The 272021-nt window shown below is 61.9% G+C and overlaps 4 protein-coding genes across 6 annotated transcripts; all 4 read right to left on the reverse strand.

Annotated features, from left to right (window-relative positions):
* Positions 1-3704: 3704 nt before the first annotated feature.
* Positions 3705-176628, reverse strand: DNAH9 (dynein axonemal heavy chain 9). The gene is made up of 50 exons (XM_068151652.1): positions 175762-176628; positions 171252-171382; positions 170951-171077; positions 167601-167753; positions 166279-166404; positions 158694-158933; positions 152184-152344; positions 150527-150683; positions 148969-149073; positions 147982-148139; positions 146906-147044; positions 144321-144608; positions 142865-143075; positions 140351-140478; positions 139064-139172; positions 138252-138399; positions 134466-134640; positions 131977-132150; positions 129858-130065; positions 125571-125736; positions 124998-125100; positions 118311-118550; positions 112005-112166; positions 110473-110669; positions 108142-108304; positions 106873-106996; positions 103444-103586; positions 100332-100493; positions 98444-98677; positions 97168-97428; positions 92868-93293; positions 88339-88458; positions 80131-80319; positions 78418-78653; positions 76716-76838; positions 74373-74577; positions 73938-74102; positions 71235-71375; positions 66100-66270; positions 63417-63539; positions 44816-45009; positions 43552-43700; positions 40728-40855; positions 27251-27478; positions 25109-25300; positions 23852-24043; positions 20600-20770; positions 16844-17026; positions 6222-6611; positions 3705-4883 (listed from the first exon to the last, which is right to left on the reverse strand). The coding sequence occupies exons 1-50, from the start codon at positions 176572-176574 to the stop codon at positions 4656-4658; spliced, it is 9660 nt and encodes a 3219-aa protein (XP_068007753.1). The 5' UTR covers positions 176575-176628; the 3' UTR covers positions 3705-4655.
* A 632-nt stretch (positions 176629-177260) lies between these two features.
* Positions 177261-197376, reverse strand: LOC137447829 (dynein axonemal heavy chain 9-like). Its single transcript, XM_068151745.1, has 9 exons — positions 197269-197376; positions 194433-194688; positions 192386-192627; positions 190734-190869; positions 189102-189298; positions 187612-188036; positions 183912-184134; positions 177904-178070; positions 177261-177276 (listed from the first exon to the last, which is right to left on the reverse strand). Exons 1-9 carry the CDS (start codon positions 197374-197376, stop codon positions 177261-177263), a joined length of 1770 nt encoding a protein of 589 aa, XP_068007846.1.
* Positions 197377-208799: 11423 nt separating this feature from the next.
* On the reverse strand, positions 208800-231242 carry LOC137447831 (dynein axonemal heavy chain 9-like). The gene is made up of 11 exons (XM_068151746.1): positions 230877-231242; positions 226971-227167; positions 225907-226065; positions 225090-225220; positions 224315-224526; positions 223678-223911; positions 221237-221404; positions 213955-214071; positions 213451-213601; positions 212086-212200; positions 208800-208872 (listed from the first exon to the last, which is right to left on the reverse strand). Exons 1-11 carry the CDS (start codon positions 231240-231242, stop codon positions 208800-208802), a joined length of 1923 nt encoding a protein of 640 aa, XP_068007847.1.
* Positions 231243-232353: 1111 nt separating this feature from the next.
* On the reverse strand, positions 232354-255759 carry ELAC2 (elaC ribonuclease Z 2). Of its 3 annotated transcripts, XM_068151653.1 has the most exons (24): positions 255487-255759; positions 255361-255411; positions 255120-255190; positions 253882-253946; positions 252923-252980; positions 252428-252496; positions 250948-251133; positions 250006-250049; positions 247938-247996; positions 247782-247854; positions 246706-246818; positions 245419-245517; positions 244338-244476; positions 244175-244260; positions 241140-241249; positions 239742-239838; positions 238708-238846; positions 238002-238040; positions 237763-237872; positions 237230-237329; positions 237031-237151; positions 236753-236831; positions 235454-235598; positions 232354-233371 (listed from the first exon to the last, which is right to left on the reverse strand). In XM_068151653.1, exons 1-24 carry the CDS (start codon positions 255753-255755, stop codon positions 233126-233128), a joined length of 2568 nt encoding a protein of 855 aa, XP_068007754.1. In that variant the 5' UTR covers positions 255756-255759; the 3' UTR covers positions 232354-233125. The 3 variants fall into 3 exon arrangements, with proteins under 3 accessions (XP_068007754.1, XP_068007755.1, XP_068007756.1); XM_068151654.1 differs by lacking the exon at positions 250948-251133; XM_068151655.1 differs by lacking the exons at positions 255120-255190; positions 255487-255759 and having other exon boundaries at positions 255361-255397.
* Between the last annotated feature and the right edge of the window lie 16262 nt (positions 255760-272021).

The raw sequence follows: 272021 nt of genomic DNA on the forward strand, positions 1-272021 counted from the left end.
AAAGCTGTCCAGGGGAAGGGGACCTAGGGGTGTAGCTTGCCAGGGAGCTGCCCACCAGCCATGGTGAGCAGGGAGGTGATCAGCCCCCTGGGCTCCTCACTGCTGAGGCCACACCTCAGGGGTTGTGCTCAGCTTTGGGCCCCTCACTCCAAGCAGGACACTGAGGGCTGGAGCAGAGAAGGGCAACAGAGCTGGGGAAGGGTCTGCAGAACAGGGCTGGGGAGGAGCAGCTGAGGGAGCTGGGGGTGTTGAGCCTGGAGCAGAGGAGGCTGAGGGAGACCTCATTGCTCTCTGCAGCTCCCTGAGAGGAGGCTGGAGCCGGGGGGGGCAGGGCTCTGCTCCCTAGGCTCAGGTGAGAGAAGGAGAGGAAATGTCCTGAAATTGTGCCAGGGGAGGCTGAGGTTGGAGAGGAAGAAAGATTTCTCTGCTGCCAGAGTGGTCAGGGAGTGGCAGAGGCTGCCTAGGGAGGTGGTGGAGTCCCCATGCCTGGAGGTGTTCAGCAAGCTGTGGCCATGGCTGCTGGGGCCATGGTTTGGTGGCCATGGGTGGACTCAGTGATTTCCAGCCCAAACAATTGAGTGACTCTCAGGTGGTGCTGGCAGTGCCCATGCCTGGAGGTGCTGCTGGGGAGCATGGCTCAGTGGTGCACTCAGCAGAGCAGGGGCAATGGTCTCAAAGGAGGTCGATGGTCTTGAAGCTCTTTGCCAAGCCTAAATGACTCTGTGCTGGAGGAAACCACAAAGCAGAGAGAGGCCCTGGTAGGATGGAGCAAGGGAGAGGGGGTTGGAGGAGCAGCAGAGGGGATGCTAGCAGAGCCACAGCCTCCAGTGGGACAGGAAACCCCTCCCAGGGAGGAGATGCTGGGCAAAGCAGCACTCTCTGGGGCACAGAGCCCTTGCTGCAGCTCCCACTCCTGTTTGGTGTGTCACTCAGCAGAGCTGCTGCAGCTGAGCCTGCTGCAGGGTGGCACAGGTGGAGAGCTCTGCTCCTGGCTCTGCCAGGCTGTGGGCAGGGAGCAGTTTGCACTTCCTCTCTAATTGGCAGCTTTGCAATTCAACTGGGGAGGATTTCACTTCACAGCAGAGCTCTCCCCAGCTAACAGACCTCTTCCAGCCAGGCACTCAGCAGCTGTGGGGTGGCCTTGCACATTCTGATCCCTCAGTTGTGGCTGAAGAGGCATTGTAGACCAGGAGGCTTAAGGCAGCTCTCTCCCTCCCGTGAGACATTTGCAGATGCCTTCTGCTAAGCCACAGCCAGCAGCAGCTCTCTGGAGCTGGGCCTTGGAGACACTGCCTGCAATGATCAAACTTCTTCCCACAAAGTTTTCCCACCTCACCTCCACCCAGGAGGCCAAGAGAAGGGCTCTGCTCCTCCCCATCCCTGCAGGCCAGCTGCTGTGCTGCTTGGGGCAAGGCAGTCACTGAGGAGCTGCAGCACAGCCTGAGGGCTCCACTCTGCTATGTGACCTGGGGAGAATTGGTTCAGAATTGGTCACAGACTGCACTGTGCAGGCTGCCAGAGCAGGCTGCCCAGGGACACACCAGGACTGCCCTGGAATGTCTCCAGGGCCAGGGCCTCAACCACCTCCCTGGGCAGCCTGTGCCAGGCTCTCCCCAGCCTCACTGCCAACAATCTCTTCCTCCTCTCCACTCTCAGTCTCTCCTCTCCCAGCTCAAAGCCATTGTTCCTCATCCTGGCACTCCCAGCCCTTGTCCAGAGTCCCTCCCCAGCTCTCCTGGAGCCCTTCAGGTCCTGGCAGGCTGCTCTGAGGTCTCCCTGGAGCCTTCTCTCCTGCAGGCTGCACAGCCCCAGCTCTCCCAGCCTGGCCCCACAGGGGAGGTTCTGCAGCCTCTGCTCATCTTGGTGGCCTCCTCTGGACCAGCTCCAACCATTCCATGTCCTTCTTGTTTTGGAGGCCCCAGAGCTGGACACAGTGCTGCAGGTGAGGTCTCCCCAGAGCAGAGCAGAGTGGCTCTGCTGGCCTGGCAGAGAGCTGAGGGTGTCCCCAGCAGCATGTGCTGAGGCCACTCATGAAGCTGCTCAGTTTGAGGAGAGGCTCTGAGGAAGCAAACACTGCCCACAGGAGCACTGCCATGGTTGAAGCCCAGCAGGCAGCCAAGCCCCACAACCCCCCCAGCTCCTGGCGGCATGGGGGCAGAAGTGTGAGAACTCATGGGCTGAGACCAGGGCAGCTGAAAGGTACAGCCACGAGTGAAGGGCACAGGGCTGTGCAGAGCTGCCCTGAGCAACTCACAGTGAGGGTGCTGAGACACTGGCACAGGCTGCCCAGGGAGGCTGTGGGTGAGGTCTGCTCCCCTCTGCACAGCCTCCTGCTGAGACAGGAGCTGGGACCTGCAGTGAACTCAGGGGTGGCAGCAGAGCCCACAGGTGAGGAGCCCAGGAGCCCTTGCCCGGTGAGGACACTGTGCCCAGAGGAGGAGCAGCAGCAAGCAGCAGCCAGAAGCAGGGTGCTGAGCTGTGCAGGGGAGCTGCAGGCTGCACACAGAGCACTGCCAGGCTCCATTGCCACAGGCAACCAGCTTCACTGCCCAGCAGCCAGGCACACAGCTGCTGCAGCCCAGGGCAGTGTCCTCTGTGCTGCCCCCTGCCAACCTCTCTGTGCTCTCCGCTCCACAAACAGCAGCTCTGACCTGCTCCCTTCCTGCAGTGCTGCAAGGGATGCATCAGTCCAACCTGACCCTGCAGGCATCTCCACACAGTGGCTACTGACCTGCTGGGAAGAGCTCTGGGGAGAAGGAGCTGGGAGTGCTGGGGGACAACAAGCTCCCCATGAGCCAGCAAGGTGGCCATGAAAGCCAAAGGAGTCCTGGGGTGCATGAAGAAGAGTGTGGCCAGCAGGGCAAGGGAGGTTCTCATCCCCCTCTACTCTGCCCCAGTGAGACCACATCAGGAGCCCTGGGTCCAGTGCTGGGCTCCCCAGCTCCAGAGGGACAGGGAACTGCTGGAGAGAGTCCAGGGCAGGCTGCAAAGCTGCTGAGGGGCCTGGAGCAGCTCTGGCAGCAGCAAAGGCTGAGAGCCCTGGGGCTGAGAGCCTGCAGAAGAGCAGCCCCAGAGGGCAGCTGAGCAATGCTCAGCAAGAGCTAAAGGAGCTGTGGGGGGCAAGAGGCTGGGGCCAGACTCTGCACAGTGGTGCCCAGGGCCAGCACAAGGGGCAGTGGGCACAGAGTGGCAGCCAGGAGGTTGGATGTGAGCAGGAGGAGAAAGTTGTTTGTTGTGAGGGTGCTGGAGGCCTGGAGCAGGCTGCCCAGAGAGGTTGTGGAGTCTCCTGGGGTGGAGAGCTTCCAACCCCCCCTGGGCATTGTGCTGCTGGGCAAGCTGCTGTGGGTGCCCTGCTGGAGCAGGAGGGTTGGGGTGGAGATCTCCAGAGGTCCCTTCCAGCCCTTCTGGGACTCTGTGTTGCTCTGTGCTTGTCCCCAGGGCCCTCAGTCAGGTCCTGCTTCACTGCTGGTGCTTCACACTCACTGCTTCTAGTTTCCAGGTGCTTGGTGCCCTGGGCTGTGTGGGCACTACCAGGGCACTGCCGAGTGCCAGAGCAAGGCCTTGGTGCTGCTCTGGATGGATGCTGGGATGGATTCCACTCCTGCTCAGTCTGGGAGAGCTCCACGGGTCCCTTCCCACCCCACCCTGCTGGGGTTCTGAGAGTAAATGTGAGAGAAGCCTGCAGGCAGCTTTCAGAGGCCAAGGCCAGCAGGATTGGGTTTTATTAGTACCTCTCTGCCACAGTGAGATGCTCTCCCCAGGCCCTGGTGCTGGAGCTCTCACTGAGGACATTGGATGCTAAAGAGGATTTGCACTGCTTCTAAACTGTAACTATCAGCAAGAAAGGCTCTGTCTCCACATCTGACCTCCCAACTTCCACCTCAACACAGATGCCAAAGAATCACTGCTGGACAGGAAAGAAGAAGACCTGGGGAGCTCACTGGACTGCTGGAGGATTTTGGAGCAGGTCACTGCCTTGGAGAACTGCTTTGGATCACAGGAATCAGCATGGAAGTCAGCTCTGGGCTTAGCACTGCCTGGGGGTGGAAGCTCTGGCAGGGAGCTGGGGTCCCACAGGCTCAGTGCTCAGAGGGCTGGAGCCTGGCTTCCAGCTCTGGCTGTCAGTCTTCAATGATTATCTCAGGCTGGAGCTTGCTGTGGGCTGGGAGGTTGCACTGCTGCAGTGTGGGAGTTACAGGACACTGACCTGCAGCAGCCAAGGATCTGCTCCCTGTGGCCCTCTGCACCTCTGCACCACCTTGCAGGCTCTGCCCAGGCTATGGAGCTTGGGTTGATTCTGAGGATCAGCAGGACAATGAGAAATCCTTTGTGAAACTAAACCACTTTGGACCTCCCCCAGGCAGCCAGTGGCAGCAGGAGAGGACACAGCCTCGAGCTGTGCCAGGGGAGGGTTGGGCTGGAGGTGAGGAAGAAATTCTTCCCAGAGAGAGAGATTGGCCCTGGGGATGTGCTGCCCAGGGAGGTGGTGGAGTCCCCATCCCTGGGGGTGTTTAGGAAGAGCCTGGCTGAGGCCCTTGGTGCCATGGTTGAGTTGGTCAGACGGTGCTGGGTGAGAGCTTGGACTTGATGATCTCTTTTCCAACCTGCTTGGCTCTGTGACTGTGTTTGGGATCTGGCACTGAGCTGCTCTGAGCCTAGCCCTGCAGCAGCAGTGCCACCCCAGCCAGCACCCACTTGGAAGGAGGTTCCTTAGTCTTCAGGTGAAAGGTCCAGACGTAGGTGGGGCCCCGCTGGCGTGTCCTGTAGACAGGGCAGGGGTAGAGGCTGCAGGGCTCTGCCTTGCCAGCAGGGGTGGCCCTGAGGAAGATGACAGGCATGGCTGGGCACAGCTCCTTCAGCCTGGCAGCCGCGAGGAGCCCGGCCTGGAAAGGAAGGGAGGCAAAGCTGAGGTACAGACATCCAGCAGCCTCTGCAGTGCCTGCCCCAGCTGCTCTTCTTGGGGAGCTGTGGAGAGCCTGGAGCTGCTGGGGGTGCAGAGCTGGAGATGAGCCACAGCCAGCACCAGCCCCAGCCTGTCGGGGATGCCTGCAGGGCTGGGGACTCCACCACCCCCTGGGCAGCCTGGGACAGTGCCTGAGAGCCCTTCCTGGGGAGGAATTGTTCCTAACATCCAACCTGAGCCTCCCCTGGCACAGCCTGAGGCCAAGCTCTTGTTGCCCAGTGCCTAAGGAAAAGATCATGCCCCTGTACTGTGAGAAGAGCCCAACCCCCCCCGGCTGCAGCCTCCTCTCAGGGAGCTGCAGAGAGCAATGAGGTCTCCCTCAGCCTCCTCTGCTCCAGGATGATCAGCTCAGGTTTCCTCAGCTGCTCCTCACAAGGTTTGTGTTCAAGGCCCTTCAGCAGCTTGGTTCTCTTCTCTGGACCTGCTCCAGCATCTTGCTGTCCTCCCTGGAGTGAGGAGCCCAGAGGAGAGGCCAGCAGGCTGTCAGGGCAGGAACTCAGCTGCTTGCCTCTCTGACTTGAGCCTCTGGCTGGTCCTGCTCCTCTTTCTGACACTGAGCTGTCCCACACATCCCTTGATGAGGCCAAATGCAAACAAACTTTGATGTGGAAAGCACTGCTCAGTGCTCCAGAGGGCACCTCTTGCTGCAGCTCAGCTTCTCCTGCCATTGCTGTTTCAGATGCTCTGAGAGCAGAGCTGTGGGACGAGGCTCAGCCTCTCCAGCAGCCCCTTCAGAGCTGCTGATGAGTGCAAGGGAGCAACCCCTCTCCCAGCACACCTCCCTTTAATTGTGCTAATGCCATCTGTTAGACTAAGCTATGGGAATGCCAGCCCTGGTTTAGGATTCCATGGATCCAACCTGCTGAGCTAACACAAAATCATTCCTAGAATACCTTGAGCAGAAGCAAATTATCAGCAGCTCAAGGAGCTCCTTCCCACCCCACAGCTGGCTTCCCTCAGCCTGGGCTTTGATCAGATCTCCTTCTGCTGCTGACAACTCCTCAGGTCAAATTCCCAAGCCATGTTCAGCACAGTGCTGGGGTAACAAGGGTGGAAATCTCCCTGAGGTGTCTGCTGTGGGCTCCTCACTCCAAGCAGCACAGCGAGGGGCTGGGGCAGGTCCAGAGAACGGCCACAAAGGTGGGGAAGGGTCTGGAGAACAGGGCTGGGGAGGGGCAGCTGAGGGAGCTGGGGGGAAGAGGAGGCTTGAGGGGAGGAGAGCAGAGCCTGGGCTGGGCACAGAGCCTGTGGAGCTCACCTGTGTGTCCCAGCGAGCTCCCTCCATGCAGAGCCCATGGACGTAGGCCCCCTCCCGCGGAGGGCCGGCAAGGTCCTCCCTGCTCTTCTTGGTCACCTCACACTGCAAGGTCATCCTGTCCAGAGGCCACTGGTTCCTGCGGGCTGTGCACTGCATGATGGCTGTCAGGAAGGACTGGGGGTTGAAGAAGCCAGCCAGCCACACTGCAGAGGGCAAGGAGAAGTCTCCCGTCCAGGCTTCCAGCTCCTTGATGCGGGCGAGGAGGTCGGCAAACCAGGTGCCCAGGCTGGCAGTAGAGGGGTAAGCCTTCCTCAGCCAGCACTCGGGCACCGTGTCCAGGAAGAGGGCATTCTGCAGGCTCTCCATCTCACTTGTCATGGTCAGCTCCCCCTGAGGGAGGAGAGCACAATGAGCACTGGGAGCCCTGCGGGGAACGCAGCCTGGCAGCAGCTGGGGCAGGGCAGCACACTGCACACAGCCACCAGTGCCACACACTGGGGATGCTCCTGAGGAGCTTTGGGCTCTCATGGACATCTTCTGTGCCATACTCCTTCATCCTCATCTTCCCTGCTGGCAGTGTGTAGTTGGCAGTGTGTGCAGAGTGGCAGCCAGCAGGGCAGAACCTCAGCTGCCCAGGGCTCCTTCTGTTTCTTTCACTGAATCTCAAACAGGTTTAGGCTGGAAGGGACCTCCAAAGCTCCCCCAGCCCACCCCCTGCAGCCAGCAGGGACAGCCCCAGCCAGAGCAGGCTGCTCACAGCCCCACACAACCTGCCCTGCACTGCTGCCAGCCATGGGGCAGCTCCCAGCTCTCTGGGCAGCCTGGGCCCACTTGGCAGCACTTGGTCCTGGCTCATCTCCAGCTTTGCACCCCCAGCACCCCAACTTGATGTGGCCCTCAGCAATCTGCTGTGGCTGGAGCTGTCCCTGCTGACTGCAGGGGCTTGGACAAGATGCCCTTTGAGGGTTCCTTCCAGCTGGATGCAGTCTCTGACCCTATGAGTCTGTGGTCCCGGGCAAGCTGCTGGGCCTGTCCCTGCTCTGGGCAGGGGGTTGGAGCAGCAGATCTCCAGGGCAGCTGATCTGTGAGTCTGAGCCACTCCAGCCAAACAGTTTGCAAAGCCAAGGGCTTGCAGTGCAGCCTCAGCTGGTGCAGGATGCCCTTCACAGCCTCCATCCCTGCACGCCCAGTGCTGAGCTGCAGGGGCACAGCAGGGCAGGGCAGTGTGGGCAGAGCCAGAGCTGGTGCCTGGTTGGCATTGTGGATGCTGCCTTTTGTCCCTTATCAGCTGCCCAGAACTGATCTGACTTTCTCTTTGCCTGGGGCTGAGTGCTTTTGGAGAGATTAAGTGAAACAGTTGGCTGGGGAGGAGGGTGAGGGAACTGGGTCAGCCTGTTCACATTCCAACACTGCACCTGCTCTCTCCAGGGGTTCAGTGCCTCCAGCCATCAGGTCAGCAGAGGTGCCCTTGGCTGGGGCCACAGCACTCTGGGAAGCTTTAGCACAAAGTTTAAACCCTCTTGAAGCAAGCCCAGGAGATGCTCAGCAGTGCTTGTCAGCAGCCAGCATGGGCACATCTCTGCAGCCTGCTGCTCTGCTGACCATGCCCTGCAGGGCTCTGATCTGCACAGCACACTGGCAGCCTACAGCAGGACAAGGTCACAGCCAGACCCCCAGGCAGGCCATGGAGAGCAGGAGGTGGTGGTGGCAGCTGGCACCACAAGTGGAAGGCTCACTGCTGAGTGACCAGGACTGAGGGCAAAGCAGCCTGGCAGTGCTCTCAGGCTGGCAAGGGCTTGCTGCAGGGCAGCACCCTGCAGAGAGCAGAGGGTCCCAGGCTTGGCAGTCATGAGAAGTCCTCTGGGCTAACCTCACTGCTGTACATGAAGCACTGGGACCTGCTGGGTGACAGCCTACAGAAAGAGCAGCAGGACAGCAGCTCCAGGGAGAAGGAGCTGGGAGCCCTGCTGGACAGTAAGTTCTCCATGGGCCAGCAATGTGCCCTCATGGCCAAGAGCCTCCTGGGGTGCATTGCACAGCCTGTGGCCAGCAGGGCAAGGGAGCTTCCCCTCCCCCTCTGCTCTGCCCTGGTAAGACCACAGCAGGAGAGCTGGGTCCAGTGCTGGGCTGCCCAGCTCCAGAGGGACAGGGAACTGCTGGAGAGAGTCCAGGGCAGGCTGCAAAGCTGCTGAGGGGCCTGGAGCAGCTCTTGGAGCAGCAAAGGCTGAGAGCCCTGGGGCTGAGAGCCTGCAGCAGAGCAGCCCCAGAGGGCAGCTGAGCAATGCTCAGCAAGAGCTAAAGGAGCTGTGGGGGGCAAGAGGCTGGGGCCAGGCTCTGCACAGTGGTGCCCAGGGCCAGCAGAAGGGGCAGTGGGCACAGAGTGGCAGCCAGGAGGTTGGATCTGAGCAGGAGGAGAAAGTTGTTTGTTGTGAGGGTGCTGGAGGCCTGGAGCAGGCTGCCCAGAGAGGTTGTGGAGTCTCCTGGTGTGGAGAGCTTCCAACCCCCCCTGGGCATTGTGGTGCTGGGCAAGCTGCTGTGGGTGCCCTGCTGGAGCAGGGCTTGGGCTGGGTGAGCTCCAGAGGTCCCTTCCCACCCTACCACTCCATGACTCTGTGACCCTGTAGATGCACACCTGCCTCACACTGTGTCTGCTCAACAGGAGGAAGAGGATCAGCTGAATTCAGGCACTGGAAATGTCCACCCAAGCATTTCTGCCTTTTTAGCTCTTAGCCTTTTCCTTTCTTTCTCTCTTGGTTTGGTCTGGTTTGCTCCTGTGAAAGCTTTTGAGCATCCACAGTAACATTGCTGTTCTCAGGCCAGCAGGGATCCAAGGGGCTGTGCTTCTCCAGCACCTTTCAATTCAGATTGGAGCTGGGAGCACTTCTGTACTGCCCTGTGGCTGGAGGCCCCTGAAGCACTGAGGCCCCAGTTCAGAGCTGCCCCCATCAGAGATCTATGGCTTGACATCCAGAAGTCCCTGTCCTAGGAAACCTTCAGCCCTCAGCAGGATGGACTGGTACAAGAGAGACATCAGTGTCCTGCAACAGGGCCAGAGCAGGACATTGAGGGCTGGGGAAGGGTCTGGAGAGCAGGGCTGGGGAGGAGCAGCTGAGGGAGCTGGGGAGGGTGAGCCTGGAGCAGAGGAGGCTGAGGGAGACCTCATTGCTCTCTGCAGCTCCCTGAGAGGAGGCTGCAGCCAGCGGGGGTTGGGCTCTGCTCCTAAAACAAACAATAGGACAAGAGGAAGTTGTCTGAAGTTGCACCATGGGAAGTTTAGGTCAGACACTAGAAGAAACTTCTTTCCTGAAAGGGTTCTCAAAGCCTGGCCCAGGCTGCCCAGGGAGGTGGTGGAGTCCCCACCCTGGAGGGGTTTCAAAGCTGTGTGGATGTGGTGCTGGGGGCCAGGGTTTAGCCCCAGCCTTGAATGAGCTACTGAATGGTTGGACTTCAAGGGATTCTGTGACTCTCTGATTGCAAGGCAGCATTAAACCTCTGCTCCAAAGATGAGCAGTGGTGAGCAGTAAGCTTTTAAAGCAGCTGAAGGTGGAAGCTTTCCCCCAGAGAAACAGGGGAAATTCTGTGCACAAAGGCTTTAAGGAGGATTTTGTTTTAACAGCCTTGAAGCTAAAAGCAAGAAGTGGACAGCACATCTCTGGAGGTGCTCCAGGCCAGGCTGGATGAGGCCTTGAGCAAGCTGTGCTGTGGGAGGTGTCCCTGCCCAGGGCAGGGGGCTGGAGCTGGATAGTCTCTAAGGTCCCTTCCAAGCCAGCCCCTGCTGTGATTCCATGGTTCCTTTTCACTCCTAGCCCACAAGTTCTCAGAGAGTCAAACAATCACAGAACTGTTTTGGCTGGATGAGACCTTCCAGAGCAACCATGAAGCCAGCAGTGCCAGGGCACCACTGGCCCTCAGCACCACATCTGCACAGCTCTGAAACCCCTGCAGGGGTGGGGACTTCACCTGGGGCAGCCTTGATCACTCACTTGGGGAAGAAATTGTTGCTCAAGTCCAACTGAAGAATCCCCTGGGGCAACTCCTCTGCTCCTGTCCTACCTGGGAGCAGAGCACAACTCCCCCCGGCTGCAGCCTCCTCTCAGGGAGCTGCAGAGAGCAATGAGGTCTCCCTCAGCCTCCTCTGCTCCAGGCTCAACACCCCCAGCTGCCTCAGCTGCTCCTCCCCAGCCCTGCTCTCCAGACCCTCTGGCCCTGCTCCAGCCCTTCAATGCTTTCTTCTAATGAGGGCCTTAAAACTGAACCCAGGACTTGAGCTGTGGCCTGCCCAGTGCCCAGCACAGGAGCACCATCACTGCCCACACCACTGCTGCTCCAGGCCAGGCTGCTGCTGGCCTTCTTGGCCTCCTGGCCACACACTTTCTTCCACTTATCTGGCTACCAGCCCACACTCTGTCTGCCACCAGCCCAGTGCAGCAGAACTCAGGCACTGGAGGCCCTGCTCTGCAGGCTGGGCTCTGGCTACAGCCATGGCAAGACCCTGCAGGAGGAAGGAAAAACTGCAGAGCAAGGTTCTGCCCTGAGCACAGCAGGGCCCTGAGAACCACGAGGCAGGAGCCAGAGAGACCTCAGCAGCCAGAAGCATTCTGCTCTCCTGGGAAGGTTTTCAAGTGTGGGGGAAAAAAACCCCTGCAAGATGTGTGCAGGAGGCTCAGCTGGTGTGAAGAGACAGCCCTGGTGACCACAGAGCAGCCCCAGCTCTGCTTCCAGCAGAGAGATGAATCAGCTGAGGCAATTCTCAGGGAGGCTGAAGCAAGGCAGGGGTTTGAAGCCTGGGCACTCAAGCAGACTGCTTGGGGTCTCCTGTGAGGGTTCAGAGCATCTGCAGCAGCTCCCTCCTGGAGCTGGCAACACAGAATTAATGCAGACATTTGCATTTCAGATGCTGAACACCAACATGTGTCAGGAGTGGTTTAGTTCCTTGCTTTTTAGTTAGTTATTTATTATTATCATTATTGCTTCCCAGTGCTGGAAGCAATTTCCATCACAGCCAGCCTGGCAGGAAGCCCTCCCTCAGGATGAGCAGGCTCACAACACAGAGGGGTGAGGGTGGGAAGGGTCCTCTGGAGATCATAGAATCAACCAGGCTGGGAAAGACCTCAGGAATCATCAAGTCCAAGCTGTCACCCAACACCTCCTGACAACTAACCCATGGCTCCAAGGGCCACATCCAATCCCCTCTTGAACACCTCCAGGGATGGGGACTCCACCACCTCCCTGGGCAGCACATCCCCAGGGCCAGTCTCTCTTGCTGGGAAGAACTTTCTCCTCACCTCCAGCCTAAACCTCCCCTGGCACAGCTTGAGACTGTGTCCTCTTGTTCTGCTGCTGGCTGCCTGGGAGAAGAGACCAACCCCCACCTGGCTACAACCTCCCTGCAGGGAGTTGCAGAGAGCAAGAAGGTCTCCCCTGAGCCTCCTCTTCTGCAGGCTAAGCAACCCCAGCTCCCTCAGCCTCTCCTCACAGGGCTGTGCTCCAGACCCCTCCCCAGCTTTCTTGCCCTTCTCTGGACACCTTCCAGCATCTCAACCTCCTTCCTAACCTGAGGAGCCCAGAACTGGCCACAGGACTCAAGGTGTGGCCTCAGCAGTGCTGAGCACAGATGTTCCAGTCATCCCCATGCCAGAGCAGGTTGCCCAGGGCAGGCTGCCCAGGACAGCACCCAGGTGGGCCTGGACTCCAGAGATGGAGATTCCACCACCTGTCTGGGCAGCCTGCTCCAGTGCTCTGCTACTCTCAACAGTAAGTCTCTCCCCATGTTCAGATGAGCTTCTGATGTTCCAGTTTGTGCTCATAAACCTTTGCCCATCACCAGGCACCACTGCCCAAAGCCTGGTCCCATCCCCCTGACACCCTCCCGTGAAGTATTGATCAGCATTGATGAGCTCCCCTGGAGGCATTGATGCAGAGCAGTACCCAGCCAGGCTGTGACCTACACTTGGTACTGTTAAGGTATTTATTATCCTCCCTTTGGAGGGTTCTCCAACACTGAAGTTGGGTGGCAGTGTTGATCTGCTGTAGGGGAGGAAGGCTCTGCAGAGGGACCTGGCCAGGCTGGAGCCATGGGATGAGGCCCATGGGATGAAATTCAACAAGGCCAAGTTCAGGGTCCTGCCCTTGGGGCACATCAACCCCATGGATGCTCCAGGCTTGGGGCAGAGGGGCTGGAAAGTGCCCAGCAGGGAAGGCCCTGGGGGTGCTGGGGGACAGCAGCTGAAGAGGAGCCAGCAGTGCCCAGGGGGGCAAGAAGGGCAGCAGCAGCCTGGCCTGGGGCAGCAATGCTGTGGGCAGCAGGGGCAGGGCAGGGATGGTGCCCCTGGGCTGGGCACTGGGGAGGCCACTCCTTGGGCACTGGGGCCAGTTTTGGGCCTCACTGCAAGAAGGCCACTGAGGAGCTGGAGCAGGCCCAGAGAAGGGCAACAGAGCTGGGGAAGGGTCTGGAGAGCAGGGCTGGGGAGGAGCAGCTGAGGGAGCTGGGGGTGTTGAGCCTGGAGCAGAGGAGGCTGAGGGAGACCTCATTGCTCTCTGCAGCTCCCTGAGAGGAGGCTGCAGAGAGGTAGGGTTTGAGCTCTTCTCCCTAGGATCAGTTGATAGAAGGAGAGGAAATGTCCTGAAATTGTGCCAGGGGAGGCTGAGGTTGGAAAGAAGGAAAAATTTCTTTGGTGCAGGAGTAGTCAGGGAGTGGCAGAGGCTGCCCAGGGAGGTGGTGGAGTCCCCATGGCTGGAGGTGTTGCAGCAAGCTGTGGCCATGGCTCCTGGGGCCATGGGTTGGTGGCCATGGTGGGGCTGGGTTGGTGCTGGACTGGCTGAGCTTGGAGAGCTCTTCCAACCCAAAGCATTCAGAGATTCCATCAGAGCTGCCCATGGGTCAGCCAGTGCCATGCAGCCCAGCCTCTGCTCTCACCAGGGACACAACCTGGCAGCTATTGCTGCTGGCCACCAGGCTGCTGCGATTCCTCTTCCTCTCCATGAGATTTCTCCTATTTTTGGAGCAAACAATCACTTTCTGCTGCACACACAATGAATTATTCAAGCATTCAAATCAGCCCTGACATTTCCAAGCTGCCTTCTCCTCGCACACAGGCAGCTCCCAACCACCAGCCCTGCTGCCTCTGCCTCTTGTTTATTCTCTTCTGACATCTGTGGGTCCTGGTAGGTAAACTCCTCCTCCACAGGCTGCCACTGAAGATCCCCCACCCCAGGGCCTGCTGCTCTGAAGGGACAGTTAAAACCTGGTGGCTGTCCCCAGCTGAGGCAGCACTGCCCACAGACAGCCAACAGCAGGACCAAGGCTGCCCTGGCTCTAGCTCATAGAGCCAGAGAGCCACAGAATGGGTTGGGTTGGAAGGGACCTCAGAGCTCAGCCAGCTCCAGCCCCTGCCCTGGGCAGGGACACCTCCCACCAGCACAGGCTGCTCAAGGCCTCATCCAGCCTGGCCTGGAACACCTCCAGGCAGGGCACAGCCACAGCCTCCCTGGGCAGCCTCTGCCAGGCTCTCCCCACCCTCACTGCCAACAATTTCTTCCTCCTCTCCACTCTCAGTCTCCTCTCTCCCAGCTCAAAGCCATTGTTCCTCATCCTGGCACTCCCAGCCCTTGTCCAGAGTCCCTCCCCAGCTCTCCTGGAGCCCATCAGGTCCTGGGAGGCTGCTCTGAGGTCTGCCTGCAGCCTTCTTTTCCCAGAGCTTTGGCATTCAAGACCTGGGAAGGACACAGTGGGGCTGCTGGGCAGTGCTGTGGGCCCTGCCCAACATCTAACTCACCTGTGCAGGGCCTGGGGTAGTTGGAGGCTATGCTTTAGAAATTGTTCACAGATCTTGATCAGAAAGCAAATCTGGAACCAAATCACTACTGGGTGTGAAAGGGAAACTAAAGACAGTTCTAAACCATCCAACTGGAAGAGATAAGGCACTAAAGCCCAGTTGTCCCACACCAACCTCTCTCTTCTCTTGCTCTTTGCTGGTGAGAGCCTGGCATAGGCTGCCCAGGGAGGTGGTGGAAGCCTCCTGCCTGGAGGTGTTTGCAGCCAGGCTGGAGGTGGCTGTGAGCAACCTGCTGTGGTGTGAGGTGTCCCTGCCCATGGCAGGGGGTTGGGAATGGCTGGGCCTTGAGGTCCCTTCCAACCCTGACAGCTCTGTGGTTCTGTGATCTGCTTGACCTTGGCTGCATTGTTTTGGCTAAGTCTAATTTCTCTGCTCCCTTCTCTTGTCCCTTTTGTACAGGGTGGTAAGAAGGAGGCAGGGAGGGAGAAGCTGGCAGCTCCCCCTGGTCTTTGAGCAGGGCTCCTTTATCCACTGTAAAGATCTGCAGCTGTTGCAAGTCCTGGGTATTGTACAGATTGCTTGCACTCCATTGCAGGCTGTAAGCACAGCTTCCTTTGCTTCCAGCTGAGCTGCTCTGCAAAGTGTAATGCTGGGGGGAAATTCCCAACCCACCACAGGGACCCACAGGGATCTTTGCTTGCAGGCACAGAAGAATTGCCCACTGGTGGTTTCTCAGACCCTTCAGGTTAGTCTCCTCAGCATACCTAAGGTGAAGATGCAATAGGTACTGCTGCTCATCTGCACTTCAGCACTCAGAGCACCACAGAGCCACAGGAGGGACCTCTGGAGGTCATCAAGTCCAAGCCTCTGCTAAAGCAGGGAGAGCCAGGGCAGGTCACACAGGACTGCATCCAGATGGGTTTGGAATCTCTCCACAGAAGAAGACTCCACAACCCCTCTGAGCAGCCTCATGCTTTCAGCAGAAACCAGCAGGTCAGGCTGCAGCACCTTCCTGGGGTCCAGTTTGTGCCCACTGCCCCTTGTCCTACCCCAGGACACCACTGGCAAGAGCCTCACCCCTTTCTGACAGGCATGGCTCAGCTGCCCTCTGGGGCTGCTCTGCTGCAGGCTCTCAGCCCCAGGGCTCTCAGCCTTTGCTGCTCCCAGAGCTGCTCCAGGCCCCTCAGCAGCTCTGCAGCCTGCCCTGGACTCTCTCCAGCAGTTCCCTGTCGCTCTGGAGCTGGGGAGCCAGCACTGGACTGAATACTGCAGCTGTAGTCTCACCAGGGCAGAGCAGAGAGGGGGGAGAGCCTGCCTCATCCTATTGACCACACTCTTCTCCATGCACCCCAGGGGACCCCTGGCCACGAGGGCACGTTGCTGCCCCATGGATAACTTCTCCTCCTGCATCATTCCCAGGACATTCTCCACACAGGAGCAGCTCAACCCCTAAGCTGTACTGGTGCAGGAGGTTATTCTCCTTCCTGATGAGGCTCCTCTGCCCAGCTCTGCAGCCTGCCCAGGCCTTAGGGGGTGGCAGCACAGCCTGAGGGGTGTCAGGCACAGCTCCCAGCCAGCAGACTGGCTGAGGCCCCACTCTGTCCCCTCATCCAGCTCACTGACAAAGATGCTGAGCTGGACTGGGCCCAGCCCTGGCCCCTGCAGAACACCACTGGCTGCAGGCCTCCACCTGGGGCTGACCACAACCCTCTGAGCTCTGCTGCTCACCCAGCTCTCCACCCACCTCACCTCCCACTCTTCCAAGCCACCCTTCCTGATCTTGCCCATGAGGATGTTATGGGAGAGGCTGTCCACAGCCTTGCTGAAACCAAGGTAAGTCCTGGCCCTGAGGTGTCTGAATCACAGCACAGGTACTGAGGCTGTTGGGGTCAAGCCTTTGCTGCAGGCCCCATCCCTGCCTTGATTCATGGCAGAGGCTGGGGCAGAAATGTGCAGCCTGTGCTGGGGCTGAGCCTTGGGCTGCCTGTGCTGTACTGAAGCTCATGAGGCCGCTCACCCTCCCCTCCAGTGCTGAGCAGCTCAAGTCCAGCTCACCCAATAGCTGCACACTGTCCCTGCTGCAATTACAGCTCCAGGATTGAAACATTAAATCACTTCTGTTTCCCTGTCTCAGGAAACAGAGGTTCCAATTCCACTGCCCTCATGCTGGGAAACAAAGGAAATCTATTTCTAACCCCTGAGTGCAGAAGCATCAGCACATTCCACATGGACTGGGCATGCTGGGCCACCACACAGCCTCTGTGGTTTGTCTCCCTCTTAAGACAAGAAGCATCAGCAGTGAGTGCAAGGCAGAAGTGTCAGAGCCACCACGGACCCAAGCTGCAGAGTGTGCAGCACACTGCAGCTGGGATTTAGAAGCAGTCTTATCCCTGCAGAGCTTCAGCCCCCTCAAATCATGGAGTCAGAGAACAGCTTAGGTTGGAAGGGACCTCAGAGATCAGCCAGCTCCAGCCCCCTGCCCTGGGCAGGGACACCTCCCACCAGCACAGCTTGCTCAAGGCCTCAGCCAGCCTGGCCTGGAACACCTCCAGGCAGGGCACAGCCACAGCCTCCCTGGGCAGCCTGTGCCAGGCTCTCCCCACCCTCACTGCCAACAATTTCTTCCTCCTCTCCACTCTCAGTCTCTCCTCTCCCAGCTCAAAGCCATTGTTCCTCCTCCTGGCACTCCCAGCCCTTGTCCAGAGTCTCTCCCCAGCTCTCCTGGAGCCCTTCAGGTCCTGGAAGGCTGCTCTGAGGTCTCCCTGGAGCCTTCTCTTCCCCAACTCTCCCAGCCTGGCCCCACAGGGGAGGTTCTGCAGCCCCTTTTCAAGCCCCCTGAGCTCCTACCTTCAGCCCCAGGTCCAGCTCCTGCAGCGAGCTCCTGACCTGGCTGGTGAGGAGGTTCATGCGCTCACACTCCTGCAGGGCAACCACAACGTAGGGAGTCCTCTCCTCCACCTTTGCCATCAGCTCTGCCATGTTGAACTCATCCATCAGTTTCTCTAACATCTCTTCCAGGAGAGCTTTCACCTGGCAGCAGAAGGGAAAAGGGAGAGGGATGTTAGTGACTGACCCATGGAGCTTCTCCAGCTGCCTGAGCTCCACCTGCCAGGGAGTGCTCCCCTAGCAACCCCTCAGCTGTGCTGGGCAGCACAGCAGGCAGATCATCCACTCCAAGCCCCCTGACAGAGCAGGGTTACCCAGGGCAGGGCACACAGAACACATCCAGGTGGGTTTTGAAAGCCTCCATTGCACCTTTCCAAGGGCTTGCTCCATGCTATGAAAATCCAACTGCTCACAGAAGTTAATGTCAGGTGAGAAGCCTTCCAGATGCTGGTTGGACAATGTCACTGTGACATGTGGCAGCCTCTGGGGCCTCAAGCCTGTGCAAGGCAAGAAGCTGTGTGGGGCTGCAGACTCAGATGAGCCCCAGGACACAAGAGCTTAGGAGCTGCATTGCTGGGGTGTATGGACAGAGAGCTGAGGACAGGAAAGGTCTTGTGAGCTGAACTGGGCACTGAGCTAACAGAGCCATGGAAGGGAAGCACAAGGAAACAGCCAGGGGCCACATCAAGTTGGGGTGCCGGGGGTGCAGAGCTGGAGCTGAGCCAGCACTGAGCCCCAGCCTGGCCTGGGCTGAGCCCCAGCAGGGTGGGCAGCAGGGGCAGGGAAGGATTCTGCCCCTCTGCTGTGCTCTGCTCACAGCCCTGCAGGGCTGGGGCAGTTCTGGAGCCCTCAGCACAGACAGGGACCTGCTGCAGCAGGGCCAGAGGAGGCCACAGCAGTGCTGGCAGGGCTGGAAGCCCTCTGCTGGGAGCCAGCCTGAGAGAGTTGGCCTTGGGCAGCCTGCAGAGGAGAAGGCTCCAGGGAGACCTTCTGGTGGCCTTGCAGTGCTTCAAGGGCTGAGCAGAGAGCTGGGGACAGACTTTGGAGCAGGGCCTGTGGTGCCAGCACCAGGGGGAATGGTTTGGAACTCAGAGAGGGAGCTTGAGAGTGGAGAGAAGGAGAAATGTTTGGTGCTGAGGGTGGGGAGAGCCTGGCCCAGGCTGCCCAGAGAGCTGGGAGCTGCCCCATGGCTGGCAGCAGTGGAGGGCAGGTTGTGTGGGGCTGTGAGCAGCCTGCTCTGGCTGGGGCTGTCCCTGCTGGCTGCAGGGGGTGGGCTGGAGGAGCTTTGGAGGTCCCTTCCCATCCAAACAGTTTATGATTCTACAACCTGATGTGCACAGCCTCTGCCAGTGCCAGGTGCCAGACAGTGGCCAAGGCAGAGGCAGCTCAGGGTGGTTTTATTGCCATGTTCATTGCATTCCTGTTTTAGAGTCTGTGCTCTGTTTCCTCCCAAGTGCTCTTCCAGGCCCCAGTGGTGTCAGGCAGAGAGGTGATGATGTGTGGGCTGCTCCTGCAGCCAGCAAGGAGATGGCTGCTACAGCTGGAGATGCCTTCAGCTGCACCCTGAGTGCAGGAGAGACAGCTCTGATGTGACACTGCCCTGCCATCCCTCTGCCTTGCTTCCCACACCAGCTGCAGTGCACTTTCTGCACAGTGGTCTCAGAAACCCGTGGGAGTAACCAGAGCTGTCAGAGCCTCAGGAAGGTGCCAGGCTCACAGCTTCCCTGCAACCACCCTGGGCAAAGCAGGGGCTGGAAATCCTCAGCTGGAGGAGCTCAGAGACATCTCTGAGCCAGCTCTCGTGCAAGGACCAAGCACCAGTTACAGCCCAGATAATGAGGGAGATAGCTCCAGAATCACAGCATGGCAGGGGCTGGAAGGGACCTCTAAAGATTGTCCAGGCCAAGCCTACTGCCAGAGCAGGACCACCCAGGGCAGGTCACACAGGAACACATCCAGTGGGATTTGAGTGCCTGCAGGGGTGGAGACTCCACAGCCTCTCTGGGCAGGCTGCTGGGGTGCTGAAAGTGAAGAGGCTTTTGTGCCCTGCCTCACCCCTGGCTCCAGGGAGCACAACACCCAGGCCATGCATCTATTGTCTCTTAACCAGAACAAGACAAGGAGCTGTGCAGCCCCCTCCCAGGCAGCAGGCAGGGCAGTGCCCACACTCAGATTGCTCCCAGGCAGCTGCTCAGAGAGGTCACAAAAGCCCTGAGGCCTTCTGTGCTGCTGTGCCCTTCCTCTTGGCTTTCACCAAGGCTCTGCAGGGCAGCCATGCCCTGGGACACCACTGCTGGCTCCATCACTGATCACTTTGCTTCTCTGGCCCAGCTGTTTAATTGTGTTTCCAGAGCCTAAAGGCTGGAAGGGGAGAAGATGTACTTACACTGGGAGGGAGTTTGTCCTGCTGTGACAGCACCAGGGGGATGGTTTGGAACTCAGAGAGGGAGACTGAGAGTGGAGAGAAGGAGAAATGTTTGGTGCTGAGGGTGGGGAGAGCCTGGCCCAGGCTGCCCAGAGAGCTGGGAGCTGCCCCATGGCTGGCAGCAGTGCAGGTCAGGTTGTGTGGGGCTGTGAGCAGCCTGCTCTGGCTGGGGCTGTCCCTGCTGGCTGCAGGGGGTGGACTGGGGGAGCTTTGGAGGTGTCCCCCCCATCCAAACCTGTCTGTGGCTATGATTCTCTGATTTGCTGTGCTTGAGCATATCCTCTGGCTTTGCTAGGTCTGGATTATTTCCCTCACATCACATTCCAGCATGTACTGAAATCTGAACACACTGAGCTCTTCTGAAAGCCCTTTAGGTGCCAGCAGCAGGCTCTCCAGCTCCACAGCAAGCCAAAGGAAGCCTGGAGCTGAGCTTTCTGCTGGCCCTTCATTGAGCTACAGAGCTTGAGACAGAGAGCTGGGCCCTTAGGGCTGCAGGTACACAAAGCTGGGCAGGTCTTGGCTGGTTTCAGATCCTGTTCTCAGTGTTTGGGGCAGCTTGTAATGAGCGGTGAGCTTTGAGAGGAAGGGCTGGGATCAGCCAGTTACATGGGCACAGCAATGGAGAGCAGCTGGAAAGGAGGAATTACAAGGCCCCTGGGAGCAGGGGAGCTGGGTGGGAGCTGGTGGGATCAGTCAGTGGTGGGCTGAGCCCTGGGTGGCACATGGCAGCTGGCGTGCTGAGGGAGCCCATTGCTATGCCAGGCACGGCCTGGCACACAGGGACTGGTGGCTCAGAGACTGCAGAGGCCACAGAAGGTTTATTTGCAATGTCTTCACAAGATGATAATGAAGGCACTGAGGTTCAGGGGGTAATTAAAAGCCACTGTCCTATTACTGACAATACTCCAATTACATCCAACCCTGCTGATGTGCTGCATAATATGAGGCTGCTGCCAGCAGAGAGGTGCTTTGCATCCAGCCAAGGCAGCACAGGCTGCACGGAGCAGCTGGGAGACAAACCCCAGCCAGGCAGGACCCCCTGTGGATGGGACAGGAGGCAAAGTTCATCCATGGAGTGCTGTGGGTTGGAAGGGACCTCAGAGATCATCCAGCTCCAGCCCCCTGCCCTGGGCAGGGACACCTCCCACCAGCACAGGCTGCTCAAGGCCTCATCCAGCCTGGCCTGGGACACCTCCAGGCAGGGCACAGCCACAGCCTCCCTGGGCAGCCTGTGCCAGGCTCTCCCCACCTGACTGGAAGGGATGGAGCAGCCCTGCCCAGCCCCCTCTCACCGTTTCCTCCCTGGTCCCCACTCCTCCTTCGCCCTGGCCGCCGCCGCGCGGCTGCAGCTCCAGCACCACGCGGAAGAGCTTCTCCGAGGCCTGGGTCAGGAAACCAATCTCAGCGTTGGGATGGAGGCCATAGAGGTGCGGAGACTCTGGGGGCAGGGCTGCATCGATGTACTGTGCAGAGAAAGCCAGGGGCAGGTTAGACAGACACGGTTCCTTGGCCTGGGAAAGCCCTTTCAGACCCCAGCACAACCCTCCCCTGACTCTGCCAAGGCTGGGGGGAAACCACAGCCCTCAGCACCAGAGCCCTTAGCACTGCAGCCCTCAGCAGCCCACAGCAGCACAGCCCTCAGCAGCACAGCCCTCAGCAGCACAGCCCTCAGCAGCCCTCAGCAGCACAGCCCTCAGCAGCACAGCCCTCAGCAGCCCTCAGCAGCACAGCCCTCAGCAGCACAGCCCTCAGCAGCCCTCAGCAGCACAGCCCTCAGCAGCACAGCCCTCAGCAGCCCTCAGCAGCACAGCCCTCAGCAGCCCTCAGCAGCACAGCCCTCAGCAGCCCTCAGCAGCACAGCCCTCAGCAGCACAGCCCACAGCAGCACAGCCCTCAGCAGCACAGCCCACAGTAGCACAGCCCTCAGCAGCCCACAGCAGCACAGCCCTCAGCACCACAGCCCTCAGCACCACAGCCCTCAGCACCACAGCCCTCAGCAGCCCTCAGCAGCGCAGCCCTCAGCAGCACAGCCCTCAGCAGCCCTCAGCAGCACAGCCCTCAGCAGCCCTCAGCAGCACAGCCCTCAGCAGCCCTCAGCACCACAGCCCTCAGCAGCCCTCAGCACCACAGCCCTCAGCAGCACAGCCCTCAGCAGCCCTCAGCAGCACAGCCCTCAGCAGCGCAGCCCTCAGCACCGCAGCTCTGCTTGTGCTGAACACCTCCAGGGATGGGGACTCCACCACCTCCCTGGGCCTGGGCTATGCTTGGAGAACCCTACAGGGAAGATGTTTTTTCTAATGTCCAACCTCAACCTCCCCTGGCACAACCTGAGGCCATTTCGTGTCACGCGTGACTGGGGAGAGCCCAACCCCCCCTGGCTCCAGCCTCCTCTCAGGGAGCTGCAGAGAGCAATGAGGTCTCCCTCAGCCTCTTCTGCTCCAGGCTCAACACCCCCAGCTCCCTCAGCTGCTCCTCCCCAGCCCTCTTCTCCAGACCCTTCCCCGGCTCTGTTGCCCTTCTCTGGCCCTGCTCCAGCCTTCAATGTCCTTCTGGGAGTGAGAGGCACAAAACTGAATTCAGTGTTCAAGGAGTGGCCTCCCCAGTGCCCAGCCCAGGGGCACCATCCCTGCCCTGCTCCTGCTGCCCACAGCATTTCTGCTCCAGGCCAGGCTGCTGCTGCCCTTCTTGCCCCCCTGGGCACTGCTGGCTCCTCTTCAGCTGCTGTCCCCCAGCACCCCCAGGGCTTTCTCTGCTGGGCACTTTCCAGCCCCTCTGCCCCAGGCCTGGAGCACCCAGGGGGTTGTTGTGCCCCAAGGGCAGGACCCAGTGTCAGATACAGAGCCCAGGGCACTCTGGCTGCATAGGTCATGGTGCTCAAGTCATCACCCAGCTGAGGCAGCCCAGGCTCCCTGTGGTGGACTCCCAGGGTAATGGTGGGGAAGGAGCAGTGCAGTGCTTCCAGAGCAGCTTCTGCTGCTGCTGTCTCACTGCAGTAATTGCTGATGTTTGCCTTGGCTCCATCCCTCCTGCCTGGACCTTCTCAAGCAATTATCCACTCTGCATTTCAGCTTCAATATCCTGCAATCTCTCCTGGGAGCTGAGATTCCAGTAGTTAAATTTCATGAACAACACCCAGAGCCCATCCCTGCTGCTGCCTGTGTGCACAGATGAGGTCAGTGAGTGGATCAAGAAGAGCCTTCAGTGCTTCCCATCAAAGCTGATGATCAAAGGAGCTCCAAAGGGCCATTGTGGCAAACACTGCCTGGATGGCGCTTGCCAGGAGCCCTGCTCCAAGCTCCAGAACTGATGCAGTTGTTCCCTTCATGAGTGAACAGAAGGAGCCTGTCATGGAGCAGCAAGTTACCATTGGTTCATCCCAGGGAATGCAGCAACATCTCCAGGGACAGAACATAATGGGAACTGATATTGTCCACCCTCAGCAGAGGAGATGGCCTGAAAGTGTGCCAGGTTGGACAGGAGGAAAATGTCTCTGCTTGCAGAGTGGTCAGGGAGTGGCAGAGGCTGCCCAGGGAGGTGGTGGAGTCCCCATGCCTGGAGGTGTTCAGCAAGCTCTGGCCATGACTGCTGGGGCCAGGGTTTGGTGGCCATGGGGGGCTGGGTTGGTGTTGGACTGGGTGATTCAGAGGGTCACAGATTGCACTGGGTTGGGAGGAACCCTCCAAGATCATCCTGTCCACCCCCCTGCAGGCAGCAGGGACAGCTCCAGCCACAGCAGGCTGCCCAGGGACACAGCCAGGCTGAGCTTGGATGGCTCCAGGGCTGAAGCCTCCAGCACCTCCCTGGGCAGCCTGTGCCAGTGTCTCCCCAGCCTCCCTGGGCAGAACTTCCTCCTGAGCTCCAACCTAACTCTGCCCTGCTCCAGTTCCCAACCACTGCCCCTGGGCCTATCCCCACAGCCCTTCTGAGCAGTCCCTCCCCAGCTGCCTGCAGCTCCCCTGCAGGTGTTGAACTGCAGCTCTGAGGTCTCCCTGGAGCCTTCTCTTCTCCAGGCTGCACAGCCCCAGCTGCCTCAACTTCTTCCTCATAGCAGAGGTTCTCTCCAGCCCTCTCATCATCTTGGTGGCCTCCTCTGGATCGCCTTCAGGTCCCAGCTCCAGGTCTCTCTTGTGTTGAGAGCCCCACAGCTGGCCCCAGCCCTGCAGGGGAGGTCTCCCCAGAGCAGAGCAGAGGGGCAGGATCCTCTCTCTCCAGCTCTGGCCACACTGCTTTGGCTGCAGCCCAGGCTGCCCTTGGCCTCCTGTGCTGCCAGTGCCCATTGCTGCCTCCTGCCCAGCTCCTCACCCCCAGCACCACCAAGGCCTTCTCTGCAGGGCTGCTCTCAGTCTCATCAGCCCCAGCCTGGGCTGGTGCCAAGGGCTGCCCTGACCAAGATGATCTTAAAGGTGTCTCCAAGTGAAACGACTCCTTGGCTCTGTGACCTGCCAGCAGCTGTGTCACTCTGCAGTGCTGCTGCAGCCTCCCCGGGCAGCTCCCCGGGCAGCTCCCAGGGCAGCTTTGGAGACATCCCAGAGCAAAGCACCTACCTGATGGTAGCCATTGTAGTCCATGTTGCCCGGGAGGGGGAATCCTGGAGCCAGGAGGAGCTCTCCCTCCATCATTTCTGGCTTAATGAACTCTTCCAGGTACGTCCTGCACAGCCTCCTGTCCCACTCATCAGTGATGTGGCCTCCATACATGATCTCCCCAAAGAGGTAGCGCAGGTCAGCGTAGGGCACCTGCAGAGGGGCAGAGCCCACAGGATGCCCTGCTTGGAATCATCCTGAGACCCAGGGACTCCTGACTGCTTTGGCTTGGAAGGGGCTTAAAGATTAACACCTCCCACCAGCACAGCTTGCTCCAGGCCTCATCCAGCCTGGCCCTGAACACCTCCAGGCAGGGCACAGCCACAGCCTCCCTGGGCAGCCTGTGCCAGGCTCTCCCCACCATCACTGCCAACAATTTCTTCCTCCTCTCCACTCTCAGTCTCCCCTTTCCCAGCTCAAAGCCATTGTTCCTCATCCTGGCACTCCCAGCCCTTGTCCAAAGTCCCTCCCCAGCTCTCCTGGAGCCCTTCAGGTCCTGGGAGGCTGCTCTGAGGTCTCCCTGGAGCCTTCTCTTCTTCAGGCTGCACAGCCCCAACTCTCCCAGCCTGGCCCCACAGGGGAGGCTCTGCAGCCTCTGAGCATCTTCATGGCCTCCTCTGGAGCCTCTCCAGCAGTTCAAGCCCAACTCTAACCAACCATAACCCAATTTGTCCCTCTTAGATCATGTCCCTAAGTTCCTCATCCAAGCACCTTGAAACCCCTCCAGGGATGGTGACTCCACCACTGCCCTGGGCAGCCTGTGGCAGTGCCTTTAGGGCATGATTTCAGACCCCAGAGCTGCACCAGCCCTGTTGCTGAGCTGCAGGTGCCAGCACTGAGCTCTGATCTGCACAGTCAAGGCTTCCACTTGGCTGCTTTGGTTTTCTGAGTACACAGACGTTAGGAGCAGTCAAATCCTGCCCAGGGCAGGATCAAAGCAGAGGTCTCCTGCAGCTCCCTCTGAAATGCAACTCTCTGCTAGCCCAAAGCCCACTCTGCATTTCCAGCAGAAGAAGACCAGAGGCAAGGTTTGCTCTGCTTTGGAAGCTGCAATGGGTTGCACTGCAGGCTCCCATCTCACACTGAGCCCTCCTGAGCTGCCAAGTGCTAAACCCAGTGGGACCAAGGGAAGGGCATCCAGGGACACTTCCCAGGAGCTCCAGCAACAGGCAGCTGGTGGTGGCCAGCCCCTGGGCAGCCCTCCTGTGCTTCACACACCTTGGGGCTGGCCTCCAGGTAGTTGTAGAGCACGCTGACAGAGATGGTGAGGTCCCCAGTGCTGAAGGGGTAGGGGCGGTTCCAGCCCTGGGGGCCGAACCTGCGCCGCTCAGCCACCGCGGCGTGGAAATAGCAGAGGGCAAAGAGGATGCTCCTGAACTCCTTCTCCCTGCTGCACAGCTCCAGGGTGTCCTGCAACACAGCAGAGGGACAGGCTGGGTAAGCCCACACTGTGCTCAGGCCCAGCAGCCCTCAGACATCTCAGAAGGACATGGACCTGATAGAGCCACCAAGATGATCAGAGGGCTGGGCAGATGGGGGCAGGCTGGGAGAGCTGGGGCTGCTCAGCCTGGAGAAGAGAAGCTCCAGGGAGACCTCAGGCCTGCAGTTCAATACCTGCAGGGGAGCTGCAGGCAGCTGGGGAGGGACTGTGCAGAAGGGCTGTGGGGATAGGCCCAGGGGCAGTGGTTTGGAACTGGAGCAGGGCAGAGTTAGGTTGGAGCTCAGGAGGAAGTTCTGCCCAGGGAGGCTGGGGAGACACTGGCACAGGCTGCCCAGGGAGGTGCTGGAGGCTCCAGCCCTGGAGCCATCCAAGCTCAGCCTGGCTGTGTCCCTGGGCAGCCTGCTGTGGCTGGAGCTGTCCCTGCTGCCTGTGGGGGTTGGACAAGATGCCCTTGGAGGCTCCCTTCCAACCACTGTGATTCCCAAGCCCTGTTTCCCCTTTCACAAGCCAGCACTTTAAGCTCCTTTCCTTATCAGGAACCCAATGAAGAACTGTTTCAAACATGTGCTGAGCACCTTCCTCGATTTAGAACAGGCCCCTGGACTTGCCATGGAGCTTGGCTGGAGGAGCACTGAGTGAGAGCTCAGCCCAGGCTCCTCCAGCCTCTGCAGTCAGTTGTGCTGCAGCTCCCCAGCAGAGCAATGCTCCCTGTGCAGAACAAGGGCTCCCTCTTTGTGGCTGCTCAGCTGAGAGCTAACTTGGAAGATCCACTGGGTGCAAGGAGCTGGGCAGTGAGGTGTGAAGGGTCCCACCCAGCACTTCCCATGCAGGGCTCCAGCCATCTAGAAAATGCTAATTACTCTCTGATTGAAAGCAGCAGAGGCAGGATGAAAATGTTGCTCAGGCTGAAGGTTCTCCCCTCCCATCCTCTCCAGGACTTCAGTGGAGTTCAGGATGATGAATGCCAGTAGACAAAAATGGAATCATCATCCCTGGCTGCCAGCATCAATCCTTGCTGCTGCCTCTGCACCTCACTGCTCAGCACTGAGCACTCCTGCTCAGCATTCCCTCCAGGCCAGCACCTGAGAGCAAAGCCAGCTGGGAGCTGCCTCCACTCCTCTGGCCCATGGAGGGCCACAATAGGCTGGGGTTGCTCTTTCCTGGTCCCAGGTAGCAAGAGGTTGTATGGAGAGAAAAGCAAACTATTCTGCAAGGTCTGCCTGGCACAGTCAGCACAGAGTGGAGAGGGCTGAGAGAGTTGGCCTTGGGCAGCCTGCAGAGGAGAAGGCTCCAGGGAGAGCTTCTGGTGGCCTTGCAGTGCTTCAAGGGCTGAGCAGAGAGCTGGGGACAGACTTTGGAGCAGGGCCTGTGGTGCCAGCACAAGGGGGAACGGTTTGGAACTCAGAGAGGGAGACTGAGAGTGGAGAGAAGGAGAAATGTTTGGTGCTGAGGGTGGGGAGAGCCTGGCCCAGGCTGCCCAGAGAGCTGGGAGCTGCCCCATGGCTGGCAGCAGTGCAGGGCAGGTTGTGTGGGGCTGTGAGCAGCCTGCTCTGGCTGGGGCTGTCCCTGCTGGCTGCAGGGGGTGGGCTGGGGGAGCTTTGGAGGTCCCTTCCCACCCAAAGCAGTGACACATCTCTGTATTCATCATTCCAGACCTTGCATCCTCTATGGGTCATGCCCATGCTGAGGGGAAGGGGAAGGGGAAGGGGAAGGGGAAGGGGAAGGGGAAGGGGAAGGGGAAGGGGAAGGGGAAGGGGAAGGGGAAGGGGAAGGGGAAGGGGAAGGGGAAGGGGAAGGGAAGGTTTGTTGGCTCCAGACTGCAGGGTTCCAAGCCACTCCTGCAGGGTGGCCCCAGCCCCCTTCCCTGTCGGGGCTCCCCCTGTGGGCAGCAGCTGTGGGGGGCCCTGCCCAGCTCCCACCTGGCTGAAGTTGTCCAGGGCCTGGTGCAGGTTGGCCTGCATGCCGGTGGGGGCCTCGCTGGTGATCTTGATGGAGTTCTCCAGGATGCCCTGGGGGATGCAGTGGCTGTGGGGGCAGGGGGAGGGCTGAGCACTCAGGAAGACTCGCAGCCCCGGGTGGCTGCCCTCACTGTGCTGCTCCAGCTGCTTCTCCAGGGAGCTCAGCCACTTGGCCACCAGGTGGATGTTCTGCAGGGACAGAGGGGGCAAGGCTTTGTTAGTGCTCCCTGTTTCCACCTGCACTGAGCAGGAGTGGAATCCATCCCAGCATCCATCCAGAGCAGCACCAAGGCCTTGCTCTGGCACTTGGCAGTGCCCTGGTAGTGCCCACACCGTCCAGGGCACCAAGCACCTGGAAACTAGAAGCAGTCAGTGTGAAGCACCAGCAGTGAGGCAGGACCTGACTGGGGGCCCTGGGGACAAGCACAGAGCAACACAGAGTCCCAGAAGGGCTGGAAGGGACCTCTGGAGATCTCCACCCCAACCCTCCTGCTCCAGCAGGGCACCCACAGCAGCTTGCCCAGCAGCACAATGCCCAGGGGGGGTTGGAAGCTCTCCACCCCAGGAGACTCCACAACCTCTCTGGGCAGCCTGCTCCAGGCCTCCAGCACCCTCACAACAAACAACTTTCTCCTCCTGCTCACATCCAACCTCCTGGCTGCCACTCTGTGCCCACTGCCCCTTGTGCTGGCCCTGGGCACCACTGTGCAGAGCCTGGCCCCAGCCTCTTGCCCCCCACAGCTCCTTTAGCTCTTGCTGAGCATTGCTCAGCTGCCCTCTGGGGCTGCTCTTCTGCAGGCTCTCAGCCCCAGGGCTCTCAGCCTTTGCTGCTCCCAGAGCTGCTCCAGGCCCCTCAGCAGCTCTGCAGCCTGCCCTGGACTCTCTCCAGCAGTTCCCTGTCCCTCTGGAGCTGGGGAGCCAGAACTGGACCCAGGACTCCTGATGTGGCCTTGCTAGAGCAGAACAGGGAGGGAGGAGAAACTCTCTGAAGCTGTTGGTCACTCTCTTCTTCATGCACCCCAGGGACTCATTGGCCTTCCTGGCCACCAGGGCACATTGCTGGCTTACAGGGAAGCTGTTGTCCCCCAGCTCCTTCTTCCCAGAGCTCTTCCCAGCAGCTCCCCCCTCAGCTGTCCTGGGGCAGGAGGCTGTTCCTCCCCAGGGGCAGGACCCTACCCTTGCCCTGGAGTCCCCCACGAGGTTCCTGTGCTCAGCTCCCAGCCTGGCCAGCTCAGACATTCTCCTTGTTGCTGTTCTAGATGGCTGCTGGAGCAGAGCTTTCTCCCAGATCCACCAAGCTCAAACCCTCAAAAGCAGTTACTGGGGGGGGAAGCCCTGGAGGTTGTTCTACCTTTGCCATCAAATCTTTGTCTGTTCCTGAAGCTGATTGCACAGACATCAGGAAATTCAGCAGGACTCTGAGTCAAACAGAGGAACATCCACAGGCTGCAGAGGTGTGCTCAGGAGAAGCTCAGGAGGTTCAATAAGGCCAAGGGCAAGGTCCTGCATCTGGGGCAGGGAAACCCTTGGTATCAATCCAGGCTGGGGCTGATGAGACTGAGAGCAGCCCTGCAGAGAAGGCCTTGGGGGTGCTGGGGGGGAGCAGCTGGGCAGGAGCCAGCAATAGGCACTGGCAGCAGAGGAGGCCAAGGGCAGCCTGGGCTGCATCCAAAGCAGTGTGGCCAGAGCTGGAGAGAGAGGATCCTGCCCCTCTGCTCTGCTCTGGGGAGACCTCACCTGCAGGGCTGGGGCCAGACATGGAGCCCCCAACACAGGAAGGACCTGGAGCTGCTGGAGAGGCTCCAGAGGAGGTCACCAAGATGATCAGAGGCTGCAGAACCTCCCCTGTGGCTGAGAGAGTTCAGCCTGGAGAAAGCTCCAGGAAGACCTCAGAGCAGCCTGCCAGGAGCTGAAGGGCTCCAGGAGAGCTGGGGAGGGACTCTGGACAAGGGCTGGGAGTGCCAGGATGAGGAGCAATGGCTCTGAGCTGGGAGAGGAGAGAGTTAGGTTGGACATGAGGAGGAAGTTGTGCACCAGAGCAGGGAGGCACTGGCACAGGCTGCCCAGGGAGGTGTCCCTGAAGACATCCAAGGGCAAACCTGTGGCCCTGAGCAGCCTGCTGTAGTTGGAGGTATCCCAGGGGGGTTGGACAAGATGCCCTTGGAGAGTCCCTGTGTCTGTGTGAGGGGAGGGCTAGCAGCAGGCTGTGGGGAGCTGTGGCAGCAGCACTCTGCAGGGTGATTTATGCCCTCCAAAGGCAGGACAAGGAACTTGCTGGACGGAGATTAACAGCGGCTGCCAGGAAGACAAAGTGCTCACAGGTGGGGAGGAAATTGCAGCAGGGAACCACATTAGAGGCTTAGAATAAACATACATCACCTGTAAAAGGGAGCAGAGAGGAGCTCTGCTGGTTAAACAGCAGCATAATGGAGACTATTAGGAGTAAAATGACCCTCTTCAGGAAGTGGAAATTGTGTCCAAATGAGAAAGCAGAGAGCAGCACAGAGCCCAGGCACACCAGGGCCAGCCTCTTCTGCCAGAAGCAGCATTCTGAACCCATAAACATCAGCACAAAGCCTCTCCCAGACCCCTACCAGAGAGACCATAAAGCAGAGAGATGCTCAGGGCATGGCCACTGCAGAGCTGCACAGCAGAGTTCACAGCAGTTCTCACAGCAGAGCTCACAGCAGTGCTGCACAGCAGTGCTCACAGCAGAGCTCACAGCAGAGCTCACAGCAGAGTTCACAGAAGTTCTCACAGCAGAGCTCACAGCAGTGCTGCACAGCAGTGCTCACAGCAGAGCTCACAGCAGAGCTCACAGCAGTGCTGCACAGCAGTGCTCACAGCAGAGCTCACAGCAGTGCTCACAGCAGAGCTCACAGCAGTGCTCACAGCAGTGCTCACAGCAGAGCTCACAGCAGAGCTCACAGCAGAGCTCACAGCAGTGCTCACAGCAGAGCTCACAGCAGTGCTCACAGCAGAGCTCACAGCAGAGCTCACAGCAGAGCTCACAGCAGTGCTGACAGCAGAGCTCACAGCAGAGCTCACAGCAGAGCTCACAGCAGAGCTCACAGCAGAGCTCACAGCAGTGCTCACAGCAGTTCTCACAGCAGAGCTCACAGCAGAGCTCACAGCAGTGCTCACAGCAGAGCTCACAGCAGTGCTCACAGCAGAGCTCACAGCAGAGCTCACAGCAGTGCTCACATCAGTGCTCACTGCAGAGCTCACAGCAGAGCTCACATCAGAGCTCACAGCAGTGCTGACAGCAGAGCTCACAGCAGTGCTCACAGCAGTTCTCACTGCAGAGCTCACAGCAGAGCTCACAGCAGAGCTCACAGCAGAGCTCACAGCAGTTCTCACAGCAGAGCTCACAGCAGTGCTCACAGCAGAGCTCACAGCAGAGCTCACAGCAGAGCTCACAGCAGTGCTCACAGCAGAGCTCACAGCAGAGCTCACAGCAGAGCTCACAGCAGTTCTCACAGCAGTGCTCACAGCAGTGCTCACAGCAGAGCTCACAGCAGAGTTCACAGCAGTTCTCACAGCAGTGCTCACAGCAGAGCTCACAGCAGAGCTCACAGCAGTTCTCACAGCAGTGCTCACAGCAGAGCTCACAGCAGTGCTCACAGCAGTGCTCACAGCAGAGCTCACAGCAGAGTTCACAGCAGTTCTCACAGCAGTTCTCACAGCAGAGCTCACAGCAGTGCTCACAGCAGAGCTCACAGCAGAGCTCACAGCAGAGCTCACAGCAGTGCTCACAGCAGAGCTCACAGCAGTGCTCACAGCAGAGTTCACAGCAGTTCTCACAGCAGTGCTCACAGCAGTGCTCACAGCAGAGCTCACAGCAGAGTTCACAGCAGTTCTCACAGCAGAGCTCACAGCAGAGCTCACAGCAGTGCTCACAGCAGAGTTCACAGCAGTTCTCACAGCAGTGCTCACAGCAGTGCTCACAGCAGAGCTCACAGCAGAGTTCACAGCAGTTCTCACAGCAGAGCTCACAGCAGTGCTGCACAGCAGTGCTCACAGCAGAGCTCACAGCAGTGCTCACAGCAGAGCTCACAGCAGAGCTCACAGCAGAGCTCACAGCAGTGCTCACAGCAGAGCTCACAGCAGTGCCCACTGCAGAGCTCACAGCAGAGCTCACAGCAGTGCTCACAGCAGTGCTCACAGCAGAGCTCACAGCAGAGCTCACAGCAGTGCTCACAGCAGTGCTGCACAACAGTTCTCACAGCAGAGCTCACAGCAGTGCTGACAGCAGTTCTCACTGCAGAGCTCACAGCAGAGCTCACAGCAGAGCTCACAGCAGAGCTCACAGCAGTTCTCACAGCAGAGCTCACAGCAGTGCTGCACAGCAGTGCTCACAGCAGAGCTCACAGCAGTGCTCACAGCAGAGCTCACAGCAGAGCTCACAGCAGAGCTCACAGCAGTGCTCACAGCAGAGCTCACAGCAGTGCCCACTGCAGAGCTCACAGCAGAGCTCACAGCAGTGCTCACAGCAGAGCTCACAGCAGAGCTCACAGCAGAGCTCACAGCAGTGCTCACAGCAGTGCTGCACAACAGTTCTCACAGCAGAGCTCACAGCAGAGCTCACAGCAGAGCTCACAGCAGTGCTCACAGCAGTGCTGCACAACAGTTCTCACAGCAGAGCTCACAGCAGTGCTCACAGCAGAGCTCACAGCAGTGCTCACAGCAGTGCTCACTGCAGAGCTCACATCAGTGCTCACAGCAGAGCTCACAGCAGAGCTCACAGCAGTGCTCACAGCAGAGCTCACAGCAGTGCTCACAGCAGAGCTGACAGCAGTTCTCAGTGCAGAGCTCACAGCAGTGCTCACAGCAGTGCTCACAACAGAGCTCACAGCAGTGCTCACAGCAGAGCTCACAGCAGAGCTCACAGCAGTGCTGACAGCAGTTCTCACTGCAGAGCTCACAGCAGTGCTGACAGCAGTGCTCACAGCAGTGCTCACAGCAGAGCTCACAGCAGTGCTGACAGCAGTTCTCACTGCAGAGCTCACAGCAGAGCTCACAGCAGTGCTGACAGCAGTTCTCACTGCAGAGCTCACAGCAGTGCTCACAGCAGAGCTCACAGCAGAGCTCACGGCAGAGCTCACAGCAGTGCTCACAGCAGAGCTCACAGCAGAGCTCACGGCAGAGCTCACAGCAGAGCTGCACAGCAGTGCTCACAGCAGAGCTCACAGCAGAGCTCACAGCAGTGCTCACAGCAGTGCTCACAGCAGTGCTCACTGCAGAGCTCAGGGAGGCTCTCACTGCTCCAGCACTTCCCCTCCAGCCAGCTCCGCAGCCTGGCCAGGTCCCTCTGCATGGCCCCACAGCCTGATGGGCTCTCACCACTCCTCCCAGTGTGGCATCCCCAGCACACTGCCTCATGGGCCACTGCATCCCTTCATCCAAAACACTGTGGAGGTGTTGAGCAAGACTGGGCCCAGTCCTGGGGACATCAGGAGCTACAATGGTTTGAGATGAGAGCAGAGCAGATTTGGACTGGATGTGAGGAACAAGCTCTGCCACAGGAGGCTGCTGGAGCACTGCAACAGGCTGCCCAGGGAGGGGGCTGAGGTCCCTTCTCTGGAGAGCTTCCAGGTGAGGCTTGACAGGGCTCTGGGCAACCTGTTCCAGTGGAGGATGTCCCTGCTGAGTGCAGGGGTTGGACTGGAGGAGCTGTGGAGGCCCCTTCCAACCCAGAGCATTCTATCATTGTATGATTTGAACTGGCCAGCAGCTGCTGGAGTGCAAGAGCAGGCTGGCAGGGAGGTGGTGGAGGCCCCATGCCTGGAGACATCAAGGTCAGGCTTGGCTCTGAGCAACCTGCTCTAGCTGTCTGCAGGGGGGCTGGGCTCAATGACCTCTAAAGGTCCCTTCCAACCTGCTGCACTCTCTGCTTCTGTGATCCCCTGAACTGAGCTCTGCACCACTGACCATAGCCCTCTGAGCTCTGCCCTTCAGGCAGTCCCCAGCCCAGCTCCCTCTCCACTGATTAACACACAAAAAAGAGGAGCTAGAAATAACTCAGGAGTCTAAAACTCCCAACCCTCCCCAGGCAGCTGACAGGGGAGCTCTACACCTGAGCTTGTCACCACAACCTCTCTTTGCAGGGCTGGAAGGCTGAGCTCCAGCAGGCAGCTCCCCACACTGCCTTCAGATGTGGGGTGCTGGAGGAGCTGACTCCATGAGGCCACTCCAAAGCTCAGCCTCCATCAGCATCAGCTCTTGGTGCTGCAGCTACCAACAGTGCTGCTGGCAAGAGGGAAGCTCTCATAGTTAGTCTGGAGAGGAGCAGGCTGAGGGAGACCTCATTGCTCTCTGCAGCTCCCTGAGAGGAGGCTGGAGCCAGGTGGGGGTTGGGCTCTGCTCCCCAGGCTCAGGTGAGAGGAGAGGAACTGGCCTGAAACTGTGCCAGGGGAGGCTGAGGTTGGAGAAGAGGAAAGATTTCTTTGCTGCAAATTTGTGGTCAGGGCCTGGCAGAGGCTGCCCAGGGAGGTGGTGGAGTCCCCATGGCTGGAGGTGTGCAAGAAGCTGCAGGTGTGGCTGCTGCACCTCCTGCCTGCTGCTGCTGCACCTCCCCCTGCCTGCTGCTGCACCTCCTGCCTGCTGCTGCTGCACCTTCTGCCTGCTGCTGCTGCACCTCCCCCTGCCTGCTGCTGCACCTCCCCCTGCCTGCTGCTGCTGCACCTTCTGCCTGCTGCTGCTGCACCTCCTGCCTGCTGCTGCTGCACCTCCTGAAAGCTGCTGCTGCACCTCCTGCCTGCTGCTGCTGCACCTCCTGCCTGCTGCTGCACCTCCTGCCTGCTGCTGCTGCACCTCCTGCCTGCTGCTGCACCTCCTGAATGCTGCTGCTGCACCTCCTGCCTGCTGCTGCTGCACCTCCTGCCTGCTGCTGCACCTCCTGAATGCTGCTGCTGCACCTCCTGCCTGCTGCTGCACCTCCTGCCTGCTGCTGCTGCACCTCCTGAATGCTGCTGCTGCACCTCCTGCCTGCTGCTGCACCTCCTGCCTGCTGCTGCACCTCCCCCTGCCTGATGCTCCTGGACCTCCTGCCTGCTGCTGCACCTCCTGCCTGCTGATTCTGCACCTCCTGCCTGCTGCTGCTGCACCTCCTGCCTGCTGCTGCACCTCCTGCCTGCTGCTGCACCTCCTGCCTGCTGCTGCTGCACCCCCTGAATGCTGCTGCTGCACCTCCTGCCTGCTGCTGCTGCACCCCCTGAAAGCTGCTGCTGCACCTCCTGCCTGCTGCTGCACCCCCTGAATGCTGCTGCTGCACCCCCTGAAAGCTGCTGCTGCTCCCCATGCCTGCTGCTGCACCTCCCCCTGCCTGCTGCTGCTGCACCCCCTGCCTGCAGCTGCTCCTCCTGCCTGCTGCTCCTGCACCTCCCCCTGCCTACTGCTGCTGCACCTCCCCCTGCCTGCTGCTGCTGCACCCCCTGAAAGCTGCTGCTGCTCCTCCTGCCTGCTGCTCCTGCACCTCCCCTGCCTACTGCTGCTGCACCTCCTGCCTGCTCTTGCACCTCCCCCTGCCTGCTGCTGCACCTCCTGCCTGCTGCTGCACCTCCTGCCTGCTGCTGCACCTCCTGCCTGCTGCTGCTGCACCCCCTGAATGCTGCTGCTGCACCTCCTGAATGCTGCTGCTGCTCCTCCTGCCTGCTGCTGCACCTCCTGAATGCTGCTGCTGCACACCCTGAAAGCTGCTGCTGCTCCTCCTGCCTGCTGCTCCTGCACCTCCCCCTACCTACTGCTGCTGCACCTCCCCCTGCCTGCTGCTGCACCTCCTGCCTGCTGCTGCTGCACCTCCTGCCTGCTGCTGCACCTCCTGCCTGGTGCTGCTGCACACCCTGAATGCTGCTGCTGCTCCTCCTGCCTGCTGCTCCTGCACCTCCCCCTGCCTACTGCTGCTGCACCTCCCCCTGCCTGCTGCTGCACCTCCTGCCTGCTGCTGCTGCACCTCCTGACTCCTGCTGCACCTCCTGCCTGCTGTTGCTCCTCCCCCTGCCTACTGCTGCTGCACCTCCCCCTGCCTGCTGCTGCACCTCCTGCCTGCTGCTGCTGCACCTCCTGCCTGCTGCTCCTGCACCTTCTGCCTGCTGCTGCTGCACCTCCCCCTGCCTACTGCTGCTGCACATCCTGCCTGCTGCTGCACCTCCTGCCTGCTGCTGCTCCTCCTGCCTGCTGCTGCACCTCCTGCCTGCTGCTGCTGCACCCCCTGAAAGCTGCTGCTGCACCTCCTGCCTGCTGCTGCACCTCCTGCCTGCTGCTGCTGCACCCCCTGAAAGCTGCTGCTGCACCTCCTGCCTGCTGCTGCACCCCCTGAATGCTGCTGCTGCACCCCCTGAAAGCTGCTGCTGCTCCCCATGCCTGCTGCTGCACCTCCCCCTGCCTGCTGCTGCTGCACCCCCTGCCTGCAGCTGCTCCTCCTGCCTGCTGCTCCTGCACCTCCCCCTGCCTACTGCTGCTGCACCTCCCCCTGCCTGCTGCTGCTGCACCCCCTGAAAGCTGCTGCTGCTCCTCCTGCCTGCTGCTCCTGCACCTCCCCCTGCCTACTGCTGCTGCACCCCCTGCCTGCTGCTGCACCTCCTGCCTGCTGCTGCTGCACCCCCTGCCTGCTGCTGCACCCCCTGCCTGCTGCTGCACCCCCTGCCTGCTGCTGCTGCACCCCCTGCCTGCTGCTGCTGCACCTCCTGCCTGCTGCTGCACTCCCTGCCTGCTGCTGCTGCACCTCCTGCCTGCTGCTGCACTTCCTGCCTGCTGCTGCTGCGCCCCCTGAATGCTGCTGCTGCTCCTCCTGCCTGCTGCTCCTGCACCTCCCCCTGCCTGCTGCTGCTGCACCTCCTGCCTGCTGCTGCACCTCCCCCTGCCTGCTGCTGCTGCACCTCCTGCCTGCTGCTGCACCTCCTGCCTGCTGCTGCACCTCCTGCCTGCTGCTGCTGCACCTCTTGCCTGCTGCTGCACCTCCTGCCTGCTGCTGCTGCACCTCCTGCCTGCTGCTGCACCTCCTGCCTGCTGCTGCACCTCCTGCCTGCTGCTGCTGCACCCCCTGAAAGCTGCTGCTGCTCCCCATGCCTGCTGCTGCTGCACCTCCTGCCTGCTGCTGCACCTCCTGCCTGCTGCTGCTGCACCCCCTGAATGCTGCTGCTGCTCCCCATGCCTGCTGCTGCTGCACCTCCTGCCTGCTGCTGCTGCACCTCCTGAAAGCTGCTGCTGCTCCTCCTGCCTGCTGCTCCTGCACCTCCCCCTGCCTGCTGCTGCTCCTCCTGCCTGCTCCTGCACCTCCCCCTGCCTGCTGCTGCACCTCTCCCTGCCTGCTGCTTTGAGCATTCCCAGAGAGGATGGCAACCCCTGGGTCCAAGGAGCCAGCTCCCTCTACCACCACCAACCCTGTGCTGAAGCAGGGGTGGAGCAGACTCTGTCAGCAGAGCATTTCAAACAGGCACAGAGGTTTAGTAAGGGAGAGGAGGAGGCCAGGAGAGGAGCAGGAAGCAGCAGTGCAATGCCAGCCTGCCCAGCCTGAGCTGCAGCACTCCCACCCTTCCCTGCAGCCTCTTCCTCCACCTCCATGGGGGAGTCAGGAGGCTGACCACTCACTGCTGCAGCTTGTGTTGAGGTGAGAGCAGTGACCAGCAGCTTCCAGCTCCCAACAGCCACTGCTGGGAGTGATTCTCATCCCATCACCACTGAGGGCAGTTCTGTGCTGTGCCTTGGTGACAGGAGGGGTGGAAGGAGGAGTGGATGCAGCCAAAGAGGGGAGATGGTAGCAAGGATGCAGGAGCTGAGCACTGAAAGTCTGCACAAAGCAGCTGGAGCTGCTGTGGAGCATCCAGAGCCCTGGGGGGAACTCTGCACATGGATTCCCTGCAGCCAGAGATCACACCCTGGCAGGAGGGGGCTGGGCACAGCTCAGCAGCTCTGCACTCATGCAGTGGTTTGGGTTGGCAAAGGCCTCTGAGCTCAGCCAGTCCAACACCAACCCAGCCCCACCATGACCACCAACCCATGGCCCCATATCCAACTGAGCCTCTCCTGGTGCAGCTTGAGGCCATTTCCTCTTTTCCTCTCTCTTTTTCCTCCCACTCAGGCTCCCAGGGAGCTGCAGAGACACAGAAGGTCTCCCCCCAGCCTCCTTTTCTTATGGTACTTATCCCAGGCTCACAGAATGCACTGGGGTGGAAGGGAGCTGTGCAGGGCACCCTGCCCAGCAGCCCTGCACTCAGCAGGGGCATCCCAACCAGAGCAGGCTGCTCAGAGCCCCACCAGGCCTGACCTTGAGTGCCTGCAGGGATGGAGCCTCCCTCACCCCAGCACTCCCCAGGGCACCGCTGAGCCATGGCCCTCAGCACCACAGCCCCAGGGCTTTGAAACCCCTCTAGGGATGGGGACTGCACCACTGCCTGGGCAGCCTCTTCCAAAGCTGGGCAACCCTGCTTGGGGAGAAATTGTCCCTCTGACCCAACCTGAACCTCCCCTGGTGCAACTTGAGGCTGTTTGCTCTTGTTCCTCGGCAGAAGAGACCAAGAGGGGCTGGTAGGGAGCTGTAGGTGAGGTCTGCCCTCCTTGGGCAGCCTGCTGCAGTGTTGCTCCACCCTCACAGCCCAGAGCTTCCCTCCACACCACTCTTTATTCTCTTGTCCTTCCAGGTTTGTCCTTCTGAGGCTGTGCACCTTGTTGAGCCTGGACTCACTCCTTGGCTCCAGTAACTTCCCACCCTTTTAAGCAGAGCTGCTGAGGGATCTGCTAATTGCTAGTCAGCTGGCAGCCTCTGAGCTGACAGATTCATTACACAGCCTGGCTGCTGGACCTGCAGGTTCTTCTCCCAGGCTGTTAATATTCTGGGCTAGAGAGGCTGTGGCCCTCTGAGTGGAGCACATCATGTTCTCTGAGCTGACTTCCCCTTCTATTTTTATTAGAGCTTGTTTTCAGGAGAGGCTGTTTGTGTGGGTGGCTCAGGCTGCCAGCCCTCAAGGACACCTCCTCTGCCAGCCCTGCAAGAGAGCTGGCACTCAGGCTCCCCCACACAAAAGAGCCCACAGCCAACTGCAGCAGGCCAACAAGTCCCAGGGCAAGGTCCTGCAGCTGGGGCAGGCCAACCCCAGGCACAAATCCAGGCTGGGTGCAGCATGGGTTGAGAGCAGCCCTGAAGAAGGAGGCTTGGGGGTGCTGGGTGCTGAGCAGCTCCCCAGGAGCCAGCAGTGCCTCCTGCAGCCCTCAGGCAGCTGTGTGCTGGCTGCAGCCAGAGCAGGGTGGGCAGAGGGCAGCAGAGGGGATTCTGCCCCTGGGCTCTGCTCTGCTCAGACCTCACCTCCAATCCTGCCTCCAGCTCTGCTGTCCCCAGCAGCAGAAGGACTCAGAGCTGCTGGAGAGAGTGCAGAGGAGGCCACAAAGATGCTGCCAGGGCTGGAGCAGCTCTGCTGGGAGCACAGGCTGAGGGAGCTGGGGCTGTGCAGCCTGCAGAGGAGAAGGCTCCAGGGGCACCTCAGAGCTGCCTGGCAGTGCCTGAAGGGATCCTGCAGGAAGGCTGCAGAGAGACTTTCCCTGAGGGTGTCTGAGACAGGCCAGGGGGAATGGTTTGGAGCTGAGGCAGAGCAGGGTTAGAGTGGAGCTGAGGAAGAAGTTCTGCAGTGTGAGGGTGGTGAGGCTCTGGCACAGGCTGCCCAGGGAGGCTGTGGCTGCCTCCTCCCTGGGGGTGCTCCAGGCCAGGCTGGATGAGGCCTTGGGCAACCTGGGCTAGCTGAGAGGTCTCCCTGCAGGGGATGGACTCCATCTATGATTCCATCATTCTAGGGAGAGAGCAGGGAACCATCTTCCAGCACAGCTGCACCATGGGAGGGGAGAAACTCCTCAGGCAGGTGTGGGAGGTACATCAGGTGCTCCTCACCCAGCTGCAGCTGCAAAGGGAGAGCCCTGCTGCACCCTCAGCCCACCTGCTAGCTGGGGTACCTGCTGTGTCCTGCCCACAGGGCTGTGGGATCAGGGAATCATCATGGGATCAGGGAATCTCTTTCTCTGGAAGGGATGTTTGAGATAACTGAGGCCAAGCCTCAACCCAGCACTGCCAGAGCACCACTGAACCCTGGCCCTCAGCACCACAGCTCCAGGGCTCTCAAACCCCTCCAGGGATGGGGACTCCCCCACTGCCCTGGGCAGCCTGGGCCAGGCCTGGACAACCCTTTTGGGGAAGAAATTGTTCCTCACATCCAACCTGAACCTCCCCTGGCATAGCCTGGGGCCCTTTCCTCTTGCCAGATCCCTTGCTCCTTGGGAGGAGAGCCCTGCCCCCACCTGGCTCCTCTCCCAGGTCCCTCAGCTGCTCCTCCCAAGGCTTCTCCCTCCCACAACCTGCATTTCCCCTGCCATTATCAGTGACACTTTGGCTTCCCTCGTGAGAGGACCCTGCAGGGGGGATGCTGAGCTACTGCCCTGCACATCTGCTTCCATGTCCAGGTCTCCTGCTCCTCTCTGTGGCTCTGCAGAGCCCCAAGCACTGGGACTGCCCCTTGGACACAACCTGCTAGGGAAGAAGCTTCTCCCCCTTCTCTTGGTGCCCCTTCCTTTCTGAAGGCCATGAAGACCTTTTCATCTGCCCTTCAGAGCCTTTCATGTGTGACCTCTCCAGAGACCAACCCTTTGCAGGCCCCTGCCTGCTGGGGACCCACAGAGAGCCTTGGGCCCTGTGGAGCAGAGTGAAGCTGGCCAGGAGGTTCCTGGTACAGCCTCCCACAGGCAGTTTGCCACAGCTGACCTCTGGGACTGCCTCCTTCTGTTGCCTTTCCCTTTCTCTCTCAGGCAGCCTGGCACAGTCACACATTCCCACTGACACCTGCAGCACAATAACCTCTTGCTGCTCTCTCCCCAAACCCCACTGTGTGCTGAGGAGTTCAGGTACACAGAGGGCAATAAAGAATCCTAGAATCACACAGTGCTTTGGCTTGGACCTTAAAGCTCATCCAGTTCTGACCTCCCACCAGCACAGGCTGCTCAGGGCCTCATCCAGCCTGGCCCTGAACACCTCCAGGCAGGGCACAGCCACAGCCTCCCTGGGCAGCCTGTGCCAGGCTCTCCCCACCCTCACTGCCAACAATTTCTTCCTCCTCTCCACTCTCAGTCTCTCCTCTCCCAGCTCAAAGCCATTGTTCCTCATCCTGGCACTCCCAGCCCTGGTCCAGAGTCCCTCCCCAGCTCTCCTGGAGCCCTTCAGGTCCTGGCAGGCTGCTCTGAGGTCTCCCTGGAGCCTTCTCTTCTGCAGTCTGCACAGCCCCAGCTCTCCCAGCCTGGTCCCACAGGGGAGGTTCTGCAGCCTCTGCTCATCTTGGTGGCCTCCTGTGGACATGCTGCACCAGTTCCATGTGCGTGATGAACCCCTGCTGCTCCCCAGGGCACTCCTGTCCCATCTCCCAGCAGCCCAGGGGATGTGCCCAGCACCCCACTGAGTGCTGCTTACCTGCAGGATGACCCAGTGCCCCTCCTTGGCAGCCAGCTCCAGAGCCTGTTCAGCAACCACCTCCTGACCTTGCCCAAGGGAAACATTGTGGAGGTTCCTGTTGTTGAATGTGTAACCAAGTTTCCTCCCTGAAATGGAAAGGAAAGAGCCATGCTCAGCATTTCCCCTGCTTGGGCACACAGCACAGCAGAGCTCAGGCAGCAGCAGCCAGGCACAGCTCAGCCTCGCTTCCTGGAGGCCAAACTCCTGCCAGTGCTGCTCAGTGATGGACAAGAGGCAAAGGGCAGAAACTGGAACCCAGGAGGGCTCATCTGAACAGAAGGCCACAGCTGGAGCCCTGGGGCCAGTTCTGGGCTCCCCAGCTCCAGAGGGACAGGGAACTGCTGGAGAGAGTCCAGGGCAGGCTGCAGAGCTGCTGAGGGGCCTGGAGCAGCTCTGGGAGCAGCAAAGGCTGAGAGCCCTGGGGCTGAGAGCCTGCAGAAGAGCAGCCCCAGAGGGCAGCTGAGCAATGCTCAGCAAGAGCTAAAGGAGCTGTGGGGGGCAAGAGGCTGGGGCCAGGCTCTGCACAGTGGTGCCCAGGGCCAGCACAAGGGGCAGTGGGCACAGAGTGGCAGCCAGGAGGTTGGATGTGAGCAGGAGGAGAAAGTTGTTTGTTGTGAGGGTGCTGGAGGCCTGGAGCAGGCTGCCCAGAGAGGTTGTGGAGTCTCCTGGTGTGGAGAGCTTCCAACCCCCCCTGGGCATTGTGCTGCTGGGCAAGCTGCTGTGGGTGCCCTGCTGGAGCAGGGCTGGGGCTGGGTGAGCTCCAGAGCTCCCTTCCTGCCTCTCCCTGCTGGGATTATCAAGGATGCTCCCAGAAGAGCTCTCTCAGCTCTTAGCTCTCACACACTCCCTGCCAAAGCCCTGAAACCAGCAGAGGCTTCTCCCAACCTACTTTTAATGACAAAGCTCCAGCCCACAAGGTGCCACGATGAGCACAAGGCTCCTCCTGCTTGAAGAGCATTCCTCCCCTGCAGCCTGGGGTGGAGACACATTTTACAGTGATCATATCCTGCAGATCCAGCAGGCTTTGAACAAGAAGTGGGCAGGGAAATGCAGCCTGAGACCCCCCCAGGGCACCAGCTGCAAGGGCAAGAACCTCTCCAGCTTTGAGCAGGCAGCTGCCAGGAGGTCTGTGAGAGCTGCCTGTGGCCCTGTGCCTGACAGGTCTCACAGAGTCACAGGTTACACCAGGTTGGAAAGGACTCTCCAGGAGCATCTTGTCCAGCCCCCTGCAGGCAGCAGGGACACCTCCAGCTAGAGCAGGCTGCCCAGGGCCACAGCCAGGCTGAGCTGGAATGTCCCCAGGCAGGGCACAGCCACAGCCTCCCTGGGCAGCCTGTGCCAGGCTCTCCCCACCCTCACTGCCAACAATTTCTTCCTCCTCTCCACTCTCAGTCTCTCCTCTCCCAGCTCAAAGCCATTGTTCCTCATCCTGGCACTCCCAGCCCTTGTCCAGAGTCCCTCCCCAGCTCTCCTGGAGCCCTTCAGGTCCTGGCAGGCTGCTCTGAGGTCTCCCTGGAGCCTTCTCTTCTGCAGGCTGCACAGCCCCAACTCTCCCAGCCTGTGCCAACAGCAGAGGTTCTGCAGCCCTCTGATCATTTGGGGGTCTGCTCTGGAGCCTCTCCAGCAGCTCCAGGTTCTTCCTGTGCTGGGTCCCCACAGCTGGCCCCAGCCCTGCAGGTGAGGTCTCCCCAGAGCAGAGCAGAGGGGCAGGATCCTCTCTCTCCAGCTCTGGCCACACTGCTTTGGCTGCAGCCCAGGCTGCCCTTGGCCTCCTGTGCTGCCAGTGCCCATTGCTGGCTCCTGCCCAGCTGCTCCCCCCCAGCACCCCCAAGGCCTTCCCTGCAGGGCTGCTCTCAGTCTCCTCAGCCCCAGCCTGGGCTGATCAGAAGCTCCTGACCCAGGTGCAGGCCCTTGCAGCTCTCCTTACTGATCCCCCATGAGATTTCAGGGATCATAGAATCCTGAGCTGGAGAGGATCTTGAGGCTGGTCTGGTCCTGCCTTCCCCAGCATCACCCTGACAGCCTGCTGGGTACCTCGGACAGCAATTATGGGCTGTGTGCGAGAGCAGCTCAGAACCATGGCAGTGTGAGGCACAGGGGGGATGCAGGCAGAGCAGGAAGGAAACAAACTGAGTTTAAACTTCAGATGAAGATAAGAAAGGAAGAAAGGGAGGAAGGAAGGAAGGAAGGAAGGAAGGAAGGAAGGAAGGAAGGAAGGAAGGAAGGAAGGAAGGAAGGAAGGAAGGAAGGAAGGAAGGAAGGAAGGAAGGAAGGAAGGAAGGAAGGAAGGAAGGAAGGAAGGAAGGAAGGAAGGAAAGAAAGGGAGGAAGGGAGGAAGGAAGGAAGGAAGGAAGGAAGGAAGGAAGGAAGGCAGGAAGGAAGGAAGGAAGGAAGGAAGGAAGGAAGGAAGGAAGGAAAGAAAGGAAAGAAAGGAAAGAAAAGAAAGAAAGGAAAGAAAGGAAAGAAAGGAAGAAAGAAAGAAGGAAAGAAAGAAGGAAAGAGAGAAGGAAAGAAAGAAGGAAAGAAAGGAAAGAAGGAAAGAAAGAAGGAAAGAAAGAAGGGAGGGAGGGAGGGAGGGAGGGAGGAAGGAAGGAAGAAGGGGGGGGAAAGCAGCAAGAAATCCCCCCCTCCCCTCCCCTCCCCCTCCCTGCCACAGTAATCTACTTGTAACTGCTCCATTATCCCCAGAGGGAAAGCCCAAGCCCAGAGTGGTCCTGGCAGGGTAATTATGCAGCAGATCCACAGCAGGGCTGTGCTCTGCCTCCAGCCAGGGTACATTCACCTTGTTTCTCCACATCCTTCAGTGGGTCAGCTCCTGGGGACAGGATGAAGAACAGGGGGGTTGCAGGTCCTGCCTCCTCCAAGGTTGCTGCAAAGTCCAGGGACCTCCCCACCACGTACTTGCTGCCCAGCTTCTGCTCCACAAAATCCCTGCCAGGAAGAGAGAAGCTTTGCCAGTGCCCTGCAGCTGAGAACGGAGCCCAGCACTGAGCTTTGGCTCTGCTGGCACACAGCCCCTGGAACCCAGCTGGGAACAGGAGGATAAGGGATCTGAGAGAGGGTCTGCAGCCTGGGCTTCTGCAGCTGCCACCCAGCAGCAGAGCTGGATCTGGACAGGGGTGAAAGGAAACAGGGCACAGCCACAGGCACAGCCTGGAGCCCAGGGGGTTCCATCTCCTTCTCTGGGGACTTTCAAAGCCAACCTGGATGTGTTCTTTCTTGTGAGGGTGCTGGAGGCCTGGAGCAAGCTGCCCAGAGAGGTTGTGGAGCCTCCTGGTGTGCAGAGCTTCCAACCCCCCCTGGGCATTGTGCCCCTGGGCAAGCTGCTGTGGGTGCCCTGCTGGAGCAGGGACTGGGCTGGGTGAGCTCCAGAGGTCCCTTCCAGCCATGCTGGGGTCTGGGATATCTGACAAATGAAAGGAAGGGAGAAGTGGAACCAGTGGAACCCATCAGCTGTGCAAGAGCTCAGTACAAGTGCTGGCTGCCTCCTGACAGAGCTATTGCTAGAGAAATCAGCTCACAGCAGCACAGCATGGGCTGGGTTGGAAGGGACCTCAGAGCTCATCCAGCTCCAGCCCCTGCCCTGGGCAGGGACACCTCCCACCAGCACAGGCTGCTCAAGGCCTCAGCCAGCCTGGGCAGGGGACAGCCACAGCCTCCCTGGGCAGCCTGTGCCAGGCTCTCCCCAGCCTCACTGCCAACAATTTCTTCCTCCTCTCCAGTCTCAGCCTCCCCTCTCCCAGCTCAGAGCCATTGTCCCTCATGGCCTCCTCTGGAGCCTCTCCAGCTCTCCAGGTCCTTCTTGTGCTGTGCCCAGGGCTGGAGGCAGTGCAGCAGGTGGGGGCAGAGCAGTGCAGAGCGGGGCAGAGCAGAGCAGAGCAGAGCAGTGCAGAGCAGGGCAGAGCAGAGCAGAGCAGGGCAGGGCAGAGCAGAGCAGGGCAGAGCAGAGCAGAGCAGGGCAGAGCAGAGCAGAGGGGGTGACTCCTGACTCCCCTCCCCGTGCTGTGCTCCCCTGCCGCCGAGCCCCGGCTGCTCGCTGCCCCTACCTGAGGGCGTAGGTCATGCGGTCGGGCCGCAGGGCTCTCAGGATGCAGAGCTGCTGCAGAGCTGTTTTGTTCTTCCACTCCTGGGGGAATTTCTCCTTTTCAGGACACTCAGATTCAACAAACTTCCTCCAGCGCTTGGCAGAGCCCTCGATGTCCCGATCCAGGCTGCGGAACTGCTCCATGGCCGACAGAGCCTGCAAGAGTCCCACAGAGCTCTGCGGGGCAGCCCTTCCCCCTGCCCCCAGCCCTCTCCTCACCAGCCCAGGCTGCTCAGCCTCTGCTCCACCAGGGTCATAGCTGCTCACCCACCAGGATCAGGCCTTGTCCAGCCTCCTTTTCCCAGCCCTGTTGCCAGGACGCTGTCACAGAACCAGGAGCCAGCACAGGCCGCTGGCAATGCCCTGGGGAAGCACAGCTGAGGATGGGTCCCTGGCACTGCTGGCACTGCTGGCAGGTCCTCTGAACTGAAAGGTGTCCAAAGCCTCCCACAGGATGTCAGCTCTAAAACCATGCTGCATGTGAGAGCCATCCTGGATGTTCTCTCTCACAGCACTGCTGTGAGCCAGAGCAGAGCCCCTCCTGCCCAGAGCTGTCCCTGCCCAGCTCAGGCTCTGCTCACTGAGGCTCTTTCTGCACTTCAGGGCAGCTTGGCACAGCCAGGGGCTGCTGCTAGCAGGGAGCAGCTGATGGGGACAGCTCCTGCCAAGGGCTGGGCTGCAGAGAGCCTCTGCCTTGGACTTGCTCCTGGCCACACCAAGGGCACTGCCACAGCTTGTGCCACACCTTGGGGGCAGGAAGGCAGAGGTGGCTCCTGTGGGGAGGAGCAGACAGCACAGGGCACCCTCAGCTGCCCCCCAAGGGAGTGCAGCCCATGGATGGCATCCTCAGGAGCAAGCTGAGGGATCCCCAGGGCCAAGCCTCTTCTTCCCTGCCTGCTGTCCCAGCAGGACTCTGTCCCTTCTGCCTTCCAGCCCCAGCCCTGGCATCCTCAATCCACTGCCAGAACCCAGCTCCTGCATCTGCTTCCCATCTGCTGCTGAGTCCAGGCTGGGACTTGCCCAGTGCCTGCCCCCAGCAGCAGTGGTGCCAGTGGTGCCAGCAGGGCTTGGGGTCCACACTGCTTTGTGTCTCTGTGTCTCTGTCCCCTGGCATTGTTCTTCTCTCCAGCCCAGCTGGGGCAGTTCCTCTCCCACCCCAGCAGTCTCTCTCCCTGCTTCCCTTTCTCTTCCCTTTGGGCAGCAGAGGCTTCATGGAGAGCCTCTGGCACTCCTCTGGTGGCCAGCCCAGCCCTGGCAGTCCCTTCCCCACATGCCACAGGCAGCATTCAGACCTTCCCTGCTGCAGCACAGCTGTGCAGACAGAGTTTGGAGCTGATGGTACAGAATGATGGAAAGGCTTTGGCCTCCCTCACAATGCAGCCCTCCACAGGCTAGGCTGAGGAGAAACCTGCCCTGCTGGCCTGAAACCAGAAGTGAAAGCTGCCAGGTGCCGAGCCCGTGGTGCTCCCAGCTGCCCAGGAAATGCCAGGTTGGGATGGCAGCTGGGAATGCTGAGCCCATGCATGAGAGCAGAGCACATCACCGACACTCCTGTGAGCAAAGTTCCCTTCCTGACCCAAGAGGCAGCAAGGGCAGGGTGCTGCAAACACCTCCCCTGGTGGGGAACGTCCCTTTGGAGCCAGAGTGCCCCTGCTGAGAGCTCAGCACAGCCATGGCCAGGCACTGCTCACCCCAGCTGCCTTCAGGGGATTCCACAGCTGCAGTGCTCACTCCCTTCACCTTTGCACACAGCAGGGAGTGCTCTCTCCCCACGTCCCCAGGCAGTGTCTGCTGCACACTGGCTGAAAGCAGAGCATTCAGACTTCCCTCTGCGCTCCTGGTGATCACGGAGCCACAAAGCTCAAACTGTGCCAGGCTGGCTGCTTCCTTCCACAAACCTCCACAAACCATCCCATAATCCAGCAGGGAGAGGCTGGAAGGGAGCTCTGGAGCTCACCCAGACCAGTCCCTGCTCCAGCAGGGCACCCACAGCAGCTTGCCCAGCACCACAATGCCCAGGGGGGGTTGGAAGCTCTCCACACCAGGAGACTCCACAACCTCTCTGGGCAGCCTGCTCCAGGCCTCCAGCAGCCTCACAACAAACAACTTTCTCCTCCTGCTCAGCTCCAACCTCCTGCCTGCCACTCTGTGCCCACTGCCCCTTGTGCTGGCCCTGGGCACCACTGTGCAGAGCCTGGCCCCAGCCTCTTGCCCCCCACAGCTCCTTTAGCTCTTGCTGAGCATTGCTCAGCTGCCCTCTGGGGCTGCTCTTCTGCAGGCTCTCAGCCCCAGGGCTCTCAGCCTTTGCTGCTCCCAGAGCTGCTCCAGGCCCCTCAGCAGCTCTGCAGCCTGCCCTGGACTCTCTCCAGCAGTTCCCTGTCCCTCTGGAGCTGGGGAGCCCAGAACAGGACCCAGGGCTCCAGAGGTGGTCTCACTGGGGCACTTCATGATGGACATTGCTGGCTCATGGGGTACTTGCACTGCCAGCACTCCCAGGGCCTTCTCCATGGCCTTCCTTCCCTGCAGGTCCTCCCTCAGCTCTCCAGTCACAGGATGTGTTTCTCCCCAGGGGCAGGTCCCTACACCTTCCTTTGTTGACCTTCATGAGGTTGCTCTGCCCAGCTCTCAGCCTGGCAGGGTCTGACTGGATGGCAGCACAGCCTGAGGGGTGCCAGCCCCTGCTCCCAGTTTGTACCACCCTGCCTCACCCCTCTGTGCCATTGTGAAAAGCAAACCATTCAGATTTCCACCTGCTAAAGGTAGGCAGGGATTGAGTCCATGTCTGCAGCAGATGCAGGGAGCTGCAGCCCAGCCTGGAGTGGAGCTGGGGGAAGGCAGCCAGGCCCTGAGGAGGCCAGTGGCAATGCAGCTGCAGCTGTGGCTGGGAAGCAGCAGCTCTGAATGTTAGGCAGAGGAGGGAAGAACCCCAATTCTCTTCCACACAAGTGTGGCAGAGTGTGCTGCACAGCTTGCTAGGGTCTTCTGCTTCCAAGCAAACTTCTGCCAGAAGCAAACAGCTTCGAGGAGCTTTGCACAAGCTGAAGCTGCAGGCAGTGGAAGATGAAGGGGCAGAGGTGATGCAGCTATGGAAGAGAGGCAATGAGCTGCTTCCTGTGCAAACAGAAGCACTGGGAGCGAAGCAGAAGCTCCCTGATGGGCAGAGGTGAACCACAGCATTCACAGGTCACAGCCTGGCAGGCTGGAAGGGACCCCAGGGACCATCTGCTCCAAGCTCTCCAGCTCACAGCCCAGTTGCTGCTGGCCCAGCACCCTGTCAGGCTGAGCCTTCAAACTGCCCAGGGCAGGGACTCCACCACTTCCCCTGGGAGATGATTCCAGTGCCCAGCTGTGCTGATGGAGCCCAATGCAATGGCCCCAGCAGTGCCTTGGCCCCAGCAGCCTTGGCTCTGCCATGGGACTCCTTGTCCCAAGGGAGTCTCCATGCTGCTGCTGGCCTCCCTTGATGTGCTGGTCCCTGGCAATAAGGTCTGCCCTGAGCCTTCTCTCCTCCAGGCTGAACAACCTCAGCTCTCTCAGCCTTCCCTCACAGGGCAGAGGGCTCCCAGGCCTCTGATCCTTCTCCTGGCCCTGCCCTGGACACTTCCCAGCCTGTCCACATCTTTTTTCTTTCTTTGTACAGTGGAGACCAGGACTGCAGGCACAGTGTCACAGTGTCACTAAGGTTGGAAGAGACCTCAGAGATCATTGAGTCCAACCTGTCACCACAGACCTCATGGCCAGACCATGGCACCAAGTGCCACATCCAATCCCCTCTTGAACACCTCCAGGGATGGGGACTCCACCACCTCCCTGGGCAGCACATTCCAATGGCTAACAACTCTCTCCATGAAGAACTTTCTCCTCCCCTCCAGCCTAAACCTCCCCTGGCACAGCTTGAGACTGTGTCCTCTTGTTCTGCTGCTGCTTGCCTGGGAGAAGAGACCAAACCCCACCTGGCTACAACCTCCCTTCAGGGAGTTGGAGAGAGCAAGAAGGTCTCCCCTGAGCCTCCTCTTCTCCAGGCTAAGCAACCCCAGCTCCCTCAGCCTCTCCTCACAGGGCTGTGCTCCAGACCCCTCCCCAGCCTTGTTGCCCTTCTCTGGACACCTTCAAGTCTCTCAATGTCCTTCTTAAACTGAGGAGCCCAGAACTGGCCACAGGACTCAAGGTGAGGCCTAACCAGTGCAGAGCAGAGGGCACAATGACCTCCCTGCTCCTGCTGGCCACACTGCTCCTGATGCAGGCCAGGATGCCATTGGCCCTCTTGGCCCCCTGGGCACACTGCTGGCTCATGTTCAGGCAGCTGTCAATCAGCACCCCCAGGTCCCTCTCTGTTTGGCAGCTCTCAGCCACTCTGACCCCAGCCTGTAGCTCTGCCTGGGGTTGCTGTGGCCAAAGTGCAGCCCCTGGCACTTGGACTTGTTGAATGCCATCCTGTTGGCCTCTGCCTATCTGTGCAGCCTGGCAAGGTCCCTCTGCAGAGCCTTTCTACTCTCTCACTGACCAACATCTGCTTCCAGCTTGGTGTCATCTGCAAATTTGCTGATGACTGACTCAATGCCCTCATCCAGATCATCAGCACTCCAGATGTGGGCTGATCAGCTCCAGCTCACATCCCATACAGCTCCACTATGGAAAGCTGGGAGAGCTGGGGCTGTGCAGCCTGGAAAGGGCTCCAGGGAGACCTCAGAGCAGCCTGCCAGCACCTGAAGGGCTCCAGGAGAGCTGGAGAGGGACTTTGGACAAGGGCTGGGAGTGCCAGGATGAGGAACAATGGCTTTGAGCTGGGAGAGGGGAGACTGAGAGTGGAGAGGAGGAAGAAATTGTTGGCAGTGAGGCTGGGGAGAGCCTGGCACAGGCTGCCCAGGGAGGCTGTGGCTGTGCCCTGCCTGGAGGTGTTCCAGGCCAGGCTGGATGAGGCCTTCCTTTGGTTCCATGAATCTGTGAGCTGAGTCCCACAGGAGCTGTGTCCCACAGGAACAGTGCCTTGGGGTCTCCTCTGCCCAAACCTTGTCCTTGGAGCCATCAGCACTCCTGGGGCAGCTCTCCCAGCTGAGCAGCACAGGATGGCAAGTGTGGGATTCAAGGGGCTCCTCCCTGCAGTGCTTACATCAGAGAGCTCAGCACGGCGGGCTGGTGAGGTGCCTGCCTGAAAGCCTCCTGCTCAGAGCTGTGCTGCCCCTTGGGGAAGCCTCCCGGTGGAGGGCTCTGGGAAGCTGCTTTCTTCTCCCTGAGTGACAGACCTGCAATCAGAGCTGATGGTCTCTCTCTCCCTGAACAACATGTTGCAGAAGCAAGAAAGCTTTAATGGCCAGGAGAAAGTCTGTGCTCCACAGAGGAGCAGCCCAGTCTCGGTTAGTCACCCAGGGCAATTACATCCATTAGCAGTGAGGGTGTTAGTAACACTGATAGTCAGGAGGCAGAGCAGTGCAAGCCAGCTCCCTCCCTCCCCTCACCCTCAGTATGCACTGCTTTCCCATACCTCTGCTCTAAACACCCCAAGGAGCTGTGGCCAGCAAGCAGCAGGAGTGGCAGAGGGGATGGAGGCCAGGGGCAGCAGCTGGGTCCTGCCCAGCAGCCTCTGCGGCCTGGCTGGGTCTGGCAGCACGGGGGAGGAAGCCTTGGGCCATCAGAGTTGTCATGGGAATGCAGAGAGCCAAGAAACAGTGCTCAAAGGAACAGAAAAAGGGCTGGAGGACTCAGTTCCTGCCTCCCAGCCCCCACTGTAATCACCTCTGAGAGCTGAGAACAGTGCAGATCTCACAGTGAGACTCTGCCAGCAGGAGAGAGCACCAGGGTGAGGCAAGGCTCAGGGTGCTCTCAGAGAGAAGAGGCCACAGAGGGGAGCAGAGGGCTGGCAGAGCTGGGGCTGCTCACAGAATCACAGCATAGACCTGGTTGGAAGAGAGCTCCAAGCTCACCCAGTCCAGCCCTTGACCCAGCACTGCAGGGCCAGCACCAAGCCCTGTCCCTGAGCACCAGCTCCACACTGCTGGAACACCCCCAGGGATGGGCACTGCAGCACTGCCCTGGGCAGCCTCTGCCAATGGCTGAGATACCTTCCAGGGCAGAAATATTTCCTGAGCTCCAGCCTGAGCCTCCCCTGGGGCAGCCTGGAACCATTGCCTCTGCTGCTGTCCCTTGCCACCACGGAGCAGAGGCTGTCCCCTCCTCACCCCAACCTCCCTGCAGGGAGCTGCAGAGAGCCTGGAGAAGAGAAGGCTCCAGGGAGACCTTAGAGCAGCCTTGTAGTGCCTGAAGGGGACCTAGAGGAAGGCTGGGGAGGGACTGCTCAGAAGGGCTGTGGGGAGAGGCCCAGGGGCAATGGTTTGGAACTGGAGCAGGGCAGAGTTAGGTTGGAGCTCAGGAGGAAGTTCTGCACAGGGAGGCTGGGGAGACACTGGCACAGGCTGCCCAGGGAGGTGCTGGAGGCTCCAGCCCTGCAGACATTCAAGGTCAGACCTGGTGTGGCCAGCCTGCTCTAGTTGGAAGGACAAGACCTCCAAGAACACCTCCACCTTTTCTCCCCCTCAGCTCTAAAGAAGATGATGTCAACAAGGAGTGTTTAGGATTTCCATGGCCTAATGCACCCTGGCCCAGAGCCATCTGACTCTAGGAGAGCTCTGGGGCAAGAGAAGTCCAATCAGCCTCTCAGAACCATGCCCTGCACTGGCAGAAAGACTGCAGCTGGAACCCAGCCTGAGCTCCCACCACCTGCAGACCAACTTCTGCAGCAGCCATCAGGCTGGCATCTAAAAAGCTGGGAGGACATCCTCACCAAAACCAACCCCAGGGAGGGCTCTCAGGAAGCTCTCCTGACTTTCTGAGGCCTCAGCTTCAGACTTTCAGTCTTAGGCTCCTGCCCTGATTTGCTTTCACAAAAATTAGCCTCTGCTCCCAGAGCTGAGCTCTCTGAGGGACACCCTGGGCATCAAGTGTCCCTCTGTGCAAGCCACACAGCCTGGCAACACCGCAAAGGAAACACAGCCACAGAGTGCACTGGGCTGGAGGGGAGCCTCCAAGGGCATCCTGGCCAACCCCTGCAGGCAGCAGGGACAGCTCCAGCCACAGCAGGCTGCCCAGGGACACAGCCAGGCTGCCCTTGAGTTCCCCAGGGATGGAGCCCCCACCACATCTCGTTTTAGTTTCAAGCAACCATTCCCCAGCACTGCCAGGGCACACCAAACCCTGCCCCTCAGCACTGCCATGGCACCACCAAACCCTGCCCCTCAGCTCTGCCATGGTACCACCAAACCCTGCCCCTCAGCTCTGCCATGGCACCACCAAACCCTGCCCCTCAGCACTGCCAGAGCACCACCAAACCCTGCCCCTCAGCACTGCCAGGGCACCACCAAACCCTGCCCCTCAGCACTGCCAGGGCACACCAAACCCTGCCCCTCAGCACTGCCAGAGCACCACCAAACCCTGCCCCTCAGCACTGCCAGGGCACCACCAAACCCTGCCCCTCAGCTCTGCCAGGGCACCACCAAACCCTGCCCCTCAGCACTGCCAGGGCACCACCAAACCCTGCCCCTCAGCTCTGCCAGGGCACCACCAAACCCTGCCCCTCAGCACTGCCAGGGCACACCAAACCCTGCCCCTCAGCACTGCCAGGGCACCACCAAACCCTGCCCCTCAGCTCTGCCAGGGCACCACCAAACCCTGCCCCTCAGCTCTGCCAGGGCACACCAAACCCTGCCCCTCAGCTCTGCCAGGGCACCACCAAACCCTGCCCCTCAGCACTGCTATGGCACCACCAAACCCTGCCCCTCAGCACTGCCAGGGCACCACCAAACCCTGCCCCTCAGCACTGCCAGGGCACCACCAAACCCTGCCCCTCAGCTCTGCCAGGGCACCACCAAACCCTGCCCCTCAGCACTGCCAGGGCACACCAAACCCTGCCCCTCAGCACTGCCAGGGCACCACCAAACCCTGCCCCTCAGCACTGCCATGGCACCACCAAACCCTGCCCCTCAGCACTGCCAGGGCACCACCAAACCCTGCCCCTCAGCACTGCCAGGGCACCACCAAACCCTGCCCCTCAGCACTGCCAGGGCACACCAAACCCTGCCCCTCAGCACTGCCAGAGCACCACCAAACCCTGCCTCTCAGCACTGCTATGGCACCACCAAACCCTGCCCCTCAGCACTGCCAGGGCACCACCAAACCCTGGCTCTCAGCACCCCAGCTCTGGGGCTGGGGACTGCAGCACTGCCTGGGCAAGGCCTTGACAAGACTTTTGGGCAAGGAGTTGTTCCTCATGGCCAACCTGACCCTCCCCTGGGGCAGCCTGAGGTCATTTCCTCTCCTTCTATCACCTGCTCCTAGGAAAAGGAGTCCAACCCCAGCCCACTGCAGGCTGCTCTCAGGGGGCTGTGAGCAGTGAGGTCTCCCTCAGGCTCCTCTCCAGGCTGAGCCCAGCTGCTCCTCACAGAATCTGTGGAGCTGCTCTAGGGCAGCTGTGTTGCCCCTTTCTGACCTGCCCCAGCCTTCAATGTCCTTGGAGTGAGAGCCCCAAAGCTGAGCCCGGGGTTTGAAGGGTGGCCTCCCAGCACAGGGCACGATCCCTGCCCTGCTCCTGCTGCCCACAGCACTGCTGAGCCAGGCCAGGGCCTCCCTCCTGCCACCCTGGTCCCCTGTCTGGACCCAGCCTTGCAGGGCCTGAGGCACCTCCTGTGTGCACATTTGCAGCAGGGGGAAGCAGGGGAGCTGGAAGGCTGCTTGAGGCTGGGGAGGAACCCCAGGGCTCTCCCAAACACCTTCTGCAGGTCTCCCAGTGCCCCCTGTGAGGTCCTGCAGAGAGTGCTCATGTGCTTTGCTCTGGTCTGTGCAGGTGACCCAAGAGGGGTGGAGAAAACCCAGCTGGAGAAAGACAGCTCCTGGCAGAGGGGTGCAGGCAGAGCTGCAGCTGGCTGGCCTTGGGGGGTTGGATCCTGCAGGAAGCAGATGCTCAGGCAGATGGATGGCTCCACCTCAGCACTGCTAGTAACTGCAAGGATTAATGGAGGGGAGGATTCATTCTGTGCCACCTCTCCCACCCTGGGCTGGGGTTTGTATCATTCATGCTCTGAAGCTGCTCTTTTCTGATCAGCTGCCTCACCTGAACTGTTCAACTCAAGAGCAAATTCCCTACCAAGGGTACAACCAAAGGCAGGAGCCAGAGAGGCACAGGCTCACCATGGCTGGAAATGCCTTCAGGGGGCTTAGAACCACACAGTGGGTAGGAAAGGACCTTCAAGATCATCCAGCTCCAGCCCCCTGCCCTGGGCAGGGACACCTCCCACCAGCACAGGCTGCTCAAGGCCTCAGCCAGCCTGGCCTGGAACACCTCCAGGCAGGGCACAGCCACAGCCTCCCTGGGCAGCCTGTGCCAGGCTCTCCCCACCCTCACTGCCAACAATTTCTTCCTCCTCTCCACTCTCAGTCTCTCCTCTCCCAGCTCAAAGCCATTGTTCCTCATCCTGGCACTCCCAGCCCTTGTCCAGAGTCCCTCCCCAGCTCTCCTGGAGCCCTTCAGGTCCTGCAAGGCTGCTCTGAGGTCTCCCTGGAGCCTTCTCTTCTGCAGGCTGCACAGCCCCAGCTCTCCCAGCCTGGCCCCACAGGGGAGGTTCTGCAGCCTCTGCTCATCTCTGTGGCCTCCTCTGGACCCTCTCCAGCAGCTCCAGGTCCTTCTTGTGCTGGGGGCCTCAGAGCTGGAGGCAGTGCTGCAGGTGGGGGCTGAGCAGAGCAGAGCAGAGGGCAGAATCCCCTCCCTGTGCTGCTGCTCTCCCTGCTCTGGCTGCAGCTCAGCACTCAGCTGGCTCTGGGCTGCCAGGGACCAGTGCTGGCTCCTGGGGAGTTTGTTACCACCTGACCCCCCCAAGGCCTTCTCCTGCAGGCTGCTCTCAGCCACTCCTCACCCAGCCTGGCTCTGTGTCAGCCATCATCTCTGCCAGAACCACCAAACTCTCATCCTTCTCCTTGGCTTGTTTCACAGCCAGGCTCCTGCTGACACTGTCCAGGCCTTTCCTGCAAGGTTGCTCAGTTGGTTTGGGCAGGGCCCTTGCCAGCCAGGCTGTTCTGCCAGCCACACTCCTCCTGTTGCCTCCTCACTCTGTGCTGCTCCCCAGCAGATGTGGGACGTGCAGCCAGAGGCAGAAGCTGCTGTGGGGCCCTGCTGGCAGCTGCAGGGTGACACTGCTGCAGTTCTGAGAAGGTCCCCAGGGGGTGGCTGCTGTGAGAAACCTGATCCAGGGGAACAGAGAGGGACTTGGATGCCCCCTCCCAGCAGGAGGGGTCCCCTGGGTCACAGGGGGTCTGCTCCACTGCCCCTTCCTGCCCAGCAAGCCTAGAGACAGGAGACCACTGCTGCCCTCTGCTCTCTGTCCTCTGCCTGCTCCAGAGGCCCAACAGCTGCTGCTGGCTCTGCTGTGGCCAGCCCTGGCCTCCCCCTGCTGCATCCAGGCTTCTCTAAAGGGCTGAATCCACACAGCCAGGGGGATCCAAGGCCATGCAGGCTTGGCTTTGTGTATTCTCCCATTTATCCTTACCCCTCACCCCTGTGACCCTCCCTGCTGCTGTGTGGATTTACTGCTAACAAACTTACTTCTTTAATAGATTCACCTCCTTCCCATTTCCCTACTCCACTTATTTTTCCCTCCCCTCCCCTCCCCTCCCCTCCCCTCCCCTCCCCTCCCCTCCCCTCTCCTCTCCTCTCCTCTCCTCTCCTCTCCTCTCCTCTCCTCTCCTTCTCCATTTGTTATCACATGAGCTCTTAAAATCCAGCTAAGGTTCAAACCAGCACAGACATCAAAGCTGGGGAAGGGTCTGGAGAAGAGGGCTGGGGAGGAGCAGCTGAGGGAGCTGGGGGTGCTGAGCCTGGAGCAGAGGAGGCTGAGGGAGACCTCATTGCTCTCTGCAGCTCCCTGAGAGGAGGCTGGAGCCAGGGGGGGTTGGGCTCTGCTCCCTAGGCTCAGGGGATAGAAGGAGAGGAACTGGCCTGGAATTGTGCCAGGGGAGGCTGAGGTTGGAGAGGAGGAGAAATTTCTTTGGTGCCAGAGTGGTCAGGGAGTGGCAGAGGCTGCCCAGGGAGGTGGTGGAGTCCCCATGCCTGGAGGTGTTCAGCAAGCTGTGGCCATGGCTGCTGGGGCCATGGGTTGGTGGCCATGGTGGGGTTGGGTTGGTGCTGGACTGGCTGAGCTCAGAGGGCTTTGCCAAGCCAAACAGCTCTATGATTGTGTGAGAGAGCTGAGAGCTGGAGCAGAGAGGCTGACACTGCTGCAGAGGCCATTCAGGGAAGCCTCCACTTCCACCCTGCCAGCAAAACCACAAAGTCCACCTTCAAACAGTTGGTGTATTGCTGCTCAACACCAAACACCAGCAAGGAGGTGAAAAAGGAAGGGCAGAAAGCAAATGGGAAGAAAGGGAAAGACAAGAGATGCTGAAGTGATGGAGCACTGGAACATCCCCCTGTGACTGGAGTGCTGCTGAGGGGCTGGGAATGTCCTCAGAAGACTCCCAGCTGAGAGCAGATGAAGGCAGCTCGAGGTGTCATAACCCATGCTGTCCATCAGAGATGCACACCTGAGGAGCTGAACCCCTGGCAGGTATTTAATTAAGGCTCTGACTGTAGCTGTGCTGAGTGGCAGGGGCAAGCGGGAGCTGCAAGGTCTGAGCAGCCCATCAAAGAGCCTGGCTGATGCAGAGAGCACGGAGCAGGCAGCAGGCTGTGTCACAGGCAGGCTCTGACAAGAAGGAAGGGTACAGAGAGTCCTCCAGAGCACAACCCAAAAGTTGAGGGTGGAAGAGAGCTTTGTGTTCTTCTGTCAGAAGAAAAGCCCCCCACCCCCTCCCCGGAGCCAAAGCACTGAGCTGGGGCCCGGGCGCCTCAGCCCCACCCCCAGCTGATCACCTGGCTCTGCCAGTGATCAATGTGGAGCTCATCGAGCACCCTGCTGCCCTGCTCCTCCTCCACGGCTGAAGGGAGGATTCACAGCTCGGCAGCAGCTATTAACCAGCAGCTGCAGAATGAAATTCCTTCCAAGGGAAGGGAGGAAGAAGGGCTCCGAGGCAGGGTGGTTGTGGCTGGACTGCTTCACTGCTCCTGCAGGACACAGCTGCATGCAGCAGAGAAGAGACTCTGCAGGAAGGATCACAAAGAAAACCAGAGCTGGGAACCATCAGTGTGCTGCCTGCACCCAGCCTGGGGCAACTCTGCCCTGTGAGCATGGCTCACAGCATCCCAGCAGGGAGAGGCTGGAAGGGAGCTCTGGAGCTCACCCAGCCCAAGCCCTGCTCCAGCAGGGCACCCACAGCAGCTTGCCCAGCACCACAATGCCCAGGGGGGGTTGGAAGCTCTCCACACCAGGAGACTCCACAACCTCTCTGGGCAGCCTGCTCCAGGCCTCCAGCAGCCTCACAACAAACAACTTTCTCCTCCTGCTCAGATCCAACCTCCTGCCTGACACTCTGTGCCCACTGCCCCTTGTGCTGGCCCTGGGCACCACTCAGCAGAGCCTGGCCCCAGCCTCTTGCCCCCCACAGCTCCTTTAGCTCTTGCTGAGCATTGCTCAGCTGCCCTCTGGGGCTGCTCTTCTGCAGGCTCTCAGCCCCAGGGCTCTCAGCCTTTGCTGCTCCCAGAGCTGCTCCAGGCCCCTCAGCAGCTCTGCAGCCTGCCCTGGACTCTCTCCAGCAGTTCCCTGTCCCTCTGGAGCTGGGGAGCCCAGAACAGGACCCAGGGCTCCTGATGTGGCCTCACTAAGGCAGAACAGAGTGGAAGAAGAACTCCCCTTGCTCTGGTGTCTGCTGTTCAGGAGCTGTGTGTGTGCATGGCTTGGCTGGTGGTTACCTTGCCAATGGCTGTGCAGCACACTTGAGACCCCAAAGGCAGAGTGATGCTTGCAGCACTATCACTGCTCTGGGATGCTGGAGTGCAAACTTCCCAGCCAGGCACAGCCAGCACAGAGGGGGAGTAAAGCACAGAGCAAATGGAACAAAAGTCAGAACACCTCACTGAGAGCACAAGAACACTTCTGGCTTCTCAGGGATGACTTAGACCCTGGAGCTGGACCAACCAGCTCTGCTCAGAGAAGCACAGAGTTGATGAGGCTGGGAGAGCCCTCTGAGCTCATCCTGCCCAGCCCTCACCCACAGCTCACAAAGCCACCCCTGCTGCTCAGCCACTGCCACTGAGCCACAGCCCTCAGCACCACAGCCCTCAGCACCACAGCCACACAGCTCTGAAACCCCTCCAGGGCTGGGGACTCCACCACCTCCCTGGGCAGCCTGGGGCAGTGCCTGAGAGCCCTTGCTGGGAAGGAATTGTTCCTAACATCCAACCTGAGCCTCCCCTGGCACAGCTTGAGGCCTTTTCCTCTTGTCCTTGTTGCAGGTGAGAAGAGCCCAACCCCACCTCACCCCAACCTCCCTTCAGGGAGCTGCAGAGAGCAATGAGGTCTCCCTCAGCCTCCTCTTGCCCAGCCTGAGCACCCCCAGCTCCCTCAGCCAAACACCAGGGGCAGTGACTCAGCAAAGGCATTGCCACTGGGCAATAACATTTCATCCCCTTCCTGCTCCTGACCCACCCTGCAGTGCCCCTGAGGCAGGATTTGCACCAAGGTTGAAGGCTCTGTCCTCAGCTGATGACTCCCCTTGCTCCAGAGCTAACCAACCTCCCTCCACACCTTCCACCTTCTCCCCACACAGGCTGAGTGATGGAACAGGCTCCCCAACAGGCCAGAGCAACTTCTCTCGAGCTCTCAGGTCCTGCTTCAGGCTTAAAGCAGCACCAGGAAGCCTGCACCTTCCCTTTTGATTCCCCAAGTCCCTCAGCTGATCTAAGCCAAGCAGGGCAGGGCAGGGGGAAATACTGAGCCCCCCTGGCACAAGCTGCAGGGCAAAGCTCTGTGAAGCTTTCTGCTGAACTTGGAAGAAGCTGGAGGAGGAAATGATCAGCCTGTGAGTCGGGTGAGGGAGGGGATGCTGCCCCTCTGCTCTGCTCAGCTTTTACAGGACCCAGGAATTCAGGCTGCAGCCCCTGCAGGACAGATCTGCACACAGAGCTCAGTGTGGATGATCCCAAGGGCTCAGCCCCTGGGGGTGTGGGGACTGACTCCCTGGCTGAGGCAGAGGCACACCTCTGTGATGTGTGGAGCCAGCCTGCAGCTTTCTGGGGCTGCTTCCCTCCAGCAGCATCCATTGCTGCTCAGCTTTGGAGCAGCACACAGCAGAGAGAGCTTGCTGCAGGCAGATTCTTCTCCTGTGAGGCAAGGAGCAGCTGCAAGGCTCTCTCTGGATGACATGCAGGGGGAGACCCAAACTAGAGATCCTTAGCCATGGCCACTGAAAAGATCTTTTCTTCTAACAGCCCAGAACCAATCATCTCCTTTCTGCACCCCCAGCAGTGTGGGCAGCAGGGGCAGGGAAGGATTCTGCCCCTCTGCTGTGCTCTGCTCACAGCCCTGCAGGGCTGGGGCAGCTCTGGAGCCCTCAGCACAGACAGGGACCTGCTGCAGCAGGGCCAGAGGAGGCCACAGCAGTGCTGGCAGGGCTGGAAGCCCTCTGCTGGGAGTCAGCCTGAGAGAGTTGGCCTTGGGCAGCCTGCAGAGGAGAAGGCTCCAGGGAGACCTTCTGGTGGCCTTGCAGTGCTTCAAGGGCTGAGCAGAGAGCTGGGGACAGACTTTGGAGCAGGGCCTGTGGTGCCAGCACCAGGGGGAATGGTTTGGAACTCAGAGAGGGAGCTGGAGAGTGGAGAGAAGGAGAAATGTTTGGTGCTGAGGGTGGGGAGAGCCTGGCCCAGGCTGCCCAGAGAGCTGGGAGCTGCCCCATGGCTGGCAGCAGTGCAGGGCAGGTTGTGTGGGGCTGTGAGCAGCCTGCTCTGGCTGGGGCTGTCCCTGCTGGCTGCAGGGGGTGGGCTGGGGGAGCTTTGGAGGTCCCTTCCCACCCAACCCATTCCATTCTAGGATTCCATGATTGCATGCTCCAGTGCCAGGAGCTGCCAGCAGCCTCCCAGCTCTCAAGGTCTCTTAGCCCAATTAGTTTATTAACCCAAGAGCAGCAATCAATAATTAGCCCTCTCACCCCAGGCTGTTTGCATCCCCAGAGTCCTCAACATCTAATGAGCTCTCCTTTGAAGGTGATGCCCCCAGACTGGGAGGCACAGGACGGGCCCCAGTGCCAGTGCTGATGTCTCTGGGGGTGGCAGCCCTGGCCTGAGCAGGGCCCTGGGCAGGAGGAGCCCTGCAGTGTGTCTGTGAGACACCAGCACGCTGCTGAGGCCGAGGCTGAAACGCTCTTTGCACAAAGCTTTGCTGAGGAAACAATTTATCACAGCACTTAAGCTCCCTGATGAAAGAAAAGAAGATTTTTGCCTGCTAATGAGCTGTGTGGAAGCCATGACTAATTAACCTAATTAGAGGAGGCTGAGACAGACCAGGCTTGAGCTCCAAGCGTGCCTCCAGCCCCGGCGCTGGCCGAGCCCTTGCACACCAAGCACATGCCCAGAGCTGCAACCCCCAGAGAGCTGGCAGCAGCCAGGGGAGCAGAGCCAGAGCAGCACACAGCCAGCACCAGAGGCAACCTGAAGAGCATCCAGGCCCTGAAAAGCCACAATCACCCTCTGAAGGAGGTGGGGAGGGGTCTGGAGCACAGCCCTGGGAGGAGAGGCTGAGGGAGCTGGGGTTGCTTAGCCTGGAGAAGAGGAGGCTCAGGGGAGACCTTCTTGCTCTCTCCAACTCCCTGCAGGGAGGGTGGAGCCAGGTGGGGGTTGGTCTCTTCTCCCAGGCAGGCAGCACCAGAACAAGAGGACACAGTCTCAAGCTGTGCCAGGGGAGGTTTAGCCTGGAGGTGAGGAGAAAGTTCTTCCCAGAAAGAGAGATTGGCCCTGGGGATGTGCTGCCCAGGGAGGTGGTGGAGTCCCCATCCCTGGAGGTGTTCAAAAGGGGATTGGATGTGGCACTTGGAGCCATGGTTTAGTTGTCAGGAGGTGTTTGGTGTTAGGTACTAGGTTGGACTTGATGATCTCTGAGGGCTTTCCCAAGCTGGTTCATTCTGTGAAAATGCTAAAGCCACCAGCCCAGCCCAGTGAGAGGAGTGCAGCTCCTGGGCTGTGCAGCTCAGAGGGACAGCAGTGAAGCTGCAGGCACCTGAGGCCTGCAGCAGGCTGGTGAGGCACTGCAACAGGCTGCCAGGGAAGTGCAGGAGTCACCATCTCTGAAGGTGGTTAAGAAAGGTGTGGCCCTGGCAGCTGGGGCCATGGCTTGGTGGAGTTGGGCTGATGGTCAGACTGTGTGAGCCTGGAGTTACAGAATGGTAGGAGCTGGAAGGAGCCTGCAGAGATCACCCAGTCCCAGCCCTGTGCCAAAGCAGCTTCACCCAGGGCAGCTCACAGGAGCACATCCAGGATGGTTTTGAAGTCTCCACCCCAGGAGACTCCACAACCTCTCTGGGCAGCCTGCTCCAGGCCTCCAGCAGCCTCACAACAAACAACTTTCTCCTCCTGCTCACATCCAACCTCCTGGCTGCCACTCTGTGCCCACTGCCCCTTGTGCTGGCCATGGGCACCACTCAGCAGAGCCTGGCCCCAGCCTCTTGCCCCCCACAGCTCCTTTAGCTCTTGCTGAGCATTGCTCAGCTGCCCTCTGGGGCTGCTCTTCTGCAGGCTCTCAGCCCCAGGGCTCTCAGCCTTTGCTGCTCCCAGAGCTGCTCCAGGCCCCTCAGCAGCTTTGCAGCCTGCCCTGGACTCTCTCCAGCAGTTCCCTGTCTCCCTTGAACTGGACTCAATACTCCAGGTGTGGCCTCAGCAGGGGTAGAGGGGGAGGAGAGCCTCCCTTGCCCTGCTGCCCATACCCAAGCAGTGGAGAATGCCAGGCTAGCAGGGCTCCAGAGGAGCTGCCATAGGCCACTTCCTTCCCACATGCCCAGGAGAGCAGGGGCAGGGCAGGGCTGAGCAGCCTGACTGGGGCTGCAGCAGCACTGTGCACACACAGCCCATGCAGGCAGCACAGCCTCAGCCCCAGCACTGCTGCCAGCCTCAGCTCCCTCATGCTCTTTGCTGACCTCCAGTGTCCAACTCATTTGTCTCCCCAGGGTGAACAACAACCCAGCTGCTGCTGTCTGAAGGGCAGAAGGTTCCAGGAAGGGTGCAGAAGGTTTTCAATTCCTCTGCTCATAGGAAGTTGCCTTTCAGAGCCAAGAGCAGAGCTGCTTGAGCCACAGGTTCCAAGCTTATTTTAGGCTGAAGAAGTGCCTGTGACCTTTGTGTGCAGGATGAGGCCCTGTGCCCCATGAGGAGACTGAGGTGCCAGTCCTGCTGAGGCAGCCACAGCTGGCATGAGTGATGCCCTGCTGCCACTGGAGCTGGCTAGGGGTAGAGCCAGCAGCTGCCAGCAACCTGCAGGGCCCTTCCTCACCCAGCACACATCAGCTGCTGGGCCTGCCCCTGAGGCAGAGCTCTGTCAGCTCTCACTGCTCCATCCCTAGCACATCCCTGCAGAAGGGCACACAGAATGCAGGGGCTGGAAGGCACCTGTGGAGATCATCCAGGCCAGCCCCATGCCAGAGCAGGGGCACCCAGTGCAGGGCACCCAGGAGCACATCCAGGGGGGGTTGAATGTCTCCAGAGAGGAGACTCCACCACCCCTCTGGGCAGCTGCCCCAGGGCTCCAGCAGCCTTCAACCAAAGAAGTCCCTCCCCATGCTCAGCTGAACTTCTGATGTCCCAGTTTGTGCCCATGCCCCTTGCCCTGCCCCTGGGCACCACTGAACCAAGCCTGCTCCCATCCTGCTGACACCCACCCTTGAAGTATTGATCAGCACTGATCAGATCCCCCCCAGTCTAACCCCCTCCAGTTCTCTCATCAGAGAGATCCAAGAGTCACAGAATGGGCTGGGCTGGAAGGGGCCTCCACAGCTCCTCCAGCCCACCCCCTGCACTCAGCAGGGACATCCTCCCCTGGAGCAGGTTGCCCAGAGCCCTGCCCAGCCTCACCTGGAACAGCTCCAGGGCTGGAGCCTCAGCCCCCTCCCTGGGCAGCCTGCTGCAGTGCTCCAGCAGCCTCCTGCTGCAGAGCTTGTTCCTCACATCCAATCTCAATCTGCTCTGCTCTCATCTCAAACCACTGTCCCTGCTCCTGTCCCTGCAGGCCTTTGGGGACAGTCCCTCTGCAGCCTTCCTGTAGCCCTTCAGGTGCTGGAAGGCTGCTCTGAGGTCTGCCCAGAGCCTGCTCTTCCAGTCCCCTCAGCACCCTCACAGCCCTTGTCTGTATCCTTCCCAGCAATCACCTCCCAAACACAGTGAAGAAGCCCATGTCCTGTGCACCCACAGCCCCAGAGGCTGTCCTCATCCCTGCCTTAGGGAGAGGCCTACATCTCAGGGGGAAAATATCCCCTTGCTGAGGACAGTGATCAGCTGGTCTCCAGCATGAAGAGCTCCCAGAGCTGATCTGCCTACACAGCTCTCCAGCCCTGTGCTGCTTCTTATCAGGACTTTGCTCCCCAGTGCTCTAAGGACCAAGCTGAAGGCTGCTTGAAAGGCTTTCAGAGGAGATAAGGGATGCTGCTGTCACACCATCAAGTGAAGCAGCTACCTTGATTCCTCCCCAGGAGTGGTCAGACAGGAACTCCACAGGGCTTGTGGCTCCAGGCTCTGCTGGGTACCTCAGGAGGAAGTCCAGTTCCACTGGGGTGATCTCTTCACTCATCAGAAGTATCTGCAGTGCCAAACAAAGAGATGACCCTTGAGCAGCCAGGCCACAGGGCAGCAGCACACTGCAGCCCAGCAGCCCAGGGTCAAACATGGGGCTGGAAGGTACCCAGAGGGCTCAGGTGGAACATGCCAGGGAGGTGCTTTGGGTCCCCCAGTAAAGGCCCTGAGCAAGAATGGAGTTTGGCCACAGGAGAGGAGCAAGCCTGGAGAACTCTGCAGAAAGGGCTGTGAGGCAGATCAGAGGCAGCAGCCTGGGGACAAGTCCCTGCCAGCACAGACAGCCTTGGAGCCTCCCCTGGGCTCTCTCCAGCAGTTCCCTGTCCCTCTGGAGCTGAAGAGCCCAGAAGTGGACCCAGCACTCCAGTTCACCAGGGCAGAGTAGAATAGAATAGAATAAACCAAACCAGGTTGGAAGAGACCTTCAAGATCATTGTGTCCAACCCATCAACCAATCCAACACCACCTAATCAACTAACCCATGGCACCAAGCACCCCATCAAGTCTCCTCCTGAACACCCCCAGTGATGGGGACTCCACCACCTCCCTGGGCAGCACATCCCAATGGGCAATCACTCCCTCTGTGTGGAACTTTCTCTTCACCTCCAGCCTAAACCTCCCCTGGCACAGCTTGAGACTGTGTCCTCTTGTTCTGGTGCTGCCTGCCTGGGAGAAGAGACCAACCCCCACCTGGCTCCAACCTCCCTGCAGGGAGTTGCAGAGAGCAAGAAGGTCTCCCCTGAGCCTCCTCTTCTCCAGGCTAAGCAACCCCAGCTCCCTCAGCCTCTCCTCACAGGGCTGTGCTCCAGACCCCTCCCCAGCTTTCTTGCCCTTCTCTGGACACCTTCCAGCAGCTCAACCTCCTTCCTAACCTGAGGGCAGAGAGGGTGGAGCACCTCCCTTGCCCTGCTGGCCACACTCTGTTTAGTGCACCCCAGGACCCCTTTGGCCTTCTTGGCCCCAAGGACACATTTCTGGCTCTTGGTGAACTTGTCCCCCAGCCCTCCCAGCTCCTTCTCCACAGAGCTCTTCCCAGCAGCTCCCCCCTCAGCTGTGCTGCTGCAGGAGGTTGTTCCTCCCCAGGGGCAGGACCCTGCCCTTGCCCTTGGTGACCTTCATGAGGTTCCTGTGCCCAGCTCTCAGCCTGGCCAGGTCTGGCTGGGTGGCAGCACAGCCTGAGGGGTGCCAGCCCCTGCTCCCCTGCAAACTGGGTGAGGGGACTCTGTCCCTTCAACCAGGCCATTGATGAAGCTGTTGACCTGGAGGTGTACTCCTAGAGTCCACTTTCTGACTGTGCCTCTGTGTCTAGGTCCTGGCCTTGCCTCTTGCACAGGGCACTGGTTGTGTGGAGCCAGCAGGGGGCTGGCAGCCACTGGCTGAAGGTTAACCAGGCCTGCAGTGCTGCAGCAGCTCAGACAGGCCTCAGGTCTGCACTCCTCATGGCAGGGCACTTGGAGGCATCCACTAAACACAGCTCAGGAGAGCTGCACTGCATCATGCCAGGCACTGCTCACTGACTGACTGGCAGCACAGGGACACACAAAGGGCTCCAGCCCTGCTGACAGACTGAGAGCTGCACTCAGCTGCTGGAGCAGAGAGCACACAGCAGAGTGGAGCAGAGAGCAGCTCTGCAGCTGACACCTCTGGGTGACCTCTCCTGCAGCCCTGCAGCCACTTCTGGAGCCCCCAGCACAAGAAGGACCTGGAGCTGCTGGAGAGGCTCCAGAGGAGGCCACCAAGATGAGCAGAGGCTGCAGAACCTCCCCTGTGGGGCCAGGTTGGGAGAGCTGGGGCTGTGCTGCCTGCAGAAGAGAAGGCTCCAGGGAGACCTCAGAGCAGCCTTGCAGTGCCTGAAGGGCTCCAGGAGAGCTGGGGAGGGACTCTGGACAAGGGCTGGGAGTGCCAGGATGAGGAACAATGGCTTGGAGCTGGGAGAGGGGAGACTGAGAGTGGAGAGGAGGAAGAAATTGTTGGCAGTGAGGGTGGGGAGAGCCTGGCACAGGCTGCCCAGGGAGGCTGTGGCTGTGCCCTGCCTGGAGGTGTTCCAGGCCAGGCTGGATGAGGCCTTGAGCAGCCTGTGCTGGTGGGAGGTGTCCCTGCCCAGGGCAGGGGCTGGAGCTGGCTGAGCTTTGAGGTCCCTTCCAACCCAACCATGCTGTGACTCCATGAAATTACAGCAACAAACCTTCAGGAGCAGCTTGCCCTGCCCCTGGCTCAGCTCCTCTCCAGCTGCCAGGCTCTCAAAGCAGCACAGTGCAAAGCAAACAGCACCTCTGGCACTCCACACCAGCAGGGGCTGTGGAGCCTCCTGCTCTGGAGACTTTCAAGCCCTGCCTGGATGTGTTGCTGTGTGAGCTGCCCCAGGTGGTCCTGCTCTGGCAGGGGGGTTGGGCTGGCTGACCTGCAGAGGTCCCTTCCAGCCCCTGCCACGCTGTGGTCCTGTGTCTGCTAGAGAGGCAGAGATGCAGATCCCCTCCCCAGCCCTCCTGGCTGCTGCTGGGCTGCTGAGGCTGGCAGCTGTGCACTGTGAGCACGGGAAGGGCAGCAGTGCAGGGGGGGAGGCTTACCTGGAAGGTGAGCTGAGCAGTGTAGGTCAGCTTGTCACACTCAAAGAGCCCTCGGGTGGTGTACTGGAAGGCACTGAAGGTGATGCTGTCCAGCAGCTGCTCCAGGCGCCCCGAGAGGCTCTCAGCAGCAGCTGCCCTCCCTATGGCCTTCTGGAACACGGTGCTGAAGGCCTGGGGGGGAAGGAGGACACTGGTGGGGAAGGGAAGGGCACTGGTGGGCAGGGGAAGGGCACTGTGGGCAGGGGAAGGGCACTGTGGGGAGGGGAAAGACACTGTGGGGAGGGGAAGGACACTGGTGGGCAGGGGAAGGGCACTGTGGGGAGGGGAAGGGCACTGTGGGGAGGGGAAAGACACTGGTGGGGAGGGGAAGGACACTGTGGGAGGGGAAGGGCACTGGTGGGCAGGGGAAGGGCACTGTGGGGAGGGGAAGGACACTGGTGGGGAGGGGAAGGACACTGTGGGCAGGGGAAGGGCACTGTGGGGAGGGGAAGGACACTGTGGGCAGGGGAAGGGCACTGTGGGCAGGGGAAGGGCACTGTGGGGAGGGGAAGGACACTGTGGGCAGGGGAAGGGCACTGTGGGCAGGGGAAGGACACTGTGGGCAGGGGAAGGGCACTGTGGGCAGGGGAAGGGCACTGTGGGCAGGGGAAGGGCACTGTGGGCAGGGGAAGGACTCTGGTGGGCAGGGGAAGGGCACTGGTGGTTTCCAGAGACTCTGTGCTCCTGGGGATCATCTGAAGTGTCCTGGGCTGAGCCCCAGCAGTGTGGGCAGCAGGGGCAGGGAAGGATTCTGCCCCTCTGCTGTGCTCTGCTCACAGCCCTGCAGGGCTGGGGCAGCTCTGGAGCCCTCAGCACAGACAGGGACCTGCTGCAGCAGGGCCAGAGGAGGCCACAGCAGTGCTGGCAAGGCTGGAAGCCCTCTGCTGGGAGCCAGCCTGAGAGAGTTGGCCTTGGGCAGCCTGCAGAGGAGAAGGCTCCAGGGAGACCTCAGAGCAGCCTTCCAGTAGCTAAAAGGGACCTGAAGGAAGGCTGGGGAGGGATTGTGGGGATAGGCCCAGGGGCAGTGGTTTGGAACTGGAGCAGGGCAGAGTTAGGTTGGAGCTCAGGAGGAAGTTCTGCACAGGGAGGCTGGGGAGACACTGGCACAGGCTGCCCAGGGAGAATGGAATGGAATGGAATGGAATGGAATGGAATGGAATGGAATGGAATGGAATGGAATGGAATGGAATAGAATAGAATAGAATAGAATAGAATAGAATAGAATTAACCAGGTTGGAAGAGACCTTCAAGATCATCGACTCCAACCTATCATCCAACACCACCCAACCAACTAACCCATGGCACCAAGCACCCAGTCAAGTCTCCTCCTCAACACCTCCAGGGATGGTGACTCCACCACCTCCCCAGGCAGCCCATTCCAATGGGCAATCTCTCTCTCTGTGTAAAACTTCCTCCTGACCTCCAGCCTGAGCCTCCCCTGGCACAGCTTGAGACTGTGTCCTCTTGTTCTGGTGCTGGTTGCCTGGGAGAAGAGACCAACCCCCACCTGGCTACAACCTCCCTGCAGGGAGTTGCAGAGAGCAAGAAGGTCTCCCCTGAGCCTCCTCTTCTCCAGGCTAAGCAACCCCAGCTCCCTCAGCCTCTCCTCACAGGGCTGTGCTCCAGACCCCTCCCCAGCTTTGTTGCCCTTCTCTGGACACCTTCCAGCAGCTCAACCTCCTTCCTAACCTGAGGAGCCCAGAACTGGACACAGGACTCGAGGTGTGGCCTAACCAGTGCAGTGTACAGGGGCAGAATGACCTCCCTGCTCCTGCTGGCCACACTCTTCCTGATGCAGGCCAGGATGCCCTTGGCCTTCTTGCCCACCTGGGCACACTGCTGGCTCATGTTCATCCTACCATCGACCAGCACCCCCAGGTCCCTCTCTGCCTGGCTGCTCTCAGCCACTCTGACCCCAGCCTGTAGCTCTGCCTGGGGTTGCTGTGGCCCATGTGCAGAGGTGCTGGAGGCTCCAGCCCTGGAGCCATCCAAGCTCAGCCTGGCTGTGTCCCTGGGCAGCCTGCTCTGCCTGCAGGGCTTGGACAGGATGCCCTGGAGGGTCCCCTCCAGCCTGGCTCTAAGCTTTGTGTTTGGTGTCTGGAGTCAGCAGAGGCCTGGTGAGAGGGGCAGGCAGGAGTTCATCATTGGCAGGGGATTCAGAAGGCAGTGAGCTCCCCTCAGGGCTGGCAGCCTGCACTGGAGCTGAGGCAGTTGCTCTTCCTCAAGATACTAAGGGCTCTGGGAACTACATCTGTGACCTAAGTGAGAGAAGACAAAGAGCCTGCAGAGCCAGCTGAGGAAGAGCCAATGGCCAACTGCCATCTGCAAGTGGAAAGAGGGAGAAAGCTCAGAGCCTGAGCAGCAGCTCCAAGGTTCCACACACAGGGACCCAGCCCTGGGCACAGCCTGGGCCAGCAGCGAGGGGAGGAGGCAGGAGGGGAGGAGGCAGGAGGGGAGGAGGCAGGAGGGGAGGAGGCAGGAGGGGAGGAGGCAGGAGGGAAGGAGGCAGGAGGGGAGGAGGCAGGAGGGAAGGAGGCAGGAGGGGAGGAAGCAGGAGGGGAGGAAGCAGGAGGGGAGGAGGCAGGAGGGAAGGAGGCAGGAGGGGAGGAAGCAGGAGGGGAGGAAGCAGGAGGGGAGGAGGCAGGAGGGAAGGAGGCAGGAGGGGAGAAGGCAGGAGGGGATGACACAGGAGAGGAGGAGGCAGGAGGGGAGGAGGCAGGAGGGGAGACAGCAGCACTTCTGGGGTTGTAAAGAGGAACAATGAGGCCTGCACAAATGAAAGCAGCATTTGATACCCTGTGCATTCTTAAAGAGGCACAGAGTGCCTGAATCCCCTTGCTCAACCTGGCTTTACATTGCCTTCAAACATGCTGCAGAGATGAATCTGCAGTGCTCCAGCATCTACTGGGCTGCTGGCTGTGAGGGGAGGAAGTGAACATCCTCTGCCTGGCTCTGCCAGGGTGCTTCACCACCTCTCAGCAGGGGTGATTAGGTAAAAGCTGTGCACCCCATAATGCCCTGGGTGTCCACACACAGTGCTGGGGGCTGCAAAACATAAAGCAACCAAAATGCAGGAGCTGGCAGGGGAAGCCTTGGGAAGTGCTGCCTCTGGTACCCACAGCTTGCACTGGGCTGGGAGGGAGCCTCCAGGGCATCCTGTCCACCCCCTGCAGGCAGCAGGGACAGCTCCAGCCACAGCAGGCTGCCCAGGGACACAGCCAGGCTGAGCTTCAATGGCTCCAGGGACCTCCAGCACCTCCCTGGGCAGCCTGTGCCAGTGTCTCCCCAGCCTCCCTGTGCAGAACTTCCTCCTGAGCTCCAACCTAACTCTGCCCTGCTCCAGTTCCCAACCATAGCCCCTGGGCCTATCCCCACAGCCCTTCTGAGCAGTCCCTCCCCAGCTGCCTGCAGCTCCTGCAGGTACTGAACTGCAGCTCTGAGGTCTCCCTGGAGCCTTCTCCAGGCTGCACAGCCCCAACTCTCCCAGCCTGGCCTCATAGCAGAGGTTCTGCAGCCCTCTGCTCATCCTTGTGGCCTCTTCTGGACCCTCTCCAGCAGCTCCAGGTCCTTCCTGTGTTTGGGGCTCCATGTCTGGCCCCAGCCCTGCAGGTGAGGTCTCCCCAGAGCAGAGCAGAGGGACAGGATCCTCTCTCTCCAGCTCTGGCCACACTGCTTTGGATGCAGCCCAGGCTGCCCTTGGCCTCCTGTGCTGCCAGTGCCCATTGCTGGCTCCTGCCCAGCTGCTCCCCCCCAGCACCCCCAAGACCTTCCCTGCAGGGCTGCTCTCAGTCTCCTCAGCCCCAGCCTGGGCTGGTGCCAAGGGCTGCCCTGAGCCAGGTGCAGGCCCTTGCAGCTCTTGTGCAGCAGTGAGGGATGGATCCTGCCCAGGGCACACTGCACAGAAGATGTTCTGTCTCTTTTCCTGAGGTTGAGGCCCTGTCCCTAGAGATATTCATGGTCAGGCTTGACCTGGCTCTGGGCATCTTGTCCTGCTTGGAGGTGTCCCTGCTGAGTGCAGGGGCTGGACAGGATGACCTTTGAGGCTCCCTCCCAGCCCAATGCATTCTGTGACTGTGAACCACAGACACCAAAAGGGGAATTTTCTCTGTGCTGGAGGCTCTGAGGATTCCATCCTCTCCTCTGGCTCCTTCCAGGGCACTGGCCAAGGGCAGACCTCTTCAGAAGGAGTTCTAGCCTAAGAGGCCTTCTCATGTACCCTCCATCCCCCACCCCCCAGCCTGGAGCAGAGGAGGCTGAGGGAGACCTCCTTGCTCTGTGCAGCTCCCTGAGAGGAGGCTGGAGCCAGGGGGAGGTTGGGCTCTGCTCCCTAGGCTCAGGTGAGAGAAGGAGAGGAACTGGCCTGGAATTGTGCCAGGGGAGGCTGAGGTTGGAGAGGAGGAAAAGTTTCTTTGCTGCCAGAGTGGTCAGGGAGTGGCAGAGGCTGCCCAGGGAGGTGGTGGAGTCCCCATGCCTGGAGGTGTTCAGCAAGCTGTGGCCATGGCTGCTGGGGCCATGGGTTGGTGGCCATGGTGGGGTTGGATGCTGGTCTCAGATGACCTCAGAGGCCTTTTCCAACCCAAACCATTCTGTGATGGTGTGAAGGGACTTGAAGCCCTGGCCCTGCTCTCCTTCCCACACAAGCTGTGGGCTTCCCACTGGGCTCTGCTGCCCCAGGGTGTGTGGACAGGTCAGACCTGACCACATGTGGCCACATTCAGACCTGGCAGATGTGGAGCTGAGCAGGGGCCCAGGCCCATGGCCAGCACCCAACAGAGAGAGACCTTTCCTTTGGGCATTCAGACCACTCCTCTCTGGCTCTTGGGAGGTGCTGCTGAACTGAGGGCAGCAGTGAATGTGCTCTGCTCAGAGTCTGAACCAAGCTGTGGTCAAAGCTCTGCCAGGGAGCACCAAGCACAGCACAAGGGCAGAGGATGCAGAGAAGAGAAAGGACCAGGGCACAGGAAGCATCTCCACAAAGCAAAGCAGCTGAAAGGTTCAGGTCAGGTCACTGCTGTGCCTGGGAACTCAACAGGCCCCAGAGCCTTTGAAGCTGAGGAAGAGGAGAAGCAGCAGCAGAGCCTCCCAGCCCCCAGCACCTTCAGAGAGAACTGGTACATGGGGTGGATGGTGTGGAGGTCGTTCATGATGAAGTAGAGCAGGGAGGCCCTGGCAGCTGCAGGCCTGTAGTGCTCCCTGGCCTCATTAATCTTGGCCTCTGTCACCTTGGACTCCTGCACCTGGGGGGCAAAGACAGGACAAGATCACTGTGAGCACAGCCTTGGGCATGCAGCCTGGCTACACATCAGACCAAGCATGGCAACCCACATCTGAGCACCCAGGGACCAGCACCTGGGAGCCACAGAGCCATGGAACCACAGTGCTGAGGCTGGGAGAGCCCTCTGAGCTCATCCTGCCCAGCACCTGGGAGCCACAGAGCCATGGAACCACAGTGCTGAGGCTGGGAGAGCCCTCTGAGCTCATCCTGCCCAGCACCTGGGAGCCACAGAGCCATGGAACCACAGTGCTGAGGCTGGGAGAGCCCTCTGAGCTCATCCTGCCCAGCCCTCACCCACAGCTCACAAAGCCACCCCTGCTGCTGAGCCACTGAGCCACAGCCCTCAGCACCACAGCCCTCAGCACCACAGCCCTCAGCACCACAGCCACACAGCTCTGAGACCCCTCCAGGGCTGGGGACTCCACCACCCCCCTGGGCAGCCTGGGACAGTGCCTGAGAGCCCTTGCTGGGAAGGAATTGTTCCTAACATCCAACCTGAGCCTCCCCTGGCACAGCTTGAGGCTGATGATGTAGCCTGGCTTGAGATGCCTCCTCTCACCCTCCTCCTCTCACCTGAGCCTAGGGAGCAGAGCCCAACCCCCTCCTGGCTGCAGCCTCCTCTCAGGGAGCTGCAGAGAGCAATGAGGTCTCCCTCAGCCTCCTCTGCTCCAGGCTCAGCACCCCCAGCTCCCTCAGCTGCTCCTCCCCAGCCCTGCTCTCCAGACCCTTCCCCAGCTCTGTTGCCCTTCTCTGGCCCTGCTCCAGCCCTCAATGTCCTTCTGGGAGTGAGAGGCCCAGAACTGAACCCAGGATTTGAGGTGCAGCCTCCCCATTGCCCAGCTCAGGGGCACACACCCTACCCTCCAGCCCCAGTGCTGCTCTGCAGGCAGCTCCTCCAGGGGCTGGGAGCTGCTCACCCCTGAGTGTTTGCTGCCTTTCCTCATCAGCATTCCCCCCCCAGACCTTGCTGGCCAGGTGTCTGCCTTTTGGCAGCTCCAGCACAGTGTCACCTCAGCCATGTTCCTCCTTTCAGTCATTGCAGCAGCACACACTGACACTCCTGAGCCTCTCAGGGATCATTTGAGGCTCTGTCCTGTGACACAGGCAGTGCTGAGCCACCAGCTCAGCAGGGGGCAGGGAAGGGCTCAGCACAGAGAGGTGCCTGAGGAGAACCTCATGAGGTTCAGTAAGGCCAAGGGCAAGGTCCTGCACCTGGGGCAGGGCAACCCTCAGCACCCATCCAGCCTGCAGGTGATGAGACTGAGAGCAGCCCTGCAGGGAAGGCCTTGGGGGTGCTGGGGGGGAGCAGCTGGGCAGGAGCCAGCAATGGGCACTGGCAGCACAGGAGGCCAAGGGCAGCCTGGGCTGCAGCCAAAGCAGTGTGGCCAGAGCTGGAGAGAGAGGATCCTGCCCCTCTGCTCTGCTCTGGGGAGACCTCACCTGCAGGGCTGGGGCCAGTTCTGGGGCTCTCAAAACAAGAAGGACCTGGAGCTGCTGGAGAGGCTCCAGAGGAGGCCACGGAGATGATCAGAGGCTGCAGAACCTCCCCTGTGAGGCCAGGTTGGGAGAGCTGGGGCTGTGCAGCCTGCAGAAGAGAAGGCTCCAGGGAGACCTCAGAGCAGCCTTGCAGTACCTGAAGGGCTCCAGGAGAGCTGGGGAGGGACTCTGGACAAGGGCTGGGAGTGCCAGGATGAGGAACAATGGCTTTGAGCTGGGGGAGGAGAGACTGAGAGTGGAGAGGAGGAAGAAATTGTTGGCAGTGAGGGTGGGGAGAGCCTGGCACAGGCTGCCCAGGGAGGCTGTGGCTGTGCCCTGCCTGGAGGTGTTCCAGGCCAGGCTGGATGAGGCCCTGAGCAGCCTGTGCTGGTGGGAGGTGTCCCTGCCCAGGGCAGGGGCTGGAGCTGGCTGAGCTTTCAGGTCCCTTCCAGCCCAACCCATTCTCCCATTCTGTGTCTGACACCAGAGGGACCTTAGCCCAGCCCTGCTCTACCAACCACCCTCCTCAAGTGCCCTCAGCAGCAGAGGAGGCTCCCTGTGCAGCTCCCTCACCTCTCCCCAGGGCAGGGCAGGTGGCCATGCTGACACTGCAGATCAAAGGCAGGCTGGTTGCTAGCTGGGGGGGAGGCTGTGCAACCCCCTGGCTCCTGCTGATGCTCTCCAGATTGCACACCCAGCAGATTCCAGTCCCTGCTCAGCACTCCAATCCATCTTCCTGGAGCAGTGTGGTGTGCTCAGGATTGCAGTGCAGCAGCTTAAAGCTGCCTCGGTGCACTGTGTAAATGTCATTGTCTCTACACCAGGCCCTGACATTTTCTCCCAGCCTTAAGTAGGTCTCTGGAGAGCCAGGAGCTGCTGAGTGCTGGTGGCCTGGGGCTGCACAGGGCCCTCCCATTCACACCACCTCCTGCTCCCTGCTCAGCAGGAGGGGCAGAGTTGAGCTGAGTCAATCAGATGTGTTCCACCCTCAAGCCCCCCCAGACCCCATCCCACACACCTTCTCTCCAGGCCAGCACTGCCTCCCTACCTTCTCTTCAATCCCTGCAGCTGTCTGCTTGGTGGTCTCCAAGTTCTCCACCAAGGCAGTGTCCCCCAGGAAGTTGCCTGATGCTGATGACAGCCTGGACAGCAGGTTGTCCTCCAAGCTCTTCAGGCTGATTTTGAAGCTGTTCTGCTGCTTTGTGAGGTCTGACTGCAAGCAACAGATTCAACAAGTGTGAGCCACAAGAGCCCTGGGAAAGAAAGCATCAAGCTCCTGCTCCTGGCTGCAGCTGCTGCAGGCCCTGCTGCTTGCTCTGCTCTCTGAGACTCTTGCACATGGGCACAGCCTGGGGATGGCTCCACAGCCAGCAGGCATCAGCCCAGAGAGAGCCTGAGCAGCACAGGAGGCACCAGGAGAGCTGAGCCCTCTTGCTGCTGCTGCCATCCACCCTGCCCCCAGCAGGGGCTGCCAGCTGCCGACCTTCAGCTGCTCCAGGTCAGGTCTCTCCATGCTGACGACGGTGGCCAGCAGCTGCTCCTCCAGCCCCTCCCTGCTGACGCTGAAGTCGATCAGGGTGCACTGGGCCTGCAGCTCGGGGGGGAAGTGGGGGTTGGGCAGCTTGGTGTGCAGGATGAGGCGGAAGGAAGGGTTGAAGTCACACTCCTTGTCTCCAAGCCTGAGGTACCTGCAGGCAGGGCACAGCAGCGTGAGGAGGTAGCTCCCTCTCAACCTCCTGTCAAAGCCAAGGGGAAGTGGGGCTGAGGTCAGCAGCACCAAACACTTCCTAGGGTCCTGCCCTTGGGGCACAACCACCCCAGGAATGCTCCAGGCTTGGGGCAGAGGGGCTGCAAACTGCCCAGCAGAGAAGGACCTGAGGGTACTGAACAGTGGCTGAAGAGGAGCCAGCAGTGCCCAGGGGGGCAAGAAGGGCAGCAGCAGCCTGGCCTGGAGCAGCAATGCTGTGGGCAGCAGGAGCAGGGCAGGGATGGTGCCCCTGGGCTGGGCACTGGGGAGGCCACAGCTTGAGCCCTGGGCTCAGTTTGGGCCTCTCACTCCAAGAAGGACATGGAGGGCTGGAGCAGGGCCAGAGAAGGGCAACAGAGCTGGGGAAGGGTCTGGAGAGCAGGGCTGGGGAGGAGCAGCTGAGGGAGCTGGGGGTGTTGAGCCTGGAGCAGAGGAGGCTGAGGGAGACCTCATTGCTCTCTGCAGCTCCCTGAGAGGAGGCTGCAGCCAGGGGGGGGTTGGGCTCTGCTCCCTAAGCTCAGGTGATAGGAGGAGAAGAAATGGCTTCAAGTTGCCCCAGGGTTGGTTTAGGCTGGACATGAGGAACAATTTCTTCCCCAAAAGGGTTGTGAAGCCCTGGAAGAGGCTGCCCAGGGCAGTGGTGGAGTCTCTGCTGCAGGTCCCCTTCAGGTACTGAAGGCTGCCTTGAGGTCTTCCTGGAGCCTTCCACAGGATACAATCCCTCAGGAGCAGCCTGCTCCAGCCTGGGGCACCAGGAAGGTCTCAAGTCCTGCCAGGAGCAGCCTGCTCCAGCCTGGGGCACCAGGAAGGTCTCAAGTCCTGCCAGGAGCAGCCTGCTCCAGCCTGGGGCACCAGGAAGGTCTCAAGTCCTGCCAGGAGCCTGCTCCAGCCTGGGGCACCAGGAAGGTCTCAAGTCCTGCCAGGAGCCTGCTCCAGCCTGGGGCACGAGGAAGGTCTCAAGTCCTGCCAGGAGCAGCCTGCTCTAGCCTGGGGCACCAGGAAGGTCTCAAGTCCTGCCAGGAGCCTGCTCCAGCCTGGGGCACCAGGAAGGTCTCAAGTCCTGCCAGCAGCCTGCTCCAGCCTGGGGCACCAGGAAGGTCTCAAGTCCTGCCAGCAGCCTGCTCCAGCCTGGGCTTCCTGTGGGCTCTCAGCCACCTCCTGCAGTGGGGACCTGCCTGGGCTGCAGGTGGGTGTCTGCTCCACACTGACCCTCTTGGGCTTGCAGGATCTCCCTCTCCATGCTCCTCAGCCCAGGCTGCAGGGGCTGTCTGCTCTAGCACCTGGAGCTCCTCTTCCCCTTCCCTCTTCAGTGGCCTTGGTGCCTGCAGAGCTGTTTCTCTCACATGTCCTCCTCCTCTCTTCCATTTCCCTCCTTCTTAACTCTCCTATCCCAGAGGTGCCACCAGCACCCCTGATGGCCTTGGCCAGCAGCAGGAGCCCCCTGGAGCCAGCTGGCACTGGCTGCATGGGACAGAGGAGAAGCTTCTAGCAGCCTCTCACAGAAGCCTGCAGCTTGCCACAGGAACACCACCCAGGAGGTTTGGTTTGCTGCTGCTCTCTGGGCAGGCACTGACAATGTGCTCATTTGGCACACAAAGGAGGAGAAGCTGAGCTCCCCTCTGCCCCTCCTGCTGGCCTCCCCTTGGCTGCAGGGTGACCAGCAGCTGTCATGAAGTTCTTGACCTCATTAAGGAGCACAGATCCCCTCACACTCCCACCTGCAGCTGCACTCCTGAGCAGTGTGCAGCACTGCTGCCAGCCAGGGCTCCTTCTCCTTCCCCACAGCAAGAGCTATTTTGGTCACAATTCAGTGCCAGGGCAGCCAATGAGCACCACCAAGGGCACTGCAGAGACAGAGAATCCCAGGGCTCTCTCTCCCATGAGCTCTGAGTGGCACTGCCCAACCAAAGGACCCAGCTGGCTTCACTTCAGAGCCATCCTGACTGCATTTCCTCTGCTGGTTTGCAGTGCTCAGTGGGGAGGGCAGGATGGCAGCGGTGCTGAGGCTGGGAAGTGGGCAGCAGAGAGCCCAGGGGCACACAGAGCAGTCCCACAGGCACTGAGCCTCCCCAGCCTCACCTTCCTTTCTTGATGGTTTCTCTCCCCAGCAAGGGTCCCAGCACAGGGTCCACAGACTCCTCCAGGTTCTCAAGCAGAACCACATCCCCTGCAGCCAGGGCTGCTTCCAGCCTCTCCAGATACCTGTGGGAGACAGCACTGCTGTAAGCTGGAGCTGAGGCTTGGCAGCAAGGAGGCTTCACAGAGTCACAGAATGCTTTGGGTTGGAAAAGTCCTCCAAGAGCATTGAATCAACACCAGCAGCAGCCCAGCCCCACCATGGCCCCCAAACCATGGCCCCAGGAGCCATGGCCCCCAAACCATGGCCCCCAAACCACGGCCTCCAAACCATGGCCCCAGGAGCCATGGCCACAGCTTGCTGCAACACCTCCAAAGGCCTTCCAGTGTGACCTCCCCCCAGGCAGCAGGGACATCCCCAACTAGACCAGACCCAGAGCCTGTCCAGCCTCACCCTGAACACCTCCAGGGCTGGGGCCCCAACCACCTCCCTGGGCAGTCTGTTCCAGTGCTCCAGCAGCCTCCTGGTGCTGAACTTGTTCCTCACATCCATTCTCAATCTGCTCTGCTCTCATCTCAAACCATTGCCCCTGCTGCTGTCCCTGCAGGCCTTTGGGAACAGTCTCTCTGCAGCCTTCTTGGAGCCCCTTCAGGCTGCTGTTAGGTCTCCCTGGAGCCTCCTCCTCTCCAGGCTGAACATCCCCAGCTCCCTCAGCCTGTCCTCACAGCAGAGCTGCTCCAACCCCCTGAGCATTCTCCTGGCCCTGCTCTGGAGCCTCTCCACCAGCTCCAGGTCCTTCCTGTGCTGAGGGCTCCAGCCCTGCACACAGCCCTGCAGGTGAGGTCTCCCCAGAGCAGAGCAAAGTGCCAGAATCTCCTCTCTGGCTCTCTGGCAATGCTGCTTTGGATGCAGCCCAGGCTGCCCTTGGCCTGCTGCAGTCTCACCCTGCTGCTCCTGCCCAGCTTCTCCCCCACCAGCACCCCCAAGGCCTTCTCCTCAGGGCTGCTTTCTGTCCCCTCCTCCCCCAGCCTGTCCTGACAGTGAGGATTGTTCAGCCCAGGAGCAGGACCTGCCCTTGCTCCTGTTGAGCCTCAGGAGGCTCCCCTGGGCACCACCTCTGCAGCCTGCCCAGGTCCCTCTGGATAACTTCTCATCCCTCTGCTGTACTGACACCACCTCACAGCTGTGGTTTTTTCCCTCCTCTCCAACCTCAGCCTCCTCTGTCACAATTTCAGGCCAGTTCCTCTCCTTCTATCACCTGAGACTATGAAACAGAGCCCAACCACACCTGGCTGCAGCCTCCTCTTGGAGCTGCAGAGAGCAATGAGGTCTCCCTCAGCCTCCTCTGCTCCAGGCTCAACACCCCCAGCTCCCTCAGCTGCTCCTCCCCAGCCCTCTTCTCCAGACCCTTCCCCAACTCATTGCCCTTCTCTGGCCCTGCTCCAGCCCTCAATGCCCTTCTTGGAGTGAGAGGCCCAAAACTGAGCACAGATTCAGGCTGTGGCCTCCCCAGTGGCCAGCCCAGGGGCACCAGCCCTGCCCAGTGGCCAGCCCAGGGGCATCAGCCCTGCCCAGGGGCCAGCCCAGGGGCACCAGCCCTGCCCAGGGTCCAGCCCAGGGGCACCAGCCCTGCCCAGGGGCACCAGCCCTGCCCAAGGGCCAGCCCTGCCTGCTGCAGCCCCGGTGTGAGCCGATGGTGCTTACCCCTTCTGCCCCATGCGGATCACTCGCAGCTCTTCCCCGTGCCTGGCTTTGAGCCAGCTGCTGCCCTGCAGCTGGGGGTCGACCAGCAGGGGCCAGCGCTGGCAGCTGAGCAGGATGGAGGCGTTCTGGGCCGAGGTGGGGTCCGCGGGCAGCCCCTGGTTCTGCCAGGCTGCCACCTCCGCCGCGTCGGCCAGCAGCGCCACGGGCTCCAGGCAGGCGCTCGTGGGGATGGGCACCTGGGGGGCAAGCAGAGGCTCTGCCAAGGGAGCTGCCGGGAAGCACTGAGGGTGACCCCAACCAGAGCTCAGCAAGGAGAGCACTGCAGGGGGGCAGCTAAGGAAGAGCTGCTGGGGATGGGCTGGCTGGGAAGGGACCTCCAGAGCTCCCCCTGCAGCCAGCAGGGACAGCCCCAGCCAGAGCAGGCTGCTCACAGCCCCACACAACCTGCCCTGCACTGCTGCCAGCCATGGGGCAGCTCCCAGCTCTCTGGGCAGCCTGGGCCAGGCTCTCCCCACCCTCAGCACCAAACATTTCTCCTTCTCTCCACTCTCAGTCTCCCTTTCTGAGTTCCAAACCATTCCCCCTGGTGCTGTCTCCTGGCTGCATCAGCTCTGCTGTGAGCACAGGCTGAGGGAGCTGGGGGTGTTCAGCCTGAAGAAGTCTCCAGGAGAACCTAGAGCAGCTTTCCAGTACCTGCAGGAAAGCTGCAGAGAGCCTTTTCCTGAGGGTGGTGTGTGGAGGCAGGCCAAGGGGGGATGGTTTGAAGCTGAAGCGGAGCAGCCTGGCAGGAGAGCAGCACTTGTGTTTGCTGCTGGAGGGGAAGACCTGTTACCACTTATAGAAACAGTGAAGGAGTTTGTAGCATGACAGTCTCCATCTGCTCCAAACATCTAGACACAGCTAAGGCCAGCTGAGAGGCACAGCCAGCACGGACAGAGCCTGCATCAGGCATCAGGAACCATCTGGAGTTCTTCCAAGCCTGCTGCAGAGCCAGCAGGGAGCTCTGCCTGCTCCCAGCATGTCACTCTTCACACTGTTCAGCCTGCAGAAGGCTCCAGGGAGACCTCAGAGCAGCCTTCCAGGACCTGAGGGGCTCCAGCAGAGCTGGGGAGGGACTCCGGATATGGGAGTGCCAGGGTGAGAGGGAATGGATGGAAGCTTGAGGAGGGGAGACTGAGAGTGGAGAGAAGGAAGAAATTGTTGGCAGTGAGGGTGGGGAGAGCCTGGCACAGGCTGCCCAGGGAGGCTGTGGCTGTCCCCTGCCTGGGGGTGTTCAGGGCCAGGCTGGCTGAGGCCTTGAGCAGCCTGTGCTGGTGGGAGGTGTCCCTGCCCAGGGCAGGGGGCTGGAGCTGGGTGGTGTTGAAGGTCCCTTCCAAGCTAAACCATTCCCTGGAGCTCTCTCCCCCCTGTGCAGCCCCAAGGCCTGGTGCAAACAGCACAGCAAGGGCTCCATGTTTGGGGCTCTGCACCAGGGTCCTCCCTCTGTGCATGGAGGAATCAGGGCACAATGCATGGAGCAAGGACACCACAACCCCTTCCCCTGAGAGGAGTCAGGCAGCTGGAGCTGTGCCCTGCCCCTCAGGCCAGCTGGGAGGGGACACCGGTGTCAGTCCCCTGGGGGCTCCCCTCCCCTCTCTTGGGGCATCCCCTCTGGGCAGCAGGAGGTCTGGCTGCAGGCAGTGCAGGACAGGAGCTGAGTCAAGCAGGGCTTACCTGGAGCTGCTGCAAGAAGGGCTTCCAGCTGCCCTCCAGCAGGTCCTGCCGGTACTGCCTGGGGAAGTAGCCCAGGTAGGAGACAAAGGCTGACACCAGCAGGAGATCTCCACACAAGCTGCTCTGCTGCTGCTGGAAGTCCTTCACAGCCTCAGCCCACCTCACCTTCTCAGAGGCAAGACCCCCGACCTAGAGCAGCCCAAGTCACACAGGTCAGGCCAGGGGCTCCTGCAGCAGCTCCTCCCTGCTGCAGTGCCCAGGCAGGGCCCAGGCAGTGCCCAGGCAATGCCCAGGCAGGGCACAGGCAGAGCCCAGGCAGGGCCCAGGCAGTGCCCAGGCAGGGCACAGGCAGAGCACAGGCAGTGCCCAGGCAGGGCCCAGGGAGAGCCCAGGCAGTGCCCAGGCAGGGCCCAGGCAGAGCCCAGGCAGGGCCCAAGCAGTGCCCAGGCAGGGCACAGGCAGAGCCCGGGCAGGGCACAGGCAGGGCACAGGCAGTGCCCAGGCAGAGCCCAGGGAGAGCACAGGCAGGGCCCAGGCAGTGTCCAGGGAGAGCCCAGGCAGGGCACAGGCAGAGCCCAGGCAGGGCTCAGGCAGGGCACAGGCAGGGCCCAGGCAGTGCCCAGGCAGGGCCCAGGCAGGGCACAGGCAGGGCACAGGCAGGGCACAGGCAGAGCCCAGGCAGGGCCCAGGCAGGGCACAGGCAGGGCCCAGGCAGGGCCCAGGCAGAGCACAGGCAGGGCATAGGCAGGGCCCAGGCAGGGCCCAGGCAGGGCACAGGCAGGGCACAGGCAGGGCTCAGGCAGGGCACAGGCTGGCAGTGCCCAGGCAGAGCCCAGGCAGGGCTCAGGCAGGGCCCAGGCAGAGCCCAGGCAGAGCCCAGGCAGTGCCCAGGCTGGGGCTGGGCTGGCAGTGCTTGGTGCTGGCTCAGCTCCAGCTCTGCACCCCCAGCACCCCAAGTCCTTCTCCTCAGGGCTGCTCTCCTGCCCTCCATCCCTGCCTGGATTGGTACCAGGGGTTGCCCTGCCCCAGGTGCAGGACCTTGCATGTGCCCTTGTTGAGCCTCCTGATGTTGACACAGTGCCACCTCTCATGCCCACCCAGGTGTCTCTCCATCCCTTCCCTCCAGCATGCTGCCCTCAGCACACAGCTGAGTGTTGCTGGCAAACCCCCTGAGGGTTCCTCATTGCCACTGTCTCTGTCCAGCAGAGCTGTTCCACAGCAGCAGTGCCAGCCCTGAGGGGCACCACTCAGTCCTGGTCTCCACCTGCAGGTTGTGCTCCTGAGCCCCCCAGCCTGTGTGAGCAGCAGCTCATTCCTGCCCCACCAGCTGCTCCCTCCATCCAACCCATGCCTTCAGACACAGGCTCCTGTGCAGGACTGTGTCCCATGCTCCACCTCCTCCGGCCCCAGCAGCCCCCAGCAGCTGCCCTGGGAAGACTCCAGCCATGGGCTCCTGGCACAGCTGCTGGCATCACCTCCCAGCTTCCCACAGCAGGAGCTTTAAGCATCCTGTGACACACAGCTTCATGTTTCATATCCACTGATGAGTTGTTCCTACATGACTGAGTCTAAGCTGCCCTGGACACCAACCACCCTGCTGGCACCCACAGCCCCTGTGGAGCTTCCACCCCCTGATGTGCTGCAGGAGCACTGCCCTGGCTGAAAGCTGCTCACACAGCAGCCCAGGGACCAGTCCTGCCCCTGGCACTTGCTCCATCCCCCTGGTGACTGCAAGCCCTGGATACCCTCCCTGCTGGCTCCTTCTGAGGATGAAGAGCTTTGGGCTGCTCCACAATCCTCATGCAGAGGAAGCCTTTGATTGTCCTTGCCACTGTTACCTCCCCCCAAGGAGCAAAGCTTTATGATCTGCTTGCTGCTCCTTGCTCCCCTCTGCACCATCTCCCCCCTCTGGGGGGCAGCAGGGGGTGGAGGGACAGCTGCACAGGCAGGACTCATTCAGGATGGATTTGGGCAGGGGCAGAGGAGATTTGGATCCTTCTTTCCCAGACAAATCCTAACATTCCACTTGGCCTTGGGTCTGGGTGTGCTGGGGGGGGGGAGTCTGCCCCTGGGAGCATGGAGCTCACAGAGTCCCAGAGCCTTTGAGTCACAGGATCATAGGTTGGGTTGGGCTGGGTTGGAAAAGGCCTCTGAGCTCAGCCAGTCCAGCACCAACCCAGCCCCACCATGGCCACCAACCCATGGCCCCAGGAGCTATGGCCACAGCTTGCTGCAACACCTCCAGCCATGGGGACTCCACCACCTCCCTGGGCAGCCTCTGCCACTCCCTGACCACTCTGGCAGCAGAGACATTTCTCCTCCTCTCAACCTCAGCCTCCCCTGGCACAATTCCAGGACATCTCCTCTCCTTCTCTCACCTGAGCCTAGGGAACAGAGCCCAAGCCCCAGGTGGCTGCAGCCTCATGGAATATCCTTCTGGGTCACAGGGGGGGCAGTACTGGGTCTGCAGTGGGGACTGGGCAAAACCTGTGACCTGCCTCCTGACGCCAGGATGGTCCAGGACAATCTGACAAGCAGTTAGTGATGCAAGGTATGAAGGGAAAGAGCACAGCAAATGAGATTCACACCTTGAATCCTGGGCTCAGGTTTGGGCCTCTCACTGCAAGAAGGACATTGAGGGCTGGAGCAGGGCCAGAAAAGGGCAACAGAGCTGGGGAAGGGTCTGGAGAAGAGGGCTGGGGAGGAGCAGCTGAGGGAGCTGGGGGGGATTGAGCCTGGAGCAGAGGAGGCTGAGGGAGACCTCATTGCTCTCTGCAGCTCCCTGAGAGGAGGCTGGAGCCAGGGGGGGGTTGGGCTCTGCTCCCTCAGCTCCCATCGGCAGCCATGGAGGCCCCCTGCAGGCAGCGCTGTCCAGGGGTCACCCAGTGCCTTGGGGGCTGCTCTCTTTGGCAGGGTCTTCCTGGCAGAGCTGGGCAGGGTGAGCAGGGCTGGCAGTGAGGGAGCAGCAGGCAGAGGGTCTCACAGCCTCTTGCAGCTGCAGGAGGGCTCCCACCACGGCTCAGATCTCCTTCCAGAGCTCTGCAGTTGGAGACCTGCAGCAGCCACTGAATGGGGCACAGCTCTGCTGTTCCTCCTTGTTTGCTTCCCTGGTTGCAGCATCTGAAGCTGTGGGTTGTTTGTAGCACCAGGAGCCCCTCAGTGGTGTCCTGTGTGGGTTCATCTCTCAAAGCCAGCCAGGATGCAGCTCCACTGCCCCTCCTCTGCTGTACAAAGGCCCAGTGCTGACACTGCCTCCCCAAGCCCTCAGCCTCTTATCTCTCAGCAGCTCTCATCAGCCAGCACAGTGTGGCAGAGGATGTTTACCAGCTAGAGATCAATAGAAACCTCACAGCTTTGTTCCAGCAGAATCCAGGGCATTGCTCAGCACTCCTCCTGCTCAGCACTGCCACAACTCTGCCACTCATCTGATGTCTCAGTTTGGTGAGAGCCTAGATGCAGGATAAAGATTTCCTTCCCCCTGCCTCTGCTGTTTCTCTCCTGATGAAAGGAGAGGGAGCTTCAGCCTCGGGGAAAACCTCTGCTGGGGGTTGGCACTGCATGGAGTTGTGGTGCCCCAGCACAGGAAGGACCTGGAGCTGCTGGAGAGGCTCCAGAGGAGGCCACAGAGATGAGCAGAGGCTGCAGACCCTCCCCTGTGGGGCCAGGCTGGGAGAGTTGGGGCTGTGCAGCCTGGAGAAGAGAAGGCTCCAGGGAGACCTCATAGCAACCTTGCAGTGCAGGGCAGGTTGTGTGGGGCTGTGAGCAGCCTGCTCTGGCTGGGGCTGTCCCTGCTGGCTGCAGGGGGTGGACTGGGGGAGCTTTGGAGGTCCCTTCCCACCCAAACCCTTCCATGATTCTCTGATGTTAGGACCCTGTGCTAAGGTATTGAACTGCTCAGGCTGTGGCCCAGCACCAGCAGAGGGCCTGGTCAAGTGCTGCTGCCCTGCAGGTGCTGCCCTGGAGCCTGGGCTCAGTCCCACTCCCTGGCTGAGCTGAGGAGCACACTTCCAGGTGCAAACCTTCCTGTTCCTTCACCCAGGCTACCCTGCCTGTGGCACAAACCTGGTGCTCTCAGCCCATGGACTTCTGCAGGCAGCAACACAAGAGCCACAGCTGCAGCCCAAGGCAGCCTGTCCAAAGCTTGAGGCCTCTGCCATGTCTTGGGCTCAGAATCAGAACACCTGAAGGGACACTGTGGAGCTTGACAAAGCCTGTAGAAACTACAATCCTTCGGTGTTTCAAGGAGCACTTTGCTAATGCAGCTAAAACACAAACAGAGCAGCCCCAGCCCAGAACCCCCCAGTGTGGCCTTGGTCCCGAGCACAGCTGGGCCTGAACTTGGGGAGCCAGGATTTAAGTCAAGAATTCCATGCTGAGCACCCAGCTCTAGAAACCACAGACCCACAGAAGGGCTCAGGCTGCAAGGGACCTCAGAGCTCATCTCCTCCAGCCCCCTGCCCTGGGCAGGGACACCTCCACCAGCACAGCTTGCTCAGGGCCTCATCCAGCCTGGCCTGGAACACCCCCAGGGAGGAGGCAGCCACAGCCTCCCTGGGCAGCCTGTGCCAGAGCCTCACCACCCTCACACTGCAGAACTTCTTCCTCAGCTCCACTCTAACCCTGCTCTGCCTCAGCTCCAAACCATTCCCCCTGGCCTGTCTCAGACCCCCTCAGGAGAAGTCTCTCTGCAGCCTTCCTGCAGGATCCCTGCAGGCACTGCCAGGCAGCTCTGAGGTGTCCCTGGAGCCTTCTCCTCTGCAGGCTGCACAGCCCCAGCTCCCTCAGCCTGTGCTCCCAGCAGAGCTGCTCCAGCCCTGGCAGCATCTTTGTGGCCTCCTCTGCACTCTCTCCAGCAGCTCTGTGTCCTTCTGCTGCTGGGGACAGCAGAGCTGGAGGCAGGATTGGAGGTGAGGTCTGAGCAGAGCAGAGCCCAGGGGCAGAATCCCCTCTGCTGCCCTGCTGCCCACCCTGCTCTGGCTGCAGCCAGCACACAGCTGCCTGAGGGCTGCAGGAGGCACTGCTGGCTCCTGGGGAGCTGCTCAGCACCCAGCACCCCCAAGCCTCCTTCTTCAGGGCTGCTCTCAACCCACTCTGCACCCAGTCTGGATTTGTGCCTGGGGTTGGCCTGCCCCAGCTGCAGGACCTTGCCCTGGGACTTGTTGGCCTCCTGTGAAATTTCTGCTCTGCTTTTTGAGGTGCTGCTGGTGGGGGGAGCTGAAGTTGTGCTCAGTGTGAAGCACACAGACACAAGGCAGGGTTCCAGCAGCAGAGCTCCAAGCACCCCTTCTCTGTTTCCTTCCATGAGACACTTCCTTTCTGCAGTCTGTGTCTTGTTGTTTCCTGACTCCTCCAAGAGCCACTGCTGACCTCCACGTCCCACACTGAGCAGGGCTCTGTAAGCAGAGGCAGGGAAACAGCCAGCAGAATCTCCCCAGAAACACAAATGGCTCTTTGAGAGGCAAAAGGCAGCTTTTGCTGGCTTAATCAAAGGTTCTGGGAGCCTTCAGTCAGAATTAACCTGAGGAAGATGAAAGCAGAAAGCTCCCCCGGGGGGTAGAGAAAAGAGATCCAAATCTGCTGCTTCTCTGAGACCCCTTCCAGAGGCAGAGAAGCACAGAACTGTTCTGCTTGCAAGAGGCTGTTAAGATCATCAAGCCCAGCTGATAACCCAGCTCTGCCAGGGCACCAGCAGCCCTGCTGCCCACACTGCTGGGCTCAGCCCAGCACAGGCTGGGGCTGGGCTGGCAGCACTCAGTGCTGGCTCATGGCCAGCTCTGCAGCCCCAGGGCCTTCTCCTCAGGGCTGCTCTCCAGCCCTCCATCCCAGCCTGGATTGAGATCAGGGGCTGCCCAAGCCCCTTGGCCTTGCTGTACCTCATGATCACACAGAAGCACTTCCCCAGCTTGTCCAGGTCCCCCTGGAAGGATCTTGTGCCTCAGGTGTCTCAGCTGCACTGCTCAGCCTGGTGCCACCTGCAGCTTGCTGAGGGTGCCCCAGTGCCCCTGCCTGTGTCACTGGGGAGGAAACCAACCCCTGCAGCTGCCTGCCCTTCCCTGCTCTCACACTGAGGCACCTGGGTTAAAAGCACAACCAGCTGGGGCTCTCCACCAGCTGCCATCAGCGCTGCCTTCATGAGCTGCAGAGGGAGCTTGAGTCAGCTGCCAGAACCAGCTCCAACCCAGTGCCCTGCCAGGGCAGAGCACTCACCCAACAGCCTCCTGCAGCCCAGCTTGGAACCAGCTTGCTCCAAGCCAAGAGCTGGTACAGAAGCCAAAAGACAAAGTGTTAAGGGCAGCACTGAATGTGAGCTGGGCTCCAGGCAGCAGCACACAGTGAGCAGGAGAGGCAGGGACAAGGCCCTTGCCCCAGCAGAGCACCAGGAGGCTGGGATGGAGACCAGGGGCCTGACAGTGGGGACAGGCTCTGCTTTTCATAGAGCCATAGCATTGTCTGGGCTGGAAAAGGCCTCTGAGCTCAGCCAGTCCAGCACCAACCCAACCCCACCATGGCCACCAACCCATGGCCCCAGCAGCCATGGCCACAGCTTGCTGAACACCTCCAGGCATGGGGACTCCACCACCTCCCTGGGCAGCCTCTGCCAACCCCTGACCACTCTGGCAGCAGAGACATTTCTCCTCCTCTCCAACCTGAGCCTCCCCTGGCACAATTTCAGGACATTTCCTCTCCTATCACCTGAGCCTAGGGAGCAGAGCCCAACCCCCACCTGGCTGCAGCCTCCTCTCAGGGAGCTGCAGAGAGCAATGAGGTCTCCCTCAGCCTCCTCTGCTCCAGGCTCAGCACCCCCAGCTCCCTCAGCTGCTCCTCCCCAGCCCTCTTCTCCAGACCCTTCCCCAGCTCTGTTGCCCTTCTCTGGCCTTGCTCCAGCACTCAATGTAGTGAGAGGCTCAAAACTGAATCAGTGTTCAAGGAGTGGCCTCCCCAGTGCCCAGCCCAGGGGCACCATCCCTGCCCTGCTCCTGCTGCCCACAGCATTGCTGCTCCAGGCCAGGCTGCTGCTGCCCTTCTTGCCCCCCTGGGCACTGCTGGCTCCTCTCCAGCTGCTGTCCCCCAGCACCCCCAGGGCCTTCCCTGCTGGGCACTTTCCAGCCCCTCTGCCCCAAGCCTGGAGCACCCAGGGGGTCTTGCACAGCTTCCCACTGGAAATTGTTCTCTTTTCAAAACCTACAGAGCTGCAGATCCCCACCTTGGGCTTTGAGTCACAGAGTTTGTAGCCAGCAGTGCCTGATCACACACTGGAGTACAAAACAGAGCTGAGGGCTGTGAGGAGAGTGTCATCAGGCACCTGGTGTTATCCAGTTAGAGGATGGGAGCCAGCCAGAGGGGTCTGGACAGGCTGCAGAGGTGGCTGAGGAGAACCTCATGAGGTTCAATAAGGCCAAGGGCAAGGTCCTGCACCTGGGGCAGGGAAACCCTCAGCACCCATCCAGGCTGATGGGGCTGATGAGACTGAGAGCAGCCCTGCAGGGAAGGCCTTGGGGGTGCTGGGGGGGAGCAGCTGGGCAGGAGCCAGCAATGGGCACTGGCAGCACAGGAGGCCAAGGGCAGCCTGGGCTGCAGCCAAAGCAGTGTGGCCAGAGCTGGAGAGAGAGGATCCTGTCCCTCTGCTCTGCTCTGGGGAGACCTCACCTGCAGGGCTGGGGCCAGCTGTGGGGCTCTTAACACAAGAAGAACCTGGTGCTGCTGGAGAGGGTCAAGAAGAGGCCACAAGGATGATCAGAGGGCTGAAGAACCTCTAGTATGAGGACAAAGCTGAGAGAGTTGGGACTGTGCAGCCTGGAGAAGGCTGCAGGGAGACCTCAGAGCTGCAGTTCAATACCTGCAGGAGCTGCAGGCAGTTGGGGAGGGACTGCTCAGAAGGGCTGTGGGGATAGGCCCAGGGGCAGTGGTTTGGAACTGGAGCAGGGCAGAGTTAGGTTGGAGCTCAGGAGGAAGTTCTGCCCAGGGAGGCTGGGGAGACACTGGCACAGGCTGCCCAGGGAGGTGCTGGAGGCTCCATCCCTGGAGCCATTCAAGCTCAGCCTGGCTGTGTCCCTGGGAAGCCTGCTGTGGCTGGAGCTGTCCCTGCAGCCTGCAGGGGTTGGACAAGATGCCCTTGGAGGCTCCCTTCTGCTCCAGTGCATCCTGTGGCTGTGTGAAAGAGCTCTGCCCAGGGCTGGCCGCTCAGCAGCCCCGGGGGCTGGCACTCACCAGGCGGTTGGCGAGGGCGATGGTGCAGGCTGTTGCCTCAGCCTCCTGCTCACACCTGAGCTTGTCTGCTGTGGCCTTCTCAAACCTGGCTGTGAGCTTCCTCAGGTTCTCATTGAGGCGCTGCAGGAGAGGAACAAAGAGAAAATAGCAGCAGGGTTTGAAAGCAAACCTCCAGAGGGCACTCACCTGGGAGCCAGGGCCAGGCTCCACCGCAGCCCCACTGCCCAGCCTGGCACCCAGAGACTGCTTTGGGTGGGAAGGGACCTCCAAAGCTCCCCCAGCCCACCCCCTGCAGCCAGCAGGGACAACCCCAGCCAGAGCAGGCTGCTCACAGCCCCACACAACCTGACCTGCACTGCTGCCAGCCATGGGGCAGCTCCCAGCTCTCTGGGCAGCCTGGGCCAGGCTCTCCCCAGCCTCAGCACCAAACATTTCTCCTTCTCTCCACTCTCCAGCTCCCTCTCTGAGTTCCAAACCATTGCCCCTTGTGCTGGCACCACAGGCCCTGCTCCAAAGTCTGTCCCCAGCTCTCTGCTCAGCCCTTGAAGCACTGCAAGGCCACCAGAAGGTCTCCCTGGAGCCTTCTGCTCTGCAGGCTGCCCAAGGCCAACTCTCTCAGGCTGGCTCCCAGCAGAGGGCTTCCAGCCCTGCCAGCACTGCTGTGGCCTCCTCTGGCCCTGCTGCAGCAGGTCCCTGTCTGTGCTGAGGGCTCCACAGCTGCCCCAGCACTGCAGGGCTGCAGCACCAGGAGCCAAGGTGGAGCAGAGATTTTACCTGCTTGTAACTCCCAGGGCAGAGAACACCCAGAGCTGGGGCTCTGTCCTGGGGTGAATTTAAACTGGGGAATGGAGTCCTGGTGTCCAGTGCCTCTGAGAGGTGCTGTGGCTGAGCACTGAGCAGGGAACTGAGCACAGAGCATCCTGTGTGTTCTGCTGCTGCAGCTCCCTTGGTCTCAGCTCAGCCCTCCAAGCTCTGCTGATTCACCACTGGGTGCTCAAACCCCTCTGGGGGCTCCCTGAGCAGCTGCAATTGTGCTTGAACCATCCTCAAGCCAACCTCCCACACCCTCTTGCTACAAACATAACAAAGAAGTCAACCAATTGTCCTGCTGAGGGTCACTGCTGTGGAGCAGCTGCCCCAGCACTGTGGGACCAGGTGAGCTGCAGGTCAGCTGCCAGGGGCCCAAACCACCTGGAGAGTCAAAAGCAAAGGAGCCTTCTGCTTGGCCAGAGCTGCCCACAGGCTGCTCTGAAACGAGCCAAGGGCTCCCACAAGCACCTGTAGCATTTCACAGCTGGTTACTAATCGATTTATCTACACCCAGTACACACCACAGGAGGCTGAGCTGCTGCTAAATCATTTCAGCACTGAGCTGCATGATGGAAGCAACCCTGAGAGTGAAAAAGGAGCACATCAGAGAGAGCTGCAGCTCCCTGGGCACTGCAGAGCACAAAGCAGGCTCTGCTCAACACCAAAATGTCAGTCTGTGTGCACAGGAAGGTGCAGAGATCCCTGGGGATGCAGAACAGGAGCCAGGGTGAGCCAGCAGGGCCCAAGAAGGGCAGCAGCAGCCTGGCCTGGAGCAGCAATGGTGTGGGCAGCAGGGGCAGGGCAGGGATGGTGCCCCTGGGCTGGGCACTGGGGAGGCCACAGCTTGAGTGCTGGGTTCAGCTTTGGGTCCCTCACTGCAAGAAGGACATTGGGAGCTGGAGCAGATCCAAGGAAGGGTAACACATCTGCCCTAGAGCAGCTCCTAGGGTCTAGAGCACAAGTATAGGGAGGAGCAGCTGAGGGAGCTGGGGGTGTTGAGCCTGGAGCAGAGGAGGCTGAGGGAGACCTCATTGCTCTCTGCAGCTCCCTGGGAGGAGGCTGGAGCCAGGGGGGACTGGGCTCTGCTCCCAGGTAGGAAGGGACAGAAGGAAAGGAAATGGCCTCAAGTCGTCCCAGGGGAGGTTTGGGTTGGACATGAGGAATAATTTTTTCTCCAAAAGGGTTGTCCAGGCCTGGCCCAGGCTGCCCAGGGCAGTGGGGGAGTCCCCATCCCTGGGGGGGTCTCAGAGCCCTGGAGATGTGGTGCTGAGGGCCAGGGGTTAGCAGTGGCCTTGGCAGTGGTGAGTTAATGTTTGGAGTCAGGGGTCTTGGAGGACCTTTCCAGGCTGAAGCACTCTGTGCTGGGCTGCTCTGGGCAGAGCCCACTCACACAGGCCTGAGCTGCTCAGTGAGCATCTGGGAGAGCAGAGCTGCAGCTGCCCCCCAGCCATGCTCCACTGGAACACAGCAAGCCGCCAGTGCCCAGCTTGCTCCTGCCTCCAGCCTGCCCAGGCTGGCAGCCCAAGGGGAGGGAGAGGTGCTCAGTGGTTAGACAAGCAGAACTGTCTCATTCATTGCTGAAGGTGGGGCTGGGGCAGCTTGGGGCCCCCCTGGGCAGCTGTGAGTCAGCAGCAGCTCAGTGAGGCTGTCCCAGGGATGCCAGCTTGATAAGCAAGGCTGTACCTGCACCCTGCCCCAGGCTGGGTCACCCCCAGCCCCAGAGGGGAAACCCCCCTCAGCCAGCCAGGTCTGCCAGGGGGAGCAGCCTCCCCACAGCCTGGCACTGTCCCTGGCACAACCCCACCTCTGCAGAAGGAAGAAGGAGGAAGCAGGAAAGCTCAGGCATCAAAGGCTTTGAGAAGGGATGAAAAGAGCTCTCCAGCAGCACATTTCTCAGCTGAGGTGGCAGAATTTCATGTAAAGACCTCTAAATGCAGCCCTGCCTCAGCTGCAGTGCCCAGCCTCCTTCAGCTGCAGTGCCCAGCCTCCTTCAGCTGCTGTGCCCAGCCTCCTTCAGCTGCTGTGCCCAGCCTCCTTCAGCTGCAGCAGGAAGACCTGGAGGGTTCAGGTTGGATTTTTAAGCTAGAAGTGTAGCACAGACAGAGCAAATGGAGAGGCTGGGAGGGACCTCTGGGGGTCACCCAGTGCCACCCCTGCTCCAGCAGGACACCCACAGCAGCTTGCCCAGCACCACAATGCCCAGGGGGGGTTGGAAGCTCTCCACACCAGGAGACTCCACAACCTCTCTGGGCAGCCTGCTCCAGGCCTCCAGCACCCTCACAACAAACAACTTTCTCCTCCTGCTCAGATCCAACCTCCTGCCTGCCACTCTGTGCCCACTGCCCCTTGTGCTGGCCCTGGGCAGCACTCAGCAGAGCCTGGCCCCTTCTGATTCCCCCCCCCCTCCTTTCAGATATTTAGAGATATTAATTAATGATTGTACAGTGATGATCAATATCAACAACCCCCCCGGGGCTGCTCCTCTCCCTGCTCAGCAGCCCCAGGGCTCTCAGCCCTTGCTCCTCAACCAAAGGCTGCAGCTCCCCCGGCTCCCCCCTGCCCCCTTCCAAGCGCAGAGCAGCAGCTGCCCCCCGGGGCAGGGGGTGCCCGGCAGGCTGGATGCCCCAGGGGCAAGGGGTGCCCTGCAGTCTGGATGCGCCAGGGGCAAGGGGTGCCCGGCAGGCTGGATGCCCCAGGGGCAGGGGTGCCCGGCAGGCTGGATGCCCGGCAGGCTGGATGCCCCAGGGACAGGGGTGCCCGGCAGGCTGGATGCCCAGCAGGCTGGATGCCCCAGGGGCAGGGGTGCCCAGCAGGCTGGATGCCCGGCAGGCTGGATGCCCCAGGGGCAGGGGGTGCCCGGCAGGCTGGATGCCCCAGGGCAGGGGGTGCCCGGCAGGCTGGGTGCTCAGGGGCAGGGGGTGCCCCAGGGGCAGGGGGTGCCTGGCAGGCTGGATGCCCCAGGGACAGGGGTGCCCGGCAGGCTGGATGCCCGGCAGGCTGGATGCCCCAGGGACAGGGGTGCCCAGCAGGCTGGATGCCCGGCAGGCTGGATGCCCCAGGGGCAGGGGTGCCCAGCAGGCTGGATGCCCCAGGGCAGGCTGGATGCCCCAGGGGCAGGGGGTGCCAGGCAGGCTGGATGCCCCAGGGCAGGGGGTGCCCCAGGGCAGGGGGTGCCCGGCAGGCTGGGTGCTCAGGGGCAGGGGGTGCCCCAGGGGCAGGGGGTGCCTGGCAGGCTGGATGCCCCAGGGGCAGGGGTGCCTGGCAGGCTGGATGCCCCAGGGCAGGGGTGCCCGGCAGGCTGGATGCCCCAGGGCAGGGGGTGCCCCAGGGCAGGGGGTGCCTGGCAGAATGGATGCCCAGCAGGCTGGATGCCCCAGGGCAGGGGGTGCCTGGCAGGCTGGATGCCCCAGGGGCAGGGGTGCCCGGCAGGCTGGATGCCCAGCAGGCTGGATGCCCCAGGGCAGGGGGTGCCCCAGGGCAGGGGGTGCCTGGCAGGATGGATGCCCGGCAGGATGGATGCCCAGCAGGCTGGATGCCCCAGGGCAGGGGGTGCCTGGCAGGATGGATGCCCAGCAGGCTGGATGACCCAGGGCAGGGGGTGCCTGGCAGGCTGGATGCCCCAGGGGCAGGGGGTGCCTGGCAGGATGGATGCCCCAGGGGCAGGGGTGCCCGGCAGGCTGGATGCCTGTCAGGCTGGATGCCCCAGGGGCAGCACTTACCGCGATCTTGGCCTTGATGCCAGCCAGCTTGTCCTGGGCCGCGGCCAGCTCGGCGTTGGCGGCGCCCAGGGCCTGGCGCTTGGGCTGCACCTGGCGGTGGAGCTGGTGGAAGCGGAGGATGTTCAGCACCCAGGAGCAGAGCCCTGCCGCCGCCAGGGACTTGGTGCTGACCAGCTCGGGGCTGAAGTGGGGGTCCTGCAGGTAGGGCTGCAGGGCCCTGAGGCAGCTCTCGGGGATGTTCTCCTTGTCGAAGCGCAGCAGGGAGTCCAGGAAGGCGTCCAGCCTGGCCATGGCGCCCTTGGCCGCCTTCCAGCTGCGGTCCCTGGGCACCTTGCCCGCGGGCGCCAGCAGCACCAGCACCGCCGCCAGCACCTTGCCGACCGCCGGCGGCGGCGAGCCGAAGGACCTCAGCTCCGTCAGGTTCTTCTGCAGAGGGGACAGGGAGGGGTCAGAGGAGGAGCAGGGGGCTTGCTCTCTGCCCTGCTGCTCCCAGGCCCCCAGGCCAGCGACAGGAGTTGGCTCCGGCACCCGCCTGCTCCTCGGCCAGCTCCTGGCAGCCCGTGGCACCAGCACGGCCCAGTGGCCTCCCTAGGCTCCCACCCTGCCACTGCCAGCTCTGCTGCCTGGGGGAGCAGAAGGTTTCCTGCCCTCTCAGAAGGTGAGGAGAAGGGAAAAGGAAACATTTCTGTGGCCAAGGAGTCCAACCTGGCCTGGAGCAGCAGTGCAGTGGCCAGCAGCGACCATGCCCTGGGCTGGGCACTGGGGAGGCCACAACTCCAATCCTGGGGCCAGTTTGGGGGCCCTCACTCCAAGGACACTGAGGGCTGGAGCAGGGCCAGAGAAGGGCAACAGAGCTGGGGAAGGGTCTGGAGAGCAGGGCTGGGGAGCAGCAGCTGAGGGAGTTGAGGGTGGTGAGCCTGGAGCAGAGGAGGCTGGAGTGAGGCTCCTCCCAGGTAACAAGTGACAGGACAAGAGGAAACAGCCTCAGGTTATACCAGAGGAGGTTCAGGTTGGCCATGAGGAACAACTTCCTTCCCCAAAGGGTAGCCAGGGCCTGGCCCTGGCTGTGAAGAGGAAGGGGTTTCAAAGCCCTGGAAATGTGGTACTGAAGGCCATGAGGACATTCCTGATACCCAGGGGATACTCCTTGCAGCCATGAGAAGTTCACTGCTTTTGAGTCTGTCACTGCCTTCTGCTCACTGTAAGCTGAGCAGACACTGGGCAGCACTGACCAAGGACTTCACTCCTTGCCAGGAGGGCACAGACTGAGCACTGGCTGCAGGACAGCTCCTGAGAGTGCTTTGTGCCAGTCTCCAACAGGGGAGGCTGAGGCTGGAGAGGAGGAAGAAATTGTTGAGAGTGAGGGTGGGGAGAGCCTGGCACAGGCTGCCCAGGGAGGCTGTGGCTGTGCCCTGCCTGGAGGTGTTCAGGGCCAGGCTGGATGCCAGCAGGAGCAGGGAAGTCATTGTGCCCTGTACTCTGCATTGGTTAGGCCACACCTTGAGTCCTGTGTCCAGTTCTGGGCTCCTCAGGTTAGGAAGGACATTGAGAGACTTGAAGGTGTCCAGAGAAGGGCAACAAAGCTGGGGAGGGGTCTGGAGCACAGCCCTGTGAGGAGAGGCTGAGGGAGCTGGGGTTGCTTAGCCTGGAGAAGAGGAGGCTCAGGGGAGACCTCATTGCTCTCTCCAACTCCCTGAAGGGAGGTTGTAGCCAGGAAGGGTTGGTCTCTTCTCCCAGGCACCCAGCGCCAGAACAAGAGGACACAGTCTCAAGCTGTGCCAGGGGAGGTTTAGGCTGGAGGTGAGGAGAAAGTTCTTCACTGAGAGAGTTGTTAGCCATTGGGATGTGCTGCCCAGGGAGGTGGTGGAGTCCCCATCCCTGGAGGTGTTCAAGAGGGGATTGGATGTGGCACTTGGTGCCATGGTCTGGCCATGAGGTCTGTGGTGACAGCTTGGACTTGATGATCTTTGAGGTCTCTTCCAACCTTGGTGATTCTGTGAGACTGTGTGGATGAGGCCTTGAGCAAGCTGGGAGGGTCCCTGCCCAGGGCAGGGGGCTGGAGCTGGATGAGCTTTCAGGTCCCTTCCAACCCAACCCATGCAGTGAGTCTATGAAGCAGAGACCCCCAGGCAGGGGAGGGCAATCCCAGGAGCATCCTCTCCATCCTGCCCAGCAGGGGATGTCCCTGTATCCACACCCTGCCTGGGACCCTGGCAGCTGACTCTGTTTAGTGCTGCATGCCACAGAGATCTTCTGCCACTGCTGCCCCCATTAGTGCTGCCTCTGACAGTGCTCTCCAAACACCACTGGGGTGGTGGAGGCAAACCAGAGCTGCAGACAGAACTGCTGCTGCTTATTCATGTCAGCAAGCTCCCTGATGCATCTCTGATCAGCAGCTAAGGGAGGTCAGCCCTTCCTGTGCTCTGCTATCAGCACTTTACAGCTCCCTGGAGACAATCCCTGCAGCTCCCTCACCTTCACCTAATGAGAAACTCTGCAGCTCCAGCACAAGCCCAGACTAATGAAGAGACAAAAATCTTCCCTTTGAAGAGTTCCTTCCCTTGCAGGAGCAAAAGGCAAAGCAACCTGCAGCAAAGCCACAGGTGCTGACAGCTTGGCAGAGAGAAACCCAGCCCTGACCATGGGCTCACAGCATGGGGAAGGGGGGGGAAGGGACCTTCAGAGACCATTGAGTCCAGGCCCCTGCCAGAGCAGGGTCACCCAGGGCAGGGCACCCAGGGACACAGCCAGGTAGCTCTTGAACAGAGAAGGAGACTCCACAACCTCTCTGGGCAGCCTGCTCCAGGCCTCCAGCACCCTCACACCAAAGCAGTTTCTCCTCCTGCTCAGGTGGAACCTCCTTTGGGCACCACAAGAGCCTGGCCCATGATGGCTCAGAGCTGCCTCCTGTCCTTCAGCAGGGCTGTGACCTACACTTCAGTGAAGCTTTTGACACTTTCCTCAGCATTGTCCTGGCTGCTCATAGCTTGGGACACAACAACCTCCTGCAACACTGCAGGCTGGGGGCAGAGGGGCTGGACACTGCCCACTGAGAAAGGCCCTGGGGGTGCTGGGGGACAGCAGCTGGAGATGAGCCAGCAGTGCCCAGGGGGGCAAGAAGGGCAGCAGCAGCCTGGCCTGCAGCAGCAATGCTGTGGGCAGCAGGAGCAGGGCAGGGATGGTGCCCCTGGGCTGGGCACTGGGGAGGGCACAGCTTGAATGTCGTGCTCACTTTTGGGCCCCTCAAACCAAGGACACTGAGGGCTGGAGCAGGTCCAGAGAGGGACAACAAAGCTGCCCCAGAGCAGCTTCCAGGGTTGGGAGGAGCAGCTGGGGGTGTTGAGCCTGGAGCAGAGGAGGCTGAGGGAGACCTCATTGTTCTCTGCAGCTCCCTGAGAGGAGGCTGGAGCCAGCTGGGGGCTGGGCTCTGCTCCCAGGTAACAAATGATAGGACAAAGGAAATGGCCTCAAGTTGCACCCTCAGAGACTTAGCTTGGACATGAGGAACAATGAGGCAGCAGGCTGCCAAGATCTGGCCCAGGCTGCCCAGGGCACTGGAGGGATGGAAGAGCCAAGCAGATGTGGTGCTGAGGGCCATGGTTTAGCAGCAGACCTGGCAGGGTTACAGCATGGTTGGACTCAGTCTGGAAGAGCTTTTCCAGCCCAGGCTTCTGCCAGGCCATGGCTCCCTGGCAGTGTCTCTCACTGAAGCAAAGGGATGCTCAGGCTTCACCTACCCCAACTGCCTGCTGCCACCAGCTCCTTGGCACAGCCCCTCAGGACAGCTGAGTGCCACTCACCCTGGGGGCACCTGCAGCCTCTCCTGCAGATTTGTTCCTGCAGCTCAGGGCTGACAGCCTCAGACAAGCCTGGAGCAGGCCCTGGCCTGTGCCCATGCCCTGAGGCCCTCCACCCTGCCTGTCCTCCTCCAGGCTGGCACAGGGCTGAGCATGGGCAGCAGGACAGAGGCACAGCACTGCTGATCCCTCTCAGACTCTCCTCCCTGGGTCCTGAGCACGGGTGACAGCAAGGTGACCTCCCTTTCCCAGTGGGACAGGATGAGGAGCAGTGGAGGTGTAAAGGACACAGCCACTGCCAGCTCCTCCTGCTCCCCATGGGCATGAGTAAAGGGGAACTTGATGCAGCCTGGTGGCTGCTCCCAGTCCCACCAGGACCAGGGTGTGCCAGCTGGGAAGAAGCTGGAGAAAGGCCACTACAATGCCCCCAGACTTGGCCATGGCACAGCACCCTCACAATGCAGGAGGCAGCTGGTGGATTGCCAAAGGAACCTCCTCCCTACCTTGTTGAGTGTGTTCAGTGCTTCCTGGGCAGCTGCCAGGGCAGGCTCAGCTTTGGCCAGGTCCTCCTCACAGTCCTTCTGTTTCTGCTCCACCTCCTGGGTGATGAGTGCCACCTTCTGCTCCTCCTCATCAGCCACTGCCTTTTCCTTGCTCACTTTCTCTGTCTCCACCCCCACCACCTGGATCAGTTTGTCAGCATCTTCGTTCTTCTGCTTCAGCTCCACCTCTTGCACTGCCAGCTTGGCCTTCAGCTCCTCCACCTAGAGGGAGGAAAGAGATGGAGAGCCAGCAGCCTGCCTCCTGCCCTGCCCAGCAGCAGGGCCTTGCTCTGCAGTGGTGCTGGGTGCTGCCCAGTGCTGTGGAGGGCCTGTGTCCTGGCAGCACAGAACAGTGCTGCTCTGCAGCTCCTGCTTGCTTGGGGCACAGCTGGGGCACCAGGCCTGTGCCATGGTCCAAGCACCAGGGCAGTCTGCTAGCAGGGAGGCACACAGCACCAGCAGGAACTGCTGCCAGGAGCTTGCTCCACCTCTGTTGACTGGGCAGAGGTGCCAGGGCAGGTGGAAGCAGGTGGAAGCTTTCATTTCAGCTGTTCACAGGATGTGTTTTACACAGCCAGGAGCACCAGCACAGACCTGGAGCCCGAGCACAGACCTGGAGCCCCAGCACAGACCTGGAGCCCTCCTCATCAACAGGCCCTCCTCAGCCCACCTTGCTCCAGCCAGGTGTCAATGTTGTGTTCCTTTATCCTCCTGCAGTAGCAAAACCTCCAAGACTCACAGGTTCTGGGGCTTCTGAACAGTCCCTGCCCAGCCTGCCTGTGCCCCTTCATGCACTGCAAGGCTGCTCTGAGGTCTCCCTGGAGCCTTCTCTTCTGCAGGCTGCACAGCCCCAGCTCTCCCAGCCTGGCCCCACAGGGGAGGTTCTGCAGCCTCTGATCACCTTGGTGGCCTCCTCTGGAGCCTCTCCAGCAGCTCCAGGTCCTTCTTGTGCTGGGGGCCCAGAGCTGGAGGCAGTGCTGCAGGTGGGGGCTGAGCAGAGCAGAGCAGAGGGGCAGAATCCCCTCCCTGTGCTGCTGCTCTCCCTGCTCTGGCTGCAGCTCAGCACTCAGCTGGCTCTGGGCTGCCAGGGACCATTTGTCACCCCCTGACACCCCCAAGGCCTTCTCCTGCAGGCTGCTCTCAGCCATTAAAGTTCTCCTTTAGAAGCAGCCCCCAGAGATGTCCTTAACAGCCACAGAAGGCAACTCAGGGGCGCTGGGCCCTAGGGCTTGCTCACCTGAGCAGAGGTGCTGTTCAGCTTCTCCAGGCCATTCTCCAGCCTCTCCATCTTTGCTTTCAAGTCCTTGCCCTTCTTGCTCAGCAAGCTGTGGTAGAGTTTGAGCTGCTCCAGGAAGGACTTGGGGGTGGTGTAGTTGTAGCGGCGCTGGCGGCGGCGGTAGAGCCGGGAGGCCTGGCCGACACTGCTGTGCACATGGGCCAGGAACTGGCTGATGGAGCCCTGCAGGCAGGCCTGGGGGAGGAGGAGGAGAAGCCAAGGAGAGACTGCTTTAAAGAGGATAACTCCATCTAACAGAGAGGTGGGCTGGAGAGAAAGGCATTTATCAACTCTTTGTTCTGCTGCAGCTAAATCCAGGCTGCAACATCTCAGCTGAGCCCTCTCCATCTGTTATCTCTGCAATAACTCTGCCTGCCTCTGGGCTGCAGCCCTCTCTGCAGATCTTTTTATCTCCCCCTTCATCTTATTCCAGGCAATACTTCCAACGTTCAGCTCTGCACAATCTCCCCTCTGAGGCAGGGCTGTGGCCTCCTCTTCTCTCCACACCAGGGAATGCTCACACTGAGACAGAGACACACTGAAGGCTTTATCCCTTCACAATCCTGCCCACAAAAGCTAAAGAAATAGAGCTGGATCCTTCTTAGCCCAGCTGCAGGCTGATACCAGCAAGAGGATTACCACAAAGCTGGGGAGGGACTTTGGACAAGGGCTGGCAGTGCCAGGACAGGGACTGGGGACAGAGTGGCTGAGAGCAGCCAGGCAGAGAGGGGTCTGGGGGTAGCAGTTGATAGTATGCTGAACATGAGCCTGCAGTGTGCCCAGGGGGCCAAGAAGGCCAAGGGCATCCTGGCCTGCATCAGGAACAGTGTGGCCAGTAGGAGCAGGGAGGTCATTGTGCCCTGTGCTCAGCATTGGTTAGGCCACACCTTGAGTCCTGTGTCCAGTTCTGGGCTCCTCAGGTTAGCAAAGATGTTGAGCTGCTGGAAGGTGTCCAGAGAAGGGCAACAAAGCTGGGGAGGGGTCTGGAGCACAGCCCTGGGAGGAGAGGCTGAGGGAGCTGGGGTTGCTTAGCCTGCAGAAGAGGAGGCTCAGGGGAGACCTTCTTGCTCTCTACAACTCCCTGCAGGGAGGTTGTAGCCAGGTGGGGGTTGGTCTCTTCTCCCAGGCACCCAGCACCAGAACAAGAGGACACAGTCTCAAGCTGTGCCAGGGGAGGTTTAGGCTGGAGGTGAGGAGAAAGTTCTTCCCAGAAAGAGAAATTTGCCACTGGGATGTGCTGCCCAGGGAGGTGGTGGAGTCCCCATCCCTGGAGGTGTTTAGGAAGAGCCTGGCTGAGGCACCCAGTGAGGCTGGGGAGAGCCTGGCACAGGTTGCCCAGGGAGGCTGTGGCTGTCCCCTGCCTGCAGGTGTTTCAGGCCAGGCTGGATGAGGCCTTGAGGAAGCTGTGCAGGGGGGAGGTGTCCCTGCCTATGGGACTGGATGACCTTTAAGGTCCCTTCCAAGCAAACCATGCTATGAGATCAGGCAGAATTTGACCTAATTCTGCCCAGGACAATCACAGAAGCTCTGCCCCCAGTGTGGAGAGCCAAGGGCAGGTGCCCTCCAACAACCACAGGTCAGCTTCTTTTCTGCACCATTTGGCTACTGCCTCTCTGGCCTGCCCCCAGCAGCAGTGGTGCCAGTGGTGCCAGCAGGGCTTGGGGTCCACACTGCTTTGTGTCTCTGTGTCTCTGTCCCCTGGCATTGTTCTTCTCTCCAGCCCAGCTGGGGCAGTTCCTCTCCCACCCCAGCAGTCTCTCTCCCTGCTTCCCTTTCTCTTCCCTTTGGGCAGCAGAGCAGAGGCTGTGGTGGCCAGCCCAGCCCTGAGCCCTGGCAGCCCGGAGCTCACCTCCACAGCCTCAGTGTCCCGCAGGAAGCGGAGGCTGACGGATTCCAGCGCCTCCCGCGGCCACTCCTGGAACCAGTCCATGGCCACGCAGCTGAGGAGGGCAGGGAACCTCCTGCTGCGGGCGCGCAGCTGGCTGCCCACGGGGGAGAAGCACAGGGCCACCTGAGGGGGAGGCAGGCAGGGGAGAGGTTAAGCCCGGAGCAGGAGTGGGGTCTAACCACACAGCCCAGCCTGGACTCTCCCAGCCACTCCCAACAGGAGATCTCCCACCCCCCACCACCCCCCACCACCAACACCACCCACCTCCCCTCTCCCCCTCACCACCAGCCACCTCCCACCCCCCCCTCACCCCCCACCAGCCACCTCCCACCCCCCCTACCACCACCCCCCCCACCACCAGCCACCTCCCCCCACCCACCACCCACCTCCCCCCCTACTACCACCCACCCACCACCAGCCACCTCCCACCAGCCACCTCCCACCCTGCACCACCAGGCAAGGACACAGCAGCCTCTATCCTTCAGCCCTTGCACTGCAAGCCAGCAAGGAGGGGATGGGGAAGGCCTGATCCAGGAGCAAACACAGCTTTTCTCTGCACTGAATCCAAGCCCTGCTGCCAGCACTGCCATGCTCAGAGGCAGAACCTGGCACTCACTGACTGCTGCTCAGGCTTTAATAGAACCTCTTGACACAAAGCATCACCCAGCAGGGTTCTGGCATCCAGACTCCACTGCTGCAAGCAGGAATTAAAGTGAATGGATCTAAATTCTCCTGGCAGGACCTCAAGCCCACCTGGAAAGCTCTCAATGGAACGGGCTGAGGTGGCTCAAGCTCAAAAGCTGTTTGTAGCAGATTGAGAAATTATTTAGAGAAACCTCAAGGCAGGAAGGAAAGCCAGGAAGGGACCTTGGACAAGGGCTGGGAGTGCCAGGATGAGGGACAATGAATGGCTTTGAGCTGGGAGAGGGGAGACTGAGAGTGGAGAGGAGGAAGAAATTGTTGGCAGTGAGGCTGGGGAGAGCCTGGCACAGGCTGCCCAGGGAGGCTGTGGCTGTGCCCTGCCTGGAGGTGTTCCAGGCCAGGCTGGATGAGGCCTTGAGCAGCTTGTGCTGGTGGAAGGTGTCCCTGCCCAGGGCACGGGCTGGAGCTGGCTGAGCTTTGAGCTCCCACCCAACCCAACCCAATCCATTCCATGACTTTGCTCCATGAATCTATGAAGCTGCCACCACCCAGTGAAGCTGCAGCACCTGGCCCAGAGGCAGGGCAGGAAGCATCACATCCTGCTCCAGCAGGAGCTCAGATCCAGTTCTCAGAGGCTGCTGAATCCAGACTGTCACAAACCCATTTGCACTGCCCCTCTACCATGGCCTCCCTGTGCTCACACACAGGGCATCCTGCAGACCCTTCCTGCCCCTTCAAGCACAGCCCTGGGCACCTCTGGGGTGCAGCCTCAGGAAGCTCTCCATCTCCAGAGCTCCTCTGCACCTGTGCTGCCTCTCTCAAGACCCTGAGGCAGAAGCTGTGTTGGTGCTGTGCTGGGCCAAGCTGCACTCCTGTGCTGTTCCCAGAGCTCCAGCAGCCCTGGAGCAGCCACAGCTTGCTCAGCTCCCTGCACAGGGTCTGATGCCATCACAAACCCCTGGGGCCAATAAGCACTTCCCAGCTGACCCCAGCCATCTGCTGCAGCATTCCTTAGGGAGGACAGACAAGGAGAAGGGAGCAGCCTCGAGTAAATCACATCCCCACTGCCCTTCCACTGCACCTCACAGCTCAGCAGGGATAGATCTAGGGACTGACAGCTGGCAGAAGACAGCCAAGGTGCTAGAAGAGCTACAAACCTGAGCAGCACTCGTTAGAAATTGCCCTCTGCAGGCAGAGAGGGCAGAAAGAAGAGGGCTGGATGCCCTGCCCTTGGGCATCTACCTTGTGGCATGGTCCCCCCTCAAACCAACTCTTGAGCAGACCCTCTCCCTAAACAAGTCCCTCCCTGAGTGAGCAGGTCCCAGCAAAGCACAGCCAGCAGTGGGTGAGGAGCAGAGGCTGTCACTGAGCAGACAGCAAACCTCACCTGCTGCCAGCTCCCAGCACCAGGGAAGAGTCTCAGGCCTCCTGCCCTGTGTTTTCTCCATGCACCTGGGAAGCCCTGAAACTGTTTTGGGACCTTAAGACAGATGCACAACACCTTTGTGTGCTGGAATATGGGCTGCAGGGGGGGAAGTCCTGGTGCAGAATCAGAGTCATAGAACTGTTGAGGTTGGAAGAGGCCTTCAAGGTCATCCAACCACCGTGTCCCCTTCAGCTCCCAGCACCTCCAGATGATGAGGTTTTAGTTCTCCTGGTTGTGGATTTTCACCACCATGAAGCTCCCTTGAGAAACTCTTCCAAGCAGTAAAACCTAACCCTGCACAGCCCAGTGGGAGCCCTCAAGGTCTGCAGAGTGGAAAGGCAAAGGTTGGTCCTGCTCAGCTTTTCCAAGGGAAAAGCTTCACAGTTACACAGAGTGGGTTGGGATGGAAGGGACCTCAAAGCTCATCCAGCTCCAGCCCCCTGCCCTGGGCAGGGACACCTCCCACCAGCACAGGCTGCTCAGGGCGTCACCCAGCCTGGCCTGGAACACCTCCAGGCAGGGCACAGCCACAGCCTCCCTGGGCAGCCTGTGCCAGGCTCTCCCCAGCCTCACTGCCAATAATTTCTTCCTCCTCTCCACTCTCAGCCTCCCCTCCTCAAGCTTTCATCCATTCCCTCTCACCCTGGCACCCCCAGCCCTTGTCCCAAGTCCCTCCCCAGCTCTCCTGGAGCCCTTCAGGTACTGCAAGGCTGCTCTGAGGTCTCCCTGGAGCCTTCTCTCCTGCAGGCTGCACAGCCCCAGCTCTCCCAGCCTGGCCCCACAGGGGAGGTTCTGCAGCCTCTGCTCATCTGGGTGGCTCTCCCAGGGCTGTCTCAGGGGTGACACAGAGCACTTCCTATGCTGCAGTCCTGCTCATGGACACAACCCCAGCCCATGTGGTCAACAGGCAGAGAAGCCTTGCAGGCTGCAGTCTGACCTCCCTGCAAGGTGGCCCAAAGCCCCAGCTGGGTGGTGAGGCCCCAGGCTCCCACTGCTGTCTCTCACCTTCAGCTGCCGCTGAACTCTCTCAATGAAGAACCTCCAGCAGGTGTCCCTGGAGTCCAGCAGCCCCCGGGCCCTCACCTCGCTCCTCAGGCTGCCGATGATGTTCTCAACCTCCTCCTCAGGGAAGAGGTCAGGGATTTCACCTGAGAGAAGAGGGCAGAGCTTGGGTCTGGTCTGCATTGTGTAGGGCAAAGGGATTTAGCTGCCTCCCTTCCCAGGCACTCAGGGAAGCCTCTTCCTGGGGAAACATCCCTGTGGCAGGAGCCCAAGGGCCCCAGCAGCAGCACAGAGGCGCAGCAGCACAGAGGCACAGCAGGTCAGCTGCCAGAAAATACACACCTGAGGGAGCAAACTTGTAAAAGCAGAAGGAAAACAACCAGAGGACAGAGCTGTTTGGGTTGGAAAAGGCCTCTGAGCTCACCCAGTCCAACCATCAGCCCAACCCCCCCATGGCCACCAACCCATGGCCCCAGCAGCCATGGCCACAGCTTGCTGAACACCTCCAGGCATGGGGACTCCACCACCTCCCTGGGCAGCCTCTGCCACTCCCTGACCACTCCTGCAGCAAAGACATTTTTCCTCCTCTCCAACCTCAGCCTCCCCTGGCACAATTTCAAGCCATTTCCACTCCTTCTCTCACCTGAGACTGGGGAGCAGAGCCCAGCCCCCACCTGGCTGCAGCCTCCTCTCAGGGAGCTGCAGAGAGCAATGAGGTCTCCCTCAGCCTCCCCTGCTCCAGACTGGATACCCCCAGCTCCCTCAGCTGCTCCTCCCCAGACCCCTCCCCACCTCTCTTGCCCCTCTCTGGCCCTGCTCCAGCCCTCAATGTCCTTCTTGCAGTGAGAGGACCCAAACTGACCCCAGGATTTGAGGTGAGGCCTCCCCAGTGCTGAGCCCAGGGGCACCATCCCTGCCCTGCTCCTGCTGCCACAGCATTGCTGCTCCAATGTGCACAGATCCCTTTTCAGCAGAGCTACCCTGCTCATGAGACTACAAAGGGAAATGCAGTCCCTGGTGTGCAATGAAACCACTTTGGGTTTGCAAATGAATTGGTTCCATGTACAATATGGTTGCCCAGGGATGTCCCCTGCCTGGAGGTGTTCCAGGCCAGGCTGGATGAGGCCTTGAGCAGCCTGTGCTGGTGGGAGGTGTCCCTGCCCAGGGCAGGGGCTTGGAGCTGGATGATTTCAGAGGTCCTTTCTAATCCAAACCATTCTGTGAACAGCTGCAGCTGGTCCCTGCCATCTGAACAGGCAAATAACTCCCAGGTCACCAAGAGGGTTGAAAGCAGAAATCTTATCAGAGCCTTCAGAAATGGAAGAGTTCTGCAAGTGCCTGCCAAAAGTCTGCCCCAGGGAAGGTGTTTTAATCATTCCTTCATCTGTCAGCTGCTCAGCTGTGCACTCTGCTCTGAGGGAGATCATCATGGCTGAGGGAGCTGCTGCCAATATCAGCACTGATCAGGGATGAGAAGACACAGATCAGAAACCTGCTGATTGATCGGACAGACCTAAAGCTGTGCCCTGGCCTGGTTCTTAAGCAGTGATAAGAAGTGAACTGAGTGAGAAAGACAAAGATGGAGAGAGCAGAGAGCAGCCAGAGCCAGCAGCCAGCACCTCTGGAGTGCTATCAGATCACACAGTCACAGAATCTCTTTGGCTGGAGGAGAGCTTCAAGATCATCCAGAGCAAGCTTCACCCCAGCACCCAGACTCAGCAGAGAAGTCCCTGCAGGGCCCTGACCGCAGTCTGGCTGCAATCTGGGCTGCCTCATAGAATCCCAGCCTGGGTTGGGTGGGAAGGGCCCTCCAAAGCGCCTCCAGCCCACCCCCTGCAGCCAGCAGGGACAGCCCCAGCCAGAGCAGGCTGCTCACAGCCCCACACAACCTGCCCTGCACTGCTGCCAGCCATGGGGCAGCTCCCAGCTCTCTGGGCAGCCTGGGTCAGGCTCTCCCCACCCTCAGCACCAAACATTTCTCCTTCTCTCCACTCTCAAGCTCCCTCTCTGAGTTCCAAACCATTCCCCTGGTGCTGGCACCACAGGCCCTGCTCCAAAGTCTGTCCCCAGCTCTCTGCTCAGCCCTTGAAGCACTGCAAGGCCACCAGAAGGTCTCCCTGGAGCCTTCTCCTCTGCAGGCTGCCCAAGGCCAACTCTCTCAGGCTGGCTCCCAGCAGAGGGCTTCCAGCCCTGCCAGCACTGCTGTGGCCCTTCCTTGACCTGGAGGCCTCCCTGGACTCCATGTGAGACCTTTTCTCTGCCCCCACTCCCTCCCACAGCCACCAGAGTACATAATGATGGCTTTCAAGGGCACCATAAGGTGACCTGGACATGGCCAAGCCAGGCCACTCAGACTGTGCCTTGCTGCAGGACACTGCAGAACCCTTAGTGGTGAGGTGCTTTTGTCATCTACTCATTAGAGCTGGGAGCTACTCACTGCCCTCTCCATCAGTCCCTGCCTTTCCTCCTGCTTACAAATTCATCTCAGGCAGGGCCTGTGTGCTTCTGAAGCCATCTGGTCAATCTACAGCCACAGAGCTCTGGAGTTCCTCACAAGCTATCACCCCACCATGCTGTGTGCTCTCCACTTCTCACCACCCATGAGGTCACCTGAACCAGCTGGGATCTTCCCACCCCTGACTGAAGTCAGCAAGAGACTGGCAAAGAGCAGCAGTGATTGCCAGGGCACTCTGGGGAAGGCACCCACCCTGGCTCACCCAGAGAGGCCCTGGTGCCCCAGCTCCACACTCCCTTGGGCACTGCCACCCCACTGCCCCTGGCACAGGCAGTGTTCAGCCACACAGCCCTGGGCTGAGGAGCTCCTGAGAGGAGGCAAAGGCTTGGCACCTGGACTCACTCTTCTGCAACCACTGTGACAAACGACTCAAAACCTTAGATCAACCTGCAGCACTGCCCCCAGCTCTGGGGCCCCAGCACAGGAAGGACCTGGAGCTGCTGGAGAGGCTCCAGAGGAGGCCACCAAGATGAGCAGAGGCTGCAGAACCTCCCCTGTGGGGCCAGGCTGGGAGAGCTGGAGCTGTGCAGTCTGCAGAAGAGAAGGCTCCAGGGAGACCTCAGAGCAGCCTCCCAGTACCTGAAGGGCTCCAGGAGAGCTGGGGAGGGACTCTGGACAAGGGCTGGGAGTGCCAGGATGAGGAACAATGGCTCTGAGCTGGGAGAGGGGAGACTGAGACCCATGGCAGGGGGTTGGAACTGGATGGTGTTGAAGGTCCCTCCCAACCCAACCCATTCTGTGACCCTGTGACTGAGCTCCCCCTCACCAAGGAGCCCTTAGCACTGCTGCTGCCCTAGAGCACAGCCCAAGCACCTTGTCACTTGGTTCAGAGATTGCTTATTTGTGTGCCCAGGGGCTCCATGAGCACAGCCCCACTGGCAAGGAGCAGAGGAGAAGGCCAAGCAGGAGAGCCCCACCTGATGCCAAGAAGTCGTTCAGCAGCCCCAGGAACTGCTCCTCAGCCACCTGTGCCTCGCTCAGCAGCAGCACAGTGCCCACGTTCTTCACTCCGGCCTGCAGGTACAGGCTTGCCAGGTCTGCCTGGGGGTGCAAAGCAGAGGGAGTCAGGGCTGCAGCTCTCTCCTGCAAGGCATGGACTGGAAGCACAGCTACAAGTGGTTGGTGTAGTGCCAGGCCAAGGGACAAGGGCTTTGAGCTGGGAGAGAGGAGACTGAGAGTGGAGAGGAGGAAGAAATTGTTGGCAGTGAGGGTGGGGAGAGCCTGGCACAGGCTGCCCAGGGAGGCTGTGGCTGTGCCCTGCCTGGAGGTGTTCCAGGCCAGGCTGGATGAGGCCTTGAGCAGCCTGTGCTGGTGGGAGGTGTCCCAGCCCAGGGCAGGGGGCTGGAGCTGGATGAGCTTTGAGGTCCCTTCCAACCCTTCCCCTCTGGTTTCAGAGCACCACAGGGGCTGGGAGAGACAGCAGGGACTGGAACTGTTGGTCCTTGGCATCTCCATGCTGTGGGACTCTGCTTTCACAAGTAGAAACCTCTGGGGTTTGGGGTTTTGGTTTGGGGTTTGGTTTTTCTCATATTTGGTTGGTTGTGAGGAAGGAAGGAGGACACTTGGCTCAAACACAGATTTCTTCAGCTGTCTTTTTCCTCCTCTTCCAGTCTGAGCAGGACTCACCCTCCAGTCCCCACTCAGTGCAGTGATGCCACCAGGACCTGCTCACATGGAAAAGCTGTTTCACAGCATCCCATTGTGACTGGGGTTGGAAGGACCTCTGGAGCTCACCCAGCCCCAGCCCTGCTCCACTAGGGCACCCACAGCAGCTTGCCCAGGAGCACAGTGCCCAGGGGGGGTTGGAAGCTCTCCACACCAGGAGACTCCACAACCTCTCTGGGCAGCCTGCTCCAGGCCTCCAGCACCCTCACAACAAACAACTTTCTCCTCCTGCTCAGATCCAACCTCCTGGCTGCCACTCTGTGCCCACTGCCCCTTGTGCTGGCCCTGGGCACCACTCAGCAGAGCCTGGCCCCAGCCTCTTGGCCCCCACAGCTCCTTTAGCTCTTGCTGAGCATTGCTCAGCTGCCCTCTGGGGCTGCTCTGCTGCAGGCTCTCAGCCCCAGGGCTCTCAGCTGCTCCCAGAGAGGGGTTTGGAGCTTTTCGGTCGCTCAGCACACAGCAAGGTGAAGCTTTCAGGGCAGGTTGTGCTCTTTGTTTCTTTCCCCTCCAGCTCAACCTACCTTCAAGTCCGGGATGCCATAGCCCTTCCTCAGGGCGATCTGGAACACCTGCAGGGCGCTGATGAAGGCTGCCAGCCGGGTCAGGCTCTGCTTGCCACTGCCGCCCACGCCGAGCAGCAGCGCGTTCCCGCGGGGCGCCTGCAGGATGCGGCTGATGCGGCAGCTCCAGCCCGGCACACACAGCCCCGCGTTAGTGACGGCCTGGCCTGTGCCTGCCCTGCCCTGCCCTGCCCCAGCCCCTGCCCTGTGCCTGCCCTGCCCTGCCCCTGCCCCTGCCCTGTGCCTGCCCTGCACCTGCCCTGTGCCTGCCCTGCCCTGCCCCTGCCCCTGCCCTGTGCCTGCCCTGCCCTGCACTGCCCCAGCCCTGTGCCTGCCCCTGCCCTGTGCCTGCCCTGCCCCAGCCCCTGCCCTGTGCTTGCCCTGCCCTGCACTGCCCCAGCCCTGTGCCTGCCCCTGCCCTGTGCCTGCCCTGTGCTTGCCCTGCCCTGCACTGCCCCTGCCCTGTGCCTGCCCTGCCCCAGCCCCTGCCCTGTGCTTGCCCTGCCCTGCACTGCCCCTGCCCTGTGCCTGCCCTGCCCCAGCCCCTGCCCTGTGCTTGCCCTGCCCTGCACTGCCCCAGCCCTGTGCCTGCCCCAGCCCCTGCCCTGCCCCTGCCCTGCCCTGTGCCTGCCCTGCCCCTGCCCCAGCACCTGCCCCTGCCCTGCCCCACCCCTGACCCGCGCCTGCCCCCGCCCCTGCCCCCGCCCCTGCCCTCTGCCTGCCCTGCCCTGCCCCTGCCCTGTGCCTGCCCTGCCCTGCCCCTGCCCCTGCTCTGCCCTGCCCATGCTCCTGCCCCAGCACCTGCCCCTGCCCTGCCCTGCCCCTGCCCTGCCCCTGCCCCTGCCCTGTGCCTGCCCTTGCCCTGCCCCTGCCCCTGCCCCGCCCCTGCCCTGCCCCAGCCCTGCCCTGCCCATGCTCCTGCCCCTGCTCCTGCCCCTGCCCTGCCCCTGCCCCTGCCCCACCCCAGCCCTGTGCCTGCCCTGCCCCAGCCCTGCCCCTGCCCTGCCCTGCCCCAGCCCTGCCGTGCCCCAGCCCTACCCCAGCCCTGCGCCCCCATCCCACATCCCACCCACTGACACACCGGCTTTGGAACAGGAGGAGAAATGCCCAGCCAAGGGCAGGGGTGGGAGGCAGCTCAGCAAAGCACACAGCTGGGGGGCAGGGGTGGGAGGCAGCTCAGCATGGGAAACCCTTTTGCAGATTCCCAGGTGGCAGTGGGCTGGGAGGGAGCCTCCAAGGGCATCCTGTCCAACCCCTGCAGGCAGCAGGGACAGCTCCAGCCACAGCAGGCTGCACAGGGACACAGCCAGGCTGAGCTTGAATGGCTCCAGGGCTGGAGCCTCCAGCACCTCCCTGGGCAGCCTGTGCCAGTGTCTCCCCAGCCTCCCTGGGCAGAACTTCCTCCTGAGCTCCAACCTAACTCTGCCCTGCTCCAGTTCCAAACCATTGCCCCTGGGCCTGTCCCCTGCCTGGCAGAGCTCCCTGGAGGTGGAGGCTGGGACATCTCCCCAGGGAGGCCAGAGGAAGCTCACCACATTGAGGTGCAGACACAGAGGATCCAAGGCCTTGATGCATGCCCCAGGAAAGGTTTCTTTTCTGAAGGCATCTGGGATTAGATGACCTCCAGAGGTCCCTTCCCACCCACAACCCAACAGGCAGCCTGCAGCAGGCTGAGTGGCTGAAGGCTCAGCACACACTGGGGGGAAAGGCCTGTGGGGGTAGGCCCAGGGGCAAGGGTTTGGAACTGGAGCAGGGCAGAGTTAGGCTGGAGCAGGGGACACTTAGGCTGGAGCAGGGACATTTAGCCTGGAGCAGGGACACTTAGGTGCCTTCCAAGCCAAACCCCTGTGTGGTGCTCAGAACCCCACTGAGGGGCTGTGCACAGCCAGCTGTGAAGCAGCTGTGAGAGCATCTGGGGCACTGCAGCCTGAGTGGCTCTGCAGTGGCTGTCAGGTGAACACCACAAAGCTCTGAGCACTGTCTGCTCCAAGCAGTGTCTGTGTAGGATGCAGAGCATCCTGGGCCAAGGATACCACAAGAGCAAGCAGAGTGAAGCCCCAGCCTGCAGAGCTCCCTCTGCCAGCCCCAGGCAGCCTCCTGCTGCCTGCAGTGCCCTCCCCAGAGTGGCTGGGCAAGCAGAGCAGTGGTGCTGACCAGGCCAGGAGGGCAGGAGAGGCTCCTGCACACCTCCAGCTCTGACTCTGCATCTCCACATCCCCCAGGGAGCCTCACAGCAGCACTCTGCACAGACAAATGCAATGAGGAGCCCCTAAAGGCAGCAAGTCCTCTTACACATGGCACATAGCATCCTCAAACAGCACCAGGTTCATGGCAGCATTGACTTCATTGTAGTTGGCCAAGGCCTCCACCAGGACCTGGCTCAGCTCCTCCCAGGAGGGCACTGGCCTGTAGCTGGGCTCCCCCACACCATTAGCAAAGTGGCAATAGATGTTCAGTCTCTTGGTCTGCTCTAGAGTGTCCTCCATGTCCTGCCAAAGCAAAAAGGAAGAGCTGCTGTAAGGAGAGTGGGATCAAGGCACCTTCAGTGGGGCTGCAGCTGCCCCCTGCAGAGCAGCTGCCATGGCAGGGGGAGAGGAAGGCAGCCAGAGGGACCTGCACCAGCTGGAGAGCTGGCACTGTGTGAACCTCCTGAGCCTCAACAAGGCCAAGTGCTAAATCCTGCACCTGGGGCAGGGCAACCCCTGGTACCAATCCAGGCAGGGGATGGAGGGCAGGAGAGCAGCCCTGAGGAGAAGGACTTGGGGTGCTGGGGGTGCAGAGCTGGAGCTGAGCCAGCACCGAGCACTGCCAGCCCAGCCCCAGCCTGGCCTGGGCTGAGCCCCAGCAGTGAGGGCAGCAGGGGCAGGGAAGGATTCTGCCCCTCTGCTGTGCTCTGCTCACAGCCCTGCAGGGCTGGGGCAGCTCTGGAGCCCTCAGCACAGACAGGGACCTGCTGCAGCAGGGCCAGAGGAGGCCACAGCAGTGCTGGCAGGGCTGGAAGCCCTCTGCTGGGAGCCAGCCTGAGAGAGTTGGCCTTGGGCAGCCTGCAGAGGAGAAGCCTCCAGGGAGACCTTCTGGTGGCCTTGCAGTGCTTCAAGGGCTGAGCAGAGAGCTGGGGACAGACTTTGGAGCAGGGCCTGTGGTGCCAGCACCAGGGGGAATGGTTTGGAACTCAGAGAGGGAGCTTGAGAGTGGAGAGAAGGAGAAATGTTTGGTGCTGAGGGTGGGGAGAGCCTGGCCCAGGCTGCCCAGAGAGCTGGGAGCTGCCCCATGGCTGGCAGCAGTGCAGGGCAGGTTGTGTGGGGCTGTGAGCAGCCTGCTCTGGCTGGGGCTGTCCCTGCTGGCTGCAGGGGGTGGACTGGGGGAGCTTTGGAGGGCCCTTCCCACCAGAGGCTGGGATTCCATGCTAACAAGCAGAGCTCCATGCCAAGAGGAGGTGCCAGGTTCTCTCATACAGTTGCACCTGCATGTTGGAATAGAGAGAAGAGGAACCAGAGGGGAAGAGGAGGAAGGGAAGAAGCCTGACTACTGACATTGCTCCAACCCATTGCTCCTCACCCTAGAAGAACACAGCTCAGGCTGCTCCATGGACAGCAGGAGCTGGAGGAGCACATTCTCTGCTGTGTTTGTCCCTTCCCAGTGTGCTCATGGACTGCAGCAGTGACCATCTCACAGGACACAGGTGACAGATTTTGCTCCTGAGGTCCCATCAGAGCATTGTCCTTGAGGAGAGTTGGAGATGGGCAGACCTGGGGGTCTGCCAAGGAACCTCTTTCCTTGTGAGCATGGCTGTTGTTATCAGAGCTATGGACCTCACCACTTACATCATAGAACCTCTTCACCATCTCCAGCTGGATCCTGTCAAAGGCTGCAGTGTCCTTCTCCTCCACCATCCTGTCCCTGTACACCCGGCTGGACTCGTGCAGGTACAGCTTCACCAGGTCCTGGGGCTGCTGCACACACTCAGGGCTGGAGAACAGAAGGCCCTGTGGAGAACACAGAGTCAGTAAAACCATCTTGAGGTGGAGGGGCTAGAGCCAAAGTCTTGTGAAGAGCAGCTGAGGGAGCTGGGGGTGTTGAGCCTGGAGCAGAGGAGGCTGAGGGAGACCTCATTGCTCTCTGCAGCTTCCTGAGAGGAGGCTGGGGCCAGGTGGGGGTTGGGCTCTGCTCCCTAGGAACAAGAGGTAGGGCAAGAAATAAGGCTTCAAGTTGTGCCAGGGGAGTTTTATAGGTTGGCCATGAGGAAGAGTTTCTTCCCCAAAAGGGTTGTCCAGCCATGGCCCAGGCTGTCCAGGGCAGTGGTGGAGCTGTGTAGATCCTGAGCTGAGGGCCATGGTCTGGTGGTGCCCTGGCAGTGCTGGGTCAGTGGTGGACTGGATGATCTGAAAGGTCTCTTCCAGCTAAAATGCTGTTGTGATACTATGATTCCATTGCCCAAAGGGACTAACCTCAGGCAGCACTCAGCTACCACACTGCAGAGGAGCTGCAGCACTGCAGGCACAGCTGTCAGCAGCCTGCAGCTGAGCCTCTGCTCCAAGCCCCTGCAGAACACAGCCCTTGGTGCCTGCAGTCTCCCAGAGCAGGTCATGTTCCTGGGGCTCATCTGCACACCCCAGCCAGCATCCCACACACAGCCTGCCTGGGCTGCTGCTCCTCACAGAACCACAGCATGGTTGGGTTGGAAGGGACCTGAAAGCTCAGCCAGCTCCAGCCCCTGCCCTGGGCAGGGACCCCTCCCACCAGCACAGGCTGCTCAAGGCCTCATCCAGCCTGGCCCTGAACACCTCCAGGCAGGGCACAGCCACAGCCTCCCTGGGCAGCCTGTGCCAGGCTCTCCCCACCCTCACTGCCAACAATTTCTTCCTCCTCTCCACTCTCAGTCTCTCCTCTCCCAGCTCAGAGCCATTGTTCCTCATCCTGGCACTCCCAGCCCTTGTCCAGAGTCCCTCCCCAGCTCTCCTGGAGCCCTTCAGGTCCTGGAAGCTGCTCTGAGTCTCCCTGCTATAAGATCTGAGGAGCAGAGCCAGCAACCCTGGCACACAGCTGTCTGCATCCCAACACCACTCTGGGACTGTTCTTGCAAAGATGAAAAACCAAACCCAAAGAGCTGGGAAATTCCAGAGGTAAGGATTTGAATATCAATCAGTCACTTAATCAGGTGGCTGCAGCCTGCAGGAAGCCTCAGCTGCTGGCTGCTTCTCACAGAGTGCACCAGGAGCTCCATCAGCACCCAGGGAAGGAGGAAATGTCCAAGAGGTGTCACCAAAGGCTGAGCCCATTAACAGCAGACAGAGTCTTGAGCAGCATCAATCAAGCAGCCACCTAATTATTGATAGCTAAAGCAGGCAGTGGGGGGAAGCAGCCTGCCCCTGCTCGCTGGCAGCAGTTGGCTTTCACCTTCCTCATCCCAGCTGCCAGCCTGGGGCTTATTGATTCCAGAAACCAGCTCTGAGTCACCTCCAGGCAGGTGAAAGCCATCAGGTCCTGCACTGATTTGAAAAGGTAACAACCAAAAGCTCCCTCAGTGAATCCCAAGACAGCCAAGCCACAGGAGTTCTGCTCTTGATGCCCTTGGGAGTGTGCCTGGGTGGGAAGAAACTCCACCCCACAGCAGGTCAGGCTGTCCTGGGCTGTCAGCACCCTGCTCCAGATGCTCTACTTCAAGCTTTTCTAGCTTCCCACCCCATCAGGCTCTCTCCTTCCCTTTCTCTTCCCTTAGGGAAGCAGAGGGGTTCATGGAGAGCCACTGCCACTCCTCTGGTGGCCAGCCCAGCCCTGAGCCTGGACACAGCATGTGCAAGCCTGAGGTTTCAGAGCTCTCCAGTAAGGTCAGCTGCAGGTGACTGAAAAACCCTTTCCATGCAAAAGACCAAAAAGTGAGTCCAGAGAAGGCAAGAGAGCTGGGGAAGGGTCTGGAGAGCAGGGCTGGGGAGGAGCAGCTGAGGGAACAGTTGAGGTGTTCAGTGTGGAGCAGAGGAGGCTGAGGGAGACCTCATTGCTCTCTGCAGCTCCCTGAGAGGAGGCTGGAGCCAGGTTGAGGTTGGGCTCTTGTCCCTCATCTCAGGTGGATGAGGAGAGGAACTGGCTTCAAGTTGCCCCAGGGTTGGTTTAGGCTGGACATGAGGAACAATTTCTTCCCCAAAAGGGTTGTGAAGCCCTGGAAGAGGCTGCCCAGGGCAGTGGTGGAGTCTCCATCCCTGGAAGGGTTCAAAGCCCTGGAGCTGTGGTGCTGAGGGCCGGGCTTCAGCATGGGCCTGTGCAGGGCTGGAAGGTTTCATAGTTTCATTCAGGGTTGGAAGGGACCACAAGGATCATCTAGTTCCAACCCCCCTGCCATGGGCAGGGACACCCCACACTAGATCAGGCTGGCCACAGCCTCATCCAGCCTGCTCTTAAACACCCCCAGGGATGGGGCCGCAACCACCTCCCTGGACAACACATTCCAGGGTCTCACCACTCTCATGGGGAAGAACCTCCTCCTCACATCTAGCCTGAATCTCCCCACCTCCAGCTTCATTCCATTCCCCCTAGTCCTATCACTGCCTGAGATCCTGAGCAGTCCCTCCCCAGCCTTCCTGTAGCCCCCTTCTGATACTGGAAGGCCACAATGAGGTCACCTGGGAGCCTTCTCTTCTCCAGACTGAACAGCCCCAACTCCTTCAGTCTGTCCTCACAGGAGAGGTGCTCCAGCCCTCTGCTCATCCTTGTGGCCCTTCTCTGGACACCTTCCAGCACCTCCACATCCCTCTTGTAATAGGGGCTCCAGAACTGGAGGCAGTACTCCAGGTGGGGTCTCACCAGAGCTTAGTAGAGGGGGAGCCAGAACGATTCTGTGACTCTGAGAAGTCTGCTGGCCGCAGGTGTAGGCAGAGCTCCCCTGGAGCTGGCACAGCAGAGCCACAGCTATCATCTCACTGTCAGGAGGAGATGGAAGCTGTTCCTCCTCAATTGCCACAGACCTTACCGTGACATCCTGCTGGAACATCTTGACAGCAAGGGGAGGGAAAAGGCAAGCACAGCCTGCTGAGTCTGTGATTATCATCTTAAAGAGCTGACAGAAATCACTTAGAGCAAAATGCTGAGGCAACCCTGGCAGCTGGGGAGGAGGACAGCAGCAGAGCCTGCTCTGGGCTGAGCCTGCTCCGGGCTGAGCCAGCTCCGGGCTGAGCCAGCCCCGGGCCGACCCTGCTCCGGGCTGAGCCTTCTTCAAGCTGAGCCTGCTCCAAGCTGAGCCTGCTCCGGGCCGAGCCTGCTCCAAGCTATGCCTGCTCCGGGCCGAGCCTGCTCCAAGCTGAGCCTGCCCCGGGCCGAGCCTGCTCCAAGCTGAGCCTGCTCCGGGCCGAGCCTGCTCCAAGCTGAGCCTGCTCCGGGCTGAGCCTGCTCCGGGCTGAGCCTGCTCCAAGCTGAGCCTGCTCCAAGCTGAGCCTGCTCCGGGCTGAGCCTTCTTCAAGCTGAGCCTGCTCCGGGCCGAGCCTGCTCCAAGCTGAGCCTGCTCCAAGCTGAGCCTGCTCCGGGCCGAGCCTGCTCCAAGCTGAGCCTGCTCCAAGCTAAGACTGCTCCAAGCTAAGCCTGCTTCAAGCTAAGCCTGCTCCGGGCCGAGCCTGCTCCAAGCTGAGCCTGCTCCGGGCCGAGCCTGCTCCAAGCTGAGCCTGCTCCAAGCTAAGACTGCTCCAAGCTAAGCCTGCTTCAAGCTAAGCCTGCTCCGGGCCGAGCCTGCTCCAAGCTAAGCCTGCTCCGGGCCGAGCCTGCTCCAAGCTGAGCCTGCTCCGGGCCGAGCCTGCTCCAAGCTGAGCCTGCTCCGGGCCGAGCCTGCTCCAAGCTGAGCCTGCTCCAAGCTGAGCCTGCTCCAAGCTAAGCCTGCTCCAAGCTAAGCCTGCTTCAAGCTAAGCCTGCTTCAAGCTGAGCCTGCTCCGGGCTGAGCCTTCTTCAAGCTGAGCCTGCTCCAAGCTGAGCCTGCTCCGGGCCGAGCCTGCTCCAAGCTGAGCCTGCTCCAAGCTGAGCCTGCTCCAAGCTGAGCCTGCTCCGGGCTGAGCCTGCTCCAAGCTGAGCCTGCTCCAAGCTGAGCCTGCTCCGGGCCAAGCCTGCTCCAAGCTGAGCCTGCTCCGGGCTGATCCTGCTCCAGGCTGAGCCTGCTCCAAGCTGAGCCTGCTCCAGGCTGAGCCTTCTTCAAGCTAAGCCTGCTTCAAGCTAAGCCTTCTTCAAGCTGAGCCTGCTCCGGGCTGAGCCTTCTTCAAGCTGAGCCTGCTCTGGGCCGAGCCTGCTCCAAGCTAAGCCTGCTCCAAGCTAAGCCTGCTTCGGGCTGAGCCTGCTTCGGGCTGAGCCTGCTCCAAGCTGAGCCTGCTCTGGGCCGAGCCTGCTCCAAGCTAAGCCTGCTCCAAGCTAAGCCTGCTTCGGGCTGAGCCTGCTTCGGGCCGAGCCTTCTTCAAGCTGAGCCTGCTCTGGGCCGAGCCTGCTCCAAGCCAAGCCTGCTCCAAGCTAAGCCTGCTTCGGGCTGAGCCTGCTTCGGGCTGAGCCTGCTCCAAGCTGAGCCTGCTCCAAGCTAAGCCTGCTCCGGGCCGAGCCTGCTCCAAGCTAAGCCTGCTCCGGGCCGAGCCTGCTCCAAGCTGAGCCTGCTCCGGGCCGAGCCTGCTCCAAGCTGAGCCTGCTCCAAGCTGAGCCTGCTTCGGGCTGAGCCTGCTTCGGGCTGAGCCTGCTTCGGGCTGAGCCTGCTCCAAGCTGAGCCTGCTCCGGGCTGAGCCTGCTCCGGGCTGAGCCTGCTCCAAGCTGAGCCTGCTCCGGGCCGAGCCTGCTCCAAGCTGAGCCTGCTCCGGGCCGAGCCTGCTCCAAGCTGAGCCTGCTCCAAGCTGAGCCTGCTTCGGGCTGAGCCTGCTCCAGGCTGAGCCTGCTCCAAGCTGAGCCTGCTCCAAGCTGAGCCTGCTCCGGGCTGAGCCTGCTCCAGGCTGAGCCTGCTCCAAGCTGAGCCTGCTCCAAGCTGAGCCTGCTCCGGGCTGAGCCTGCTCCGGGCTGAGCCTGCTCCGAGCTGAGCCTGCTCCAAGCTGAGCCTGCTCCGGGCTGAGCCTTCTTCAAGCTGAGCCTGCTCCGGGCTGAGCCTGCTCCAAGCTGAGCCTGCTCCGGGCTGAGCCTTCTTCAAGCTGAGCCTGCTCCGGGCTGAGCCTTCTTCAAGCTGAGCCTGCTCCGGGCCGAGCCTTCTTCAAGCTGAGCCTGCTCTGGGCTGAGCCTCCTCCTAGCTTAGCCTGCTCCAACCTAAACCTGCTCCAAGCTGAGCCTGCTCCAGGCCGAGCCTGCTCTGGGCTGAGCCAGCAGGAAGGAGATTTTGGACAAGAGGAAGCTGTAGGCTCACTGCAGAGACCTCTCTGCTCCATCAAGGGGAACTGCCCAGAGCACAGCAGCCTCCTGGGCGTGTGGGGAAGCAGGGACAGGACAAGGTGCCAGGCGCAGCGGTGTGGGACTGTGCCAGGGACAGGACATGCTGCAGAAGGAAGGAACAGCTCAGACTTTCTGAGGAGCCCCTGGGATTCTGAGGAGCCCCTGGGACTGAGGGAGAATTCAACACTGCAGCAATGCCATCAGCAAGGGCCACAGGCCAAGGATCCAGGGCTCCCCTTCCTGCAGGTCTTCAGAGAGTCACAGCATGGGTTAGGCTGGAAGGGACCTGAAAGCTCATCCAGCTCCAGCCCCCTGCCCTGGGCAGGGACACCTCCCACCAGCACAGCCTGCTCAAGGCCTCATCCAGCCTGGCCTGGAACACCTCCAGGCAGGGCACAGCCACAGCCTTCCTGGGCAGCCTGTGCCAGGCTCTCCCCACCCTCACTCTCAACAATTCCTTCCCCCTCTCCAGTCATCATCATCCTCTCATCTCAGTCCAGTGGCTGGGCTGGATGATCTCAGAGAGCTTCTCCAGCTGAGACAACTCTGTGATTCTAATGCTCCTCAGCATCATGAATCCATCCTGGAATCCATCCAAACCCAACCATGGTCACCCCCTTGGCTCAGGGACACACATTCCGTGCCACTGCTTGCTGGGAGGCAGTGTTGTACCCAGCAAGGCCAGCTGGACCGGAGGGGCACAGCTCCACAAGCTCTCATGGCACTGGCACAGCTGCATGTGCCAGGGGACAGCCTGCACTCACCTGGAAGATGTTGGAGAGGTCTCTCAGGTTGAACACATAGTGGAACTTGATGGCTGTGGGCAGGAAGGCAGCAGCCACCTTCTGGTGCAGGGCCAGGGCCAGGGCAATCAGCTGCTGAGCTGACTTCTGCACAGCCCCTGAGAAGCTCCCACTGGACAGGTGCTGCGTGAGGATGGTGCTGTAGATCCTGGCCAAGGCCTCCTGGCCAGGCATGGAGACAGCAAAGGTGCAGAAGTGACGCTGAGGAAGAGAAAGGAAGACACAGAAGAGACAGAGAGATGGGCAACCACCTCTGGCAAAATGTCCTTGGGGACTCCATGTAGACACAGAGTCACAGGATGCCCATCCACAAGCAGGGCAGGTTGGAGGAGCCAGGGAATTCCAGGCCTGGCAGCCTGACCTCAGTGCCAGGCAAGACTATGGAACAGATCATCCTGAGTACAATCACACAGCACTTACAGCATGGCCAAGGGATCAGGCCCAGCCAGCAGGGATTCAGGCAGGGCAGGTCCTGCCTGACCAGCCTGATCTCCTTCCAGGCCCAGGTGACTGCTTGGTGGCTGTGGGGCAGGCTGGGGATGGAGTCTGCCTGGACTGCAGCAAGGCCTTTGCCACCATCCCCCACAGCAAACTCCTGGCCAAGCTGTCAGCCCCTGCCTTGGACAGCAGCTCTGAGCTGGGTTAGGAACTGGCTGGAGGCTGAGCCCAGAGAGTGGTGGTGAATGGTGCCACAGCCAGCTGGCAGCCAGGCACCAGTGGTGTGCCCCAGGGAGCAGTGCTGGGCCCCAGCCTGTTCAATATTCAATATCTTTATTGGTCATCTCATAGTTTCATAGTTTCATTCAGGGTTGGAAGGGACCACAAGGATCATCTAGTTCCAACCCCCCTGCCATGGGCAGGGACACCCCACACTAGATCAGGCTGGACAGAGCCTCATCCAGCCTGCTCTTAAACACCCCCAGGGACGGGGCCTCGACCACCTCCCTGGACAACCCATTCCAGGGTTTCACCACTCTCATGGTGAAGAACCTCCTCCTCACATCCAGCCTGAATCTCCCCACCTCCAGCTTCATTCCATTCCCCCTAGTCCTATCACTACCTGATATCCTGAGAAGTCCTTCCCCAGCCTTCCTGTAGGCCCCCTTCAGATACTGGAAGGCGACAATTAGGTCACCTCGGAGCCTTCTCTTCTGCAGACTGTACAGCCCCAACTCCTTCAGTCTGTCCTCATAGGAGAGGTGCTCCAGCCCTCTGATCATCCTCGTGGCCCTTCTCTGGACACGTTCCAGCACCTCCACATCCCTCTTGTAATAGGGGCTCCAGAACTGGACACAGTACTCCAGGTGGGGTCTCACCAGGGCTGAGTAGAGGGGGAGGATCACCTCCCTCGACCTGCTAGCCACACTTCTCCTGATGCAGCCCAGGATCTGATTGGCTTTGCGGGCTGCAAGTGCACACTGAGAGCTCATGTTGAGCTTTTTGTCCACCAGCACCCCCAAGTCTCTCTCCTCAGGGCTATCCTCCAGCCAGTCACTGCCCAGCCTGTATTTGTGCCTGGGATTGCCTCGACCCAGATGCAGGACCCTGCACTTGCTCTTATTGAACTTCATGAGGTTGGCCTGTGCCCACCTCTCCAGCCTGTCAAGGTCCCTCTGGATGGCCTCCCTTCCCTCCAGCGTGTCTGCTGCACCACACAGCTTGGTGTCATCGGCAAACTTGCTGAGGGTGCACTCAATGCCACTGTCCATGTCCCCCACAAAGATGTTGAATAAGATAGGTCCCAGGACTGATCCCTGAGGGACTCCGCTTGTCACTGGCCTCCACTGGGACATGGAGCCATTGACAGCCACTCTTTGGGTGCGGCCATCAAGCCAGTTCCTTATCCATCTAGTGGTCCACCAATCAAACCCATGTGTCACCAGTTTGGAGACCAGGATGTGGTGCGGGACAGTGTCGAAGGCTTTGCTCAGCTCCAGGTAAATGACATCAGTTGCTCGCCCCTCAGCTATTGATTTCGTCACCTGCTCATAGAAGGCCACCAGGTTGGTCAGGCAGGATTTGCCCTTGGCAAAGCCATGCTGACTGTTCCCAATCACCTCTTCACTATTCTTTTGAGCGAGTAGTGACTCCAGGAGGATCTGCTCCATGATCTTTCCAGGCACAGAGGTGAGACTGACTGGCCTGTAGTTCCCTGGTTCCTCCTTCTTGCCCTTTTTGAAGATGGGGGCAATGTTTCCCCTTTTCCAGTCTGTGGGGACTTCACCAGACTGCCAGGACTTTTGAAATATAATAGAGAGGGGTTTAGCAACCTCATCTGCCAGTTCTCTCAGTACCCGTGGGTGTAACCCGTCGGGTCCCATGGACTTATTCAACATCTTTGTGGGTGCCATGGACAGTGGCATTGAGTGCACCCTCAGCAAGTTTGCTGATGACACCAAGCTGTGTGGTGCAGCAGACACGCTGGAGGGAAGGGAGGCCATCCAGAGGGACCTTGACAGGCTGGAGAGGTGGGCACAGGCCAACCTCATGAAGTTCAATAAGAGCAAGTGCAGGGTCCTGCATCTGGGTCGAGGCAATCCCAGGCACAAATACAGGCTGGGCAGTGACTGGCTGGAGGGTAGCCCTGAGGAGAGAGACTTGGGGGTGCTGGTGGACAAAAAGCTCAACATGAGCTCTCAGTGTGCACTTGCAGCCCGCAAAGCCAATCAGATCCTGGGCTGCATCAGGAGAAGTGTGGCTAGCAGGTCGAGGGAGGTGATCCTCCCCCTCTACTCAGCCCTGGTGAGACCCCACCTGGAGTACTGTGTCCAGTTCTGGAGCCCCTATTACAAGAGGGATGTGGAGGTGCTGGAACGTGTCCAGAGAAGGGCCACGAGGATGATCAGAGGGCTGGAGCACCTCTCCTATGAGGACAGACTGAGGGAGTTGGGGCTGTACAGTCTGCAGAAGAGAAGGCTCCGAGGAGACCTAATTGTCGCCTTCCAGTATCTGAAGGGGGCCTACAGGAAGGCTGGGGAAGGACTTCTCAGGATATCAGGTAGTGATAGGACTAGGGGGAATGGAATGAAGCTGGAGGTGGGGAGATTCAGGCTAGATGTGAGGAGGAGGTTCTTCACCATGAGAGTGGTGAAACCCTGGAATGGGTTGTCCAGGGAGGTGGTCGAGGCCCCGTCCCTGGGGGTGTTTAAGAGCAGGCTGGATGAGGCTCTGTCCAGCCTGATCTAGTGTGGGGTGTCCCTGCCCATGGCAGGGGGGTTGGAACTAGATGATCCTTGTGGTCCCTTCCAACCCTGAATGAAACTATGAAACTATGACTTGAACACTTTCAGGTTCTTCAGATGATCACGAACCTGATCTGCACTTACAATGGGCAGTTCTTCCTCCCTGTCCCTGGCTTTGACTTCCATAACATCTGGAGTGTGGCTAGAGGCCCTTGCAGTGAAGACTGAGGTAAAGAAGTTATTAAGTACCTCAGCCTTTTCCTCATCACAGGTGACCATGTCACCATTTTCTTTTCTGAGGGGGCCCACACCTTCCCTAGTCTTCTTCTTCCCATTAATATACCTGTAAAAGTTCTTAGTATTCCCTTTAATCTCCCTGGCTAGATTCAACTCAAACTCTGCTTTGGCTTTCCTGACCAGGACTCTTGCTGCTCGGGCAGCTTCCTTGTATTCCCCCTGTTCTACCTGTCCTTCCCTCCACTTCCTGTAGAGTTTCCTTTTAAGTAATAGTGTGTCCAGTAGCTCCTTGCCCATCCAGGCAGGCCTCCTAGCATTCTTACCTGCTTTTCTCTTTGTTGGTACACAGAGCTCCTGGACACAGAGGAGGTGGTCCTTGAATGAGGGCATTGAGTCTATCAGCAGTAAGTTTGCAGATGACACCAAGTTGGGGGCAGGAGTTGATCTGTTAGAGGGTTGGAGAGTTCTGCAGAGGGACCTTGCCAGGCTGGGCAGATGGGCAGAGGCCAAGGGCAGGAGACTGAACACATCCAAGTGCCAGGGGCTGCACATTGGCCACAACAACCCCAGGCAGTGCTACAGGCTGGGGTCAGTGTGGCTGAGAGCAGCCAGGCAGAGAGGGACCTGGGAGTACTGGTTGGACATGAGCCAGCAGTGTGCCCAGGCAGCCAAGAAGTCCAAGGGCATCCTGGCCTGCATCAGGGACAGTGTGGCCAGCAGGAGCAGGGAGGTCATTCTGCCCTGTGCTCAGCACTGCTTAGGCCACACCTTGAGTCCTGTGTCCAGATCTGGGCTCCTCAGTTTAGGAAAGATGTTGAGCTGCTGGAAGGTGTCCAGAGAAGGGCAACAAAGCTGGGGAGGGGTCTGGAGCACAGCCCTGTGAGGAGAGGCTGAGGGAGGTGGGGTTGCTTAGCCTGGAGAAGAGGAGGCTCAGGGGAGACCTTCTTGCTCTCTCCAACTCCCTGCAGGGAGGTTGTAGCCAGGTGGGGGTTGGTCTCTTCTCCCAGGCAGCCAGCACCAGAACAAGAGGACACAGTCTCAAGCTGTGCCAGGGGAGGTTTAGGCTGGATGTTAGGAAGAAATTCTTCCCAGCAAGAGAGATTGGCCCTGGGGATGTGCTGCCCAGGGAGGTGGTGGAGTCCCCATCCCTGGAGGTGTTTAGGAAGAGCCTGGATGAGGCCCTTGGTGCCATGGTTGAGTTGATCAGATGGTGCTGGGTGAGAGGTTGCACTTGGTGATCTCAAAGGTCTTTTCCAACCTGGTTAATTCTGTTCTGTTCTATTCCAGGAGGTTGGATCTGAGCAGGAGGAGAAAGTTGTTTGTTGTGAGGGTGCTGGAGGCCTGGAGCAGGCTGCCCAGAGAGGTTGTGGAGTCTCCTGGTGTGGAGAGCTTCCAACCCCCCCTGGGCACTGTGCTCCTGGGCAAGCTGCTGTGGGTGCCCTGCTGGAGCAGGGCTTGGGCTGGGTGATCCCCAGAGGTCCTTCCAACCCCTCCATGCTGGGGTTTGACTCCCCACTACCCAAGATCCAGCAGTTTCCTCTCTGCAATGCTCTGAGCAGGATCTGTCCCTGCAGCCACTAGCCCACCAAGCTCCAGCTGCTTCTCATGGGCACTCCTTGCTCTGGGTCTCTCTCATCTGCCAAGCTCCATCCCACAGCAGGCAAACATCTGCCACACAGCTGGGAAGGCACTGCCACTCTGGCTGCCATTTGTCCCCTCAGATGCCAGAGGACCTGCCCATGGTGTGGAGCTGTGGGCAGAGGGAAGAGCCAGGCTGTGGGCAGGCTTTTACTGGGGGGTGAGTCCAGTGAGAGCTGATGACAGCCAGTTCTGATGACAGCCTGCTCTGTGACACAGGCTGAGCATCACAGCTCCCAACAACCAAGGCCTGAGGTGGAAGATCTCTTCCCAAACCTATCCATCTGCTCCCAGCAGCACCTGCACTGCTCTGGGGGCTGGTTTTGGTTCTCTCTGTTTGAGTTTCCCAGCACTGCCTGCTGTTGAGTGTGAGCTTGATGCCAGCTCCAGCAGGACACCTCACAAAGCAGAAGGTTTCCATGAACTATGCTCCAGAGGTAAGTATTAGCTAAAGGAAGGCAGGATCTGTCTGCATGGAGCAGGAGGTGTGAAGCTGGCTGGCAGGGACTGCCTGCCCCAACTCTGCAGGAGAATGTCAGGATAAAGCAAACCAGGGGAGAGGGAACTGCAGACACTGAACAGATCCATGCCACTGCTGCTGAGGAGATCACAGCACCCTCACAGCATCACAGAAGGGGTTGGAAGGGACCTCAGAGCTCATCCAGCTCCAGCCCCTGCCCTAGGCAGGGACACCTCCCACCAGCACAGGCTGCTCAAGGCCTCATCCAGCCTGGCCTGGAACACCTCCAGGCAGGGCACAGCCACAGCCTCCCTGGGCAGCCTGTGCCAGGCTCTCCCCAGCCTCACTGCCAACAATTTCTTCCTCCTCTCCACTCTCAGTCTCCCCTCTCCCAGCTCAAAGCCATTGTTCCTCATCCTGGCACTCCCAGCCCTTGTCCAGAGTCCCTCCCCAGCTCTCCTGGAGCCCTTCAGGTCCTGGAAGGCTGCTCTGAGGTCTCCCTGGAGCCTTCTCTTCTGCAGGCTGCACAGCCCCAGCTCTCCCAGCCTGGCCCCACAGGGGAGGTTCTGCAGCCTCTGGTCATCTCTGTGGCCTCCTCTGGAGCCTCTCCAGCAGCTCCAGGTCCTCCTTGTGCTGGGGGCCCCAGAGCTGGAGGCAGTGCTGCAGGTGGGGGCTGAGCAGAGCAGAGCAGAGGGCAGAATCCCCTCCCTGTGCTGCTGCTCTCCCTGCTCTGGCTGCAGCTCAGCACTCAGCTGGCTCTGGGCTGCCAGGGACCAGTGCTGGCTCCTGGGGACTTTGTCACCACCTGACCCCCCCAAGGCCTTCTCCTGCAGGCTGCTCTCAGCCACTCCTCACTCAGCCTGGATCAGTGCTTGGGATTGCCCTGCCCCAGCTGCAGGACTTTGCCCTTGGCCTTGTTGAACCTCCTGAGGTTGGTTTGGGCTCTCCTGTCCAGTCTTTCCAGGTCCCTCTGGATGGATCCCATCCCTCCTGTGTGTCAAGCTCACCACACAGCTTGGTGTCACCTGCAGACTTGCTGAGAGGATCTGCCAGTGGTCCTCCTCCTGCCTTTGCACCCACAATGCCCCCAGAGCAAGCCCAGCTCCCTGCCTGCCACAGCTGGGGCTGTACCTGCAGCCGAGGGTTGATGGTGAAGCTCCCTGCAGTGGGGTTCATGCAGGCCACATACTGCACATTTCTGATCTCCTTCAGGGTCAGCTTGTTCCTGTCATACCTTTGAGCAAAACAAAAGCAGCAGCAGGGTGACCACACAGTCAGGAAGCAGCTCCTGCCTCACACCCCTGCCTGGGATTGCAATCACAGAGCCACAGCATGGGTTGGGACAGACTTTGGAGCAGGGCCTGTGGTGCCAGCACAAGGGGGAATGGTTTGGAACTCAGAGAGGGAGCTTGAGAGTGGAGAGAAGGAGAAATGTTTGGTGCTGAGGGTGGGGAGAGCCTGGCCCAGGCTGCCCAGAGAGCTGGGAGCTGCCCCATGGCTGGCAGCAGTGCAGGGCAGGTTGTGTGGGGCTGTGAGCAGCCTGCTCTGGCTGGGGCTGTCCCTGCTGGCTGCAGGGGTTGGACTGGAGGAGCTTTGGAGGTCCCTCCCAACTCCACCCATTTTATGGCTCTGTGATTCCAGCATGGCTGAGAAGGAGCCATGGTCAGAAAGGTGCAATCTGACCCAGCCCAGGTAGCCTCCTACCAGTGGCCATAGTCCAGGTGCTGCCTGAGGAGGGTGTGGGGCTGCACTGTGCCATAGGCATCCACCTGGGGCATGTTGAGGTCATCAATGAAGTACACCAGCTGCTTGCTGCCTGCTGGGCCATAGGTCCTGCCAGCCTTCTTCTCCAGGGGCTTCTCAAGGACACCTGTGTGGAGGCAGAGAAGCAAAGTTCAGCTGCTGAGGGACTCAGGAGCTCCCAGCCACCAGTGGTGTCCCCAGGGCTGGGGCCTTGCTCTTTAGTGTCTTTGTCACTGATCTGGGTGAGGGCATTGAGGCAGCCTCAGGGAGTCTGCAGATGGCACCAAGCTAGGTGGCTGTGTCCATCTGCTAGAGGGGAGGGAGGCTTGAGAGGGGGGATCTGGGCAGGTGAGAGCCATGGGCTAAGGCTCACTGGATGAAGCTCAGCAAGGCCAAGGGCCAGGTCCTGCCCCTGGGTCACAGCAAGCCCATGGGGAGAGCAATCCAGGCTTGGGAAGGTGTGGCTGGAAAGCTGCAGCTGGGAGAGGGCCCTGGGGGTGTTGGTTGGCAGTCACTGACCAGGAGCCAGCAGTGCCCAGGGACCAAGAAAGCCACAGGCAGCCTGACTTGGGTGAGAAGCAGGGTGGGCAGCAGGGGCAGGAGGTGACCATCCCCCTGTGCTCAGCACTGGGGAGGCCACAGCTGGAGTGCTGTGCTCAGCCCTGGGCCCTCTCTCCAGGAAGGACATTGAGGGGCTGGAGGTGTCCAGAGCAGGGCAGCCAGGCTGCAGAAGGGCCTGGAGCCCCTGGGCTAGAGGAGGCCTGAGGGAGCTGGGGGTGTTCAGGCTGAAGAAGAGGAGGCTGAGGGAGACCTCCTTGCTCTCTGCAGCTCCCTGCAGGGAGGTTGGAGCAGGGAGGGGACAGCCTCTGCTCCTTGGTGGCAAGGGACAGGCCCAGGGGAAATGGTTCCAAGCTGCCCCAGGAGAGACTCAGGCTGGAGCTCAGGAAATATTTCTGCCCTGGAAGGGATCTCAGACACTGGAACAGGCTGCACCCAGAGGTGTTTGAGGCCCCAACCCTGGAGACATCCAAGCTCAGCCTGGCTGTGTCCCTGGGCAGCTTGCTCTGGCTGGAGCTGTCCCTGCTGCCTGCAGGAGGGGTTGGCCAGGAGGCCCTTGGAGTGTCCCTTCCAACCCAGTGCACTCTGTGACTCTCTGCAGATTCACATCCTGCTGCTTTTCAGGCCACTTTCACACCCCTGGGGTTTGCTGCCTGGGTGCTCTGCAGACTGTGGCTTTCCCAGCACTCCAGGCTGAGCTGATCCATGGCACTGGCAGCTGGGGCCCAAGGCCTGAGCTGTGCTGAGCAAAGGGCTGAACACTTCCCTGGCTGGAGCTCCTCTCTCCCCCTTCCAGAGAAGCACAAAGTCTGACACTTCTGGTAGCAAGCTAAATTAAGTGTTTCAAATAAGCATTTAATGTAAATTTAATTAGTCCTTAATTAACATCTCCAATCAGCCCCTTCTGAGCTTAAACAAGGCTGTAGGAAACTCCTCACAGTGCAGTGCAGCCAGCGGGGAGCCAGTGGCACGTTGGGGAAGCTGCAGTACAACTCCAAGCCTCTCACCATGGTAGCAAAGAATAGAATAGAATAGAATAGAATAGAATAGAATAGAATAGAATAGAATAGAATAGAATAGAATAGAATAGAATAGAATAGAATAGAATAGAATAGAATAGAATAGAATAGAATAGAATAGAATAGAATAGAATAGATCAGACCAGACCGGGCTGGAACAGACCTTCAAGATCATCAAGTCCATCCTATCATCCAACACCACCTAATCAACTAATTGCTGCTGCCCACCCTGCCAGGCTCTCATGCCCATCAGCCCTGCCCACAGTGTGGATGCAGAGTGTTGAGATTAGTGGCCTGCAAGGTCAGCCTGCTAAGGTCAGCTCACCTGGGGCAGGCTTCCAGCCCTCAACTGTCTGATGCCTCTAACCCCCTTCAGACCTGCCCCACAAAGCTGCTGTGGCCCCAGGCTGGGGGGCATGGGCTGAGCCTGTTCTGCCACCGCTCTGGAAGAGGGGCTCAGGGACGAGGTCGAAGAGCTGTGCACAGGGAGGTGCTCCCAGAGTCCCAGATCCACAGAAGGGTAGGGGCTGGAAGGCATCTCAAAAGCTCACCCAGCCCTACCCCTGCCACAGCAGGGTCACCTAGAGAAGGTCACACAGGAGCTGGGGTTGGGGTTGGACTCCTTTTCCAACCAGGCCATCCTGTGATTCTCTGGAAGCAGATCAGCCCCAGAGGGAAACTTGAACCTCCAACAACTTTCCTGTGTGGTGTTGGGAGCCTGGCAGAGCTCAGCTGGGCATTCACTGCCCTCAGCACCAGTCTGGGCTGTGACTGTGTCCTGCCAAAACACCACTTGGGCAACAAGTACCCGGGTGGTGAAGGTTAAATGCCTGCTCTGAAGTTGGGCAGGAGCTGGAGGGATGCCCAGGGGCATTTGTGCCAAAGCAGGGCACGGCAAGGAGATGCTTTGGTTTCTGGGGAGAGCTGACACAGCTCAGAGCAAAGCAAGCTGAGCCATTGCTGGTTAATGAACAGATGGGACAATGATTTTCTCTCTCCAGGTCAGCTCAATGTGGAGCTACCAAAGGGAGGCACTTCTCAGTAACTCCCTCCTTGCCCTCAGTTCTGCAGAGCTCACACAGAGAGCTGACCTTACCTTGGCCCCAAACTTCATTCTACACTGCCTGACTTCCCCAGGGCCAGCAACTCCCTGAGGCCCTGAGCTCCACCTAGGGTCAGCCAGCCCCATGCCCCCTGGGGAGGAGGGGATGTGGGGTCTGATGTCCCAGGCAAGCAGCACCAGAACAAGAGGGCACAGCTTCAAGCCGTGCCAGGGGACGTTTGGGCTGGATGTTAGGAAGAGATTCTTCCCAGCAAGAGAGATTGGCCCTGGGGATGTGCTGCCCAGGGAGGTGGTGGAGTCCCCATCCCTGGAGGTGTTTAGGAAGAGCCTGGATGAGGCCCTTGGTGCCATGGTTGAGTTGATCAGATGGTGCTGAGTGAGAGGTTGGACTGGATGATCTCAAAGGTCTCTTCCAACCTGGTTAATCCTATTCTGTTCTATCTGCTCCATGGGAGCACATTGGGCTCCAGCAGGATGCAAAGCACAGCAGCAGGAGCCAGCAGCCCTGGCTTACAGCCTGCACAGTTCCACTGGCCCCATCCTTGCTGCTGCCTGGGATGCAGTTCCCAGCACTGCACCCTGAGGACAGTTTGGGTCCTAGCCTGGAAACCCAACCTGTCCAGCACAGGTTCACAGTCAAGAGCACTGAAGACACACCTCAAGGCAAGTCTGAGTTGTGTGCTGGGCAGAACAGCAGCAGCAGGCTGAGGCTTGGGTCTGAACCAGAGCCCTCAAATCCTCAAGCTGGACACTGTCAACTTCCACAGAAGCAGAGGTCTGCTGACCTGAGAGTTCCACAGTGGGACTGAGAGTCTGGAGGGCTCACTGCAGTGCCCACACATGGCACAGAATCCAGCATGGAGAGGCTGGAAGGGAGCTCTGGAGCTCACCCAGCCCAAGCCCTGCTCCAGCAGGGCACCCACAGCAGCTTGCCCAGGAGGACAATGCCCAGGGCAGCTCACCCATGGGGTCAGGGCCAGCTCCTCACCCATGGGGACAGGGCCAGCTCCTCACCCATGGGGACAGGGCCAGCTCCTCACCCGTGGGGTCAGGGCCAGCTCAGCCATGGGGTCAGGGGCAGCTCCTCACCCATGGGGACAGGGGCAGCTCACCCATGGGGTCATTGCCAGCTCCTCACCCATGGGGACAGGGGCAGCTCCTCACCCGTGGGGTCAGGGCCAGCTCAGCCATGGGGTCAGGGGCAGCTCAGCCATGGGGTCAGGGGCAGCTCCTCACCCATGGGGACAGGGCCAGCTCACCCATGGGGACAGGGCCAGCTCACCCATAGGGACAGGCGCAGCTCCTCACCCATGGGGACAGGGGCAGCTCCTCACCCATGGGGTCATTGCCAGCTCCTCACCCATGGGGACAGGGCCAGCTCAGCCATGGGGTCATTGCCAGCTCCTCACCCATGGGGTCATTGCCAGCTCCTCACCCATGGGGACAGGGCCAGCTCACCCATGGGGTCATTGCCAGCTCCTCACCCATGGGGACAGGGCCAGCTCAGCCCTGAGCTCCTCCTCCCAGCCCCACAGGGCAGACTCCGCTCCGCACCCAGCAGGACCCGCGGGCCGTTGGTGCCCTGGCAGGCAGGGGCCCTTGCCTTACCTTGCAGCATGGCAGAGGTGGTGTAGTAGTTGAGAGAGACCTTCTGCAGCAGGTGTGCCTGGGGGTGCAGCGAGCCGAGGCTGTGCTGCAGCAGCAGGGTCTTGCCGGTGCCGGCGCTGCCCACCAGCAGCAGCGGGCGGCGCCGCGCCAGCAGCCGCTCCAGCAGGTACTGCACCCGCACCGTCTCGGGGGTGGGCACCAGGCAGGCCTGTGAGGGGCAGGGCCGGCAGGTCAGTGCCCCCAGCCCTGCCACAGCCCCTCCTGGGGAGAAGGAGCCAGGGCTGAGTGAGGTGACCTCAGCTCCCAGATCAGGCTGGGGAGGGAAGGATGCCAGCGGTGTCCCGGGGGGCATTAAGCGTGGCCAGAAGGCCTGGGGAGGCTGTCCTGCCCTCTGCCCTTCCCACACCACACTGTGGGCCAGGTCTGGGCTCCCCAGGGATCTGCTGGAGAGAGTCCAGGGCAGGCTGCAAAGCTGCTGAGGGGCCTGGAGCAGCTCTGGGAGCAGCAAAGGCTGAGAGCCCTGGGGCTGAGAGCCTGCAGAAGAGCAGCCCCAGAGGTCAGCTGAGCAATGCTGGCAAATACCTAAGGGGTGGGGGGCAAGAAGCAGGGGCCAGGCTCTTGTCAGTGGTGTCCTGTGACAGGACAATGGGCAACAGACAAGAACTGGAACCCAGGAAGTTCTACTTCAATAGGAGGAGAAACTTCTTTGTTGTGAGGGTGCTGGAGGCCTGGAGCAGGCTGCCCAGAGAGGCTGTGGAGTCTCCTGGTGTGGAGAGCTTCCAACCCATCCTGGCTGTGTTCCTGAGACTGAATGATCCCCAGAGGTCCCTTCCAACCCCACCCTGCTGTGATTCTATGCTACACTGCTGCCAATCATGAGAATCAATCTGTCTGCAGAGAGCAGAGCTTGACAGCTGGATGCTGGCACCAGCATCTGGATCTTCCCAGCAGCAGAGGTTCTGCCAAGGGCTGATGATTTCTACAAGTCATCTGTCCCTGTGGCACTTCTGCCAGGGAGGAGCAGTCTGCTGCTGGCAAGCACAGCTCCCAGCCTGCAGACATGCTCCTTGTCTGTCCACACCATGAGAACATCTCAGCCTGCAGCCACCCAAATGGCAATGTGGAGTCTCAGGGCCTGTGTCTCTGTGCTGTCTCACACCCTGCTGCTCTCTGCAGGCCAAAGACATGCCCTGTCCTGCAGCCTGGGCACAGCAGCTCCAGGGGCACTGGGGTGGCTCTGAGCCTCTCCATGAAGCACATCACTCATCTTCTGAGGATGGTAGGGATGTGTCTCCACAACCAGAGCACAAGGTGGGTAAACTGAGAAATCCTTTCCAGTGAGGGTGGGGAGAGCCTGGCACAGGCTGCCCAGGGAGGCTGTGGCTGTCCCCTGCCTGGAGGCTGGATGAGGCCTTGAGCAAGCTGTGCTGGTGGGAGGTGTCCCTGCCCAGGGCAGGGGTTGCAGCTGGATGAGCTTGAAGTTCCCTTCCAACCCATTTGATGATTCTGTGAATTTGGTTTTACCTCCTAGGGAAGGTCACCTGCTGGAGAGTCCAGCAGAGAGCTGGGGACTGCAGCATCTCTCCTGTGAGGAAGGGCTGAGAGCCCTGGGGCTGCTGAGCCTAGAGAAGGGCAGCCTGAGAGGGGATCTTATTAATGTTTATGGATATCTGAGGGGTGGGTGACAAGAAGCAGGGAGCAGGCTCTTGTAAGCAGGGAGCAGGCTCTTGTCAGTGCTGTCCTGCCACAGCACAAAGGGCAATGGGCACAGACTGGAACCCAGGAGCTTTCACCTGAGCAGGAGGAGAAAGTTGTTTGTTGTGAGGGTGCTGGAGGCCTGGAGCAGGCTGCCCAGAGAGGTTGTGGAGTCTCTTTGTCAGGAGACTCCCAAGCCCCATCTGGCTGTGCCCCCGTGTGACCTGCCCTGGGTGTCCTTGCTTTAGCAGGGGGCTGGGACTGGATGCCCTCAAGAGGTCCCTTCCTTCCCCTCCCATGCTGTGATTCTCTGCTTCCTCACCACAAGCTGCTTGACCTTCAATGAGACTTCATCAGAGCACCCACGGGAACGACTCAAACCCAGGCCCTGCTCCCAGACTAAAGGCCTGCAGGGGTCTCTCACCTGTAATGGCATTTCTGGGTCAAATTCAAAGTGGGGAACAAGTTTAGACCAAGGCTCAAACTTCTTTGTCTCTGGATCGATGTAGTAGTCAAAGACTGTGCCCTGGGAGGGAAACTTGATGGTCTTGAACTCTGCCACCCACCACTTGCTGAACTCCACCCTGTAGTCCACAAGCTGCAAGACACAAAGTGCAGCAAACCTGTCAGCGTGGAGCCCTCCCCCGGTGCTGGGCACTGCTGCCTACCCTGGTGCAGGCAGTGCCGCTTACCCCGGGGCCGGGCACCACCGCTTACCTCGCTGCCAGGCACCGCCACTTACCCCAGTGCCGGGCAGTGCCACCTACCCCGGTGCAGGCAGTGCCGCTTACCCCAGTGCCAGGCACAGCCGCTTACCCCAGTGCAGGCAGCACCGCTTACCCCGGTGCCAGGCAGCGCCGCTTACCCAGGCCAGCAGGCAGGGACCTCCCCCAGCCCAGTGGTCTGGGGTGCTTTGGGGCTTGGGTACCTCTAAGAACCACAAAGGTACAGACTTGCAGGGGGTCCAGAGCGGACAGGAGGTGAAGTCCTTCACCCCTGTAACACTGCCTGCAGTTTCAGTTTGCTTCCCACCCTCCCCTCCCTCTCTGCTCCCAGGAGGATGCACAGGCTCTGGTCTCTGCAGGGGAGGCCTAGGGTCAGCCTTGGCAATGGTGCCAACTAGGCCTGCAGCTGCCAGCTTGGGGCCTGGAGCTGCCTGCATGGGGCCTGGAGCTGCCCAACTGGGGCCCTGGAGCTGCCAGCTTGGGGCCTGGAGCTGCCCAACTGGGGCTCTGGAGCTGGCCAATTGGGGCCCTGGAGCTACCAGCTTGGGGCCTGGAGCTGCCAGCTTGTGGCTCTGGAGCTGCCTGCTTGGGGCCTGGAGCTGCCCAAATGGGGCCCTGGAGCTGCCCAATTGGGGCTCTGGAGCTGCCCAACTGGGGCTCTGGAGCTACCAACTTGGGGCCTGGAACTGCCTGCTTGGGGCCTGGAGCTGCCTGCTTGGGGCTCTGGAGCTGCCTGCTTGGGGCCTGGAGCTGCCCAGTTGGGGGCCTGGAGCTGCCTGCTTGGGGCCCTGGAGCTGCCTGCTTGGGGCCCTGGAGCTGCCCAACTGGGGCTCTGGAGCTGCCAGCTTGGGGCCTGGAGCTACCTGCTTGTGGCTCTGGAGCTGCCCAATTGGGGCCCTGGAGCTGCCTGCTTGGGGCCCTGGAGCTGCCCAACTGGGGCTCTGGAGCTGCCAGCTTGGGGCCTGGAGCTACCTGCTTGTGGCTCTGGAGCTGCCCAATTGGGGGACTGGAGCTGCCTGCTTGGGGCCCTGAAGCTGCCTGCTTGGGGCCTGAAGCTGGCAACTAGGGCTCTGGAGCTGCCCAACTGGGGCCCTGGAGCTGCCTGCTTGGGGCCCTGGAGCTGCCCAACTGGGGCTCTGGAGCTGCCCAACTGGAGCTCTGGAGCTGCCTGCTCAGAGAAAGATGTGCCCAGGCCTAAAGAGACCTTTGACTGGTTCCTGGAGCCTGCTTCTCTGAGCAGCCAAGGACACAGCCTCCAGCTGCAGGCTGGTGGCACAGAGCCTCTCCTCACCAGCCACACTAAGGCTTAGCTGCTGCCTTCTGGCCTCTTTTGAGCTACAGCGTTTTGGAGCAGCAGGACTGCAGGCAGGGAGCAGCAGAGGAGGGCTGTGGCCCCCTGGCTCTGCTGGGTTTCTGCAGTGCCCTGTGGCCCCAGGGCAGCCATGCTCCTGGCACCTCCCCTTTGTGTCCCTCTGTACAGGCAGGCTCTGAAGCCTCTGGGTCTCCTCAGGAGCTGGGCTTACAGTTTGCCTTTAGAGGTTGGAGCTTGCACAATGAGCTTAGTGCCCTGCCCTCGTCTGCTGCAGGACCCTGGGCAACAGCTGCCCTGCACACCTTGCCAAGCACACCGTGGGCACCACAGCCTCCTGCCCTGGGGAGCACTGGGGGAGAAATGCCCTGCTAGAGCAGGAGCAGAGCCCCTCCTGCCCAGAGCTGTCCCTGCCCAGCTCAGGCTCTGCTCACTGAGGCACTATCTGCACTTCAGGGCAGCTTGGCACGGCCAGGGGCTGCTGCTAGCAGGGAGCAGCTGATGGGGAGTGGGGGTTGGGCTCTTCTCCGGAGGACCAAGAGACAGGACAAGAGGAAAGGGCCTCAAGTTGCACCAGGGGAGGTTTAGGTTGGAGATGAGGAACAATTTCTTCCCCAGAAAGCTTGTCAAGTCCTGGAGCAGGCTGCACAAGGCAGGGGGGGAGTCTCCAACCCTGGAGGGGCTTCAAACCGTGGCTGAGGACCATGGTTTAGCAGCGACCTGGCAGTGGAGGGCTAATGGTTGGCCTGGAAGGTCTCTATTGAGAGCCTCAGGAAATGCTATCAGCAATACAAGCACTGAGTTGTGGAGGGCACAAGAACACCACAAAGAAGACCAAAGTCCTGTGTCAGGGGGCTGAGGTAACAACTCCCTTCTGACCTGGTCTTGAAAGAGAGATCCACCGAAGGCCCAGACGGCAGCGAAGACGAAGTAGAGCTCATAGAGCTCCTTGGGGCAGTCAGGAGGTGTGTTCTGCTCTGTCAGCAGGCACTCCAGCAGGTAGCACAGCATCTGAACCACACTCTGCTCAGGAATGGGAATGATCTTCTTAAATCTAAGGAAAGGAAGTGGAGAGGCTGGGAAACACAAACAGCTACAGCAGCAGAGGCACAGAGAGCCCAGGGAGGCAAGGGACAGAGTCACAGAATGGCTTGGAAATAACCTGCAAAAGCATCCAGCTCCAGCCCCTGCAGGGACACCTCCCACCAGCACAGCCTCATCCAGCCTGGCCTGCAACACCTCCAGGCAGGGCACAGCCACAGCCCCCTGGGCAGCCTGTGCCAGGCTCTCCCCAGCTCTCCTGGAGCCCCTTCAGGTGCTGGAAGGCTGCAGAGGTTTTCCTGCCCTCTGATCACCTTGGTGGCCTCCTCTGGAGCCTCTCCAGCAGCTCCAGGTCCTTCTTGTGCTGGGGGCCCAGAGCTGGAGGCAGTGCTGCAGGTGGGGGCTGAGCAGAGCAGAGGGGCAGAATCCCCTCCCTGTGCTGCTGCTCTCTCTGCTCTGGCTGCAGCTCAGCACTCAGCTGGCTCTGGGCTGCCAGGGACCAGTGCTGGCTCCTGGGGAGTTTGTCACCTCCTGACCCCCCCAAGGCCTTCTCTTGCAGGCTGCTCTCAGCCACTCCTCACCCAGCCTGGATCTGTGCTTGGGATTGCCCTGCCCCAACTGCAGGACCTTGCCCTTGGCCTTGTTGAACCTCCTGAGGTTGGCTTGGGCCCAGCCCTGCAGCCTGCCCAGGTCCCTCTGGATGGATCCTTCCCTGCAGCACCACACAGCTTGGTGCCATCTGCAGCCTTGCTGGGGGTGCCTCTGTCCCAGTGTCCCTGTCACCCACAAAGATGTCAAACAGCAGTGGGCCCAGGATCAACCCCTGCTGGAAACCACCTGCCAGTGGTGTGCACAGCTCAGGCCTGCGTGCCACACCACCAGCAGCCCCCTCAGCAGCAGTGCCAGGAGAGGCAGCACAGGGAGCCCCCAGGGGCCAGGCACAGACAGGAGCCAGGCACAGACAGGAGCCATGGCAGTGAAGAGCAGGCTCCAGCTTTTTGTCATCTTTGATCCTCTTGATAGGGGCACAGGGGAGGGCTGGAGGGAGGGGCAGGCTGCCCATAAGGGCACAGGAGAGGGGCAGGCTGCCCATAAGGGCACAGGAGAGGGGCAGGCTGCCCATAAGGGCACAGGGGAGGGGCAGGCTGCCCATAAGGGCACAGGGGAGGGGCAGGCTGCCCATAAGGGCACAGGGGAGTGGCAGGCTGCCCATAAGGGCACAGGAGAGGTGCAGGCTGCCCATAAGGGCACAGGGGAGTGGCAGGCTGCCCATAAGGGCACAGGAGAGGTGCAGGCTGCCCATAAGGGCACAGGGGAGTGGCAGGCTGCCCATAAGGGCTGGAGGGAGGGGCAGGCTGCCCATAAGGGCTGGGGGGAGGGGCAGGCTGCCCATAAAGGCAACCAGTTCAGAAGTAGTCAGACAGAGCAGAATGAACCAACCCTTCCATTGCATGGCTTTACACCCAGCTCAGCTGCACTCATGGAACTCCAAACCAAGGCTCCAGCTGCTCTGGACTGCTGCAGGAAGTCACTACAGCTACTGGAGAAGCTGCTTCTGCAATTGCTGAATGAAGCAAGCTCTCAATGCCAGGACAAAGAGGAGAAGAGAAAGTGCCAGCCTGTTAGGCTGCCCAGGGAGGTAGTGCAGTCCCCATGCCTGGAGGTGTTCCAGCAAGCTGTGGCCATGGCTCCTGGGGCCATGGTGGGGTTGGGTAGATGCTCTTGGAGAGCTTTTGCACCCCAAACAACTCTCTGATCCCATGACACTGGTTGAGAGCTCTCATCCCCAGCTCTATACTCACTATTTTACATGAAGATGCAACTAAGGGAAGCAAGGAGAGGATGGGAGAGAAGCTCCTTAGTCAAGGCTGTGGGGACTCTGCTCAGCCCTCACTGCAGTAGGAGTAAGGCCACACCTGGAGTCCTGAGCACAGTTCTGGCTCCCCAGCTTCAGAGGGACAGGGAACTGCTGGAGAGAGTCCAGGGCAGGCTGCAGAGCTGCTGAGGGGCCTGGAGCAGCTCTGGCAGCAGCAAAGGCTGAGAGCCCTGGGGCTGAGAGCCTGCAGCAGAGCAGCCCCAGAGGGCAGCTGAGCAATGCTCAGCAAGAGCTGAAGGAGCTGTGGGGGGCAAGAGGCTGGGGCCAGGCTCTGCACAGTGGTGCCCAGGGCCAGCACAAGGGGCAGTGGGCACGGAGTGGCAGCCAGGAGGTTGGATGTGAGCAGGAGGGGAAGGTTGCTGGCTGTGAGGGTGCTGGAGGCCTGGAGCAGGCTGCCCAGAGAGGTTGTGGAGTCTCCTGGTGTGGAGAGCTTCCAACCCCCCCTGGGCATTGTGCTGCTGGGCAAGCTGCTGTGGGTGCCCTGCTGGAGCAGGGACTGGACTGGGTGATCCCCACAGGTCCCTTTCAGACTCCCTCTTCTGGGGTTCTGTGATAAACAGGATCCAGGACTCCTCTGTGGGCAGAGCTTTGAAACTAACTGAAGCCAAGCAGCTCCAGGGCCCTTCCAAATACCCAGGCCCTTCACTGCCATGGGATTGGTGGCCAGCCATGAAACAGCATCAGCCTGGATGCCCACAGAGAGAGAGGACTTGGTTTAAGTGAATCAAGAACAGGAAGTCAGCAGAGGAATTCAAGACCATATAGCAATCCTGCCTTCACCCACAAACACCAACTCCCTTCTCACCACTGGGGGGCTGGAAAAGGACTGAGGGAAGAACAAAGGAGGATCTGCTCTCTCCACCTCCCACACTGCACACTGAAACCCTCCCTTCAGCTGGCCTCTCAAATCTGCTCTGCTGAAAAACAAGGTGTGGAGGGAACTCAGGTCCAGGCTGACAGCTCAGGAGGCTGAAAGCTTTCTCTGGAGGATCTCCTGGAGGTACTTTCCAAGAGGCAAAGAGCTAGTTCCAGAATTACAAGAGCAATCCAATCAAAAGCCATGAAAACCAGAAGGGAACCAGATCTGACCAACCAAGGATGGGCAGCAATGCCAGCCCCCCCACCCCACCCCCTTGCTCCTCTGAGCTCACAGAGAACACAGAGCTGCTGGAGAGGCTCCAGAGGAGGCCACAGAGATGCTCAGAGGCTGCAGAACCTCCCCTGTGGGGCCAGGCTGGGAGAGCTGGGGCTGTTCAGCTCCAGGGAGACCTCAGAGCAGCCTTCCAGTACCTGAAGGGCTCCAGGAGAGCTGGGGAGGGACTCTGGACAAGGGCTGGGAGTGCCAGGATGAGGAACAATGGCTTTGAGCTGGGAGAGGGGAGACTGAGAGTGGAGAGGAGGAAGAGATTGTTGGCAGTGAGGGTGGGGAGAGCCTGGCACAGGCTGCCCAGGGAGGCTGTGGCTGTGCCCTGCCTGGAGGTGTTCCAGGCCAGGCTGGATGAGGCCTTGAGCAGGCTGTGCTGGTGGGAGGTGTCCCTGCCCAGGGCAGGGGGCTGGAGCTGGATGATTCCTAAGGTCTTTCCAACCCAACCCCTTCTGTGATTCCATGGAGCCTGTGATGCTCAGGGCTCTGAGGAGCAAGGGGGAACCCAAGCACAGCAGACCCCCAGCACAGCACAGCTGGTGTGGGACCTGGAGAGTGTCCCCCAGGCCTCAGCAGTGCAGGCCATGCTGTCTGCAGGTGGTACCTCGTCCTGAGGGTGTCCAGGCAGGCAGGCAGGTACTTGTCAAACAGGATGGTCAGGTTGGCTCGTTCAGCCTGGATCTCCCTCTTGTCAATCCAGCTGCTGACTGGGGGGCTCCAGCCCAGGTCTGAGGGGTTGATGTACAGGATGCCTTGGGGAGAAGCCACACATTAACCACACAGCAGACTGTTCCTCACCTCCAGCAGAACTCCTCAGCTCCCTGCAGACAGCCAAACCCTCTGCAGACCACCTGAGTGCCATTACTGCCCCCTCCTGCTCCTCTGCAGAGCAGAAGCAGGGGCAGTGATGAGGCTGCTCTCAGGACACCAGGACATCTCTCCTGACCCTGTCCAAGCTGCAGAGCCTGGCCTGAGTCACCTCATTGCTCTGGACCCCATTTCCCCCTGGGCATAAGTAAGGGAGCCCTTCAATCCCTTCCCCCACCCTTCAGAAGCTTCTGCAGGTCAGGAGCTCTCTGGGACAGAGCCTGTGCTCTGCTTATCACATCCACACAGGACCTTGCAGCACAGGAAGTCCTCCCCCAGCAGTGCTGAAGCCAGGAACCCCCAGCAGCAGGCAGGGAGCTCTGGGTGACTCCAAGCTGATGACAGTTCCCCCCCCACACACACGGATCTGGGGTCAGGAGCTCCTCATTGTCCATCTAGTTCAGGGATCTACCCTCTCCACCAAAGGCATCAGTGATGCCATCCTGGTAACTTTCAAGAGGCACCAAGCTGGCCAGGAAGGGGCTGGTTGGTGGCAGCAGGAGCTGCTCAGTCCATGCTACCCCCCTGGAAGCTGAGGGCAGGACTGACCTGCCCTGGAGACGGTGGCAGGGGTGGCCGTGCGCAGGTGGCTGATCTCGAACAGCAGCCTCATGCTCGGGGGCAGGGGGATCCTCTCATTGCTTGCCAGGGTCAGCACCTGCACAGACAGACAGACTGACACCTCTCCAGGAAGAGGAGTTCAAAGCTTCCAGCATGCTGCACTCCAGTACTTGGCTGCTGCCAGCCCAGCTTCTGCAGGGCAAAGCAGCTGGTTCCTAACAGCTTCTCTGCTCCATGGCTCTGAACTCTGCCGCAGGGTGGTGAAGAGCAGCAGGGTCAGGACCCCACTCCACAATGGGTTGGGTTGGAAGGGACATAAGAGCTCATCCAGTCCCAGCCCCCTGCCCTGGGCAGGGACACCTCCCACCAGCACAGCCTGCTCAAGGCCTCATCCAGCCTGGCCTGGAAGGAAGCCAGGCAGGAAGCACATACAACGTCCCTGCTATCTGAAGGACTGAAGTAGGGCTCAGGACATCTGTGGCTGCTCATTTGTGGACTCTGGGAAGTGAGCCCACACTTTTCCACTGGAAAGAAGCTTTGAGCCTTGTGTCTCAAGCAGCATTTTCATTCTGCAGTAACATTTGATATGTCTGAAGAAGCACAGCTGGATGGCTCCAGGTCTGCTGCTCTCATTGCAGCTCCTGCATTTCCCTGGGAAGAAATTCCTCCCAGTGAGGCTGGGGAGAGCCTGGCACAGGCTGCCCAGGGAGGCTGTGGCTGTTTCCTGCCTGGAGGTGTTCCAGGCCAGGCTGGATGAGGCCTTGAGCAGCCTGTGCTGGTGGGAGGTGTCCCTGCCCAGGGGCAGGGGGCTGGCACTGGATCCTCTTGAGGGTCCCTTCCAGCCCAAGCAGTTTGTGACTCTATGAATCACACAGCTCAGGTGTGCCTGCCTCTGCAGCTCAGGTTCATAGAGTGACAGAATGGTTTGGGTGGGAAGGGACCTCCAAAGCTCCTCCAGCCCACCCCCTGCAGCCAGCAGGGACAGCCCCAGCCAGAGCAGGCTGCTCACAGCCCCACACAACCTGACCTGCACTGCTGCCAGCCATGGGGCAGCTCCCAGCTCTCTGGGCAGCCTGGGCCAGGCTCTCCCCACCCTCAGCACCAAACATTTCTCCTTCTCTCCACTCTCAGTCTCCCTCTCTGAGTTCCAAACCATTCCCCCTTGTGCTGACACCACAGGCCCTGCTCCAAAGTCTATCCCCAGCTCTCTGCTCAGCCCTTGAAGCACTGCAAGGCCACCAGAAGGTCTCCCTAGAGCCTTCTGTTCTTCATTACCTTATTATCATCCATCACAGTATTAAGTGATTCAATCCACATAGGATCAATATCTCCATCCAGTACCATCCACTTGGGTCCATCATGGGTGATGTTGGCCAGCTCTCTCATGATGGAGGAGAACAGCCCTGAGGGGTGACAGGAGATGTTGAGGAGCTCTGATGCCGCCATGTCTGCTCACAGCTGCCTTCAGAAACAGACTAAAACTGATCCTCCAAAGCATCCACACCTCCCTGCACCTCTGCATCAGCCTCACTGGCATGGAGCTTTGCAGGGAGAAACCATTATCAGTGATGATTGCAGACCTACACAGGAGCTCCATTCCCACCCAGAATCCTGGAATCACAGAATTGTTTGGGTTGGGAAAGCTTTCTGAGCTCACCCAGTCCAGCACCAACCCAACCCCACCATGGCCACCAAACCATGGCCCCAGGAGCCATGGCCACAGCTTGCTGCAACACCTCCAGCCATGGGGACTCCACCACCTCCTTGGGCAGCCTCTCCCTAAGTCTACAGAGAGGAACTGACGTGTGGAGGTCTAGGAACAAAAAGAGATTGATAAAGGAGACAAGATCACAGCAACCCTGCCCTCACACCCCAGGGAGGACATTGAGGAGCTGGAGCACATCCAGAGAAGGGCAACAGAGCTGGGGAAGGGTCTGGAGAGCAGAGCTGGGGAGGAGCAGCTGAGGGAGCTGGGGGGGGGGGTTGAGCCTGGAGCAGAGGAGGCTGAGGGAGACCTCATTGCTCTCTGCAGCTCCCTGAGAGGAGGCTGGAGCCAGGTAGGGGTTGAGCTCTGCTCCCTAGTTTCAGGTGAGAGAAGGAGAGGAACTGGCCTGAAATTGTGCCAGGGTGAGGCTGAGGTTGGAGAGGAGGAGAAATTTCTCTGCTGCCAGAGTGGTCAGGGAGTGGCAGAGGCTGCCCAGGGAGGTGGTGGAGTCCCCATGGCTGGAGGTGTTCAGCAAGCTGTGGCCATGGCTCCTGGGGCCATGGTGGGGCTGGGCTGGTGTTGGACTGGATGAGCTCAGAGGCTTTTTCCAACCCAAACAATTCTCTGGTTCTGCAAGGGATAAGACAAGGGGAGAGCAGACAGAGGCAAAAGAAGGGAAGGCTCACAGAAGGAAGAGCAAAACATCTGAGCAGGCCTTGGCAATTCTGCTGTTCTCTTTCTTTGTGGCTCAGTGTCTCAGGGAAATGAAGATGCACTGAGCCTGGGTCATGGCCTTAGAGAGACTGAGGGGAGAACAAGCAGAGACTGGCAGTGAGTGACAGCACACCATGTCAGTGAAATGAAGGAGAAGGAGAGGATCCACATCTCCAGGGGAGTAAATAATGAATGTTAGGAGGAGCAGGAAGGCTGGGAACAGAGCAGCAGCACTGCAGAGCAAATGCAACCTGCACAAACCACTCTGGTGGAGGTGCCTGGGGAGACTCAGCTCTGCATGACAAAGAGCACACCACAGCCTCTCTCCTGGAGAGGTGGGACAAGCCCTTCCCCCACCCCAGGACAAGCTATGTCTGTGTGATCCAGGGCAGGGACAGCCAGGGGCAGTCCATGGCTGAGGGCCAAGCCTGTGCAGCACAACTGCAAAGCAGCTCATCTGGAACAGGCACCCAGCCTGGGATAACATCTCCCTGCCTCTGCCTCCTCCCTCTTCCTCACACCTTGGGAACCCCTCCAAGGTCAGTGGTGTCAGCAGCAGCCCCAGAGCAGCTCTGCTTCCCTCACATGCACCCTGACAGCGCCAGGAAGGCCCTGAGCTCAGCACAGAGCACCCCTGGCACTGAGAGAAGGGCTTGGTTCTACCAAGAACACTTTGAGGGTTCCCTGTGGGAGCTTTCACCACCTAACCTGTAACCTTTTCAGCTGGTGCTAAGGCAAGGGGTGGCAGGATGAAAACAGGAAAAGAAGGGGCTGGTCCCTCAGGGCACAGGCTGGGGTGAGACCCCCTCTGCCAACAAGAAACAGAAGTGGGGAATGCAGCAAACACTGCTTTGAACCCTGGGGCAGGCGTCCTGCCAGCACCCCTGAAAGCAACCTGGGCCAATGGCATGAGGCTCAGCAAGGCTCAGCAAGGCCAAGTGCTGGCTCCTGCCCTTGGGCCACACCAACCCTATGCAGCCTCCAGGCACGGGGCAGAGTGGCTGGAAAGTGCCCAGCAGGAAAGCACCTGGGGTGCTGAAGATGAGCCAGCAGTGCCCAGGGAGCCAAGAAGGTCACCAGCATCCTATGGTGTGGGCAGCAGGAGCAGGGCAGGGATCGTCCTCCTGTCCTGGGAACTCCTCAAACCCTGGAGTCCTCAATCTCCAGACAGCTGCAGTGAGCAATGAGGTCTCCCTCAGCCTCCTCTTCTCCAGGCTCAACACCCCCAGCTCCCTCAGCTGCTCCTCCCCAGCCCTGCTCTCCAGACCCTTCCCCAGCTTTCAGACCCTGCACAGAACCATCCTGCTGCTGCTCAGGGAGGTCATGGCAACAGCCTCCTTCATCCACAGACTGAGGCAGAAGACATTTACCATCCTTCCACTCTCCTGTTGAAGGGTTAATGATGCCAAAGAGCTCATCGTTGGTGACAGCCTTGGGGTTGAGGTCTGCCCAGACTGGTCTCCTGCTCATGATCTGGTAGGTCCTGTTCAGGGCCCTCAGCACCTGGGACTTGCCTGTGCCGGCGCTGCCCACCACGAAGACGGAGTGCCGGACGCTCAGCAGCTCCTCCAGCTGCACCACCTGGGAGAGAAGCCCCAGAGCTCACACACAGACCCCCAGCTGCAGCCCAGACTGCAGCATACCTCCCCTTGGGCCTCTCCTTCAGGAAGATGTGGCCCAGAGACACAAATGGATTCCACACTCAGTTTGGCCCAGCCACGCTGACCAGGGTGGGTGAAGTCCTCAGCCTTGAGACAGAGCCCCAGCCCCAGCTACACCTGAGAGCCATCAGCCAGCAAGGCTCTGCTCTCCAGGGCCCCTGCTTCCACCAGCCTACAACAGTTAGCTGCTCTGGAAGCACAGGGGCTGAGCCAGTGCTGGCTTTATGGGAGGATGCAACTGCACCAGACCCAGCATCTGAGTGTCCCCCACCGAGGTCTGCCTGCAGGGACAATACTGTGCAGAGCCCTCCTGGAGAAGCAAAGACAGCTGAGAGCATGGTGACTGCAATCCCAGAGTCACACAACACTCTGCTTTGGAAGGGACCCCAGAGATCACCCAGTGCCAGCCTCCCTGCTGTGGGCAGGAACAGCTAGACCAGGCTGCCCAAGGCCCTGTGACTATCTGCAAGCTTGGAGCCTCCACAGCCTCCCTGGGCAAGCTGCTGCAGGGCCTCACCACCCTCACTGCAAACAGCTGCTCCCCAGTGTCTCATCTGAACCCAGCTTTGGCTAGTCTGAAGCCACTGCCCCTTGTCCTGCCCCTCCACACCCTTGTCACATGTCCCCTTGCCAGCTCCTCTGTAAGCCCCTGCAGGCATGGAAAGGCTGCTCCAAGGTCTCCCCAGAGCCTTCTCCTACTCAGGAACAACCCCAGCTCCCTCAGCCTGTCTCTTAGGAGAGGTGCTGCAGCCTCTGATCATCTTCAGAGAATCAGAGAATGAGTCACAGAATTCATCAAGTTGGAAGGGATCCTGCACAGGGCATCCTGGCCAACCCCCCTGCCCAGCAGGGACACCTCCAGCCAGATCAAGCTGCTCAAGATCCTGTCTAGCCTAACTTGGAGTGTCTCCAGGGCTGGAGCCTCCAGCACCTCCCTGGCAGCCTGTGCCAGTGTCTCCCCAGCCTCCCTGTGCAGAACTTCCTCCTGAGCTCCAACCTACCTCTGCCCTGCTCCAATTCCCAACCATTGCCCCTGGCCTGTCCCCACAGCCCTCCTGCACAGTCCCTGCCCAGCCTGCCTGCAGGATCCCTTCTGGCCTGCTCTGGACCCACTCCAGCATTCCCTGTGCTCGATGCAGGGGCAGCAGCAAGGCTGTGGTCTTACTTTGAGCAGGAAGTTGTCCTCAGGCTGCAGCTGGAGGTCCAGCACCGCCTGCCGGACCAAGGCCTCGAGGCGCAGGTCGCGGTGGCGCGGCACCTCCAGCGCCGGGAAGAGGTCGGCCAGGAGGCGCAGGAAGAGCGGGAGGTCGTCGCCCACCACCTTGGGCAGGTTGGAGTCGCGCAGGGAGCGCAGCAGCACCTGCTCCTCCGGCCGCCCCGGCTCCGCTCTCCGCAGGGACCCAGCCACCACCAGCACCGACTTGATGGCACGCAGGCCCCAGTCGTAGTGATCCTGCGGGGGCAAGGGCAGAGGGCAGGGCTGGGGGCTCACAGCACCACAGGGGAACACATCTGCGGCCAGCAGCTGCCGTGGGCAGAGACCCCCCCGGCCCGAGACACCTGAGCGCCACCGCGGCAGGGAGATGCCCACAGGGAGAGCAGCAGAGTGCCAAACGCTGCAGGTGTTCAGATCACCGCTGTGTGACCATCGCTGTGTGAGTGACCACCACTGTGACTGACCACCAGTGTGAGTGTGACCACCAGTGTGTGTGTGACCACCGCTGTGTGACCACCACTGTGCGAGTGACCACCCCTGTGAGTGTGACCACCACTGCGTGTGACCACCAGTGTGAGTGTGACCACCAGTGTGTGTGTGACCACCGCTGTGTGACCACTGCAGCGTGTGACCACCACTGCGAGTGACCACCTCTGCGAGTGACCACCACTGCGGGACCACCCCTGTGAGTGACCACCGCTGCGAGTGACCACCGCTGCGAGTGACCACTGTGTGTGACCGACCACTGTGTGTGACCACCGCTGCGAGTGACCACCGCTGCGTGACCACCGCTGCGTGACCACCCCTGTGAGTGACCACTGCTGCGAGTGACCACCGCTGCGAGTGACCACCGTGTGTGACCACCGCTCTGTGTGTGACCACCGCTCTGTGTGACCTGGTCAGTGCCACAGCATCTGTGGGCTGGCAGTAAGACAGCAGCAGGATCTGCACTCCAGAGACCTAAATCAATCAAAGCAAGGCCAAGGCAGAGCCCTGGAGCTGCAGGAGCTACCAAGGTGAGAGATTAGGAGGCCCCAGACTCCCAAGTTTCCCTACCCTGCCCAGCACAGCCTTGTCCCTGGTGCAGTCCCCCAAGCAGGAGCCATTAAGGAATCACAGAGTCACAGAATGGTTTGGGCTGGAAAAGGCCTCTGAGTTCATCCAGGCCAACACCAACCCAGCCCCACCATGGCCACCACACCATGGCCCCAGGAGCCATGGCCACAGCTTGCTGGAACACCTCCAGGCATGGGGACTCCACCACCTCCCTGGGCAGCCTCTGCCACTCCCTGACCACTCCTGCAGACAAGAAATTTCTCCTCCTCTCCAAGCTCAGCCTCCCCTGGCACAGTTCCAGGCCATTGTAAAAAGGATCTCAAAAAGGCATGAGAGGAATTCTGAAGCCAGCAAGCAACTCTTTATCCTTCTGCCCTGTTGAGACCTTTCAGAGCACAGTTTGACACCTGAGTGCTTGGGGTGGGAGGCCTTGGCTTCCACCAACACCTCCAGGACACAGAATGAAGTGCTGTGACAAGGCTTCTCCAACCCAGCCTCATGCTGCCTTACTCAAGCTCAGGATTTCCAGGTGCAGTGCTGAGTCAGCTCTTCTCTGCACACAGCTTAGCTGTATGCAAATCATGCCATGAGCAGTGACAGCAGGAGTCACAGCATTAGCCTGGAAGGGATCCCTCCTGCTCAACAAGACAGGGAACTGAACTCAGAGAGGGACAGGCATCAAGAAACCCCTGCAGGCAGGAGCATCAATGGGGACTGGAAAGCAAAGGGTGGCAAAATCCCTCCTGGTAATCAGAGAATCACAGAGTGGTAGAGGTTGGGAGGGACCTCTGGAGATCATCCAGTCCAACCCCCTGCAAGAGTAGGATCACCTAGGGCAGGTCACACAGGAACACATCCAGGCAGGTCTTGACAGTCCCCACAGGAGGAGACTCCACAACCTCTCTGGGCAGCCTGCTCCAGGCCTCCAGCACCCTCACACCAAAGTTTCTCCTGGTGCTGAGGTGGAGCCTCCTGGGTTCCAGTTGGTGTCCACTGCTGCTTGTCTTCTCACTGGGCACCACTGACAGGAGCCTGGCCCCTGCTACTTGACCCCCACCCCTCAGATGTTGTTAAACATTGATCAGAGCCCTTCTCAGCCTTCTCTGCTCCAAACAGCCCCAGGGCTCTTGGTCTCCACTGGCCCTCTTAGCCACAAGGGCTCACCTCTGTCCCATGCAGAGCTTGGTGCTTACTGGGACTCCAAGGTCTTGCTCCACAGGCTGCTTCCCAGCACAAGCCCTAGTGTGTCCTGCTGCAGCTGCCCAGGTGCTCTTGCCCCTGCAGGTGCTGCAGGAGTCACTTCCCCAAAGGCACTGCTCTGGTCCCCACAAAGCAGCTCCTGTCCCACAGGCTGCCCAAGCGCAGGCGCTGCAGGAAAGCTGGGAAGCCTCAGCCCGGGAGCTGAGCAGCAAGGCTCCAGGTGCTGCTGCCTCAGGAGCTCAGCAGGCATCGCTAGCACCCCCCAGAGGCAGGCTCACCTGCTTGGACAGCAGCTCCTTGCAGAGCTGGTACAGAGCGATGAACTTCCTGGCCAGCGCCCGCGCCTCCAGGAAGCCCTCAGCCACCAGCATGATCTCACAGATCAGCTCCAAGTCTGGCACCACCATGGCACATGGCCTAGGGAGAGAGGCAAGAGCACACTGCAGAGCAGCTGTTCCTTGGGCCTTGGGGGCAGTGGAGCTGCAGCTTTATCCTCCAGGTCTTCTCCTCTGAGCTAGGTCCCACTCTGCCTTTCCCATGGCAAGGGTCAAAGCTCCTTTGCCCATCCTGTGCCTTCCCAGAGCCAGGCCTGCTGGGCAAGGCTGAACCTATCTGTGAATCACAGCCCCATGGGCTGGTCTGCCTTGGAAGGGACCTTGGAAATCATCTAGGTCCAACCCTTCTGCCATGGGCAGGAACACCTCAGATTGTTCAAGACCCCAACCTGGCTCTGAGCACTTCAGTTTCTCTCTAATATCAAACCCAGCTTCTTGCAGTCTGCAGCCATTGTCCCTCACCCTGTCACTCCCCACCCTTGTCAAAAGTCCTTCCCCAGCCCTCCTGAAGCCCCTTTCAAATCCTGGATGGCTGCTCTAAGGTCTCCCTGGAGCCTTCTCCTCTGCAGGCTGCCCAAGGCCAACTCTCTCAGGCTGGCTCCCAGCAGAGGGCTTCCAGCCCTGCCAGCACTGCTGTGGCCTCCTCTGGCCCTGCTGCAGCAGTCTGTGCTGAGGGCTCCAGAGCTGCCCCAGCCCTGCAGGGCTGTGAGCAGAGCACAGCAGAGGGGCAGAATCCTTCCCTGCCCCTGCTGCCCACACTGCTGGGGCTCAGGCCAGGAGAGGCTGGGGGCACACACTGCTGGCTCATCTTGAGCTTCTCCTCACCCAGCACTCCCAAGTCCTTCTCCTCAGCCCTGCTCTCTGTCCATTCTCTGCCCAGTCTGGATTTCTCCTTGGGAATGCCCCAGCCCAGGCACAGGAATGCAGTACAGATGAATTCCCAAGGCAATGAAGCCAAGCCTGCAGGTTCCCAAAGCCAACCTCTGCCAGACTTACAGAGGTCAGAAACCTGCACTCACCTGAAGAGAGCTTTTAGGTTCTCAGGCAGCTCAGTTCTCCCTGCATAGCCAGGGTTCATGGTGATGAAGATGCCCACTGAGGGCACCAGCCTGATCTCCTCCCCAAGGAAAGTGAAGGATTCCTTCTTCTCCCGGATTGCATCCTGCACACTCTTCACCTAGGAACCAGGACAGTCACAGCTTGGGGCTGGCTTCTGAAGGACACAGCAGGACCTCACCCCTGGGCCATGAGGAGTGGGCCAAGCATTGCCTTGGAGTTTTACTGACCATATAAAGCTTTAGACACTGCTTGGAGTAACTCTGGGTGCCCACAGCACCCTCCCACCACAATCAAAGCTGAGGGAGCAGCAAGGAGAGCTGAAGAGGCTGGGCAGGCAAACTGCAAAGGAGCTGCAAGGACTCCTCTCACCAGCACATGTTGCTCAAGGCCTCATCCAGCCTGGCCTTCAATACCTTCAGGCAGGGTACTGCCACAGCCGCCCTGGGCAGCCTCTGCCACTCCCTGACCAATCTGGCAGCAAAGAAATCTTTCCTCCTCTCCAACCTCAGCCTCCCCTGGCACAATTTCAGGTCATTTCCTCTCCTTCTATCACCTGAGATGAGGGACAAGAGCCCAACCCCCCCTGGCTCCAGCCTCCTCTCAGGGAGCTGCAGAGAGCAATGAGGTCTCCCTCAGCCTCCTCTGCTCCAGGCTCAACACCCCCAGCTCCCTCAGCTGCTCCTCCCCAGCCCTCTTCTCCAGACCCTTCCCCAGCTCATTGCCCTTCTCTGGCCCTGCTCCAGCTCCTCAATGTCCTTCTTGGAATGAGGAACCAAAACTGAGCCCAGCACTGGAGTGTGTCCTCACCAGTGCCCAGCACAAGAGCACCATCACTGCTCTGCTCCTGCTGGTCACATTATTGCTGCTCCAGGCCAGGCTGCTGGTGGCCTTCTTGACTACCCAGCTCTGCCCTGGCTGTAGCTATCTCCCAGCATTTCTGCACTCACCTGCACAGCCACCACAGAAAGGACCTCCACTGAGATCCTGTTGAATTCATCAAAGCAGCCCCAGGCTCCTGTCTGGGCAAGGCCTTTGTAAATGTTCCCACAGGACTAAAAAAGAAAGGAGAAAACACAACAATTAAAGGAGGAAATCAGCAGTGGAACCAACTGCAGCCCACAAATGGCCTGCAGTGCCCAGCCTGGCTGCCTACAGCACTTGGGAACCTGTGGGGGGATTCAGAGCACAGAGGGGCAGCAGCAACAGCTCAGGGGCAGCAGTGACAGCCCTGCACTGTTTGCCCCTTGGGCTGCTGGCTGCTGTGATCCACTGAAGGCTCAGCTGGGAGGTCCTGCTGGCCCCACTCCTGGCACAGGTCACCCAAACCACAGCACTGTGCCAGCCCAGCAGAGAGCAGACTCAGCCCAGCAGGGATTCCTAACCTGCCTGGACACTGTGAGCCTGGGCAAGCTGCTCTGGGTGACCATGCAGGAGACTCCAGGAGAGCTGGGGAGGGACTTGGACAAGGGCTGGGAGTGCCAGGATGAGGAACAATGGCTTTGAGCTGGGAGAGGAGAGACTGAGAGTGGAGAGGAGGAAGAAATTGTTGGCAGTGAGGGTGGGGAGAGCCTGGCACAGGCTGCCCAGGGAGGCTGTGGCTGTGCCCTGCCTGGAGGTGTTCAGGGCCAGGCTGGATGAGGCCTTGAGCAGCCTGTGCTGGTGGGAGGGGGTTTGGAACTGGATGATCTTGAAGGTCCCTTCCAACCTAAACCATTCTGTGACTCTGCTCCAGCAGGGAATTGGATTAGATGATCTCCAGAGGTCCCTTTCCACCTACAACCCAACAGGCAGCCTTCAGTAGGCTGCAGTGGCTGAAGGCTCAGCACACACTGGGGGGACAGGCCTGTGGGGGTAGGACCAAGGGCAATGGTTTGGAACTGGAGCAGGGCAGAGTTAGGTTGGAGCTCAGGAGGAAGTTCTGCACAGGGAGGCTGGGGAGACACTGGCACAGGCTGCCCAGGGAGGTGCTGGAGGCTCCAGCCCTGCAGACATTGAAGCTCAGCCTGGCTGTGTCCCTGGGCAGCCTGCTGTGGCTGGAGCTGTCCCTGCTGCCTGGAGGGGGTTGGAGAGGATGCCCTGGAGGCTCCCTTCCAGCCTGCTGTGTTCTGGGATTCTGTGAATTTTGGCCTTATTCTGAGGGAGCAGCTGAGGAAACCAGGACAGATCCCTCCCCAGGTGTGGGTGCCAAGGACAACCAAGCAGGGCAGAGCCTTGGTCTCAACAGCACAGAGCAATGTGTTGGAAGCCTTTCATGTGGAATGGAACTCCAGAAGGGAAGGGGAGGGCTTAATGAGGCACAGAGGACAGTTTGAGTCTCTGCCTACTGAAGAACCTTGTGCAGGTCTTGGAGAAGGAACAGGAGGAGGAGGAGGAGAAGGAGTTGAGTAGAAAGAGGAGGAGACAAAGGAGCTGGACAGAAAGGAGAGCAGCAGGATTTGAGGAGAGGTGGTGGGTCAGGGTGATCTCAGGTTCCATCAGCCCAGGGAGGCTGAGGTGCAGCAGTACCTTGTAGTCCATCTGCTCAGAGCAGTTGAAGACATAGACCATGATGCCCAGGGCTCGCCCCAAGTCCTTGGTGGTCTCTGTCTTGCCGGTGCCCGCAGGGCCTGCGGGGGCTCCGCTCATGGTGAGGTGCAGAGACTGGGTCAGGGTGATGTAGCACCTGCCACAGCCAGCCAGCAGGGGAAAAGGCAAAGGGGCTGAGACTTGGCCCAACAGCTCACTGCTGGGCTGCAGAGCAGGGCCCAGGAGCCCCCCAGGGTGCATGCCTAAGCTGAAGGTCCCCTTGGGCACTCAGCAGCAGCTCTGCCCAGCTCTCCTTTCTCCAAGGCCACCCCAGCTCCTTGCCTCGGGGCTTTGGCTGCTCACACCACTTCCAGACAGGATGGGAGAAGGTCAGCTCTGCTGAAGGACCCTCCTCATGCTTCCCAAGGGATCCCATGCTGACAGAAGCCTGCTCAGCTGGCAGGCAGTGGCCTGGATACCAGCAGCTGGAGGGAGGCTCTAATTCCCCTCTGCCCTGCATGACTGAGGCCACGTCTGGAGCACTGTGCCCAGTCCTGGGCTTCCCAGTTTAAGAGGGACAGGGAACCACAGGAGACAGTCAGATGGATGACAGAGAGCCACTCAACACTGCAGCAAGCCCCAGAGCTCCCCCAGCACACTGATGATGGACACCTGGTGTCCATGGGGCTGTCTGTAATCCCTGCCCAAACCACAGAGCTTTCAGAAGCACATGGCACTGCTGGGCAGGTCCAGAGGAGGACCAGGAGTATGAGCAGAGGGCTGGAGCACCTCTCCTACAGAGACAGGCTGGGAGAGTTGGGGCTGTGCAGCCTGGAGAAGAGAAGCTCCAGGGAGACCTCAGAGCTGCATCTGCAGGGGAGCTGCAGGCAGGCTGGGGAGGGACTGTTCAGAAGGGCTGTGGGGGTAGGACCAGGGGCAATGGTTTGGAACTGGAGAAGCTCTGCACAGTGAGGCTGGGGAGAGCCTGGCACAGGCTGCCCAGGGAGGCTGTGGCTGTGCCCTGCCTGGAGGTGTTCCAGGCCAGGCTGGATGAGGCCTTGAGCAGCCTGTGCTGGTGGGAGGCAACAGAGCCCAGAGAGGGCAACAAGGCTGGTGAGAGGCCTTGAACACAAGCCCTATGAGGAGAGGCTGAGGGAGCTGGGATTGTTTAGCCTGGAGAAGAGGAGGCTCAGGGGTGACCTCATTGCCCTCTACAACTACCTGAAGGGTGGTTGTAGCCAGGAGGGAGTTGGCCTCTTCTCCCAGGCAACCAGCACCAGAACAAGGGGACACAGTCTCAAGCTGCGCCAGGGGAGGTTCAGACTCGAGGTGAGGAGGAAGTTCTTCACCAAGTGAGTCATTCGGCATTGGAATGGGTTGCCCAGGGAGGTGGTTGAGTCATCGACCCTGGAGGCGTTCAAGGGGAGATTGGACGTGGCACTTGGTGCCATGGTCTAGTCATGGGGTCTGCGGTGTCAGGTTGGACTCGATGATCCTCGAGGTCCTTTCCAACCTAAGTGATACTGTGATACTGTGATACTGTGTGAGGTGTCCCTGCCCAGGGCAGGGGCTGGAGCTGGCTGAGCTCTGAGGTCCCTTCCAGCCCAGCCCATGGTGTGACCCCAGGCTGGCAGCGCCAGCTGTGCCCCAGGCTCACCTGTCAGTCAGGGGGGTGATCACCAGCCGCGGGGTGTTGCCCAGGTACTCGTAGGAGTACAGGAACTGGGCATCACAGATGTTGGCATAGCAGTGCCCCTCCTCCTCTGCCCACCTGTGCCGCAGCTGGGACAGCCAGAGGAAGGCCTGGGCGCTGTCCACCTGCAACAGAGAGCAGCAGGGCACAGCTGGGGACTCAGCACAGCCCGGGGCAGCACAGCTGCTGGGAGGCTGTCTCGGGGCTGGGCTGGGCTGGGCCCCACTGCCAGGGCAGCTGTGGTGAGGAGGGAAACCTCCCTGCCAGGTGGTGGGAGAGGTCACTCCCTGCCCAGTCAGACAGAGTGCTGCTGGTGAGGGAGGAGAAGGTCAGTGCCCAGGAGAGCAGCACAGAAAGGCCATGAGGAGGCTCTTGCCTCTTCTCCAGCTTGCCTGGCAGGGCTGGGCACTGGGTGACCAGGACAGCCATGGCCAGCACTCTCTCCACAGCCAACAGGCTTCACCACATCCTGGACCAGAGCACCACCAATGCCAGCTGAGCTGGGCAGGCAGCAAGCCTGCAAGCAGCCTGCTGTCCTCCAGGAGGGCATAGAGGAGCACAGAGACACAACCAGCACTCACAGGGCACCTTCCCACCCGACTGCAGGGCTGGGCACTGCAGGCTCAGGGACAGGGGAGCAGCACTGGAGATGTGTGCAGGACAAGAGACACCTAAAGGTCCCACACCAGATCAAGGGTGACCCCCACAAAGAGCCTGAATGCTTCTCCTGACTTTATAAAGAGGAGAGTGTGGCCAGCAGGGCAAGGGAGGTTCTCCTCCCCCTCTAGTCTGCACTAGTGAGACCACATCAGGAGTCCTGGGTCCAGTGCTGGGCTCCCCAGCTCCAGAGGGACAGGGAACTGCTGGAGAGAGTCCAGGGCAGGCTGCAGAGCTGCTGAGGGGCCTGGAGCAGCTCTGGCAGCAGCAAAGGCTGAGAGCCCTGGGGCTGAGAGCCTGCAGAAGAGCAGCCCCAGAGGGCAGCTGAGCAATGCTCAGCAAGAGCTAAAGGAGCTGTGGGGGGCAAGAGGCTGGGGCCAGGCTCTGCTGAGTGGTGCCCAGGGCCAGCACAAGGGGCAGTGGGCACAGAGTGGCAGCCAGGAGGTTGGATCTGAGCAGGAGGAGAAAGTTGTTTGTTGTGAGGGTGCTGGAGGCCTGGAGCAGGCTGCCCAGAGAGGTTGTGGAGTCTCCTGGTGTGGAGAGCTTCCAACCCCCCCTGGGCATTGTGCCCCTGGGCAAGCTGCTGTGGGTGCCCTGCTGGAGCAGGGCTTGGGCTGGGTGAGCTCCAGAGCTCCCTTCCAGCCTCTCCCTGCTGGATTCTGAATAAAGTCATAACTGAGACTGCATCCAGCAGCCTCCCAACACAACCTCATCCTCCACCAGCATCCAGCAGCCTCCCAACACAACCTCATCCTCCACCAGCATCCAGCAGCCTCCCAACACAACCTCATCCTCCACCAGCACAGGGTCACCCTCCCAGTGCCAGCCTGTGGCAGATACAAGCAGCCCCTTGCTGCTGCAGGGTCATGGCACAGAACAGCACTTAAGGCTTGTGGAGGCCTTCTGCCTCCTCACAACAAGCACTGCAGAAGTAAATTCAGAGCTGTGTCTCCTGCTGGAACAGCCTCCTGGCTGTCCTGCCAGGCCAGAAGGGAGGCCAGCAGGGGGGCAGCAGGGGGGCCAGCAGGGAGGCCAGCAGGGGGGCAGCAGGGGGGCAGCAGGGGGGCCAGCAGGGGGGCAGCAGGGGGGCAGAAGGGAGGCAGCAGGGAGGCCAGCAGGGGGGCAGCAGGGGGGCCAGCAGGGAGGCAGCAGGGAGGCCAGCAGGGGGGCAGCAGGGGGGCAGCAGGGAGGCCAGCAGGGGGGCAGCAGGGGGGCAGCAGGGAGGCCAGCAGGGGGCCAGCAGGGAGGCCAGCAGGGGGGGCAGCAGGGGGGCAGCAGGGGGGCAGCAGGGGGGCCAGCAGGGGGCCAGCAGGGGGGCAGCAGGGGGGGCAGCAGGGGGGCAGCAGGGGGGCAGCAGGGGGGCCAGCAGGGGGCCTGCAAGGGGGCAGCAGGGGGGCCAGAAGGGGGGCAGCAGGGGGGGCAGCAGGGGGGCAGCAGGGAGGCCAGCAGGGGGCAGCAGGGGGCAGCAGAGGCGCCAGCAGGGGGGCAGCAGAGGGGCAGCAGGGGGGCAGCAGGGGGCCAGCAGGGGGGCCAGCAGGGGGGCCAGCAGGGGGGCAGCAGGGGGGCCAGCAGGGGGGCAGCAGGGGGGCAGCAGGGGGGCCAGAAGGGGGGCCAGAAGGGGGGCAGCAGGGAGGCAGCAGGGAGGCCAGCAGGGGGCAGCAGGGGGCAGCAGGGGGCAGCAGGGGGGCAGCAGAGGCGCCAGCAGGGGGGCAGCAGAGGGGCAGCAGGGGGGCAGCAGGGGGCCAGCAGGGGGGCCAGCAGGGGGGCAGCAGGGAGGCCAGCAGGGGGCAGCAGGGGGCCAGCAGGGAGGCCAGCAGGGGGGCAGCAGGGAGGCCAGCCGGGGGGCAGCAGGGGGGCCAGCAGGGGGGCAGCAGGGGGGCAGCAGGGAGGCCAGCAGGGGGGCAGCAGGGCGGCCAGCAGGGGGGCAGCAGGGGGGGCAGCAGGGAGGCAGCAGGGAGGCAGCAGGGGGGCAGCAGGGGGGGCAGCAGGGAGGCCAGCAGGGGGGCCAGCAGGGGGGCAGCAGGGAGGCAGCAGGGGGCCAGCAGGGGGGCCAGCAGGGGGGCAGCAGGGGGGCCAGCAGGGGGGCAGCAGGGGGGCAGCAGGGGGGCAGCAGGGGACCAGCAGGGGTCCAGCAGGGAGGCAGCAGGGGGGCAGCAGGGAGGCAGCAGGGGGGCAGCAGGGAGGCCAGCAGGGGGGCAGCAAGGGGGGCAGCAGGGGGGCAGCAGGGAGGCCAGCAGGGAGGCAGCAGGGGGGCAGCAGGGGGGCAGCAGGGAGGCCAGCAGGGGGACCAGCAGGGGGGCAGCAGGGGGGCAGCAGGGAGGCAGCAGGGGGGCAGCAGGGAGGCCAGCAGGGAGGCCAGCAGGGGGGCAGCAAGGGGGCAGCAGGGGGGCAGCAGGGAGGCCAGCAGGGGGACCAGCAGGGAGGCAGCAGGGGGACCAGCAGGGGGACAGCAGGGGGGCAGCAGGGGGGCAGCAGGGAGGCCAGCAGGGAGGCCAGCAGGGAGGCAGCAGGGAGGCCAGCAGGGAGGCCAGCAGGGGGGCAGCAGGGGGGCAGCAGGGAGGGCAGCAGGGGGGCAGCAGGGGGGCAGCAGGGAGGGCAGCAGGGGGGCAGCAGGGAGGCAGCAGGGAGGCCAGCAGGGGGGGCAGCAGGGAGGCAGCAGGGAGGGCAGCAGGGGGGCAGCAGGGAGGCCAGCAGGGGGGCAGCAGGGAGGGCAGCAGGGGGGCAGCAGGGGGGCCAGCAGGGAGGCCAGCAGGGGGGGCAGCAGGGGGGGCAGCAGGGAGGCCAGCAGGGAGGCCAGCAGGGGGGCAGCAGGGAGGGCAGCAGGCGGGCAGCAGGGGGGCCAGCAGGGAGGCCAGCAGGGAGGCCAGCAGGGGGGGCAGCAGGGAGGCAGCAGGGAGGCCAGCAGGGAGGCAGCAGGGAGGGCAGCAGGGGGGCAGCAGGGAGGCCAGCAGGGGGGCAGCAGGGAGGGCAGCAGGGGGGCAGCAGGGAGGCAGCAGGGAGGCCAGCAGGGGGGCAGCAGGGAGGCCAGCAGGGAGGCCAGCAGGGAGGCCAGCAGGGGGGCAGCAGGGAGGGCAGCAGGCGGGCAGCAGGGGGGCCAGCAGGGAGGCCAGCAGGGAGGCCAGCAGGGGGGGCAGCAGGGAGGCAGCAGGGAGGCAGCAGGGAGGCCAGCAGGGGGGCAGCAGGGAGGCCAGCAGGGGGGAAGCAGGGGGGCAGCAGGGGGGGCAGCAGGGGGCCAGCAGGGGGGGCAGCAGGGAGGCCAGCAGGGGGGCAGCAGGGAGGGCAGCAGGGGGGCAGCAGGGGGGAAGCAGGGGGGCAGCAGGGAGGCCAGCAGGGGGGAAGCAGGGGGGAAGCAGGGGGGAAGCAGGGGGGAAGCAGGGGGGAAGCAGGGGGGCAGCAGGGAGGCCAGCAGGGGGGAAGCAGGGGGGGCAGCAGGGAGGCCAGCAGGGAGGCCAGCAGGGGGGCAACAAGGGGGCAGCAGGGGGGCAGCAGGGAGGCCAGCAGGGAGGCCAGCAGGGAGGCCAGCAGGGAGGCAGCAGGGAGGCAGCAGGGGGGCAGCAGGGGGGCAGCAGGGGGGCAGCAGGGGGGCAGCAGGGAGGCAGCAAGGGGGCAGCAGGGGGGCAGCAGGGAGGCCAGCAGGGAGGCCAGCAGGGGGGCAGCAGGGAGGCAGCAGGGGGGCAGCAGGGGGCCAGCAGGGGGGCCATCAGGGGGGCAGCAGGGAGGGCAGCAGGGGGGGCAGCAGGGGGGGCAGCAGGGGGGCAGCAGGGAGGCCAGCAGGGAGGGCAGCAGGGGGGGCAGCAGGGGGGGCAGCAGGGGGGCAGCAGGGAGGCCAGCAGGGAGGCCAGCAGGGTGGCAGCAGGGAGGGCAGCAGGGGGGAAGCAGGGGGGCAGCAGGGAGGGCAGCAGGGAGGGCAGCAGGGGGGGCAGCAGGGGGGGCAGCAGGGGGGCAGCAGGGGGGCCATCAGGGGGGCAGCAGGGAGGGCAGCAGGGAGGGCAGCAGGGGGGGCAGCAGGGGGGGCAGCAGGGGGGGCAGCAGGGGGGCAGCAGGGAGGCCAGCAGGGAGGCCAGCAGGGGGGCAGCAGGGAGGGCAGCAGGGGGGCAGCAGGGGGGCCAGCAGGGAGGCCAGCAGGGGGGCAGCAGGGAGGGCAGCAGGGGGGCAGCAGGGGGGCCAGCAGGGAGGCCAGCAGGGGGGCAGCAGGGAGGCCAGCAGGGGGGAAGCAGGGGGGCAGCAGGGGGGGCAGCAGGGGGCCAGCAGGGGGGAAGCAGGGGGGGCAGCAGGGAGGGCAGCAGGGGGGGCAGCAGGGAGGGCAGCAGGGGGGGCAGCAGGGGGGGCAGCAGGGGGCCAGCAGGGGGGAAGCAGGGAGGGCAGCAGGGGGGGCAGCAGGGGGGGGCAGCAGGGGGGCCAGCAGGGGGGCCAGCAGGGGGGGCAGCAGGGAGGCCAGCAGGGAGGCCAGCAGGGGGGGCAGCAGGGAGGCCAGCAGGGGGGGCAGCAGGGAGGCCAGCAGGGGGGGCAGCAGGGGGGGCAGCAGGGGGGGCAGCAGGGAGGCCAGCAGGGGGGCAGCAGGGGGGCCAGCAGGGAGGCCAGCAGGGAGGCCAGCAGGGAGGCAGCAGGGGGGCAGCAGGGAGGCCAGCAGGGAGGCCAGCAGGGAGGCAGCAGGGGGGCAGCAGGGAGGCCAGCAGGGTGGCAGCAGGGGGGCCAGCAGGGAGGCAGCAGGGGGGCCAGCAGGGAGGCCAGCAGGGAGGCCAGCAGGGAGGCAGCAGGGGGGCAGCAGGGAGGCCAGCAGGGTGGCAGCAGGGGGGCCAGCAGGGAGGCAGCAGGGGGGCAGCAGGGAGGCCAGCAGGGAGGCAGCAGGGGGGCAGCAGGGAGGCCAGCAGGGAGGCCAGCAGGGAGGCAGCAGGGGGGCAGCAGGGAGGCCAGCAGGGTGGCAGCAGGGGGGCCAGCAGGGAGGCAGCAGGGAGGCCAGCAGGGAGGCCAGCAGGGAGGCAGCAGGGGGGCAGCAGGGAGGCCAGCAGGGTGGCAGCAGGGGGGCCAGCAGGGAGGCAGCAGGGGGGCCAGCAGGGAGGCCAGCAGGGAGGCCAGCAGGGAGGCAGCAGGGGGGCAGCAGGGAGGCCAGCAGGGTGGCAGCAGGGGGGCCAGCAGGGAGGCAGCAGGGGGGCAGCAGGGAGGCCAGCAGGGAGGCAGCAGGGGGGCAGCAGGGAGGCCAGCAGGGAGGCCAGCAGGGAGGCAGCAGGGGGGCAGCAGGGAGGCCAGCAGGGTGGCAGCAGGGGGGCCAGCAGGGAGGCAGCAGGGTGGCAGCAGGGGGGCCAGCAGGGAGGCAGCAGGGGGGCAGCAGGGAGGCCAGCAGGGAGGCCAGCAGGGAGGCAGCAGGGGGGCAGCAGGGAGGCCAGCAGGGTGGCAGCAGGGGGGCCAGCAGGGAGGCCAGCAGGGAGGCCAGCAGGGGGGCAGCAGGGGGGCCAGCAGGGAGGCAGCAGGGGGGCAGCAGGGGGGCCAGCAGGGGGGCCAGCAGGGAGGCCAGCAGGGGGGGCAGCAGGGAGGCAGCAGGGAGGCCAGCAGGGAGGCCAGCAGGGAGGCCAGCAGGGGGGCAGCAGGGGGGCCAGCAGGGAGGCCAGCAGGGGGCCAGCAGGGGGGGCAGCAGGGAGGCAGCAGGGAGGCCAGCAAGGAGGCAGCAGGGGGGCCAGCAGGGAGGCCAGCAGGGGGCCAGCAGGGGGGGCAGCAGGGGGGGCAGCAGGGGGGGCAGCAGGGGGGGCAGCAGGGGGGCAGCAGGGGGGGCAGCAGGGGGGGCAGCAGGGGGGGCAGCAGGGGGGCAGCAGCGCTCCTCACCTTCTGCGCTATCATCTTGGCCACCACGTCCCTGGCGTGCACGTCGATGGTGCACAGGGTCATGATCTTCTGCCTGTCCCCCTTGGAGAGCTGTCCCAGCAGCATGGTCACCAGGGTGTTCAGCTGGGCCACCTGCTTCTTGTGGTACTCCTTCATGGCATTCTCATAGCCCTCCTCCACCCTGCTGAAGGCAATCCCCACCTCGGTGGTCCACCAGATCTGGCTGCAGGTGAGAGCCACCTAGAGCAAAGGAGAGCAGCAGAGCTGCCTGAAGGCTGGCAGCTGAAGTGCCCATGCCATGAAGTGTCACACAGCAGTCACAGCACACAGGACCTGAGGGATCTGCCCTGTGAGCATCAGACCTCAGCTCAGGAGCAGACTCCCTCAGCAGATCTGTCTCAGTGCACCAGCAGCTTCCACATGCTCAGCACAGCAGTAGGGGAGAAGGAGACCACAAGGCTGCCAGGAGAGTATCTCAGTGGCTCTTTGCCCTCACCAGGCCCCACCACTTGGTTTTCCTGCTGCAGCTCTCACTTCTCAGGGTGCAGAGAGCTCCCCTGACCCCTGGTGCAGCAGGCACTGCCCAAGCCCCAGGCACAGCCCAAGGCCCAGGCCCTGCCCAAGCCCCAGGCTCTGCCCAAGCCCCATGCACTGCCCAAGCCCCAGGCACTGCCCAAGCCCCAGCCTCTGCCCAAGCCCCAGCCTCTGCCCAAGCCCCAGGCCCTGCCCAAGCCCCAGGCACTGCCCAAGCCCCAGGCCCTGCCCAAGCCCCAGGCACTGCCCAAGCCCCAGGCACTGCCCAAGCCCCAGCCTCTGCCCAAGCCCCAGCCTCTGCCCAAGCCCCAGGCCCTGCCCAAGCCCCAGCCTCTGCCCAAGCCCCAGGCTCTGCCCAAGCCCCAGGCTCTGCCCAAGCCCCATGCACTGCCCAAGCCCCAGGCACTGCCCAAACCCCAGCCTCTGCCCAAGCCCCAGGCCCTGCCCAAGCCCCAGCCTCTGCCCAAGCCCCAGGCCCTGCCCAAGCCCCAGGCACTGCCCAAGCCCCAGGCACTGCCCAAGCCCCAGCCTCTGCCCAAGCCCCAGCCTCTGCCCAAGCCCCAGGCCCTACCCCAGCCCCAGCCTCTGCCCAAACCCCAGGCCCTACCCCAGCCCCAGCCTCTGCCCAAGCCCCAGGCACTGCCCAAGCCCCAGGCACTGCCCAAACCCCAGCCTCTGCCCAAGCCCCAGGCACTGCCCAAGCCCCAGGCACTGCCCAAGCCCCAGGCCCTACCCCAGCCCCAGCCTCTGCCCAAGCCCCAGGCACTGCCCAAGCCCCAGGCACTGCCCAAGCCCCAGCCTCTGCCCAAGCCCCAGCCTCTGCCCAAGCCCCAGCCTCTGCCCAAGCCCCAGGCTCTGCCCAAGCCCCAGCCTCTGCCCAAGCCCCAGCCTCTGCCCAAGCCCCAGGCCCTGCCCAAGCCCCAGCCTCTGCCCAAACCCCAGCCTCTGCCCAAGCCCCAGCCTCTGCCCAAGCCCCAGGCACTGCCCAAGCCCCAGCCTCTGCCCAAGCCCCAGGCACTGCCCAAGCCCCAGGCACTGCCCAAGCCCCAGGCTCTGCCCAAGCCCCAGCCTCTGCCCAAGCCCCAGCCTCTGCCCAAGCCCCAGGCACTGCCCAAGCCCCAGCCTCTGCCCAAGCCCCAGCCTCTGCCCAAGCCCCAGCCTCTGCCCAAGCCCCAGGCACTGCCCAAGCCCCAGCCTCTGCCCAAGCCCCAGGCCCTGCCCAAGCCCCAGCCTCTGCCCAAGCCCCAGCCTCTGCCCAAACCCCAGCCTCTGCCCAAGCCCCAGGCACTGCCCAAGCCCCAGGCACTGCCCAAGCCCCAGGCTCTGCCCAAGCCCCAGGCACTGCCCAAGCCCCAGGCACTGCCCAAACCCCAGCCTCTGCCCAAGCCCCAGCCTCTGCCCCAGCCCCAGCCTCTGCCCAAGCCCCAGGCACTGCCCAAGCCCCAGGCACTGCCCAAGCCCCAGGCACTGCCCAAGCCCCAGGCACTGCCCAAGCCCCAGGCACTGCCCAAGCCCCAGGCACTGCCCAAGCCGCAGCCTCTGCCCAAGCCCCAGGCACTGCCCAAGCCCCAGGCACTGCCCAAGCCCCAGGCACTGCCCAAGCCCCAGGCACTGCCCAAGCCGCAGCCTCTGCCCAAGCCCCAGGCACTGCCCAAGCCCCAGCCTCTGCCCCAGCCCCAGCCTCTGCCCAAGCCCCAGCCTCTGCCCCAGCCCCAGCCTCTGCCCCAGCCCCAGGCACTGCCCAAGCCCCAGGCACTGCCCAAGCCCCAGCCTCTGCCCAAGCCCCAGGCACTGCCCAAACCCCAGCCTCTGCCCAAGCCCCAGCCTCTGCCCAAGCCCCAGGCACTGCCCAAGCCCCAGGCACTGCCCCAGCCCCAGCCTCTGCCCAAGCCCCAGCCTCTGCCCAAGCCCCAGGCACTGCCCAAGCCCCAGGCACTGCCCAAGCCCCAGGCACTGCCCCAGCCCCAGCCTCTGCCCAAGCCCCAGCCTCTGCCCCAGCCCCAGCCTCTGCCCAAACCCCAGGCACTGCCCAAGCCCCAGGCACTGCCCAAGCCCCAGCCTCTGCCCCAGCCCCAGCCTCTGCCCCAGCCCCAGGCACTGCCCAAGCCCCAGGCACTGCCCAAGCCCCAGCCTCTGCCCAAGCCCCAGGCACTGCCCAAGCCCCAGCCTCTGCCCAAGCCCCAGCCTCTGCCCAAGCCCCAGCCTCTGCCCAAGCCCCAGGCACTGCCCAAGCCCCAGGCCCTGCCCAAGCCCCAGCCTCTGCCCAAGCCCCAGCCTCTGCCCAAACCCCAGGCACTGCCCAAGCCCCAGGCCCTGCCCAAGCCCCAGCCTCTGCCCAAACCCCAGCCTCTGCCCAAGCCCCAGCCTCTGCCCAAGCCCCAGGCACTGCCCAAGCCCCAGCCTCTGCCCAAGCCCCAGGCACTGCCCAAGCCCCAGGCACTGCCCAAGCCCCAGGCTCTGCCCAAGCCCCAGCCTCTGCCCAAGCCCCAGCCTCTGCCCAAGCCCCAGGCACTGCCCAAGCCCCAGCCTCTGCCCAAGCCCCAGCCTCTGCCCAAGCCCCAGCCTCTGCCCAAGCCCCAGGCACTGCCCAAGCCCCAGCCTCTGCCCAAGCCCCAGGCCCTGCCCAAGCCCCAGCCTCTGCCCAAGCCCCAGCCTCTGCCCAAACCCCAGCCTCTGCCCAAGCCCCAGGCACTGCCCAAGCCCCAGGCACTGCCCAAGCCCCAGGCTCTGCCCAAGCCCCAGGCACTGCCCAAGCCCCAGGCACTGCCCAAACCCCAGCCTCTGCCCAAGCCCCAGCCTCTGCCCCAGCCCCAGCCTCTGCCCAAGCCCCAGGCACTGCCCAAGCCCCAGGCACTGCCCAAGCCCCAGGCACTGCCCAAGCCCCAGCCGCTGCCCAAGCCCCAGGCACTGCCCAAGCCGCAGCCTCTGCCCAAGCCCCAGGCACTGCCCAAGCCCCAGCCTCTGCCCCAGCCCCAGCCTCTGCCCAAGCCCCAGCCTCTGCCCCAGCCCCAGCCTCTGCCCCAGCCCCAGGCACTGCCCAAGCCCCAGGCACTGCCCAAGCCCCAGCCTCTGCCCAAGCCCCAGGCACTGCCCAAACCCCAGCCTCTGCCCAAGCCCCAGCCTCTGCCCAAGCCCCAGGCACTGCCCAAGCCCCAGGCACTGCCCCAGCCCCAGCCTCTGCCCAAGCCCCAGCCTCTGCCCAAGCCCCAGGCACTGCCCAAGCCCCAGGCACTGCCCAAGCCCCAGGCACTGCCCCAGCCCCAGCCTCTGCCCAAGCCCCAGCCTCTGCCCCAGCCCCAGCCTCTGCCCAAACCCCAGGCACTGCCCAAGCCCCAGGCACTGCCCAAGCCCCAGCCTCTGCCCCAGCCCCAGCCTCTGCCCCAGCCCCAGGCACTGCCCAAGCCCCAGGCACTGCCCAAGCCCCAGCCTCTGCCCAAGCCCCAGGCACTGCCCAAGCCCCAGCCTCTGCCCAAGCCCCAGCCTCTGCCCAAGCCCCAGCCTCTGCCCAAGCCCCAGGCACTGCCCAAGCCCCAGGCCCTGCCCAAGCCCCAGCCTCTGCCCAAGCCCCAGCCTCTGCCCAAACCCCAGGCACTGCCCAAGCCCCAGGCACTGCCCAAGCCCCAGCCTCTGCCCAAGCCCCAGGCACTGCCCAAGCCCCAGCCTCTGCCCAAGCCCCAGCCTCTGCCCAAGCCCCAGGCACTGCCCAAGCCCCAGGCACTGCCCAAGCCCCAGCCTCTGCCCAAGCACAGGCACTGCCCAAGCCCCAGGCACTGCCCAAGCCCCAGGCACTGCCCAAGCCCCAGCCTCTGCCCAGCCCCAGCCTCTGCCCAAACCCCAGCCTCTGCCCAAACCCCAGGCACTGCCCAAGCCCCAGGCACTGCCCAAGCCCCAGGCACTGCCCAAGCCCCAGCCTCTGCCCAAGCCCCAGGCACTGCCCAAGCCCCAGCCTCTGCCCAAGCCCCAGCCTCTGCCCAAGCCCCAGGCACTGCCCAAACCCCAGCCTCTGCCCAGCCCCAGCCTCTGCCCAAGCCCCAGCCTCTGCCCAAGCCCCAGGCACTGCCCAAGCCCCAGGCACTGCCCCAGCCCCAGCCTCTGCCCAAGCCCCAGCCTCTGCCCCAGCCCCAGCCTCTGCCCCAGCCCCAGGCACTGCCCAAGCCCCAGCCTCTGCCCCAGCCCCAGGCACTGCCCCAGCCCCAGCCTCTGCCCAAGCCCCATGCACTGCCCAAGCCCCAGCCTCTGCCCAAGCCCCAGCCTCTGCCCAAGCCCCAGGCACTGCCCAAGCCCCAGGCACTGCCCCAGCCCCAGCCTCTGCCCAAGCCCCAGCCTCTGCCCAAGCCCCAGCCTCTGCCCAAGCCCCAGGCACTGCCCAAGCCCCAGGCACTGCCCAAGCCCCAGCCTCTGCCCAAGCCCCAGCCTCTGCCCAAGCCCCAGCCTCTGCCCAAGCCCCAGGCACTGCCCAAGCCCCAGCCTCTGCCCCAGCCCCAGCCTCTGCCCAAGCCCCAGCCTCTGCCCCAGCCCCAGCCTCTGCCCCAGCCCCAGCCTCTGCCCCAGCCCCAGCCTCTGCCCAAACCCCAGGCACTGCCCAAGCCCCAGGCCCTGCCCAAGCCCCAGCCTCTGCCCAAGCCCCAGCCTCTGCCCAAACCCCAGGCACTGCTCAAGCCCCAGGCACTGCCCAAGCCCCAGCCTCTGCCCAAGCCCCAGGCACTGCCCAAGCCCCAGGCACTGCCCAAGCCCCAGCCTCTGCCCAAGCCCCAGCCTCTGCCCAAGCCCCAGGCACTGCCCAAGCCCCAGGCACTGCCCCAGCCCCAGCCTCTGCCCAAGCCCCAGCCTCTGCCCCAGCCCCAGCCTCTGCCCCAGCCCCAGCCTCTGCCCAAACCCCAGGCACTGCCCAAGCCCCAGGCCCTGCCCAAGCCCCAGCCTCTGCCCAAGCCCCAGCCTCTGCCCAAACCCCAGGCACTGCCCAAGCCCCAGGCACTGCCCAAGCCCCAGCCTCTGCCCAAGCCCCAGGCACTGCCCAAGCCCCAGGCCCTGCCCAAGCCCCAGCCTCTGCCCAAGCCCCAGGCACTGCCCAAGCCCCAGCCTCTGCCCAAGCCCCAGCCTCTGCCCAAGCCCCAGCCTCTGCCCAAGCCCCAGGCACTGCCCAAGCCCCAGGCCCTGCCCAAGCCCCAGCCTCTGCCCAAGCCCCAGGCACTGCCCAAGCCCCAGCCTCTGCCCAAACCCCAGGCACTGCCCAAGCCCCAGGCTCTGCCCAAGCCCCAGCCTCTGCCCCAGCCCCAGCCTCTGCCCCAGCCCCAGCCTCTGCCCAAGCCCCAGGCACTGCCCAAGCCCCAGGCTCTGCCCAAGCCCCAGGCTCTGCCCAAGCCCCAGGCCCTGCCCAAGCCCCAGCCTCTGCCCAAGCCCCAGGCACTGCCCAAGCCCCAGCCTCTGCCCAAGCCCCAGCCTCTGCCCAAACCCCAGGCACTGCCCAAGCCCCAGCCTCTGCCCAAGCCCCAGCCTCTGCCCAAGCCCCAGGCCCTGCCCAAGCCCCAGGCACTGCCCAAGCCCCAGCCTCTGCCCAAGCCCCAGCCTCTGCCCAAGCCCCAGGCCCTGCCCAAGCCCCAGGCACTGCCCAAGCCCCAGCCTCTGCCCAAGCCCCAGGCACTGCCCAAGCCCCAGGCACTGCCCAAACCCCAGCCTCTGCCCAAGCCCCAGGCACTGCCCAAACCCCAGCCTCTGCCCAAGCCCCAGGCACTGCCCAAGCCCCAGGCCCTGCCCAAGCCCCAGCCTCTGCCCAAGCCCCAGCCTCTGCCCAAGCCCCAGGCACTGCCCAAGCCCCAGGCACTGCCCAAGCCCCAGGCTCTGCCCAAGCCCCAGGCACTGCCCAAGCCCCAGCCTCTGCCCAATCCCCAGGCACTGCCCAAGCCCCAGGCACTGCCCAAGCCCCAGGCACTGCCCAAGCCCCAGGCACTGCCCAAGCCCCAGCCTCTGCCCAATCCCCAGGCACTGCCCAAGCCCCAGCCTCTGCCCAAGCCCCAGGCACTGCCCAAGCCCCAGCCTCTGCCCAAGCCCCAGGCACTGCCCAAGCCCCAGGCACTGCCCAAGCCCCAGCCTCTGCCCAAGCCCCAGCCTCTGCCCAAACCCCAGGCACTGCCCAAGCCCCAGCCTCTGCCCAAGCCCCAGCCTCTGCCCAAGCCCCAGGCCCTGCCCAAGCCCCAGGCACTGCCCAAGCCCCAGCCTCTGCCCAAGCCCCAGCCTCTGCCCAAGCCCCAGGCCCTGCCCAAGCCCCAGGCACTGCCCAAGCCCCAGCCTCTGCCCAAGCCCCAGGCACTGCCCAAGCCCCAGGCACTGCCCAAACCCCAGCCTCTGCCCAAGCCCCAGGCACTGCCCAAACCCCAGCCTCTGCCCAAGCCCCAGGCACTGCCCAAGCCCCAGGCCCTGCCCAAGCCCCAGCCTCTGCCCAAGCCCCAGCCTCTGCCCAAGCCCCAGGCACTGCCCAAGCCCCAGGCACTGCCCAAGCCCCAGGCTCTGCCCAAGCCCCAGGCACTGCCCAAGCCCCAGCCTCTGCCCAATCCCCAGGCACTGCCCAAGCCCCAGGCACTGCCCAAGCCCCAGGCACTGCCCAAGCCCCAGCCTCTGCCCAATCCCCAGGCACTGCCCAAGCCCCAGCCTCTGCCCAAGCCCCAGGCACTGCCCAAGCCCCAGGCACTGCCCAAGCCCCAGCCTCTGCCCAATCCCCAGGCACTGCCCAAGCCCCAGCCTCTGCCCAAGCCCCAGGCACTGCCCAAGCCCCAGCCTCTGCCCAAACCCCAGCCTCTGCAAGCCAACCAAGTGCACATCATCCCAGGACACCCATCAGAGCATGAAGCTCAGCCTTGAAAGTCCATCAGAAGCCTGCCAGGGTAAAGGACAACTCATCCTGCCTCTCTCCTGGTTGGGACTGTGGGGACCAGGAACATCCCCATCCACAGCAGGAGGCCATCACTGGAGGAGGGGAGGGTCAGAGCTGGAGGGGAAGCCCAGAGCTGCCTTTCCCACTGGCAGCTATGTGGAGATGAGGAGCAGAGGCAGATACCTGGGCAGGGTAGTCAAAGAGCCACTGCTCCCTTGGCTTCTCTTCATAAGTCATGACAGCTTCTGCCATCTGGGCTCTCACTGTGGCCCTCATGCTGTCCAGCACATGGTTCAGCCAGACCTCAACCTGGAGAGGAGATGGAAGCACAGCAACACATTGGCACCCAAGCCCCTTTGGTAACCACAGAGCTACAGACTGCACTGGCTGGGAAGGGAGCCTCCAAAGTCATCCTGGCCAAGCCCTGCAGGCAGCAGGGACAGCTCCAGCCACAGCAGGCTGCCCAGGGACACAGCCAGGCTGAGCTTGGATGGCTCCAGGGCTGGAGCCTCCAGCACCTCCCTGGGCAGCCTGTGCCAGTGTCTCCCCAGCCTCCCTGGGCAGAACTTCCTCCTGAGCTCCAACCTAACTCTGCCCTGCTCCACTTCCAAACCATTGCCCCTGGGCCTATCCCCACAGCCCTTCTGAGCAGTCCCTCCCCAGCCTGCCCAGCAGGCTGCCCAGAGAGGTTGTGGAGTCTCCTGGTGTGGAGAGCTTCCAACCCCCCCCGGGCACTGTGCTCCTGTGGGTGCCCTGCTGGAGCAGGAGCTTGGACTCAGTGATCTTCAGAGGTCATTTCCAACCCCTACCATTTGTGAGTCTACATTTCACCCCTGATCTCATCCAGTGAAAAGAGGAAGACTGGCAAAGGAGAAGCCCTGCTCCTGCCCATGATGCCCCTCAGAGGTGCTCAGTTTGGCTTTAACCTGCAGCCCTCCTTACCAGGGCTGGCTGTCACAAACTGCACAACCCAGCTTCAGCACCTCTCAGGAAGTTTCACTGTCAGGAGAAGGCCACAGAGCTTCCTCCCTCAGAGGACTGTGACAGTACCCAACCCTGGTGAGGATCTGTCAGAGTGGCAGCAGGGGATGTGGTGTGAGGAGGAATAAAACTGAACCTCATCTCCTCCAGCCTCTCTCACCATTATAAAGAGGAGCGGTGAAGCTCTAAGACATCTTGGCCACACAAGGGGCAGGAGAGCAGTTCTGACAGCAGGGCCTGTGGTGCCAGCACCAGGGGGAATGGTTTGGAGCTCAGAGAGGGAGCTTGAGAGTGGAGAGAAGGAGAAATGTTTGGTGCTGAGGGTGGGGAGAGCCTGGCCCAGGCTGCCCAGAGAGCTGGGAGCTGCCCCATGGCTGGCAGCAGTGCAGGGCAGGTTGTGTGGGGCTGTGAGCAGCCTGCTCTGGCTGGGGCTGTCCCTGCTGGCTGCAGGGGGTGGACTGGAGGAGCTTTGGAGGTCCCTTCCCATCCAAACCATCCATGGCAGACAAGGTCTCTGCTCACACCTGGCCGCTGCAGTCGCAGGGCTGGCTGAAGCTGACGTACTCCTCCTCTCCACTGTGCATCCCCAGCCCAACCTTGGCTGGCTTCTGCTCAGAATCCAGCTGGAACTCCAGCTTGGCCAAGCTGTCAAAGAGTTTGGGAAGATGACGTTGAACCTGCAGGAGGAAAGGGAGAAGCAGAGACTGGGAGGGGCGCAGCAGCAGGGAGGTCACCATGGGGGCAGAGCCTCCTCGGACACCCTGCCGGCAGCACCGCAGGGAAAGCCTCTTCTGCCTGAAATACAGCCTGGAGTGATGCCTCCAGCTCTGGGACCCCAGCACAGGAAGGGCCTGGAGCTGCTGGAGAGGCTCCAGAAGAGGCCACAGAGATGATCAGAAGCTGCAGAACCTCCCCTGTGGGGACAGGCTGGGAGAGCTGGGGCTGTGCAGCCTGCAGGAGAGAAGGCTCCAGGGAGACCTCAGAGCAGCTTCCAGGACCTGAAGGGCTCCAGGAGAGCTGGGGAGGGACTCTGGACAAGGGCTGGGAGTGCCAGGATGAGGAACAATGGCTTTGAGCTGGGAGAGGAGAGACTGAGAGTGGAGATGAAGAAGAAATTGTTGGCAGTGAGGGTGGGGAGAGCCTGGCACAGGCTGCCCAGGGAGGCTGTGGCTGTGCCCTGCCTGGAGGTGTTCAGGGCCAGGCTGGCTGAGGCCTTGAGCAGCCTGTGCTGGTGGGAGGTGTCCCTGTTGTGGCTGCTGTGGGCTCCCAACACCAGCAGCTGCCTGCTGTGAGCTGAGAAGGTCACTCAGGCTTGCTCCACATCAGTGCAGCACACACAACACAGCCCTGCCTGTGCCACACACCACTGCCAACAGAAAGATGGCTTCTGCCAGGCCTGATGTGCCCATGGCAAGGGCCCCAGAGCAGGCCCAGACAGGAGCTGCCTCTCTCAGTGACAGCCAAGAGGGGGAGATGGGCAGCTCCCATGGGTGGCAGCCCATGGTGTCTGCTGCTCTGCTGCTTCCAGGCAGAGACTGACTCCTGAAGGATCACAGCAGCCCTCACAACCTGTCCCACACTGTGACACAGCTCAGTGGTCTGCTTGCACATGTTCAGGCAGCAGCAGATCCTGCAGCTCTGAGCAGCACAGGGGCCTCAGCTGCCCCACAGAGCAGGCTGCCTCCTTCCAAGCCTGAAGCAGAGCAGCAGGAGTGAGGGAGCCAGGCCTGCAGTCCTGAGGTTGGGTTGGGGACCTCACTGCAAGAAGGACATTGGAGAAGGACCAGAAAAGGACAACAGAGCTGGGGAAGGGTCTGGAGAGCAGGGCTGGGGAGGAGCAGCTGAGGGAGCTGGGGGGGTTGAGCCTGGAGCAGAGGAGGCTGAGGGAGACCTCATTGCTCTCTGCAGCTCCTGAGAGGAGGCTGCAGGCAGGGGGGGCTTGGGCTCTGCTTCCTAGGCTCAGGTGAGAGAAGGAGAGGAAATGTCCTGAAATTGTGCCAGGGGAGGCTGAGGTTGGAGAGGAGGGGAAAATTCTTTGCTGCCAGAGTGGTCAGGGAGTGGCAGAGGCTGCCCAGGGAGGTGGTGGAGTCCCCATGCCTGGAGGTGTTCCAGCAAGCTGTGGCCATGGCTCCTGGGGCCGTGGTTTGGTGGCCATGGTAAGGCTGGGTTGGTGTTGGACTGGCTGAGCTTGGAGAGCTTCTCCAACCCCAAACCATTCTGAGATTCTATGAAACCCTCCCTTACATCCAGAAGGTTCTGTGCACAAGTCCTCACTGCCCATGCTCAGACCCTGGCCCATGGAATGGCCTCCAAGCCTTGGTGCCATGCTGCCACCAGAGCCCTGCTTGAGCAGGGGGGTTTGGAAGCTCTCCACACCAGGAGACTCCACAACCTCTCTGGGCAGCCTGCTCCAGGCCTCCAGCAGCCTCACAACAAACAACTTTCTCCTCCTGCTCAGATCCAACCTCCTGGCTGCCACTCTGTGCCCACTGCCCCTTGTGCTGGCCCTGGGCACCACTCAGCAGAGCCTGGCCCCAGCCTCTTGCCCCCCACAGCTCCTTTAGCTCCTGCTGACCTCTGCCCACTGTGGTCAGGAGGTGACTGTGCTGCTCAGGGGAATGGGGGAAGAGCACAGTGAAGCCATCTCCCAAGGCAGGCAGGGTCACTGCAAGTCCCTCCCCAGCACAATGGACATAAAAGATGTGGAGTTGGAGTGGGGCTGGAGGAGCACATGAAGATGAGCTGAGGGACAGAACCCCTCTGCTGGGAGCCAGGCTGAGAGAGTTGGGCTTGTTCAGTCTAGAGAAGAGAAGGCTCCAGGGAGACCTTCTGGTGGCCTTGCAGTGCTGAGGGAGCCAAGCAGAAATCTGGGGACAGAGTTTGGAGCAGGGCCTGTGGTGCCAGCACAAGGGGGAATGGTTTGGAACTCAGAGTTCCACTCAGACTGAGAGTGGAGAGAAGGGAGAAATGTTTGGTGCTGAGGGTGGGGAGAGCCAAGAACAGGTCACCCAGAGAAGCTGTGGCTGTCCCCTGCCTGGAGGTGCTCCAGGCCAGGCTGGATGAGGCCTTGAGCAGCCTGTGCTGCTGGAGGTTGTCCCTGCCCGTGGCAGTCAGGTCCCTCCCAGCCCAGCCTGTTCCATGGCTCTGTGCTGCAGCCATTCAGTGCAGTCCCCAGGAGGGATGGTCCATGTGGAGTGATTTCCCCTCACCTGGCACTCAGGCACCATCTCCAGAAGCCAGCCTTGGAGAGCAGGAGCCCCTCAGGCACATGGTGCAGGAGATCAGATCCAAAGCCTGGCCCCTGGGCTGCCCAGGGACTGGAGGCAACCCAGAGCCACTGCCTGACCTCCAGCTGCCCTACCTCTGGGGGGCTGAGCTCTTCTCACCTCTGCAATCACCCCAAAGGCTTCTCCTTGGGGGAAGGAAGCAGCAGCTGCCTAGGAAATGACTCTTGTGGCTAAATAAGAGCCCCCTGCAAGGCACCAGCTGCCAGCACCTCCACCCTGGGGTGTGCAAGGGGCTCTCTGAGCAGCAGATGCTCTCTGGGGGCATCTCAGGTTGGGGATCCAAGGTCAGCAACAAATCTGGGCCAAGATCTCCAGACAGATGAATTCCTCCCACCCCCTTGTAGCCCAGCAGGAACAAAGCCACTGCCACTCTCTGCCCTGGGCAGTGCTCTCAGAACCATCTGCAAAGGGCACCAGGCTGAGGTCAGGCAGCACACAGTGCAGGTGCTGCCCTTCAGAGGTGCCAGCCGTGAGGGAGCTGTCACCCAGCCAGGGGAGGGTGGGAGACAAAGCACCCAAGGAAAGCCAAGCTACAGAAGAGTCCCAAGACAGCAGCAGTGACAGAGGGGATGCAGAATGAGGCTCACCAGCTGGGGGTTGCTGCCATTGGAGAGGATATCCAATAAGTCTGCTGAGGAAATGAAGTAGAACCTGGGGAAGGCCAACTTCTTCATGTCCAAATACTCAGCCAAAGCCTTCTCACACAGCAACAACCTGGGGGACAAAGCAGGTGAGCAGAGCCTGGGACAGGAGGGGAGAGAAGGGGAGGGGAGGGAGGAAGGAAGGAGAGAAGAGGGAGGGAGGAGGGGGAGGAAGGGCTTCCAGGAGCACAGGTTAAACTCTTCAGAGTCTCTGCCCAAGTGCTGGCATTTCTGAAGCTCTGCCTACCTGCTCTGAATGTCCTCCAGCTGCTGGGACAGCCCTGGCTTGCTGGTGGCCTCCAGCACGTTTGGGGTTCTCTGGGCCTCCCAGGCCAGCTCTCTGAAGTCCACATCGATCCCCTGGAAGCGTTTGGAGTCCTGCAGAGCAGGAGCAGAGTGAGGGCAAAACGTGGACTGTGTGCTGGGAGCCCAGCCTGCAGGCACTGCCAGGGGCTGAGGGCACAGTCCCTGCAGGGGGCTTGCTGTCCAGCACAGAGCCTCCTCCCCAGCATCTCAGAAGTGCTCTTCCAGCCAGCTGTCCACAGCACATTCCCCACGGGTCAGCTGCCCCTGGGCCCCAGACAGGTCCTGGACAACTCATCCATGCAGAGGCCAATGCCTGGCACCAGCCACTCTCCTGGGACAAGCTCCTCTCTGAAGTGCTCCTCACAGCTCCTCCTGCCCACAGGCAGTACCAAGCTCCACTGCCACAGCAGCAGGAGAGGCTCCCATGAGGGAAAGGCTGCTGACCTCTTGCTGTGGTGTAGGCATCCCAGTGCCCCTCCCTGGCAGGGGAATGATGACACTGGCAGAGCAGAGCCCTTCCTTGCCCTCAGTAACACCATGGCAACCCCATGCTGGCAGCACAGGACAGGAGGAGAGGAGATGGAGGCTGGAGAGGAGAAAGGAATTCCTGGCAGTGAGGGTGGGGAGAGCCTGGCAGAGGCTGCCCAGGGAGGCTGTGGCTGTGCCCTGCCTGGAGGTGTTCCAGGCCAGGCTGGATGAGGCCCTGAGCAGCCTGTGCTGGTGGGAGGTGTCCCTGCCCAGGGCAGGGGCTGGAGCTGGAGGAGCTCTGAGGTCCCTTCCAAGCCAACCATGCTGTGACTCTATGCTGAGACTTTTGCTCTGTGCCTAACAGGGACCCTGAATCCCTGGGAGTGGCAAGGAAGAGGAAGAATAAAGCAAGCTGTGGCCACAAGGCCTCTGCTCCTCCCCTCTGCCCCTCCTGAGTGAGCCAGGACGCTGAGCACAGCTCCCCAGGCTCTGCCAACACTGCCATGGTGAGCTGTGCTCAGGCTGGGGGTTAGCCCTCCCTGCACACAAGCCAGGCAGATCTGACCCACAGCCTGCCCCCCACAGCCTGCCCCCACAGCCTGCTCCCATACCCTGCCCCCACAGCCTGCCCCCACAGCCAGCCCCCATACCCTGCCCCCACAGCCAGCCCCCCACAGCCAGCCCCCATACCCTGCCCCCACAGCCAGCCCCCCACAGCCAGCCCCCATACCCTGCCCCCACAGCCAGCCCCCACAGCCTGCCCCCATACCCTGCCCCCACAGCCAGCCCCCATACCCTGCCCCCACAGCCAGCCCCCCACAGCCAGCCCCCATACCCTGCCCCCACAGCCAGCCCCCACAGCCTGCCCCCATACCCTGCCCCCACAGCCAGCCCCCATACCCTGCCCCCACAGCCAGCCCCCACAGCCTGCCCCCATACCCTGCCCCCACAGCCAGCCCCCATACCCTGCCCCCACAGCCAGCCCCCACAGCCAGCCCCCATACCCTGCCCCCCACAGCCTGCCCCCATACCCTGCCCCCATACCCTGCCCCCACACCCTGACCCATACCCTGCCCCCATACCCTGCCCCCCACACCCTGCCCCCCATACCCTGCCCCCACACCCTGCCCCCCATACCCTGCCCCCACAGCCTGCTCCCATACTCTGCCCCCACAGCCTGCCCCCCACAGCCTGCCCCCATACCCTGCCCCCACAGCCTGCCCCCACAGCCAGCCCCCACAGCCTGCCCCCACAGCCTGCCCCCCACAGCCTGCCCCAGCCCTGGATGGCTCCTGAGGAGCTGCAGCCTCCAGGGGCTTTCAGCTTTGTCTCCTGAGGCAGGGAGGAGGCTGACTGGTGCCACCTGCCCGATGGGCACTGAGGTGCAGGCAGCTGCCCAGCAGGAGGCAGGCTGAATCCATGATGTGATTTAACAGCTGCCATTAGGTAGCTGCAGGATGCCAGAGCTCCCTGGCACATGGTGCAGCCTCTGGGGCACTGCTTATGGGCACCTCAGCCTGCCCAGGGAGCCAGCGGTGCCTGCAGCTCTCCACAGCTCAGCAAGGCACAGCCCAAGCCGGCCAGAGGGAAGGGCTGGAGGCAGGGTGGAGACTGGGCTCAGCACATCCCCTCTTGGCTGTCAGGCCCCTGGCACTGCTGTCAGTGACCCTGCACCTGGATGGGGACAGCAGTGGCACAGACAGCTGCAGGCCACTGCTGAGTGAGAGGCAGGGCCAGCAAGGGCAAGAGGAGGGGCTGCACCCATGGGGAACAACTACTGCAGCAGCACAGCTGAGGGGGGACCTGCTGGAGAGCAGCTCTGCAGAGAAGGAGCTGGGAGTGCTGGGGGACAACAAGCTCCCCATGAGCCAGAAATGTGCCCTGGTGGCCAAGAAGGTCAAAGGGGTCCTGGGGAGCACAAAGAAGAGTGTGGCCAGCAGGGCAAGGCAGGGCAGGTTCTTCTTGCCCTCTGCTCTGCCCTAGTGAGGACATGTCTGGAGCCCTGGGGCCAGTGCTGGGCTCCCCAGCTCCAGAGGGACAGGGAACTGCTGGAGAGAGTCCAGGGCAGGCTGCAAAGCTGCTGAGGGGCCTGGAGCAGCTCTGGCAGCAGCAAAGGCTGAGAGCCCTGGGGCTGAGAGCCTGCAGAAGAGCAGCCCCAGAGGGCAGCTGAGCAATGCTCAGCAAGAGCTAAAGGAGCTGTGGGGGGCAAGAGGCTGGGGCCAGGCTCTGCACAGTGGTGCCCAGGGCCAGCACAAGGGGCAGTGGGCACAGAGTGGCAGGCAGGAGGTTGGATGTGAGCAGGAGGAGAAAGTTGTTTGTTGTGAGGGTGCTGGAGGCCTGGAGCAGGCTGCCCAGAGAGGTTGTGGAGTCTCCTGGGGTGGAGAGCTTCCAACCCCCCCTGGGCATTGTGCTGCTGGGCAAGCTGCTGTGGGTGCTCTGCTGGAGCAGGGACTGGGCTGGGTGAGCTCCAGAGCTCCCTTCCAGCCTCTCCCTGCTGGGGTTCTGGCAGTGCCCAGTGTGGATGTGGGTGGCCCTGCAGGGGCAGGGTGTTCTCTGTAAGGAAGGGAATCTGGCACCAGACTGGAAGCTGGCTCCAGGGCAGCCCTGGGGAGGTCACCCATGACTGTTCCACCCTCTGGAGCAGGAGGTGGAGAACAGCACTGTGGGCAGGGAAGGGGATGCAGCAGAGCTGCCTGGTGCCAGCTGTGGTGTGGCAGTTTGCAATGTCTGAGTGCCCAGCCCAGTCCCCTTCCCTCTGAGGAGAGCAGGGACGTGCCTGCAGCACTGAGGAGCCAGCAGCTCCTGCTGCAGGAGCTCTGGGGCTGTGACACAGCAGTGGGAGGGAGGAATCAGCATCTCAGCGAGGCTCAGCCACCACCCACAGCACAGCCACCTCCTGGGGCAGCTCCAGGGAAACCACCACAGCTCTGAGGGAGCCTCCCACCCTGGAAGGCAGAAGAGGAGCCCCTCCAAAGGGAGGACTCTCAGGCTGGCAGAGATGGGGCAGTGCAGCCTTGGGGTAGTTCTAGGCTGTGTCTTGGCATTCCCCACAGCTCTTGCACAGAAAGTAGCAGACTGGCAATCAACACTGGGTGTCAAGAGGAAAATAAGGCTAGAGCCCATCTATTCCCCTTGGACAGGTGACAAACACAGGCTGGCTCTGTAGGATAACTTTCTCTCTCTTCAGCTTCCTTGCTCTAGCAGACACCAGCTCTGGCTCTGCTTGGCTTTGCTGCCCTTGGCTGTGGTCCTGCTGTGGCTGAGGCTCTAACAAAACAACTCTCTGCTGCTTCTCTTGTCCCTTGTGTACAGGGGGGAAGAGGGAAGGGGGCAGGGTGTGGGGAAGCTATTATTAGCCCCCTGGTTTTGTCCAGGGGGTCCCTGTGCTGTTTAACAGTTGCAAACCCCTGTCAGTGCTGGCTGTCTGCACCTACTCCTGCAGCCCACTGCAGCTGGCACTCCTGCTGCCAAGCACAGCTCCAGGTGCCCCCAGCTGAGCTGCTCTGGCCATTTCATGCTGGGGGCAATTTTCAACCTATCACAAGCCTGCAGAAGGGAAGGCTCCAGGGAGACCTCAGAGCAGCATTTTAAGAGCTGCAGGCAGCTGGGGAGGGACTGCTCAGAAGGGGCTGTGGGGACAGGATGAGAGACAATGTTTGGAACTGGAACAGGGCAGAGTTAGGTTGGAGCTCAGGAGGAAGTTCTGCACAGGGAGGCTGGGGAGACACTGGCACAGGCTGCCCAGGGAGGTGCTGGAGGCTCCAGCCCTGGAGCCATCCAAGCTCAGCCTGGCTGTGTCCCTGGGCAGCCTGCTGTGGCTGGAGCTGTCCCTGCTGCCTGCAGGGTTGGCCAGGATGCCCTTGGAGGCTCCCTGCTACCCAGAGGCATTCTGAGACCTGGCATTACCCATGACCCGGTCCTGCTCCAGGGAGGCTCTTCCCCAACACTTCCCACCACGGAGGGAGAATCCCTGGGGCTCCTACCTGGGGCAGCTGTGTCTGAATATCTTCTGAGCCCAGGAAGATGCTCTCCAGGTGTGCCCAGGTGCGCTGCACCTGGAACCAGAGGCCGATGGCGCAGTCGGCGGCGGCCAGCTTCCGCTGCCAGCCGGACACCTCCTCCAGGAAGAAAGCAATGCCCTTGGAGCTCAGCAGGCCCTGCAGCTGCACCTGGTTGTCCTCCAGGGTTTCCATGAGCTCCACATCCGGCTTCAGCAGCGGGACGCTGCTCCTGGGGTGAGGTTCGTACCGGAACTGCATGGAGCTCCAAGTCAGCTGCAGCTCCCTCAGCACCTTCTCCACGCTCATTTCCCGCACCGCTCTGTCCACGATGCCACGCACCTCCTCCTCGAAGTCATGCAGGTTGAGCCGCAGGAGGTCAGCCAGGGTGGTGCTGGAGTCCATCACAAAGCTCACCCCTGTCAGCTGCATCAGCTGGCTCCAGTGCCTGTCCCTGATGGCAGGGCTCTGCAGCTCGGCCACGGCTCGCAGCGCCCGCAGCATGTTCCTCACCTTGCCGTCCAGCCCGGCGAAGGCATCCCAGCCCCTCACCTCCTTGTCCAGGCTCCTCAGCTCTCTGGCAAACCTTCTGCACTCCAGATCCATGTTCTCTACGTTGATTGCCGCCCACTTGGTGGTCTGCCAGGCCTCCAGGGTGGTGTTGACAAGGGAGATCATGTCCCAGAGCTCTTTGAGCAGACACAGCTCCTTCCTGCACTGCCTCAGCTGTTTGTAGTCTGGCACCATGACTTCAAAGAGCCCAGCTGCCTCCTGGATGGAGGCCATGGCTGCCTCCATTGCTTTAATCTCCACATGCTTGGCATCCAGCAGCTGATAAGGCTTCTGGGTGTCAAACCTAGACAGAAATGTTTGTTCTTGATCAGGGACATCAGAAACAGCTTCTAAAGCAAACACAGACCAAAGAGTGCCTTGGTGAGACACAGCAGAGATGAAAGCTCTGCAGGGCACATTGATGGCACAGCCACGTGGCACTGCCAGCACCACCTGAGAGTCACTCAGTTGTTTGGGCTGGAAATCATAGAATCCACCCATGGCCACCAAACCATGGCCCCAGGAGCCATGGCCACAGCTTGCTGCAACACCTCCAGGCATGGGGACTCCACCACCTCCCTGGGCAGCCTCTGCCACTCCCTGACCACTCTGGCACCAAAGAAATTTTTCCTCCTCTCCAACCTCAGCCTCCCCTGGCACAATTTCAGGACATTTCCTCTCCTTCTCTCACCTGAGCCTAGGGAGCAGAGCCCAAGCCCCACCTGGCTCCAGCCTCCTCTCAGGGAGCTGCAGAGCGCAATGAGGTCTCCCTCAGCCTCCTCTGCTCCAGGCTCAACCCCCCCAGCTCCCTCAGCTGCTCCTCCCCAGCCCTCTTCTCCAGACCCTTCCCCAGCCTTGTTGCTCTTCTCTGGACCTGCTCCAGCCCTCAATGTCCTTCTTGGAGTGAGAGGCACAAAATTTGAGGTGTGGCCTCACCAGCGCCCAGCACTGGGGTACAATCAGCACTGACAGATGCTGTGCAGTCAGCATCCAGATTCAGCCCCTTGCTGACACTGGGCAGTGCCCCAGGGACCACGCAGCCCAGGCAGAGCAGACACCAAGAGCAGGGATGAGATGAACACATGGGGCCCAAGGACACTCTGGATTCACGGATTCATACAATGGGTTGGGTTGGAAGGGAACTCAGAGACCATCCAGTCCCAACCCCCTGCCCTGGGCAGGGACACCTCCCACCAGCACAGCTTGCTCAAGGCCTCATCCAGCCTGGCCTGGAACAACCTCCAGGCAGGGCACAGCCACAGCCTCCCTGGGCAGCCTGTGCCAGGCTCTCCCCACCCTCACTGCCAACAATTTCTTCCTCCTCTCCACTCTCAGCCTCTCCTCTCCCAGCTCAAAGCCATTGTTCCTCATTCTGGCACTCCCAGCCCTTGTCCAGAGTCCCTCCCCAGCTCTCCTGGAGCCCTTCAGGTCCTGGCAGGCTGCTCTGAGGTCTCCCTGGAGCCTTCTCTTCTGCAGGCTGCAGAGCTCCTGCATGCTCCCCCATGCTGTGCCCAGCCCTGTGCTGCTTGCCCTGGGGGTGCCCTGAGCTGTGCCCCCCGCAGGCTGTGTCCGTACCTGAAGGGCGCCTCCCTGCGGAAGCTCTGGCGGAAGCTCTGCTGCTGGGCGTCGAAGGCAGCAGCGCTGCGGCGCACCGCGGCCATCTCACTGGCCTGCAGCGGAGCCACCTGCTGCTTCACGCTCAGGGACAGCTTCTTCAGGCTGCTCCACTTCTCTGGCAGCTCCTGCAAGCAAAAGGTCACTGCGGGCTGGCAGCGTCTGCTGTCGGACATTGGCCTCGTCTGAGCTGCCGATGGGCACTGCCAGCACAGGAGGCCAAGGGCAGCCGGGGCTGCAGCCAGAGCAGGGTGGCCAGAGCTGGAGAGAGGATCCTGCCCCTCTGCTCTGCCCTGGGCAGACCTCCCCTGCAGAGCTGGGGCCAGGTATGGGGCAGCCAACACAAGAAGGACCTGGATCTAATGGAATCCACAGGAGGCTACAAAGATGATCAGAAGGCTGGAGAACCTCTGCTCTGGGGACAGGCTGGGAGAGTTGGGGCTGGAGAAGAGAAGGCTCCAGGGGAGCCTTCTGGTAGCCAAGAATAAAGCTGGGGACAGACTTTGGAGCAGGGCATGTGGTGGCAGCACAAGGGGGAATGGTTTGGAACTCAGAGAGGGAGACTGAGAGTGGAGAGAAGGAGAAATGTTTGGTGCTGAGGGTGGGGAGAGCCTGGCCCAGGCTGCCCAGAGAGCTGGGAGCTGCCCCATGGCTGGCAGCAGTGCAGGGCAGGTTGTGTGGGGCTGTGAGCAGCCTGCTCTGGCTGGGGCTGTCCCTGCTGGCTGCAGGGGGTGGACTGGAGGAGCTTTGGAGGTCCCTTCCAACACAAACCAGTCTGGGAGTCCATGATTTCTAGTGCTCTCTGTGTTTCCCATGTCAGGACTGGTTTCCAGGACTGGTTTCTTCCTCAGGTCTGCACCCAAGCAGCCATGCACAGCACTGCTGATCAACCCTCCCTTCAGGAAGGGATTTTGTTTCTCCTCATCAGGCTTCTAGCCCCAGACACTGACAGCAGCTAAGGACTCTCCCTGCCACGGCTGCTGTGCCAGCCCAGGCTGTGGGTTTCCTGTCTTCCCAGTTCCCAGAACCAAGGACATGGAAGCAGAGCCACCAAGACTATGGAAAGAGGGGAAGCCAGCTGGAGGCAGGTCTGAGGCAGCAGAGGTGGCCAGAGGGGGACCAGGCCCTCCTGAGGGTATCTCTCTGGCACTTTTCATTTCAGTCCCAACAGGAATCACTATCCCTGACCACAGCAGGGGACACCTCAAGCTGCTTCCTTGTCCTTCTACAAGCTCCCAGCTCCAGGCCCCCCTCCCCATTTCCCTGGGGAAAGCAGCTCCTAGAAGGCAGGCAGTGATGGTTCCTGGGCCTCCCACCATGCCCAGCAGTGCATGAAGCACTCAGCTTGTGCTGCTGTCACTGGCCAGAACAAAACTGCTTTGCTGTCTCCTGTGCCTGAAAGGCTGCCCCACATCCCTCACCTCTCCTAGCCAAAGAATCACAGAATGGGTTGGGTTGGAAGGGAGCTCCAAAGCTCCTCCAGTCCAGCCCCCTGCACTCAGCAGGGACATCCTCCACTGGATCAGGTTGCCCAGAGCCCTGCCCAGCCTCACCTGGTATATCTGCAGGGATGGAGCCTCAACCACCTCCCTGGGCAACCTGTTCAGTGTTCCACCAACCTCATAGTAGAGAATTTGTTGCTCTGCTCTGGTCTGAAACCATTGCCCCTGGTCCTGTCCCTGCAGGCCTTTGGGAGTAGTCTCTCCCCAGCCTTCCTGCAGCCTCCTTCAGGTACTGGCAGGCTGCTGTTAGGTCTCCCTGGAGCCTCCTCCTCTGCAGGCTGAACACCCCCAGCTCCCTCAGCCTGTCCTCACAGCAGAGCCTCTCCAAACCCCTGAGCATTCTCCTGGCCCTGCTCTGGAGCCTCTCCACCAGCTCCAGGTCCTTCCTGTGCTGAGGGCTCCAGCCCTGCACACAGCCCTGCAGGTGAGGTCTCCCCAGAGCAGAGCAAAGTGCCAGAATCTCCTCTCTAGCTCTCTGGCAATGCTGCTTTGGATGCAGCCCAGGCTGCCCTTGGCCTGCTGCAGTCTCACCCTGCCTGCTCCTGCCCAGCTTCTCCCCCACCAGCACCCCCAAGGCCTTCTCCTCAGGGCTGCTTTCTGTCCCCTCCTCCCCCAGCCTGTCCTGACAGTGAGGACTGTTCAGCCCAGGCGCTGGACCTGCCCTTGCTCCTGTTGAGCCTCAGGAGTCTCCCCTGGGCATAATGCTGGCTTGGCACTTCCCACAGGCTAAAGCTGGGTGTGCACCAGAGTGCCCAGGGGCCAAGCCCAGCCTCGAGACACTTAGCAGTGCTGCCCCAACCTGCAAACAAGCTGCACCTTCTTTTTACCCCCTCTCCCCCTTTGCCTGAGCTCTGTAAGCTCACTGCTTTTGTGCTTGAGCCTTTGACGCTAAGCTCCACAGCCACTCCCTGTTCATCTTCTCACTGCCACAAGCAAGCAACCTAGCAGCCTCTGCACGACAAGGAGAAGCCAGCAGCTGGACAGGCCTGGCGAGCCTCGGTACTGAGTCTCCAGAGGAGGGACCCTGGCTGAAAGCCTGAGAAGCTACAGCGCTGCATGGCCAGCCCCAGCGGTCAGCAGAGCCCGCAGTGCCCTCAGGAGGATGCACCCCCCAGGGCAGGGCTGCCCAGCTGACGGGGAAGGGATGAGCCGAGACAAGCCTCACAGCTGGGAAAGCAGGAGCCCAGCTGACCCTGCCGCTGCGGGAGGGAAGAGGAGGAGGAGGAGGAGCTGCCGCCGCTCCATGCCCAGCAGCACCCTCCCTGCCCAGCAGCACCCTCCCTGCCTGTGCTTCAAAGCCGGTACCGCTCAGAGGGAGTCCCCCCGGCTCCTTGGAGCCAAGCAAGAGGCAAGCTGCCGCTCCCCGCCGGCCAGCCGAGCCGCTCCAGGCAGCCGAGTGCCTCCAGGCACCAGCCCTGCCGGCCAGCCGAGCCCCTCCAGGCACCAGCCCTGCCGGCCAGCCGAGCCGAGCCGCTCCAGGCACCAGCCCTGCCGGCCAGCCGAGCCGAGCCGCTCCAGGCACCAGCCCTGCCGGCCAGCCGAGCCCAGCCCCTCCAGGCACCAGCCCTGCCGGCCAGCCGAGCCGAGCCCAGCCCCTCCAGGCACCAGCCCTGCCGGCCAGCCGAGCCCCTCCAGGCACCAGCCCTGCCGGCCAGCCGAGCCCCTCCAGGCACCAGCCCTGCCGGCCAGCCGAGCCGAGCCGAGCCGCTCCAGGCACCAGCCCTGCCGGCCAGCCGAGCCGAGCCGAGCCCCTCCAGGCACCAGCCCTGCCGGCCAGCCGAGCCGACTCCGCAGCACCGCTCCCCGTCGAGGGAGTCCCCCGAGTGCTGCAAAGCAAGCCCGGCCACCGGCCAGCTGACGTTCCTTCCCCTCTCCGCCACCGCGGAAGGGAGAAGGTTGCCCCCGCCGGCCACAGGGAAGCCCCAGAGGGCTCTGCTGCAGCCTCAGCCCCAGGAGTTCCCACCCCACAGGGCAGCCTCGGCCCCGGGAGCTGCCCCCCGCCGGGGCAGCCTGAGCCCCGGGAGCTGCCCCCCGCCGGGGCGGCCTCGGCCCCGGGGGCAGCAGCCTGACACCCCTCCTGGCTGCAGAGAGAAGCCAGAGCTCTGTCTCTCCTGTGCTCTGCGCTCACGAAGGCTCAGCTCAGAACGCCGGCGCCCGGCCGCGTCCCGCTCAAGCCTCTGCTCCGGCAGCCTCTGACACATCCTAATGCTCCGGACACGGCGAGGCAGCCGCCGGCCTCCTGGCGAGGCGCCGTCTGCTGGACAAGCGGCGGAACTGCAGCCTTCCATCCTCAAAACCAACTCTGAGCATACTCTGATGGTGTTCAGGTTGTGAACACTAAACCACTTCTGGGGCATATTTCACAATCGTGCACTAGAATGTGTAGACAAAATAGCGATTGGTTGGTTATTGATAACTGCAGAGGAATTAATCAACATTGGCATTTTAGAATTCATCTTTCATAATCCATAAATCAATAACCTCTGCACCACAGCCCTGCACTGGGCACTGCAGAGCCACAGCCTGAGTGCTGGGTTCAGCTTTGGGCTCCTCACTCCCAGAAGGACACTAAGGAGCTGGAGCAGGGCCAGGGAAGGGCAACAGAGCTGGGGAAGGGTCTGGAGAACAGGGCTAGGGAGGAGCAGCTGAGGGAGCTGGGGGTGTTCAGCCTGGAGAAGAGGAGGCTGAGGGAGACCTCATTGCTCTCTGCAGCTCCCTGAGAGGAGGCTGGAGCCGGGGGGGGGGGGGGGGGGGCTTGGGCTCTTCTGCCAAGAAACAAGGGACAGGACAAGAGGAAATTGCCTCAGGTTGCCCCAGGGGAGGTTCAGGTTGGATGGGAGGAACAATTTCTTCCCCAGAAGGGTTGTTAAGGCCTGGCCCAGGGCAGTGCTGCAGTCCCCATCCCTGGAGGGGTTTCAAAGCCCTGGAGCTGTGGTGCTGAGGGCCAGGGTTTAGTGGTGCCCTGGCAGTGCTGGGTTCAGGGTTGGACTAGATGGTCTGAAAGGTCACAACCACAATGATTCTGTGGCTCTATGAATCCCCCAAAGCCTTCTTTCAGCAGAGCCACATGTGGGAAGGAGGCAAAATACTTTCCTAAGCTGCTGCCAGTGATGTCCTCTGGCTCAGGCAGGTTTGGTGTCAGAGAGCCAGTGGGTGGCTGAAGTCCTATGAGAAGGCCACTCCTGTGCCAATATTACCCTGCTCATCGACACAGGTGCCAGGGATTGGCTTATTTCACACTAATCCCCATCTCCCCTAATTAACAGAAGCATTCAGCATGCAGCCAGCTGGGGCAGGAGCAGGGGTGGGAGCTGGAGCCAGCTCCTCTCTGGTTTCCATACACAGCAAAAGGCTTCAGCTGGCTGCAGGAGGAAATCTCAACAGCCTCCAAACTGCAGGAGCTGTGGAGGCACATCCTGCAACAGCCAAACACTGTCTACTGAGGCCCTGTAATGACAGGGAGTGGGGGCTGGAGCACTCCTGCCGTGCTCTGAAGCTCAAGAGGATTGACACCAAGCGGTGCTTGCAGAGGACACCAAGCTGGGTGGCTCTGCTGCCACTCTGGAGGGAAGGATCCATCCAGAGGGACCTGGGCAGGCTGCAGGGCTGGGCCCAAGCCAACCTCAGGAGGTTCAACAAGGCCAAGGGCAAGGTCCTGCAGCTGGGGCAGGGCAATCCCAGGCACTGATCCAGGCTGGGTGAGGAGTGGCTGAGAGCAGCCTGCAGGAGAAGGCCTTGGGGGGGGTCAGGAGGTGACAAACTCCCCAGGAGCCAGCACTGGTCCCTGGCAGCCCAGAGCCAGCTGAGTGCTGAGCTGCAGCCAGAGCAGGGAGAGCAGCAGCACAGGGAGGGGATTCTGCCCCTCTGCTCTGCTCTGCTCAGCCCCCACCTGCAGCACTGCCTTCAGCTCTGGGACCCCAGCACAAGAAGGACCTGGAGCTGCTGGAGAGGCTCCAGAGGAGGCCACCAAGATGAGCAGAGGCTGCAGAACCTCCCCTGTGGGGCCAGGCTGGGAGAACTGGGGCTGTGCAGCCTGCAGAAGGGACAAGGTCCAGGGAGACCTCAGAGCAGCCTGCCAGGACCTGAAGGGCTCCAGGAGAGCTGGGGAGGGACTCTGGACAAGGGCTGGGAGTGCCAGGATGAGGAACAATGGCTTTGAGCTGGGAGAGGAGAGACTGAGACTGAGATGAGGAAGAAATTGTTGGCAGTGAGGGTGGGGAGAGCCTGGCACAGGCTGCCCAGGGAGGCTGTGACTGTGCCCTGCCTGGAGGTGTTCCAGGCCAGGCTGGATGAGGCCTTGAGCAGCCTGTGCTGGTGGGAGGTGTCCCTGCCCGTGGGAGGTGTCCCTGCCCAGGGCAGGGTGCTGGAGCTGGCTGATCTTGAAGGTCTCTTCCAGCCCAACCCATTCTATGAATCTGTGAACCTCTGCTACTCACAACCTGGTGCCCACCACAGGTTTCCACTCACCTCCAGCTGCTTGTAGATCTCCTCTGGCAGTGGTTGCTCATAGGACATCAGCAGCTCAATGGTTTGCTTCAGGGGCTCAAACATGGCATCAGTGACACTCTGCCTTTCTTTAACAGCCAGGAGGTGCCCCATGATCTCCACCAAGCCATCAGAGTCTCCTTTTTCTACCTTTTTGCTCAAACCCTTGTCAGCAGTTTTGATGAACTCCTCCAGGTCAGCCAAGCTGTAGGACACAGAGGAGGAAAGCACAGAATGAGAGCAGCTCCAGCTGAAATAAACATCAGCCTTGGGGCAGGCAGCTGATGGGAAGGGAGAGGGGAAAGGCCTGGCTAACCGGTGCCTGGCAACATGTGGGGCATCAGAACCTCAACTCATGCTCAAAGGAAACCATAGATGTGGTACAGCTGCCCCAAGGACAGATAAATCCATGTCCTGCTGTGAGCCAGAGCAGAGCCCCTCCTGCCCAGAGCTGTCCCTGCCCAGCTCAGGCTCTGCTCACTGAGGCTCTTTCTGCACTTCAGGGCAGCTTGGCACAGCCAGGGGCTGCTGCTAGCAGGGAGCAGCTGATGGGGACAGCTCCTGCCAAGAGCTGGGCTGCAGAGAGCCTCTGCTCCTGGCCACACCAAGGGCACTGCCACAGCTTGTGCCACACCTTGGGGGCAGGAAGGCAGAGGTGGCTCCTGTGGGGAGGAGCAGACAGCACAGGGCACCCTCAGCTGCCCCCCAAGGGAGCGCAGCCCATGGATGGCATCCTCAGGAGCAAGCTGAGGGATCCCCAGGGCCAAGCCTCTTCTTCCCTGCCTGCTGTCCCAGCAGGACTCTGTCCCTTCTGCCTTCCAGCCCCATCCCTGGCATCCTCAATCCACTGCCAGAACCCAGCTCCTGCATCTGCTTCCCATCTGCTGCTGAGTCCAGGCTGGGACTTGCCCAGTGCCTGCCCCCAGCAGCAGTGGTGCCAGTGGTGCCAGCAGGGCTTGGGGTCCACACTGCTTTGTGTCTCTGTGTCTCTGTCCCCTGGCATTGTTCTTCTCTCCAGCCCAGCTGGGGCAGTTCCTCTCCCACCCCAGCAGTCTCTCTCCCTGCTTCCCTTTCTCTTCCCTTTGGCAAGCAGAGGCTTCATGGAGAGCCTCTGGCACTCCTCTGGTGGCCAGCCCAGCCCTGGCCCTTGGCAATTTCTCATGTTGGAGGAAAGGTGTCTGAGCAGGGGGACAGCAGAGAGCTGGGAGCTCAGGGGGGCAGGGTTTAAAGGACAGCTTTCACCTTGTTCTCCCCACACAAGGTCCCAAACCCAAGCTGGGGGGCTGCAAAGCTGCAGCAGACAGGGGCTGCTCTTCCCAGGGTAACTCCCTGCTGCAGGAGGATGTGGGGGGCAAAACTCCACAGCAGCTCAGGAAAGCAAGGAGGAGAAAACAAAACCCCCAGGGCCTTGAAATGCACAGGCATGAGCCTGTCCCTCAGGGTCCCTGAGCTGTAAATCACCAGAGACCAGGAGAGCAGCTGGGGGATGCTTCCCTGCCTGCCTGCCCTGCTGCTCAGCATCCCAGCTCCTGGGCACTGCCAGCAGGGCCCAAAGGGGCTCCTGCAGCTCTGCTCCCTTCCAGCTCTGCTCCTCTCTTCTCAGAACTCCAAGTGGCCATTTCAATGCTGTGGAAGCTGCTGGGCCAAAGTGTTCCCTGAAATACTTCATCTAATGAAATCTAAGCTGCTGAGTCAGGGACTCCTCCTAAGAACCCTGAATGTTCCAAGCACACAAAGACCTCCCTTGCAGGAATTCCCTGAGGGAATGATGCTGCTGGGAAGGACAAAGAGGATCCCATCAGCCACCCCACTCAGCAGCCCTCGCTGCTGGGAGCTGTCAACACTGCCAGAGAAGTGTTTGATTTCTTTGTGAGCTTTTCAAAGGAGGCTGCAAAGCTGCTGAGGGGCCTGGAGCAGCGCCGGGAGCAGCAAAGGCTGAGAGCCCTGGGGCTGAGAGCCTGCAGCAGAGCAGCCCCAGAGGGCAGCTGAGCAATGCTCAGCAAGAGCTAAAGGAGCTGTGGGGGGCAAGAGGCTGGGGCCAGGCTCTGCACAGTGGTGCCCAGGGCCAGCAGAAGGGGCAGTGGGCACAGAGTGGCAGGCAGGAGGTTGGATCTGAGCAGGAGGAGAAAGTTGTTTGTTGTGAGGGTGCTGGAGGCCTGGAGCAGGCTGCCCAGAGAGGTTGTGGAGTCTCCTGGTGTGGAGAGCTTCCAAACCCCCCCTGGGCATTGTGCTGCTGGACAAGCTGCTGTGGGTGCCCTGCTGGAGCAGGGCTTGGGCTGGGTGAGCTCCAGAGCTCCCTTCCAGCCTCTCCCTGCTGGGGTTTGGGGATTTTGTAACCTCCTGCAGTTGCACCTGGTCCAATAAATCACCCAGGGCATGACCCTGCACAGCCTGGCACAGAACAGCTCTTCAGAGAGGAGAAAACCTGAACTGCAAACCTGTACCCAAACCTCCTCCTTTTTGTCACCTTGAAACCACCTCCCCATGGCAGCTCATGCCAGGCAGCCCCAGTCTCTGTTTTGGACACAGAGGGCACTCAAAGGAGCTCTCAGAATCAGAGTGAGTGTCTCCTGGGCTGGACACAGCCTTGCTGGGGGCTGAAGTTACACTCCACAGAGGGGGCTCAGAGCCCTGGCAGAGGTGAGATCAGCTGGAGCAGGATGAAGGGACAAGCAGATGTTCTGTGCAACACCACCAGCAAGGCCCAGGAGCATCAGCTCATGGGATGGCAGAGGCAGCAGGAGCACAGAGCTGCTTGTGAGAGACATTCAGCCAGAGCAGACCCAGCAGAGACCAGGGCATGGAAGATACAGGAGATGTGATGGCATGGAGTGCTTCATGGAGTCCTAGAATGGGTTGACCTGGAACAAGATCATCCAGTTCCAGCCCCCTGCACAGCTTGCTCAAGGCCTCATCCAGCCTGGCCTGGAACATCTCCAGGCAGGGCACAGCCACAGCCTCCCTGGGCAGCCTGTGCCAGGCTCTCCCCACCCTCACTGCAAAGAATTTCCTCCTCTCCAGTCTCAATCTCCTCTCTCCCAGCTCAAAGCCATTGTTCCTCGTCCTGACACTCCCAGCCCTTGTCCAGAGTCCCTCCCCAGCTCTCCTGGAGCCCTTCAGCTCCTGGCAGGCTGCTCTGAGGTCTCCCTGGAGCCTTCTCTTCTGCAGGCTGCACAGCCCCAGCTCTCCCAGCCTGGCCCCACAGGGGAGGTTCTGCAGCCTCTGAGCATCTCTGTGGCCTCCTCTGGAGCCTCTCCAGCAGCTCCAGGTCCTTCTTGTGCTGGGGGCCCCAGAGCTGGAGGCAGTGCTGCAGGTGGGGGCTGAGCAGAGCAGAGCAGAGGGGCAGAATCCCCTCCCTGTGCTGCTGCTCTCCCTGCTCTGGCTGCAGCTCAGCACTCAGCTGGCTCTGGGCTGCCAGGGACCAGTGCTGGCTCCTGGGGAGTTTGTCACCTCCTGACCCCCCCCAAGGCCTTCTCCTGCAGGCTGCTCTCAGCCACTCCTCACCCAGCCTGGGATTGCCCTGAGCCAGGAGCAGGACTGCTGCAATCCCAGGTACAGAGGCAGGGGTCTGCTCCCGCTCTGCTGTGCCAGCCTGCTGGTCCTGGGCGTGAAAGGCCAAGGGAAGCGAACCTCTCTTTGGTCAGGGGAGGTGGCAGTGCCAGGGGGCAGGAGCAGCTCTCACCTGTGCGTGACGTGGTCCACGAGGTGCTGCTTGAACACCAGGCTGCCCCTGCGGACGGCGCTCAGCAGGGAGAGCTTGAGCGGCCGCGCGTCCACCCGCAGCCAGCCCTGGCAGACGCTGCCCGCCTGGATGCAGCTCACCTCCTGCGCCACCCTCTCGTAGGCCTCGATCTGCTCTTTGAAGTGCTGCAGGCTGGGGAGCCCCTCCGGGAGCCCCTCCTCCGCCGGGGCCTCCCCTTCGGCGGCGCCCTGCCCGCGGCCCCGCAGCGGCAGCAGCCCGCAGGCCTCCCTCCGCTCCTCGGCGCAGAGCGCGGCGAAGCGCTGCAGGCTGCTGCGGTACTGGCTGCAGGCGGCCAGCACTGCCTGCACCCGCGCCAGCAGCGCCCGCCGCAGCGCAGCCAGCCCGGCCATGGCCTCCACGTCAGCCTGCGGGGGGCACACAGCCCTGAGCCGGGGGCACACAGCCCTGAGCCGGGGGCACGCTGCCCTGAGCCAGGGGCACGCTGCCCTGAGCCTGGGGCACACTGCCCTGAGCCGGGGGCACACTGCCCTGAGCCAGGGGCACACAGCCCTGAGCCGGGGGCACGCTGCCCTGAGCCTGGGGCACGCAGCCCTGAGCCGGGGGCATGCTGCCCTGAGCCAGGGGCACACTGCCCTGAGCCGGGGGCACACTGCCCTGAGCCGGGGCCACGCAGCCCTGAGCCGGGGGCACGCTGCCCTGAGCCGGGGGCACGCTGCCCTGAGCCGGGGACACACAGCCCTGAGCCTGGGGCACACTGCCCTGAGCCTGGGGCACGCAGCCCTGAGCTGGGGACACGCTGCCCTGAGCCGGGGGCACCCCCCGAGTGCCACCCCAGAGTCCCACCCCCTGAGTCCCACCCCAGGAGTCCCCCCCCCTGGAGTGCCACCCCAGGAATGTCACCCCCAAGTACCACCCCCTGAGTCCCACCCCAGGAGTGCCACCCCCTGGAGTGCCACCCCAGGAATGCCACCCCCAAGTACCACCCCTGAGTGCCACCCCCAAGTCCCAACCCCGAGAGCCACCCCCGAGTCCCACCCCCAAGTCCTACCCCCTGAGTCCCACCCCAGGAGTATCACCCCCTGGAGTGCCACCCCAGGAGTGCTACCCCCAAGTGCCACCCCAGGAATGCTCCCCCCAAGTACCACTCCCTGAGTTCCACCCCAGGAGTGCCACCCCCTGGAGTGCCACCCCCAAGTACCACCCCTGAGTGCCACCCCCGAGTCCCAACCCCGAGAGCCACCCCTGAGTCCCACCCCCAAGTGCTACCCCTGAGACCCACTCACAAGTCCCACCCCAGGAGTGCCACCCCTTGGAGTGCCACCCCAGGAATGCCACCCCCAAGTACCACCCCCAAGTCCCACCCCTTGGAGTGCCACCCCCCGTGCTACCCCCCAGAGTGCCACCTCCAAGTCCCACCCCTGTGTCCCACCCCCAAGTGCCAGCCCCGAGTGCCAGGCGGCAGCAGGCACCTGGTAGTGCAGGCAGCCGCTGTGCTGGGCCAGCCGCGGCACCAGCGAGGCGCTCCGGTAGATGCCGGCCAGGAGGCTTTCCATCATCTCATAGAAGCCATCACTGGCACCAGGGTCCAAGGAGGGATAGAAAACCAACTCTGGAACCACCAAATCCAGCTGCACCTCGAACAGGGGAGCAAGCCCTGCCTCGGGATCTGCAGGGCAGAGCAGGGATGCCAGGGGCAAAGCGGCGCAAAGCCCTCCAGAGCCAGTGCCCACATCCCGTGCCAGGGCAGGGGCAGCTGTGAGCAGAGACACCTCCCTGGGGCCAGAGGCACTGTGCCTGCACACAGCATGCAGCAGCTGCTAGGAAACCAGCTGCTGGGACCCACGGGAGAAGAACCACAGAGCTGTCAGGGCTGGAAGGGACCTCAAGGCTCAGCCAGTTCCAACCCCCTGCCATGGGCAGGGACACCTCACACCACAGCAGGTTGCTCACAGCCACCTCCAGCCTGGCTGCAAACACCTCCAGGCAGGAGGCTTCCACCACCTCCCTGGGCAACCTGTGCCAGGCTCTCACCACCCTCATGGGGAACAACTTCTTCCTCACAGCCAATCTCCATCTCCCCACTTCTAGTTTTGTTCCATTTCCCCCACTCCTATCCCTCCCTGACACCCTCCAAAGTCCCTCCCCAGCTTTCTTGGAGCCCCCTGCAGATCCTGGAAGGCCACAATGAGGTCTCCTGGGAGCCTTCTCCTCTCCAGCCTGCACAACCCCAACTCCCTCAGGCTGTGCTCACAGCAGAGCAGCTCCAGCCCTCTGCTCCTCCTTGTGACCCTTCTCTGGCCACGCTCCAGCAGCAGAGATGAGACAGAAGTGCTGGAGGAGGAGGGGAGCCTCGGGGAGGACAGGCCCTGCAGCTGAGCACAGAGCAGCCTGAGAGCTCAGCAAGTCCGTCCCAGCAGCACTGGCAGAGCAGAACACCACCAGGAACCCAAAGGCTCTTTCACTGACCACACTCAGCAGCTGGAAAGTGCAGCCAGGCACAGCCACGGCATCCTCTGTGTGTTTGGAGCTGGATGGGGAGGGACTGGATGCAGCCTCCCTGCAGACAGCTGGACACAAGCTGCTCTCAGCCTGCATGGGGGCCTTGGCCAGGAGGTCTGATGGAGTGACTCCTGGAGCCACCTCTTCCCCTCACTCAGGAGACCTGAGCAGTGGTTACACCTGTCTGAGGGGTGGGTGCCAGGGTGAAGGGGCCAGGCTCTTTGCACTGGGGCCAGGCTATAGGATGAGGAACAAGGGGTACAAGCTGGAACCCAGGAGGCTCCACCTCAACAGGAGGAGAAACTTCTTTGGTGTGAGGCTGCTGGAAGCCTGGAGCAGGCTGCCCAGAGAGGCTGTGGAGTCTCCATCACTGGAGACTTTCCAACCCCACCTGGCTGTGTTCCTGTGTGACCTGCCCTGGGTGGCCCTGCTCTGGCAGGGGGCTGGGCTCAGTGACCTGCAGAGGTCCCTTCCAGGAAGGAGAGAGCAGCTCTCAGCGTGAGGGAGAGCAGAAAGCCAGGAAGGAGAGAGCAGCTCTCAGTGTGAGGGAGAGCAGAAAGCAGAAGCTGTGAGGCAGGCAGGGAAGAGGCAGCAGCAGGCACCTGTGTTATCCAGGAGGTACTTGAGAGAGCACTCAGTGGCACTGTAGAATCCATCCAGGACTATCTCATCCAAGTACTCCACATAGGCCTTCCAGATGTCAGATGCTGGGTCTGCCAGCAAGAGGCTCTGGTTTTCCTGGAACAAAAAGAAGATTCCTTCAAATACTCAGGGCTGAGCCTCTCCTGCAAGAGAGCTGCCCACAGCTAAGGACTGCTGCCACTGAGTACCCAGGCACCAGCCTCCTGGGGGAGGAAACCAGACAGACATACTGCTGGTGGGGGAGCAGCTGGGCAGGAGCCAGCAATGGGCACTGGCAGCACAGGAGGCCAAGGGCAGCCTGGGCTGCAGCCAAAGCAGTGTGGCCAGAGCTGGAGAGAGAGGATCCTGCCCCTCTGCTCTGCTCTGGGGAGACCTCACCTTCAGGGCTGGGGCCAGACATGGAGCCCCCAACACAAGAGAAACCTGGAGCTGCTGGAGAGGGTCCAGAAGAGACCACCAAGATGATCAGAGGGCTGCAGAACCTCTGCTATGGGGACAGACTGGGAGAGTTGGGGCTGTGCAGCCTGGAGAAGAGAAGGCTCTGGGGATACCTTAGAAGCCCCTCAGGGGAGCACTGGGTCTACAATCTCCCTCCAGGGCAAGGTGCACAACATCTGCCATGCAGAGCTCCTCACTCCATGCAGGTGAGGAGCAGAGCTTTGGCTCTCTCCTGGCCTGCCAAGAGGACTCTCAGCTCTCCAAGCCACTGCAAAGCCTCTGCCCAGCAGCTTTTCTCCTGACACAGCTTCTCCCTGGATTATTAGCATCACCTCCTGCTCCCCAGAGGGACAGAGGGCTGCAGCAGCCCAGCCAGCCCCAGGCAGCTCAGCTCTGTTTGCAGGGAAGCATTTCCGAGGGGTTTGCCCAGGAGGATCCCAAAGCCTAAGCACGAGTCCCCTCTAGTGGCTCCACAGCAGCCAGGCCTGGGAGCCAGGCTCCTGTCTGGGCTGCAGCTGCTCCTGTTCCTGCCCAGATGGGTGCCCAGCAGTGGGGATAACTGCAAGGTGAATCACAGGATCACAGAGTGGTAGGGGCTGGAAGGGACCTCTGGAGCTCACCAACCCCCTCCCAGAGCAGGGTCACCCAGGGCAGGGCACACAGGAACACAGCCAGGGGGCTTGGAAAGTCTCCACAGAAGGAGACTCCAGAACCTCCTGCTCCAGGCTCTGCCACCCTCAAAGTAGAGAATTTCCTCCTCATGCTGAGATGGAGCTTCCTAGGGTCAAGTTCATGCCCAGTCCCTCTTGCCCTGTCACTGGGCACTACTGAGCAGAGCCTGGCCCCATCCTCCTGAGAGCCACCTCTGAGATATTTGCAGGCAGTGATGAGATCCTTCCTCAGCCTCCTCCTCCCCAGGCTCCCCAGCCCCAGCCCCAGCTCTCCTCACATGAGAGCTGTTCCAGTGCCCCCAGCATCTGCACTGGACTCCCTTCAGTCTCTTTGTCCTTCTTGAGCTGGGGAGCTCAGAACTGCACACAGGGCTCAGTGTGAGACCTCACCAGCTGAGGGCAGAGGGGCAGCTCTGAAGCAGCTCTGGACACTGTGACCAGAGCAGAGGATGAACAGAGCCTACAAAAAGCCAGCAGAGCCCTGTGGAAGCTTCCCCCCTCACCTTCAGCAGTGAGTGAATCCTCTGCCCTGACTCTCTGACCAGGCTGTAGTGTCTCTCCAGCTGGCCCTGGCAGTCCTCAAGGCTCAGCAGGGACTCCTTTTTGGAGTCTTTCCTCTCAAGGATGGGTGCCACCCACGACTGCACCGTGCTCCGGATCTCCTCCACATTGCCTCTGGCTCTCTGTGTCCTCTGCTCAAGGTCCTGGATAGCATCCACCACCCTGGAGATGTGATCCCAGACCCCTGGTGGGAAAGGAAACAATGGAGTCCTCCTTTTCAGAGCTGCTGGGCCAGGCTCCTGCACAGCCTCCTGGAGACCCTGTGGCCTCAGGTACTTCTCACCCATCAGCAACACAAGAGACAGCACCTGGACCAGCAGAGGCACTGCCAGCTCCCTCCTGCCCAGCCTGAAGGCCTTCTGTCTTCTGCCAGGGCTGCCACCACCCTGGGGGTGGCTGACAGTTCCCACCTCCCCCTGCCCAGGTTTGCTCTCCCACTGACTGCTACTGGGGAGGATGAACAGGAGAGGCTGAGTGTCCCTGCTGCCATTAGCACTGCCCTCCAGCAGGGCTGTGCCAGCCCCAGCTTCTGCTGAGTGCTGCACTTAGATGACCTTGGGCTTCCCTGCAGGGAAATCCCTTCACTGTGTGGTGGAGAAAGAGCTCTCCAGCCTGAGGGCTTCTGCTGTGTGTGTTCCCAGGAGAGGACACCAGCTCCTGAGGTCATGATCAGGGACACCCCACCTGTGAGCAGCCTGTCTGCAGCAGGGGGACACAATGGCTTCCCTGCCTCTGCTCTGCAGTTAGAGCTGACCAAGCAAGGTCCCTGCTTCACTCACCTGGAGTCCTGGAGCACAGAACCCAGCTCCAGTGCAGCATTTCCCCCTGCTGGACAAGCTGCTGAGGAGGGCCTGGCTCTGGCTGGGACAAGCCACAGACTGACAGAAAGAGTTAGCTTGGAAGAGGCCTTCCAGGTCACCCAGTCAAACCCTGGAGCCAGCACTGCCAGGTGACCACCACCAAACCCTGGCCCTCAGCACCACAGCTCCAGGGCTTTGGAACCTCCCTAGGGATGGGGACTCCAGCACTGCCCTGGGCAGCCTGGGCCAGGCCTGGACAACCCTTTTGGGGAAGAAATTGCTCCTCATGGGCAACCTGAACCTCCCCTGGGGCAACCTCAGGCTGTTTCCTCTTATCCTGTCACTTATTCCCTGGGAGAAGGGTCTGACTTCCACCTCACTCCAACCTCCTTCCAGGGAGGTGCAGAGAGCCAGAGGGTCTCCCCTCAGCCTTCTTTTCTCCAGGCTGAACAACCCTCTCCCAGTCCAGCCCAGTGCCAGATGGGGCTGGGCTGGTTTGTGCCTCCAACATTGTGGCTTTGAGTTTCCCTTCTCATGGCCCAGGAGGCTTGCAGCAGATTTGAGATCTGACTGGGACAAGCCAGGGGCTGCCACTCCTTGCTCAGCTGGGTGAGCAAGCAGTGCCTCAGAGACACAGCCACCCAAGAGGTCACTGGGGCTGGCACAGGGAGGAGATGCTTGCAGCCCACCTTGTCAGCTGCTGCAGACCCCACTCTGGCTGCCTGCTCAGTGGCACTGCCCACAGGGCAGCCTCTGCTCCCCGAAGCCTGCAGGGGGCAGGAGCCTGTGACAGCCCAGCAGAGCATGGAAAGGGGCAGGCAAGCTGGGGGCTGCCCTTCACAGGCTCACAGGATGTGAGGGGTTGGGAGGGACCTCTGGAGATCTTCCAGTCCAAGCCCCCTGCCAGAGCAGGAGCAGAGACTCCAACACAGCTCACACAGAACACATCCAGACAGGGCTGGGAAGGCTCCAGAGCAGGAGATTCCACAACCACTCTGGGCAGCCTGCTCCAGGGCTCTGGGACCCTCACAGTGCAGAAGTTCCTCCTCATGCTGAGCTGCAACCTCCTGTGCTGTGTTTTCCATCCACTGCCCTTCATCTCCCCAGAGCTGGCTCTGCTGGCAGCTGCAGCTGGGCTCTGCTGAGCCCCAAGTGTGTGTGGGCCTTGCCCCAGCTCAGAGCTGCTCACCCTCCATCTTCCAGTTCAGGCTTTCTTCTGCTTCTTTCAGCTTCAAGTCAATGTCCTGCAGCTGGCCCTGGATGAGAGGGTATTCCACCTCCAGCACTGTCTTCAGGACCTTGTTGTAGCTGCTCACCATCAGCTCCAGCTTGGCCACCAGCTCGCGGTAGGACTCCTTGCAGGAGTAGATGTCTGCTGCAGCAGGAGGGATGGCTCCCACCTGGCTCCCAGACAGGTATCTCACCTCCCTCAGCACTGACACCAGCTGTGGGGACAAGGCAGAGAGCTCAGCACAGGACAATCCTCCCCACTTCCCTGGCAGCTCAGAGCTGCTGAGGGTTCCCTGCTGCCTCAGTCACAGTATCACAGTATCACAGTATCACTTAGGTTGGAAAGGACCTCGAGGATCATTGAGTCCAACCTATCAACACAGACCCCATGACTAGACCATGGCACCAAGTGCCACGTCCAATCTCCTCTTGAACACCTCCAGGGTCGATGACTCCACCACCTCCCTGGGCAGCCCGTTCCAGTGACGAATGACTCGCTCGGTGAAGAACTTTCTCCTCACCTCAAGTTTAAACCTCCCCTGGCACAGCTTGAGACTGTGTCCTCTTGTTCTGGTGCTGGCTGCCTGGGAGAAGAGGCCAACCCCTTCCTGGCCACAACCACCCCTCAGGTAGTTGTAGAGGGCAATGAGGTCTCCCCTGAGCCTCCTCTTCTCCAGGCTAAGCAACCCCAGCTCCCTCAGCCTCTCCTCACAGGGCTGTGCCCCAGACCCCTCCCCAGCTTTGTTGCCCTTCTCTGGACACCTTCAAGTCTCTCAATGTCCTTCTTAAACTGAGGAGCCCAGAACTGGACACAGGACTCAAGGTGTGGCCTAACCAAAGCAGAGTACAGGGCACAATGACCTCCCTGCTCCTGCTGGCCACACTGTTCCTAATGCAGGCCAGGATGCCATTGGCCCTCTTGGCCACCTGGGCACACTGCTGGCTCATATTCAGGCAGCTGTCAATCAGCACCCCCAGGTCCCTCTCTGTTTGGCAGCTCTCAGCCACTCTGACCCCAGCCTGTAGCACTGTCTGGGGTTGCTGTGGCCAAAGTGCAGCACTCGGCACTTGGACTTGTTGAATGCCATCCTGTTGGCCTCTGCCCATCTGTCCAGTCGGTTGAGGTCCCTCTGCAGAGCCTTTCTACCCTCTAACTGAACAACATCTGTGCCTAACTTGGTGTCATCTGCAAACTTGCTGATGACTGACTCAATGCCCTCATCCAGATCATCAGTGAAGATGTTAAAGAGCACAGGGCCCAGCACTGATCCCTGGGGCACACCACTGGTGCCTGGCTGCCAGCTGGCTGTGGCACCATTCACCACCACTCTCTGGGCTCAGCCTCCAGCCAGTTCCTAACCCAGCACAGAGTGTAGTGGTCCAAGCCACAAACTGACAGCTTAGCCAGCAGTTTGCTGTGGGGGACAGCGTCAAAGGCCTTGCTGAAGTCCAGGTAGACCACATCCACAGCCTGCCCCACATCCACCAGGTGGGTCACAAAGCTGCATGCCCTGAGGAGGGCCTGGACACCTCCTGGACCACACCACCCATCCCCCATTGCTCTTTGCCTCTGGTTTTCTTCTCAACCAAAGCCAAGACAGCTCTGTTAAGTCCCCAGCCCTTGAAAGCCCTGATGATGAGCTCTGGCCCTCTCACTGTGCTCAGCAGAGCCTTTCAGCAAGGAGGTGTCTGCAGCAGCGCTCAGCAGCTCCCTGCCTGGAAGCTCAGATGGCTCCAGCTCTGCTGCTGGGCTGGGTGTGGAAAGTAAAACCAGCCATGGCTCAAAGCCTCCTGTGGCCACCTTCCACCAAAGACTTCTGCTGGAACCTCCCCCCAGACAAGCAACAGCACTCAGTGCAGGGCTGAGGTGTGATGGGAATGGAGAGAGTGAGGTTATTGAACCAGGATGAGGGAGGTAGGGGGACAGTGCTGGGGCCAGGCTGGAGGGGGCAGAGGAAAGATCTCAAATCCACTGCAAGCCTCCTGGGCCACAGGAAGGGAAATTCAAAGCCACAATGTTGGAGGGACAAACCAGACCTCTCCTGGGCCTTTCATACCCTTTCAGGAAGCTCAAACTTCAGCTACATAAAACATGAAAGCGCCTCTGGAGATCCTGGAGTCACACAATGGCTTGGAAGGGACCTCAGAGATCATCCAGCTCCAGCCCTGCCCTGGGCAGGGACACCTCCCACCAGCACAGGCTGCTCAAGGCCTCATCCAGCCTGCCTGGAACACCTCCAGGCAGGGCACAGCCACAGCCTCCCTGGGCAGCCTGTGCCAGGCTCTCCCCAGCCTCACTGCCAACAATTTCTTCCTCCTCTCCACTCTCAGTCTCCCCTCTCCCAGCTCAAAGCCATTGTTCCTCATCCTGGCACTCCCAGCCCTTGTCCAGAGTCCCTCCCCAGCTCTCCTGGAGCCCTTCAGGTCCTGGGAGGCTGCACTGAGGTCTCCCTGGAGCCTTCTCTTCTGCAGGCTGCACAGCCCCAGCTCTCCCAGCCTGGCCCTGTGGATGATGCCCAACACTCCCCACACCACCACCAGCCCTGCTCTGACACCAGCTGCCCCTCTGGCTCCTCAGGCACTTTCTGCCAGTGCCTTGGACAGGAGCTGGCTCTGCTGGAGCTGCACTCCTGGTGTTTTATCAGGAGACAAAGCCCCCAGAGGGGATGGCAGAGTGGCATTGCCTATCACAGAAGGGGTTCCATGGAGCCAGCACAGATCCAGCAGCAGTCCCAGCAGAGCTCTGGGCACAGCTCAGAGCCCTGCCTCAGGCAGGGAGGCTGCAGGGGTCTCACCTGGGGGTCAAAATTCACTGCCAGCAGTTTGGTGTCTGGGTCCCTGCGGAGGAGAGGCTGAGTGAGGTTGTACTGAGACTTCTCAGAGACTGTCTGGCACCAGGTCATGAAGAGCTTTTCCTGATACCTGCCAGAAATAAGACAGAGCCATGGAGCTGCCAAGGCAGCAGCCCAAGGCACAGAGCCCAGGGAAAGCCAAGGCCATTTCTGAGGGCTGGGGACCAGCAACCCCCATGGAGAACATCTCCACACACAGCCTGGCTCCAGTCAGCCACTCAAAACACTCAGCCACCCAAAACCCAGTGGCAGCACCAAGCCAGGAGGGCAAATCTCTCTCAGTAGCATTTCTAGCAGAGGCTTTAGGTTTGGAACCAGCCTGGCAGGAGCATCCAGCCTGAAGGAATGGATGAGCAGTCACTGGGCACTCCCAAAGGAGGGCAGGAGCCTCAGCCAGAGCAGACACCAGGGATGGATGCAGCTGCCCTCACCTCTTACACAGGGACTGCAGGGAGCCCAACAGCCCCAGGGGGATGCAGCTCTTGAAGAGCTCAGGGACACCACTGGGGATGGAAGCAGAGGGCTGCAGAGGGCTCTGGTAGGTCTGGCACAGGCTGCCCAGGAGGCTGTGGCTGTGCCCTGCCAGGAGGTGTTCCAGGCCAGGCTGGCTGAGGCCTTGAGCAGCCTGTGCTGGTGGGAGGTGTCCCTGCCCAGGGCAGGGGGCTGGAGCTGGCTGAGCTTTGAGGTCCCTTCCAACCCAACCCACGCTGTGGCTGTGTGTGAATCTCACACACCATGGACACTGCCAACCACCCAAGCAACACAGCCTCTGCACCATGCTGCCACCTGAGCACCCTGGGCCATGCCACCCAGAAAGCACCACCCCTGTGGGAGACACCAGCACTGAAATGGTGCTGCAGCCCCCCAGCACCTCTGCTGCAGCCCTTCAGCACCTCTGCTGCAGCCCCCCGGCACCTCTGCTGCAGCCCCCCGGCACCTCTGCTGCAGCCCTTCAGCACCTCTGCTGCAGCCCTCCAGCACCTCTGCTGCAGCCCCCCAGCACCTCTGCTGCAGCCCCCCGGCACCTCTGCTGCAGCCCCCCAGCACCTCTGCTGCAGCCCTTCAGCACCTCTGCTGCAGCCCCCCGGCACCTCTGCTGCAGCCCCCCAGCACCTCTCCTGCAGCCCTTCGGCACCTCTGCTGCAGCCCTCCAGCACCTCTGCTGCAGCCCCCCTGCACCTCTGATGCAGCCCTTCAGCACCTCTGCTGCAGCCCTTCAGCACCTCTGCTGCAGCCCCCCGGCACATCTGCTGCAGCCCCCCAGCACCTCTGCTGCAGCCCTTCAGCACCTCTGCTGCAGCCCTTCAGCACCTCTGCTGCAGCCCTTCAGCACCTCTGCTGCAGCCCCCCGGCACCTCTGCTGCAGCCCTCCGGCACCTCTGCTGCAGCCCTTCAGCACCTCTGCTGCAGCCCTTCAGCACCTCTGCTGCAGCCCCCCAGCACCTCTGCTGCAGCCCTTCAGCACCTCTGCTGCAGCCCTCCGGCACCTCTGCTGCAGCCCTTCAGCACCTCTGCTGCAGCCCTTCAGCACCTCTGCTGCAGCCCTTCAGCACCTCTGCTGCAGCCCTCCAGCACCTCTGCTGCAGCCCTCCAGCACCTCTGCTGCAGCCCTCTGGCACCTCTCCTGCAGCCCTTCAGCACCTCTGCTGCAGCCCCCCAGCACCTCTGCTGCAGCCCTTCAGCACCTCTGCTGCAGCCCTTCAGCACCTCTGCTGCAGCCCCCCAGCACCTCTGCTGCAGCCCCCCAGCACCTCTGCTGCAGCCCTTCAGCACCTCTGCTGCAGCCCTTCAGCACCTCTGCTGCAGCCCCCCGGCACCTCTGCTGCAGCCCTCCGGCACCTATGCTGCAGCCCTTCGGCACCTCTGCTGCAGCCCCCCAGCACCTCTGCTGCAGCCCTCCGGCACCTATGCTGCAGCCCTTCGGCACCTCTGCTGCAGCCCCCCAGCACCTCTGCTGCAGCCCTTCAGCACCTCTGCTGCAGCCCTTCAGCACCTCTGCTGCAGCCCTCCAGCACCTCTGCTGCAGCCCTTCAGCACCTCTGCTGCAGCCCTCCAGCACCTCTGCTGCAGCCCCCCAGCACCTCTCCTGCAGCCCTTCGGCACCTCTGCTGCAGCCCTCCAGCACCTCTGCTGCAGCCCTTCAGCACCTCTGCTGCAGCCCCCCGGCACCTCTGCTGCAGCCCTCCGGCACCTATGCTGCAGCCCTTCAGCACCTCTGCTGCAGCCCCCCAGCACCTCTGCTGCAGCCCTTCGGCACCTCTGCTGCAGCCCTCCAGCACCTCTGCTGCAGCCCCCCAGCACCTATCCTGCAGCCCTTCGGCACCTCTGCTGCAGCCCTCCAGCACCTCTGCTGCAGCCCCCCCTGCACCTCTGATGCAGCCCTTCAGCACCTCTGCTGCAGCCCCCCGGCACCTCTGCTGCAGCCCTCCGGCACCTATGCTGCAGCCCTTCAGCACCTCTGCTGCAGCCCCCCCAGCACCTCTGCTGCAGCCCTTCAGCACCTCTGCTGCAGCCCCCCAGCACCTCTGCTGCAGCCCTTCAGCACCTCTGCTGCAGCCCCCCAGCACCTCTGCTGCAGCCCTTCAGCACCTCTGCTGCAGCCCTCCGGCACCTATGCTGCAGCCCTTCAGCACCTCTGCTGCAGCCCCCCGGCACCTCTGCTGCAGCCCTCCGGCACCACTGCTGCAGCCCTTCAGCACCTCTGCTGCAGCCCTTCAGCACCTCTGCTGCAGCCCCCCCGGCACCTCTGCTGCAGCCCTCCGGCACCTATGCTGCAGCCCTTCGGCACCTCTGCTGCAGCCCCACAGCACCTCTGCTGCAGCCCTCCGGCACCTCTCCTGCAGCCCTTCAGCACCTCTGCTGCAGCCCTTCAGCACCTCTGCTGCAGCCCCCCCAGCACCTCTGCTGCAGCCCCCCAGCACCTCTGCTGCAGCCCCCCTGCACCTCTGATGCAGCCCTTCAGCACCTCTGCTGCAGCCCCCCAGCACCTCTGCTGCAGCCCCCCTGCACCTCTGCTGCAGCCCTTCAGCACCTCTGCTGCAGCCCTTCAGCACCTCTGCTGCAGCCCCCCAGCACCTCTGCTGCAGCCCTTCAGCACCTCTGCTGCAGCCCCCCCGGCACCTCTGCTGCAGCCCTTCAGCACCTCTGCTGCAGCCCCCCAGCACCTCTGCTGCAGCCCCCCTGCACCTCTGATGCAGCCCTTCAGCACCTCTGCTGCAGCCCCCCTGCACCTCTGCTGCAGCCCTTCAGCACCTCTGCTGCAGCCCTTCAGCACCTCTGCTGCAGCCCCCCAGCACCTCTGCTGCAGCCCTTCAGCACCTCTGCTGCAGCCCCCCAGCACCTCTGCTGCAGCCCTCCGGTACCTCTGCTGCAGCCCCCCAGCACCTCTCCTGCAGCCCCCCGGCACCTCTGCTGCAGCCCTTCAGCACCTCTCCTGCAGCCCTCCAGCACCTCTGCTGCAGCCCTCCGGCACCTCTGCTGCAGCCCTTCAGCACCTCTGCTGCAGCCCTTCAGCACCTCTGCTGCAGCCCTTCAGCACCACTGCTGCAGCCCCCCCAGCACCTCTGCTGCAGCCCTTCAGCACCACTGCTGCAGCCCCCCAGCACCTCTGCTGCAGCCCCCCAGCACCTCTGCTGCAGCCCCCCAGCACCTCTGCTGCAGCCCTTCAGCACCTCTGCTGCAGCCCTTCAGCACCTCTGCTGCAGCCCCCCAGCACCTCTGCTGCAGCCCCCCAGCACCTCTGCTGCAGCCCTTCAGCACCTCTGCTGCAGCCCTTCAGCACCTCTGCTGCAGCCCCCCGGCACCTCTGCTGCAGCCCTCCGGCACCTATGCTGCAGCCCTTCGGCACCTCTGCTGCAGCCCTTCAGCACCTCTGCTGCAGCCCTTCAGCACCACTGCTGCAGCCCCCCAGCACCTCTGCTGCAGCCCCCCGGCACCTCTGCTGCAGCCCCCCCGGCACCTCTGCTGCAGCCCCCCAGCACCTCTGCTGCAGCCCTTCAGCAGCTCTGCTGCAGCCCTTCAGCACCTCTGCTGCAGCCCCCCGGCACCTCTGCTGCAGCCCTCCGGCACCTATGCTGCAGCCCTTCGGCACCTCTGCTGCAGCCCCCCGGCACCTCTGCTGCAGCCCCCCGGCACCTCTGCTGCAGCCCCCCAGCACCTCTGCTGCAGCCCTCCAGCACCTCTGCTGCAGCCCTCCAGCACCTCTGCTGCAGCCCTCCAGCACCTCTGCTGCAGCCCTTCAGCACCTCTGCTGCAGCCCCCCAGCACCTCTGCTGCAGCCCTTCAGCACCTCTGCTGCAGCCCTTCAGCACCTCTGCTGCAGCCCTCCGGCACCTCTGCTGCAGCCCCCCAGCACCTCTGCTGCAGCCCTTCAGCACCTCTGCTGCAGCCCCCCAGCACCTCTGCTGCAGCCCTTCAGCACCTCTGCTGCAGCCCTTCAGCACCTCTGCTGCAGCCCCCCAGCACCTCTGCTGCAGCCCTTCAGCACCTCTGCTGCAGCCCTTCAGCACCTCTGCTGCAGCCCCCCGGCACCTCTGCTGCAGCCCTTCAGCACCTCTGCTGCAGCCCTTCAGCACCTCTGCTGCAGCCCCCCAGCACCTCTGCTGCAGCCCTCCGGTACCTCTGCTGCAGCCCCCCAGCACCTCTCCTGCAGCCCCCCGGCACCTCTGCTGCAGCCCTTCAGCACCTCTCCTGCAGCCCTCCAGCACCTCTGCTGCAGCCCTCCGGCACCTCTGCTGCAGCCCTTCAGCACCTCTGCTGCAGCCCTTCAGCACCTCTGCTGCAGCCCCCCAGCACCTCTGCTGCAGCCCTTCAGCACCTCTGCTGCAGCCCCCCAGCACCTCTGCTGCAGCCCCCCGGCACCTCTGCTGCAGCCCCCCGGCACCTCTGCTGCAGCCCCCCAGCACCTCTGCTGCAGCCCCCCCGGCACCTCTGCTGCAGCCCCCCAGCACCTCTGCTGCAGCCCCCCGGCACCTCTGCTGCAGCCCCCCGGCACCTCTGCTGCAGCCCCCCCAGCACCTCTGCTGCAGCCCCCCCAGCACCTCTGCTGCAGCCCCCCCAGCACCTCTGCTGCAGCCCCCCGGCACCACTGCTGCAGCCCCCCAGCACCTCTGCTGCAGCCCTTCGGCACCTCTGCTGCAGCCCTTCAGCACCTCTGCTGCAGCCCCCCAGCACCTCTGCTGCAGCCCCCCAGCACCTCTGCTGCAGCCCCCTGGCACCTCTGCTGCAGCCCTTCAGCACCTCTGCTGCAGCCCCCCAGCACCTCTGCTGCAGCCCCCCAGCACCTCTGCTGCAGCCCTCCAGCACCTCTGCTGCAGCCCCCCGGCACCTCTGCTGCAGCCCCCCAGCACCACTGCTGCAGCCCCCTGGCACCTCTGCTGCAGCCCCCCAGCACCTCTGCTGCAGCCCCCCAGCACCACTGCTGCAGCCCCCCAGCACCTCTGCTGCAGCCCTTCAGCACCTCTGCTGCAGCCCTTCGGCACCTCTGCTGCAGCCCTTCAGCACCTCTGCTGCAGCCCTTCAGCACCTCTGCTGCAGCCCCCCGGCACCTCTGCTGCAGCCCTCCGGCACCTCTGCTGCAGCCCTTCAGCACCTCTGCTGCAGCCCTTCAGCACCACTGCTGCAGCCCCCCAGCACCTCTGCTGCAGCCCTCCAGCACCTCTGCTGCAGCCCTTCAGCACCTCTGCTGCAGCCCCCCAGCACCTCTGCTGCAGCCCTTCAGCACCTCTGCTGCAGCCCTTCAGCACCTCTGCTGCAGCCCCCCGGCACCTCTGCTGCAGCCCTTCAGCACCTCTGCTGCAGTCCCCCGGCACCTCTGCTGCAGCCCCCCGGCACCTCTGCTGCAGCCCTTCGGCACCTCTGTTGCAGCCCTTCAGCACCTCTGCTGCAGCCCCCCAGCACCTCTGCTGCAGCCCCCCAGCACCTCTGCTGCAGCCCCCTGGCACCTCTGCTGCAGCCCTTCAGCACCTCTGCTGCAGCCCCCCAGCACCTCTGCTGCAGCCCCCAAGCACCTCTGCTGCAGCCCTCCAGCACCTCTGCTGCAGCCCCCCCGGCACCTCTGCTGCAGCCCCCCAGCACCACTGCTGCAGCCCCCTGGCACCTCTGCTGCAGCCCCCCAGCACCTCTGCTGCAGCCCCCCAGCACCACTGCTGCAGCCCCCCAGCACCTCTGCTGCAGCCCTTCAGCACCTCTGCTGCAGCCCTTCGGCACCTCTGCTGCAGCCCTTCAGCACCTCTGCTGCAGCCCTTCAGCACCTCTGCTGCAGCCCTCCGGCACCTCTGCTGCAGCCCTTCAGCACCACTGCTGCAGCCCCCCAGCACCTCTGCTGCAGCCCTCCAGCACCTCTGCTGCAGTCCCCCGGCACCTCTGCTGCAGCCCCCCAGCACCTCTGCTGCAGCCCCCCAGCACCTCTGCTGCAGCCCTTCAGCACCTCTGCTGCAGCCCTTCAGCACCTCTGCTGCAGCCCCCCGGCACCTCTGCTGCAGCCCTTCAGCACCCTGCTGCAGCCCTCCAGCACCTCTGCTGCAGCCCTTCAGCACCTCTGCTGCAGCCCTTCAGCACCTCTGCTGCAGCCCTCCAGCACCTCTGCTGCAGCCCTTCAGCACCTCTGCTGCAGCCCTCCAGCACCTCTGCTGCAGCCCCCCAGCACCTCTGCTGCAGCCCTTCAGCACCTCTGCTGCAGCCCCCCCAGCACCTCTGCTGCAGCCCTCCGGCACCTCTGCTGCAGCCCCCCAGCACCTCTGCTGCAGCCCTCCGGTACCTCTGCTGCAGCCCCCCGGCACCTCTGCTGCAGCCCTTCAGCACCTCTGCTGCAGCCCCCCAGCACCTCTGCTGCAGCCCTCCGGCACCTATGCTGCAGCCCTTCAGCACCTCTGCTGCAGCCCTTCAGCACCTCTGCTGCAGCCCCCCAGCACCACTGCTGCAGCCCTTCAGCACCTCTGCTGCAGCCCTTCAGCACCTCTGCTGCAGCCCCCCAGCACCTCTGCTGCAGCCCCCCAGCACCTCTGCTGCAGCCCTTCAGCACCTCTGCTGCAGCCTCCCAGCACCTCTCCTGCAGCCCTTCGGCACCTCTGCTGCAGCCCTCCAGCACCTCTGCTGCAGCCCCCCCTGCACCTCTGATGCAGCCCTTCAGCACCTCTGCTGCAGCCCCCCGGCACCTCTGCTGCAGCCCTCCGGCACCTATGCTGCAGCCCTTCAGCACCTCTGCTGCAGCCCCCCAGCACCTCTGCTGCAGCCCTTCAGCACCTCTGCTGCAGCCCCCCAGCACCTCTGCTGCAGCCCTTCAGCACCTCTGCTGCAGCCCTTCGGCACCTCTGCTGCAGCCCTCCGGCACCTATGCTGCAGCCCTTCAGCACCTCTGCTGCAGCCCTCCGGCACCTATGCTGCAGCCCTTCAGCACCTCTGCTGCAGCCCTTCGGCACCTCTGCTGCAGCCCTCCGGCACCTATGCTGCAGCCCTTCAGCACCTCTGCTGCAGCCCTCCGGCACCTCTGCTGCAGCCCTTCGGCACCTCTGCTGCAGCCCTCCGGCACCTCTGCTGCAGCCCCCCAGCACCTCTGCTGCAGCCCTCCGGCACCTATGCTGCAGCCCTTCAGCACCTCTGCTGCAGCCCCCCAGCACCTCTGCTGCAGCCCCCCGGCACCTCTGCTGCAGCCCTCCGGCACCTATGCTGCAGCCCTTCGGCACCTCTGCTGCAGCCCCACAGCACCTCTGCTGCAGCCCTCCGGCACCTCTCCTGCAGCCCTTCAGCACCTCTGCTGCAGCCCTTCAGCACCTCTGCTGCAGCCCCCCAGCACCTCTGCTGCAGCCCCCCAGCACCTCTGCTGCAGCCCCCCTGCACCTCTGATGCAGCCCTTCAGCACCTCTGCTGCAGCCCCCCAGCACCTCTGCTGCAGCCCCCCTGCACCTCTGCTGCAGCCCTTCAGCACCTCTGCTGCAGCCCTTCAGCACCTCTGCTGCAGCCCCCCGGCACCTCTGCTGCAGCCCTTCAGCACCTCTGCTGCAGCCCCCCAGCACCTCTGCTGCAGCCCCCCTGCACCTCTGATGCAGCCCTTCAGCACCTCTGCTGCAGCCCCCCAGCACCTCTGCTGCAGCCCTCCAGCACCTCTGCTGCAGCCCTTCAGCACCTCTGCTGCAGCCCTTCAGCACCTCTGCTGCAGCCCCCCAGCACCTCTGCTGCAGCCCTTCAGCACCTCTGCTGCAGCCCTTCAGCACCTCTGCTGCAGCCCCCCAGCACCTCTGCTGCAGCCCCCCAGCACCTCTGCTGCAGCCCTTCAGCACCTCTGCTGCAGCCCCCCAGCACCTCTGCTGCAGCCCTTCACCACCTCTGCTGCAGCCCTTCAGCACCTCTGCTGCAGCCCCCCGGCACCTCTGCTGCAGCCCCCCAGCACCTCTGCTGCAGCCCTTCAGCACCTCTGCTGCAGCCCCCCAGCACCTCTGCTGCAGCCCTCCGGTACCTCTGCTGCAGCCCCCCAGCACCTCTCCTGCAGCCCCCCGGCACCTCTGCTGCAGCCCCCCAGCACCTCTGCTGCAGCCCTTCAGCACCTCTGCTGCAGCCCCCCAGCACCTCTGCTGCAGCCCTCCGGTACCTCTGCTGCAGCCCTCCGGCACCTCTGCTGCAGCCCTTCAGCACCTCTGCTGCAGCCCCCCAGCACCTCTGCTGCAGCCCTTCAGCACCACTGCTGCAGCCCCCCAGCACCTCTGCTGCAGCCCTTCAGCACCACTGCTGCAGCCCCCCAGCACCTCTGCTGCAGCCCCCCAGCACCTCTGCTGCAGCCCTTCAGCACCTCTGCTGCAGCCCCCCAGCACCTCTGCTGCAGCCCTTCAGCACCACTGCTGCAGCCCCCCAGCACCTCTGCTGCAGCCCTTCAGCACCACTGCTGCAGCCCCCCAGCACCTCTGCTGCAGCCCCCCAGCACCTCTGCTGCAGCCCCCCGGCACCTCTGCTGCAGCCCCCCAGCACCTCTGCTGCAGCCCCCCGGCACCTCTGCTGCAGCCCCCCAGCACCTCTGCTGCAGCCCCCCAGCACCTCTGCTGCAGCCCCCCGGCACCTCTGCTGCAGCCCCCCAGCACCTCTGCTGCAGCCCTTCAGCACCTCTGCTGCAGCCCTTCAGCACCTCTGCTGCAGTCCCCCGGCACCTCTGCTGCAGCCCCCCGGCACCTCTGCTGCAGCCCTTCGGCACCTCTGCTGCAGCCCTTCAGCACCTCTGCTGCAGCCCTTCAGCACCTCTGCTGCAGTCCCCCGGCACCTCTGCTGCAGCCCCCCGGCACCTCTGCTGCAGCCCTTCGGCACCTCTGCTGCAGCCCTTCAGCACCTCTGCTGCAGCCCCCCAGCACCTCTGCTGCAGCCCCCTGGCACCTCTGCTGCAGCCCTTCAGCACCTCTGCTGCAGCCCTCCAGCACCTCTGCTGCAGCCCCCCAGCACCTCTGCTGCAGCCCTTCAGCACCTCTGCTGCAGCCCTCCGGCACCTCTGCTGCAGCCCCCCAGCACCTCTGCTGCAGCCCTCCAGCACCTCTGCTGCAGCCCTTCAGCACCTCTGCTGCAGCCCTCCGGCACCTCTGCTGCAGCCCTCCGGCACCTCTGCTGCAGCCCCCCAGCACCTCTGCTGCAGCCCTCCGGCACCTCTGCTGCAGCCCTTCAGCACCTCTGCTGCAGCCCTTCAGCACCTCTGCTGCAGCCCTCCAGCACCTCTGCTGCAGCCCTTCAGCACCTCTGCTGCAGCCCTCCAGCACCTCTGCTGCAGCCCCCCAGCACCTCTGCTGCAGCCCTTCAGCACCTCTGCTGCAGCCCTCCGGCACCTCTGCTGCAGCCCCCCAGCACCTCTGCTGCAGCCCTCCAGCACCTCTGCTGCAGCCCCCCAGCACCTCTGCTGCAGCCCTCCGGCACCTCTGCTGCAGCCCTCCGGCACCTCTGCTGCAGCCCCCCAGCACCTCTGCTGCAGCCCTCCGGTACCTCTGCTGCAGCCCCCCGGCACCTCTGCTGCAGCCCTTCAGCACCTCTGCTGCAGCCCCCCAGCACCTCTGCTGCAGCCCTTCAGCACCTCTGCTGCAGCCCCCCAGCACCTCTGCTGCAGCCCTTCACCACCTCTGCTGCAGCCCTTCAGCACCTCTGCTGCAGCCCCCCCGGCACCTCTGCTGCAGCCCTTCAGCACCTCTGCTGCAGCCCCCCCAGCACCTCTGCTGCAGCCCTTCAGCACCTCTGCTGCAGCCCCCCAGCACCTCTGCTGCAGCCCCCCAGCACCTCTGCTGCAGCCCTTCAGCACCTCTGCTGCAGCCCTCCGGCACCTCTGCTGCAGCCCTTCAGCACCTCTGCTGCAGCCCTCCAGCACCTCTGCTGCAGCCCTTCAGCACCTCTGCTGCTTGGGGCCCTTCTGAAAGGCTGCTCCACAGGTTTAGTCATCAGGAACAGGGCTCCCCCCCAGTGCCCTGCAGCACCCAGCTCAGCTCCAGGCTCTGCTGATGGAGAGCAGGCCCTGAAGAGACATCTCAGAGGTGTCTCTTCCCAAGAGCAAGCCCAGGCAAGCAGCTCAGATTTCACAGGGGCAATGAACCCCACTCCAAACTGTGCCACAGAGGCAGGACAGCTCCTGGAAACACCCTGGGGATGGGCACGAGGGGGTTGAGGCTTCTGCTCAGCCCTGGCTTTCTACCAGGGCAGCTTCTGCACCCCACAGAGCAGCTTCTGCACCCCACAGAGCAGCCTCTGCACCCCACAGAGCAGCTTCTGCACCCTACAGAGCAGCCTCTGCACCTCACAGAGCAGCCTCTGCACCCCACAGAGCAGCTTCTGCACCCTACAGAGCAGCCTCTGCACCCCACAGAGCAGCTTCTGCACCCCACAGAACAGCCTCTGCACCCCACAGAGCAGCTTCTGCATCCCACAGAGCAGCCTCTGCACCCCACAGAGCAGCTTCTGCACCCCACAGAGCAGCCTCTGCACCCCACAGAGCAGCTTCTGCATCCCACAGAGCAGCTTCTGCACCCTACAGAGCAGCCTCTGCACCCTACAGAGCAGCCTCTGCACCCCACAGAGCAGCTTCTGCACCCCACAGAGCAGCTTCTGCACCCTACAGAGCAGCTTCTGCACCCCACAGAGCAGCCTCTGCACCCCACAGAGCAGCCTCTGCACCCTACAGAGCAGCCTCTGCACCCCACAGAGCAGCCTCTGCACCCTACAGAGCAGCCTCTGCACCCCACAGAGCAGCTTCTGCACCCCACAGAGCAGCCTCTGCACCCCACAGAGCAGCTGGAGGTCAGTGTCAAACAGGGCTTGGTCCAGCATCTCTGCCAGGGTGCACAGCCCTTGCTCCTCCCATTTCAGGGCATCCCAGAAAGACCATGGCATGAAGCACCAGGCTTCCACTTCTCTCATCAGGAAACTGCCTCTGGCTTAGAAAGAGACCTTGGAGGCCCTGGGCTGGCAAAGGTGCTGGCAGGTGGCACTGAGGAGGACACCTGGAGCCTTGCCTGAGCCACCACCTACCTGTCGAGCAGCTGGACCAGAGCTTCAGACTTCTCCACCACCCTTCTTGCTTCAGCAGGCTCCAGGCAGCTGCTGGCACAACAGACAAGGTCAGCCCTCTGCTCAGCCCTCTGCTCAGCCCTCTGAGGCTGCATTCACCCTTCCAGCAACAAGCAGCACTGCAGGAGGGCTCTGACTGGGGAGCTTGCCCCCCACCCCCTCCCATCAACCCCAGGTCATGTTGCTGTAGGCAGGCTGCCCAAGCTGGGACCCAAGCTCCCCAGTGTGCCCCTTCTCAGATGTCTGCATGGCAACCTGCAGGCAGCAGCCAGCTCCTGGGGTGGAGGAAGGGCTGAGTGCTGCTGGGGCCTCCCCTGTACACTGCCTGTCCCAGCTTCACACACAGAGCCTGGCAACTCCAGCTCAGCAGCCAGCACTGCTCAGAGCAGAGAGGCTCAGAAGGAAGCAGCACTGCAGAAGCAGCCACTTGTGACACCTCCCTCTGCAGCAGGCTGCTCAGGGCCCCATCCAGCCTGGTCTTGAAAGTCTCCAGGGACAGAGCCTCCAGCACCAACCTGAGCAGCCTGTGCCAGTGTCTCCCCAGCCTCCCTGTGCAGAACTTCCTCCTGAGCTCCAACCTAACTCTGCCCTACTCCAGTTCCAAACCACTGCCCCTGGGCCTATCCCCACAGCCCTTCTGAACAGTCCCTCCCCAGCTGCCTGCAGCTCCCCTTCAGGTACTGGAAGGCTGCTCTGAGGTCTCCCTGGAGCCTTCCGTTCTGCAGGCTGCACAGCCCCAACTCTCCCAGCCTGGCCCCAGGTGCTCCAACACTATGAACATCTTTGTAGTCTCCTCTGGACCCTCTCCATCAGCTCCAGGTCCTCCTTGTGCTGGGTGCTCCATATCTGGCCCCAGCCCTGCAGGTGAGGGCTCCCCAGAGCAGAGCAGAGGGGCAGGATCCTCTCTCTCCAGCTCTGGCCACACTGCTTTGGCTGCAGCCCAGGCTGCCCTTGGCCCCCTGTGCTGCCAGTGCCCATTGCTGGCTCCTGCCCAGCTCCTCCCCCCCAGCACCCCCAAGGCCTTCTCTGCAGGGCTGCTCTCAGTCTCATCAGCCCCAGCCTGGATATCAAGGTGCAGGACCTTGCCCTTGGCCTTATTGAAGCTCCTGAGATTCTTCTCAAGCCACCTCTGCAGCCTGTCCAGGCCCCTCTGCATGGCTCTGTCCCATCCCTCAGCCTTACCAAGGTCACCACTCAGCTTGGTGCCAGCTGCAGGCTCCCTGAGGCTGCCCCAGTCTCCTGCTATGGCACTGCTGAAGATCCTGAACAGCCCTGGTCCCATCAGAGCACTGAGGGACACCACTCCTCACCCATCTCCATCTGGGCATGGTTTGAGCTGTGGCCCTGGCTGGTGCTGAAGCCAGCAGGAAAAGCAGAGTGAGGAGAGCAGAGAGCAGAGGCAGAGAGCAGAGAGCAGAGGCAGAGAGCAGAGAGCAGAGGCAGAGAGCAGAGGCAGAGAGCAGAGAGCAGAGAGCAGAGGCAGAGAGCAGAGAGCAGAGAGCAGAGGCAGAGAGCAGAGGCAGAGGGAAGAGAGCAGAGAGCAGAGAGCAGAGGCAGAGGGCAGAGAGCAGAGGCAGAGAGCAGAGGCAGAGAGCAGAGAGCAGAGAGCAGAGAGTAGAGAGCAGAGGCAGAGAGCAGAGAGCAGAGGCAGGGAGCAGAGAGCAGAGGCAGGGAGCAGAGGCAGAGAGTAGAGAGCAGAGGCAGGGAGCAGAGGCAGAGAGTAGAGAGCAGAGGCAGGGAGCAGAGGCAGAGAGCAGAGGCAGAGAGTAGAGAGCAGAGGCAGAGAGCAGAGGCAGAGAGTAGAGAGCAGAGGCAGGGAGCAGAGGCAGAGAGTAGAGAGCAGAGGCAGAGAGCAGAGAGCAGAGGCAGAGAGTAGAGAGCAGAGGCAGGGAGCAGAGGCAGAGAGTAGAGAGCAGAGGCAGAGAGCAGAGAGCAGAGGCAGAGAGTAGAGAGCAGAGGCAGGGAGCAGAGGCAGAGAGTAGAGAGCAGAGGCAGAGAGCAGAGAGCAGAGGCAGAGAGTAGAGAGCAGAGGCAGAGAGCAGAGGCAGAGAGCAGAGGCAGAGAGTAGAGAGCAGAGGCAGAGAGCAGAGAGCAGAGGCAGAGAGCAGAGGCAGAGAGTAGAGAGCAGAGGCAGAGAGCAGAGGCAGAGAGTAGAGAGCAGAGGCAGAGAGCAGAGAGCAGAGGCAGAGAGTAGAGAGCAGAGGCAGGGAGCAGAGGCAGAGAGTAGAGAGCAGAGGCAGAGAGCAGAGAGCAGAGGCAGAGAGTAGAGAGCAGAGGCAGAGAGCAGAGGCAGAGAGCAGAGGCAGAGAGTAGAGAGCAGAGGCAGAGAGCAGAGAGCAGAGGCAGAGAGCAGAGGCAGAGAGTAGAGAGCAGAGGCAGGGAGCAGAGGCAGAGAGTAGAGAGCAGAGGCAGGGAGCAGAGGCAGAGAGTAGAGAGCAGAGGCAGAGAGCAGAGAGCAGAGGCAGAGAGTAGAGAGCAGAGGCAGAGAGCAGAGGCAGAGAGCAGAGGCAGAGAGTAGAGAGCAGAGGCAGAGAGCAGAGAGCAGAGGCAGAGAGCAGAGGCAGAGAGTAGAGAGCAGAGGCAGAGAGCAGAGGCAGAGAGTAGAGAGCAGAGGCAGAGAGCAGAGAGCAGAGGCAGGGAGCAGAGGCAGAGAGTAGAGAGCAGAGGCAGAGAGCAGAGAGCAGAGGCAGAGAGCAGAGAGCAGAGAGCAGAGAGCAGAGGCAGAGAGCAGAGGGCAGAGAGTAGAGAGCAGAGGCAGAGAGCAGAGAGCAGAGGCAGAGAGCAGAGGCAGAGAGTAGAGAGCAGAGGCAGAGGCAGAGAGCAGAGAGCAGAGGCAGAGAGCAGAGGCAGAGAGTAGAGAGCAGAGGCAGAGAGCAGAGAGCAGAGGCAGGGAGCAGAGAGCAGAGAGCAGAGGCAGAGAGCAGAGGCAGAGAGTAGAGAGCAGAGGCAGAGGCAGAGAGTAGAGAGCAGAGGCAGAGAGCAGAGCAGAGGGAGAGAACAGAGGCAGAGAGCAGAGGCTGAGAGCAGAGGCTGAGAGCAGAGGCAGAGGCAGGGAGCAGAGGTAGAGAGCAGAGGCAGGGAGCAGAGGTAGAGAGCAGAGGCAGAGAGCAGAGGCAGAGGCAGAGAGCAGAGGCAGAGGCAGAGAGCAGAGGCAGAGAGCAGAGCAGAGGGAGAGAACAGAGGCAGAGAGCAGAGGCAGAGAGCAGACAGCAAGGCAGAGGCAGGCAGCTGCCAGCCACGCACCACTGCGGCAGGCTCCTCAGGCGGCCCAGGGGCAGCTGGATCCTGGCTCGCAGCTCCTCGGCCCAGCACAGGGCTCCAGCCACGGGGGGCATGTTCCTGTGCACAGGGGCACGGCCTGGGGAGGCATGGAGACAGCATCTGAGTGAGAACCCCCCAGGAACACCCACAGAGACTCAGCAGCACAGCCCTGCTCTGGTCTGCTGCCTTGTTCAGAGGGGCACAGCGTGGCTGGGCTGGAAGGGACCTCAGAGGTCACCCAGCTCCAGCCCCCTGCCCTGGGCAGGGACACCTCCCACCAGCACAGGCTGCTCAGGGCCTCATCCAGCCTGGCCTGGAACACCTCCAGGCAGGGCACAGCCACTGCTTGGCTTTACAACATCACAAGGGAGCCCCAACAAAGCCACACTGGGGAGCACAGGAGCCAGGCTGCAAGGCCCATGGGGTGCTTGAGGCAGCACCCAGTGTGGAAAGAAGGCTCTGGGGGGAGGCTCCACTGCCAGGCACACACCAGGGACACACAGGGGAAAAGGAGAATCCCCCAAAGAATTCTTGGCTTTGCTGAGGGCAGCAAAGCTGGGGAAGGGTCTGGAGAACAGGGCTGGGGAGGAGCAGCTGAGGGAGCTGGGGGTGTTGAGCCTGGAGCAGAGGAGGCTGAGGGAGACCTCATTGCTCTCTGCAGCTCCCTGAGAGGAGGCTGGAGCCAGGGGGGGTTGGGCTCTGCTCCCATTGAATGAGTGACAGAAGGAGAGGAAATGGCCTCAAGATGCAGCAGGGCAGAGTGTGCTGGGTCACAGCAGCCTGGGGGAGGGCTGGTAGAGCCCTGCTTCCCCAGGGGACAGAAGAAACCTGATCCAGGGGAACAGAGAGGGACTTGGATGCCCCCTCCAAGCAGGAGGGGTCCCCTGGGTCACAGGGGGTCTGCTCCACTGCCCCTTCCTGCTCAGCAAGCCTAGAAACAGGAGACCACTGCTGCCCTCTGCTCTCTGTCCTCTGCCTGGGACTGGCAGAGGCTGCCCAGGGAGGTGGTGGAGTCCCCATGCCTGGAGGTGTTGCAGCAAGCTGTGGCCATGGCTGCTGGGGCCATGGGTTGGTGGCCATGGTGGGGCTGGGTTGGGGTTGGCCTGGGTGAGCTCAGAGGCCTTTTCCAGCCCAAACAACTCCATGATCCTACTCAGAGCAGGCTTTGCCAAGGTGTTTCTGTCCTCACCAGGAGCTGTAGAGGCTGCAAACATTCAGAGTTAGGCTGCAAACATTCAGAGTTTGGGAAGTTTTGGTTTCCTTAGATAAAAGGCAAATTGCTTCCTGCCCCCAGACTCCTGCAGAGAGTTCCCTGCCCAGTGAGGTCAGTGGGCACAGGCTGCTCACCCAGCTCCAGCTCTGCCTTCATCTGCCTGCAGTAGAGCAGCTGAGCGTGGTCCAGGGCACTGCTGAGCCTGTGGAGCAGCACAGAGTAGCTGTCAGCAGCATCTGCAGCCATCCCTGGGCGCTCCAGCAGGCTGCCAAACATCTCCAGCACCTGGGGGGAACAAGCAGGGAAAGAAAAGGGAACAGAATCATAACCCAAGGTCACAGAAGGTCTTTCCTCTCTGCTCTGTAGTGGTAAGGCACCTTCTGGAGCCCTGGGTCCAGTTCTGGGCTGCCCAGCTCCAGAGGGACAGGGAACTGCTGGAGAGAGTCCAGGGCAGGCTGCAAAGCTGCTGAGGGGCCTGGAGCAGCTCTGGGAGCAGCAAAGGCTGAGAGCCCTGGGGCTGAGAGCCCTGGAGAGAAGAGTCCCTCCCCAGCTTTCCCCTCAGGTGCAATGCTCACCAAGGCAGCCCAGAGGTGCCCTCATTTCCCTTCTACGGAAGGGCAAGGACACAACAGACAAACCTTGAAGGTGTGCTCCAGGTCTGAGGCATCACTGAAAGCCTGGCTGAGGACAGTGCCCAGGCGCCCATCAAGGTCTGCTGCCTTCTGCTGGAAGGCAAAGCTGTCCTGCTCAAAGTCCTGTGGGAAGGCAAGGCAGGGAGCTGTGAGGCTCAGAGCAGGGACCTGCAGCCTCCTGAGCCACAGCTCACTCCTCTCAGTCACCAGGAAGGCTGGCCAGAGGAGAGCACAACTTCAGCTGCTGCAGCAGGGCAGAGCCTCAACAGAGCCTGAGGACATTGCTGCACTACCCCAGAGCCAAGAGCCTGGGGGCCCTCCTGGGGGGCTGGCCATGAGCTGGAGGGAAGTGGGGCAACAACAAAGGCAGTTTGGGAACACCACCACAGATTGTCCTGAGAGGCTGTGGAGGAGGTTGCAGGACCTGAAGGGCCCCAGAGGAGCTGGGGAGGGACTCTGGACAAGGGCTGGGACAATGGCTTTGAGCTGGGAGAGGAGAGACTGAGACTGGAGATGAGGAAGAGATTCCTGGCAGTGAGGCTGGGGAGAGCCTGGCACAGGCTGCCCAGGGAGGCTGTGGCTGTGCCCTGCCTGGAGGTGTTCCAGGCCAGGCTGGATGAGGCCTTGAGCAGCCTGTGCTGGTGGGAGGTGTCCCTGCCCAGGGCAGAGGGCTGGAGCTGGATGAGCTTTCAGGTCCCTTCCAACCCAAACAGCTCTGAACCTATGGAGTCTCCACCCTTGGCCACATTCAACCCTGGAGATACTTAACCTGCTTCCAGCCCAGCTCTAGCTGAGGCTGTTTAAAGCAGGGAGGTGTTCTGGTGACCTCCAGAGGTCCTTTCCCACCCCACCAGTTGGGTTTCTATCATTTCCACTGGCTTCTGGCCCTGCTTTCCTGCCCCAGCTGCAGCAGATCCCTTGAAGCTCAAATGTAAAACCTGGGTTTGTTTTCCTGCAGCTCAAAGAGCCCAAAGCCAAGCCTGAGCCTGGCACGGGGGGAGGCTGCAGCCCTTCTGGGCTTCCTCGGTCACAGCCACCCCTGCAGGGCCAGGTGTCCCTGCCAGGTGTCCCCTGCACTGCTGGGCTGCTGCCTGAGCTGCAGAACAGCTGAGGATGGGAGCAGAAGCTGCAGAACTCAAGCACTTAGGACCCAGAACCACACAAAGGGCCATGGGGGCACTGCCAGCAGACCAGCCCCTGGCAGGCACACTGCAGTGACCTCCCTGCAGGAGCAGCAGCACCGAGCAGGCAGCAGGCAGCCCCTGGCAGGCACACTGCAGTGACCTCCCTGCAGGAGCAGCAGCACCGAGCAGGCAGCAGGCAGCCCCTGGCAGGGGCACTGCAGTGACCTCCCTGCAGGAGCAGCAGCACCGAGCAGGCAGCAGGCAGCCCCTGGCAGGGGCACTGCAGTGACCTCCCTGCAGGAGCAGCAGCACCGAGCAGGCAGCAGGCAGCCCCTGGCAGGGACACTGCAGTGACCTCCCTGCAGGAGCAGCAGCACCGAGCAGGCAGCAGGCAGCCCCTGGCAGGGACACTGCAGTGACCTCCCTGCAGGAGCAGCAGCACCAAGAGGCAGCAGGCAGCCCCTGGCAGGGACACTGCAGTGACCTCCCTGCAGGAGCAGCAGCACCGAGCAGGCAGCAGGCAGCCCCTGGCAGGGACACTGCAGGGAGGCCCTGGGAGACAAATGGCACAGCCAGCACCAGGGCAGGCAGGGCTCAGCACCGGGGCAGGCAGGGCTCAGCACCGGGGCAGGCAGGGCTCAGCACTAGGACAGGCAGGGCTCAGCACCGGGGCAGGCAGAGCTCAGCACCAGGGCAGGCAGGGCTCAGCACCGGGGCAGGCAGGGCTCAGCACCAGGGCAGGCAGGGCTCAGCACTAGGACAGGCAGGGCTCAGCACCAGGGCAGGCAGGGCTCAGCACTAGGACAGGCAGGGCTCAGCACCGGGGCAGGCAGAGCTCAGCACCAGGGCAGGCAGGGCTCAGCACCAGGGCAGGCAGGGCTCAGCACTAGGACAGGCAGGGCTCAGCACCAGGGCAGGCAGGGCTCAGCACTAGGACAGGCAGGGCTCAGCACCGGGGCAGGCAGGGCTCAGCACCAGGGCAGGCAGGGCTCAGCACCGGGGCAGGCAGGGCTCAGCACCAGGACAGGCAGGGCTCAGCACTAGGACAGGCAGGGCTCAGCACCGGGGCAGGCAGAGCTCAGCACCGGGGCAGGCAGGGCTCAGCTCCGGGGCAGGCAGAGCTCAGCACCAGGGCAGGCAGGGCTCAGCACCGGGGCAGGCAGGGCTCAGCACCAGGGCAGGCAGGGCTCAGCACTAGGACAGGCAGGGCTCAGCACCAGGGCAGGCAGGGCTCAGCACTAGGACAGGCAGGGCTCAGCTCCGGGGCAGGCAGGGCTCAGCACCAGGGCAGGCAGGGCTCAGCACCAGGGCAGGCAGGGCTCAGCTCCGGGGCAGGCAGGGCTCAGCTCCGGGGCAGGCAGGACTCAGCACCAGGGCAGGCAGGGCTCAGCACTAGGACAGGCAGGGCTCAGCACCAGGGCAGGCAGGGCTCAGCACCAGGGCAGGCAGGGCTCAGCACTAGGACAGGCAGGGCTCAGCACCAGGGCAGGCAGGGCTCAGCACTAGGACAGGCAGGGCTCAGCACCGGGGCAGGCAGGGCTCAGCACCGGGGCAGGCAGGGCTCAGCACTAGGACAGGCAGGGCTCAGCACCAGGGCAGGCAGGGCTCAGCACTAGGACAGGCAGGGCTCAGCACCGGGGCAGGCAGGGCTCAGCACCGGGGCAGGCAGAGCTCAGCACCAGGGCAGGCAGGGCTCAGCTCCGGGGCAGGCAGGGCTCAGCTCCGGGGCAGGCAGGGCTCAGCACTAGGACAGGCAGGGCTCAGCACCAGGGCAGGCAGGGCTCAGCACCGGGGCAGGCAGGGCTCAGCTCCGGGGCAGGCAGGGCTCAGCACCAGGGCAGGCAGGGCTCAGCACCGGGGCAGGCAGGGCTCAGCACCAGGGCAGGCAGGGCTCAGCACCAGGGCAGGCAGGGCTCAGCAGCTCTGTGCCCCACTGCCAGTCCTATGTCCCACTGCCAGCTCTGTGTCTCCCTGCCCAGCTCTGTGCCCCACTGCCAGCCCTGTGCCCCACTGCCAGCTCTGTGCCCTACTGCCAGCTCTGTGTCTCCCTGCCCAGCCCTGTGCCCCACTGCCAGTCCTGTGTCCCACTGCCAGCTCTGTGTCCCACTGCCAGCCCTGTGCCCCACTGCCAGCTCTGTGCCCTACTGCCAGCCTTGTGTCCCACTGCCAGCTCTGTGCCCCACTGCCAGCCCTGTGCCCCACTGCCAGCTCTGTGCCCTACTGCCAGCCTTGTGTCCCACTGCCAGCTCTGTGCCCCACTGCCAGCCCTGTGTCCTACTGCCAGCTCTGTGTCTCCCTGCCCAGCTCTGTGTCCCACTGCCAGTCCTGTGCCCCACTGCCAGCTCTGTGTCTCCCTGCCCAGCTCTGTGCCCCACTGCCAGTCCTGTGCCCCACTGCCAGCTCTGTGTCTCCCTGCCCAGCCCTGTGCCCCACTGCCAGCTCTGTGTCTCCCTGCCCAGCTCTGTGCCCCACTGCCAGTCCTGTGTCTCCCTGCCCAGCCCTGTGCCCCACTGCCAGCCCTGTGTCCCTCTGCCAGCTCTGTGCCCCACTGCCAGTCCTGTGTCTCCCTGCCCAGCCCTGTGTCCCACTGCCAGCTCTGTGCCCCACTGCCAGCCCTGTGTCCCACTGCCAGCTCTGTGCCCTACTGCCAGCTCTGTGTCTCCCTGCCCAGCTCTGTGTCCCACTGCCAGTCCTGTGCCCCACTGCCAGCTCTGTGTCTCCCTGCCCAGCTCTGTGCCCCACTGCCAGTCCTGTGCCCCACTGCCAGCTCTGTGTCTCCCTGCCCAGCCCTGTGCCCCACTGCCAGCTCTGTGTCTCCCTGCCCAGCTCTGTGCCCCACTGCCAGTCCTGTGTCTCCCTGCCCAGCTCTGTGCCCCACTGCCAGCTCTGTGTCCCACTTCCAGTCCTCTGTCCCACTGCCAGCTCTGTGCCCCACTGCCAGCTCTGTGCCACACTGCCAGCTCTGTGCCCCACTGCCAGCTCTGTGTCCCACTGCCAGCCCTGTGCCCCACTGCCAGCCCTGTGTCCCACTTCCAGTCCTCTGTCCCACTGCCAGCTCTGTGCCCCACTGCCAGCCCTGTGTCCCTCTGCCAGCTCTGTGTCCCACTGCCAGCCCTGTGCCCCACTGCCAGACCTGTGTCCCTCTGCCAGCTCTGTGCCCCACTGCCAGTCCTGTGTCTCCCTGCCCAGCCCTGTGTCCCACTGCCAGCTCTGTGCCCTACTGCCAGCTCTGTGTCTCCCTGCCCAGCTCTGTGTCCCACTGCCAGTCCTGTGCCCCACTGCCAGCTCTGTGTCTCCCTGCCCAGCTCTGTGCCCCACTGCCAGTCCTGTGCCCCACTGCCAGCTCTGTGTCTCCCTGCCCAGCCCTGTGCCCCACTGCCAGCTCTGTGTCTCCCTGCCCAGCTCTGTGCCCCACTGCCAGTCCTGTGTCTCCCTGCCCAGCTCTGTGCCCCACTGCCAGCCCTGTGTCCCTCTGCCAGCTCTGTGTCCCACTGCCAGCCCTGTGCCCCACTGCCAGTCCTGTGTCTCCCTGCCCAGCTCTGTGCCCCACTGCCAGCTCTGTGTCCCACTTCCAGTCCTCTGTCCCACTGCCAGCTCTGTGCCCCACTGCCAGCTCTGTGCCACACTGCCAGCTCTGTGCCCCACTGCCAGCTCTGTGTCCCACTGCCAGCCCTGTGCCCCACTGCCAGCCCTGTGTCCCTCTGCCAGCTCTGTGCCCCACTGCCAGTCCTGTGTCTCCCTGCCCAGCCCTGTGTCCCACTGCCAGCTCTGTGCCCTACTGCCAGCTCTGTGTCTCCCTGCCCAGCTCTGTGTCCCACTGCCAGTCCTGTGCCCCACTGCCAGCTCTGTGTCTCCCTGCCCAGCTCTGTGCCCCACTGCCAGTCCTGTGCCCCACTGCCAGCTCTGTGTCTCCCTGCCCAGCCCTGTGCCCCACTGCCAGCTCTGTGTCTCCCTGCCCAGCTCTGTGCCCCACTGCCAGTCCTGTGTCTCCCTGCCCAGCTCTGTGCCCCACTGCCAGCCCTGTGTCCCTCTGCCAGCTCTGTGTCCCACTGCCAGCCCTGTGCCCCACTGCCAGTCCTGTGTCTCCCTGCCCAGCTCTCTGCCCCACTGCCAGCCCTGTGTCCCACTTCCAGTCCTCTGTCCCACTGCCAGCTCTGTGCCCCACTGCCAGCTCTGTGCCACACTGCCAGCTCTGTGCCCCACTGCCAGCCCTGTGCCCCACTGCCAGCCCTGTGTCCCACTTCCAGTCCTCTGTCCCACTGGCAGCTCTGTGCCCCACTGCCAGCTCTGTGCCCCACTGCCAGCCCTGTGTCTCCCTGCCCAGTTGCCATCCTGGCCACCCCTCAGCCCAGCTCAGGAGGGAGCAGGGCAGGAGGCTGCTGGGGCAGGAGCTTGCCCCAGGGTGCTCTCCCCCTTGGGTGTTTGCCGTGAGCATCCTCCCCACCTGCAGTGCCCAGCTGGAGCTCCTCAGCAGGAGCCTCCCCATGGCCACCCAGGTCTGAGCTCTCCCTGCTGTGGGGTGTGGGAAGGCCTGAGCAGGAGCTGCTCACAGGCTCAGCAGCCTGGCCCCGGGGCACACAGCCCAGGCAGCAGCAGGAATCCAGGTCCCCTGAGCTGGGCCACAGATCCCTTCAGCAGTGCCATTCCCACCCTCCTCTCAGAGCTCAGCCTGGCTTGGTGTGAGAGCCAAGAGCAGGAGGCTCTGAGCAGGCACTGGGGAGGCCCCTGGCACCTCTGCTGTGCCCTACTTGGATGGCACACGAGCAGCTCTGGGCTGGGGGGGCATGGAGTCCTGCCCCAGGGGCCTGGGAACGTTGCTCTGGTGGAAGCAGTGATGATGGTCACTGAGGGGTCTCCACACTCTGAGAGCAGAAGATGCCCTGTGGCCACCTAGCCAAGAGCAGACACATGGCAGGGAGCAGCTGAGCTGGGCACCCAGGCAGGAGCAGAGCCTGGCTGTGGGAGCAGCTCCTCCACACCAGCAAGCAGCCCCTGCAGGGAGAGCTTGGAGGGGGCTGGAGTCCAGGACTGCCAGCAGCCACTGCTCTAAGGCCCTGAGCCAGCAAGATGTGCTGCAAAGAGACCTGCAGGGACCCCCCAGACCTCTGCAGGCCAGGCCAGCAGCTCTCTCTTCCCTTCAGTGACAGATCAGACCCTAACAGGAGGATCCTGCCCCTCTGCCCTGCTCTGGGGAGCCCTCACCTGCAGGGTGGTGTTCAGATACAGAGCCCCCAGCACCAAAGAGACCTGGAGATGGGGGAGAGGCTCCAGAGGAGGCCACAGAGGTGATCAGAGGCTGCAGAGCCTCTGCTATGGGGCCAGGCTGGGAGAGTTGCTCAGGGATGACCTCATTGCCCTCTGCAACTCCCTGCAGGGAGGTTGTAGCCAAGTGGGGGTTGGTCTCTTCTCCCAGGCAAGCAGCACCAGAACAAGAGGTGCTGGGTCTCAAGCTGTGCCAGGGGAGGTTTAGGCTGGAGGTGAGGAGAAAGTTCTTCACTGAGAGAGTTGTTAGCCACTGGGATGTGCTGCCCAGGGAGGTGGTGGAGTCCCCATCCCTGGAGGTGTTCAAGAGGGGATTGGATGTGGCACTTGGTGCCATGGTCTGGTCATGAGGTCTGTGTTGACAGGTTGGACTCGATGATCCTTGAGGTCTCTTCCAACCTTAGTGATACTGTGAGACTGTGAGCTGGGGCTGTTGAGCCTGCAGAAGAGAAGGCTCCAGGGAGACCTCAGAGCTGCAGTTCAATACCTGCAGGGGAGCTGCAGGCAGTGGGGAGGGACTGCTCAGAAGGGCTGTGGGGACAGGCCCAGGGGCAATGGTTTGGAACTGGAGCAGGGCAGAGTTAGGTTGGAGCTCAGGAGGGAGTTCTGCCCAGGGAGGCTGGGGAGACACTGGCACAGGCTGCCCAGGGAGGTGCTGGAGGCTCCAGCCCTGGAGACATGCAAAGCCAAACTTGCTGTGTGCCTGGGCAGCCTGCTGTGGCTGGAGCTGTCCCTGCTGCCTGCAGGGGGTGGACAGGATGCCCTTGGAGGCTCCCTTCCAAGCCAATGCCAGCTGTGACTGTGTGAGGAGGGAGCTGGGAAGAGGTCAGAGGGCTGCAGGTGAGGAAGCTGCTCTGCACACGCAGATGCTGCTGGCACCCCCAGCAGCTGCTGCCACCTACCAGGTTGGTCAGGTCCAGGCAGTTGTAGGTTCGCTCTGCAAACACCTTGAAGGCCTCCTGGAACTCCTCATACATCTGCTGCACCTGCTGGCCCAGGGCCTTGCCTTTAACCCCACTGAACTCCAGCTTCTCCAGCTTCATCAGGTCCAGGGCAGTGGTCAGGAGCCCCTTCAAAGACAGAGAGGTTAAGATGCTGAGCCAAGGTGACAGCAGCTGCCACAGCACAGCTGAGCTGGTGCCAGGCCAAAGGACCTCCCCAGGCACACCCCTGGGGCACAAAGGGAAGGAGGCAGAGAGATGCTGGGCAGCAGCAGCTGCTCAAAGGTGTCCCTGCCCAGTGGCACCTGCTGCTGCCTCTGTGCCAACTGTAAAGTGGCTGTGAGGTGTCTGGAGAGGGGAAAGGAGCCCCTGAGATGTCACCCAGCACAGCTGCAGAGCTCTCAGCTGGGACTCTGACATTTACAGGAGCCTCAAGTGTCCAAAGCCCCTGCTCAGACCTCCTCCTTCCCAGGGGGTGCTGCTGACCCTGCCCAGCTGACCTGAGCTGCTGAGATGGGGACATGGCACTGCCCAGGGAGGTGGTGGAGTCCCCATGCCAGCAAGCTGTGGCCATGGCTCCTGGGGCCATGGTTTGGTGGCCCTGGTGGGGTTGGGTTGGTGTTGGACTGGATGGTCTCAGAGGCCCTTTCCAACCCAAACCATTCTATGGCTCTGTGGCTCCTCCCTTCCCTTCCCACCTCCTGCAGCCTGGACCCTTAGGTGCCACAGCTGGGGACAGTGCTCCACTCATGCAGCTGTGGCACAGCACTGGGCAGCCCTGCCACCACCCCACCCCATCCCTCTCTTCTGGTAGCCCTAGGGCAAGGGCTGCTTGCCCTTAACCTCAGAGGACCAGAACTGTGCTGGCCTCAGGCACAGGAAGGTGCTGGTGGCCATCCTGCTGACACTGAACTCAGAGGACAACCCTGCAGGGAGAGCTGTGTGGGCATGGAGCTTCACCCTGCACAGGGGGCACTGAGCCAGTGCCAGTCAGAGGCTGCCAGGTGGGTCACAGCCAGGGCAGCCCATGGCTCAGGGCTGTGGCACAAGGACAAGGGTAGGATCCTGCCCCTGGGGAGGAACAATCTTCTGCACCAGGGCAGGTGAGGGGGGAGCTGATGGGAAGCAGCTCCTCAGAGGAGGAGCTGGGAGTGCTGGGGGGGCAACAAGGTCCCCATGAGCCAGCAAGGTGCCCTCATGGCCAGGAAGGCCAATGGGGCCCTAGGGGCTGTGAAACAAGACTGGGAGCTGCAGGGCAGGGGAGGTTCTCCCTCTGCTCTGTGCTAGAGAGACCACAGCTGGTGCCCTGGGTCCAGTTCTGGGCTCCCCAGCTCCAGAGGGACAGGGAACTGCTGGAGAGAGTCCAGGGCAGGCTGCAGAGCTGCTGAGGGGCCTGGAGCAGCTCTGGGAGCAGCAAAGGCTGAGAGCCCTGGGGCTGAGAGCCTGCAGAAGAGCAGCCCCAGAGGGCAGCTGAGCAATGCTCAGCAAGAGCTAAAGGAGCTGTGGGGGGCAAGAGGCTGGGGCCAGGCTCTGCTGAGTGCTGCCCAGGGCCAGCACAAGGGGCAGTGGGCACAGAGTGGCAGGCAGGAGGTTGGATCTGAGCAGGAGGAGAAAGTTGTTTGTTGTGAGGGTGCTGGAGGCCTGGAGCAGGCTGCCCAGAGAGGTTGTGGAGTCTCCTGGTGTGGAGAGCTTCCAACCCCCCCTGGGCATTGTGCTGCTGGGCAGGGTGCTGTGGGTGCCCTGCTGGAGCAGGGACTGGGCTGGGTGAGCTCCAGAGCTCCCTTCCAGCCTCTCCCTGCTGGCACTCTGAGGTTCACTGCACAGATCCCTTTCAAGGCAAAAGGAAGCCAGGAGCCTCTTGCTTTGTCTCCTGAGGTTGAAGAGGAAATGGCTGATGAGGAATGGAGCTGGAGAGCAGCAGCACAGCACCCCAGCTGGGCAGACCTGTGAAGGGATGACCCTGCTCCCCCTCCAGTCCATGTGGCTCAGCCCAGCAGTGGGCAGCCTCAAGGGGAGCCTGTGGCATCTCCAAGCCAGGCTGGGCCCAGCCCTAGGCTGTCTCTGGTGGGAAGAGAAGCCTAGGAGAAGTGTTGCTGTATTTACAGCCATGAAAACCACAGCTCCCAGTACCCTCCATTTCCTTCTCCCAGTAGGAGCAAGGAGCCCCACAGGACACTACCACCTTGGCCAGAAGGACACAGTTGTGCATCTCACACATGCACCAGGCAGGATGTGCTACACGAAGGTCCTAGCCTGGCTCTGGCAGGACACCTAACAGCAAGGAGAGCAGCAGCATCCCCTGGTGAGAGGTGAAGCTGCAGAAGGGAAGGTGCCAGCCAGGCAGTGCATAGCCCCAGAGGTCTCCTGAAGCTGGGCAGGAGTTTTGAAGGCCAGAGTCTCACCTCCACCATCTGCAGCCTCCTCAGGAAGCTGTCCAGCCTGGCAAACACCATGGTGGCAGGGAAGTCCCAGAGCCTCACTTCTTGGCCTGGCTCATAGTAGGTGTGCAGCTGTGCCCTCCTCTCCTCAAAGGACTCTTTGAAGCCATTCAGGATGCTGAGCACCATCTGCACCTTGCCCAGGCTCTCTTCCATCTCCCCCCTCAGAAGCTCTTCTGGAGCCAGGTACAGTTGGGCCTGGAAGAGCAAAGTCAGACCTGAGAGGTCAGTGCTGCCAGCACAGGGACTGGTGTCTCTTGCACTGCCCATGCCTGAGCCAAGCAGGCTCAGCTGCAGGACAAGAGGCACTGGGCATCAACCTGACCAGAGGCAGCTCCATCTGAACAGGAGGAGAACTTCTTTGCTGTGGGGGTGGCAGAGCCCTGGAGCAGGCTGCCCAAGGAGGTGGTGCAGGTCTCATCTCTGGAGGCTCTCAAGGCCAGCCTGGCTGTGTTCCTGTGTGCCCTGCCCTGGGTGACCCTGCTCTGGCAGGGCTTGGACTCACTCCCCAGAGGTCCCTTCTGCCATCCTGTGTACCCTCTCCTGCTAAAGATCAGCATCCCAGGGCAGGAGAAGGGAGGGAGGCAGCACAGGCACACACCTGCTGAATGAGGAGGTTGCAGATCTCCTGGAGCAGCACAGCTATCCTCATGGGCACGCTGTAGCTCTTGGAAGTGACCCAGATCAGGCACACCACGTGGAGCAGAGGCAGCAGGAGAGGCTTCACCTTGCTGAACTCAACAGTCTCTATGGCCTCCAGGTGCCTCCTGAGAGGTGCCAGGTGTAGGTGAATGTCCTGAGCTTCCCTCAGAGCTGTGGCAAGAAATCAGGCACAGGAGGCTCCACCTCAGCACCAGGAGAAACTTCTTTGGTGTGAGGGTGGCAGAGGCCTGGAGCAGCTGCCCAGAGAGGCTGTGGAGTCTCCTCCTCTGGAGACTTCCCAAACCCATCTGGATGTGTTCCTGTGGGACCTGCCCTGGGTGCTCCTGCTCTGGCAGGGGGTTGGAGCCAGTCTCCAGAGCTCCCTTCCAAGCCCTACCATGCTGTGACTCTGTGATGTCCTCTTGCCCTGAGCCTCAGCAGCTGCAGACTGACCCCAGAGGAGCACTGGGATGAGTCCTGCTGCATCACTGCCAAAGCTTTACTGCAGCAGAGTGAGGCCCCAAACCCACCCACCCTGAGCCCCAGGACCTTGTCCCAGCCTGCAAACAAAAGCATCAGGCCAAGCACAGGCAGCCCAGGCTCACTGCAGGCCGGGAACAAGGCTGCAGTGGTCCCAGCAGGCTCCAGAGGAGCAGTGCCACCACTGGGCTTGGAACCAGCTGTGGAGAAAGGCCTTAAGGCAGCCCCGTGGTGAGGTGGCCTCAGCATCTCACCTGCCTCCACGTCCCTGAGCATGGCCTTGAAGGCTGGCACATAGCTGCTCCCAGCTCTCTCCAGCAGCCCCAGCATGTTGCTGACCCTCCTGGTTGTCAGCTGGTGGTAAATGCTCTCCAGGTCCTCACACCTGCAGAACCAGGACAGGTCACAGCCCCACAGCCCCAGCAGCAGCTGGCCTCACACCAGCCCCCTGCCCTGGGCCTCACTCCTCCAGCTGCACAGGGACTGAGAGCCAAGGGTGAAGCAGGAGGCAGGTCCTGCAGGAGGCAAGGGCAGCCCTACAGGACAGACAGACAGAGCTGTGGTCCAGCAGGAGAGCAGCTCTGCTACTGGCAGGACAGAGCTGAAGGAAGCCATTGGTGTTCCTGCAGGTGCTGCAGACATCTCTGCAGAGGAGATGCTTTCCCTGGCTCAGCCTGAGCCAACGTGGCACAAGGGGGCCAAGGAGGACATTCCACCCCCTGGCTCCTGAGCAGCTGCAGTTCCCCTGGCAGCAGCAGGTGAGCAGCAGCCAGCTGAGGTGCAGCCCTTGCAGCTGTCCCCCAGCAGCAGTGATGGTGCCCAGAGCATCCCCTCTGGGGCAGCCCTGTGCTGGGGCTGGGCCAAGCACAGGCAGTGCCCAGGGAACCTCCCAGACACTTCTCAGGCCAGGGTTATTTCCCATGCAGGAGCAATTCTCCTCAGCTCAGCCTTAGCATGAGCCTCAGGCAGGTTCTCAGCTCCCAGCAGCAGCTCTGCCTGGCACCACCACTCTCCCTCCATGCAGAGCCAGCACCAGTGCCCAGCATGCCCCAGCCAGGCTGCCCAGGGTACCTGCTCTTCCAGAACTGCAGCTCCACCTTGGGGCTGGGGTTTGTGCCTTGCAGCAGAGGCTCTGCAGAGTCTTTCCTCAGTGCCTCCTGGGTCTGGTGGCTCCAGTCTATGATGGCTGACTCAGCAGCAGGCACAAGAGATTTGTCTATCAGCTGCAGGCTGCAAGGGACAAACCACATGGCTTGGTGTGCACTGAGCAGCTGCAAGGGACCCCATGGGCAGCTGCAGCTGCCAGGATGGTTTGGGCTGCAAGGGATCAGCCAGCTCCAACCCCTGCCCTGGGCAGGGACCCCTCCCACCAGCACAGGCTGCTCAAGGCCTCATCCAGCCTGGCCCTGAACACCTCCAGGCAGGGAGGAGGCAGCCACAGCCTCCCTGGGCAGCCATTCCAGCCCTAATGATTCTCTGGTTGTAATCTGTCAGCGAGTGGCTAACTGCTCCTGAGGACTGTCACAGGATCAGAGGATGCCAGGGGTGGGAAGGGACCCAAAGAGATCATCCAGTCCAACCCCCTGCCAGAGCAGGAGCAGAGAATCCAGCTCAGGTCCCACAGGAACACATCCAGATGGGTCTTGGAAGTCTCCAGAGCAGGAGACTCCACAGCCTCTCTGGGCAGCCTGCTCCAGGGCTCTGGGACCCCTACAGTAAGGAAGTTCCTCCTGGTGTTGAGCTGGAACCTCCTGTGCTGCAGCTCACATCCCTTGCTCCTTGTCCTGGCCCAGGGAGCTGAACTTCAGAGTGGTGACAGCTACCAGAGCTGTGACTACGAGTGGAGAGGCCCCCAGCCCTCCAAGCCAATCCTTTGCTTCTTGAGGAGCAGCACAGGGCACTGCAGGGCTTGTCCAGGAGGCCAGATTACAGCAGGTTCCAGATGTCTCCATGGGACCATGAAGAGCTCTGAGAAGAGCTTGCAGGAAGCTGCAGGTACAAAATCCCCCTCCCAGCCCCAGCCCCTCCCTGGCAGCCTGGGTCAGGGGCAAGCAGAGCTCCCCAGGAGCGGCAGGGGAGGTCCCCGGAAGGCACAGCACATGCAAGAGAGGAGGAAGCCCAGGGGAGATCCTCACCAGTCCTCATTGTCCAGATCAATGTCCTCAATTCCCTCAGAGCCAGCTGGAAGAGGCAGCAGGGTCTTGCCCTTGACTTGGCCAACCACCTTGAGAGCAGTGCTCCTGAGCCTGTGGACGTGGCGGGTGAGGTCCTCTGACACCACTTTGGGCCAGCCCTGATGGTTCTGCTTGTTGGTCAGGATGGGCACAATCACCTACAGCAGGAGCCATGGGACACACATGGAGCAAGCAGTGCTGCAAGAGGCCAGCAGGCTCCAGGCTGCTCTCCTGGCCAAGCCCAGGGACCCACACCCAGGGACGGCCCAGGCAGGACCCTGCCTAACGTGAAGGAAGGGCAGGTTCAGAGGGCATCAGGCTGGGAGGGAGCCTCCAGGGGCATCCTGGCCAACCCCTGCAGGCAGCAGGGACAGCTCCAGCCACAGCAGGCTGCCCAGGGACACAGCCAGGCTGAGCTTCAATGTCTGCAGGGCTGGAGCCTCCAGCACCTCCCTGGGCAGCCTGTGCCAGTGTCTCCCCAGCCTCCCTGTGCAGAACTTCCTCCTGAGCTCCAACCTAACTCTGCCCTGCTCCAGTTCCCAACCCTTGCCCCTGGGCCTATCCCCACAGCCCTTCTGAGCAGTCCCTCCCCAGCTGCCTGCAGCTCCTGCAGGTACTCTAGGTGGTGATGGAAGGGCCTCTCTGCAGGCCCACCCTGACCCCTCTTCCCCAAAGCCAAGCAGCTGGGAAGGGTGGAAAGCAGCAAAGTGAGCAGCCCCATGCTCAGGTGCTCCCAGCCTCTCCAACCTGCAGCTGGAGACAGCTCCATGGTCTTGGCCTCTTGCCCTCACAGCACTGCTGCTGCTTGTCCACACTGCAGGGCTGGTGAGCAGGGCAGGCAGAGTCCAACCCGGGGGCTGTCCCTTAGGGCAGGCCCTAATGTGCTGCAAGGGAGACCTTCTGCTACCCCCTTGGACCTGCTGGTGGTGAGGGGCACTCAGGGTGCCCACAGCAGCACTGCTGCAGGTCAACAGCACAGGCACTGCCTGGGCACTGCCAAAGCTGTAGCCAGCAGAGGTCTCACGGCTGGGCAGGACTGAGCTGGGCTGGGCTGGGTGGGGCTGGGCTGGGCGGGGCTGGGTGGGGCTGGGCTGGGCGGGGCTGGGTGGGGCTGGGCAGGACTGGGCTGGGCTGAACGGGGCTGGGCTGGGCTGAACGGGGCTGGGCTGGGCTGGGCTGGGCTTGAGCTGTTCTGGGCTTGTCTGAGCTGTGGTAGCAACTCCTGTGGCAACAGCCTGGCAGAGCCAGGTTGTCCCTGGTGACAAACAACAGTCCTCTGTGCAGCTGGGCTGGGGGAGGCTGAAGGAGTAAAACAGCTGCAGATGGACACCAGATGGAAAAGGGGCAAAGAGCTCAGCACCACCAGCAGCAGCAGCACCAGCAGCACCAGCAGCCCCAGGGTGCTGGAGATTCTCTGCAGCTATGGCTGGAACTGTAGAATGAAAAATGGGATCTTAAAGCTCCTCCAGCTCCAGCCCCTGCCCTGGGCAGGGACACCTCCCACCAGCACAGGCTGCTCAAGGCCTCATCCAGCCTGGCCTGGAACACCTCCAGGCAGGGCACAGCCACAGCCTCCCTGGGCAGCCTGTGCCAGGCTCTCCCCACCCTCACTCCCAACAATTTCTTCCTCCTCTCCACTCTCAGTCTCTCCTCTCCCAGCTCAAAGCCATTGTTCCTCATCCTGGCACTCCCAGCCCTTGTCCAGAGTCCCTCCCCAGCTCTCCTGGAGCCCTTCAGGTCCTGCAAGGCTGCTCTGAGGTCTCCCTGGAGCCTTCTCCAGGCTGCGCAGCCCCAACTCTCCCAGCCTGGCCCCACAGGGGAGGTTCTGCAGCCTCTGCTCATCTCTGTGGCCTCCTCTGGAGCCTCTCCAGCAGCTCCAGGTCCTTCTTGTGCTGGGGGCCCAGAGCTGGCAGTGCTGCAGGTGGGGGCTGAGCAGAGCAGAGATGTCCCTGCAGCAGATGGTGAGGACAGAGCCCATTGGCTCTGCCTGCCCTGGCTGAGGAGCTGTAACACAAACCCTCCCTGCAGACCTGCCAGGCGCCCAGGGCTCAACAGACACCTGGGAACAAGAGCCCTGTGCACACCAGGCATTGTCCCACGAAACCAAGGCAGCCTAGCAGCTGCTCCTGGGAATCCAATCCACCTTCAGACACTAGCCCCACCACCAGAGCTCCTCAGATCGAGCTGCTCCTCTGGTTTCTCATCCAAACCTCACTGCCAGGGCCTGCCCAGGTCAGGAGCCCTCAGGAATCCCTCAAGGTGCTGCTGTCTGGCTCAGGATGCTGCCACAGGGAGGACAGAGCACCCAAACCCCTTGAAGATGCCTTTGGAACCATCAGCCCCCCCTGAGGCTACAGGGCCCTGAACTGCAGAGGCTCCTTCTGAACACCAGGAACCTCTCTCAGTGTGAGGGGACCAAGCACTGGCAGATGTTGCTCAGGGAGGTTGTGGAGGTTCCCTGTTTAGAGACACTCAAAAGGGTCCTTGGCAAACGGCCCTGGGTGACCCTTCTTGAGCAGGGATGGACCAGATCTCCTCAAGCAGCTCCTGCCCTGATGCCACAGCGTGGCTTGGTCCCACAGACCCCACAGTCAGACAGGGGTCAGAACTTGGAAGGTTCCAGTGGATTCCAAGGACCATGACAGGCAGGAGGTGCTGTGAAAGGCAGAGCTGTGGCTACAAACACATCAGCAGAGACAGGAGGGGAACCAAGCAGCCCCTTTCCAGGGGGGGGACTGTCACCACCATGTGCCAGAGCCACTGCCCTACCCCAGGGCTAGGCTTCAGGGGTACCAGTGGGAGGCAGGGCTTCCACTTGGGTGCCCAGCACTACCTCCCCTGGGGACACCACCTCCAGGGCTACCCAGGGGCACCACTTCTGGGACCACCTGCAGGCCCCACTTCCAGGGCTGCCCAGGGCTACCCTCTCTGGGGTCACCTGGGAGCAGCACCTCTGGGGTGCCAGATTCACCACCACTGGGGCCCACAGGGCTGCCCAGTGCCATCACCATGGCACAGCATGGGAGGAGTTGGAAGAGACCTGTGGAGATCCTGGAGCCCAGCCCCCAGGCAGGGTCAGCCAGGGCAGGTCACACAGGAACATGTGCAGGTGGGGCTTGAATGCCTTCAGAGATAGAGACTCCACGGCTCTGGGCAGCCTGCTCCAGGCTTCCACCACCCTCAACTGGCAGAAGTTCCTCCCTATCTTTAGCTGGAGCTTCTGGTGTTCCAGTCTGTGCCCATTACTCCCTGGGCACCACTGACCAAAGCCTGGCCCCATCCTGCTGACACCTGCCCGTGAAGTATGAACCAGCATTGATTAGATCCCCCTTGGGCTGCTCTTTTCCAGGCTGAACCCCCCCAACTCTCTCAGGTCTTGCATCACGAGGGAGCTGATCCAGTCCCCTCAGCAGCTTTGTAGCCCTCTGCAACACCTTCTCCAGCAAATCCACGTCCCTCTGGAGCTGGGGAGCCTGGAGCTGGACCCAGCACTCCAGATGTAGCCTCACCAGGGCAGAGTAGAGAGGGATGAAAACCTCCCTCGCCCTGCTGGCCACACTCTGCTTAGTGCACCCCTGGACCCCTTTGGCTTTCATGGCCACCAGGGCACATTTCTGGCTCATGGGGAACTTGTTGCCCCCCAGCACTCCCAGCTCCTTCTCCACAGAGCTCTTCCCAGCAGCTCCCCCCTCAGCTGTCCTGCTGCAGGAGGTTGTTCCTCGCCCTTGGTGCCCGTCGTGAGGTTCCCGTGCCCAGCTCTCAGCCTGGCCAGGTCTGGCTGGACGGCAGCACAGCCGGGGGTGTGCCAGCCCCTGCTCCCCGTCAGGGATCGCCGGGTGCAGAGGCAGCCCCGCGGCCGCTCCTCACCTCCTCCACGAGGGCGGCGAAGTGGGGCAGGAGGTCTTCAGGCAGGTCCCCGCAGAGCGGCTCCCCGGGCCCGGGGCCCCGCAGGAAGAAGAGAGCCTTGCGGCGGCCGGGCGGCGGCGGCGGCGGCCCCAGGGCCAGGCGCCCGTCCGTGCCGCGCCACGCCAGCAGCACCGGCCCCGCCGTGCCGGCAACCAAACCTCCCAGCGCCGGCCCCGCCGCGCCCTGCCCTGCCGCCAGCCCCAGGCTCCGCTCCGCTGCCCGCCGCAGCCGCTCGGCTCCGGGGTCGGCATCGGCTTGGGCATCGCAATCGGCATCGGGGTCGGCATCGGGGTCCGCCGCAGCCGCCGCAGCCTCCTCCTTCTCCATCCCGCCGGCACCGGCTACTGTTTACGGGGAGGAGTCGCCGTTGCCCGGGGGATGCCGAGGAGCCGCCCCCGGCGTCGTGTCGGACATTCGAGGGCGGGCTCCGGCGTCCCGAGCCATGAGGCTTGGCCGGGCTGGGCTTTGAGCCCCGCAGCCCCGGCTGGATCCAGCTGTGCCCCCCCTGGATCCAGCTGTGCCCCCCGGCCCGCTCGGCTCCCAGCACAGCCCGGGGCCAGCCAGACCGCGCTGCTCCCGACCGCACCGTGCTTGCATCAACCACCCGCAGCTGCAGCTCCTGCCAGGGGCGCTCCAGCGCCTGTCCCTTCCCACAGCCTTGTGCGAGCTGCTCCTTGCTCCCTGAGCAGAAGTCTCTTTGACTTCCAGAGAAGCAGCCCAGGGACACCGAGCAGGGCAGGAGCTGCTTGTCTTGTCCCAGCAGCACCTGTGCCCTGCCCTGGGCACCCCACTTCCCACTGACCCCTGCACACTAGCCTAGCCTCTGAACCAGCTCCCACAGCCCAGCAGACCCTCTCTGCAGCACCCAGCTGGGTCAGTGCCCCGGGTTCTGCTGCAGACTGCAGCAGATGGGATTGACCAGAGACTCTGGGCTGCCCCTCGGTGTCTTCCTTTGCCATCACTCCTCACTGAAGCCTGTGTTTAAGATGTGCTGCTGGCAGTTGCTGAGTGGCTCCTGGGGGCTCAGAGCCTTTGAGTCACTTCTGAAAATGACCTCCTGGGTTGGAACCCTGCCAAGCTCTCCTGAACACACGTGCTTAAAGCAGTGGTAGGGGAAGAGCAAAGCTGCCCCCCAGGAAGCCTCCAAAACACTCCCCTTAACCCCAGACCCTCCCCCTCAGCTTTCCCAGCTCCTGCACCCACAACTGGAATCTGCTCCAGGGACCTCTCTGGTGCCTGTGCTGGAGCCACTCAAAAGCCACCTCCAGTTGTTACCAGCTTGAAGGGAGAGGTGAAGCTCCTCCTGGGAGGGGGACTGGGGCAAGATGTGGTTTTGCTGGCAGGACACACAGCCAGAAGGGGCAGGAGGCTGCAGCACCAGGCTGAGATCTTGCTCTGTATTACACCAAGGCTGCACTACAGAAACAGGCACCCGAGGTCAGCCAGGTGAGAGGTTTATTCAGACCCTGACCAAAGGGTCTGGAGAACCCTCTGGATCTCCAGAGGGAGCAGCAGAGTAAAATGGGAACACAGCAGCACTCGCCCCCCTAACATGACCTCAAGCTCAACCAAGTCCCCTTTTATTGTGGCAGTTCCTGGGCCCTGGGTTCTGCTACCTGGTTCTGCTGCCCACCCCCCGAGGCCTGCTCGCTCTGCTGGGGCTGCTTCTGGCCCCACGGGGGCTCCCCAGGCCTGACCTCCCGCAGGGGGCGCTGCTGCTGCCGCCTCCGGACAGCCTGCAGGATAAAACCACATGGGGCCGCTGAGAGCCAGGGCCAGGACCTGCTCTGCTCCTGCTCTGCGGCTTCAGCCCACGGAGCTCCAGAGCCGACCAAACAAGGCCAGGGGCTGAGGTGCCGAGGCCGCTCCGGCGGCAGTGCCCCGAGGGAGCAGGACCCCCAGCGGCAGGGCTCCCCCGTGGCAGGGCTACCCGGCAGCAAGCCCCCCGGTGGCAGGACCCCCGGCGGCAGGGCTCCCCCGTGGCAGGGCTACCCGGCAGCAAGCCCCCCGGTGGCAGGACCCCCGGCGGCAGGGCTCCCCCGTGGCAGGGCTACCCGGCAGCAAGCCCCCCGGTGGCAGGACCCCCGGCGGCAGGGCTCCCCCGTGGCAGGGCTACCCGGCAGCAAGCCCCCCGGTGGCAGGGCTCCCCGGCAGCAGGACTCCACCGTCGGCAGGACCCCCGTCGGCAGGGCCCCCCGGCGGCAGGAGCCTCAGTTGAGCGTTTTCAGCTTCTTGGGGGACAGAGGCTGCTGCTGCGGGGGCTGCCTGCGCTTGTGCGCGGCGGGCTGGGGCTGGGGCTCGCCACCAGCCAGGCGCTGCAGCAGCACGGCCGTCTCCCGCAGCAGGCGCAGCTCTCGCTTCTCCTTCCGCTCCTCCATCTCCACGATGTCCTCTGCGAACAAGGCCTTCAGGGCGGGGATCAGCTTCGGGACGCTGCTCAGCTCCCCCAGCCGCACCTGCAAGGCACCAGCCTCAGACCTGCCCCCGCTGGCCTCCCCCTGCCCCGGGCCTGCTCACAGCGCCAGCCAGGCCTTGCTCTCGGCACACAGCTCCCACAGCCCCAGCACCACCAAGTGTCTGGGCTGGAGGAGGCCTTCCAGGCCATCCAGTCCAAGCCTTAACCCAACCCTGCCAGGGCACCACCAAACCCTGGCCCTCAGCACCACAGCTCCAGGGCTTTGAAACCCCTCCAGGGCTGGGGACTGCAGCACTGCCCTGGGCAGCCTGGGCCAGGCCTGCACAACCCTTTGGGGAAGGAATTGTTCCTCACATCCAACCTGAACCTCCCCTGGGGCAACTTGAGGCAATTTCCTCTTGTCCTGTCTCTTGTTTCTTGGCAGAAGAGCCCAGCCCCCACCTGGCCCCAGCCTCCCCTCAGGGAGCTGCAGAGAGCAATGAGGTCTCCCTCAGCCTCCAGGCTCAACACCCCCAGCTCCCTCAGCTGCTGCTCCCCAGCCCTGCTCTCCAGACCCTTCCCCAGCTTTGTTGCCCTTCTCTGGCCCTGCTCCAGCCCTTCTTGGAGCGAGAGGCCAAAAACTGAACTCAAGACTCAAGCTGTGGCCTCCCCAGTGCTCAGCCCAAGGGCACAATCCCTGTCCTGCTCCTGCTGCCCACAGCATTGCTGCTCCAGGCCAGCAGGATCCTGGTGGCCTTCTTCACTCCCTGGGCACTGCTGGCTCCTCTCCACCCAGCTGTTGACACTTTCTTCACAAGAAAGGCTGTGGACACAGTACAAGTCCTGACTGATCAATGAGTTACTCTGACTGCTGTGACCACACTCTGATGTGGGCTCCTGGATGTCTTCTGCAGGTGGCCACTGAAGCAGCACAGCAGAGAAGAGAGTGGCATGGTGGCACAATGAGGTTCTCAGCTGGGAGCAACATGCACAGCACAGAGGTGACAAGGCAAGCACTCAGTGTGCTGGGGTTCTCAATAGCTACCAGCAGGTGCCTCACTCTATGCCACTCTCTCTCATGCTGCTGATGTCCACCGCCAGCAGCAGAAGTGGCCCTTGTGGAGGACAATCCCAGGGCTTGGCACTGGGTCCATCCCTATTCAACACCTTTGTCACCGATCCGGACAAAGGTGAGAGTCCCTGGGACAGTGTCCCTGTGCCATCCAGCCAGACCTGGCCAGGCTGAGAGCTGGGCAGAGCAACCTCATGAAGCTCACCAAGGGCAAGGGTAGGGTCCTGCCCCTGGGGAGGAACAACCTCCTGCAGCAGGACAGCTGAGGGGGGAGCTGCTGGGAAGAGCTCTGTGGAGAAGGAGCTGGGAGTGCTGAGGGCAACAAGTTCCCCATGAGCCAGAAATATGCCCTGGTGGACATGAAAGCCAAAGGGGTCCTGGGGTGCACTAAGAGTGTGGCCAGCAGTGCAAGGGAGGTTCTCATCCCCCTTTACTCTGCCCTGGTGAGGCCACATCAGGAGTCCTGGGTCCAGTTCTGGGCTCCCCAGCTCAGGAAGGACAGGGACTTGGTGGAGAGGGTACAGCAAAAGGCTACAGAGGTGCTGAGGGGCATGGAGCAGCTCTGTGATGGGCAAAGGCTGAGAGCCCTGGGACTGTTTAGCCTGGAGAAGTGCAGCCTGGGGGGGATCTGATCAGTGCTGATCAATACTTCAAGGGTGGGTGTCAGCAGGATGGGAGCAGGCTTGGTTCAGTGGTGCCCAGGGACAGGGCAAGGGGCACAAACTGGGACACCTGAAGTTCAGCTGAGCATGGGGAGGGACTTCTTTGATTGAAGGCTGCTGGAGCCCTGGGGCAGCTGCCCAGAGGGGTGGTGGAGTCTCCTCTCTGGAGACATTCAAGCCCCCCTGGATGTGCTCCTGGGTGCCCTGTACTGGGTGCCCCTGCTCTGGCATGGGGCTGGCCTGGATGATCTCCACAGGTCCCTTCCAGCCCCTGCCATGCTGTGATCCTGTGACACTGCTCCTCAGAAGCAGATGGTCCATCAGGACAAGTGGAGCCCTGCAGCCCTGAGCAGCCATGCCCCAGGGAGCCCAAGGCTGAGCCCAGGCTGGCTGGGAGCCCCCAGCTTACCCTCATGTGGTCGAAGGCGATGCCGACCTTGTCGCTGAAGTCCTCGCTGAAGAGTGGGATCTTGGCATACCTCTGGCTGAAGTGGTTGAGCATAATGAACTCTGCATTCATCTTCAGCCCAGTCTGGATGGCCTGAGAGGTGGTGCTGTAACAGCAACCACAGGCTGGTCACACACAGGCTGAGCCAGGCCTGCACGCCAGCCCAGACGCCGGGCAGCACTCAGCCAGCACCAGCTGGCCCTGCTCAGGGCTCCTCCCCCAGCAGCCTGCACTGCTGGCAAGGCCCTGACCCCCAGACCCCTCCAAGCACAGGAGAGCAGCTGTCATCAGCTGCAGCTCTGCACCTGAGAGCTCCACAGACTGGGCCAGGGCTGAGCCAAACACTGGGCCTAGCCCTCCTGCACTGCACCTCGTGGGCAGCTCAGAGAAGCTGCTCACAGGGCTCCCTGCTTCTGCTGGGGCTCAGCTCAGGGTCACCGGAGGCAGAGCTCAGGATCCCTGGGCTGCAGAGCTCAGTTTGAATTGTGGGTAGCTGTGGGGACAGAGTCATCACTCTCCCAGCTCCTGGGCATAGTCCTAGAGTGCCATGAAGCAGAAGGTTCCCCCACTTCTCTTTGGGGAGGACTGCATCTAGCTCTGGGCTCCCCAGTTCAGGAGGGACAGGGATCTGCTGGACAGGCCCATGGAGGGCTGCAAGGATGCTGAAGGGCCTGGAGCACTACCTGGGGAGGAGAGGCTGAGAGCCCTGGGGCTGTTTTGTCTGGAGAGGAGAAGGCTGAGAGGGATCTGATCAATGTCTATCAATAACTGAGGGCTGGGGATCAGGAAGGAAGGGACAGGGACAGCCTCTGCTCACTGTGCCCTGGGATAGCACAAGGGGCAATAGATATAAACTGCAGCACAGGAGGTTCCACCTCAGCATGAGGAGGAACTTCTGCACTGTGAGGCTCCCAGAGCCCTGGAGCAGGCTGCCCAGAGAGGTTGTGGAGTCTCCTTCTCTGGAGCCTTCCCAGCCCTGTCTGGATGTGTTCTGTGTGACCTGTGCTGGGTTCTATGCTCCTGCTCTGGCAGGGAGCTTGGACTGGAAGATCTCCAGAGGTCCCTTCCAGCCCCTAGCAGCCTCTGATCCTATGCTGGCCAGAGCACTGAGGGTTACTGCTCCATTTTTAGTGCTGAGGAGTTCTACAAGCACCAAAACCACCTACAGGACTTGGGTGCCCACCAGCTGCAAGGCCAGGAGCCAGCTGAGCAGCCTTGCCTTGCCTTGCCAGCAGGGCCAGGCAGCAGGGCACAGCCCACCTGTGTGTCTTCTCTATGGCCTCCTTTTCCATGCCATCCTCCAGCGTCGCCTCGTGGATCAGCAGGGTGGCATCCTTCCCTGGGCACAGAAGCACAGAGGGCATCTCCAGGTGGGCACTGGCCAGGGCAGCTGCCCTCAGGAACTCTCATCCCCCCTGAGCCCCTCCTGGGCTTGCAGGCAGAGCACCCAGGGTTTGGAGGCGCCCACCTCAGACACTAACAGCTTGAGGCCTTCCCCCCAGAGGCTCTTTGGGCAGAGGAGGGTTTGTGTCACCTACCCATTTGCACCAGGGCCTTGCAGGGCATTGTGTCACCAGAGTAGACAACTTTCCAGCCAGATTTGTGGACCATGGAGCATGCAAAAGCATTTTTACAGTGCTGGACTTCACAAGTCTGAAACTGAGCAAGCACAGAGGTGTTAAGAGCTCAGGTGCCCTCTGCCCCCTCAGCCACTGAGCCTGCAGCCTGCCAGCTTACCTCAGCCAGGTCATAGCTCTCCAGCAGAGAGCTGACAAGCCACTTGGCTTTGGGTTTGATGTTCTCACAGCCCTTCACCAGAGACTGGGAAGCAATCATCCTGTGAGGAGGGGAGAAGAGAGAAGTAAGGGCAGGTACAAAGTAAAGCCTGAGGTGATCTTACAGCAGCCCACTGCTCCTCCTGCTCAGTCCAGCACCTTACAGACAAGGCTTTCTGTGCACCATCTGCTTCTCCCCCTGCTTTCTAACTGCACACTAACTCATCCACCCTCCTCTTCCCCACTGTCACATGCTCCTTCCCTCACCCAACTTCTCTTTCCCAAGGAAAGGGAAAGGCTGAACCTAAGCCTCTACTAAGTAGCACAAGTGAGTAACAAAGCCTCTCCCCTTAACAACCTGCACAGCCTAACTCTACAGCCAGGGGAAGGAGGCAAAAGTCCCCTCCAGCAAAGGGCTGTGGGGAATGGATGCCAGCAGTTTGCCTTCAGTAAGGACCCAGCAAGGAAGGACCTCTCTCCACACACAACACTCACTTGATGTCTCCAAGAATCTCTTCACAGTGGTTGTGGTACTCCTGCAGCCAAGGCATGATCTGCTCAGGGGCCACCAGAAACAGGGGGCTGAAGGCCTGCCCCAGGGCTGCCTGCAACAGCAGTGAAGGGGAAGCTCAGCAGGAGGTGTGCACCAAAGCACAAACACCTGGAGGAAGGCTGGGGGCAGCTCCCCTCCCTCCAGGGCAAGCCCAGAGCAGGGCTACAGCTGCACTACTTACAAAGGCTCTCCGCCGCTCCAGCAGGATGTTCAACAGCCCCTGCAGAGAGAAGCCAGGAGGCAGCAAGCTGCAGTCAGACCCTCTGAGCTCTGGGCTCTGCAAGCTGCAGCCAGACCCCTCTGGGCTCTGCAAGCTGCAGCCAGACCCCTCTGGGCTCTGCAAGCTGCCCCTTGGGGAAACCCTGGCAGAAACCCTTAGCTGCTGCACTGCCAGCAGCCACAGCCTGCTGAGCTGCCCCAGCACCGCCACTGCTTCTGGCCAGCAGCACACAGCCACCCAGCCCCTCCCAGGCCTGCTGTGTCTGCTCCCAGACAGAAAGGGCAGAGCACAAAGTCTGCTCAACAGCTCAGGCCAAGTGCAGCCTGCAGACAGGAGCTGGCAGAGCAGCAAAGAGCCTGCCCCAAGCCAGGGCAGAGCACCTGGAACCTCTGTGATCAGCTGGACTCAAGGACCTCAAGAGGTCTTTCCCAGCCAGAACAATTCTTTGGCTCTGTGATTCCATTGGAGGGAGCTGGGATGGGCACAGCTAAGAAACAGATGAAAAGGAGCCCAACAAGCCCCCAGGGGCCCCTGCCACAAACAGGGGGTGAGAGACACAGCTGGAAGTGTCTGGGGAGCAGGAAGGGGAAGTTCAAGGCCAGGAGCCGGGCAGGCAGCATCTGTCCCTGCAGCTGAGAGGCAGAGAGCAGCCCCTGCTGGCACCCACCGAGTGGTGATCTGTGTGCATGTGGGAGACGAAGACAGCCGCCAGGCGGCGCAGCACTGCGTCCACGCCCTGCCCGTAGTGCCGGCACAGCTGCCCGAAGGTTCCCTCTCCGCAGTCCAGCAGCAGCGAGCGCCCAGGGCTGCCGAAGACAAGGCACAGAGACACTGCAGGACCTCTGACCGGGGCCCATCAGGCCTCTGGACTTGAATCACAACATCATTTGGGCTGGAGAAGAGCTCTGAGATCATCAATCCAATCACCCCCTGACTCTCCTGGCTGGGGCTAACCCAGGGCCCTCAGCACCACAGCTCTGAAACCCCTCCAGCCACTGCCCTGGGCAGCCTGGGCCAGCCTTTGAGAACCACTTTGGGAAGAAGTTTCCTCTCATGTCCAACCTAAACCTCCCCTGCAGCAGCTTGAGGCCATTTCCTCTCCCCCCATCTCTTGTTTACCTGGGAGCAGAGCCCAACCCCCCCCTGGCTCCAGCCTCCTCTCAGGGAGCTGCAGAGAGCAATGAGGTCTCCCTCAGCCTCCTCTGCTCCAGGCTCAGCACCCCCAGCTCCCTCAGCTGCTCCGCCCCAGCCCTGCTCTCCAGACCCTTCCCCAGCTCTGTTGCCCTTCTCTGGCCCTGCTCCAGCCCTCAATGTCCTTCTGGGAGTGAGAGGCCCAAACTGAACCCAGAGCTCAAGCTGTGGATTTCCCAGTGCCCAGCCCAGGGGCACCATCCCTGCCCTGCCCCTGCTGCCCACAGCATTGCTGCTCCAGGCCAGGCTGCTGCTGCCCTTCTTGCCCACCTGGGCACCCCCTGGCTCATTCTCAGCCTCTGTTGATCCACACCCCCAGGTCTTTCTCCAGCCACTCTGCCCCAGGCCTGCAGCATTCCTGGGGTAAGGCAGCAGCCTCTCAGTGCTCTGCAGCCCTCACTCTCCCAATGGTCTGTGGGCACAGCTCATTCTGCTGTGGTGCTGATGCTGAGCAGCCCCTGGGGGCAGTGGCAAGAGGAAGGGGCAGTGGGGTGTGGTGCCTGGGGGTACCTGGTGTTCACCAGCGTGGCACTGACGTTTCTGATCTTCATGGGAATCGCAGAGCCTGTTCCCAAGAAGACAATCTCAGGGTAGGAGTCCACAGCCCCTGCAGGAAGCAGACCACAAGGCTCTGTTACCCACACCCTGCCCACTCAGGCACTTGGCTCCACAGGCTCTGCACTTCTGCCTGCCTGCGGCTGCAAGGGTGATGGAAGGAGCAGCAGCAGAAAGCAGGTCACAGCTGCATGTCCAAAGGGTCAGGCAGGGCCTCTGCTCACTGCCCCCCACACAGCTGCCACCTCAGGAGGGACCTGGCTCCTGTCCTACAATGCCCTGACCCTTCCTGGAACCAGGAGTCAGGGTTGGTGCTGGGTGACAGCATGGAACCTCCTGCCAGCAGCACAGCTGGAATCCAGCAGGGCCACAGGGAGCTGGAGCTCCCCCAGACACCAGGATGCACTTGGTGGCTGCTGGGACAGCATTCAACAGCAGAGCTCTGCCTAGCTCAGAGACAGCCTCTGGGGCTTGGTCTCTAACAGCCTCCACCAGGCTCAGCTCCAATCCCAGCAGCTTTAGGAAACCTGACTCAAAGAATGGTTTAGACTGGAGGAGACCTTCAAGGCCACCCAGGCCCAGCATAAACCCAGCACTACCACATCCCCTGCTAAACCCTCAGCACCACATCTCCAGGGCTTTGAAACCTCCCCAGGGCTGGGAGAAGCCTCACTCCAGCCTGCAGCCCTGTTCCCCAGACCCTTCCCCAGCTCTGTTGCCCTTCTCTGGCCCTGCTCCAGCCCTCAATGTCCTTCTTGCAGTGAGAGGCCCAAAACTGAACCCAGGATTTGAGGTGAGGCCTCCCCAGTGCCCAGCCCAGGGGCACCATCCCTGCCCTGCTCCTGCTGCCCACAGCATTGCTGCTCCAGGCCAGGCTGCTGCTGCCCTTCTTGCCCACCTGGGCACTGCTGGCTCCTCTTCAGCTGCTGTCCCCCAGCACCCCCAGGGCCTTCTCTGCTGGGCACTTTCCAGCCCCCCTGCCCCAAGCCTGGAGCATCCATGGGGTTGCTGTGTCCCAAGGGCAGGACCCAGCTCTTGACCTTGTTGAGCCTCATCCCAATGGTCTCAGCTGGGCAGGCCCCAGTGCAGAGCCCCCTCCCCTCCAGCAAACCCCCTCCTGCCCAGCTTGCTCTCATCTGCAAATGTGCCAAGGGTGCCCTTGGTCCCCGAAGCACACAGCTGCCTAAGTCCAGCTGAAAGAAGCTAGCTCAGGCTGCACCAAGCCTGTCCCCTGCACAGCCCCAGGAGGCCTGCTGAGCAGCCAGGACACTGCACGCTGCCAGCTCTGCCCGGGCTCACAGCAAGGGGCACCAAGAGCGCCCCCCCGAGCCTGGAGCAGCGGCTGGTGCTTACCTGGCAGGGCAGGCAGGCTCTCCCTGCACTCCTTCAGACGGCTCTGGAAGTCAGGCAGCTCCAAGGCCTCGCTAACAAAGGCCTCCGGGTCACAGACAGTCACAGCATCTCTGCAAGACAGGCCTGGCTCAGGGCAGGGCAGCACCTGCCACAGCATGCTGCTGCAGCGCCGCCCTGCCCCGCAGCACTGCCCCGCCGCACCACACCACACAGCACTGCACCCTGCATCACCACGCCGCCCTGCCCCGCAGCACTACACCACACAGCACTGCGCCCCGCAGCACCGCTCCACCCCGCAGCACTACACCGCACAGCTCTGCGCCGCGCAGCACCGCGCCGCCCTGCCCCGCAGCACCACACAGCACTGCGCCCCGCAGCACCGCTCCACCCCGCAGCACCACACCACACAGCACTGCGCCCCGCAGCACCGCTCCACCCCGCAGCACCACACCACACAGCACTGCCCCCCGCAGCACCGCTCCACCCCGCAGCACCACACCACACAGCACTGCCCCCCGCAGCACCGCTCCGCCCCACCCCGCAGCACCGCGCCCCACAGCACCGCACCGCCCCACAGCACTGCACAGCACTGCGCCCCACAGCGCCACGCCATCTCACCCCGCAGCAGCGCGCCACCTTGCCTTGCAGCACTGCACCCCGCAGCACCGCCCCACCCTGTCCCACAGCACTGCCCTGCCCCACAGCACCACACAGCACTGCGCCCCTCAGTGCCACGCCACCTCACCCCACAGCACTGTGCCGCCCAGCACTGCAGCACTGCGCCACCGCAGCACCACGCCACCGCAGCACCACAACGCCCTGCCCCGCAGCACCGTGCCGCACAGCACCGTGCTGCCCTGCCCTGCAGCACCGCACCACGCCACGTGGCCTCGCAGCACCGTGGCACACAGCACCACGCCACACCGCCCCGCAGCACCACGCCACGCTGCCCCCGCCCTGCAGCACTGCGTTGCCCACCACACCGCAATGCAGCACCGCGCCGCCCCACCACGCAGCACCGCAACAACACAGCTCCGCACCCCGCAGTGCCACGCCCTGCCCACCTTGCCCCGCAGCACCGCGCTGGCATGCCCTGTAGCACCGTGCCACACAGTACCATGCCACACAGCACCGCGCCATGCTGCCACACAGCACCGCACCGCCCTGCCCCCCAGCACCGCCCTGCCCCACAGCACCGCCCCGCCCCGCAGCACCACGCCACCGCAGCACTGCACCACCCAGCACTGTGCCCCACAGCACGCCACGCCACCTCGCCCCGCAGCACCACGCCGCCCAGCACCGCAGCACCACGCCAGCACAGCACCACACCGCTCTGCCCTGCAGCGCCATGCCCAGCATCGTCACCCTGCCCCGCAGCGCCAGGCCACACAGCACTGCGCTGCATGGCCACACAGCACTGCGCTGCATGGCCACACAGCACTGCGGCACACAGCACCGTGCCACACTGCCCCGCAGCACTGGGCCATGCAGAACCACACCGCCCTGCCCCGCAGCACAGGGTCATGGAACCAGAGCATAGGGGGTTGGAGGGGACCTCTGGAGACTGAGTCCAAGCCTCCTACCAAAGCAGGATCAGCTCACAGGCAGGGCTCGAAGCCTCCAGAGGAGACTCCACAGCCTCTCTGGGCAGCCTGCCCCAGGGCTCCAGCCCCTCCCACCCAACAAGCTCCTCCTCAAGTCGGGGGGGAACCTCCTGGGTTCCAGTTGGTGTCCACTGTCTCTTGTCCCATCACAGGAGAGCGCTGCCAAGGGCCTGGCCCCTGCTGCTTGCCCCCCAGGCATCTGTGAACATTGCTCAGCTCCCCTCTGGGGCTGCTCTTCTCCAGCTCACCAGCCCCAGGCCTCTCAGCCTTCACTCCTCACACACATGTCCCAGGCCCTTCAGCCTCCTTGCAGCCTCCACTGGAGTCTCCCCAGCAGTTCCATGGTGAGGTGTGGGGCAAGATGCAGCCAGGCCTGTGGGGTGTGCCATGAAGGCCTGGCTGGGCTGAACCACACCACAGAAGTCATCCCACCCAAGTGGAGCAGCAGGAAGCTCCTGGCACTGTCCCCTCTCAGAGCTGCCTGCACTAGAGGGCACTGCAAAGGCACTGCCAGGCAGATCTGGCACTGTGGAAGAGCCACCCCGGGGGCTTGGGCAGCACTCCAAAGCACAAGGGACCTGTGTGCTGATCCTGCCACAGGCCTGCAGAGAAACTCCAGCTCCTCCTGGCCAGCAGAGACAGAAATGTGAGCCACAGCAGTGGCTCTCCCCAGGCACCACCTGCTCCCTGCCCTTAAGACCCTCACTGAGCAGCCTGTGGCACCCTGCCACAGTGCCAGCACCAGTGGAGAAGTCTGCAACTGTTTCTCCACTTGGGGCTTCCAGCTCTGACACCATCTGAGGCCACAGCCAAGGCTGGGTACACAGCAGATGAGGGCAAAGTGGAGGGCAGGGGAGCACAGGAGGCTGGAAGAGGGAGGGGACAGAAGCAGCACTTCAGAGCACTGCCCAGGGGCTGCTCTCAGCACACATCCCTGCAGGCACAGCTGGCAGCCACCAGCAAGAGACAGATCCAGAGTGGGTTGGGTTAGAAGGGACCTCAAAGCTCATCCAGCTCCAGCCCCCTGCCCTGGGCAGGGACACCTCCCACCAGCACAGGCTGCTCAAGGCCTCAGCCAGCCTGGCCTGGAACACCTCCAGGCAGGGCACAGCCACAGCCTCCCTGGGCAGCCTCTGCCAGGCTCTCCCCACCCTCACTGCCAACAGTTTCTTCTTCCTCTCCACTCTCAGCCTCTCCTCTCCCAGCTCAAAGCCATTATCCTTCATCACAGAATGATGAAGGTTGGGAACGACCTCAAAGCTCATCAGGCCCCCCCCACCCCCCCTGCCCCACAGAGCCACACAGCCTGGACAAGGCCTTTTAGCTCCTCACTGTGCAGAGGATCTCAGCACAGCCTCCTCCCTCCTCCCTCCCCACAGGCTCACACTGAAAGGCTGCCCAAGAGCTGTAAGGCAAAGCCTGCAGACCCACCTCTGCCACTCCTGCTGGGGCCTGAAGTGGTACTTCAGGAGGCACTCTGCTCGCACCAGGGGCACGCTGCACACTGCCTCCTCCTCCTGTGGGGACAAGGGACCTGAAGCACCTCCTGCTGCTCAGGGCCACCAGGGGGGCAGCCCAGCAGGGCCTGGCCTACCTGGCTCTTGTAGGTGTTGAGCAGAGGGAAGATCTCTGGGTGGATGAGGTTCAGCTGAGTCTGGATCTTGTAGCTGCGGGGGTTGTGCACCGCAGAGCAGCTCTCATTCAGCACCAGGTGCTGGGTTCCAGGCCCAAATCTGTCAGAGCAGAGACAAGAGAGCTGCACAAACACCTGAGAGCTGGGCAGCTGCACTCCCCCAGCACCCCACCTGAGCCCCCAGGGCCACGCTGCCAGGCACTGCTGCTGCAGGGAAAGCAGCTGCTGGCCACTGGCAGCCAAGGCAGCAGCAGGTCACAGCCCCCTGCAGCTCAGCAGCTCAGCCCCAGCCCCCCTGCAGCTCAGCTCACCCCCTGCCCCCTGCAGCCCCAGCAGCTCAGCCCCAGCCCCCCTGCAGCTCAGCTCACCCCTGCCCCCTGCAGCCCCAGCAGCCCACCCCCAGCCCCCCTGCAGCTCAGCTCACCCCTGCCCCCTGCAGCCCCAGCAGCCCACCCCCAGCCCCCCTGCAGCCCCAGCAGCTCAGCCCCTGCCCCCCTGCAGCCCCAGCAGCTCAGCCCCTGCCCCCCTGCAGCCCCAGCAGCTCAGCCCCTGCCCCCCTGCAGCCCCAGCAGCTCAGCCCCAGCCCCCCTGCAGCCCCTGCAGCTCAGCCCCTGCCCCCCCTGCAGCCCAGCCCCTGCCCCCCTGCAGCTCAGCCCCTGCCCCCCTGCAGCCCCAGCAGCTCACCCCCTGCCCCCCTGCAGCCCCAGCAGTTCAGCCCCTGCCCCCCTGCAGCTCACCCCCAGCCCCCCTGCAGCCCCTGCAGCTCAGCCCCTGCTCCCCTGCAGCCCCAGCAGCTCACCCCCTGCCCCCCTGCAGCCCCTGCAGCTCAGCCCCTGCCCCCCTGCAGCTCACCCCCTGCAGCCCCAGCAGCTCACCCCAGGCCCACTGAAGCCCAGCTCACCCCCAGCAGCTCACCCCCTGCCCCCCTGCAGCCCAGCCCAGTCCCCCCCTGCAGTCCCAGCAGCTCCCCCCCTGCCCCCCCGCAGTCCCAGCCCAGCTCCCCCCCTGCAGCCCAGCCCAGCCCAGCCCCCCGCAGCGGTACCGGTGCAGCCAGCGCTGGTAGCGGCTGTCTCGCAGCACGGGCTCTGGGGTCATGTGGATCACCAAGGCCACCTGGTGCTCAGGAAGCCCCTCCTGGTACCTGGGACACAAGAGAGCCCCTGGGCTTCAGGCACACAGTCCTGTGGGCTGGAAAAGCCCTTTGAGATCGAGTCCAACCATTCTCTACTGCTTGCAAGGCTGGGGCTGAGCCACATCCCCCAGCACCACAGGCACTCAGCCCTGCACCCCCCCGGGGCTGGGACTCCACCACCTCCCTGGGCAGCCTGGGCCAGGCTTGGAGAAGCCTTTCCTAGTGTCCAACACAAACCTTCTCTGGTGCAGCTGGAGGCCATTTCCCTTTGTCCTGTCCCTTGTTCCTGGGGAGCAGAGCCCAACCTCCCCTGGCTGCAGCCTCCTCTCAGGGAGCTGCAGAGAGCAATGAGGTCTCCCTCAGCCTCCTCTGCTCCAGGCTCAACACCCCCAGCTCCCTCAGCTGCTGCTCCCCAGCCCTGCTCTCCAGACCCTTCCCCAGCTCTGTTGCCCTTCTCTGGCCCTGCTGCAGCCCTCAGTACCCTCCTGGGAGTGAGACCTTTCCTCTTGTCCTGTCCCTTGTTGCTTGGAAGAGAGCAATCCCCCCCTGGCTCCAGCTGCTTTCAGGAGTGGCAGAGAGCAAGAAGGTCTCCCCTCAAGCCCTCCATCACCTTGGCATCTCCTGCCCTCTCCTCTCTTGGTCCTACCAGAGGTATCCCATCCCTCCCCTCCCACACAGGCAGAGCACAGATCTTCACTGCACAGCTCAGGAGCTCCAGGCTCCACTTCATGGCAGGCAGAAGGCTCCCTCTGCCCAGGGCAGCTCCTGTGCTCCAAGAGCAACATCTGCAGAGCCCTTCAGCAGCTCAGCATCCTGCTGGGCAGCCCTACAGAAAGGCTGCCCACAGCCCAGGCTCCCTCTGCACTGTGCTGTGCCCCAGCAGTGCAGTGCTCCTGCTCTGGAACCCCCACCAGAGCACAGCACCTGCACACCTTGGCCCTTCCCAACACCCCAGCAGCCCCTTGGTGCTCCTCTGGCTCCTCAACAGCGCCCAGCAGCTCAGCCATGGGCCACAGGAACCCACCTGGCACAGAACAACTTCCCTTTGGCAAGGCCCAGCACAGACATCTTCCCCCAGCCCAGGGTCACACACAGGTGGGGGTTGGAAGGGACCTCTGGAGATCCCCCTGCCCAACCCCCTGCCCAAGCAGGGCCACCCAGGGCAGGCTGCCCAGGCCCCCCCCAGGCCCCTGCTACCTCCTGAAGGTCTCATTTTCACAGATGGCATCCAGGAAGCCCTGGTGAGGACACTCCAGCACGATGAACACTGGGCCAGGGTCAGCAGGGGTGCACAGCTCCTCAGGAGAGAGCTGCAGGCAGACACAGAGGTCACCCCACAGCCTCTCTCACACCACTGCAGCCACCTCCTGTGGCAGCTGCTCTGCCAGCCCCACCCTCAGCAGTCCCAGCCCTGGGCCAGCTCTGCTCCCATTGCTCAGCTTTCCACTCCTCTACACCAGTGAACCCCAGCCCTGGCCTCAGAGCAAACCACAGCCTCATGGCAGGGAGCTTCAGCAGCCCCAGGTTCCCACAGCAAGTTCAGATGGCAGCAAAAGGTACTCCAGAAACAAGGAAGAAGAGGCTTTGGGACACTCCTGTGTCAGCAGGGGCTGGCAGCCCTGGCCCCCAGGTGAGGATCTCCAGCTGCTCCTCACCTGAACACAGCCAGAGCTGCCTGTGCCTCCCCCTGCCATGGACCCTGCACCCTGACCCACTGAGCTCCCTGGGGGCTAAGAGCTGCAGTCAGGAGGGAGCCAGCCAGGCACCCGCAGCCCAGCTTGCCATCAGGCAGGGCTGCACTCCCAGGCCTGCCTCCAGGAGGCGCTGCAGAGGCTCTGGCAAACAGCAGCCACAAATGAGCTGCTCTGGAGCTCCATCCCTGATCATCCCCCTGGAACCCTCCCAGGCCTGGACTCATGGAGTGCTTGGGGTTGGGAGGGACCTTGAAGATCATCTAAGCTCCAAGGCCCTGTCATGGGCAGGGACACCTCAAGGGGTGAGGCTCAGGGCCTCACTTCCAGGGCTGGAGCCACATTCAGCAACATCTTGGGGCTGGGAGAAGACCCAAAAGCAGCCCCCCAGAGCTCCAACCCAGTAAGCCCTGGGGCAGCCTCTGGGCAGGGCTGAGGAGGGACAGGCAGCAAAGCAGCAGCCAAGGCTGGGGTGCAGCCCCCAGCCAAGCACAGCCCAGCAGCTGCTGGGGGAAACACTCTGCAGGAAGGGACAGGGAGGGAGGGTGGCACAGGCACAGCAGGGAGCAGAGCCCCCCTCACCTCTCTGCCCTCAAAGGTGATGCTCTCCCCATTCTTGACAGCTGTGATGATGGGCAGGATGGCTGGGGTCCCCCTGCAAGGCACACAGAGGTGAGCTGCCCCAGCCAGCTGCCTGGCAGGCCCATGCCCATGCCCAGGCTGGCAGCTCACACTCACACTGGCAGGCCCAGCTCCTGAGCTTTAGCTGCCAGGAATTTTCCTTTCTTGGGGTGGATCTGAAAAGCCAAAAAGAAAACAAATCAGTGAGCAGCCCCAGAGGCAGAGGGGGGCCAGGAGAGGAGCTCTGCTCTGCCACCCCCCAGCCCTGCCCTCCCACAGCCACCCTCCCAGTGACCCCCAAGCCCTGAGTGGACTTGCTGGCTCCCCAGGGGATGGAATCACTGGGGCTGGAACAGACTCCAAAGATCATCCAGCCCTACCTTAACCCAACCCTGCCAGCTCCACCACCTGGCCCTCAGCACCACAGCTCCAGGGCTCTGAAACCCCCCCAGGGATGGGGACCCCACCACTGCCCTGGGCAGCCTGGGCCAGGCCTGCACAACCCTTCTGGGGAAGAAATTGTTCCTCATGGCCAACCTGAACCTCCCCTGGGGCAACTTGAGGCAGTTTCCTCTTCTCCAGTCACTTATTCCAACTGCTGGGAGCCCAACCCCCACCTGGCTGCAGCCTCCTCTCAGGGAGCTGCAGAGAGCAATGAGGTCTCCCTCAGCCTCCTCTGCTCCAGGCTCAGCACCCCCAGCTCCCTCAGCTGCTCCTCCCCAGCCCTCTTCTCCAGACTCTTCCCCAGCTCTGTTGCCCTTCTCTGGCCCTGCTCCAGCCCTCAATGTCCTTCTGGGAGTGAGAGGCCCAAACTGAACCCAGGGCTCAAGCTGTGACCTCCCCAGTGCCCAGCCCAGGGGCACCATCCCTGCCCTGCTCCTGCTGCCCACAGCATTGCTGCTCCAGGCCAGGCTGCTGCTGCCCTTCTTGCCCCAGGCCTGGACTCTTTATGGCATTGCTGTGCCCCAAGGGCAGGACCAGCTCTTGGCTTTGTTGAGCCTCATCCTACTGCCCAAAGCTGTGGCTGGGGAGGATGGAGCAAAACTAGAAGTGGGGAGATTGAGATTGGCTGTGAGGAAGAAGTTGTTCCCCATGAGGGTGGTGAGAGCCTGGCACAGGCTGCCCAAGGAGGTGGTGGAAGCCTCCTGCCTGGAGGTGTTTGCAGCCAGGTTGGAGGTGGCTGTGAGCAACCTGCTGTGGTGTGAGGTGTCCCTGCCCATGGCAGGGGGTTGGGGCTGGCTGAGCCTTGAGCTCCCTTCCAGCCCTGCCAGCTCTGTGAGTCTATAAACACCTCCACAGTCTCCATTTTGACTCACCCCCACCCATGCTGCAGTCACTCTGAGCCTGGAAGTGCAACATCACAGAACAGCTTCAATGCCCTGGTTGAAAATGCTGCCTCCAGCTACAGGCCAGTGAGGGGGCAGGCTGGAACCTGGGCCAGCTGAGCCTGCTCTAGCAGGGGCCTGGACTAGATGCTCCCCACAGGTCCCTTTCAGCCCCCATCCTGCTGGGATCCTGGGATTCCTGGAGAGGAGACCCAGGCCTGAAGCCTGTCAGTGCTTAAGAGGCCCCTGGAGCATGCCCTCAATGCCACACTGCACCTCTGGGCAGCCCTGAAGCACTCAGGCACTTGGCAGCACACTGCAGGCCCCCTTCCATCAGCTGCACCCTGGGACAGGACAAGGAGCAGCACAGGAGGTTCCACCTCACCATGAGGAGGAACTTCTGCACTGGGAGGGTCCCAGAGCCCTGGAGCAGGCTGCCCAGAGAGGTTGTGGAGTCTCCTTCCTTCTCTGGAGACCTCCAAGAGCCATCTGGATGTGTTCTGTGTGACCTGCACTAGGCTCTGTGCTGCTGCTCTGGCAGGGGGTTGGACTCAATGATTTCCTGAGGTCCCTTCCAACCCCTAACATCCTGGGATCTACAGCCAGTCCACAACCCTGCACACAGCAAGTTCCATCCAGACCTGAGGAGGAACTCCTTCAGGTGAAGGCTGCTGGAGCCCTGGAGCAGCTGCCCAGAGAGGCTGTGGAGTGGACTCCTGCCCTGGGGTCATTCCAAGCCCTCCTGGCTGTGTTCCTGTGTGCCCTGGCAGGCAGGTTGGACTGGCTGAGCTCCAGAGATCCTTTCCCCCCCTGCCCTCCTGGGGCTCTAGCCTGACTCTGAGGGCTGTGTCCCAGCTCACCTTACAAAGGAAGGCCATGACCAGCTCAGGGTGTTGGCTGTCACCTGCAGAAGGAAGCAGAACCACTCAGCCAGCACCAACATCCTGCTTAAAGCCAAAACCAGCTCAGAGCTGGCCAACATGTGACCAGGAACAACACCAGGCAGCCAGCCTGGAGCCCAGCAGCAGGCCCTGAGGAGCACCTAAGGCCACAGCCCACACTTTTAGCCACAAGACACCAAAATAAAGCCCAAGCCCCCCAAACCCAATCCCAGCACCCCCTCAAAATGAAACCAGAGGCTGGAGCCTCCACTCCAGCCCAGGGCAAACTACCACAAGGATTAATCACAGCCCAAGCAGGAATCACAGCATGGGCTGGGCTGGAAGGGGCCTCCACAGCTCCTCCAGCCCAACCCCTGCAGGCAGCAGGGACATCCTCCCCTGGAGCAGGTTGCCCAGGGCCCTGCCCAGCCTCACCTGGAATAGCTCCAGGGATGGAGCCTCAACCACCTCCCTGGGCAGCCTGCTGCAGTGCTCCAGCAGCCTCCTGGTGCTGAATTTGTTCCTCACATCCAATCTCAATCTGCTCGGCTCTGCTTTGAAGCCATTGCCCCTGGGCCTGTCCCTGCAGGCTTTTGGGAACAGTCCCTCTGCAGCTGCCTTCTAGCCCCCTTCAGGTCCTGGCAGGCTGCTCTAGGGTGTCCCTGAAGCCTTCTCCTCTCCAGGCTGAACAGCCCCAGCCCCCTCAGCCTGGCCTCACAGGACACTCCTACTTTCCAGGCTTAATACTTCCAGGTCAGTTTCCAAAGGAGCAGAGCTCCTTCTGCTCCACTGATCCTTCTTCTGCTCCACTGATCCTTCAGCTGAGCTCCTCTGCAGCCTCACTCCCAGAAGTGGCCAGGAGCCTGTCCTGACCCTGCTGTGGTGTCTGTGCAGTGCAAAGGCTCAGGCCATTTACCTCACCTGGTTTCTTTGGACTGCCTTTTTCCTTGCCCTCCTCCAAGCTTGGCTGTGCAGCTCCTGGGGATCCAGGTCCTGCTTGGGGGCTGCTGCCTCCCTGGGGGCTGCTGCCTCCTTGGGGGCTGCTGCCTCCCTGGGGGGCTGCTCCAGGGCTCTGAGGCAATGGATTTTCAGCAGCTAGAGGTTTTCCTGTCCCAAATCCAATCACAGCAGACAAAGATCACTCAGTCAAAAGGGGCAGGTAACAACAGCATGAGCAGCATCCCCTCCTCCACCACAGTCAGGATGAAACTGCACCAGAACAGAGAGCTCCTCCCAGGCTGACCTCTCCTTGCACTCCCCACTCGCTCCTTTCAGGAGGCATCTGCCACCCAAGCCACAGAATCACAGCACCCTCAGGCTTGGCAGAGGCATTAAGGTCAAACTGCAGCACTGCCAGGGCACCAGCCTGGCCCTCAGCACCACAGCTCCAGGGCTCTGAAAGCCCCCCAGGGCTGGGGACTCCACCACTGCCCTGGGTAGCCTGGGCCAGGCCTTGATGACCCTCTTGGGGAAGAAATTGTTCCTCATGGCCAACCTGAACCTCCCCTGGGGCAACTTGAGACAGTTTCCTCTTCTCCAATCACTTATTCCAACTGCTTAAGAGCCCAACCCCAGCCTGGCTGCAGCCTCCTCTCAGGGAGCTGCAGAGAGCAATGAGGTCTCCCTCAGCCTGCTCTGCTCCAGGCTCAACACCCCCAGCTCCCTCAGCTGCTCCTCCCCAGCCCTCTTCTCCAGACCCTTCCCCAGCTCTGTTGCCCTTCTCTGGCCCTGCTCCAGCTCCTCAATGTCCTTCTTGGAGTGAGAGGCCCAAAACTGAACCCAGGGCTCAAGCTGAGGCCTCCCCAGTGCCCAGCCCAGGGGCACCATCCCTGCCCTGCTCCTGCTGCCCACAGCATTGCTGCTCCAGGCCAGGCTGCTGCTGCCCTTCTTGGGCACTGCTGGCTCCTGTTCAGATGCTGCTGCCCAACACCCCCAGGTCCTGTTCTGCTGGGCACTTTCCAGCCCCCCTGCCCCAGGCCTGGAGCCTCCCTGGGGCTGGTGTGCCCCAAGTGTCTCTGCTCTCAGGATCTCTGTTTTGAGCAGTTAGCAAACTCAGCTGCCTGAGAATGGCTCAGTCCTGTGCCCTTCCACCTGGCACTCTATGCCCACACCTAAAGCAACTGCCAGGGCCCTGCCTCAGCAGGTCCTGCTCCTTTGCAAGGGATCCTGCTCCTGAGCCAAGCACACAGTGACTGAGCCTCTCCTCACTGAGGCGTGCAAGCAGAAGCACTCCTCCAGCCCCTCAAGCACAGCCACCCAACAAGTGCTTCTCCTGCCTGACTCCAGCCTCACCCAGGAGAGGCTGGCTTGGCAGGGACCTTCAAGGTGATCCAGTTGCAAGCCCCCTGCCATGGGCAGGGACACCTCCCCCCAGCCCAGCTGCCCCAGGCCCCAGGCTCACCTGTCAGAGGTATCTGCTGCACTGTCATGGTCTCATCCTTGTACTCAGGCTCTGTGTGCAACTGCACAGCTGGGGAGGGAGCAGAAACCAGCATCAGCAGCTGCAGCACAAAGGATTCCTCCTCCACAAGAACCCAAGCCAGGCAAAGAGCTTTTGTGGCTCTCTTGAACAAACCCTGCTCAATGTCCTCCCCCCAGCTGCAGAGATCAGGGAGTGATCCAAGCTCTGAGAAGCCCCCAAGAAACAGCCCAGGCAGCAGGGTGAGAAGTTGACTGGCAGGCTCTGTCAGTGCCTTCAGAGAGCTTCACCAGCAAAGCTGTCAGGCAGGCTGGCAGAGCTGGCAGCAGCTCTGGGATGGTTTGAACAGGCAGCTGAAGCTTTCCTGGAGTGAGTCAAAGCCACAGGGACTTACCCTGCTGCTGTTACTGCTCAAGCTTGGCTGCAGCTGAAACAGAAAGAGGTCAGAAGCTGGTGTTCCCCTCATGACCTACATACCTAAATCCATCCTCTTCAGGGGGCCAGGGAAGAGCCTGATGGCTTTCAAATAGTTTTGCTGGAAGAGAAACTCTGTGTCAGGAGGCCAGGCCCGGGAGCTGCAGTGCAGCAGCACCCCAGCAGTCACCCAGGGAAGTGCAAATCCCAGCACACACCCAGAGAGCCCTGGCCAGGTGTCCCATCCCACTCAGGGAGAGAGAGCAGAGCCAAGCAGCACTCTGCCCATCCTGGGCAGCAGATACTGCAAGCAAATAAAACCTCCATGGAAGGAGAAATAAACCTCAGTGCTGCTCAGCTCCTAAAGTGTGGGGGGCAGGAGGCTGGGGCCAGGCTCTGCTGAGTGCTGCCCAGGGCCAGCACAAGGGGCAGTGGGCACAGAGTGGCAGCCAGGAGGTTGGATCTGAGCAGGAGGAGAAAGTTGTTTGTTGTGAGGGTGCTGGAGGCCTGGAGCAGGCTGCCCAGAGAGGTTGTGGAGTCTCCTGGGGTGGAGAGCTTCCAACCCTCCCTGGGCATTGTGCTGCTGGGCAAGCTGCTGTGGGTGCCCTGCTGGGGCAGTGGGGTAGGACTGGGTGAGCTCCAGAGCTCCCTTCCAGCCCTCCCCATGCTGGGACTCTCTGAAAACCATGCTGAGGGTTGGAAAGGTTCATCTCAGACACAGCTTTAGGCTGGTGAGGATCACACAAGGCAGGAGAGCAGAGAGCAGGCTTCTACCAAAAGCAGTCAGGGAGGCAGCAGAGAGGAGGACAAAGGACATCCCTCCTCCACAAGGTGATTCACCAGCACAAGAGCTGACAGGACACAGGAGCAGCAGCCTGGTGCTGTCCTGGAACTGAAGGGATCTGCTTTGTCAAGGGCTGGCACCAACTCACACCAGCATCCCAGAGCTGGACAATGATTCACTGCTCTGACTCCAGCTCTCCTGCTTCCAGGGACAGCTCTGGAGGGTTCCCACTGCTTACCAGCTTTGGTGGCCCCAGGAAAACACACCTCTGAAGCCCCACGGCCTTTAATGTGAGGATCATACCTACAAGAGAGGGGAGAAGCAGCTTAGTCCCAGCTCCACTGACCACTGGCAGCTCACCCAAGGCAGATCCTTCCCAGGCCCAGGAGTGCCAGGTCTCTCCACAAAGCCCACAGCTGAACTCAGACTCAGATTCTCTCTTGCCTCAGCTTTGGGGCAGGCTCACCAAGGCACTTCCCTCAGCAGGCAGATTTGGACAGTCACACCTTGGCTCAAGTCTCCTCAGCAGATTGCTAATCTCCTCCTTTCCAGGAGACCTCCTGAGTTTTGGCAGACAAGATCCCAAGTGACCTGTTCTGGTCTCTCCCTGCTTTGAGGGCTGGAACATCTGTCACAGGAGGGGAGGCTGAGGGAGCTGGGCCTGTAGAGTGTGGAGCAGGCTGAGGGGGAACTTAGCAATGCTTACAGGTATCTAAGGGCTGGGGGTCAGGAGGATGGGGGCAGAGTCTCTGGTGCCCAGTGACAGCACAAGAGGTACAGTTGGGCCTGAAAGAGCAAAGTCAGACCTGAGAGGTCAGTGCTGCCAGCACAGGGACTGGTGTCTCTTGCACTGCCCATGCCTGAGCCAAGCAGGCTCAGCTGCAGGACAAGAGGCACTGGGCATCAGCCTGACCAGAGGCAGCTCCACCTAAACAGGAGGAGAACTTCTTTGCTGTGGGGGTGGCAGAGCCCTGGAGCAGGCTGCCCAAGGAGGTGGTGCAGGTCTCATCTCTGGGGGCTCTCAAGGCCAGCCTGGCTGTGTTCCTGTGTGCCCTGCCCTGGGTGACCCTGCTCTGGCAGGGGGGTTGCACCAAGAATCACCACTCTGTGGTTCTGTGACAGCAGTGGGTCTGAAAGCTCTGCAAAGGCTTGGGTCTGAAATGAGCCTGACTCCAACAGCTGCCTGCTGGCACTGCAGCACTGCCACCGCCTTCCCTTCCCCGGGCCCGGGGAGGGCCTGGCCACGCTGCAGCACAGGCTGTGCCTCTTCCACCACGTGTTCTCCGGCGCTGTCCCTGGGGCTGAGCCCACACCGCAGAGCGCCACAGGAGCACCCCGGCACCGCCCCGGCACCGCCCCGGCAGCTCTGACACTGCTGCTTACCCTCCCCCCCCCCGGTAGCCCCGCCCCCACTCACCCGGCAGCCCCCTCCCCGCCCCCACTCACCCGGCAGCCCCCTCCCGCCCCCCCCCTCACCCGGCAGCCCTCCGACGTTGGCCCAGGCCACCCTGCTGAGGAAGATGCTGTCCAGGTGGGAGATCTTCAGCCTGAGGGGCGAGAGGGGGTGAGCCGGGCCCGCCGCCGCCCCGCGCCCGCCGCCGCCCCGCGCCCGCCGCCGCCCCGCGCCCGCCCCAGCCCCGCGCCCGCCCCAGCCCCGCGCCCGCCCCAGCCCCGCGCCCGCCCCAGCCCCGCGCCCCCCGCCCCGGTCCCCACTCACTTGTGCTCCTGCATGGCCCGCTGCGTGCCCTCGCCGCAGTTGAAGAGGTACCTGCGAGGAAGGCCGGTCAGGGCGGGCCCGGGAGGGGCGCGGCAGCGGGGGGTCCCTGCGGGCCGGCACACTCACCGGTTGAACTCGGAGAAGACGTACACCGAGGCTCCCGCGTCGCGGCTGCCGGCCGCCACCACCTGCACGTACACGGTGTTGGGGCTCGCCAGGCCCGTCCCCGCGCTCCGCCGCCGCTCGCGGGCCCACACGTGCCGCGGCACGTCCTTGGGCCGCCGCGCCGGCCGCGCCGCCGAGGAGGCCTCGGCCATGGCCCAGCCCGCTGCGGGCCCCCGCGGCTGCCGCGCCGCGCCGAGCCCCGGCGACAGCGCCCGCCTCAGGGCCCACATCCGCGCCGCGCGCTGCCAATCGGCGCGGGGCGGCTTCAGCAGGCCCCCGCCACGTGACGACGGAGAACCAATGAAAAGCGAGAACATGACCCCCCGGACCGACCCGCCCCGGAGGAGATGCTGTAGGACCCATCCCGGCCACCGTCCGCTGTCACGTGTCTCTACTTAGCCAATCGGAGCTTCCCTACGCGGGGGGGGCGGTGCTGCGAGGCGGCACTTGGCGGAGTATCTCCGGTGCCTAGCAACGCGGTTGCCTAGCAACGCGCGCACGCGGCAGCCGTGGGAGGCAGCGCAGCTTTTCCCCGGCCCGGCCCGGCCCGGCCCGGCGCACGGCCGGGACCTGCCCTGGCGCACGGCCGGGACCTGCCCTGGCACCCCCCGGTTCCTGCCGTGCCGGGACCTGCCCCGGCGCACGGCCGGGACCTGCCCTGGCATCCCCGGTTCCTGCCGTGCCGGGGCCTGCCACGCCAGCTCCGGAGAAGGACACAGGAGGGACGTGGAAGTCCTGGCGAGGGTCCGGTGCAGGCCATGGAGATGACCAGGGCCCGGGAGCACCTCCCCTACAGACAGGATGAGGCAGCTGCGGCTGTGCACAAAGGAGGCTCCGGGGAGAGCTGAGAGCAGCTTTCCAGTAGCTGCAGGAGAGCTGAGGAAGCACTGCTCAGAAGGGCTGTGGGGCTAGGAGGAGGTTTTACACTGGAGCAGGGGAGATCCAGGCTGGACACCAGGAGGAAGTTCCTTACAGCGATGTCTGGTGGAGCACAGGAGCAGGTTGCCCAAGGAGGTGGCTGAGGCCTCATCCCCAGAGACATTCAACAGCAGCCTGGCTGTGTCCCTGGGCAGCCTGCTCTGGCTGGAGCAGTCCCTGCTGCCTGCAGGGCGCTGGAGATGACCTGGTAGGGTGCCTTCCACCCTGATGCATTCTGTGACTGTGTCACACAGCAGGGGGTGCAGCTGGCCAGGCTAGGGCTCAGGGCATCTCATGGGGCCTGGTGAGTACTGGTGGACCCCTGAGTGTAGCTGGTGGGGCAGAGGGCTTTGGCGAGGCAGAGCAGGTCTTGTGCCAGCATGCCAGGTGGTGCCAGCCAGGTAGGAGAAAAGACTCAGAGAATCACAAAATGGTTTGGGGTGGAAGGGACCTCAGAGATCAGCCAGCTCCAGCCCCTGCCCTGGGCAGGGACACCTCCCACCAGCACAGGCTGCTCAAGGCCTCATCCAGCCTGGCCCTGAACACCTCCAGGCAGGGCACAGCCACAGCCTCCCTGGGCAGCCTGTGCCAGGCTCTCCCCACCCTCACTGCCAACAATTTCTTCCTCCTCTCCACTCTCAGTCTCTCCTCTCCCAGCTCAAAGCCATTGTTCCTCAGCCTGGCACTCCCAGCCCTTGTCCAGAGTCCCTCCCCAGCTCTCCTGGAGCCCTTCAGGTCCTGGAAGCTGCTCTGAGGTCTCCCTGGAGCCTTCTCTCCTGCAGGCTGCACAGCCCCAACTCTCCCAGCCTGGCCCCACAGGAGAGGTTCTGCAGCCCTCTGATCACCTTGGTGGCCTCCTCTGGAGCCTCTCCAGCAGCTCCAGGTCCTTCTTGTGCTGGGGGCCCCAGAGCTGGAGGCAGTGCTGCAGGTGGGGGCTGAGCAGAGCAGAGCAGAGGGGCAGAATCCCCTCCCTGTGCTGCTGCTCTCCCTGCTCTGGCTGCAGCTCAGCACACATAGAATACATAGAGTAAACCAGGTTGGAAGAGACCTTCAGATCATCACATCCAACCCATCAACCAATCCAACACCACCTAATCAACTAACCCATGGCACCAAGCTCCCCATCAAGCCTCCTCCTGAACACCTCCAGTGATGGTGACTCCACCACCTAACCAGGCAGCCCATTCCAATGGGCAATCACTCTCTCTGTATAAAACTTCTTCCTCACCTCCAGCCTAAACCCCCCCGGCACAGAATGTGCTGGGTGCCTGGGAGAAGAGACCAACCCCCACCTGGCTCCAACCTCCCTTCAGGGAGTTGTAGACAGCAATGAGGTCTCCCCTGAGCCTCCTCTTCTCCAGGCTAAGCAACCCCAGCTCCCTCAGCCTCTCCTCACAGGGCTGTGCTCCAGACCCCTCCCCAGCTTTGTTGCCCTTCTCTGGACACCTTCCAGCATCTCAACCTCTTTCCTAACCTGAGGAGCCCAGAACTGGACACAGGACTCAAGGTGTGGCCTCAGCAGTGCTGAGCACAGGGCAGAATGACCTCCCTGCTCCTGCTGGCCACACTGTTCCTGATGCAGGCCAGGATGCCCTTGGCCTTCTTGGCCCCCTGGGCACACTGCTGGCTCATGTTCAGCCTACCATCGACCAGCACCCCCAGGTCCCTCTCTGCCTGGCTGCTCTCAGCCACTCTGACCCCAGCCTGTAGCACTGCCTGGGGTTGCTGTGGCCAATGTGCAGCACCTGGCACTTGGATGTGTTCAGTCTCCTGCCCTTGGCCTCTGCCCATCTGCCCAGCCTGGCAAGGTCCCTCTGCAGAGCTCTCCTGACCTCTAACAGCTCAACTCCTGCCCCCAGCTTGGTGCCATCTGCAAACTTACTGCTGATGGACTCAATGCCCTCATCCAGATCATCAATAAAGATATTGATCAGGCTGGGGCCCAGCACTGATCCCTGGGGCACAGCACTGGTGCCTGGCTGCCAGCTGGCTGTGGCACCATTCACCACCACTCTCTGGGCTCAGCCTCCAGCCAGTTCCTACCCCAATGCAGTGTGCTCCCGTCCAAGCCAGGGGCTGACAGCTTGGCCAGGAGTAGTGCTGGCTCCTGGGGACTTTGTCACCACCTGACCCCCCCAAGGCCTTCTCCTGCAGGCTGCTCTCAGCCACTCCTCACCCAGCCTGGATCTGTGCTTTGTCCTCTCATCCAGATGAGAAATGAGGCACTGGGTCAGGTGTGCAGCGGGGCTGCAGGTTTCCTCTCCTCAGAGCTTGTCAGGCCCTGGCAGGGTAAAGCCCTGGGCACCCTGATTCAACCTTAGATCTGAGCCAGCTGTGAGCAGAAGGTTGGACCTCCCAGTGGCCCCCTGCCCCCAGGTTCCCCTGTGGTTCTGCAGTCTCCTCTTCACTTGCTCCCCAGCTCCTCTCCCATCTGAGCCTTGTTCAGGCCTGTTTACAAGCACTGAGCAACCCAGGGCACAGCTCTGTTTATTTCTGGGCTCTCTGAGCCCCCTCTGAGCTCCTGGGGGCTTTCTCTTTGCTTCAGACAGAGCCACTCAGTTTCAGTGTAACCAGAGTCCCCCAACATAAACAGCCCAACCACCAGCATCCCTTCTCTTCCTTACTCCCAGAGGCAATCCTTATCTTTCTCCACGCTCTGCTTTCCAAACACTCTCTCCTTTATTCTCAGTGCCAATGCTGCTCCCTTTCTTCCCCAGTGCTCCAGGCAAGCCCTTGGGCTGAGGACCTGTCCCAGCCTCCAGACCCCCCCCTGGCTGTTTACATCTTGCTCTGTCAGTCCTTCTTCATCTCTCTAAGCCCTCCTGCTGCCTCCCCTCTCTTCACACAATGGCTCAGATCAGCACTGCCTTTCCCCACTTCTGGATGAAATCAAAGGTCTGTCCCAGGCCATGCCCAGTGTGCTGCTCAGGCACGTTCTGCACATCACAGCCCTGGAGCCCAGCCTGGCCCCCAGCCCCTGCCTCTGCTCCCTCTACCCACCCTGCAGGGGATCAGAGAGTGGCAGGGGATGGAAGGGAGGGACCTCTGAGGATCATCCAGTCCAGGGCCCTGCCAAGACAGGGTCACAAGGTCACACAGGAACACATCCAGGTGTGTTTGGAAGCTCTCCACACAAGGAGACTCCGGGCCTGGATCAGGAACAGTGTGGCCAGCAGGAGCAGGGAGCTCATCCTGCCCTGTGCTCAGCACTGCTCAGGCCACACCTGGAGTCCTGTGGCCAGTTCTGGGCTCCTTAGGTCAAGAAGGACATTGAGAGACTTGAAGGTGTCCAGAGAAGGGCAACAAAGCTGGGGAGGGGTCTGGAGCACAGCCCTGTGAGGAGAGGCTGAGGGAGCTGGGGTAGCTTAGCCTGGAGAGGAGGAGGCTCAGGGGAGACCTCATTGCTCTCTGCAACTCCCTGCAGGGAGGTTGTAGCCAGGTGGGGGTTGGGCTCTTCTCTCTAGCAACCAGCAGCAGAACAAGAGGACACAGTCTCAAGCTGTGCCAGGGGAGGTTTAGGCTGGAGGTGAAGAGAAAGTTCTTCACTGAGAGAGTCATTGGCCATTGGAATGTGCTGCCCAGGGAGGTGGTGGAGTCCCCATCCCTGGAGGTGTTCAAGAGGGGATTGGATGTGGCACTTGGTGCCATGGTCTGGTCATGAGGTCTGTGGTGACAGCTTGGACTCCATGATCTTTGAGGTCTCTTCCAACCTTGGTGATTCTGTGACACTGTGAGACTGTGCCTCCACAGCCCCTCTGGGCAGCCTGCTCCAGGCCTCCAGCTCCCTCCAGTTAAAGAAGTTGCTCCTCCTGTTAGGTCACACATTGCTCCCCACCAAAAGGTGGAGTTCCTCAGGCTGGGTGCTCTGGGAGTGCCTGGCCCCCTGCTCCATCCCTTCCTCCCTGAGGCAGTGATTTTCTGCTCAGGTGAATGATCAGCAACCATGAAAGCAGGCTTGTTTTGTGCTTGATACCTGGTTTTATACCACTCTGGGAGCACAAAAGCTTCTTTAGGGCTCAGCCCTGCTGGTGTGGGGAGCTCCAGCCAATGCTTTCAAACAACTAAGAGGAGTTGTGGTGTTTCTCATCCAATGCAGACCAGTGGCAAGTGGCATCCCCCAGGGGTCAGTACAGGGACTGTGCTCTTGACATCTTCCTTGGTGACAGGGACACTGGGACTGAGGCACCCTCAGCAAGTCTGAGGATGGCACCAAGCTGGGTGCCTCTGCTGCCACTCTGGAGGGAAGGATCCATCCAGAGGGACCTGGGCAGGCTGCAGGGCTGGGCCCAAGCCAACCTCAGGAGGTTCAACAAGGCCAAGGGCAAGGTCCTGCAGCTGGGGCAGGGCAATCCCAAGCACAGATTCAAGATGGGTGAGGAGTAGCTCCAGAGCAGGCTGCAGGAGAAGGCCTTGGGGGGGTCAGGTGGTGACAAACTGCCCAGGAGCCAGCACTGGTCCCTGGCAGCCCAGAGCCAGCTGAGTGCTGAGCTGCAGCCAGAGCAGGGAGAGCAGCAGCACAGGGAGGGGATTCTGCCCCTCTGCTCTGCTCTGCTCAGCCCCCACCTGCAGCACTGCCTCCAGCTCTGGGCCCCCAGCACAAGAAGGACCTGGAGCTGCTGGAGAGGCTCCAGAGGAGGCCACAGAGATGATCAGAGGCTGCAGAACCTCCCCTGTGGGGCCAGCCTGGGAGAGCTGGGGCTGTGCAGCCTGCAGAAGAGAAGGCTCCAGGGAGACCTCAGAGCAGCCTGCCAGGACCTGAAGGGCTCCAGGAGAGCTGGGGAGGGACTCTGGACAAGGGCTGGGAGTGCCAGGATGAAGAACAATGGCTTTGAGCTGGGAGAGAGGAGACTGAGAGTGGAGAGGAGGAAGAAATTGTTGGCAGTGAGGGTGGGGAGAGCCTGGCACAGGCTGCCCAGGGAGGCTGTGGCTGTGCCCTGCCTGGAGGTGTTCCAGGCCAGGCTGGCTGAGGCCTTGAGCAAGCTGTGCTGGTGGGAGGTGTCCCTGCCCAGGGCAGGGGCTGGAGCTGGATGCTCTTGAAAGTGCCTTCCATCCCAACCCAACCCAACCATGCTGTGATTCCATGGGATGCTTCCTGGTGATGTCCCCCAGCTCCATTGGGTTTCTCTCCCAGGAGAGTTTTCAGACCTGTGTCTTCACCAAGAGTCTGTGCAGTGACAAAGCCACCTGTGGCATCTCAGCAGCTTTGTGCAGGTTGTGCTATCCTCTGGGACAAACCCCTCAGAACCTGGTCTGAGGCTGATGGCAGTGGGGCAGCTCCCTGGGTGCTCACACAGTGGGGAAGGGTTGCACAGTCTGGGGCAATGTCCTTTTGTTTCCCAGCTGTGGTCCTTGTTTGGGTGAGTGTGGCCCTAGCACCACAGCTTTGTGGGTGGAGAGGTTGGGACAGCCCAGAGTCAGTCCCTGCAGCACTCACAAAGTGCATGACAGAGTTTTGCCAGGGCAGTTCTAGCTGTGACCCTGATCCCCTGGAAAGCCTCTGCCAGCTGAGCACAGGGGGCCTGGGGCTGCTGGGAGAGAGCTTGTGGGAAACTGAGCATCACCCTGGGGGAGTTTGGCATAGAACCATGGACTCCCAGACTGCTTTGGGTGGGAAGGGACCTCCAAAGCTCCTCCAGCCCACCCCCTGCAGCCAGCAGGGACAGCCCCAGCCACAGCAGGCTGCTCACAGCCCCACACAACCTGCCCTGCACTGCTGCCAGCCATGGGGCAGCTCCCAGCTCTCTGGGCAGCCTGGGCCAGGCTCTCCCCACCCTCAGCACCAAACATTTCTCCTTCTCTCCACTCTCCAGCTCCCTCTCTGAGTTCCAAACCATTCCCCCTTGTGCTGGCACCACAGGCCCTGCTCAGAATCATAGAATCATGGAATCACTAAGGTTGGAAATGGCCTCTAAGCTCATCAAGTCCAACTGTCAGCACTACCATGACCACTAAACCAAGTCCCCATCTTGCTGATCAACCTCTTCAAGTACTGAAAGGCTGCAATAAGGTCTTCCTGGAGTCTTCCCTTCTCCAGACTGAACACCCACAGCTGTCTCAGCTGCCTCTCCCCAGCCCTGTTCTCCAGACCTCTCCCCAACTTTGCTGCCCCTCTCTGGACCTGCTCCAGGACCAAAATGTCCTTATTGGACTGAGGGGTCCAAAACTCAAGCTGTGGCCTCCCCAGTGCCCAGCCCAGGGGCACCATCCCTGCCCTGCTCCTGCTGCCCACTCCATTGCTGCTCCAGGCCAGGCTGCTGCTGCCCTTCTTGCCCCCCTGGGCACTGCTGGCTCCTCTTCAGCTGCTGCCCCCCAGCACCCCCAGGGCCTTCCCTGCTGGGCACTTTCCAGCCCCTCTGCCCCAGGCCTGGAGCACCCATGGGGATGGCAGGACCCAGCCCATGGCTTTGTTGAACCTCATACAGTTGGCACTGTCCCATGGAGCCAGCCTGGCCAGGGGATCCCTCAGCAGCTCTGCAGGGAGTGCTGCTGATGTGGGAAGCCACAGCTGATTTGAAGTGCTGCCAGGCTGGGGAGGGCTGTGGCAGCAAGCAGCTCTCCTGGAGGAGGTCTGCAGAACCTTTGCTAATAAACCCCAAATTACAGACTCATTTCCCCCCAGTGCCTCATCTCTCCATCTCCTGAGGATCACAGGCAGTGATCAGCCCCAGCCTGGAGATCTGCTGTGAGAGCAGCACTGCCTGGGGGCTGTGAGGAAACTCCCCAGCCTGGGCCCTAATTCCTGAGGAGCCCCCAGTAAGGCAGAGTGTGGGTAGCTAATGGAGCTGAGCAGATAGCATCAGCCCTGCCACAGCAGAGATGGAAAAGCAATATCCCAAAGCCTGTGGACAGCCCAGGGATGATGTCTATCTCAGGGACCCTCAGAAGGTTCAGCTTGCCTGCTAACAGCCCCACCTGAGCTCACCCTGCAGGCACACAGTCTGCAGCTCATTAGAGGAGCAGGTTGAGGGCAGCACAGAGGAGTTTGGCTTGGGTCAGTGGCTCCCTCAGGCCTCCTGTGAAGTTTGTTGCTTGGAACATTGAGGACAAAGCACTTCCTGACCCATCCTGAAATGTGGCTGTCAGCAGCTGTTCCATGCTGAGGCACCCAGAGGAGCCCTCATGGCCTGGCCAGGTGACAGCTCAGTGCTCTCCACGTGATGGAGGAAGGGGCAGGCAGGGTTGGGGAAGCTGCAGAACCAAAGCTGATGTGAGCAGCTGGGAAGGGGGCAGGAAGGTGGCAGGCTGGGGAGGGAGGGAGGGAGGAGGTGGGAGAGGATGTCAGATGGCAACTGAACAGCTGGGGCTGAGCCACTGTGGAGCAGAGGTTTGCCTGTGGTGCCAAGGGATAGGAGAAGGGGCAGTGGGCACAGAGTGGCAGCCAGGAGGTTGGATCTGAGCAGGAGGAGAAAGTTGTTTGTTGTGAGGGTGCTGGAGGCCTGGAGCAGGCTGCCCAGAGAGGTTGTGGAGTCTCCTGGTGTGGAGACTGTCTTGGGTTTGTAGGGAGCAAGGCAGATGCTCTTCATCCCTCCCAAAGAAGACACTCCCAGCAGGACTGGAGGGCACTGGAAATGTCAAGGGAATTACTCTTCACACCAAACACCACAGCACCAAGACATGCACAGGTACCCCAGGGTTCATGTGCAGCCCAGCTCCCCAGCCTGGCCTTCTCCACAAGCCTCCCCAGGCCACCACCCTCCCAAAAGCTTTCCCTCAACCTGCCCAAACCCTGGGCCTCAAACGCCCCTCCTGTGCCTCCCTAGCCAGGCCTGGATGGCACAGCTAAACTCAGCTTGGCAGCAGCTCCAGGCCCCACTGCCTGCAGCCCAGGAGAGCTGGCAGTCTGGGGGGGAAGGGAGCAGGGCAGGTGAAGCAGGGCTGACCTGCTTCTGCTGCTCCCCTGTGGAGGGCAGGGGCAGGCTATCTGGGAATGAAATAACAAAGGCTTTCTGGTCCAGCCCTGCACCTCTCTAACCTCTGGACTCTGTGGTTGACATCCCAGGTACTTAAACCCATAACAGAGGCTTCCAAAAGCCACCTGGATGTGTTCCTGTGTGACCTGCCCTGGGAAGTCCTGCTCTGGCAGGGGCAATGGTTTGGAATTCAGAGAGGGAGACTGAGAGTGGAGAGAAGGAGAAATGTTTGGTGCTGAGGGTGGGGAGGGCCTGACCCAGGCTACCCATGGCACCAAGGGCCTCATCCAGTCTCTTCCTAAACACCTCCAGGGATGGGGACTCCACCACTTCCCTGGGCAGCACATCCCAGTGGCCAATTCCTGTGGCTGGGAAGAACTTTCTCCTCACCCCCAGCCTAAACCTCCCCTGGCACAGCTTGAGACTGTGTCCTCTTGTTCTGGTGCTGGCTGCCTGGGAGAAGAGACCAACCCCCACCTGGCTACAACCTCCCTTCAGGGAGTTGGAGAGAGCAAGAAGGTCTCCCCTGAGCCTCCTCTTCTCCAGGCTAAGCAACCCCAGCTCCCTCAGCCTCTCCTCACAGGGCTGTGCTCCAGACCCCTTCCCAGCTTTCTTGCCCAGTGCTGAGCACAGGTCACAATGACCTCCCTGCTCCTGCTGGCCACACTGTTCCTGATGCAGGCCAGGATGCCCTTGGCCTTCTTGGCCCCCTGGGCACACTGCTGGCTCATGTTCAACCAGCACCCCCAGGTCCCTCTCTGCCTGGCTGCTCTCAGCCACTCTGACCCCAGCCTGTAGCACTGCATGGGGTTGTTGTGGCCAATGTGCAGCCCCTGGCACTTGGATGTGTTCAATCTCCTGCCCTTGGCCTCTGCCCATCTGCTCAGCCTGCCAAGGTCCCTCTGCAGAGCCTCTCTACCCTCCAGCAGATCAACTCCTGCCCCCAGCTTGGTGTCATCTGCAAACTTACTGCTGATGGACTCAATGCCCTCCTCCAGATCATCAATAATGATATTGAACAGGCTGGGGCCCAGCACTGATCCCTGGGGCACACCACTGGTGCCTGGCTGCCAGCTGGCTGTGGCACCATTCACCACCACTCTCTGGGCTCAGCCTCCAGCCAGTTCCTAACCCAGCTCAGAGCTGCTGTCCCAGCCAGGGGCTGACAGCTTGGCCAGGAGTTTGCTGTGGGGGATGGTGGCAAAGGCCTTGCTGCAGTCCAGGCAGACTCCATCCACAGCCTGCCCCACATCCACCAGGCAGTCCCCTGGGCATGGAAGCAGATTAGGTTGGTCAGGCAGGAGCTGCCCTGCCTGAATCCCTGCTGGCTGGGCCTGAGCCCTTGGCCATGCTGTAAGTGCTGTGTGATTGCACTCCAGATCCTGCAGGAAGGCTGCAGAGAGACTTCTCCTGAGGATGTCTGAGACAAGCCAAGGGGAAATGGTTTGAAGCTGAGGCAGAGCAGGGCTAGAGTGGAGCTGAGGAAGAAGGTCTTCAGTACCAGGGTGGGGAGAGCCTGGCACAGGCTGCCCAGGGAGGCTGTGGCTGTGCCCTGCCTGGAGGTGTTCCAGGCCAGGCTGGATGAGGCCCTGAGCAGCCTGTGCTGGTGGGAGGTGTCCCTGCCCAGGGCAGGGGGCTGAAAGAGATGATCTCTGAGGTCTCTTCCAACCTGAGCAGTTCTGTGATTCCATGATTCTGAGTGCTGCACTGCAGCATCAGTGACGTCCAGGCAGACTCCCAGGGGCAGAGAGCACTTTGGCAGTGAAGGTTTTGCCATCAATGTGGCACTCACATGGAGGTGATTGGTAGGATCACCCCAGGAGGTGAACTTCCAGGTGCTTTATCCCCAGGTCAGTGGCAATTTGCTGAGCAGAGGCTGCTGCTCAACTAATAACTGCAAAGCTTGAAGGGTGAGTGGGGGAAGCCTCCCAGAGTGGGACAGGACACCTTGGGGTGTCCAGGGAAAGGGAAAAACCCCAAATCCAGGCAGCAAATGGGGAAAGAGGAACAGAGTCCTTGGGGGGGGGGGGGGGGGGGGCAGAGCAGTGCTTGGGGCCAGAGCAGTGCTTGGGGTCAGAGCAGTGCTTGGGGCCAGAGCAGTGCTTGGGGTCAGAGCAGTGCTTGGGGCCAGAGCAGTGCTTGGGGTCAGAGCAGTGCTTGGGGCCAGAGCAGTGCTTGGGGCCAGAGCAGTGCTTGGGGCCAGAGCAGTGCTTGGGTTCAGAATGCTTCAGAGCAGACAGCAAGGTCTAACCAGGGAGGCTCATTAGGAAGGAGCTGACATTTCTTATCTGCAATCAGAGGCAGCCCCCAGGGCCACCTGCCAGCCCAGCAGATGTGTGGCTCTGTCACCCCCTGCAGAGGCAAATCCCTCCCAGTCCCCCCGGGCAGGGGGATATTGCTTTCTGCTCCAGAGAAAGGCAGACACCCCTCACCCCACTGCTGGGCTCTCCCTCATCATCATCCCTGGCTGTCAAAGCAGAAATTGGAGCAGTTCCTGCCAGAGAAGGGGCAGGGCCCTGCTCCATGCAGGTCACTGCTGCCCACTGCACACCCAGCCAGTGTCACACAGCTGCTTGGCACGGCCGTGGAGCGAGGCCAGTGAGCAGGATGCAGACAGCTTCCTCTCCCACAGCAGCTGACCAGGCCCTGGAAACAGAGATGAGGCTTCCCCAGCTGCCCTGAGCCTCAGCCATGGAGTCCTGCAAGGGCTTGGGTTGGAAGGGACCTTTGAGACCATCCAGCTCCAGCCCCCTGCCCTGGGCAGGGACACCTCCCACCAGCACAGGCTGCTCAAGGCCTCATCCAGCCTGGCCCTGAACACCTCCAGGCAGGGGATTTTGAACCATTTAACTGGCTTGAGCTGGGAGGGGAGGACAGCCTGTAGCACCCAAGCAGCACCTCTGGCATGTGTGCTCTGTGCCACAGTCCTGGCATTAACCCCAGGGTGTGCCTGGGAGACCCCTGGGGGTGCTCTGGGAGATCCCTGGGGGTGAGCTCTGGGAGATCCCTGGGGGTGCTCTGGGAGATCCCTGGGGGTGAGCTCTGGGAGATCCCTGGGGGTGCTCTGGGAGATCCCTGGGGGTGAGCTCTGGGAGATCCCTGGGGGTGCTCTGGGAGATCCCTGGGGGTGAGCTCTGGGAGACCCCTGGGGGTGCTCTGGGAGATCCCTGGGGGTGAGCTCTGGAAGATCCCTGGCTGTGCTCTGGGAGATCCCTGGCTGTGCTCTGGGAGATCCCTGGGGGTGAGCTCTTGGAGATCCCTGGGAGTGCTCTGGGAGATCCCTGGGGGTGCTCTGGGAGATCCCTGTGCTTCTTCCCAGCTGCACTGGGGCTGAGCAGAGGCTGCAGGCTGCAGTGCAGGGTGGGGGCAGTAGGAGGGAGCAGGCTGAGGGCAGGATATTGGCTGCAGAGTCAGTGCAAAGGAAACCAAGACATCGACTCCCAGAATCACTTTGGCTGGAAGGGACTTTTAGGATTATCAAGTCCAGGGCACCACCAGACCCTGGCCCTCAGCACCACAGCTCCAGGGCTTTGACACCCCTGCAGGGATGGGGACTGCAGCGCTGCCCTGGGCAGCCTGGGCCAGGCCTTGGCAACCTTTTGGGGAAGGAATTGTTCCTCATGGCCAACCTAAATCTTCCCTGACACAAAGAGGCTTTTCCTTCTGCCCTGTCACTTGCTCCTTGGGAGAAGAGACCAACTCCCAACCAGATCCAGCCTCCTTTCAGGGAGCTGCAGGCAGCCAGGTCAGCAAGCAAACATTCCCAAACACCTTGCAGTGCAGCCACCTGCAGCCAGGGCCTGCAGACAGCCTTCACTGGACTCTCCTCCTCCAGCCCCTTGCTACCCATTGCTGTTGAGCTGCCCTGGGGTTCCATGTGCCTGGCTCCAGCCTGTCCTGCATCCCTGCACAGCTGCAGGATGTGGCAAACACGCAGAGCACTTCCCCTGTGTGGCTCTGACCGAGGGAGGGCCATGGCTCTCCATGTCTCAAGACACTTCTGGACTCACTGCTGTACCATCCAGAAGGTTGGGATTGTCCCTGACCACCCTGTGTAGTGCCAGCACCGTGCCTGTGTGAGCAGCCTCCAGCTCCATAACCAACCCTCACCAAACCAAAGCCCATCTGAGGGTCAGTTTGGGGCCGAATTCCCAACACCAGGCAAGGCTCAGTCGCTTTTGAGGCCAAGGGAGAGCTGGAGACAGCATGGAGAAGGCTCTCCCCTCTCATCTGATCCACCTAAGGACAGCCAGAAGCCTTCACTGGTGGCATAGCCCAGGCTGATGTCCAGCACCACCATGGTCACTGCTGTGCTCTGGGAGCAGGCTACAGGCAGTTCTGGGACACTGCCCTGGGCTTCAAGGCCAGGAGTCAAAACAGCCCCAGCTCTGCTCCCAGAGCTTTCTGCCACCCCCCTGCAGGGGCCAGGACAAACTGGGACTTGCTGCCCCATCACCTGCCAAGGACTGTACTGACAGCAGCCCTGTGGGGGACCTGGGGGTGCTGGGGGGTCAAAAGCTGGAGATGAGCTGGCACCATGTGCTGGGCACCACCCTGGGCTGAGGGAGGGGATTCTGCCCCTCTGCTGTGCTCTGCTCACAGCCCTGCAGTGCTGGGGCAGCTCTGCAGCCCTCAGCACAGACAGGGACCTGCTGCAGCAGGGCCAGAGGAGGCCACAGCAGTGCTGGCAGGGCTGGAAGCCCTCTGCTGTGCTGGGTCACACCGTGAGGAAGTGGCCTCCATCCCCCATAACCACAGCCCTGCCTTCCCTGCCTGCAGGGGTGTGCCTGGCTTGGGGCGACTCTGGGAGCATCCCAGCAGCACCAGTGCTGCACTGGGGATGCCCAGTCCAGGGCTGCAGGAACGTCCTGGAGTGGGGATGGCTGCCCAGTGCAGCACTGCTGGGGATGGTCGGGAGATGGATCTGCAAGGGGGGACACTGGCCCCTGCCCCAGCCCCACTGATCCCAGCGCCTCTGTACCCATCCCTCTGTCCCCATCCCCTCTCTCCCCATCCCCTCTGTCCCCGTCCCGCTGCAGCAGCCCAGACCCGGCCCTAGGTGGCACCGCGCTCCCGCTGCGCCGGCCCGAGTGGAGCATGCCCGGGACGGGACGGGACGGGACGGGACGGGACGGGACGGGACACGGCCGCCCCTGCGAGTCCCCTGCAGCCACCCGAGCGCTGCCACTGCCCTGCAGCCACCCCGTGTTGCCCTGCCGTCCCCGTGCTGACCCCACACTGTCCGCATGTTGCCCCACTGCCACCTCCCTGCTGCCCTCGGGCTGCCCTGCTGCCCCATGTGCCACCCTTCTGTCTCCTGTGCTTCCCCACTGACTCCCCTGCTGCCCCACTGGCCTTATGCTGCCCTGCAGCTCCTGGGGCTGCTCTGCTCCTCCCATTCTGCCACACTGTCCCCATGTTACCCTGCTGCCACCTCCCTACTGCCCTATACTGCCCTCGAGCTGCCCTGCTGTCCCCCTGCTGCCCCCCTGCTGCCCTGCTGCCCCCCTGCTGCCCCCCTGCTGCCCTGCTGCCCCCCTGCTGCCCCCCTGCTGCCCTGCTGTCCCCCTGCTGCCCCCTGCTGCCCTGCTGTCCCCCTGCTGCCCCCTGCTGCCCCCCTGCTGCCCTGCTGTCCCCCTGCTGCCCCATTTCCCCCTTTGCTGCCCCACTTCCCCTTCTGCTGCCCCATGTCCCTGCTCAGCACTTGCAGCTGCTGCAGGCTCAGCATTTACAGATCCTGGTTGCTCCCTCCCAGTTCCCAGGGCCTGCTCCCACCTCTGGCTGCCCTGGGACGTTCCCTCACCTCAGCTGCTGCCCCCAGTGCCACCTCCAGCATCCCTAGAGCAGATCCCCATGCAGGGCCAGGCTGTGCAGAGAGCCCAGGGAAGCAGACTCGGTTCCAGCAGCTTGTGGTGCCCTGTGCCCCTCCCTGGAGCAGGCCCCTCCAGTGGCCATCAAACAGCAGTCCAGAAGTCCAGTTTATGGGACAGTGCCTTGTCAAGGATCAGCTGCACACAGCCCAGGACCCCAGGGTGCTGCTGGGTTTTCACCAGCTCAGCCATTCCAGGACCCATTGCAGAGCCCAAGGCTGGTGCTTGCTGTGGTCAAGCCCTGAACAGCAAAGCCAGGCTGTGGAGCACCCATGGAATGCCTCCCAGTTTTGCTCCATGGAGACTGATTTCCCCAGGAGCAGTAGGGCCTTCCTCCACCCTGAGTCTGCCTCACTCCCTGTCCCACCCTCTCTCATGCTGGAGCAGATGCCCGCAGGAGCACATGCCCAGGACCTCCCTGGTGGTCACAGATGATCCATCCATGGTGCCTACTGCCTCCTCCAAAGGCCAGGATTGGCACTGGGATTTCACTGGCAGCTGGGATGTGCCTGCAGAACGGTGCAGGGTGAGTGGCACAGCCCAGAGCAGGTCTGTCCTGACCACCCTCTTCCCCAGGCAGTGGGGCAGACCCAGCCCCACTTCACCCCAGGGCGGACTCGGTGATCCTCGATCTGTGAGGGGAGGGGGACGATGGGATCCCATCCCTGCCCGCAGTGCTGCCTGAGATTGAAGCCACTTAGAGTCACAGAGTTGTTTCAGGTGGAGGAGACCTCTGGGATCATGGAGTCCAGCAGTCCACCCCACAGCACCGAGGCCATCAAAGCATCTCCCAAAGCGCCACGGCCACAGGAGGCTTCAGCACCCCTGGGGAGAGTGCAGAAGATGCTGCAGCTGAACCCCTTGGTAGATGATGGGGATGGAAGTGGAAAAACTCCAGAATGGCTTCCCCTGCCTGACCCAGCGTGTCCTGTGGAACACCCTGAGGAGAAGCCACACTTCAGTGGCAGCTGAGCTGAGCCCTGGCACAGAGCTCCTTCACCTCCATCTGCTGCCCGGTGCCGTGGTGGGCAGCACGTCCTGGCGCCGATGGATGCCGTCTGCAGTGTCCTCCCGTGCGGCACAGGGGGCTCTGCAGCCGCTGCTCTACTGACTGTCGTTTTTAGCTCAGACACAACCAGAACTCCCACCCTGTCTGGGCGTCTCAGTGCACAAAACAAGACTAAACTATTTTGGGATGTTTTTCCCTTTTCCTCATACTTGGGTGCTTTCCCATGTGGCTAAGTCTATGGACTCTCGGGGAGGGTGAACCTGTTTTGCACACTCCCCCCCCGCAGCCCCGAGAGCTGCCTCTGGCCCTCTCTGCACACTTTAACCCTCCTCTGACCACACACAGCCCCCAGGAGAAGTAGGTTTGTGCTCCTCTGGCTTTTCTGAGCCAGAAAATGTACCCAGCGCCAGGGGTCAAGGCGGCGGGACCCAGACCTCCCTCTGCCCCATCCTCCTTCTCCCCTTGACTGGTCACACCTGCCCAGGGTGCCCCAGAGCAGGGTGGGTGGCAGGGCTTTGGCCCTGTCTCTTTGGCACACATGCAAGAGAGCCTGGGAAATGCCCCTTTGCCTCGCTGGCTCCCCTGTGAGCCCTCCCAGAGTGGCACTGCCAGGGAAACCGCGGGCAGCGAGCTGAAGCGGTGCCCAGCCCTGCGCCTCTCCTGCCTCTCACAGCCAAGGGTCTCTCCACTGACTTTACTTCCAGTTCCTAACAAAATGTCCAAGCTGGAACAAATCTTTCTGTGGAGGGATGCCTTTGTTTAGAGGAAGAAGAACCAGAAAGATAAAGC

Source organism: Melanerpes formicivorus, unplaced genomic scaffold (assembly GCF_026170545.1).
Source record: "Melanerpes formicivorus ecotype bairdi unplaced genomic scaffold, bMelFor1.0.p_v2 SCAF_21, whole genome shotgun sequence".
Lineage (NCBI taxonomy): Eukaryota > Metazoa > Chordata > Aves > Piciformes > Picidae > Melanerpes > Melanerpes formicivorus.

Coding starts and splice junctions, on each gene's coding strand:
- LOC137447831 (XM_068151746.1), bottom strand. CDS start 231,242: ATGGAGAAGGAGGAGGCTGCGGCGGCTGCGGCGGACCCCGATGCCGAC. Junction 223,912..224,314: donor GCAACCTCCTCATTCAGCAG/GTGTGTGCCTGT, acceptor TTGCTCTTCCAG/GCCCAACTGTACCTGGCTCC. Junction 208,873..212,085: donor CTGAGGAGCCTGCCGCAGTG/GTGCGTGGCTGG, acceptor TTGTGCCAGCAG/CTGCCTGGAGCCTGCTGAAG.
- LOC137447829 (XM_068151745.1), bottom strand. CDS start 197,376: ATGACCTGGTGCCAGACAGTCTCTGAGAAGTCTCAGTACAACCTCACT. Junction 194,689..197,268: donor CAGTGAATTTTGACCCCCAG/GTGAGACCCCTG, acceptor TTGTCCCCACAG/CTGGTGTCAGTGCTGAGGGA. Junction 190,870..192,385: donor GGATTCACTCACTGCTGAAG/GTGAGGGGGGAA, acceptor TTTTTGTTCCAG/GAAAACCAGAGCCTCTTGCT.
- DNAH9 (XM_068151652.1), bottom strand. CDS start 176,574: ATGGAGGCAGCCATGGCCTCCATCCAGGAGGCAGCTGGGCTCTTTGAA. Junction 93,294..97,167: donor CACTGAACACACTCAACAAG/GTAGGGAGGAGG, acceptor TCCCCTCTGCAG/AAGAACCTGACGGAGCTGAG. Junction 78,654..80,130: donor CCTTCTTGCAGCAGCTCCAG/GTAAGCCCTGCT, acceptor CTTGCCCCCCAG/GTGCCCATCCCCACGAGCGC.
- ELAC2 (XM_068151653.1), bottom strand. CDS start 255,755: ATGTGGGCCCTGAGGCGGGCGCTGTCGCCGGGGCTCGGCGCGGCGCGG. Junction 252,497..252,922: donor CCTGAAGAGGATGGATTTAG/GTATGTAGGTCA, acceptor CTCCCTCCCCAG/CTGTGCAGTTGCACACAGAG. Junction 244,261..244,337: donor TCAACACCTACAAGAGCCAG/GTAGGCCAGGCC, acceptor TTGTCCCCACAG/GAGGAGGAGGCAGTGTGCAG.